Source organism: Oryctolagus cuniculus, chromosome 1, assembly GCF_051225735.1.
Source record: "Oryctolagus cuniculus isolate XC-2025 breed Fujian yellow rabbit chromosome 1, ASM5122573v1, whole genome shotgun sequence".
In the NCBI taxonomy this organism is placed as follows: domain Eukaryota; kingdom Metazoa; phylum Chordata; class Mammalia; order Lagomorpha; family Leporidae; genus Oryctolagus; species Oryctolagus cuniculus.
Window position 1 is genome coordinate 148,098,345 of NC_142867.1, and position 288,358 is coordinate 148,386,702.

The 288,358-nt window shown below is 40.4% G+C and overlaps 1 protein-coding gene and 2 long non-coding RNA genes across 6 annotated transcripts; 1 reads left to right on the top strand and 2 right to left on the bottom strand.

Moving 5' to 3' along the window:
• Nucleotides 1-71,030: 71,030 nt before the first annotated feature.
• Nucleotides 71,031-153,248, bottom strand: LOC127491315 (uncharacterized). Its single transcript, XR_007919939.3, has 3 exons — nt 153,095-153,248; nt 101,065-101,167; nt 71,031-71,399 (listed from the first exon to the last, which is right to left on the bottom strand). It is a non-coding gene; the product is annotated as an uncharacterized LOC127491315 (long non-coding RNA).
• A 28,476-nt stretch (nt 153,249-181,724) lies between these two features.
• Nucleotides 181,725-220,392, top strand: LOC127491322 (uncharacterized). 4 transcript variants are annotated; one of them, XR_016223170.1, is made up of 3 exons: nt 181,725-182,753; nt 185,450-185,971; nt 194,222-194,983. It is a non-coding gene; the product is annotated as an uncharacterized LOC127491322 (long non-coding RNA). The 4 variants fall into 4 exon arrangements; XR_007919956.3 differs by lacking the exon at nt 194,222-194,983 and adding an exon at nt 220,303-220,392 and having other exon boundaries at nt 181,735-182,644; XR_016223157.1 differs by having other exon boundaries at nt 181,736-182,644; nt 194,222-194,922.
• LOC138843012 (spermatogenesis-associated protein 31D4-like) lies at nt 208,792-214,725 on the bottom strand. Its single transcript, XM_051846822.3, has 4 exons — nt 214,540-214,725; nt 213,783-213,828; nt 213,200-213,260; nt 208,792-212,919 (listed from the first exon to the last, which is right to left on the bottom strand). Exons 1-4 carry the CDS (start codon nt 214,723-214,725, stop codon nt 208,842-208,844), a joined length of 4,371 nt encoding a protein of 1,456 aa, XP_051702782.2. The 3' UTR covers nt 208,792-208,841.
• Nucleotides 220,393-288,358: the final 67,966 nt, after the last annotated feature.

A 288,358-nucleotide genomic window follows, 5' to 3' on the forward strand; every position in this document is an offset into this window, starting at 1 on the left:
TAATAGAAGAACTAAACAATGGTAGCCCTTTGGACTGGAATACTGACATTAGCATAGTATGATAGAATTACAAACATAATCTTATGAGTCCCAAGCTCCCAGTTCATTGAGAACAATTTCTCAAGTCACATGAAATACATTCAGGTCTATTATATTAAGAATCTTATAATATAAATAGTCCCTTTTAGATTGAAAGTGAATTATATTTAAAATTATATGAATAATTACTAATTTGTGACCAAGGAATAATCAAGGCTGAGAGAGAAGCTTCATCATTGATAATAGGCATCTTCCCTTTTCCAACTGAAAATCTCAAAGGCCTATGCTAATATGCTATTCCACAGAGTCTGAGCATCACAAAATTTCAAAGGATATTGCTTCAAAGTCAGAGTCCAGCCTGGACATCTCCAGGCCACCTCTGACTCCTCCATCCCCTCAAGCCCTCACATTCCTTCATTCATTAAGTTTTCTGGATTTTCCCTCACACTCTCACCATCCAGGCCAAGTCCTCACCTCTGGCCCAAATTCCACTGTCTCCTCCAGATTTTCCTCCCTTCACTTTACCCTATAAATCCTACCAAGTCATCTCCTAAAATACTACTTACTTCTTGCCACATCTTTGCCCAGGACTCTCTCATTCTATCAATCCTTGACTCCACAGAAGGAACTGATACCAGGTTCTATCTGAGAGGTTCTAATTTAATTCATCTCTAATGGGGGCTCAGTCATTAATTTTGCTTTAAAATTGCTTCAGATGCGTTTAATGCACAGTCATATCTGGAAACTACTGTGATAAATCTTTATAGCATGTCAAGTTAGGACAGAGTTCTAGAGCACACACTACCAATGCTTTGCCCAGATTTCTTCCAATGCCTGTGATTTTTCTTTGTGCCCATCCACTGGCTTGGATGATATTTGCATACAGTGACCCATAGCATCTGCTATTCCTTCGCTTCTGGTGACCATTGCTTGAGCTTCTAGAGCTACTTTGTCCCCACTTCTGCAGAGAAAACAGGAAGGACCTCAGAGTTTCCAACCTTGAGGTAGCCAGCAGTTAATGTCCTACTAACATGGGAGCATGAACACCTGACTCTTTTACCTGGGTCAAATCATGATGAGCAGTCAGTTACACTTGAGAACTCCCTGGCAAGGTCAGACTGAAACCAAGACTTTGCACACCCAGATACACACACACTTGCTTGGATTATCTGCCTTCCCTTCACTCCCTTACTCATTGCTTCTAGAGACTTCCTTAAGAACTCATTGGTCATCAAGTCTCCCCACAGGAACTGCTGCTAGAAAAATCCAATCTAACATCTTATCAAAGCAGTTCATCACTTGGTCTACCATGTCCTCTACAATTATTCATCACCTACCAAGGAATCTACTTTTCTCACCCACCATGCTTATACTACACCATTCTTTAAAGCCTACTCTCCCCTCCCACTCAGACCCCAAAATGCCTCTAACCTCCTTCTGCAATCGTCTGTACTTCATACCTTTCAAAAACATGCCCTAGGTACCCGCCTTCCACCATGCATAGCCACTCCCATGACAGGTGCTCAATAAAGGTGGGTTGGATTGGTGACTTACCTCTATGAAACTTGCTCTGACAACTCAAGCACATAAAGGACTCTCTTGTGTGTGTGTGTGTGTGTGTGTCTTTGACAATAAAATGAACATAAGCAAACTTTTTAAATATCCATATCTTTAGAAACTAAAATAACAGGTTTTTAAAGTGGGATATGCAAGTAGTATAATAGTTAAGTCACTGCTTGGAGTTCCCTCTTCACTTCATACTGGTCCAGTCCCAGCTTCTGTGGACATTGAAGGAGTTAACCAACAGATGGAAGATATCTCTCTTCCTTCCTTTCTTTCTAAATTCTAAAATTTACAAGTAAAATATATGAATAAATTTTCTTTATGGAATAAGAGCCCATTTGGGGTGGCTGGGAGTGGGGTAAAAATTATTATCTTGGTTTTATTTGGTTACTGAAAAAACAATGGACAAAATAGTATTCACATGTTCAAATGTGCTTATGTTAGCCTAGTGCTGACAACCTTCACCACCTTGTTTCTGAGTCCTGTTTCTTCAGAGAGTTCCCACTTTCATTCTGAGAACTCCATGTAGATTTTCCAGCTCCCAAACCCTAATAATAATAATAATAATAATCCTAAAATGATTTGATAAGATAAAAGCAGAAAACATATATATATATACATATATAAACACAAAAAGTAAAAGCTGATTATTTAATCAAATATACTGATAAATGTAGAGAAAACACATGGTGGAAGGCGGGTACCTAGGGCATGTTTTTGAAAGGTATGAAGTACAGACGATTGCAGAAGGAGGTTAGAGGCATTTTGGGGTCTGAGTGGGAGGGGAGAGCAGGCTTTAAAGAATGGTGTAGTATAAGCATGGTGGGTGAGAAAAGTAGATCCCTTGGTAGGTGATGAATAATTGTAGAGGACATGGTAGACCAAGTCGTGAACTGCTTTGATAAAATCGAACAAAATTTCACCTTAAGTACCACTGGAAAATATCTGTGGCTGCACATTCAGAAAAAGATTACTATACCTGTATAGATTAAGACATAAATGTGCATTTATATACACTAGAAATAAATAATGCTTCCTATATACTTAAAAACATATTTATGTTACACATATATAGGTTTACATACAAACTATAATTTTTATTCATGTTAATAAATATGTAACATTAATTAATAAAATAAAGTATATCAGATTCCAATGTATATAACAATATCAACATCTGGCAACTGGAATCTCAGGTCTTGAAATAAACTAAGATAAATTAATGTTATAAAATGTACAAAACATGGAAACCACAGAAAAATAGTAAAACAATTCAACAATTAAACTGGATAATCAAAAAACAAAAATAGTCTCATGTTTATTGTACATACTCATCAAAGATCTATAAAGAGAAAAGGATGTATAATTCTATTTTATTATTTTATTATTTTATTATACTCAAGCCTTCTAAGTCTGAAAGATAGGTCATTACTGGAATATACTGAACAAATGCCACTCTTGAATGGTTTAGATAACAAACATAAGATTCTGTGTCCCTATATCCCTGCTTAGGACTTCCATCAAGGTTTGCAGAGAAAGATAGACGAAAACAGAGCAAATAATATTGGCAATTAATAATAACCCAAGTAGATTATAATCCAAAATTCATTCTGAAAGCAAAATTTGATCTATAGTTCCTTCCTGATTGCTTTCCTTTCTTCTTAGCATATGTGCTTCAATGAATGCTAAAATCAGAAAGCATTAAATACAAAACTACTTTCCCACATAGAGAATAATAACAGGAAGCAAGTGAATATACATCACTATTACTGTTACCTGTTTCTTCTACCTCTAGGGAATTTTTTGCCTAAATCAGTTGTTCCTAATATTTTTGAACTCCCAGGAACATCATAATACCATATGTCTATTATGATGAATCTACCTTCTCTTCTGCTGTTTTGATGCAAGTAAATGAAAAATGCAGGCTGGCACTTGGCCTAGAGGTCAAGACACCTCTTGGGATGCTGACATCCCATATCAGAGTACCTGGGTTCAAGCACAGCTCCACTTCTGATTCTAGCTTGCAGTTATTATACACCCTGGGAGACAGCAAGTAATGGCTCAACTTGAGAGCCCTTTCACCAAAGTAGGAGACCAGGATTCCATTAACAGCTCCTGCATTTGGCCTGGCCTAACCCAAATGTGGTAAGCATTTGGGGAGTGATCCAGCAGATGGGAGTGTGCTAACTTGCATTCTCTCTCTCTCTCTCTCTCTCCCTCTTTCAAATAAAATAAAATAATAGAAAAAAAATCATAATCATGTTACTAAGATGACTTTGATTTATCTCCTACATTTTAAATAACTGATTCTTAAACATCAATATTTCAGTTATTAATGGTAAATCATCTGCAACATGTTACATGAGTGAGCAAGACTGGCTAATAACTTGATACCCAAAGTCAATAGGGACTAGCCTCAAACAATACTAACTTGCCTATTCAAAACCAAAGCATTGTAAAGCATCTTACATGACATCATGGAAGTGAAAGAAGAAACACTTACTAGTCATTTAGTCCTATATTTTATAATTTGGAATTCTCACATGCATTGCAATTTTATCACAGTTTTTCTTTCCTTTCCTAATGACATTTTTTTTTAACTTTTATTTAATGAATATAAATTTCCAAAGTACAGAATATGGATTACAATGGCTTCCCCCCCATAACGTCCCTCCATCCCGCAACCCTCCCCTTATCCACTCCCTCTCCCCTTCCATTCACATCAAGATTCATTTTCGATTCTCTTTATATACAGAAGATCAGTTTAGCATACATTAAGTAAAGATTTCAACAGTTTGCTCCCACACAGAAACATAAAGTGAAAAATACTGTTTGAGTACTCGTTATAGCATTAAATCTCAATGTACAGCACATTAAGGACAGAGATTCTACATGAGGAGTAAGTGCACAGTGACTCCTGTTGTTGACTTAACAAATTGACACTCTTGTTTATGGCATCAGTAATCACCCTAGGCTCTTGTCATGAGCTGCCAAGGCTATGGAAGCCCCCTGAGTTCACTGACTCTGATCATATTTAGACAAGGCCATGGTCAAATGACACTTTTATCCAAGGCGAGCAGAATGATGATGATAAGCATATAAAGGTTATATATGATGAATATGATGGAGGAAGTTTTATAGGCATACAGTAACACTTTGAAAGAAATTATTTCTAGAGACCAACAAAATGGCTGCTTAACTATGTCCCAAGAAAATTCACTGGGCTGTCAGTGACCAGGAACGACTCACTAAAGCCAGTGGAAGAGTTAGAACTTTGACATAGAGTTAAGCCCTCTCTCTCTCTCCCTGTGTGTTTGTGTGTGTGTGTGTGTAACTCTGCCTTTCAAATGAAATAAAATCAATCTTGAAAAAAGAGATGGAAGGGAAATGGGAAGGGAAAAAGAAAAATGTAGACTTTAAGCCAGGCAGATGTCAGTCAGGATGAATAGGAATCCAGCGTGAGGCAGTAGGTGCTGAGGCAGGCAAAAAGCTTGTTACACTGAACACATAACAAGAAAGCCAGTAGTGTGGCTAAAGTAGAATAAGCAAAGTAAAAAATGTTGGTGATCATACAGTAGAATCAGAAGAAAGTTAGATCATATGAAAGATGCTCTGAAGCCACTGAACTCTTATCTTAGTTAGAAAGAGAAAGTCTGGAACTGATGAGTTAGAGAAGTGACAAAGTATTTTTTACAAAGATCACCTTTGGCTTCAAGGTAGAAAATAGACTTTTAGGAACACATAGAATTAAGAAGACAAATGGGAGGCCACTATAAGAATTAAGGTGAGAGATCAGCTTGAACCACTATGATCAAAGAGGAAGATATAGAATTGGGCAGATGCTGTGTATGCTGTAAAGGATTTGATGATAGACCAATCATGAAGTATAAAAATAAAAAAAGAAGTCAAAGTTGGCTCCAAACCTTTGGGTCTGAGAAAGTGAAGAAGGATTCTGCTACTTACTGATGGAGAAGAATATGAGAAGGTTTGATTTTAAAAGAATCAATAATAAGGATGTTGTTTTATACATAGTTTTGTAAAGCTTCCCATTTAATATCTAAAATGAATATAAAAATATACTGTTTGACACACAATGTTTGAGTTCAGAGACTTCCAGCCTGGTCAACATACACAATGGATCTTAAACATTCATAAGATATGTGTTTTACCAAAAAAAGTTTTGTATTTCAAAAATTTTGGGATCAAAATAAACATCTCTTAATTCCATTTTCCCATGAAATTTTTGAATATACTATGTGGTACACACACACATAGTATATACTATATACTTGTATGCATCCTCATAAATGTGAAAAATAAATAACATTTCTCATTCTAATGTTAACCATAAATCTTGAAATTGGTAGATAATGGCTTAAATAATTATCAAAAAGACCTTCTTATCACTTCATTCCAGTTACAATGGCCACTATCACAAAGACAAAAAATAAAAACTGTTGGTGAGAATGTGTGCACTGTTGGTAGGAATGCAAATTAGAAAAACTACTATAGAAAACATTGTAAAGATTCAACAAAATTTAAAATTAGAATTACCACATGATCCAGCAATCCCTCTACTAGGTATATATACAAACGTAATGTAATCAGGGTATAAAAGAGAAAGACACTTGCAGTCCCATGTTTATGTAGCACTCTTCACAACAGCCAAGAAAAGGAAAAAACCTTAGTGTTAATCAACTGATGAAGAGGAAAAGAAAATGTGGCATATATACACAATGTAATACTATTCAGCTGTACCAAAAAAAAAAATAAAGAAGAAGAAGAAGAAGAAATCCTGTCATTTGTGACAATAAACTAAGCACTGAAAGAAAAATACAACATAATCTGACTCCTAAGTGGATATCTAATAAAATTGTTCTCAGACAAATTGAGAGTAGATTAGCATGTGAGGCTGGGGAAAGTAGAAAGAAAAGACAGATGAGGAAAAGTTGCTCGGCAGGTAATAAGTTACAGTTATAGAAGCAAAATAAGTTGCACTGTTCTATTGCACAGTAGGGTGACTATAGGTAATGATGATGAATTATATTTCAAGAAAAGTTAGAAGAAAGATATTTGCATATTTTCACAAAGAAATGATAAATAGTTGAGGAGATAAATGTATTTACAACATTTTATAATATATACACATATCAAAACATCACATGAGGGGCTGGTGCTGTGCTGTAGTAGGTTAAGCTTCCACATGTGGCACCAGCATCCCATAGAGGTAACAGCTCAAGGCCCAGCTGTTCTGCTGCCAATCCAGCTTCCTGCTTGTGGCCTGGGAAAACAGTAGAAGATGGCCCAGGCGCTTGGGCCCCTGCACCCTCACAGGAGATCTTGAAGAAACTCCTGGATCCTGGCTTCAGATCTGCCCAGCTCCGGCCATTACAGCCATTTGGGTAATGAACTAGCGGATGGAAGACATCTCTCTCTTTAACTCTGCCTCTCAAATAAACAAATATTTTTTTAAAAAAATCACATAGTACCTCATAAATATGTATACTTTTTGAGTGTCAAATAAATTTTCCAATATAAAAGAAAAAATTTTAGATAAACACTTAAATTCACAGAGTTGCTCATAAATGAAACTTGGAATCAATTGTTATTATTGCCATTAAAAATGTACAGCAAGTTTTTTTTTATAATGACAATTTCATATGCACCTATTTCCTGTATTTGAAGCATAATTATATGATTATCTCCTGAAATATAAAGTTAAGATTTTTGTCTCTCTTGTCAGTTATAATATAGTATAAACATTAACAAATTTTGATACTAGAGATTTCTTTTGATACATTCAAAAGTATATGTGCAAATTGAACTATAAAATAAAGATCAATCATGCTTTCATGTTGCATGATTACTGGTCCTGGTATACCACAAGTGAAAGAACGATTCATTCGAAGTTATCAAATAGCACATGATTTCTCTATTTTAAAAATAATAGGATGCAGGTTTCTCAATGTTGAAGAAGGAATTTATTGATACAAAAAGGAAGAAAATTAAAATGAACCCTGCAATGTTGGGTGTTTAATGGGTACTGGAGGTATTGATGTGAACTCATGAATACATATATGTCCATATGGAAAGTATGGGAACACTGAGACCTCAGTATCAGTGAACATACTTATCACACATATATTTGTCTCTAGATACTATTCTCCAGTAAATAGAACCAGTAATCCTGGAAAAATGGCTAATTCTCAGATTGGTATAGGAAAAAAACAGGATGCACTGCCACATGCTGTTGGATGAAAAATTAACCTAAATGCCCATCAAGAGTAGACTGGATAAAGAAATTATGGGATATATACTCTATAGAATACTATACAGCAGTAAAAAACAATGAAATCTGGCCATTTGCAAGAAAATGGAGGAATCTGGAAAACATCATGCTGAGTGAAACAAGCCAGTCCCAAAGGGACAAATATATGTTCTTCCTGATCGGTGACAACTAACTGAACACCAAAAAGGAAACCTGTTGAAGTGAAATGGACACTATGAGAAACAGTGACTTGATCAGCCCTTGTGCTGATTGTTGATGTACAATTTATTACTACATCCCCTTTAGTATTTTTTTTGTTCTAGTTAATACTATTGGTTGAACTCTGTAATTAACACACAATTATTCTTAGGTGTTTAAATTTAACAGAAAAGTGATCCCTGTTAAATATAAGAGTGGGAATAAGAGAGGGAGGAGATATACAGTTTGGGACATGCTCAATCAGACTTGTCCCAAACGGTAGAGTTAGAAAACGTGCCAGGGGATTCCAATTCAATCCCATCAAGGTGGCATACACCAATGCCATCTCACTAGTCCAAGTGATCAATTTCAGTTCACAATTGATCATAATGATAAGATTAAGAGTCAAAGGGATCACATAAAGAAGATTAGTGTCTGCTAATACTAACTGATAGAATAAAAAAGGGAGAGAACAATCCAACATGGGAAGTGGGATACAAAGCAGACTCATAGAATGGCAGATGTCTTAAACAGCACTCTGGTCTCAGAATCAGCCCTTAAGGCCTTTGGATCTGGCTAAAAAGCCCATGAGAGTATTTTAGGCATGGAAAGCCAAGATACTCTGGCAAAAAAAAAAAAAAAAAACCTAAATGAAAGATTTCTGTGAGTGAGATCCCAGTGGAAAGAACGGGCCATCAAAGAAGGAGGTACCCTTCTCTGAAGGGAGGAGAGAACTTCCACTTTGACTATGACAGTCTAAATAAGATCGGAGTTGGCAGACTTGAAGCCTTGGCAACTCATGACTAGAGCCTCGGGTGATTACTGATGCCATAAACAAGAGTGTAAATTGTTAAGTCAACAGGAGTCACTGTGTACTTACTCCCCATGTAGGATCTCTGTCTTTAATGTGTTGAACAATGTGAATTAATGCTATAGCTAGTACTCAAACAGTACTTTATACTTTCTTTACACTTTGTGTTTCTGTGTGGGTGCAAACTGTTGAAATCTTTACTTAATACATATTAAATTGATCTTCTGTATATAAAGATAATTAAAAATGAATCCTAATGTGAATGGAATGGGAGAGGGAGCAGGAGATGGGAGGGTTGTGGGTGAGAGGGAAGTTATGGAGGGGAAAAGTCACTGTAATCTAAAAGCTGTACTTTGGAAATTTATATTTATTAAATAAAAGTTAAAAAAAGAAACTGTACAAAAAATGATTGGGGTCCTGTCAAAAGGACTCAGAAGTCAGTTTGAAGGAGCTCCTATTGACAAACCTGTGACTGTAAAAACATCAAACTAAATATTGATAACAGATTATCCTTAACTAAATAATATAGAAGAGCATAAGTCTATATGAATATAAATGAAAGAATCAATTAAGTTTCATGAATATTAAGATATTTACATAGTCTCAAAATATATAACATAGTAATTACAAGAAAAAAGACAAAACTTGACAGTGTAAATCTGAAAAAACATCTTAATCAAGTGATCAAATTGACAAAATCAGAAACAGTATTAATATAAATCTTCCAACACTTGATAAAATGAAATGCGATGTCAGCCTCATTTATGTGTTATTCCTACAAAACACATATAACCTGAAACTAAATACAAGGCAATATCAGATATACCCAGATGTAAAGAAATACCAACTCAGATACTCAAAATAATAGGCTTATAAAATTAAACAAAGAAAGTCAAGCATTAATTGAGTCTATTACAAACTGAAGATTACTTTTCATTACACAAATGATCAATTATTTCTTTTACAATGTGCATTTATTTCCTTTTCAAACAATTTACATATTAAAATGTCTAAATAAATATATGAATAAAAACAAGTGTGTTCTTAAACAAGTTCCTGGAAAATTAATAATATGAAATATGAAATGGCAAGTTATCCAGGAATGTGAATTTTTTGCACCAAAAGAAACATCTTTCCTTCCACGTTTCCATGAACTTCTTAGATTACATTTGTACATTTTTTGAAGTGTGAAGAATCTGACAGAAAGTCCATTTCTAGGCATAAACTCCCGAGCAGCATTGAAAACACGCACAAAGAGGTTCAGGAAACCATTGTGTATAATAATTAAGAAAATGAAATGATAAAAAGTTTTAAAAACTGTAGATTATCCACTTAAAGGCACAGCATACAGCAATTAAAAGAATGAGATACATCTGTATGAACTATTATTGGTAGTCTGACAAGATATCTGTTGAATAAAAGAACAATGCTATAGAATAATATTCATAACACTATAATTTTTGTGTAAAATAAATAATTACTTATTTAGGTAAAGGCATATCACAGAATGTACTCCATAATGATAATGGTGTTTATGTCCTGGAAAGGAATGATCAATATGGTCTTTAGTCTTACAAAATCTGTTTTGTTTTGTTTTTTACCCTCACTCAGGTAATTTATTCTCTTTTTAACTTACTTTTTATTTTTTCTTTATTTTTAATTATCTTTAATTATCTAGCTGATTTTATCTTTTACTTATTTTTACTTGTTTAATTTATACTTATATTTATTACTTATATGAGAAAACTGGCTTTTAAAAAATGCTGTCCTAAGTAAACTAAACTCAATTTAAGGACAATGACAGACAAACAAAACTCTAATGTTTCTCTGTTTTTTTCTATCCAATTAGCCTGATCTTTCTATAACTATATCCCCACTTCATGTTATCTTGAAGAGCACTCAACCCAGTGCCATTTGTATCACAGAGGTGAGTTCATAACCCTATCTGGTACATTAACATCTCTATCCCTATGTCAACATTTTTTTGTTTCAGGCATTAGCAAATACTCAGTATATGGCCAATCACTACATTGATTTAAATTAAGCTTTATTGGTTAGATTTCTAAAAACCTGTATCCAAAATAGTTCTATTATGTTCTGTAGTGCTCTATTATAAATTAAAGAGTTGTACTATAAGTACTGGTAAAGGATATTGATAATGAGGAAGACTAGGAAGACTAGGAAGACTAGGAAGGAACTAGGAAGACTAGTGGCAAGGGATATAGGGAAATATATACCTTCCAATAAATTTTGCTTGTGAACCTAAAACTCCACTAAAGAAAGGGTCTATTTTAAAAAATGTAACACAAAAAAGGGTAGAAAAGGACAAGAAATATAAATAATACATATGATGAAGAGGAATTAAATGGCAATAAAATTTAAACTATATTAATATTCATACTATAAATAAATGGTCTGTATTGCTTCCATAACACATTACTTAATTTTATTATGCCACAGTTCTTTATGTCTAAAGTCTGGTACAGGCCTTATCATGTTAAAACCACAGTCAGGCTTGCATTCCTTTCTGGAAACTCTACAAGAGGTCTCTTTCCTTGTTCATTTCTAGTTGGCAGAATTCTAGCCCCTGAAGTAGTAGAACTGGGATAATTTATTAATGTCTATCAGTGGAGAGCTGTTCAAGCTCTACAGACTGACTGCAGACCACAGCTCAAAGTACCATTCTTTCATCTTGAAGCCCAGTAACAGAAGGTCAGTAACTCTTACATTTTCAATGTCTCCTGCCTCTTCCAGTGTCTTCAACTCTGACTTCTGCTGGAGAAAATTCTCAGATTTTAGGACTCATATTAATAAATTAGACCCACACAGATGATTCAGAATCTCTCTTATTTTAAAATAAGTTGAGGCCAGCACCACGGCTCACTAGGCTAATCCTCCACCTGTGGCGCTGGCACCCTGGGTTCTAGTCCAAGTTGGGGTGCCGGTCCTGCCCCAGTTGCTCCTCTCCCAGCCCAGCTCTCTGCTGTGGCCCGGGAGGGCAGTGGAGGATGGCACAAGTGCTTGGGCCCTGCACCCGCATGGGAGACCAGGGGGAAGCACCTGGCTCCTGGCTTCAGATCGGTGCAGCACACCAGCCGCAGTGTGCCGGCTGTAGCAGCCATTTGAGGGGTGAACCAATGGAAGGAAGACCTTTCTCTCTGTCTCTCTCTCACTGTCTAACTCTGCCTGTCAAAAAAAATCAGTTGATAAAACACCTCAATCCCACTTGAAATATAATTTTCTTATGTAATGTAAAATAACAATCACCGGTTCTTACAGTTAGGACATGGAATCCTAGCAAAGGATTACAGCCACCCAGCAAATGCATAACCAAGAGAAAAACCACTGAAGCACTATGCAGAGCATTTTGACATTTTCACTTACCCTCGCCCCATTCCACACCCTGGCGTGATGGTAGCCTTGAAGTTCTCAGAACACGTACACATTATGGGTGCCTGGTTCAGAGGTTGCAGAGCAGACCTTGTCCCCAAGAGTTCTGTGTCTATGTGGATTTGCCTGAGATTTTCCTGAAAAAACTGATGCTAAGGACTATCCTTTATTTCTCCTAGCTCAGAATTCTCTCAGGGTATAGAAGTAGCTATAATACATAATTTTCCTCAAAAACACAGAAAGGCAAATAAACAAGCCACTGCCATCTGGGACAATAATTATCAGTTGTAGAAAGCAACAGACACATCAAACCCTTTGATGCTACCCTATGTATCAGAGAATGCATAATGTTACTCACACACATACACACATCAGGATGCCTGCTCAGAAAACACCTGTAAAGACAATAAGATTTCATCTAGGAAAGATCTTTAAGTTCACCACAAACAGGAAATGCAGAGTTTGAAACAGCACGTTAAGCATTGAAGTACTCCAAAACAGAACTCCAACAACCTAGAAAGTCTTGTCTGCCTGGTTTATTTTTTTCTTCCTATCTCCCCCCCTTTTTTTTTTTTTTAGTTTCAAGCATAAAAGAACATATCTGAAAAATCACTAGTTGAGCAGTAAACTAGGGAACAGAAACTTCACAGACCATCCATATCAAAAAGACACAATCTCTATAAAAGCATTTATACCAAAATTAATTGTGATGATGGTTACAGATCACATCTGTAAATGTATTAAAAACCCATCAACTATAAACTTTAAGTGGGTGTAAGTATATGGGCAAATTATATCTCAATAAAGTTATTTTTAAAAAGTTTCAAAAGTTCACTAAACCAAAAACTGCAATTCACAATCATAACAACAAATGATGGAGAAAGTGAGGATTTCAATTTCCAATGTTACTAGAAAATGCTTAATACACAAACTACCCAGTTTTCAAAACAAAAGAATCACAGGTATGCCTCAAAACAAGTACAATTAATTAATAAGAAAAAAAGAAATTAACAGAAATTTTCTCTAGGAGATACAGATACTTGACTTCCTAGAAGAGTATGTCAACTGTTTTAAATATATTCAAATATATATAGAAAACGAACTAAATGAAATCAGAAAATGTATATCAAAAAACAAAAGAATATCAAGAAAAAGAAATTATGAAAAAGAAACACATAAAACACATAGAAATTTTGAAGCTGGAACACACAATTACTGAAATAAAAACTCGCTAGAGAGGTTTAATTAAAGTTTTGGGCAAGTAAAAGAAACGAACAGTGAGCATGAATCATCGTTAAAAAAAAATTCAATCTCAAGAGCAGACAGAAAACAGAAAGCTGGATTACCTTTATTAAATATACATTAATTGGGCCGGCATCGCGGCTCAATAGGCTAATCCTCTGCCTGCAGCGCCGGCACACGGGGTTCTAGTCCCAGTCGGGGCGCCGGATTCTGTCCTGGTTGCCCCTCTTCCAGTCTAGCTCTCTGCTATGGCCTGGGAGTGCAGTGGAGGATGGCCCAAGTCCTTGGGCCCTGCACCCCATGGAGACCAGAAGAAGCACCTGGCTCCTGCCTTCGGATCAGCGCAGTGCGCCAGCCGCAGTGCTAGTGGAGGGTGAACCAACGGCAAAGGAAGACCTTTCTCTCTGTCTCTTTCTCTCTCTCACTGTCCACTCTGCCTGTCAAAAAAAAAAAAAGTACTTTGAGGGGAATGAAAATGTAACACAAACCACTAAAATTTGTAAGATGCAGTTAAAGTGTTGTTTGAAGATAAATTTCTAGCACTAAAAGCCTTTATCAGAATAGAAAGTTTTCAAATCAGTAACATTAGCATTCTACCTCAAGCAATTTTCACAAAGAAGAATATTGGCAAGGGCCACAAACAATAATCAAAACCCCTTGCCTATTTTTCTGCTCAAACAGGAACTTTTTACTTTTTATTTGTTGATTTCTATATTTAGTTGAGTATTAGGCCCTCATTGTAATGTTAATTAAAAATGTTATCTTAAAAACTAAAAAGAAAGAACAAGGGGGGTAGGAAGGGAATGTCATTATATTCATAGAATTATATTGATGAACCAGATTGAATCTGTTCTCCTTGGACTAATAATACATTAGCATGTAAAAATAATTATCAGAAAAAATAAAATATAAATTAGTTTTAATAAAAAGAAGAGTATCAAAGTAGAATGAAGGAAATAAAAACAAAGGAAATCAATGAAACTGAAAACAAAAATAGAGAAAAATCAATGAAACCAAAGAAGTCTTCTGAAAATATCAATTAAACTGGTAAACATCCTGACAGACTGACCAGTAAAAAACTAACGATACACAAATTGCAAGTGCAGGAATGAAAAAGGGGCCAAAATCAAATCCTAAAGATGTTTAAAGAATAATTAGAAAATTTCCTAAACAACCTTTAACCAATAAAATTAAAAACTTACATAAAACAAATTTCTTGGATAACAATCACAAATCACACAATATTGAAGAGAACTTAACTCCATAACTGCTAAGGAAATAAATTCCTTATCCAAAAAGAAGTCTCCAGGCCCAAACAGCTGTGCTTGAGAATTCAATCAAATTTAAAAAGGAAGAATTAACACTAATTCTACATATCCTTGTTCCTGAAATAGAGGAGACAATATTTCCCAACTACTTTTATGAAACAAGAATGACCCTGACACCAAAATGAAACAAGATCAGCACAAAACCTTTAAAACCTGCAGACCACCACATATAAAAATGAGGACATGAATATACATGCAAATCTTCTTAACAAAATATTAGCAAACAAAACTGAGCAATATATGAGAATCTCATACAATAACTAAATATCATTAATTCTAATAATGATCCAATACTAGAAATTCAATCAAAGTAAACTGCCTTAATAACAGAGTTACAAAGAAAAATGATAGGATCACTTCAATCAATGCAGAAAAACCATTTGAAAAAATCCAATACTCAGTCATGATGAAAAAATTGCAAAAGACAGTAATTTCTTCAACTTGGTAAAGGGCATCTACAAAAAACAACCTCCAGCTAACATGAAGGACTAAATATGAAAGAGCAAATGCATTCACACTAAGATCACAAACCAGGCAGGAATATTTGTTTCTACCACGTTATCTTATACAGTGCTGGAAATTCTAGCCAGTGTAATTCAAAATAAGAAATGAAAATGTCCACAAATAAATGGAAAAAAATTCACATCATCACTAGCCATCAGAGAAATGCAAATTAAAAACACAATGAGATATCACCTCACTCCTGTAAGAAAGGCTAAAATTCAAAACAGAGCAACAAATTCTGTGCCAGTTCAAATACTCATACAAATATTGTACCTGTATTGCTGCAAATACAGTTTTGTAAAACTGTTTTACACTTTTGGCAAACCAATGGCTAAGAATATTACATTCTATATTTTTAATGATCTGTGATTACTTTAAAAGTCATGATATATGCGTGAAATAGTCATTTTTCTATTCAATTATTTATAGTCATTGTCAATGTTCCCACTAAATATGGGTCTTTTTGATTTTACTTGTTAAACTTCTATTTGGTAAAGTATTAAGCCTTTTTATTGTAATACAAATTTAAACTATGTAATCTCAAAAACTAAAAAAAAAAAAAGGAAAGAATAAGGAAGAGGGATGGGAGGGAAAATGTGAGAAAGGAGACAGAGAGGAAGGAGGAAGGAAAAAAATAGCATTATGTTCAGAGAATCTACAAATCACATTCAATCTGTTAAAAACTAATTGAAATTTGAACAAAAAATTTAAATAAACAATATTTATATCAATGGCTTTTATTGAATCAAGAGGAAACCAGAGACTGCATAGAATTAGCAAGTAAATAAAATTTCATATGTAATAAGTAATCTTGTTTTTCAACAAGATATTTAGCTTTAGTGGGAATGTTTAAATTTTGATAAGTGAACATGCATTACTAATATAATAAAATATTAATTTCAAAACTACAACTCTTGACCTGAAGGATCTTAAAGTCTCAGTGAGCATCCTAAGATTTTTCTGCCCAGCATTTTTTTTCCATCTCATCCATTTAGCATCAGACAAAATGATGGCAAAATGAAAAGAGGGGTGTAAGGTCATCTTCCATTTGCAAATTTACTGCAGTAATATTATTTGAAAAAATGTATAAAAGAGGAAGAGTAGATTGGTGACAGAATAATAGGTTAAATTTGTAAGATTTTACAATGAGGATGTTTAGCAAGGAATGATTTCATAGGCATAAAATTCTCTGAATTCATGCTAATTAAAAGTGTATAGCCTATCTAAGAAAGCTGAAGAGAAAATAAAGTAGCAAGTCATACTTGGGTTAGGAAATAATCAAACCTTTAGGAAAACTTCAGGCTGTTTGGAAAGGGCAGGTGTAAGCAAGTAAAATCATGAAGCAAATAGGGTAGGAACGAGAAGGGGAGGGAGGAAAAAATGAAGAGAATAACATTATCTTATTAGAATTGTGTCCACAAATCACATTGAATCTGTTAAAAATGAATTAAAATTAAATTATAAAATATAAAAATTAGAAATAACCAAATGTTGACAAAATAAAAAATATTCTACCCCCTAAAACATTATAAAATGTTATTCATGAAAGTTTAAAATATGTAAATATTATGTACTTTTTAAATACATGTTTTTAAACCAATGTAAAAATTTACATAACAAAATCCAGAAAGAAAAATCAAAATGTTAAGAACAGTTGTTCTCAGTAATTCTATTTTCCAACCCTGTGAATTTGATATTACTTTCGTAAAAAATAAAAATAAAAAACAGAAAGGATTCCCTTCCACTTCTTTAGAAGCCACAGGTAACAACTCCTACCTAACAAGGAGCACCAGCCCTCACTAAATGTGTGACTATCTCAGTACCCACATAACTGGAAGTAGTTGTCTGAGATTCTGTGCCCTGTGAAATGCCTGTCTGTGGAACAGGCCAACCTCGGTCTTGCCGTCCTGGCTCCTGAACGTCACGACCAAAGGTTCTGCTTCCACCCTCAGGAGTGGGCCTTGTCTCTGCCCACTGACCCTAGGCCTCGGAGTTCCCAGGTAAACCATTCCTTACAAACAGACTTCCGCAAGCCGTGACACCCCGCCACAGGCGCCAGCACAGGAGTGAGAGGGGAAGCTGCAGACCGGAGCAGCACCCTACCAGACTCTGCCGGGTCCCCCCGCAGTGGACGAAAGCACCTGCTGGCTCCTCTGAACACAAGCAGCGGCGGGCGAGCCCCGCAGTCCTGCTCCTGGGAGGACGACTCCCAGCCTCCTCCCAGCCTTCGGACTGGCGCTCGGACGACGGACACGTCCTGCGGGCCCGCAGGCGCTCAGGGCACTGGGCCCTCTGGGGCCTGGCAGAGCCCATGTGGTGACAGCCCATTCCTGGAGCTGAGCGGCAGAGCGGACAGGACTCCTGCTGTGTCGTCCATCCCAGTTCTTGGGGCCCATCCTGTCCGCAGCGCCTGGGGTCTCCCCCACAGCTGACATCCCAGGCTTTGGTTAGGTAGGTCTAAGGCCGTACCGCCAAGGTCAAGTGACGCCTTAAAGGGCTGACCGGACTGCTACTGCCTGCTTTCTAGCTCTCGAACTCCAAAGGTGCCTCCAGCGCCCAGGACTGCGCGGCCTCTGAGGCGGCTGCATCGCGGGAGTTGGCACATCGCAAGATTTCAGGAGCCGCCAGCCCGCGTCCTGGCAGCTGGGGATGACGGTTATTCAGGAGAGCCCAGCCCTGCGGGCGCTGCATTCTGGGATTGAAATGGAAGACAGAGCAGGGACGAGTCCTCCCCGCAAGGATGAGGTGAGTGCCCGTGCCCCGGGCGTCCGGAAGTCTTTTCCAGACCTCCATGTTTTGGGCAAATCTCAACTCTGGTCTTCCGGACACGACAGAGAGCATGCAGAAGCCTGAGGTGAGACTGGGGCCGTCACTGCAATAGGGAGTGAAGCAAACAGCGCCACCTTTCTAGCCTCACCCCTGCATGCGGCCCAGCCTCTCTACTCGTGGGCCCACCCATAGGTGTCCCGTCCTCACGGACCCCACCCCAGTCCTGGCCCCAGAGGAAGCCGCGCCAGGGGACCCTCGGAATCCTTCCCTTGCGCATTCATTTCACTAGATGTTCCTGTGCCCCGCTACATGCTAATCACCAAATGCTGGTAGCAGGGCAATGCTAAGGAAAGACGATCTCAGTCTGCAAAGGAATTAAGCTAAATATTCTAATTTTTATTTCTTACCCTGTGACTGGAAATACTGTAGGGCATTTAACAAATACAGGAAATGGGGCCGGCGCTGTGGCACAGCGGTTTTAACAGCCTGGCCTGAAATGCCAGCATTCCATATGGGCGCCGGTTCAAGACCTGGCTGCCTCACTTCCAATCCAGCCCTCTGCTATGGCCTGGGAAAGCAATAGAAGATGGTCCAAGTCCTTGGGCTCCTACACCTGCGTGGGACACCCGGAAGAAGCTGCTGCTTCCTGGCTTCGGATCAGTGCAGCTCTGGCTGTTGTGGCCATCTAGAGAGTGAACCAGTGCATGGAAGACCACTCTCTCGTGCGCTCTTTCTCTCTCTGCCTCTCCTCTCTCTGTGGAACTCTTTCAAATAAATAAATTTATTTAAAAAAACAGGAAACAGAGAATAGATTTTAATAAACTTCTGTTGATAGTATTTTGAACTGGAATGAAAGGACAGATCCCAGCTTGGACTGATCAAAGCAAGTGTCCCAGAGAAACCTCTTTCAGTATAGTAGGAAGGCAGGCCTACAGGAGGGAGTGGAGTCAAGTGCTCTCTAGTATTTTTAAATTATTATTTGAAATGTTACCATCTGTTGGCTGCTTTTTCCTCTGTGCTGGTCTATCACATTTGTTCAATGGATGAGGAGGATGAAGAAGTTTAGGAAAAGTGAAACTGCTTTGAGTACAAAAGCAAAGGATTTAGGGAAAAAAAATAGGTGCTGGCATTGTTTCAAAGCCAGTTAAGACTCCACTCACGAAGCCAGCATCTCATATCATCCAGCTCCTTGCTAATTTGCCTGGGAAGGCAGCAGAGGCTGCCCCAAGTTCTTGGGCCCCTATACCCACATTGGAGATCTGGAGGAAGCTTGAGTATTTTTAAATTTTTCTTTTGAAGTTTCCATCTATTGACTGCTTTTTCCTCTGTGCTAGTCTGGCACATTTCTTCAAAGGATGTGGATAATAAAGTTTAGGAACTGAAACAGTATTGAGTAGAAAAGGAATTAAGAAAAAATAATATAAGCTTCATCAAAACAGAGTTTATCTCCTCTCTCGTTTCCCAAATTCTTAGAACACAGTCTAACACAAAGTGATCACTAGAGGAATGAATGGATGACCTCCCAGCAGTGCTAGAACTGAACATTACTTGTAGATGGTGAATTAATGCTGGCACCAATATATTTAATTGTGTGAATTCATCCAAGATGAATCAGCCCCCTCTTAGAAAGCAAATGTAGACAGGGCATTTAGTTGAATTTTACCAGGCAAGAAAGATGAAATATATTTAAATGAGCTGTTTGGAGTGTATCTGTACAGGTTTGTGATTAAGAATAGATCATAAAATTATCCTTTAGGGGCCAGCGCTGTGGCTTAGTGTTGAAGTCCCTGCCTGCAGTGCCAGTATCCCATATAGGTGCCCATGTGAATCCCAGCTGCTGCACTTCCAATCCAGGTCTCTGCTATGGCCTGGGAAAGCAGTAGAAGATGGCCCAAGTCCTTGGGCCCCTGCACCCATGTGGGAGGCCAGGAAAAAGCTCCTGGCACCTGGCTTCAGATCGGTGCAGCTCTGGCCATTGTAGTCACGTGGGGAGTGAACCAGCGAATGGAACACCTCTCTCTCTCTCTGCCTCTCCTTCTCTGTGTAACTCTGACTTTCAAATTAATAAAATTATTGTGATTTAATGCTATAACCAGTACTCAAACAGTATTTTTCAGTTTGTGTTTCTATGTGGGTGCAAACTGTTGAAATCTTTACTTAATAGATGCTAAACTGATCTTCTGTATATAAAGAGAATTGAAAATGAATCTTGATGTGAATGGAAGGGGGGAGGGAGAGGGAAAGGGGAGGGTTGCGGGTGGGAGGGAAGTTATGGGGGGAAAGCCATTGTAATCCATAAGCTGTACTTTGGAAATTTATATTCATTAAATAAAAGTTAAAAAAATAAAATTATCTTTGAAGGGGAGGAAATTAAGATAAAAGGTTGTTGGATTGCCAGGGAGAAAATTTTAAGTGGCTTATAGTTCCTGATTAGACTTATCACTGGCACAGGAGAGCATAGACTAGAAGGTATGGGTAGAGTGTCAAACTGAATTTCTTTAGAAGGCAGACATACCTGTTGATAATTTCTAGATCATTAGGGTAACTAAACTGGAATGGAGGCTAAATGCTCTAAAGTGAGGAGTAGACAAAGAGAGGCCAGGTTATTAGATGGTCTGTCTACCTGGTTGAGGGGGCCTCCAATTGATTCTCTCCACTTCAAATCCGTAAGTCCCTCTCAATATATTTTCTCTCCCAAAAGTTTCACATGATCAGGATTCTTCCTGCAACTATAGGCTTCAATGTCATTATACTGGACAAGAACATAGAAGTGGAACAGTGAGAGAGCACCCAGAAAATATCTGTTTTGTTTACATTTGGTTGCCCAGCCCTCACTGACCTTTTGTAAATATTCCCTGTATTGCCCTTCAGGTAATTAACTCCATTCTCAGTTTCAGATCATGTACAAGTAGAGTTGTCTTTTCCTAATACTCTTATTTAAGAATGCTATGAAACTGAAATTTGTCTAAAAAGATTATCCATGGTTAGAAATGTGTATGTGAGCCTACATAGGTCTATTTAAAGGAACTAAAGAAAGAGGCAACACATTTTTACCTGGGTTGAAGCTTGAAGGAAATAACTATGAATCTGCTAGTCACAAAGGCTTACAGTGAAGCTAGTCTAAAGATAGAGCCAATGAATGCTAAAAAATGAATCCTGATGGCATCATCAGGCCAGAATAACTCCTGCTGCCCAAGGTCATTATTACTCCTAGGCTTTTTCAGATACCCAAGTCAACAGCTCTTTATCACTGAGTTATACATGCTGGTACTTACATCTAAAATATTCCTCACAAAATGAAGGAGCTCTTCATTCCTGGCTGCCTCTTCCATTCTAGCACCCCCAGATACTCATGCATATTACCTTCTTTCTTCATTAGATTGCCTTTCTATAAAGGGGGGAAAAGATAATGACTTCAAACTGTTCTAAGGATTAAATAGAATCATATACAAAAATCGCAAATCTGATCCACACTGCTAAACTATGGCAAGCAGTACTTAATTTTTCTAAATGTAATCTCACTCAAACCCTCCATTTTAACAGGTAGGAAAATATCCAAAATGAATCACTCCTGGGAATCTTTTGCTTGTTTAGATTAGGATCCAGTGTCACACAGAGATACGAAGGCTGGGCAATGCAATGCTTTGCTGTATCTCCCAAGTCAATGGGGCTTGATGAGTAGTCATCTCAGCAAACATCATTCATAATTTCATCCCTTAGATACTGCTGTCGTCTTCTAGAGGACTTCCACATAGAACTCATCCACGTACAGATCCGTCTTTACACTGCTGCTGTTACATAGCTCTCCATCTTTCAATCTGTTACCTGCTAAAATCCCATCTACTCTTTCCTAGAACATGCACGTAGGTAAGCTCCACTTCTACATGAGAATTTGGATAGCACTATACAAACGGTGTCTTGAAGCTACTGTTTTGGGTCAGGAAACATGAAAGCTATTAGTAACCTCTGAAACCAAAAGCCCAGAACTTCCTGAAAGACAAAAGTGAAAAGTTAACTTCTTTCCTTATGGAGTTCCTTCATGCAGGAAAGTGTAATCAATATCTTGGTAAACTATCCTGCCACAATTAAAAAGTACCTAAACCTGGGTAAGTAGGCTGAGCAAGATTAATTCCAGAGGAAACTACCCTCTCTTGTGATTGTCAGCAAAACCTCACACTATTGAAGCACTGGTACACTTGGATCACAATCAAGAGAGGCCACTTACTAGATGCTATGTCAGTTACATACTCACTCCTACTGACTAGAAAGATATGGCACCAAGGTAAAACTTACTATGTGGGCCCGAGTTAGTAACTCAACCTCTTTAAGCCACCACATCTCCCTTGGTTGGAAGTCCCCACTCAGGTAATAAGTACATGGAAACACACCCAGAATGAGAGTTACATGCTGTGTGTTCCCTTGTATTGGCTTTTTTACTAATTGGGTGACCCATGGTCTTTGATGTGGAATTTGTGAGAATCATATTTGAAATGATGGGTGTGCATATATTAAACATATAAGATTTGAAATTAAAGGAATAAAGTAAAATAAAATTGTTATATTTATTGTTATTAAATGACATGTTAACATATTAGTTTATTACAGTAAAAGCATAACTTCAATGAATGATAGCAATATGATCAGGGAAAGAGGGGAGAAATAAAGAAGGCTTTATCATAAAATACCTGAACTACTTGTGAAGAGAATGCTGTTATTCGAAAATGGACTTTTATAAGTTGTTAAGGTGCATTACAGACACTAGGGCAGCCACTGAATTTAATTGAAAAGAAATGTAATTGATAAACAGAGGAGAGAAAATTAAATCAGATAAAATTTTATTTAATAATGATCAAATCATAAAAGAAGACAAGAAGAACAAAGTAACAAAAGAAAACAATGAATAAATGACAATTGTAAGCCCTTTCACATCAATAATTATTTTAAATGTAAGTAGATTAATTTCTTCCATAAGAATAGAATGGCTGAATGGATTTAAAAAACAATATCCAACTTTCTGCCTCTAAGAGACTTATTGTAGCTTTAAGGGCAAACTTAGCCTGAAAGTGAAGAGTTGTAAAAAATACTCCATGAAAAGAGTAACCAAAAGAGAGCAAGTGTAGCTATACTTATTTCAGTGAAAATAGACTTTAATGAGAGGACATGAAATAAGCATCTTATAAAGCTATCTGCACTTCCAAGTTTATTGTAGCATTGTTCAAAATATCCAGGATTTGGAAACACCCTAAATGTCCATTAAAAGATGAATGGACAAAGAAATTGTGAGTGGAGATAAGCACAAACGAGGTTTTTTCAAAAAAATTCACAAATGGAATTAAATGATAACTACTTTATGAATCAAACAAATGTGAAATCTGTGAATATTGTTCATAGTGTGCATTTCCCACCATTTTTGAAGTACCTTCACATTAAAGTAGAGATGATAGAGATAGAGATAGAGATAGAGATAGAGATAGAAATACATGATAGATATAAAGATTCCTTAAAATAGAAAATTTTTCCATTTGCAACAATAGGGATAAAACTTCAGACATTATGCGAATGGAAATAAGCAAGACACAGAAAGATAACTATTACATCATTTCATTTATACATAAATTCTACAAAGAAAATTAAAAATTTGAATACATAGAAACAGAGAATAGAATGGTAGTTATCAGTGGTGAGTGTCAGAGGGGAAGGAGAGATGATGTAGGTCAAAGTTTATAAAACTGTAGTTACATAGCATGAATAAGTCTAGACAACTAATGTACAGCATGAGAACTATGGTCACTAATGTGTTGTATTGTGTAAATGTGCTAAGAGTAGATTTTTAATTTTCTTACCACAAAACAAATTAAAAGGGGTAACTATGTGCCATCATGGCTATGTTAGTTGCCTTTACTGTAGTAATCATTTCATTATATATGACAAGCCTTTAATAAGTTAGTGGAAATGCAATCTATGAAAAAAGCTATTGTGGTGGAATGAGAAGGCCATGTCAAGGTGGCCACTGGCAAGTGAGCATCAGTTACTCAGGAATGGCTTTGAAACCCACCTGGCAACAGAGCCTGCCTGGCAACAGGCTGTGATTGGATGGATTTGAAACTGCCTAGCAACAGGCTGTGATTGGTTGGGGCATAGACCGCCCCTTGACCAGATTGGCTGGTCTTGGCTATATAAGATGTACCAACTGCAATAAACGAGTCTGCCGGCGGCTCACCTCAGGCCTGCTTTCACCCAACTCCCGAAGTCTGTGCGGTGACTCCGCGCCTCTTTGCCCCCACCACGCTCCTCCTCTCAGAAATGAATCCACTGCAACACTGTTGAGAAATCAACTGCAACAAGCTATGACAAGATTTCCAAACTTTTACATCACAACAAACATATCTTTGAATTTCATTTTTCACAAACTTTTTGATGTATCCTTCTTTATCAAAACATCATAGTAGGCCGGAACCGCGGCTCACTAGGCTAATCCTCCGCCTTGTGGCGCCGGCACACCGGGTTCTAGTCCCAGTTGGGGAGCCGGATTCTGTCCCGGTTGCCCCTCTTCCAGGCCAGCTCTCTGCTGTGGCCAGGGAGTGCAGTGGAGGATGGCCCAAGTGTTTGGGCCCTGCACCCCATGGGAGACCAGGATAAGTACCTGGCTCCTGCCATCAGATCAGCGTGGTGCGCCGGCCACAGCGCGCCGGCCGCGGCAGCCACTGGAGGGTGAACCAACGGCAAAGGAAGACCTTTCTCTCTGTCTCTCTCTCTCACTGTCCACTCTACCTGTCAAAAAAATAAAAAATTTAAAAAATAAAAAAAAAGCATAGTAGCCGGCACCACAGCTCAATAGGATCCTCCACCTGCAGCGCAGGCACATCGGGTTCTAGTCCTGATCAGGGTGCCAGATTCTGTCCCGGTTGCCCTTCTTCCAGGCCAGCTCTCTGCTGTGGCCAGGGAGTACAGTGGAGGATGGTCCAAGTACTTGAGCCCTGCACCCCATGGGAGAACAGGAGAAGCACCTGGCTCCGGCTTCGGATCAGCATGGTGTGCTGGCCGCAGCCTGCTGGCCGCAATGGCCATTGGGGGGTGAACCAATGGTAAAGGAAGACCTTTCTCTCTGTCTCTCTCTCTCACTGTCCACTCTGCCTGTCAAAAAAAATCATAGTGTATACCTTAAATGTATATACTTAGTGACAAAATATCATCTAAATAAATAATAGATTACATATAATACTAATGGAAAAGCACAGAAGACAAATAAAAGTTACAATGAGTAGTCAACATTTGTAGACATGGTAGATAATAATCCAGCTCTGAGAAAATCACTTTGTTTTGCTTTTCGGCGGGGGGGGGGATTTAACATTTTTTTTTAACTTTTATTTAATGAATATAAATTTCCAAAGTACAGCTTATGGATTACAACGGCTTTCCCACCCCATAACTTCCCCCCCACCCACAACCCTCCCCTTTCCCGCTCCCTCTCCCCTTCCATTCACATCAAGATTCATTTTCAATTCTCTTTATATACAGAAGATCAGTTTAGTATATATTAAGTAAAGATTTCAACAGTTTGCACCCACATAGAAACACAAACTGAAAAATACTGTTTGAGTACTAGTTATAGCATTAAATCTCAATGCACAGCACATTAAGGACAGAGATCCTACATGAGGAGTAAGTGCACAGTGACTCCTGTTGTTGACTTTACAAATTGACACTCTTGTTTATGGCATCAGTAATCACCCTAGGCTCTTGTCATGAGTTGCCATAGCTATGGAAGCCTTTTGAGTTCACGGACTCTGATCATATTTAGACAAGGTCATAGTCAAAGTGGAGGTTCTCTCCTCCCTTCAGAGAAAGGTACCTCCTTCTTTGATGACCTGTCCTTTCCACTGGGATCTCACTCACAGAGATCTTTCATTTAAGTCCATTTTTTTTTTTGCCAGAGTGTCTTGGCTTTCCATGCCTGAAATACTCTCATGGGCTTTTCAGCTGGATCCGCATGCCTTTAGGGCTGATTCTGAGGCCAGAGTGCTGTTTAGGACATCTGCCATTCTATGAGTCTGCTGTGTATCCCACTTCCAATGTTGGATAGGAGAAAATCACTCTGAACATGATTAATTTTACCTATTGAAGGCCAGACAATATGTTTACCTACAACATACTCATTTTAAATACCCAGACAAATTAAAAGAAAAATGGTGGAGAAAAATATACTATGCTCACTCTATTCAAAGAAAACAAGGGTAACTATATTAATTTCTGACAAAGCAGACTTCAAAATGAAAAAAATTATCAGGAATAAATGTCAGGAAAATGTACAAATGGTCAGTTATTAAGAAGTGATAATGCTTGCTGTGTATACAATTAACAACAGAATGTCAAAATGAAAGTATATGAGGTGGGACAGAGCCGTGATGCACTAGGTTAATTCCCCACCTGCGGTGCCAGCATCCCATGTGGGCACCGGGTTCTAGTCCCAGTTGCTCCTCTTCCAGTCCAGCACTCTGCTGTGGCCTGGGAGGGCAGTGGAGGAGGGCCAAAGTGCTTGGGCCCCTGAAGCCCCATGGGAGACCAGGAGGAGGCACCTGGCTCCTGGCTTTGGAACGGCATGGCTCCAGCCATTGTGGCCATTTGGGGAGTAAACAATCTGATGGAGGACCTTTCTCTCTGTCTCTTCCTCTCACTGTCTGTAACTCTACCTGACAAGTAAATAATTAATTAAAAAAGCTTTAAAAAAGAAGGTATATGAGGCAACAATTAATAGAAATGCAAGGAGAAACAGATTGATCCACTTATTAACAATGAAGAGTTCAACAACTTTCTGTTAGTAACAGACTCAGCAGGCAGAAAATAGGAAAGACAAAAGTGACCTCACTATTAATGAACTTGATGTAATTGACATTTATCAAACAACAGCACACTCTCCTCAAACTCATATGGAACAATTACCATAAAATACACCATAACAAATACAAAACCAGGGGCTGGTGCTCTGGTGCAGTGGATTAACTCCCTGGCCTGAAGCACTGGCATCCCATATGAGCACCGGTTCAAGACCCGGCTGCTCCACTTCCAATCCAGCTCTCTGCTATGACCTGGGAAAGCAGTAGAAGATGGCTCAAGTTCTTGGGCACCTGCACCCATGTGGGAGACCTGGAAGAAGCTCCTGGCTCCTGGCTTCGGATCAGTGCAGCTCCGGCCACTGCAGCCAACTGGGGAGTGAACCATTGGATGGAAGACCTCTCTCTCTCTCTCTCTCTCTCTCTCTCTCTCTGCCTCGCCTCTCTCTGTGTAACTCTGACTTTTGAATAAATAAATAAATCTTTTTAAAGAAATACAAAAGCATACAAATCATGCAATTTCTACTTAGATCACAGTAGAGTAAAACTAAAATTCATCAACAGATAGCTGGAAAATTTCAAATACATGGACATTAAATAGCACATTATTAATGTATAGGTCAAAAAAGTGTCAAGAGGGATAATGTATTAAGTTGTTCATTAACAGTCAGGGCTATGCTGATCAAGTCACCGTTTCTCATAGTGTTGATTTCACTTCAACAGGTTTCCTTTTTGGTGTTCAGTCAGTTGTCACCAATCAGGGCGAACATATGGTATTTGTCCCTTTGGGACTGGCTTACTTCACTCAGCATGATGTGTTCCAGATTCCTCCATTTTGTTGCAAATGACTGGATTTCATTGTTTCTTACTGCGGTATAGTATTCTAAAGAGTACAATTTGGGACATGCTCAAGCTGAATTGCCCCAAATGGTAGAGTTAGAAACATACCAGGGGACTCCAATTTAACCCCATCAAGGTGGCATGTACCAATGCCATCTCACTAGTCCAAGTGATCAATTTCAGTTCACAATTGATCATAATGAAAGGACTAAGAGTCAAAGGGATCACATAAACAAGTCTAGTACCTGCTAATACTAACTGATAGAATAAATAAAGGGGAGAGTGATCCAACATGGGAAGCGAGATACTCAGCAGACTCATAGAATGGCAGATGTCCTAAACAGCACTCTGGCCTCAGAATCAGCCCTAAAGGCATGTGGATCCGGGTGAAAAGCCCATGAGAGTATTTCAGGCATGGAAAGCCAAGGCACTCTGGCAAAAAAAAAAAAAAAAAAAAAAAAAAAAAAAAACACACACCACAAACCTAAATGAAAGATCTCTGTGAGTGAGATCCCAGTGGAAAGAACAGGTCTTCAAAGAAGGAGGTACCTTTCTCTGAAGGAAGGAGAGAACCTCCACTTTGACTATGACCTTGTCTAAACAAGGTAAGAGTCAGAGAACTCAAGGGGCTTCCATAGCCTTTGAAACTCATGACTGGAGCATGGGGAGATTACTGATGCCATAAACAAGAGTGTCAATTTGTAAAGTCAACAACAGGAGTCACTGTGCACTTACTCCTCATGTAGGATCTCTGTCCTTAATGTGCTCTACATTGAGGCTTAATGCTATAACGAGTACTCAAACAGTATTTTTCAGTTTGTGTTTCTATGTGGGTGCAAACTGTTGAAATCTTTACTTAATGTATACTAAACTGATCTTCTGTTAAAAAAAAAAAAAAAGAAGAAATTATCAATTCCCAACTTGACTCTGGCTGGGATTAAACATGACAATAGGTCTGATCTGATTTCATCATTATTTTTAAAAAATCATCTATTATTTTTCACTTTATGTTTCTGTGTGGGAGCAAACTGTTGAAATCTTTACTTAATGTATGCTAAACTGATCTTCTGTATTAAGAGAATTGAAAATGAATCCTCATGTGAATGGAAGGGGAGAGGGAATGGGAAAGGGGAGGGTTGCGGGTGGGAGGGATGTTATGGGGGGAAGCCATTGTAATCCATAAGCCATACTATGGAAATTTATATTCATTAAATAAAAGTTAAAAAAATAAAATAAAATAAAAAGTGTCAAGAGGAATTTTTAAAAATTTTAGATCCAAGGTGGCTGAAGAGGGAACAAACATACTGATTTTGACCATGGAAAGATACTAGAGAACAGGGGAGGGAATGCATTCCCAGGGGACAGTTGGAGAAAAGTTTGCACTGGAAAATCTACAGAAAGAAAAGAGACACCACGGAACAGTGGAGATGGTACAATCATGCAGCAAGTAGGACACTGCCAGCAACTTCCACAGCCAGGGGCTGGAAGGGATGCCGTCTTCTCAAAGCAAGTTGAGAGGAACCTGCACCAGCTGTGCCAATGGTGATATTGCCTGAGGGATAACCTTGCAGCCCCCACTGACTTTTCAGTTCAACCTAAAGCACTAGCAAGTGGCAGGATGTCCACTTATCCCACTGAAGGGAGAGCACATTGCTTTCCTCCCCTCCCCCAACTAAGGTACCTGGCAACAAGAACAAAGGAAGTGCCATCTTAACAAGGTGAGTAGATGCTGCTGACGCCCATGCACAACAGGGGCATTTTATCAGAGGATAAATCCACAGTCCCCACTGTCTTTGGCCTTCAGCATTGGTGGAGGGCAGACCATGCATATAGGTCCATGAAGTGACAGCACATTGCTACTCCTCCCCTTGGTCAAGGCACCAGACTCAATTTGCCAAGGCAGAGCACTGACCAACCTCGGTTAGGCAGGCAGCTTGTTTCAGGAATTCTGTGGCTCTCTCTGTGGATAGAGATGTTCAAGGGGCTGAGTATGAGTGGATCCCCTGCACCCTGTGACTGTGGGAACCCTGTGAATGTATAAATGAGGTGAAATAAAAATCTTCTAAAACAAACTAATTGAAAGCACTTATCACCATTTGTTAAGTTTTACAAATGATGCTTAAGGATGTACTACCCAGAGGAACAGTAGGAAAATAGCATCATGAAAGAATGTGAAGGCAGAAAAATCTCAGAGTAAAAGTACAAAAGAAACCCAAAACGAACACTAAAAATATTAATAAAAAATGACAGGAACAAGTTATTACTTGTCAATAATAACTTTCAATGTAAATGGCCTAAATTATTCAATTAAAAGATAAAGACTGGCTGGAATAAAAAAACAAGACCCATCTATTTGTTGCCTATAAGAAACACACTTCACCAACAAATGTACATACAGACTGAAAGTGAAAGGATATAAAAAGATATTCCATGCTAATAGAAAATAAAAACTACAGGAGTGGCTATCCTAATGTCAGACTTTAATGGCAAAACTGTTAAAAGATACAAAGTAAGGCCAGTGCTGTGGCTCATGTGGCTAATCCTCCAATTGCAGAACTGGAACCCCGGATTCTAATCCCAGTTGGAGCGCCGGATTCTGTCCCCATTGCTCCTCTTCCAGTCCAGCTCTCTGCTGTGGCCCAGGAAGGCAGTGGAGGATGATTCAGGTGCTTGGGCCCTGTACCCACATGAGAGACCAGGAGGAAACACCTGGCTCCTGGCTTCGGATCAGCACAGTGCCAGCCCTGGTGGCCATTTTGGGGGTGAACCAATGGAAAGAAGACCTTTCTCTCTGTCTCTCTCTCACTGTCTAACTCTGCCTGTCCAAAAAAAAAAAAAAAATACAAAGAAGACCATTATATAATGATTAAGGGTTATTTCAACAGGAAGATGTCACTATAATAAACATATGTGCACCCAAAGCTAAGGCATCTGGCTATTTAAAACAAATGTTAATGGATCTAAAGGGAGACATAGGTTCCAACACAGTAATAATGGGGGATTTCAACATTTCACTTTCTTCAGTGGTGGATCAACTAGAAAAAAAAATCAACACAGGGGGAAAAAAAGAGCAAATCTACACTATTGAACAAGCGGATATAATTGATATTTATGTAACATTTAATCCCACACCAGAAGAGTACACATTTTTGTCATCAATGCATGAAACTTTCTCTAGGATGGACCATATGCTAAGTCAAAAAACAAATCTAACAAAATTTTTCAAGTTGAAATCACACTATGTATATTTTCTGACCACAACAGAAAAAAGCTATAAATTAATGATTTAAGAAACTATAGAAGGGGCAGTGCCATGGCACATTAGGTTAATCCTCCTCCTGCAGCACCGGCATCCCATATGGGCGCTGGTTCTAGTCCCAGTTGCTCCTCTTCCAGTCCAGCTCTCTGCTGTGGCCTGGGAAAGCAGTGGAAGATGGTCCAAGTGCTTGGGCCCCTGCACTCACATGGGAGACCAGGAAGAAGCACCTACCTCCTGGCTTCAGATCAGCATAGCTCCGGCTTATTGCAGCCATTTGGGGAGTGAAACAATGGAAGGAAGACCTTTCTCTCTCTCTCTCTCTTTCTCTCTCTCACTGTCTGTAACTGTACCTGTCAAATAAATAAATAAAATCTTTTTAAAAAAAGAAACTATAGAAAATATGCAAACACATGAAGACTGAATAACATGCTCCTAATCAACAGTGAGTTATAGAAGAAACCAAAAGGAAAATCAAAAAAGTCCTAGAAATGAAAGATGACAACATAACATAGCAAAACTTATGGGATACAAAGAATCAGTGTTAAGAGGAAAGTATATAGCAATTAGTGCCTACATAAAGAAATTGGAAAGGCATAAAATAAATGATCTAAGAATACTTCTCCAGGATCTAGGAAAAAAAGAACAAACTCTGCCCAACATTAAAGGAAGGAAATAATTAAAATTAGTGAAGAAATGAACAAAATCAAAACAAAAAATGATACAAAATATTAGCAAAATGAAGAGCTAGGTTTTTTGAAGAAATAAACAAAATTGATATACCATTTCCCAATCACCCCCCTCCCAAAATGAAGAAGTCCAAAGTAATAAAATCAGACATGACAGTGGGGATTTTACAACAGATACCACAGAAACAAAAAGAATCATCAGGAATTATTACAAACATTTGTATGACAACAAATTGGAAAATCTAGAAAAAGGTTAGATTCCTGGATATTTACAATATACCAAAATTGAGTCATGAAGACATAGAAAGCCACAATAGACCAATAACCAAAATGGATATTGATCACTAATAAAGGACCTCCCAACATAGAAAAATCCCAGGACCAGATGGCTTCACTGCTGAATTCTACAAAGCTTTAACAGAAGAACTAATTCCAACTCTTCTCAAACTATTCAAGACAATTGAAAGGGAGAGAATCCTCTCAAAGTCCTTCTATGAGGCCAATATCAATTTAATTCTAAAATCAGAATAAAGATACAACAAAGAAAGAGAACAATAGACAATATCTCTGATGAACATACATGAAAAATCCCTTACAAAATATTGTTTAATCAAATCCAACAACTCATCACAGAGATCATTCAGGGGCCAGCACTGTGGCATACTGGGTTGTCACTGCCTGCAGTGCTAGTATCCTTATTGGGTACCAATTCTGTTCCCAGCTGTTCTACTTTTGAGTCAGCTTCCTGCTAGTGCACCCGGGAAAGCAGCAGAAAATGGCTCAAAATTCTTGTGCTCTTGCACCCATCTGAGAGACCCAAAAGAAGTTCCTGGCTCCTGGCTTTGGTCTGGTTGTTGTGGCCATTTGGGGAGTGAATCAGCTGATGGAAGATTTCTCTCTCTCCCTATCTCTGTAACTCTGCCTTCAAATAAAATAAATTTTTTAAAAAAAATCACTCACCCAGACCACATGGAATTCATCCCTGGAATCCAGGGATGGTTCAACATTTACAAATCAGTAAGTGTGATAAATCACATTAACAAGCTTTAGAATAAAAGCCATATGTTTATCTCAATACATATAGAGAAAGCATTTGATAAAATACAACATCCTTTCATGGTAAAGCCTTAAGCAAATTAAGTATAAAAGGAACATACCTCAACACAATGAAGGCAGTATATGACAAACCCATAACCAGCATCATGTTGAATGGAGAAAAGCTGGAAGAATTTCCACTAAGATCTGGAAACAGACAAGGATGCATAATTTCACCATTATTCAGTATAGTCCTAGAAATATTAGCCAGTGCCATGAGACAAGAAAAAGAAATTAAAGGGATACAAATAAGATAGAAAAGGAGTCAAATTATCCCTGTTTGTGATAACACGATTCTATACAAAAGAGAACCAAAAGACTCCATTAAGAGACTATTGGAACTCTTATGAGGGTTTGGAAAAATTGTAGGATATAAAATCAACAATCAAAAAATCAGTGTCCTTTGTATACACAAAAAAATGCCATGCCTGAGAAAGAACTTACAATATCAGTCACACTCACAATACCTACTAAAAATTTAGATAACCTAGAATAAATATAACCAAGAATGTAAAATGTCTCCACAATAAAATTTATAAAACATTAAGGAAAAAAAACAGAAGACACAAAAAATTGAAGAAAATCTTCCACATTCATGGATTGAAAGAATTAATACCAGAATGTCCATACTACCCAAACAAATTTACATATTTGCTGTGATCCCAGTCAAAATACCAAAGAGATCAAAGATCTGAAAATGATGACACCCAAAATTCATATGAAATCACAGGAAACCAGGAAAAGCTAAAGCAATCTTAAACAATAAAAAATAAAGCTGGAGTCATCACAACACCAGATGTCAAGACATATTACAGGGTAGTTATAATCAAAACAGCCTGGTATGGCACAACAATAGACAATGGAGCATAATCCAGTAGAACAGACTAGAGATGCCAGAAATTAATCCACACATTTTCAACAAACTAACCTTTGACACAGGAGTGAAAATCACTCCCTGGAGAAAGATTAGTCTCATCAACAAATTGTGCCCCAAAAATTGGGTCTCTGCATGCAGAAGTATGAAACAAGGCTCCTATCTTACATCCTATACAAAAATCAACTCACAGTGTATTACAAATCTAAATGTAAGACCTGAAACCCATCAAACTACATGAGGAAAACAGAAAGGAAACATTGAAAGACATCAGCATAGGCAAATACTTCTTGGATAAGACCCCAGAACACAGACAAAAAGTCAAAAATAGACAAATGAGATTATATCAACCTATGAAGTTTCTGTACAGCAAAGGCAACACTCAACAAAGTAACAAGTAAACTGACAGAAAAGGAGAAATATTTGCAAACTATACATCTAATAAATGATTAATATCCAAAATGTATAAAGAAGGACTTAGGAAACTCAACAACAACAACAACAACAAAAACAATCCAGGTAAGAAATGAACAAAGGGCATAATGGCCATTTTTCAAAAGAGGAAATTCAAATAGCTAACAGACACATGCAAATGTGTTCAGGATTACTAGACATCAGGGAAATGTGAATAAAATTACAACGATGCTTCACTTTACCCCAGTTAGAATGGCTATCATCTAAAAATCAAAACAAATGTTGTTGAAGAAGTGGGGGAAAGCTCCCCTAATACACTGTTGGTGAGAATGTAAACTTGTACAACTATTATGGAAGACAGTATGTAGATTCATCAGAAATCTGAAAATAGATCTACCATGTGAGTCAATCATTCCACTCCTGGGAAATTACCCACAGAAAATGAAATCAACATAAGAAAGAGTTATCTGTACCACTACATTTATAGCAACTCAACTCATACAACAGGTAAGATATAGAATCTCACACATATACACACACTAACTGATTTGTTCATCCTCCTAGGGTCATTTAGATCACTCCATCCTATGCTGTAAATCTACCTTTCATTATACCACATTTACCTGTTACTGAGACATAACCTGAGACCCCACATAATCTTTGAAAGTCTATTATATCCAGGGATTTATACCCTCAACATCTACTCTGTCCTCAAATAGAGCTTTCTCACATACAAAATGTTTTCTTTATTCTACAAAATCAGAAATAGACTCAGCAACAGTGCACTCCCCCTTATTTCCTCATAAAGATCCAAGTACTAAAGACCATTACTAAAGAACAGAGTAACCTGTACCAAAGAAACAAAGCCCAACAAAGAGGGAGATGAGGGCACGACAAACACAATCATGCAACCATTAAAACATATTTATACTTCTTTCTCTAAAATCCCTTTGAGGCCATTCTGCTAAACAGTCTTAATTCTTGTTCACTCACAATTTCATCAATGTACAGATCAACTAGACAGAAAATCAACAAAGAAACAACACAGACACTCAACACAGTGCATCACATGGACCTAACTAATGTATAAAGAATTTTTCTTCCTACACTTGCAGAACACACATTCTTCTCATCAGCGCATGTAACTTTCTTTAGGATAGATCACATGCTAGGCCATAAAGCTAGTTTCAGCAAATTAAAAAAAAAAAAACATTGAAATCATTCTATGCATTTTCTCTGACCACAATGGATTGACACTAGAAATCAACAACTCAAGAATCTATAACATATGTAAACACATAGAGACTGAACAACATGCTGCTGAATGAACAGTGGGTAATAGAGGAAATCAGAATTCAAAAAGTTTTTGGAAACAAATGACAATGGCAATACATCATATTAGAAACTTATGAGATACAGCAAAAGCAGTGTAAAAAGGGTAGTTTATAGAAATTGGTGCCTATATCAAGAATTGGAAAGGTAACAAATGAGCTATCAATGTATCTCAAGGACCTAGAAAACCAGCATCAAATGAAACCCAAAACTAATAGGAACAAAGAAATAATTAAAATTAGAGAATAAACAAAATTTAAACAAAAATACAAAACATTAGTGAAATAGTTGTTTTTTTGAAAAATCTAAACAAAATTGATACACCATTTGCCCAACTAACCAAAAAAAGAGATAAAGACCAAAATCAATAAAATCAGAGATAAAAAAAAAAACATAACAACATATACCATATAAATTACACAAATAATGGAATTACTACAAAGACCTGGATGTCAATAAATTGGGAAACCTAAAAGAAACAGATAAATCCCTAGACACATAAATCTACCAAAATTGAGTAATGAAGGCATAGAAAAACTAAATAGACCAAAAACCAAGACAGAAATTGAGTCAGTAATAAAGACTCTTCCTACAAAGAAAAGCCCAGGACTGGACAGCCTCACTGCTGAATTCTACCAGACATCATGACTTGCAGACACCAGCATTGGGCTGTGTCTAATATATGGTCTAAACTGTTTCTTACTTTCTTTGTGATGCACAGAAAAGTCTGTCTGCCATCCTTGATCTGAACATTTACAAGTGTCTATTTTTCTCAGGGGATTCTGGTCTCAGTCCCCTTGTCCTTCCTTCCCCACAAGTGAGGCAGCAGGAGATGATCCACATTGCAGAATGAATTTATTGTTCTCAGTTTGTCTTCACACAAAGGTTTAGAAGCTTTGCCAAGTGACTTGGATACCATAACTTTGATAACCCCAGAAATAAGGTTATCTGGGGAGGAAAAGTTGGAATGCCATAAGGACGGAAATGGGTCCTCTCTCTTGCTGAAGATCTGTATGGATTCAAGGACCCTGAGGGGAAGGTCCCACTTCCTCCTTGTGCAAAAGCAGTTGGCATGATTTTCCAGCATCTTTTGTTTGCCAGAACCAAGGAAATAGATCTCCTGAGAAGTATTCAGGTTACAGTTTCCATTCACAAATGGTGCCACATCTACCTGTTTCATTTGACTGTGAGATTACATTTAACTATGAGATTTCTTTTGACTGTAAGCCACAGCAAGAGTCAGTGTCTGATTGATGGCATACCATGAATGATGTACAGTTTCAGAGATTCAACCCTTGTTGATTTCCTCAACTTTCTTATTCAAATGATCTTTCAGTGCATTTTCTAGTTGTTTCTAATTTACACTTATCCCTGAGGCGCTTGAATCATTCCTTGACAAACTCATTATATAACTTTCAAGATTTTTATCAGAATTAGATCCTGAATTATTTTTTTAAGATTTATTTATTTTATTTGAAAGACAGTGTTACAGAGAGAGGTAGAGACAGAGAGAGGTCTTCCATCCACTGGTTCACTCCCCAGATGGATGCTACAGCCGGAGCTGCACCAGTCCGAAGCCAGGAGCCAGGAGCTTCCTCCAGGTCTCCCATGAGGGTACAGGGGCCCAAGGACTTGGGCCATCTTATACTGCTATTGCAGGCCACAGCAGAGAGCTGGGTCGGAAGTGGAGTAGCCAGGACCAGAACCAGTGCCCATATGGGATGCTGGCACTTCAGGCCAAGGCTTTAACCTGCTACTCCACAGCACTGGCCCCAAGAGCCTAAACTCTTATCTGAGGATCCCTCTGGGTCATTCAATATATGATTCCTTGGGCCAATCCTTGGGTTGTGTCCTTGATTCTTTTTCTCATTTCTACATGACTGAAACTTTTCTGTGTTCTGCTCATAGAAGATTACAGGTTGGCTCAATTCAAAATTTCTTAAGTCTTTGTTGCTCTGACCATTAGACAAAGATATCCATGACAGTCCATGACTGCATGACTGCTCTTTGGCTCAGATATCACAAGAAATTCTTTGAGGATGAATCTGTGTCAGGTATTCATGGACCCTACAGTGCAGGCCCAATTGGTGCTGGATGAGCCTCTTTTGAAGGTGATGTTCAAATTTCTTATGAAGCTCACTCCTCATAGGGTAGGTTCCAGGAAGGATGGAGACTTAAGCATGTACCTTGGAAGACTGGGTCATCCATAAATGGTTGAGGGCTGCAGAACAAAAGTATTCCTGAGATCTTTAGAGCATAGAGGGTAAAGTTCAGATGGCATGAGACTGTGTGTCATTCTGGGGTCTAAAGAAGCACACTCCACAGATCCTAATCTGGGATAGGCGAGATGTTGGTAGCATTGGGATTGGGGGTTGAAGGTGGGACTGATACTGGGCCTGAGTAGCATTTTGTCACTGACATTGGGAGAGGGTTTTTGATTATGGTTGAGATTGGACCTCAGGTAATATCAGAGGCTGGGAATTGGAAAGTACTAGAGATCCTTGAGATGTGGAGGCTTTGGAGAATACACTGAAGAAAACCAAGGTTGAGGGACAGTCATTTGAATGTTGGATAATAGAGTGCAAGGACTCACTGTGCAGAGACGTAAGATCCGAAAAGTGTGGAATATATTTTTCTGGTAATTGGTTCTCAGAGGTCATAGGAGATGGAGACTGCTGAAGCATGTGATGCTCTTCTGGTTTCCCTTTGCTGTTCCCAGAATAAAGGGAAACTGCTGAGTCATGCTTATCAGCATCTGCTTCTAACATTGGCTCCGAAGTATATAGTTGGTGGTATGGACTGACTGCTGACTCATGCTTATCAGCATCTGGCCCTATCATTTTCTCTGAAGTATACATTTGATAGTCTGACCTAAGCTGTTTTGGATAAGGTTCCATTTTATTTTCCCTTTCCTTCTGTGTCAAGAAATCACACCTCCTTTTAACATGTCTCTCCAAGAGCACCAGATCATCACCACTCAGGAACGAGAGGTTAGTTGGCTCTACAAGGCTGGATGCATCTTCTTTGTAAAAAGAGGTGTCAGAAAATTGGCCAGCAAGAATCAGTTGCTTGATACTATCTTGTTCTAAGTTGGAAGGTATCAAATCGGTGGTGTCCTTGACATTAGCCAGCTGCCAGAAGGATTCTGGCACTGAATGGTCAATACCACTGACTGTTGGAATATCAACTAACAGACAACCCATCAGCGATTTTCACTAAAGACAGAGAGAGGTCTCTGGGTGGAGATCATGATCTGATCTCTGATTTGATCTTGTGTAGGAGGGCAAATAGCAACAGGTTTGGGTGAGAAATGGTCCACTAGGAATTTTGAAGCCAAGGGATGAATAGGCTCTGGTAATACTGATTCATTCAGTGCTGCAGGTAACAGTAGGTCAGATAAGGAAGCAACATAGTTAAGTGAGACAGTAGAAGTCAGAGGTGGAGAGGGAGTAGCCAAAGAGGCTGATATTTGGCATCTTAGATGGGTTTTTGAGCAAACAGAGCTCATATGAATGAGCTGTTAATCATAAAAGCTGAGGAAGCCATATAATACACAGAGGAAGTATCATCTAGCAGGTAGCCCAGCGACAGCTCCGTTACATATTGTACAGTGAGTGTCTGGACATAATACATGATGAATGCTGGTGAAATCTTGAAGTTGGCTCAGAGGGCCACAGGAAACAGAAGCTAAAAACTGCAGTCAGGACTATAATGTGGAAATGAGTGTCCATAGGCCTAGTGAGGGTTGGGTTAGATGAGGCCTATTATTCCCTTCCCATTGCCTCACATCTATGATGTCACATAGATACACTCTGTATTCCCATCTTGCAGTTTTTATCACATACCCATTCCAGTGGCAACTGCTACCGATCACAATAGCAGGCTACACTGATTCCCTGGAATGTATGGGACATGCTAAAAAAAAAAAGTGGAGGGAGGAGGACAGACAAAAGAGGAAAGATTAATCACCTTTTTAGAATAGAAAGAAGCTTCCTTCCCTCTTCTGCTTCTTTCTGGTTAGTCCTTGAAGCTTGGAAATCAGGAGCATAGAACATAGGAAATGAATGTAAAAGCACAGGAATCATATAGAAGTCCCTATATGAGGGCCTCTTGGAATATTAAACTATGAGAGCTTTAAGAATCAGTAGACTTATAGAATAAATTAAAATATAGTTATTTATTCCTTATGTTACTAATGTTTACAGGTGATCCAATATTTTTAATTGTTCATTCTTTGAAAAGGAGGATTTTTTTTCTATGGGATGCATAGTTCTCAGTGAGATGTCCTCTTCTCAAAAGGACATTGAATCTGAGTCCAACTGTTCCATCTGTGCTTCCTCAGATAAACCTGTACTTTGGGGACAGAATTCAGGCTCCAGCCTCTGATCAGACACTTAGCATTGCTCTCCTGCTCAGCCTAACAGGAATGCTTGGTGAATGGAAAATTGACATGAGAATGGGAATCATGGTCAAGGGCCAGGAGGAATGACCTCCATCAGAGAAGCCAACACTTTTTTGACACCAACAATAAACACCAGTGATATTAAGTGGCAGAGCTTCATGGCACTCACTCTTTCTATACTAATGTCAATTGTATATAATTAATTTGTCCAATTTATAAGGAATTTTACTTCCAGTGATCTTAGTGAATTTTAACAACCACCTTGTGTGGTAAGCAGGACAGATACTATTGTGTCCATTTTATTAATGAGTAAAACTGAAGCAGAGAGATGGTGTTTGATATAGACCACATACTTAGTAAGTACTAGAGCCTTGACTATAGATCACCTAAATACTCAATATTTCTATTTCTAAATAAGTGATTTTTTCAAAGTAAAAAGTATGCCCTAATCCTAAAGTTAACTGATTATCTGGCTAAGAATATTCACTTTATCAACTAAATGTTTGTACATAAAGAAAAACTATTTTTAGAAGTGTTAACACCTCTAATGCAACTTTACCTTTCCACTCTTAGCACCGGTATCTTTACACTGTTTCTCTCTTCCCTCATAACACCTACTTTTATGGACTATATGACCCTTAATAAGGTATACTGTCACACACACACACACACACACACACACAAACACCATGACACATTTCACACATCACATTTTTTTATACCTCTAAACCCAGATAAGCTATAACCAGAGAATTTCCATCAAGCAGTGGGAGGGGGCAGAGGTAGCTTCTAGTCAAGTGGCATTCCCCTCAGCATCCCATATCTTCTCAGTGGACCTATAATATACCACCACACACAACATTGTCCCAGGTTTCTCATGTACTTCTCTAAGTCTCCAAGAAGCAATATTTTCCAAAACTTCTATTAGAGTAAAATGCTATCATTTGAAGTTACTTAATAAAAGTAAGTTCTTACTTTAGAATTCTCAGATGTTCTGAATTTCCCGGGAATATTCTTCAATGCTGTCTCACTCTTGTGTTGACCACTGTTCTTGGGATGAACCACTTGGAGGAAGCTATTTTCACAGTCCTCTAAAGCCTGAAGAAGAACAGATTCTGAAGCAAGATCCTTTAAAACTACCTTTGAAAATGGCTGAAGGATGTCCTTCATACGTTTACACAGCAAATAATTATCCACTCAACCATATGGTATTTCCAGTACTGTAGAAATATCAACAAAGTAAAACACTACCTCTGCCCTTGAGCAATTCATAGTCAGGAAGTGAGACCTGAAAATAACTTTAATAAAATGTGATATAAACTATAAAATACATAGGATATATACCCAATAGGAACACATAGAAAGAAGCAATTGATTAGTCTGCTAAGGGGGAGGGGTGAAAGTGGTCAGGTGCATTGGCATCAACTCTCTGAAATTACGCCTTGAGAAATATTAACATATTACTACTACTACTACTCTCCCTCACACTCCTTCTCCTTTCCTTTCTCCTCCTCCTCCTCCTCCTCCTCTTTAAAAGACTGTACTTTTTAGAGCAGGTTTAGGGGTCACAAAAAATGTCCTTAGTGTGCTGTACCTTGAGATTTAATGCTATAACTACTACTCAAACAGTATTTTTCACTTTATGTTTCTGTGTGGGAGCAAACTGTTGAAATCTTTACTTAATGTATGCTAAACTGATCTTCTGTATATAAAGAGAATTGAAAATGAATCTTGATGTGAATGGAAGGGGAGAGGGAGTGGGAAAGGGGAGGGTTGCGGGTGGGAGGGACGTTATGGGGGGGAAGCCATTGTAATCCATAAGCTGTACTTTGGAAATTTATATTCATTAAATAAAAATTTTTAAAAAATCAAATGTAAAATACAGAGATTTGCCATGTACCACTATCAGCATGCAGACACAGCCTCCCCAACTATCAACATCCCAAACCAGAATCATGCATTTGTCACAATTAATGAACCTACACTGACACATCATTACCACTAAAAGTCCACAGTTTACATTAGGGTTCACTTTTGGTGATGTGTCTTATGGGGAGCTTGATAAATGTTTAATGGCAGAAGTATAATGACATAGAATAGTTGGGGCAGAGCCAAGATGGCGGAATAGTGAAGGCGTGCACCGATAGTCCGGGAAAATTTAGTTTAATAAAAGGGGAGTTACGGTAGCCTCAGAAAAAAGAACCAGGAAAATATTGCAGAGGAAACTCTTCTGGATCGAGGGGCTGTGAATCGGAGGACCTACTGGGAGAACAAGGTCACCCACAGTGCGGAAGCCGAGCCGCGGGAGCCGTGGGTGCCGCGGAAGCTGCAGGGTCTGCGCGCCAGTGCAGGAAGGGGAGTGCATGTCACACAGACAACAGCAGGGAGAGTTGGGACGTCCCGGGCTCCGAGTCCACACATCGGCGCTGGAAGGGGAGGTGAGCTCAATAACCCGAGACATTGGCGGGGAAACGGGGGTCAGAATCTAGAGGGGGGCCAGAAAGTGCAGCAAACTCACTACAAGAAGGAAAAAAAAAAAGCTTGGGGGTTTCTCTTTCCCCTAACCTTGCAAAGTTTGCAAGGCTGCAAGGCTTGAAGAATTCGCAAGAGACAAAGAGCAGGCCCCCTCTCTGGATTTACATATCAACAGGGGAGAGCTAAGGAACTGAGTCACTACAATTCAGTAGCCTAGGCAAACCAGTGGGAGTCCAGGGGAGCCTATACAGACTCTTTGGGTAGAAGCCAGAGACTGGAAGCTAAATACCATCAATTCTGCACAGCCGTGCCGTACGGTATTACTTACCCCCTGAATAAAATAAATAAATAAATAAATAAATAAATAAAAAGAGATTTACCACTCATAACCTGAGGGTATCACCTTTGCACACCCTTAACCAGGAAGAACCAAGCAGAGCTCTCAGGCCGCACCCATCTCAAGCCTCCAAGGCTCCTCCAACAGCAGGCAGTCCACTTAACATGGACATAGTATAAAATAAAAAAAAAATAAAAAAAAACCTCACAGTGAGGGAAACAGAATTAACCATGCCAAGCAATAAACACAGAAATCGAGGGAACAAGATCAACGATGACATTATGATGCCTCCAAATAAACAAAACACCCCAAGCCAAGATTATGAAGATGATGAGATAGAAGAAATGCAAGATACGGATTTCAAAAAATTTATGATAAGAACATTTAGAAGTTTTCAAAAGCAAATCCTTGAACTACAGAAATCCTTATTGGACAGGATTGAAAATCTCTCTCGTGAAAATGAAATTTTAAGGAAGAATCAAAATGAAACGCAGAAACTAGTAGAGCAGGAAAGTGTGATAGTGAAGAGAAATCAAAATGAAATGAAGAGCTCAATAGGTCAAATGACAAACACATTAGAGAGCCTTAAAAACAGAGTCAGTGAAGCAGAAGAGAGAATATCAGACTTAGAAGACAGAGAACAGGAAAACATACAGTCAAACCAAAGAAAAGAAGAGGAAATTAGAAAGCTAAAAAATATTGTGGGGAATCTACAGGATACTATTAAAAAAACCAACATTCGAGTTCTAGGAGTTCCTGAAGGCATGGAGAGAGAGAAAGGATTAGAAGGCCTTTTTAATGAGATACTAGCAGAGAACTTTCCAGGTCTGGAGAAGGACAGAGACATCCTAGTACAGGAAGCTCATAGAACCCCCAGTAAACATGACCAAAAGAGATCCTCACCATGACACGTTGTAATTAAACTCACCACAGTGAAACATAAAGAAAAGATCCTAAAATGTGCAAGAGAGAAACGTCAGATTACTCTCAGAGGATCTCCAATCAGACTCACAGCTGACTTCTCATCAGAAACACTACAGGCTAGGAGGGAATGGCGAGACATAGCAGAGGTGCTAAGAGAGAAAAATTGCCAGCCCAGAATATTATATCCTGCCAAGCTCTCATTTGTGAATGAAGGTGAAATAAAGACCTTTCATAGCAAACAGAAATTGAAAGACTTTGTGGCCACTCGTCCGGCCCTGCAAAAGATACTTAAAGATGTGCTACACTCAGAAACACAGAAACACGGCCATCAGTATGAAAGAAGGGAAAGGAAGAACACCTACCAGTAAAAGAGCATGGGAAGCTCAAAGCATATACTAGAAAATATCTCCGGGAAAATAGCAGGGCAAAGTCACTATGTATCAATAGTCACATTAAACATTAATGGTCTGAATTCTTCAGTTAAAAGACACCGTTTGGCTGATTGGCTCAAAGAACACAACCCAACTATTTGTTGCCTACAAGAAACACATCTCTCTAACAAAGATGCATGCAGTCTGAAAGTGAAAGGTTGGAAAAAGATATTCCATGCCAACAGAAACCAAAAAAAAGCAGGTGTAGCCATATTAATATCAGACAAAATAAACTTTAATACAAAAACTGTTAAGAGAGACAAAGAGGGACACTATATAATGATTAGGGGTTCAATTCAACAGGAAGATGTAACTATTATAAATGTATATGCACCTAATTACAGGGCACCGGTCTATTTAAAAGATATGTTAAACCTAGTGGCGCCGGCACACTGGGTTCTAGTCCCGGTAGGGCTCCGGATTCTGTCCCGGTTGCCCCTATTCCAGGCCAGCTCTCTGCTGTGGCCAGGGAGTGCAGTGGAGGATGGCCCAGGTGCTTGGGCCCTGCACCCCATGGGAGACCAGGAAAAGCACCTGGCTCCTGGCTCCTGGCTCCTGCCATCGGATCAGCGCGGTGTGCCGGCCGCGGCGGCCATTGGAGGGTGAACCAACGGAAAAGGAAGACCTTTCTCTCTGTCTCTCTTTCTCTCTCACTGTCCACTCTGCCTGTCAAAAATAAATAAATAAATAAATAAATAAAAAAGATATGTTAAGGGACTTAAAGGGAGATTTAGATTCCAATACAATAGTACTGGGGGACTTCAATACTCCACTCTCAGAAATAGATCATCCGGACAGAAGATCAACAAGGAAACAGCAGATTTCATTGACACTATTGCCCAAATGGATCTAACAGATATCTACAGAACTTTCAACCCTACATCTACTGACTTCACATTCTTCTCAGCAGTGCATGGAACCTTCTCTAGGATTGATCACATACTAGGCCATAAAGCAAGTCTCAGCAAATTTAAAAGAATTAGAATCATACCATGCAGCTTCTCAGACTACAGCGGAATGAAGCTGGAAATTAGCAACTCAGGAAACCCTAGAAAGTATGCAAACACATGGAGACTGAACAACATGCTCCTGAATGAACACTGGGTCATTCAAGAAATCAAAAGAGAAATGAAAAACTTTCTGGAAGTAAATGAAGACAACAACACAACATATCAAAACTTAGGGGATACATGTTAAACATAAGAGTGGGAATAAGAGAGGGAAGAGATGTATAATTTGGGACATGCTCGGGCTGACTTGCCCCAATTGGTAGAGTTGGAAACATACCAGGGGATTCCAATTCAATCCCATCAAGGTGGCATGTGCCAATGCCATCTCACTACTCCAAGTGATCAATTTCAGTTCACAATTGATCATAATGAAAGGACTAAGAGTCAAAGGGAGCACATAAACAAGTCTAGTATCTGCTAACACCAACCGATAGAATAAATAAAGGGGAGAGTGATCCAACATGGGAAGTGAGATACTCAGCAGACTCATAGAATGGCGGATGTCCTAAATAGCACTCTGGCCTCAGAATCAGCCCTAAAGGCATTCGGATCTGGCTGAAAAGCCCATGAGAGTATTTCAGGCATGGAAAGCCAAGACACTCTGGCAAAAAGATCTCTGTGAGTGAGATCCCAGTGGAAAGAACAGGTCTTCAAAGAGGGAGGTGCCTTTCTCTGAAGGGAGGAGAGAACCTCCACTTTGACTATGACCGTGTCTAAACAAGATAAGAGTCGGAGAACTCAAGGGGCTTCCATAGCCTTGGAAACTCATAACTGGTGCATAGGGAGATTACTGATGCCATAAACAGGAGTGTCAATTGGTAAAGTCAACAACAGGAGTCACTGTGCACTTACTCCTCATGTAGGATCTCGGTCCTTAACGTGCTGTACACTTTGTGTTTCTATGGGGGTGCAAACGACTGAAATCTTTACTTAATGTACACTAAACTGATCTTCTGTAAAAAAAAAAAAAAAAAGAAAGAAATTTTCAATTCCCAACTTGACTCTCACTGGGATTAAACATGACAATAGGTCTGATCTGATTTCATCATCATTTTAAAAAAATCATCTATTATTTTTCACTTTATGTTTCTGTGTGGGAGCAAACTGTTGAAATACTTCCTTAAGGTATACTAAGCTGATCTTCTGTATATTAAGATAATCGAAAATGAATCTTGATGTGAATGGAAGGGGAGAGGGAGTGGGAAAGGGGAGGGTTGTTGGTGGGAGGGACGGTATGGGGGGGGAAGCCATTGTAACCCATGAGTCGTACTTTGGAAATTTATATTCATTAAATAAAAGATTAAAAAAAAAAACAAAAAAAACTTAGGGGATACAGCAAAAGCAGTATTGAGAGGCAAATTTATAGCAATAGGTGCCTATATCAAGAAATTGGAAACGTACCAAATAAATGAGCTTTCAGCGCATCTCAAGGACCTAGAAAAACTGCAGCAAACCAAACCCAAATCTAGTAGGAGAAGAGAAATAATTAAAATCAGAGAAGAAATTAACAGGATTGAATCCAAAAAAAAAAAAAAAAAAAAAAAAAAAAAAAAAAAAAAAACACTACAAAAAATCAGCCAAGCGAGAAGCTGGTTTTTTGAAAAAATAAACAAAATTGACCCCCCATTGCCCCAACTAACTAAAAAAAGAAGAGAAAAGACCCAAATCAATAAAATCAGAGATGAAAAAGGAAACGTAACAACAGACACCACAGAAATAAAAAGAATCATCAGAAATTACTACAAGAACCTGTATGCCAGCAAACAGGAAAATCTATCAGAAATGGATAGATTCCTGGACACATGCAATCTAACAAAATTGAACCATGAAGACATAGAAAACAAAAATAGACCCATAACTGAAACAGAAATTGAAACAGTAATAAAGGCCCTCCCAACAAAGAAAAGCCCAGGACCAGATGGATTCACTGCTGAATTCTACCAGACATTTAAAGAAGAACTAATCCCATTTCTTCTCAAACTATTCAGAACAATCGAAAAAGAGGGAATCCTCCCAAATTCTTTCTATGAAGCCAGCATCACCTTAATCCCTAAGCCAGAGAAAGATGCAGCACTGAAAGAAAATTACAGACCAATATCCCTGATAAACATAGACGCAAAAATCCTCAATAAAATTCTGGCCAATAGAGTACAACAACACATCAGGAAAATCATCCACCCAGACCAAGTGGGATTCATCCCTGGGATGCAGGGATGGTTCAACATTCGCAAATCAATCAATGTGATTCAACACATTAACAGACTGCAAAAGAAAAACCATATGATTATCTCAGTTGATGCAGAGAAAGCATTCGATAAAATTCAACACCCTTTCATGATGAAAACTCTAAGCAAATTGGGTATAGAAGGAACATTCCTCAATATAATCAAAGCAATTTTAAAAACCCACAGCCAGCATCCTATTGAATGGGGAAAAGTTGGAAGCATTTCCACTGAAATCTGGCACCAGGCAGGGATCCCACTCTCACCACTGCTATTTAACATAGTTCTGGAAGTTTTAGCCAGAGCCATCAGACAAGAAAAAGAAATCAAAGGAATACAAATTGAGAAGGAAGAAGTCAAACTATCCCTCTTTGCACACGATATGATTCTTTACTTAGGGGATCCTAAGAACTCTACTAAGAGACTATTGGAACTCATAGAGGAGTTTGGCAAAGTGGCAGGATATAAAATCAATGCACAAAAATCAACAGCCTTTGTATACACAAGCAATGCCATGACTGAGAAAGAACTGCTAAGATCAATCTCATTCACAATAGCTACAAAAACAATTAAATACCTTGGAATAAACTTAACCAAAGACGTTAAAGATCTCTACGATGAGAATTACAAAATCTTAAAGAAAGAAATAGAAGAGGATACCAAAAAATGGAAAAATATTCCATGCTCATGGATTGGAAGAATCAACATCATCAAAATGTCCATTCTCCCAAAAGCAATTTATAGATTCAATGCAATACCAATCAAGATACCAAAGACATTCTTCGCAGATCTAGAAAAAATGATGCTGAAATTCATATGGAGGCACAAGAGACCTCGAATAGCTAAAGCAATTTTGTACAACAAAAACAAAGCTGGAGGCATCACAATACCAGACTTCAGGACATACTACAGGGCAGTTGTAATCAAAACAGCATGGTACTGGTACAGAAACAGATGGATAGACCAATGGAACAGAATTGAAACACCAGAAATCAATCCAAACATCTACAGCCAACTTATATTTGATCAAGGATCTAAAACTAATTCCTGGAGCAAGGACAGTCTATTCAATAAATGGTGCTGGGAAAACTGGATTTCCACGTGCAGAAGCATGAAGCAAGACCCCTATCTTACACCTTACACAAAAATCCACTCAACGTGGATTAAAGACCTAAATCTACGACCTGACACCATTAAGTTACTAGAGAACATTGGAGAAACCCTTCAAGATATTGGCACAGGCAAAGAATTTCTGGAAAAGACCCGGGAGGCACAGACAGTCAAAGCCAAAATCAACTATTGGGATTGCATCAAATTGAGAAGTTTCTGTACTGCAAAAGAAACAGTCAGGAGAGTGAAGAGACAACCGACAGAATGGGAAAAAATATTTGCAAACTATGCAACAGATAAAGGGTTAATAACCAGAATCTACAAAGAGATCAAGAAACTCCACAAAAACAAAACCAACAACCCAATTAAGAGATGGGCCAAGGACTTCAATAGACATTTTTCAAAAGAGGAAATCCAAATGGCCAACAGGCACATGAAAAAATGTTCAAGGTCACTAGCAATCAGGGAAATGCAAATCAAAAGCACAATGAGGTTTCACCTCACCCCGGTGAGAATGGCTCACATACAGAAATCTACCAACAACAGATGCTGGCGAGGATGTGGGGAAAAAGGGACACTAACCCACTGTTGGTGGGAATGCAAACTGGTCAAGCCACTATGGAAGTCAGTCTGGAGATTCCTCAGAAACCTGAAGATAACCCTACCGTTCGACCCAGCCATCCCACTCCTTGGAATTTACCCAAAGGAGTTTAAATTGGCAAACAAAAAAGCGGTCTGCAGCCTAATGTTTATTGCAGCACAATTCACAATAGCCAAGACCTGGAACCAACCTAAATGCCCATCAACGGTAGACTGGATAAAGAAATTATGGGATATGTATTCTTTAGAATACTATGCCGCAGTAAGAAACAACGAAATCCAGTCATTTGCAACAAAATGGAGGAATCTGGAACACATCATGCTGAGTGAAGTAAGCCAGTCCCAAAGGGACAAATACCATATGTTCTCCCTGATCGGTGACAACTGACTGAACACCAAAAAAGGAAACCTCCTGAAGTGAAATGGACACTATGAGAAACGGTGACTTGATCAGCATAGCTCTGACTGTTAATGAACAACTTAATACATTATCCCTCTTAGTAGTTTTTTTTTTTGTCTGTTCTACTTAATATGACTGGTTTAATTCTGTAATTATCACACAGTTATTCTTAAGTGTTGAAAATTAACTGAAATGTGATCCCTGTTAAACATAAGAGTGGGAATAAGAGAGGGAAGAGATGTATAATTTGGGACATGCTCAAGCTGACTTGCCCCAAATGGTAGAGTTAGAAACATACCAGGGGATTCCAATTCAATCCCATCAAGGTGGCATGTACCAATGCCACTCACTATTCCAAGTGATCAATTTCAGTTCACAATTGATCATAATGAAAGGACTAAGAGTCAAAGGGATCACATAAACAAGTCTAGTACCTGCTAATACTAACTGATAGAATAAATAAAGGGGAGAGTGATCCAACATGGGAAGCGAGATACTCAGCAGACTCATAGAATGGCAGATGTCCTAAACAGCACTCTGGCCTCAGAATCAGCCCTAAAGGCATGCGGATCCAGCTGAAAAGCCCATGAGAGTATTTCAGGCATGGAAAGCCAAGACACTCTGGCAAAAAGATCTCTGTGAGTGAGATCCCAGTGGAAAGAACAGGTCTTCAAAGAAGGAGGTACCTTTCTCTGAAGGGAGGAGAGAACTTCCACTTTGACTATGACCTTGTCTAAACAAGATAAGAGTCAGAGAACTCAGAGGGCTTCCATAGCCTTGGAAACTCATGACTGGAGCATAGGGAGATTACTGATGCCATAGACAGGAGTGTCAATTTGTAAAGTCAATAACCGGAGTCACTGTGCACTTACTCCTCATGTAGGATCCCTGTCCTTAATGTGCTGTACATTGAGATTTAATGCTATAACGAGTACTCAAACAATATATTTCACTTTGTGTTTCTATGGGGGTGCAAACTGTTGAAATCTTTACTTAATGCATAGTAAACTGATCTTCTGTAAAAAAAAAAATTATCAATTCCCAACTTGACTCTCACTGGGATTAAACATGACAATAGGTCTGATCTGATTTCATCAGCATTTAAAAAATCATCTATTATTTTTCACTTTATGTTTCTGTGTGGGAGCAAACTGTTGAAATCCTTACTTAATGTATACTAAGCTGATCTTCTGTATATTAAGATAATCGAAAATGAATCTTGATGTGAATGGAAGGGGAGAGGGAGTGGGAAAGGGGAGGGTTGTGGGTGGGAGGGACGGTATGGGGGGAAGCCATTGTAATCCATAAGTCGTACTTTGGAAATTTATATTCATTAAATAAAAGTTAAAAAAAAAAACAGAAAAAAAGAGAGAATTAACCCATCATGAAAAAAAAAAGAAGTATAATGACATAGAATAGTTTCACTAACTTAAAAACTATGTGTTCCGCCTATTCATCCCTCCCTCCTCACCAATTTCTTATACCATCTGATCTTTTTTATGGTCTCCACACTCTTACCTTTTCTACAGTGTCACATAATTTGAAACATACAGTATATAGCCTTTTAAAATTGATATCTGTCACTTAATAATTGGCATTTAACTTTCCTCCATATTTGCCATGATTTGACAACTCATTTTTAGTGGAAAATAGTATTTCATTTTCTGAATATACTTCTTTGTTAATTCATTTATCTACTGAAGGACATTTTGGTTGCTTCTCATTTTGGCAGTTATGAATGAAGCTATTACGAACTAAACTACTGAGACATGATTCACTTACTGTAAAATTCACCCTAGAAGTGTACAATTCTGTATCTTTTTGCATACCCATTGTCATCTGTCCATCACCATAGTGAATATTGGAACATTTTCATCATTCTGAAAGGAAAACCTGTTCTTTTTAACCTCCACTCCTCAATATTTACATTCTCCCCAAACCTAGGTTGCCACTCATATACCTTCTGTCTCTATAGATTCATCAATTCTAGACATTTCATAAGGAATAATATTTCATATGGAATCATATTTCAGAAGGAATCATGCAATATGTGTCCTTTTGTGTCTGGCTTCTTTCACTTAGTACAGTGTTTTCAAGGTTCACACATGTGGCATGTCTCAATACTTCATCTCTTTTCACAGTCAAATAATACGCCATTGTATGGATAGATCACATTTGTTTCTCCACTGATTAGCTGAAGAACATGTAGACTGTTTCCATCTTTGGCTATTATGAAAAACGTTGTCATGAACATTCCTGCACATGCTTTTGTGTGCACATGTTTTTATTTCTTGTTTCTTCATTTTTAATTAAAGTCATACATTGTCCAAGCCTGTTGATCTCTGAAATTTTTGTAGTATGAGAGTTTTAAAATTTCCATGAAATGAGAATTTTTGTGTCTAAAAAAAAAACTTTCTATCAAATATTTGGATGCACCAATTTTCCCTGCTCCCAACACTGATATTTAGCCCTTTAATCAGCAGGAGTGATTTTTGTGTGTAACATTTCAAAAAAGTGAACACTTTATATTCTCAAGGTTTTATTCTTAGTAAGTCTGAAAAGAATGTGTAAGGCAGAAGTGTAATCCAGGCAGAGAGAGCATGAGCACATCTATGACATCTTTCAAAGCTAATACCTGGTCATAATAAAGCTTTGGATATGTGCCTGAGAATTAAATGAGCAAAAAATAAGGCTAAAAAATAGAAAGGTCCAATTATGAAAGATTTTGGATGATGGTTCAAGAAGCTGGGACTTTGTCTAAAGGGGAATTGGAAGTGAAGCTTTTCATAATAAGAGAGTAGCAGACCCAGATCTGTTTTAGAAACATGGCTGGCAAAAAGAAGCTGGTTAGAGTTCCTAGGAAACTGCCCAAATTAATCACTGTATCTAATAGGACTCATTCTCCTACTGGTAATAGAAAACCAGATGAATTATGTCTTAAGCATAATTTTCGGTTTACGGCTTATGTTTCTCCATAAAGTAGGAGTAGATCCAGCTTCTCACTCATCATCCCTCGGTTCTGCTTTCTCAGTGTTAAGGCCATGTCTCTTACGGTCCAAGATAGCATGCATCCAGAAAAAAGAATCACTGTGTCAGAATTCCCAGGTGAAGCCCCACACCAGATGCATGGGACAATTCTTGAAATAAGAACATTTCTTAAATAGTATGGTACCTGGAGATACTATTAGCCTATCTAAGTCAGGCTACTTCTTGAGTGTTATCCATGGGCTATTGCCTGCCTACACATCTTTGTTACTATGTGTAATAAGTACAGAAATTGAGAATAGTGAGAAAACTCAGTGGCAATTTGATGGAGTAACTGAATCTAATGATAAAAAATTGAGGTTTGTTTGTTGTATGTCTTTGATTTATGTGTCATTTAGCCAGTGATTCATTTTTACTGTATTTTATACAAGCATCATTCCACAGTGGATGGGACAGTGTGGGAAGCAAACTGGTCCTGCACCAGAGGTAGTATGAGAAGCTATGGCCTAATATACATGCTCCATTGTGAAGCCTTGGTGTGACGGTTAATTTTGCGCGTAAACTTTTCTGGACAATGAGGTGCTCTGATATTGGGCTAAATATTATTTCCAGGTGTGTCTATAAAGGTGTTTCCAAATGATATTAGCATTTGGATCAGCTGACTCAGTAAGACAGATGGCAATTTTACTAGACATTAGCCAATCCTTTGAGGTCATGAGTAGAGCAAACAGTGGAGGTAAGAAGAATTTGCCCATTTTTTGCCTACTTCCTTGAATTGAGACATCAGTTTTGTCTTGCCCTCAGGCTGAAACACCATGAGCTGCCTTGGTTCTCAAACCTCGAGAATTTTATAGAATGACAGCACCAACTATCCGGGGGCTCTAGTTTGTAGATAAAAGATCACAGGACTTACCATCCTCCAAAATTAAGAGTTGACTTTTTGTGATAAATATCTTCACGTGTGTGTGTGGTTCTTTTATTCTGAAGAACCTTGACTAATGCAATCAAGAAGCGTGGAGGGGAGAACTTTCCCTCCTGGAAAAAGTAAACACAAAAATAAATGTCACTAATAGCTCTGCTATTTTCACATGCTTTTGTCCACACTGACCCACCTTACCTGGAGAGTCCTTGGTAGGACTTTACTCTGCAAAAGCTGTGGATATGAGCATTTTAATAGGCTAACCATTACTTGGGGATTCACCTAACCTCATAATTAGAATTCATAGGACTAGAATTGATATGTGATAGGCAGGCAGCTAGAGGTCTGCAGAGCTCAAAGTCACAAGTTATTGACCCCACCCCATGTACCCTCCTATTTGTCAATTAAAATGAACACTTCCCCATGATGCATCTGTTGCATGTGGGACCAGGGCGTTTATAAGATAAAAAGAGGTGGAAGGCAAGAGAGAGTAGTTTCTTTCTACCTTGGACTTCCTTAGATGTACTACCCTCATATTTTAAGCACTCGGAGTATTTACATTCCCCCACCCTCCTATTCTTGGACAGACATTCCGAATTACAGACACCATTTTCAGTTTCTCCCTTCTCTCTCCCTAGCTGACCCATTCATTTTGTTTCTCTGTATAGGGTAGTACACAATTCACTCACTGCCAAATAAACTCTGTTCCTATTTGTACACAATACTAATCCCTGCTTAGTATTTCCATCTCGAAGGGAGAAAAGAACCAATATTAAAAATTAATACATTCTTTGCCCAGCCAGGAATATATAACTCCAAAATGGCAGTAATTGAATAAACCTCACTTGGAGTCTTTTCATATCTTTTGGAAAAGGTTGTTGGTAGAAACTTCTTGGTCAATTTACGCAGTTTTCTTTTTCTCACTGTTCTTGGAGTCTCTGGAGAGGTTTTGAAACAGGAGTGTTTATGCTTTTGTTCTTTCTCTTGCACAAATGAATTCATGAGAATTCTTAGAAACCAACCATGGGCTAGAAACATTGTGTTTGAATAAGCACCTTTTGGAGGCAATGTATTTTTAGAACTAGTGTTTGGTATGGGACAGGAGGGTTCTTAGCATGAAGCCATAACTACTGGATAACATGTTGCAAACCTGATTTTGTCCTGCATATTGTCTTCTACTTACCGCATGGCTCCTTTCCCCTCCCCTGTGCTTACCAGCAGGGTGAAAGGTGAAGAGAGATTCCCTATAATGTAGTGGTCACATCTGGCAACCGAGGGGACAGGACTAACTTATCTATCAAAAGTAGAGCTCTCTCCTTTGGCCCTCATTGCCAGGAAGAATGGTTCAGTGCCATCCATGCTTTGACAACAGCCAGCCTACCCACACTTTAGAGAGGGTTTTCATAGCCTTTGTAACCCCTCTGCTCTGGGACTACTGACAATAATGAGGAAGGCAGATTTAAAATGCCATCTTGGTTCCTGGTATATGAATGTGGCTTCTTCAGCCACATGGGACCTAATATTCCAAACAGAGTCAATCCTCCCTCACTGCAGCAGTGAGCTTTGAGAAATATGAAGCTAGAATTTCTCAGCTCCAACATCTGAAGATGTTTGGACACTGACACCAGCCTAGAGCAGACTCCAAGTGTGACATTAAACAGTCCCCTAGGGGTTGCATACCCAAGAAGCAGCAGTGTAAGCTTCCAGAAATATTTGGGGTTCTGAAATTTCACAGTTTAAGTGAAAGTGTTACAGCTGGTCTTAACTTTACTCTGTTTTCTATCACCGAGAAACTTGGCCTCCAGACATGAAGTACAAAGACCACTCAGAGGGCAAAATCTATAGCAGTGGTGGTGACAGCTATCAAGCTCATTAGGGGAAAAAACCCAATCATACACATAATTGCCTCCAGGTAGACTGGAACATCAGCTGCAGTAGTGCCTGACCACCCTCCCCACCCAGTGGCCAGTATACTAGGTGCAGTGGTAGGGAAAATGTAAAGGGTATCAGGTAATGATAATACCCCAGATCTAAATCAACCTGTAGGGGAGCCCCCAAATAGGTGGAATAGGGAGGCTCACCTTGGGGTGCAAACAGGAGACTCTGAGATGCCAGGTTTCTAATACAAGGAATTCAAGTCACATGCTTAAACATAACTGTGCTTGCAGAGACATGTCTACTTTTGTATTTTCAGATTCTACAGAGACTTTTTAGCTGTGTATATAGTTCTGCCTCCATTCCTACGGACTCACTCCTAAGGGTACTTTCAAAAACTAGCCATAGGAACTAAAACCCCATGAAACAATTGGTAAAAATAGTATTTTGAGTGTTTAACATAGATATGGGTCTGGAGAGGAAAGGATACTCCAATATGGGAAGCAGTGCAAACATCAGGCTCATAGGATGCCAATGGCTGTAACAACCTGTGGCAACTTCAGGGTCAGCCAGTTGGGCATCCTCCCATAGCAGGGAGATGCTTTAGATGTAGAAAACCAGGCAATTGGCACAAAACTGTTCTGGTGTAAGGGACCTTTGTGGTCAAATGCCCCAGTGCAAGAAAAGTGGTCATTGGAAACAGAACTATCCCCTTCTTTTCTCTACAGGGAGTAAGGTGCCGCCCCCACTCCACTCAAGTTTTATCTGAGGACTGATGGGGTTTCGGGACTCAAGTTGGCTCTCATGCCAAGAGCCCCAGAAGACTATTAAAATTGCAGAGAAACATTTTGATTTCTTAATTGACAGGAGAGCTGCTTACTCTGTACTAACTTCTCATACTGGACTTTTATCCTAAAAGAGTTGTATTATTATGGGAGTTGATGGTAAACCTCACTATCAAGAATTTACTTTACCCTTATTGTATCAAATAGAGAATATTCCTATCTCTCACCAGTTGTTGATGATGTCTGAAGCCCAAATTCTTTGCTTAGAAGGGATTTTCTATCATCCCTGAGTGGTTCCCTCAAGCTAATTACTCCTGAGTGTAAGTCATTTGTTATGATGCTAGCCATCACTGAGGCAGACCTCAATTTGGATATTCCTCCTATTGAAACAAAAGAGTAGATCCTCATGTCTGAGATAAGGGAATGTCTTGACAGGCTACACATGCTATGCCCATCAGAGTGTTCTTAAAAAATAAAACTGTCATCACTGTCAGTATCCCATAAAACCAGAAGCAAGATGGGGATTGTCGCTCCCCCTCTTCACGGAGGAACGACACAGGACCCTGCGCTGTTCTTTTGTCTGCTCGGCCCTTCCCGGGCTTGCTGCTGGTCCTTCCCGGGTTGGCTGCCGATCCCTCCACCTCCGTAGAAGGGCGGCTCCCCCCGCCACCCTCCCCACCTCTGCGGGGGAGCGGCACACCGCTGGCCGGCTCTCTCAGGGGCTGATCAGATGCCATCCGGATGTTCCCCTCAGATGTTCCAGGTGCACGTTGTCTCTCTCCTCCTTTCTAGTCCTCTTCCACCAATCCCAACTCTGCTGCCCACACGCCGAGCACGCTGCTCTCCTCCAATCAGGAGCAGGTCCTGCTGCTCATTGGTTGAACTGGAGGCAGCTGTGTAGAAGCTGTTTCCTCCTCTCCTAGCGCCATATTGTGGGAGAGCAGATGCATAGAATAAGTCTTAATTCCAGTAACAGTCTAGTCCGAGTTGCTCCCCACAGGGGACTTCAACCTTTTGGTAAGTTTCTCAAGCATGGACTCCTAGGTCCACATCAGTTTCCTAGTAATACTCCTGTTCTGCCTGTTATGAAACTAAATGAGGAATACAGACTGGTAACTCTTAAGGTATGCAAAGTCCTCAATCTGCCTACTCTTATTACCATCTTAAAATATTAAAGAACTCACTGGGCGGAAGCCGAGCCGCGGGACTGAGCTGCGCAAGCTACAGGGTCTGCGCGCAAGTGCTCGAAGGGGAGTGCAACAGCGGGGAGACTTGGGACGTCCAGGGCTCCGAGTCCACACATCGGCGCTGGAAGGGGAGCAGACCTGCGTGGAGAGCGTGGGAGCCCACAGTTCGGGACACCAGCGGCAGACTCAACACACCAGCGCTGGAACGCGAGGTGAGCCGAACCTCAATAACCCGAGACACCGGCAGGCAAGCGGAGAGAGGAGACTAGAGGGAATGACCCCCGGGGCGGGGGGAACTTCACCAAGCTAACTGGAAGAGAGAGAGAGGGAAAAAAAAAAAAAAAAAAGGTGACTGGTACGGACACGGGTTTCTCTCTCTCCGCTCACCTCTCAAGGGCGAGCAAGACAAAGAGCAGGCGCCATCTTGGACATACGTCATAAGCAGAGCGACCTCAGGTCTGCACCGGCCCTGAGCCTAGCAGTAAAACCTGACTCTGGGTGGGGCGAATTAACAGGAGATTAGGACCTAGTAAATTTATGGTGCTACTGAACTGAGACTGTGAAAAAAGAGACGGTGGGGGAGAGAACTCACGGAATTCACGTGAGCACTCTCCAGAGACGCTACAATTCCGTACCTTTGGCAACCCAGTGGGAGACTGAAGGAGAATTTGAGCCCACTCTAAGGGCCGAACAGATTCCCTGTGTGGTCCTTGGGAAAGAGCTTCTGATCTCTGGCTCCTGTGGGTATATCATTTGCCTGCTAACTACCTCCAACTTCGTTCAGCTGTGCAGAATAACTTCCCTTTTGAATCAAAAAAAAGAGAGAGAGAGAGAGAGAGAGAGAGGTTTACCACGCCTAACCTGGGAGTGTCACCTTTGGCACACCAAACAGAGCTCTCAGGCCACACCCATCTCAAGCCCTAAGGCTCCATCAAAAACAGATAGTCCACTTAATCTAGAGTCATAGTATAACAAGAAAAAGCACCACAGTGAAGAAACCAAGTATCTCCAATATGACAAATAACAAACGCAAAAACCAAGGTAATAAAAACAAGGAAGTCACCATGAAGCCCTCAAATGAAAAAGACACCCCAATTCAAGATTATGAGGATGATGACATAGAAGAAATGCAAGAAGCAGATCTCAAAAAATTGATAAGAACATTAAGAAGTTCTCAAAAACAAATTCTTGAACTACAGAAATCCTTAATGGACAAGATAGAAAATCTCTCTCGTGAAAATGAAATATTAAGGAGGAATCAAAATGAAACGAAACAACTAGTACAACAGGAAACTGGGATAGTGACTGAAGTGAAGAATTCAATAGATCAAATGAAAAACACAATAGAGAGCCTTACAAACAGAATGGGAGAAGCAGAAGAGAGAATATCGGACTTAGAAGACAGAGAACAGGAAAGGATACAGTCGGACCAAAGAAAAGACGAGGAAATTAGAAATCTAAAACATATTGTCGGGAATCTTCAGGATACTATTAAAAAACCCAACATTCGGGTTCTAGGAGTTCCTGAAGGCATGGAGAGGGAGAAAGGATTAGAAGGCCTTTTTAGTGAGATATTAGCAGAAAATTTCCCAGGTTTGGAGAAGGACAGAGAAATCCTAGTACAGGAAGCTCACAGAACCCCTAATAAACACGACCAAAAGAGATCCTCACCATGACACGTTGTAATTAAACTCTCCACAGTGAAACATAAAGAAAAGATCCTAAAATGTGCAAGAGAGAAACGTCAGATTACTCTCAGAGGATCTCCAATCAGACTCACAGCTGACTTCTCATCAGAAACTCTACAAGCTAGGAGGGAATGGCGAGATATAGCCCAGGTACTAAGAGAGAACAACTGCCAGCCCAGAATATTATATCCTGCAAAGCTATCATTTGTGAATGAAGGTGAAATAAAGACTTTTCATAACAAACAGAAATTGAAAGAATTTGTTGCCACTCGTCCAGCCCTGCAAAAGATGCTTAAAGATGTGTTACACACAGAAACAAAGAAACACGGTCATCAATATGAAAGAAGGTAAAGGAAGGAAACCAAGGAAGGAAAGCTCACAGCAAAAGATTACAGGGAATTCAAAGCATATATTAGAACTTATCTTTGGCAAATGGCAGGGCAAAGTTACCACTTATCATTAGTCACATTGAACGTGAATGGCCTGAACTGTCCAGTTAAAAGACACCGTTTGGCTGATTGGGTTAAGGAACAAAACCCATCTATTTGCTGCTTACAAGAAACACATCTTTCCAACAAAGATCCATACAGACTGAAAGTGAAAGGCTGGAAAAAGATATTCCATGCCAACAGAAATGAAAAAAGAGCAGGTGTAGCCATCTTAATATCAGACACCATAAACTTTACCACAAAAACCGTTAAGAGAGACAAAGAGGGACACTACATAATGATTAAGGGATCAATTCAACAGGAAGATATAACAATTATCAATATATATGCACCTAACTACAGGGCACCGGTTTATCTAAAAGATTTGTTAACGGACTTAAAGGGAGACTTAGACCCCAATACAATAGTACTGGGGGACTTCAATACTCCACTCTCAGAAATAGACAGATCAATAGGACAGAAGATCAACAAGGATACAGTAGATTTAAACGACACTATAGCCCAAATGGATCTAACAGATATATACAGAACTTTCAATCCTACAGCTAAAGATTATACATTCTTCTCAGCAGTACATGGAACCTTCTCTAGGATTGACCACATACTAGGCCATAAAGCAAGTCTCAGCAAATTCAAAAGAATTAGAATCATACCATGCAGCTTCTCAGACCATAAAGGAATGAAGTTGGAAATGAACAACTCAGGAATCCCTAGAGCATACGCAAACACATGGAGATTGAACAACATGCTCCTGAATGAACAATGGGTCATAGAAGAAATCAAAAGAGAAATCAAAAACTTTCTGGAAGTAAATGAGGATAACAGCACAACATACCAAAACTTATGGGATCAGCAAAAGCAGTGTTAAGAGGAAAGTTTATATCAATAGGTGCCTACATCAAGAAATTGGAAAGGCACCAAATAGATGAGCTTTCTATTCACCTCAAGAATCTAGAAAACCTACAGCAAACCAGACCCAAATCTAGTAGGAGAAGAGAAATAATTAAAATCAGAGAAGAAATCAACAGGATTGAATCAAGAAAAACATTACAAAAAATCAGCCAAACGAGGAGCTGGTTTTTTGAAAAAATAAACAAAATTGACACCCCATTGGCCCAACTAACTAAAAAAAGAAGAGAAAAGACCCAAATCAATAAAATCAGAGATGAAAAAGGAAATGTAACAACAGACACCACAGAAATAAAAAGAATCATCAGAAATTACTACAAGGACTTGTATGCCAGCAAACAGGGAAACCTATCAGAAATGGATAGATTCCTGGACACATGCAACCTACCTAAATTGAACCAGGAAGACATCGAAAACCTAAACAGACCCATAACTGAGACAGAAATTGAAACAGTAATAAAGGCCCTCTCAACAAAGAAAAGCCCAGGTCCAGATGGATTCACTGCTGAATTCTACCAGACATTTAAAGAAGAACTAACTCCAATTCTTCTCAAACTATTCAGAACAATTGAAGAAGAGGGAATCCTCCCAAATTCTTTCTATGAAGCCAGCATCACCTTAATTCCTAAGCCGGGAAAAGATGCAGCACTGAAAGAGAATTACAGACCAATATCCCTGATGAACATAGATGCAAAAATCCTCAATAAAATTCTCGCCAATAGAATGCAACAACACATCAGAAAGATCATCCACCCAGACCAAGTGGGATTTATCCCTGGTATGCAGGGATGGTTTAATGTGCGCAAGACAATCAATGTGATACACCACATTAACAGACTGCAGAAGAAAAACCATATGATTATCTCAATAGATGCCGAGAAAGCATTTGATAAAATACAACACCCATTCATGATGAAAACTCTAAGCAAACTGGGTTTGGAAGGAACATTCCTCAATACAATCAAAGCAATTTATGAAAAACCCACAGCCAACATCCTATTGAATGGGGAAAAGTTGGAAGCATTTCCACTGAGATCTGGGACCAGACAGGGATGTCCACTCTCACCACTGCTATTCAATATAGTTCTGGAGGTTCTAGCCAGAGCTATTAGGCAAGAAAAAGAAATTAAAGGGATACAAATTGGGAAGGAAGAACTCAAACTATCCCTCTTTGCAGATGACATGATTCTTTATTTAGGGGACCCAAAGAACTCTACCAAGAGACTATTGGAACTCATAGAAGAGTTTGGCAAAGTAGCAGGGTATAAAATCAATGCACAAAAATCAACAGCCTTTGTATACACAGACAATGCCATGGCTGAGGAAGAACTTCTAAGATCAATCCCATTCACAATAGCTACAAAAACAATCAAATACCTTGGAATAAACTTAACCAAGGACGTTAAAGATCTCTACGATGAAAATTACAAAACCTTAAAGAAAGAAATAGAAGAGGATACCAAAAAATGGAAAAATCTTCCATGCTCATGGATTGGAAGAATCAATATCATCAAAATGTCCATTCTCCCAAAAGCAATTTATAGATTCAATGCAATACCAATCAAGATACCGAAGACCTTCTTCTCAGATCTGGAAAAATTGGTGCTGAAATTTATATGGAGGCACAAGAGACCTCGAATAGCTAAAGCAATTTTGTACAACAAAAACAAAGCCGGAGGCATCACAATACCAGATTTCAGGACATACTACAGGGCAGTTGTAATCAAAACAGCATGGTACTGGTACAGAAACAGATGGATAGACCAATGGAACAGAATTGAAATACCAGAAATCAACCCAAACATCTACAGCCAACTTATATTTGATCAAGGATCTAAAACTAATTCCTTGAGCAAGGACAGTCTATTCAATAAATGGTGCTGGGAAAATTGGATTTCCACGTGCAGAAGCATGAAGCAAGACCCCTACCTTACACCTTACACAAAAATCCACTCAACATGGATTAAAGACCTAAATCTACGACCTGACACCATTAAGTTACTAGAGAACATTGGAGAAACCCTTCAAGATATTGGCACAGGCAAAGAGTTTCTGGAAAAGACCCGGGAGGCACAGGCAGTCAAAGCCAAAATTAACTATTGGGATTGCATCAAATTGAGAAGTTTCTGTACTGCAAAAGAAACAGTTAGGAGGGTGAAGAGACAACCATCAGAATGGGAAAAAATATTTGCAAACTATGCAACAGATAAAGGGTTAATAACCAGAATCTACAAAGAGATCAAGAAACTCCACAAAAACAAAACCAACAACCCAATTAAGAGATGGGCCAAGGACCTCAATAGACATTTTTCAAAAGAGGAAATCCAAATGGCCAACAGGCACATGAAAAAATGTTCAAGGTCATTAGCAATCAGAGAAATGCAAATCAAAACCACAATGAGGTTTCACCTCACCCCGGTTAGAATGGCTCACATTCAGAAATCTACCAACAACAGATGCTGGCGAGGATGTGGGGAAAAAGGGACACTAACCCACTGTTGGTGGGAATGCAAACTGGTCAAGCCACTATGGAAGTCAGTCTGGAGATTCCTCAGAAACCTGAAGATAACCCTACCGTTCGACCCAGCCATCCCACTCCTTGGAATTTACCCAAAGGAGTTTAAATTGGCAAACAAAAAAGCGGTCTGCAGCCTAATGTTTATTGCAGCACAATTCACAATAGCCAAGACCTGGAACCAACCTAAATGCCCATCAACGGTAGACTGGATAAAGAAATTATGGGATATGTACTCTTTAGAATACTATACCGCAGTAAGAAACAACGAAATGCAATCATTTGCAACAAAATGGAGGAATCTGGAACACATCATGCTGAGTGAAATAAGCCAGTCCCAAAGGGACAAATACCATATGTTCTCCCTGATCGGTGACAACTGACTGAACACCAAAAAGGAAACCTGTTGAAGTGGAATGGACACTATGGGAAACGGTGACTTCATCAGCATAGCCCTGACTGTTAATGAACAACTTAATACATTATCCATCTTAGTAGTTTTTTTGTCTGTTCTACTTAATATGACTGGTTTAATTCTGTAATTAATACACAGTTATTCTTAAGTGTTGAAATTTAACTGAAATGTGATCCCTGTTAAACATAAGAGTAGGAATAAGAGAGGGAAGAGATATATAATTTGGGACATGCTCAAGCTGACTTGCCCCAAATGGTAGAGTTAGAAACATACCAGGGGACTCCAATTTAATCCCATCAAGGTGGCATGTACCAATGCCATCTCACTACTCCAAGTGATCAATTTCAGTTCACAATTGATCATAATGAAAGGACTAAGAGTCAAAGGGAGCACATAAGCAAGTCTAGTACCTGCTAACACTAACCGATAGAATAAATAAAGGGGAGAGTGATCCAACATGGGAAGTGAGATACTCAGCAGACTCATAGAATGGCAGATGCCCTAAATAGCACTCTGGCCTCAGAATCAGCCCTAAAGGCATTCCGATCTGGCTGAAAAGCCCATGAGAGTATTTCAGGCATGGAAAGCCAAGACACTCTGGCAAAAGATCTCTGTGAGTGAGATCCCAGTGGAAAGAACAGGTCTTCAAAGAAGGAGGTACCTTTCTCTGAAGGGAGGAGAGAATCTCCACTTTGACTATGACCTTGTCTAAACAAGATAAGAGTCAGAGAACTCAAGGGGCTTCCATAGCCTTGGAAACTCATGACTGGAGCATAGGGAGATTACTGATGCCATAGACAGGAGTGTCAATTGGTAAAGTCAACAACAGGAGTCACTGTGCACTTACTCCTCATGTAGGATCCCTGTCCTTAATGTGCTGTGCATTGAGATTTAATGCTATAACGAGTACTCAAATAATATATTTCACTTTGTGTTTCTATGGGGGTGCAAACTGTTGAAATCTTTACTTAATGCATACTAAACTGATCCTCTGTAAAAAAAAAAAAAAAGAAAAGAAAATAAAAGAAAAGAAAAGAAAAGAAAAGAAACTATCAACTCCCAACTTGACTCTCACTGGGATTAAACATGACAATAGGTCTGATCTGATTTCATCATCATTTAAAAAAAATCATCTATTATTTTTCACTTTATGTTTCTGTGTGGGAGCAAACTGTTGAAATCCTTACTTAATGTATACTAAGCTGATCTTCTGTATATTAAGATAATCGAAAATGAATCTTGATGTGAATGGAAGGGGAGAGGGGGTAGGAAAGGGGAGGGTTGTGGGTGGGAGGGACGGTATGGGGGGGAAGCCATAGTAATCCATTATTCGTACTTTGGAAACGTATATTCATTAAATAAAAGTTAAAAAAAAAAAAAAAAAAAAAAGAACTCACTGAATCTTGTGTAGAGACCACACAGCATGTCTACTCTTGTCAGCCGGACTTATAAGATGAGCATCTAAGATGTTGAGTGGTTTATTGATGACCACAGCTTTGTGAAAGAAGGAGTTACAAAGACAGGATATGCCACCATAGTAGATCTTACAAGGGTGATAGAAGTTCAGGCATTGCCATCTAATACTTTATGTCAAAAGGCCAAACTTATTGAACTTACTGCATTGAGTAGAGCCTTAAAATTAATAAAAGGCCAAAGAGTTAATATTTACATGGATTCCTTGTGTTAAATGTGCACATGCAGCAATTTGGAAAGAAAGAGGCCTACTGACTGCAAGGAATTCTCCTACTAAATATGGGAAAGAGATGCTTTATCAGGCAGTACTGGAAAATCTGGAAGTGGCTGTCATTCTACACTGCAGGGGACATGAGCAGAAAGAGTCATGTTAGTAAAGGAAATGCATAAGCAGTTAAGACAGAAAAAAAGTTGCTGCACAGGAGGCTCTAGAAATGGCTTTAATGCCACAGACTGGAAAGGTAACTGAAAACACTCTGCCAAGCCTGACAATGAATGGGCTCAACAATGAGGTTATGCTAAAGGTGACAATTGGTGGTGGACTTTAGATCATAAGGTCATGTTCCCAATGGCCTCTCAATGGGAAATTACTAAGGAAATGCATGACTAAACATCTGGAAGAGGAGCCCTGAGGCAAACAGTTTCTTCAGTATCGGGAGGGATAGGACTACATATTGTTATAAGGGAAATAACTCATTCCTGTCCACTCAGCTTACAAAATAACCCTGGTGGTCATATCCAGACACCGTCCTTACTCATTCCTGTACAAAAGAGAGAAAAGTATCCAGCGGAAAGACTGGCAGGTAGACAGACTCCACTAACATGCCTTCAGAAAATAAATACAAATATCTATTGATCTTTACTGATACTTCCACAGGATTGATAGAAGCTTTTCCAACTCAAACAGAAAAGGTATATGTCCAAAGCCCTGTTAAAGGGAATATATTACTGGTTTTGGCCTTCCAAGGTCCCCCCAGTGTGATAATGGGCCCTCATTGTGTATAAAATAACCAATTTAGCATGTAGCTAAATTTGTAGGGATCTCTTAACATCTCAATGCCTCTTGAATACCTCAGACATTAGGTAAAGCTGAAAAGACTAATCATAGTCTTAAGAAAATTATGGATAATCTTTACCAAGAGACCTCAAAAACATAACTTAAATGATTGCATATTGCCCTCCTCAGGATGAAAATGACACCAAGACTGCTTTAAAGATTAGTTCATTTGGAATGCTATACAGAAGACCCTACCTCAATTCTGACATCCTCTTTGCTCTAGAAACTAAAGATCAGATAAAGAATATTATTAATCCAGGACAAGTACAAAATACTCTGATGGAGTTTTGTAACAAAATTATTCCAGTGCCAGATTCCAAAAGTCACCTTCACCCTATCTCCCCAGGAGACCTAGTTTTACTAAAAACTTGGCGTGAAGGTTCTTCCTTTGACTAATTGCAAACTAAATGGAAGGGACATTAACAGGTACTACTTAGCATTCCTACTGAAGTTTATTACAGGAAATCCAAGCTGTCAAGAATTAAACTTTTGAGGGTGATTCTATGGTGCAGCAGGTTAAGCTGCCTCCTGCAGTGCTGGCATCCCATATGGGCACTGGTTTGAGTCTCAGCTGCTCCACTTGCAATCTCTCTCCCTTCTATTGCACCTGGGAAGGCAGCAGAGGATGGCCCAAATCCTTGGATCTCTGCACTTACATAGGAGACCTAGAAGAAGTTCCTGGCACCTGGGTTTAGCCTGGTCCAGCCCCAGCCAAAACAGCCATTTGGCGAGTGAACCAGTGGATGGAAGATCTCTCTCTCTCTTTCTCTCTCTCTTTCATTCAAATAAATAAATTTTTTAAAACTAAGTAACTTGTACTTCTTGAGTCTTCAGAAGTCTGTCTACTCTTGTGAACTAATTGAAGATCTCAAATATCTCTTCAAAAAGCAAAAGGATAAGTAAGGTCTTTCCTTTTGTCTTATCAAGGCTGTAGCACTTTATGGCAGACATGTTTTACCTACCTCTTCTCCTGATGTTCTCGGGTAGTTGCTATTGGCAGGAAAACTCTTTAGTGAGTTATTCTATCATCATACTGGATGACCCTCTTATATATCATGAAGTTATTTTTTAACAATATGTTTATTGCTTGGGCTAGCCTAGCCTACACTTCAGGCCAGCTTTTACAGCTAGCATTCAAGTCTGTGGATGCTCTATCTATAGTTATGGACAACTGACTAGCCTTGGAGTATATACTGATATATCAAAAGGAGTATGTGTAGTAATTAATAGAATCTTCCACATGTACTCTAATATGTTTGTTTTCATTGAAAAGGATATCAGAGGGCCTGGCACTGTGGCATGCACTAAATTATTCCTCCGCCTGTGGCGCCGGCATCCCATATGGGTGTCAGCACTAGTCCTGGCTGCTCCTCTTCCAGTCCAGCTCTCTGCTGTGGCCTGGGATAGCATTGGAGGATGGCCCAAGTGCTTGGGCCCCTGCACCCATGTGGGAGACCAGGAAGAAGCTCCTGGCTTCTGGCTTCAGATCAGCACAGCTCTGGCCATTGTGGCCATTTGGGGAGTGAACCAATGGAAGGAAGACCTTTCTCTCTCCTGTCTCTCTCTCTCTCTCTGTAACTCTGTCAAAGGAAGGAAGGGAGGGAGGGAGGGAGGGAGGGAGGAAGGAAAAAGAAAAGAAAAGAGAAAAGAAAAGAAAAGGGAAGAAACGGATATTAGAAATTTTGATGGCCAAGCTTGACTGTTTTATAATCCATGCAGAGATAATCTAGCACTACCTACTATTGGAAAACAATAGAATATAATTTTCCTTTCTTAAAAGGGATTACACCTGTACTTTATCTTTTTCCAATTATGCTCATCCTGATTGATAAACTTCCTGTTTCATAACTTAACAGCTTGTCAGACTAATGATGATCATGTGTGGGTGACAGCCATTGGCAGTGACTGCTGAAAACCGTCTAGCTTATGAGATGGATACATTATGTGAGATAGGTAGAGGTTTCCAAACCTGGGACAGGAAAGAACCATGACCCTGATCATCAGGAAGTAGTTACAGAAGATAGAATTTCATCTTTCAACACCCCATTGAAATTAAGAGTCAGAAATCTCTGAAAGGGAAATGATATAGGACAGGTAGGCAGCTAGTTAGGTCTGCAGAGTTTGAAGTCACAAACTCCCAGCTCCGGCTTCATGTACCTTGTCAATTAAAACACCCATGATGCATCTATATTGCATATGGGACTGGAGCACATATGACTTAAACAGGCCAAACATGAGACAGAGCTCTCTTTCACCATGGACCTCATTGGAAGTACTGCTCCCATCATTTCAGCATTCAGATGGGAGCTTTACAACTCTGCCACCCTCTCATTCTCAGAAAGACATTCCCAATTACAGGTACCCTTTTCAGTGTTTCTTTTCTTCCTATTTTATGGGCAATACGTTAGCACCCTCATGTTGTATATTCTTCTATGTATGATGGCCTATACTCATATGTGAATGTAATTATTACCCCACTGCCAAATAAACTCTGTTCCTATTTCCATACAGTACCAGTCTTCACTTAGTATTTCTATTTCTGTGGGAGACAACAACCTTGATTAAAAAGTAATAAATTTGTTGCCCACATTAGAATCAATGTAATCAAATGACTCCCTTAGGCCATTAAGAGGAAAACAACTTGGAGCTGGACTAACAGGAGGCAATTACTAAACTGAGCCGAATTCCTTAGTTCTGCTCTTGGCATTGAGGTATGGAAACTCCAGAGTCCTATAAGAGGTCTTAAGGAAAAACATGTTCAACACAAATATCAGGGATCAAGGTTTCTCGTTAAAAATACATTTTAGGAAATGTTTTCAGTTAACTTGATAGGAAACATTAATGGCAAGGAAACATGAGATATTTGGCAAATTGAGACCTTCATTTCTCTATGAAAACAAAAAACATAATTAAAAATAAAATTTAAAAAAACAGTCTGGAAGAATATTTTGATTATTTTCTAATTAAAGTTCAATAATTAAGGTTTTGCTAGTGAGCAAACAACATTTTTTTCTCTCTCTTTCCATAAAGGTCTAATATAGGCAAGAAGATTTGATAGGTCTGCTACATAAAGCTGGAAGTGACCTTGGACAATCTAATGTGACTAAGAAATTTAGCTTTTCTCCTTTTTAAAAATTGGAAACAGAAACCAAATCATATTTATTTCTATTCTCCTTAATTCTTGTGTGTGTGTGTGTGTGTGTGTGTGTGTATCTATGTGTGTTTTCTTTCAGGGACCTTGGAAACTTTATGTCTGTAGTATTAGCATAGTTGAGACAAAATTTGGGATTTTTTTTCCTTTCAAGGTACCCTAAATCACCTTCTGGTACATATGTAAGGGCTCAACAAGTTTTTGATCTTGATCCATGACTCTTTTTCTCCATCATCATACCTACAGTTATCTTTTGCTGTGAAACACACCACTCCAAAGCCAAGTGGCCAGTCTCTAAGTTCCTTTTCCTTGCTCACAATTTGAAGTCTGGGCTGTGCTTAGCTGGGATATTCTTCCATTTGTCTTTCAAATAGTCACTTGCTTAGATTTGTCCAACTGGTAAGTCAGTAGAATCCTAGTGTTGGCTGGGACACTAGGATTTTTTTTTAAGTTTTGTTAAGATTTACTTAGTTATTTGAAAGGCAGAATTACAGAGAGGCAGAGGTCGGGGAGGGGTCTTCCATCCACAGATTCACTCCCCAAATGGCTGCAACAGCCAGAGCTGGGCTGATCTGAAACCAGGAGCCTGGAGCTTCTTCTGGGTCTCTCGCACAGATGCAGGGGCCCAAAGATATCCCTATGGGATGTCAGCTTTGCAGGTGGCAGCATTACCTACTATGCCACAGCACCAGCCTCAAGGTATATGTTTTTTTTTTCTTTCACTCCATACTGTTAGGACCTTGCCTTTCTACTTTGCTTTACTTGTGGCCTTGCCAGTTGGCTTCTCCAGCAAGGTAACAAATTTCTACATGGCAACACAGAGTTCCCAATAGCACAAAAAACAGAATTGGGGATGCAGCATCACTTTTGTAATATTCTGTCGTTTAGAAAACTAGTCCCAACTCAGGTTAAAAAGAGATAACTATACAGGGACAAATACTGAGAAATACCAACCATTTCAGAATAGCAGTGCAGCATTGTCATATAAATGGGGTTACCTTAATGTTTGTCAACATTGGAACCACCAATTTCCCTTCCTTATACTTTTATCTCCAGTTCTTCTGTCCTATTGTTTCTATACTTTCTCCTACCATTTCTCAGCTTTTTGTATCGTAACTGCACTTCCTCATCCATTCCTAGAAAATAGATTCCCTAATTTCCAGGTCAGTGAGCAGAATGAGCACATATCAACTTGATTCTTCAGATGGCCAGTCTTTGTAGCTCAGATGCAGTATTGACAGAGATTCCTTCGCATTGGTTGTTGTTTGTTTTTGTTCTAAGGTTACACCTGAATTCAAAAGAGGAAGTTTTGAAGAGGACAACACTGCATACAGGAGCACCTTACATGAATATGCTTACATGCTTTGCCTTTATCAATAGAATCTAGAGTCGGATTTTCCTCCTTAGATTTATCTTCACTAAGGTAAAATGCATGAGTCAACAAATCCACATGTTACATGTTTCACTTAAAAACCCCATAGCAGTCATTCACCAGGACAGAGCGGTCTAAGAGGCCTGTAGGAATCAGATAATCCCTGGCCTTACAATCCCAGTTCATATCAGGCTGCTTCTTACACATGGCTAAGATGAGATCAAATTTCCACTGAATCATTCAACCTGTCTGATCACTGTTTTTTGCTGTCAGAAGAAATTCAAGAGTACTGAAAGACAAGGCCAGAAGTACCAAGGAAGGAAAAAAAAAAGGTGGGAAAAGAGGGTTTTTATTTTAAGTATTTTATTTATTTGAAATGCAGAATGAGAGAAACAAAATGAGAATGAGAATGAGAGAGAGACAGAGAAAGAGAGAGACAGAGAGAGAGACAGAGAGAGGAAAGGAGGGAGGGAGGGAGGGAAGGAGAGAGGGAGGATCTTCCACATGCTGGTTAACTCCCCGAAAAAGGCAGAACTGCTGAGGATGGCCTAGGGTGAAACCAGGAGCCTGAAATTCTCAGGTAAGTTCCAAGGGTCCATATTTTGAAGCTTTTGCAGGTGCATAAACAGAGAGCTGGATCAGAAGCAAAGTAGCTGGGGTCCACAGATGGTAGCTTAATCTACTGCATCACAACACTGGCCCACCCCCTCATATGGTCAAGATTTTTGCAGAAAGCGATTATGGGTTTTCATTTGTAATACTATGGGATTGAAATGAAAGTTAAAAGTTGAAATGCAAATTATCCTTCAAGATCTATTCTTTAATTACCCTTAAAATCCTTTTAATATGCTTATCTTTAAAATTTTTATTTATTTCATTTATTTGAGAGACAGAGAGACAGTGATACAGAATTCATATCTCCTGGTTTACTCCCTAAATAAATAGGGTTGGGGCTGAGCCAGGCCAAAGCTAGAAGCTGGAAACCTAATCCAGATTTCCCACATAGTATCAGGGATCCAAGTAAAATGACCCAACACCTGTTGCATCCCAGGGTTCACAGTAGCAGGAAGATGGACCTGGAAATGTGGTCAGGACTCCAACACAGTCACTTTGATATGGGATGTAGCCACTTCAACCAGCAAGTTCACCTGTCAAATGACTGTCCTGATTTTGTTCATTGTTGTTTCTTTTATTCTGTTCTGCAGGGTTAGTCATTGGATCCTTGATTGTTGGATTACATCTCCACCAGACATTCAGGTGAAAAACTGAAAAAGAATTGCATTTGACTATTTATACATCTAAATTGTTCAAGTGAAAGAAGCAACTGAGATTAAATGCCTTTATTATTACTTAGGAACAAATCAATGGTTCTACTCTTTATCTGTCATCACAAACCTCAAAAGTTGAGGGAATATGTACATATATGTAAATTCATTACAACTCTGATTGGCTTTCTGAGCCAGCTTGACTGAGTATAGGATGCCCAGATTCCTGGTTAAACATTATGTCTGAATAAGTCTGTGAGGGTGTTTCAGGGACAGCTTAGCACTTTCTTGGTGGACTGCTTAAAGCAGGAGGCCTTCTCATCTAATCAGTCAAGGTCTTAAGTAGAACAAAAAAATGGGGAAAGGTTGAATTAAGTCTCTCATTCCCAGAGCTTAGAAACTGATCTCCTGGGGCTGGTGCTGCGGCGCAGCAGGTTGACGCCCTGGCCTGAAGCACCGGCATCCCATATGGGCGCCAGTTCTAGTCCCGGCTGCTCCTCTTCCAATCCAGCTCTCTGCTATGTCCTGGGAAAGCAGAAGATGTCCCAAGCCCTTGGGTCCCTGCACCCATGTGGGAGACCCAAAAAGGGCTCCTGGCTCCTGGCTTTGGATTGGCGCAGCTCCGGCCACTGTGGTCAATTGGGGAATGAACCATCAGATGAAGGACCTCTCTCTCTCTCTCTGCCTCTCCTTTCTCTGTGTAACTCTGACTTTCAAATAAATAAATAAATCCTTAAAAAAAAAAAAGAAACTGATCTGTCCTCTGCAGTCCTGGTTCTCAGGTCAGACTCAGATTAGAATCTACATAATAAGGTACCTAGTTTAGGCCTTCAAACCACACCACTGTTGGTCCTGGTCTCCACTGTGCAAATGGTGGATTCTGGGACTTCTTGGCCTTCATAACTGAGTGAACCAATAACTTATCTATCTATAGATATTTTTAAAAATATCTATTTATTTGAAAGGCAGAAATACAGATATAGAGACAGATACCTTAGGTCTACTGGTTTACTCTTCAAGTGGCTGCAATGGACAGAACTGGTTCAGTTCGAAGTCAGGAAGCTAGAATTTCATTCTGATCTCCCTTGTGAATGGCAGTGATCCAAGCACTTGAGAAATGTTCAGCCGCTTTCCCAGGTGCATTATCAGTGAGCTGGATTGGAAATGGAGCAGCAAGGACGTGAAACTGGACTCCAATGTTGGATGCCAGTGTTGCTGGCAGTAGTAGCTTTAACCCACTGCACCACAAAGCCAGGCCCTAAATAACTATCTCAGATATATCTGGAGAACCCTAATACAACCTGAAGTGACTGATACAAAATACTATTAAAATTTTATGAAAATTTTGGAGAACCTAATTAGATTCAGTGGTTCTAAGGAAGAAACAATAGAGGAATTAAAAAAAACTAAATAGAAAATATAGGCAATGAGATAGTACCAAAGTAAAAACTTAAGAATATTATAAAGTTTTGATAATTAACATAAGCCGTTACTGGAATAAAATACAAATACAGAACATAGAGTAGATAGCACAGAAAGCAAGTTTGTTCAATATAAGAACTTGCTGGAAAATGAAAGTGACATCACCAAAAAGGAAGAATTATTCACTATTTTGTATAGGAATGACTGAGTAGGAATTTAAGGGAAATAAAATTAATTAAGCTCATTCCTCATAGTGGATAAATAATGAATCCTACATAAATCAAAAATGCATTTTGTGTGGCAGCTAAGATGCTACTTGGAAAACCTGCATCCCTGCCTGGGTTTGGATTAGGAGTCTGCTTCAAATTCCAGCCCAGTAGAGGCACCCTGAGTCAGCAGGTGATGGCACAAGTATTTGGGGCCATGCCACCCACACAGGAGCCTCAGATTGAATTCTCAGCTCCTGCTGTCAGCCTGGTGCAGCCCTGGCTGTTGCTGGCATCTGGAAAGTGAACTAGCAAATGGAAGATCTCTCTCTCTGCCTTTCAAAAAAAATTTTAAATTTCAAATGAAAATGAAAACTGATTTGACATAGATACAAAGCATCCTTTTCAAACGCCCAAACTAGATAGTAGATATGTAACTCAAAAAAAAAAAAAAAAAAAAAAAAAAAAAAAAAAAAAAAAAAAAAACAAGAATGGGGACGGGGCAGAGTATAGCCAATAAGCTACTGCTTAAGAAGCCCTCATCCCACATCAGAGAACGGTGCACATCCAGACTATGCGGTTCTTTTTATTTTTTTTTTAAAGGCAGAGTGGACAGTGAGAGAGAGAGAGACAGAGAGAAAGGTCTTCCTTTACCTTTGGTTCACCCTCCAATGGCCGCTGCAGCCGGCGCACCACGCTGATCTGAAGGCAGGAGCCAGGTGCTTATCCTGGTCTCCCATGGGGTGTAGGGCCCAAGCACTTGGGCCATCCTACACTGCACTCCCTGGCCACAGTAGAGAGCTGGCCTGGAAGGGGGGCAACCGGGACAGAATCCCGCGCCCCGACCGGGACTAGAACCCGGTGTGCCGGCACCGCTAGGCACAGGATTAGCCTATTGAGCCGCGGCACCAGCCAGACTATGCGGTTCTTAATGAAGGTTTCAACTAATGCATCCTAAAAAGCTGGCCCTATCCTAAAATGATGGTCCAAGACCTTAGGTTCCCTGCCACACATGTGGAAGGCCTATGTTGAGTTCTGGGCTCCCACCTTCCTCTTGCCCTGGCCCACTTTTTCACAGGTATCTGGGAAGTGAAACAGTTGCTGGAAAAGATCTCTCTACTTCTCTCTCTCTATATATATATATATAATATGTAATATATAACATATAATATATATGTGAATATATACATATAACATATATGTATATATACATATATATTATATATATAGTTCTGCATTTCAAGTAGATGAAAATTAAGAACTTTTTTTTAAAAACAAATAACTTCCTAAACTTAAAAACTCTACTTACTACTTATTGGAATTCTTTATTTAGTGGAGAGTTAAGCTTGTAAACATAAAAAAACTGAAGTGTGACATTGTAAAAATTAAAAGAAACATAAGAAAAGCAGAAAGAGGATAGAGTGGGAAGTATCATTACTCTTGAAACTGCATATATGAGGAGTCAGAGCTGTGGTGTAGAGGATAAACCGACTGCCTGCCAGCATCCCATATGGGTGCCAGTTTGTATCCTGGCTGCTCTACTTCCAGTCCAGCTCTCTGCTATGGCCTGGGAAAGTAGTAGAAGATGGACCAAGTCCTTGGGCCCCTGCACCTGTGTGGGAGACCCCGAAAAAGCTTCTGGCTCCTGGCTTCAGATCAGCACAGCTCCAGCCATTGTGGCCAACTGGGGAGTGAACCAGCAGATGGAAGACCTCTCTCTCTCTCTCTCTCTCTCTCTCTCTCTGTCTCTCCTTCTCTCTGTGTGTAATTCTTTCAAATAAATCAATCTTTTAAAAAAAACTGTATATATGAAATACATGAAATATGTTCCCTTTTTAGAAATATAAATAAATAAAAAGAAGATAGCCAAACCAGACTCTCCAAAGTGGATGTAGAAAAAGAGAGAGAGAGAGAGAGAGAGAGAGATAGAGAGAAAAGATGGGAGGGAGGGAGAGTGAGAGAGAAAGAAAGAAATTGCAAAAGACTCACTCAAAGATATGTAGACTGTACATGTGCGGATGAATTTCTGGGGTTTCTATTTTATTCCAATGGTCTACATGTCTATTTCTGTGCCACTTTTATGTTGTTTTGATTATAAAAGCTCTGTAGTATGCCTGGAAATCTGTTATTGTGATGCTTCCCACTTAGTTTTTGTTGTTTAGTATTGCTTTACCTATTCAGTCTCTTTTATTTCCATATGAATTTTAACATCTCAGATTTTATAAAATTTCAAGCTTTTTATTGGGAAAAACATAAGAATTAAAGAAAAAAGTAATAGCAGATTAGAAAAATCACATTAGAAAAATGTGGTAAAAGATTATATAAATGCATTAATTTATTATTTTAGCAAGATAGAATATTCTCACATTTATAATTGGTTGATTAATTATTTTCTAATCATGACATGTGTCCAAGTCATAACAACTAAACTTCCTAAACCTATTACTGTCATGAAGTTTCCTTCCTACAGGAGTAACAATTTCACCATTCTGCTACTCTAATTTCTGTCACTACCATATACATATACCATTTATACTCAACATTTATGTAATAACTTTATTCAGACCAAGTCGGTTTCACTTAAATAAAATTACCTTTGTTCTAATTAATAATTCTTATAAAATCAGAAGTTTTACATAAGAGAAATTTTAAATAGGTGGTTATTTTAAAACCCTAATCTATCTACCATTGAAAAATCACCTATACTGTCATGAATAATTTTATAGTGTCAATTTAGCTGGGCTATGATATCTAGTTGTTTTGTCAAATATCAACTATTCTGCATGTTGCTGTGAAGGTAGATTTAAGATTACAGTTTGTTTTCCTTTTTTAATGGTTTCATATTTTTGAATTTTTATTTTTATTAACATACAAAGAATAGATTTCATATATTTCATAAATAAAATTCTAAGAAGATAATCATACTTTCCACCATTCCTTCCTTCCTCAAACAATACCCCTTATTTTCTTTTTTCTCCTTAAATTTGTGCAATATCATACTTTAAATTTACTTTTTAAAATTTTTTTAATATTTTTGACAGGCAGAATTAGACAGTGAGAGAGACAGAGACAGAGAGAAATGTCTTCCTTTCCATTGGTTCATCCCCCAAATGGCTGCTACGGCCAGTGTGCTGCACCGAGCCAAAGCTAGGAGCCAGGTGCTTCCTCCTGGTCTCCCATGACGGTGCAGGGCCCAAGCACATGGGCCATCCTCTACTGCAGAGAGGAGGGGAGATGCCCAGGCCACAACAGAGAGCTGGACTGGAAGAAGAGCAACCGGGACAGAACCAGCACCCCAATTGGGACTAGAACCCAGGGTGCTGGCGCCACAGGCAGACAATTAGTCAAGTGAGCTGCAGCACCAGCCAAATTTACTTTAGAATACAGTCTTTGTACTAATTTACATTCACAGCAACAATTTATTGGGTACTTTCTTCTCCACATCTTAAATAGCATTTATTATTTTTTGCTGCAAACTTCTCCCATTCTGCTGCTTGTCTTTTTACTTTGTTGAGTGTTTCCTTCCCTGTGCAGAAGCTTCTTAATGTAATCCCACTTGCCTATTTTTGCTGGGTACAGTATTCTGGGCTGATAATTTTTTCTTTAAGGACTTGGCCTATATCTTTATTCTCTCCTATCCTGTAGGATTTCTGATGAGAAAACTGCTGTCAGTATAATTGGAGATGCTTTAAAGGTAACCAGGCATTTCTCTATTGCAATTTTAGGATCTTCAATTTATGTTTTACTTTTGAAAATTTGACTATAATGTGTCATGGTGAAGATCTTTTCTGATTATGTCTATTTGGGACTCTATGTGATTTGCGTACTTGGATGTCCATATCTTTGTCAAAATTAGGGAACTTTTTTACTAATATTTCACAGAATTGATTTTCTTTTTTTAAAAGATTTTATTTATTTATTTGACAGGTAGAGTTACAGACACTGAGAGAGAGACAAAGAGAAAGGTCTTCCTTTCATTGGTTCACTCCCCAAATGGCCACAATGGCCAGAGCTATGCTGATCCAAAGCCAGAAGAAGCCAGGTGCTTCTTCCTGGTCTCCACATGGGTGCAGGGGCCCAAGTACTTGGGCTGTCTTCCACTGCCTTCCCAGGCCACAGCAGAGAGCTGGACTGGAAGAGAAGCAACCAGGACTAGAATTGGTGCCCAAATGGAATGCCAATGCCGCAGGCAGAGGATTAATCTAGTGCGCCACAGCGCCAACCCCTGAATTGTTTTTTTAAGCCATTCTGTTTCCCCATACCTTCAGAAACTTTGAAGATTTGTATATTTTATCATTTGATCATATCCCATAGATAACACTGTTTTCAGATTTTCTAATTTTCTTTTCTTTGTCTGAATGAGATATTTCTAAAGATGTGCCTCACTGAATCTATTGTTTAGGCTTTCCACTATATTTTTATTTGACATATTGAATCCTTCATTTCTAATATTTCAGTTTGATTTTTCTTTAATATTTCTATTTGCCATAAAAATTTCTCATCTATGTCATTCACAGATTTCTTTAACTCATGTAATTTTTTCTCTCTATTTTTTTTTTTTTTTTGACAGAGTGGACAGTGAGAGAGAGACAGACAGAGAGAAAGGTCTTCCTTTACCATTGGTTCATCCCCCAGTGGCCGCTGCGGCCGGCACACCGCACTGATCTGATGGCAGGAGCCAGGTGCTTCCCCTGGTTTCCCATGCGAGTGCAGGGTCCAAGCACTTGGGCCATCCTCCACTGCACTCCCAGGCCACAGCAGAGAGCTGGACTGGAAGAGGGGCAACCGGGACAGAATCCGGCACCCTGACCGGGACTAGAACCTGGTGTGCCAGCGCCACAAGGCAGAGGATTAGCCTATTGAGCTGCGGCGCTGGCCTGGACTCAGTAATTTTGCAAAGACCCAGAAACATCTCCACACCCTTACTGGTTTCTCCGCCTATTGCACAATCACAGGATTCCCATAGTCACAAGGCACAGGGTTCCCCCAGTCATAGGATGCAGGGGATCCACTCTCTGCCCTGTGAGCCTCTGCGTGCATAGAGAGAAGTACCCTATCCCTGGAACCCACTGCCTGCCCAAGATAGCTGTATCATTGCTCCATCTTTGTAAGCTTAGTCCAGCACTTGGATGGGAGCAGGTGAGGGAAGAAACATGAGAAGTGACCACCTGCCTCCCAACATTCTAGGCCTGACTCAGTCACTGAGGACTGAAGATTTCTCTGACAAAATCTACCTGAGGTACACAGGCCACAACAGTCTCCACTAATTTTATTCTGGGAAGATGGCACATCACAGTGTAAAGTGAGCATCCTGCCCCGCACAACCTCATCCATCTGGACTCAAAGTCAGTGGAGACCATGAGGTTCTCCTTAAGACAAGATAACCAGTGGATAACAGCTTAGATAACAGGGTTCTGCAGACTCCTCTCATCTCACTCTGGGAAGATAGTTTCCCCACTAGCTGCTGTCAACCAGTGTAGAGCAAGCTTCTGTGTGTCTATTTCTCCATGGAGTCTCCCTTCTTTCTGTAGATTTTTCAATGAAAACTCTCCGGCAACCTCCCAGGAACACAAATCCTCCCCCATTTTTCTGGTATCTTCCATGATCAAAATCAGCATGTTGATTCCCTATTCATCTATCTTGGAAACCCCTCGTGATTACACTTTAAGTCAGTACACTTTGTGTAAAGCACACTATCCTTGATAAGGTGCTGGGTCATATCCGGCAAGTAGGGGAATTTAAAAGAAAGGACTGAGTTCCCCTGAAAAGGAACTATTTCTGCCTTCAAATTCAAAACTTCAATATCAAAGTCTGTTGGAATTCCCAGCCTGCTCTGCAGATTTTGGACCTGCCAGTGCCTTACACAATCACGTGAGCTAATACCGTCAATGACATGGCCTGAGTGTCAATGCCTTACTTCATCTGAGTTAATTTCCTATTCTGAGTTAATTTCCTACAACTTTCCAATGCCAACTACGTTATACTCAATCTGTTACCCTTACACTTTTCGTCTGTGCTCTGCATTCTGCTGAGAATGACTTGGATTACCAGGTCTCCCAGTTCCTGCTTTCAAGACCTGGATCTTATCAATGGAGAAGAGGAAGAAATTAAAGAGGGGGAGAGACTCTCCCATTTAGAAATATGTAAAGCCAGATTTGAAAGGTGGGATTTCATCTCATGTGCCAATTCTGACTAAATGGTGGTGGCTACATGGAATATTTTAAGAAGGATCCTGAGGCTCTGAGAGAATGCAGTGATCTATTAATAATGTCTGACAGTAGAAGGGTGGGCAAGGGTCATTGTGGCGATAAATTTCTTTCATATTTTCAGGCTCTGGTTTGGATATTAGGGAACTAGGCAAGATTATTTTTGAGACCTTTCCAATGACAATTGAAACAAGAGATTAAATATATGAATTTTAAAAAACAAATTTAGATTCTATTGATTTCCCATATTTACATATTTAAGAAACTCGACTAAGAGCACTCCAACAAGGACATAAGAGTACAGAGTACAGGTTACATCTGCTTCCCAAACGGCTCCCTTTCTATGCAGGTCTGAATTATAAAATGACATTTGCCCACTGAAAAGAGAATAGAGAACACAAATATCCAAATGGAGAAACAAATATCCAAAGCATGTTGGTTTAGCTATTCTTTGGTCATTTTCCGAGTTCCTGACATGGGGGGGTGGGGGCATTCTTATAAAATCTTTTGGGAAATCATTAGGTAAATAAATACTTTTGGGAAACCATTAAGTCTAAAAATTATCTCAGGGGGTGCAGGGTGTTTGTGGGCATTTGGCACAATGGTTAAGATGCTGCTTGGGATGCTCACATCCCATATCAGAGAGTTCAAGTCCCAAATATTCTTCCAATTCCAGCTTCTTGATAATGTGCACCCTGGAAGTAACAGATTATGACTTAAGTAGTTGGGTCCCTGACACCCATGTGGGAGACCTGGATTGAGAGCTCAGCTCCTGGTTTTAGCCTGGCCCTGTTTTGGTTGTTATGGGCATTTGGGTAGAGAGAACCAGCAGGGAGCAACACTTTCTCATCTGATCTCATCCACATTCACTCATACTCATTCATTCATTCTCTCTCTCTCTCTTCCTTTCAAAGAAAATGAAAATTAATGATATTTTATTTTTAAAAGGAAAGAAAAATTATCTTGGGGTAGCAAAAGTTGCAATCATTTCTCATGCTTAGATGGTAGGGTTGAGAACAGAAGGTAGTCTTTGCAGCACATCAAGGTCACAGTTTGCCAAACACAGAAAAATCAACCTCAAATAGTACTGATAAGAAACTATGGCATGATTTGATTCTAATAGTTCAAAATTTCTTATATCAGGTTTTTGAGTTGGGGGTGAGACTTGATTTACACAACTCATTCAAGGAGTTCAAGGCTAATTAAAGGCTAAAAAGCGTATAGAAATATATCATAGACCAGGGTGGCAAAAGTTTGTTGTAAAAGGGCAGAGAGAAGGTGGATTTGGCTCTGCAGGCCAAAACAACTACCCAATTCTACTGTGCTAACACAAAAGACAGCACAGATGTGCTTACACTAATGACACGGCTGAGTCTGATAAAAATTTACTTACAGAAAAAGTAACAAACACAGATTTGACCTGTGTTTTGCTGATTTCTAGCTTATACTCCATTAGACATTCACCAGATCTGAGATGAGCATCTCTCAGAGGAAGAAGTAAAAACTGGACAGGCAGTCTTTGGCTAGTGTGGTGGCTAAAATAATTAGATGCTTCTTCCTGGGTGATGATTTTTTAACAAATTGAATTTTGAAGTAAGATCCTGATATTTCTTATGAATATGTGAGTAAGTGAAGCAGTTACACTTATGAATAAATTGTGGTATTGATTTAAAAAATATTTTCAATACAAAGCATGCCCTAGTTACCAATTCTTTCAAACAGGCATAATGAGTGAGTTTGCAAACTATGTTGTGGAAATCTACAGGACAGAGTGGAGAAGTTACTGAGAAGAAGCAAGTAAAGTCTCCTGTATAGTGTGTAGTGCAAATATGCCCCAGTCATGCAAAGAGTTCTTAATTTTGCAAATTATCATGGAATATTCTGCAAAAACCACTCTAATCTCAAGAAGCACTCTCCTTCTCATTCATTTCCTCCTCAACCACTAGTAAATTATTGAGCAGAGAGCCAAAAATAGAACTCTAGAAAATTTTATGGATGCTCAGAAAACACTATTTTAATACTAGATACACTGAAGTTCTAATGAAATCCCGGCCTTACGGCTGGCGCCGTGGCTCACTAGGCTAATCCTCCGCCTAGCGGCGCTGGCACACCAGGTTCTAGTCCCGATCGGGGTGCCGGATTCTGTCCCGGTTGCCCCTCTTTCAGGCCATCTCTCTGCTGTGGCCCGGGAGTGCAGTGGAGGATGGCCCAAGTCCTTGGGCCCTGCACCCCATGGGAGACCAGGATAAGTACCTGGCTCCTGCCATCGGATCAGCGCTGTGCGCCGGCCACAGCGCGCTGGCCGCAGCAGCCATTGGAGGGTGAATCAACAGCAAAAGGAAGACCTTTCTCTCTGTCTCTCTCTCTCACTGTCCACTCTGCCTGTCAAAAAAAAAAAAAAAAAAAGAAAGAAAAAAAAAGAAATCCCGGCCTTACAACAGACTTTCTTTCTGAAAGTTCATGTGAGAGGGCCACTGGCTTTTAGAAGGCAGCCCAACATCTTAGTTGATACAACAGAGTGACTCACCTCTAGAAGTGCATCATACTTTGTTCATGATATAATTAAGTATTACAAAGCCACAGAAGTTAGGGAGAAATGTACTCTCTGTTGTATTGTGACTTAAAGTCCAGACAACTTCAGTGATGGACAATGGCACAGTTACTACCTACATTTATAAAATGATATTCATTTTGGGTGGAGATAGTGCAAAGATGAAACAAAACTTCCCTCTCACGTAAAAGATGTCTCTGCTTAAGTGGGATCTACACCAGTAAATTTATTCTATTACTGAATTCAAATTTATCTCTTGTCAAAAGTATATTATGTGCACTAGTGTAAATAATGGCTAACTGCTATACTGCTTTAAAAATTGCTTGAGAAAATTTATTTTGATGAATTATAAATATTTCTAATTTTATTGTAGATATTGTGGGGAGCAATTCAGACTAGACTAAGTTACTGGAATTAAGACTTATTCTATGCATCTGCTCTCCCACAATATGGCGCTGGGAGAGGAGAAAACAGCTTCTACGCAGCTGCCTCCAGTTCAGCCAATAAACTGTAGGACTTGCTCCTGATTGGAGAGCAGCATACTCGGCATGTGGGCAGCCGAGTTAGGATTGGCGGAGGAGGACTATAAAGGAGGAGAGAGACAACATGCACCAGGAACATCTAAGGGGAACATCTAAGGGGAACATCTAGCTGAAGGAACACCTGTGCAGCCCCCGAGAAGAGCCGGCTGGCGGTGTGCCGCTCCCCTGCGGAAGTGGGGAAAGCGGCCAGGGGGAACCGCCCTTCCACGGAGGTGGAAGGGACAGTAGCCAACCCGGGAAGAACCAGCAGCAAACCCGGGGAGGGCCGAGCAGACGAAAGAACAGTGCAGGGTCCTGTGTTGCTCCTCCACGAAGAGGGGGAGCAACATAATGGTGCCGTGACTCGGATATGAAGCCTAGGCAGGGCTTAGTGTCGTTCCCCCACGAAGACGGGGAGCGACATAATGGTGCCGTGACTCGGATAGGAAACCTAGCTCGGATAGGAAACCTGACTCGGATAGGAAACCTAGGACGGATAGAAAACTTAGGACGGATAGCAAACTTAGGAGGGAAGAAACGGGAAGAAGTAGGAAAATACCGGAGAGAGAGACTAGCAAAGAGCCTAGGTGCCGGAAGAAGCTATTGAAAGCCTAGGCATAAACTCGGATATGGACTGTGGGAAAAAAGTTAGGATTGAAAGCGAAAGTGAAAGCTTTCATAGACTCGGATGCGGACTATGGCGGGGAAGCTAGGAGATTGAAGGCGAAAGTGAAACCTGGAAGAGGCTTGGACTCGGATACGGACTGTGGGGAGTAGCCAGGAGAAATGAGAGGAATATTGTTGGAAGAAAACTTAAGGAAACATACCGGGTAGAGAAAAATGTTAGGGAGGATGAAGCCGCGAGTGCAGGCCAAGCCATCTTGGAATTCTTCAAGTCACCCCGGGGAGCAAGAGGCGAAGATCTGGAACCAGAGGCAGAGACGTGGGCCGCCAGAATTCGCCAGGTTAGTCCGGGGAACTTGGACTGAATGCCGGTGGTGGCGGAAACATTCGCGGAAGCCACCGCGTGCAGAGAGAGCACGGTGCGTTGGCGCGAGGCCGTGGTGCGGGCGCGAAGTGCGTGGAGACCGCGGAGCGTGCGCGCAGAGCCGGGAACCCGCCGGCGGGGCGAGGCACCGGGAAGCCGCGCAGAGCCGTGAAGCCGCTGCGGGGCAGGCGCCGGCGGGGCGAGGCGCCGGGAAGCCGCGCAGAGCCGTGAAGCCGCCGCGGGGCGGGCGCCGGCGGGGCGAGGCGCCGGGAAGCCGCGCAGAGCCGTGAAGCTGCCGCGGGGCGAGGTGCGGAGAAGCAGCCTCGGGGCGAGCGCCGCCGGAAAACCGCGGGGATAAGAGAAACAGAAGTTTAGAAGCAAAGTGAGAGAAATAGGAATGCTGGAAGATAGAAGTAAAATGGGAGAAATAGGAATGCCCGGAGATAGAGAAATAGAGAAATAGAAAGGCCTCCCCTCAACATGGCAATGAGAAAGCTTGGATTCGGTCTGCCTGATTAAGTGAGGCGATGAGCACGATGAGCACCTGCGGCGGCTAGCAGCTTATGCGCCGCAGGTCACCGAAGACAGGCACGAATTAACATCAGTAAGGCCTCCCCACAAAAAGGCAATGAGAAGGCTTGGATTCGGTTTGCCTGATAGAGCTTGTAAGCCCCTGCAGGCAGAGCAGAGCATGCGCTGCAGGGCACCGAACACAGGCACGCATCAGCGCCTAAAAACCTCCTCACAACATGGCGAAGAGAGGACCCGGATTCGGTTTGCCTGATGGATAGGACTTGTAAGAGCCTGTGGCAACTCTAGCAAGCAGAGCAGAGTGTGTGCCGCGGGACACCGAAGACAGGCGCGTATCAACGCCAAAAAATAAAAAGAAAGGGGGATCTGTGGGGAGCAATTCAGACTAGACTAAGTTACTGGAATTAAGACTTATTCTATGCATCTGCTCTCCCACAATATGGCGCTGGGAGAGGAGAAAACAGCTTCTACGCAGCTGCCTCCAGTTCAGCCAATAAACTGTAGGACTTGCTCCTGATTGGAGAGCAGCATACTCGGCGTGTGGGCAGCCGAGTTAGGATTGGCGGAGGAGGACTATAAAGGAGGAGAGAGACAACATGCACCAGGAACATCTACGAGGAACATCTAAGGGGAACATCTAGCTGAAGGAACACCTGTGCAGCCCCCGAGAAGAGCCGGCCGGAGGTGTGCTGCTCCCCTGCGGAAGTGGGGAAAGCGGCCAGGGGGAACCGCCCTTCCACGGAGGTGGAAGGGACAGTAGCCAACCCGGGAAGAACCAGCAGCAAACCCGGGGAGGGCCGAGCAGACGAAAGAACAGCGCAGGGTCCTGTGTTGCTCCTCCACGAAGAGGGGGAGCGACATAATGGTGCCGTGACTCGGATATGAAGCCTAGGCAGGGCTTAGTGTCGTTCCCCCACGAAGACGGGGAGCGACAGATATGAACTTTTGGAAGAGTTTATAGGAAATATTGCTGGGAAACAGAGGTCTCCTCTCTTACACATGGAATTTTTAAATAATTTAGAACATTTTGGTATTATTAATTGCCATACAGACTCCCTCAAATTGGGCTCCAGAAAAAGATGGAATAGTAGGTCTTTTACCTCACTGAATTCTATTTTCTTATTCAAATATCTTAAAGAGATAAGGAAATGAAAGCAAGAGAAAGATGTCTCCATTCTTCCAGGAAACAAAAAATCCATACTTTGTATAATTAAAATTAAGTTATAGTTATACCTTCAAAAAACCTAAGTGGGGACCAGTGCTGTGGCATGGTGGACTAAGCCTCCACCTATTGGGCCAGCATCCCATATGGGCACTGGTTCATGTCACGGCTGCCTCTTTCTCTTCTGATCTAGCTCTCTACTATGGCCTGAGAAGGCAGTAGAATATGGCTGAAGTGCTTGGGCCCCTACACCCACAAGGGAGAACTGGAAAAAGCCCCTGGCTCTTGGCTTCGGATCGGCCCAGCTCCGGCCATTGAAGCCATTTGAGGAGTGAACCAGAGAATGGGAGATCTTTCTCTCTGTCTCTCCCTCACTCTGTCAGTAACTCTACCTCTCAAAAAATAAATAAACAAACATATGTATGTATATTTCTTAGTATCTGGAGCTTATCAAAATATCCCAAAGATTTTTCTGAACAAATTTAATATATCTTTTTTTAAAGATTTATATATCTATTTGAAAGGCAGAGAGAGAGAGAGATCTTCCATCGACTGGTTCACTCCCCAAATGGCCACAGTGGCCAGAGCTGGGCTGATCCAAAGCCAGGAGTCAGGAGCTTCCTCTGGGTCTGCCACATGGATTCAGGGCCCCAAGTACTTGGTCCATCTTCTACTGCTTTCCCAGGTGCATCAGCAGGGAGCTGGATCAAAAGTGAAGCAGCTGGGACTTGAACCAGCACCCATATGGGATGCTGGAGCTGCAGGTGTTAGCTCTACCCACTATGCCATAGTGCCAGCCGCCAAATGTAATATATCTTTAAGCCTCCATTGGGTTTATATTTTCAAAGAGGAATTTTAAAATCTAAACAATCATTTAAGGCCTACTAATGATTGTGTAATGATATAACTTCAAACATAATGAGGGATGTGGCCCGTGCTGTGGGATAGTAGGTAAAGCCATTCCCTGTAGTGCCAGCATCCCATATGGGTGCCGGTTTGAGTTCCAGCTGCTCCACTTCCAATCCAGCTCTCTTATGTGGCCTGAGAAATCAGTGGAGGATGGCCCAAGTCCTTGGGCCCCTGCACCCACGTGGGAGACCCGGAAGAAGCTCTTGGCTCCTGGCCCCTGGCTTCAGATCGGCACAGCTCCGGCCATTGTGGCCATTTGGGAAGTGAACCAGTGGATGGAAGACTTCTTTCTTTCTGCCTCTCCTTCTCTCTCTGTGTAACTCTGACTTTCAAGTAAATAAATATTTTTAAAAAAACATAATGAAGGATAAGATAATTTTACTGAACAAGGGTAGCAGGCTCATCTGATATTAACTCTGGCGATTAGCTTCCCCACACTTTCAAAACAGCCTTTGTCCATTCAGTGGTCATTCACCAGTGGTCCATTCTCCATATATACATCTCTCACTATTATAACACAGTTTTATTGGCATCTCATTATAAGCTATCCAATGGACTTGGTTAAATTGGTTTCTTTTTTTTCTTTTCTTTTTTTTTTTTATTTTTTGACAGGCAGAGTGGACAGTGAGAGAGAGAGACAGAGAGAAAGGTCTTCCTTTGCCGTTGGTTCACCCTCCAATGGCCGCTGCGTCCGGCATGCTGCGTTCGGCGCACCGTGCTGATCCGATGGCAGGAGCCAGGTACTTATCCTGGTCTCCCATGGGGTGTAGGGCCCAAGCACTTGGGCCATCCTCCACTGCACTCCCTGGCCACAGCAGAGAGCTGGCCTGGAAGAGGGGCAACCGGGACAGAATCTGGCGCCCTGACCGGCACTAGAACCTAGTGTGCTGGCGCCGCAAGGCGGAGGATTAGCCTAGTGAGCCGCTGCGCCGGCCAAATTGGTTTCTTTATAACTGTGTTTACATAAATTCTAACTGGCAAAAATTGAAATAAAAGAAACAGCACACATAGTCCTCAATCTATTATTTAATTCCAGGCACCAGGAACTCTTAATAACACATGGTTCCTGTATGAAGAGCTTACACGGGCACAAGAAAACATAATAACAAAGCAAATTATCATTTGGCCAATACAGATCCCCACTAAAGCAAACCCTATCCATCAAAATCACCCAGTTTTTCACTGCATTTCCATTGTGTCTGTTATAATAGCAGAAACTCTTAAAGGGGAATGTGAAGGTCTATGTATTCTGAGACACAGTCTTTTTTCTCTAGCCACAAGTCCACTTGTTCTCACTGCTCCAGACATACATTCTATCTTTCAGGACCTTTGTCTCCTTCCTACCCTAGGGCCTTTGAGCAGGCTCTTCAGTCCCTTTTTTTTCCCAAGGTAATTCCTTATCAGCACTCACCTAAATCATTAGCATCTGCCTCAAGTGCCTGTCATTCTTGACACCTTTCACAGCAGGAAATTCTCTGTTCATTATATAATTATTTTATTAAAATATTTATTTTCATTTATTATAGTTAAAATAATACATATCAGGGCCTAAATATATAATTGCCTAGATAAATGGCTCAATTCTGAATAATACCTGGAGTTATATAAATAAATTAATCCATATCTTTTCATTTAATAACAATCATTGAGTAAAATTAGTAAAAGATTAAATTCTCAGCAAATATTTCCAAAATTCATATCATGTGCTCTGCCAGACACTGAAATACAGAGATCAAATGCCATCCCTATGCACACAGTCTACTGAGGGAGACAGATGGGTAAACAAGTAATTACACCATAACATACATTCTAGATAAGGAAATCTAGGAGTGCTAGGAGAGGAAGCCAAAATTAACACTCCCCAGAGGAGCTAGAGAAACTTTTATGGAAATGGTGTGTGAACTGTTCAAGGAGAAATAGAATTTTAATGGGCAAAATAGAAAAGGCATTCCATGCAGGAAGTGGAATGCCAAAAAAAAAAAAAAAAGGTTTAAGAAATTGGTATAGCATGGAATAGCAAACTACCTGACACCACTGTGATTCAGAGTATTTGGTGGAATATGAATTACTCGAAATAGAAAGGAAATTGTGGGCTAAGGTGAAATGATGAGGACATGATGAATTTGAAGGAAGAACAGGACTCCAAAGTGGTACTGACTGGCAATTAGTGAGAGATACAAAATAGAGTTGTGGAGAAATAATAAGGAGAGAAATTTCCAGGCAAAAATGGGAGACTCCTGGTTTCTTGACAACCTTTACAAAAGGGTACTTCACAGGATAGTATATTCCACACTTCCCTAATGACAACAACTACATGGCTGTTAAAAATATGCATTTCAGAAACATACATGACAGTCTCACTGAAGCCATAACCCCAAAGTAGAAGCCTGGAAACCCGTATGCTCAACCAATAAGAGTAACTCTTATTACCATAGAAGCTTGAGAAATAGTCTCCAAGGGATCTTCCACTCCACCTTCACTTAAGACTCACATCTTTTCTCAAGGATTATCTACCCACCAGTCAGGTAGAACAGTTACCCAGGAAAATGTCAGCCTCAACAAATGATGTAATGACCTTTACTTCTAATTGACAAATAAATATGACTGGGCTGCAGAAGAGAAAGTATATATATATATATATAGTCAGCAGATCACTGGGAGAATTGTGCATACTACTTGAGGAAAATCTCAAGGAATAATACATACTCCAAAGATGCAGAAACCAGACTCTCTGTGCAGAAGGAAGAAAGCCTGTGCACTTCTTCCATTATCACAGTGACTGTGGGTGGTTTCTTAGGTCTGCAAACCCATTTGCTTCTCCCCATTGACTATTAATTAATAACATCAGTTGAGGTCCCATGAGCCATGTGATAGGCTATAGAAAAATGAAATTCCTTCAACTCTTTTAATTGTTTGGCCTTTCACTGAGCAAGAAAAGAAATATGCTACACAGCCAGCCTATCTGAGGCCATCACATACCCTGCACTAGAGGGAAACAAAAAACTCTTTCTGTACTATTGAGATATTAGTGTTCAGGGTCTGACACAGCCATGCTGTAATCATTTGGATTACAACCCTTCATTTAGCCCACACACTTTTCCTATGACCAGTTAGGTCAGCCCTTGACTATCTGTGACTTCAGATATAAATGGAAACTTGGGTATCACAAGCCTGAACCATTCTAATGGAAAGCATTTGCTCTTCCTGTGAATCCAGCTGGGAAACTGCCTCCAGCCTCAGAACTCATTGTAAAGTAATCCAGTGGGATCTCGGGTTATTTATACAATTTCCTTCATAGCTGTAGCTAAATAATTTCACATCTCTGAACCTTAGTTTCCTCATCAGTGATTCGTTCCAAATACTAGTTTTTAAACCTGCTTCATAAAATACTATAGGAACTAAAGATATTTTTAAGAGCTTGTCAAAATTACCTTGCTGGCATCAAACCATATTTAAATGGAAGCCTCAAATTACAGTGGGAAAATAGTCTAAGCTGGTTTTTTTTTCCCTCATTTTCAAAATCAGAATCAATCAAGTTAAATGCACAACAGGCACCCTCTTTAAGGCTGATACAAATTGCTGGGAAAAAGCAGAACTCCTGAGAAGTGAACAATCCTATCTCTACATTTTACCTTTATTTTCTAATGACATTTAAACGACAGATAACCTACCCTTCATGAAAGATGGCTTGCTTTCCAAAATGCTCTTTCCTGATTTGGCAAAAGAGGTTTAAGGAAAGAAAAGCTATGAAAGGGAGGGAAAACAGTAATTCCTGGAGGTTGCTAAACTGTGCACAGATTTCTTAAAATACCAGAGAGTTTATCTGGTATTCCATGTAGATATATTTAAACATAGTTCTTGAAAATGTTGAGCACTGCTTTCTATATGATCATTTCTAAATTTTACTGTTATATGCATTCACAATATGAACCATGGGGTTTCCAAGAATTCTTGCCCTTTGAACCACAACATAACTTTTCAAAATGTGTTTATATTGGATAATGAAAAGAATTTTATGGACCAAAAAGAATATGAGAGTCAAGTCCAGAACTTGGACATAGTGACCCATGATAAATGACAAAAGTGAAATTACAAGTATTGAGGGAAGAAGAGTCATGACAACAAATAGTACCAGAATAACCAGATACACACAAGGGGGAAATGGTGTTGAATGAAAGATATTAGAGACAAAATAATCTCACATCTCATATTACAGAGCACAGCTTCAACAAGTATGGATCACAGAGCCCTTGCATCCAAGTCACCATAAAGAGATAGATTCCTGAGCCTACATTAGACTCACTGATTTTCTATTATTGAGAGCTAAGAATCTATGTTTTTTTATCAAACTCTCCTAGATATTTTTGGTTCACTAAAGCTTGAGATTCACTTGCATAACATTTTACACTAGGGAGAAAAATCTGAATCCCAGCTCTGATCTCCATTTCAGATTTCTTATCAGTAAAGTGTTGGTAACAATAACCCATGAATTAGTCATGATGATTAAATGAGACATTGTATACACAGAGCTTAGCATGGTCCTGGATCATAGTATATATTCAGTAAAGGTTAATATTAATCTTCATCTGCAATAAACATAGTAGAAATGAAGCAATTTAAATCACTTGCAATGTCAAATTGTACCTTAGCACTGATATTCCCGTATTCCTGCTGTATCTAAAGTACAGTACTTTGATAAGTGTATTGACAGTTAAGTGGAAAGTATCTGATTTTGAGGACAGGTACAGGTTTGGACATAATGCCTGGAGAATAGCTATTCATTCATACAGCCCACCTACAAAATCATTCTCCCATTCAGAAGATAAACCTTTAGGATATGTGCACATTATATAGCAAGGAAGATCCAACCAGTGACCATCATGAGCTAAATAACCTTGGTAATCAGTACAGTAACATATGAATCCACTTATTACTGAAAAATATGATGTTCCAGGTAGTGTATCACATACTGCATATTGAGAATAGAAAGATATGGTCCATCCTGTCATGTAGCACATAGTTTATGGAATATCGCAGTATATGACTCTAACCTTTGCATGTATTACACAGTTAAATAGCTAGAAACCTGGAAAAGCCTGGTTTTATGGACAGAATATTTATTGACAGCTATACCTTCTGAAAGACATAATAAAAGAAAAATATTAAACAATAAGTACCCCTAGATTCCTCTCCCATTTCTGTATTCAAAAGCAAATAGTTTTCTTTCCAACCCTGAAGACATTGCTCGATTTTCTTCTGGCATACAGCACTGCTGATAATAAGTGTCATACAATGAAAGAAGAAAAGAAATTAACCTAGTGGGGTCAGATCTATACATTCCTCAGCTTGCCCCTTAGTGCCAGGAGATGAACTATCTGTACTGAGAAGTGGAAAGTTAGTCTCAAAAAATAATAGGCAAGGACTTTAGGAGTCTGGGCCCAACTGTGCCCCGACAGTCAAAGAAAGGGAGCTTTTGATTCAGACAAGACATTTTGCACACAACCTATATTAGTTCCTGTGGTTGCTATAACAAAGTCCCACAAACTAGCTAGCTTACAACAGCAGATATTTATTCCCTCACAGTTTTACAGGCTAGAAATCAATATGAAGATGTCAGCAGGTCCATGCTCCCCTGGCAGGCTCTAGGGAAGAACCTGTTCCATGCCTCTTTCATAACTTCTAATAAATTGGCCCCATTAGTGAAAGTGCCTTATAGGAAGGCAATCCCATGCATCCATAACTGCTAGAGTATGCGGTGTGTGGTTATTTCTGTCTGGTGGTTATGGCCAAACCATGATATTCCTTGGTAGTAGCTGCATCACTCCAATATTGCCTCCAGAGTCACATGGCTGGGGTTCTGCTCATTGTATGTTCTTTCCTGCTCTTCTAAGGACACACATCATTGGGTTTATGGCCTCTCCTAGTTATGGATGCTCACCTAAACTTAACTAGTTACATCTGCAAAGGCCCTACTTCTAAGTAAGGTCACATGGTGCAGGCTCAGGTGACCACAAATTTTGGGCAACACAATACAATCTCAGTAGAGCCTGGTCTTGGGAGAGGGTAATAAGAGTGGGTGGAATCCAGATAGGCAAGGGATGGCAGAAAAAAACAAGAACAGAAATAGCGACATACTTCACACTGCAGCAGTTCTCACACACACACACACACACACACACACACACACACTTGTGTTTCCATAAGATCCTATCTTCACTTATGAAGCCCATTTATCCCATGAACACAGTAGGCAACGTAGAGAAGGCCCATGATGCTTTTAGGAGCCCATGAATATGTTTTAATCTCTTTTGAAATCTAAAGAATAAAATTATACATCCATATTTACATCAGTGCAGTCAAAATGTAATTTTAATTTATTTTAATGGAGAAGAGAGTCCTTAAAACCTGAATATGCTTGGGGCACTGGAAAAGTTATAGTATAACTCTGTCCACTAATGTTCATGCTTGGACTCTGCCTGAAATGTCCTTTCTCTACTCTATCACCTGTTTCACCATGTAAGACTCCATTTATGAATCACTCTCTTGCAGAAATTTTCCTGGAGAACCATCCCCACCTTGCTTTTACTCCATGCCCCCACTCCAGGTTGGTTTGTGTGCTCATCCTTGATACTCTTGTGCCTAGCTCTACCACTCCATCTCTACATTGCTCTACAATTATCTATGTATGTGCAGCTCCTTTAGATCCAAGAGTAAACCTCATATGTCACTGTGCAGCAGATGTTGCTGGTGCCCCATCCAGATCCCTGTGTCATTCTAATACACTCATCCCCCAGATGACATAGATATTGCCTGCTAATCAGACATCAAGTATTCCCAGAAAAACTGTCCTTGCCTGACAGAGAAGCCTTGTTTGGAAAAGCTTGAGTTGACATTAGTTTCCATCCATGCCACTTCTAGGGATACACCACAGCCAAGGCCATCAGCCCACCCTACTTGCTGAGGAGGGGTCATGGAACAATTCACTCTCCAAAGTACATCCATTGCCTATCTTCTTCCTCTACCTGCTCTCTTTCCCTCTTACCATTACAGCACTCCCTTACTATATCACTTGCCTAAAAATTTCCACCTCAATCTTTGCTTCTAGAGATTGCTAAGATACTTTGAACTTCCAGGACTAGTATTAGCACCTGTCAAAATTTCAACCTAGGAGCTGGTGCTGTGGCATAGTAAGTAAAGCCACTGACTATGATGCCAGCAACCCATTTGTGCACCAATTCAAGACCCAGCTGCTCCACTTCCCATCTGGTTCCCTGATAATGCACCTGGGAAATCAGCAGAAGATGGCCCAAGTGCTTGGGTCCCTGCAACCCATGTGGGAGACCCAGAAGAAGCTCTGGACTCCTGGCTTCAGCCTGGCCCAATCCCAGCCATTGCAGCCAGTTGGAGAGTGAACCAGTGGATGACAGATTCTCCAGCCGCCCCCCCCCCAACTTTGACTTTGAAATAAATAAATCTTTTAAAAGAAGCATGTGAGTTTGATCACAAAAATAGGGGAAAATCTAAGGAACAGATCAAAAGAACAGTAAACACTATTAAGAAAGCACTCTCATGAGCATCAATGCAGAAAGATAGTATTAAACCATCAAAACTAATAGAGGTTTCCTTAAATTTTCTGACATGACTAACCCAAGAGCAAGGGATGAGCCATGAATTATGAGGTTGGTTCTGATGATTTTGGTGAACAATGATGTGTTCACAAAAGGGCCACCTTTGAAGACCTGACATCTTCAGATAGTGCCCTGGTGATCTTAAGAGCATGATCCTCTGAAGCCTATACAAATGCCACAGAATTTCTGCCACAGACAGAGTTTTTTACAATTTTAGCAGCTTTTCTCAACCTTTGCGGTAGTTTTGGAGCCAAGCAGATAGCACAGGAGGACTTAGCAAAGTAGTAAAAGACAATTTCTAGAATAACAATTCAGAAACTGATTTCTCCAACACTAATCATATTGGCAGAGGGTTAGTCATTCTTTTAGGAAAACAAGAAGGAAGCAGTGCAACAGGATGAAGCATCATATTTTTGTGGAGGCAAACACTGCTGAAACGAATTCCTCCCTTGTGTTTGCTATTCCTAAGACAATTTATGTCATTTGTAAATTACATACACATCAAAAAAGTGAGAGACAAATGTTATAGCACAGCAGGTTAAACCATTGCTTATGACATAGGCATCCAATATGGGAGACCCAATTGGAGTCCTGGATGCTCCTCTTCTAATACAGCTTCCTGCTGAAATCCTGGAAGAGCACTAGAGTATGACCTAAGCACTGGGCCCCTATCACACATGTTAGAGACATGGATGGAGTTCTGGGCTCCTAGTTTCAACCTGGCCCAGACTTGGCTATTGTGGAAGGAAATATATTTTCCATTGTCTCTCCCTGTCATTCTGCCTTTCAAATAAATAATAAATCTTTTTTTTAAAAAAATGAAAGCATGAGGCTTGCAATGAAAGGGACTGCAAGCACACAGAGCAACTGTTAATGATGTACTGAAAACATAGCAAGAAAGCATTAGCAAAGGTGCTGCCATCCTGGCTGGCATTAGGATCCCTCTAGTTTCTAGCTATGTTCAAGTATCAAGTATCACAAAGAAACAACAAAAGTATAGAAAGAGCATAGAGGTGAGCATTTGTCAAAGCTGTTAAGATGCCACTTGAAAGACCCATGTCTGGGTATGAATCCTGGCTCTGCTTCCAATTCCAGCTTCCTGTTGATGCATGCCTTGTTAAGCAGCAGATGATGGTTCAAGTACTTAGGTCCCTGCAACCCACATGGGAGATGAACTCGACTGAGTTTCTGGCTCATGGCTTTGGTCTGGTGCAACCTCTGTTTTTGCAGGCATTTGGGGAGTGAACCAGTGGATGGAAGATGTCTCCCTTGTCTGTTTATCTTTCTCTTACTTTCAAATAAAATGAAAATAAATTAAAAATGTGCTTCTAAAAGAAAGATCATAATATGGACTCAAATTCACTTTCTGATACTAAGTAACCATATGATTTTGAACAAATCGTTTTTCCTTTCTGATCCTGTTTGCACAAATGTGAAGCTTAGAGGATAGAGATGGAGGAGATGATAGCAACTTGAAATATCATTGTAAGAATTCAGTGTGATAATGTACACGAAAGTAACTGGCAACCAGTAGCTATTAAACTAGCATAACCTTTTCTTTATTTCCATTCTGCCCATCTCAGCAAAAGTATGTCAGAATAGCTGTTCCTATTTCAAACTGTTTCAACTTTGGCTCATCTACATTTTGCCCTTTACCTTTGACTGAATAATAAAGGTCTGTTTTCCTTAAAATCTCATATCCTTTATTCTATGTGAATTATGCATTGAGGTTTCACTTTGGAGATCTTAGTTTTGATCATTTTCAGTATGCATAGAACAGAAACTATAAATATTCAGGCACTCCTTCACTTATAATCATGTTTTGTCTCAATAAACTCATGGTAAATTGAAAATATTGATAAGTGGAAAATGCATTTAGGGGCCAACATTGTGGTATACTGGGTTAAACTGCTACCTGCACCACCAGCATCCCATACTGAATGGCTGGAACTAGTTACTTGTTGCTCTGCTTCAGATCCAGCTTCTTGCCAATAGATCTGGGAAGCAGCCTGTGATGGCCCAAATACTTGGGCCTCTGTCACCAACAAGGAAGACTCAAATAGTGTTCTGATCTAGCTTCAGCTTGGACCAGCCCTTGCCATCTCAGCATTTTGGGAGAGAACCAGTAGATAGAAGACCTTTATCTCTGTCTCTCTCTTGTTCTCTCTCTCTACCTTTTTTATTTTATTTTATTTTTGACAGGCAGAGTGGACAGTGAGAGAGAGAGAGACAGAGAGAAAGGTCTTCCTTTTTCCGTTGGTTCACCCTCCAATGGCCGCTGTGGCTGACATGCTGCGGCCTGCGCACCGTGCTGATCTGAAGCCAGGAGCCAGGTGCTTCCCTGGGTCTCCCATGCAGGTGCAGGGCCCAAGGACTTGGGCCATCCTCCACTGCACTCCCGGGCCACTGCAGAGAGCTGGACAGGAAGAGGGGCAACCGGGACAGAATCCGGTGTACCGGTGCCGCAGGCGGAGGATTAGCCTAGTGAGCCGCGGTGCTGGCCAGCCACTCTCTCTTTTTAAAGGAAGGAAAGAAGGAGGGAGGGAATGAAGGAATAAAGGGAAGGAGGGGAGAGAGAAAGGGACAGAATATTTTTTAAAGGAAAATGCATTTGATAAACTAACCTACCAAAATAGAATAGCTTAGCCAACCTTACCTTAAACATGCTTAGAACACTTACACAAACTTGTAGTTGGGCAAAATCACCTAATATTTTTAAGGCCTGTTTAGAATAAAGAGTTTAATATCTTGTTTATTTTATTGAAAGTAAAAAAAAGTCATGGTTGTATGGGTAAGCTTTCACACTGCAATAAAGGAAAAGAAATCTTAAATCATGCCATCCTAAGTCAGGAATCCTTGTATATTATATTCTGAAATTATAAAAGAATCACCTTTTAATGAGCCCAGTTTCTTTTCATTAAGCTCCTCAAGTAGAGCAAAGCTGCTATTGGTTGAGGTTGTTTATGTGGCAAATAACAAAATCCTACTACTAGCTCCTGTAGATGAACACTACTAATCCAGGGTGGTTTAGTCCAGACTTGGGCTCATTTTTCTGCAGTTCAGAATTCTGCCTGCCTCTGTATGCTGGCTTTATTCCTGGTCTGGAATTCCTGCTCACAAAATGACTGCCAGCAGCATTCATAGAGCTTCTTCATTAACACCCAAGGACAGAACGAAGGCCAAGGTCAGCTTCTAGAACCATCATTTACAAGTCCCAAGCTTCAGTCTCATTGGACTAACCCTGATACAATTTTGGTAGCTCAGGGAATATAATCCTTTGATTGACTTAAACCTGTATCTGGATGACAAAGAAATTCAATTACTCTAAGCAGTTAGAGCAATCAGGGCCCTCCTCTACATCTATAGATGAGGGCTGCTGTTCCTAGACATCATGGTTGTCACTTAAGAGAGCTGAAATGGATGTAAGAGAAATAATTTCAAGGTGTGAAATAAATAAAAGATCATTTGAGCAATTTAGTACACTGTTCCTAAATTTTTATTTTATTTTATTTTATTTTATTTTATTTTGCATTTTGAACTGATCGCTTACTCTACTACATTAAACTCATTTCAAGTAAAATACACTGTAGCATCCAAGCACAGTCATGGACTGAGAGTCAGCTAATGCATAGCAAGAGATTAACAGGACTGCCAGGATCTCTTGGTTGCCGGTCCTGTTTCTTTCTCTTTCCACTTCTCCTGATATTCCTCTCCATCAATTTTCCCAATAATCTTTTCTTTTTGAATTTTCTTTCAATTTATGATCTTATTTTTATTCTCTCAATATGTATTTTAATATTTGCAGAAATAACAGGATATAAAGCAAAACATTTTCTGACATCTCACAATGTTATCTCAAACCTCAAAGGTGTTGGAACAGGTGATAGAATCATCTGAGGGTGGCACTAGACATGTCCCCTCAAGATTAGTAAGAGAGTCAAAACCATCCTTTACTTATCTCCTCAGCAGCCTATAAAAGAGAAAACTGGAGATTCATTAAAGACAAAGTTATTCAAAGGTGAATTTTTATGTCGAGATGAGAGGCATGCTGTCACCTACCTGAGCCAACTGAAACAGACTTTGAATGAATGACTCAGAGACCTGCCTATCAGAGGGGGAAGATGGTATCTTATTCCCACGCTGGTCATTTACCAAGATCCGCAATCTTGAAATTTAGTGGGGATGGGGCAGAGAATAAAAGAGTAAAAGAGCAGCCATTGCCCATTTTCCCTTCTGCTGAACCTAAGCTTTGGGACAGAATTGAGTTAGGGGGCAGTGACCCTACCTAAGATGTTTTCAGGAAGTGAGGAAGAAAGGTCCTAAAGAATATTAAGTTAATTATATAAGCAGTGTTTAATGTTTTACATTACTTTTTAAAATTCCATTTACATGTTTAAGAGAAAGTGAATGCCAGACCAACAGAGTGCCCTTCCTTTGGGTCATAGTACAAATGCTCACAAAGGCCTTGGGGTGGGCCTGGGGTGAAAACAGAGAGCTGGGAACTCAATCTGGTCCATCGTATTTTTAATGTGAAGAAAAAAGCGGGTTTATAATTGTACCTGACTTCATTCTATTTAATAAATTAACTATACTAATATAAAACACCATGCATATGCCTTCAATACCCTATCAGTGCACACCTAGATAATACACCATTTGGGTCTGTAAGAAACACACTGCTCAAAGGCAGCAGTGTGAAATAAGTGAAATAAGAGGCTGTGTGCAATGATGTAGGCAAGGCTAAGGGAATGAAACCAATCAAAGGTGGCAGAGCAAGCAATATCAGGAAATTCAGCACCCCTTGGAGAAGAGTGGCTGCCCAAGCACAGAGAGTGAAGAAGCTGAGATATTCTTGCTTATACTTTGGATTCCAGTGGCCAAGAAGGACCAAGCAGAGTGTTGGGTGCAAAGCAGGATGGAAAAAGACAAAGAGTTCACTGGGATTTGCAAATGATGAATAGTCAGCATATAATATATATAAATATTTTTATATTGGAAAATGTAACATATTATCCACTAGAATTTTATAGAATGATGTGCCATTTTTTCATTGACTTCTTTTGGCAAAAATGGAGTTACATTCCTCAAAACGGAAAAAATATTAACCTCAGGTGAACAAAATCAGACATAAGAGCACAGAAAATATGCTGAAACACAAATGTTACTCACATATAATGAATATGGACATTTACTAGAAATTAATCGCCAAAATAGATCTCAAATTTTTTATAAGATTTATTTACTTATTTTGAAAGACAGACTTTATAGAGTTGGAAGGGAGAGACAGAGATCTTCCATCCACTGGTCCACTCTCAAATGGCCACAATGGCCTGAGCTAGGCAGTGCTAAAGTCAGGAGCCAAGAGCTTCCTCCTGGTCTCCCACATGGAGGACCATGCTTGGTCTCCCACAGGGGACCAAGCACTTTGACTATTCTCTGGATGCTTTCCCAAGCACATTAGCAGGGAGCAGGATTGGAAGTAGAGCAGCTGGGACTCGAACCAGTGCCCATATGGCATACTGGCATCACAGTCAGAAGCTTTATCTGCTGTGCCATGATGCTGGCCCAGATCTCAAAATTAAATGGCTGCAAGAAACAGAGATCTATGGAAGACCACAAATGGGCCAAAAGCCTCAAGACTGCTTCAGCCCATGACAACAAAGTAGTGTCTACTCCTAAAGTATTTACCACCTCTTCTACATATTTGCTAAGACAGACCTTCAATGGTACATTTTCCAACATCTGTAGTTGAAAAGCATTTATATGCCCTTAGGAAAACAGGAATCTTTGTCCTTCCCATCATATCAAAAGACCATTTTCCCTCTTTGTGTCATTTTTCCATTATTCTCTGTATTCTTATCTACGTGAACGTAAAACGGGTCACCTACACTTTCAACATTTCAATTCAACTAAGCTCAGAGTTGTGTTCCTCTATAGCTCTGGGAAGCTTTATTCCCTACCCCACTCATAAACATACACCCTCCCACACTCTTCCTGCCGAAAGAAATCCTTATGAAGATTCAGTTGTGTGGGGAGCAACTCGGACTAGACTAAGTTACTGGAATTAAGACTTATTCTATGCATCTGCTCTCCCACAATATGGCGCTGGGAGAGGAGGAAACAGCTTCTACACAGCTGCCTCCAGTTCAACCAATAAACAGCAGGACCTGCTCCTGATTGGAGGAGAGCAGCGTATTCGGCGTGTGGGCAGCCGAGTTGGGATTGGTGGAAGAGGACTATAAAGGAGGAGAGAGACAACATGCACCAGGAACATCTATCTGAAGGAACACCTGAGGAACATCTGAGCAGCCCCTGAGAGAGCCGGCCGGCGGTGTGCCGCTCCCCCGCGGAAGTGGGGAAAGTGGCAGGGGGAACCGCCCTTCCACGGAGGTGGAAGGTACGGTAGCCAACCCGGAAAGAACCAGCAGCAAACCCGGGAAGGGCCGAGCAGACAAAAGAACAGCACAGGGTCCTGTGTCGTTTCTCCACGAAGATGGGGAGCAACACAGTTGAAATGTCATCTCTCAAACCATAGTGTACCTTCCACCCTGACTCTGGCCAACATAATTAAACCTCCCCTCAGAAGTCAGATAATGAACATCAAACTACAGATAGGTAGAAATTCCAGTGTTCTATACCATAGTAGGGTGACTACAGTTTACAACAATTTACTATATATTTCACAAGAATCTACTAGAGGGTCCAGTGTAGTGGTGCAGCAGATTAAGACACCACCTGGGATTCTGGCATTTCATACTGGAGCTCCTGTTCAAATCCTAGTTGCTTTGCTTCCAATACAGCTCCCTGCTAATGCACCTGGGAAGATCGCAGAAGATGGCCCCAGTATTTGCAGCACTGCCACCCATATGGGAGACCTGGAGGGAGTTTCAGGCTCCTGGCTTCAGCCTGGCCCAGTCCCGGCCTTTGCACCACTTGGACAGTGAACCACTGGTTGGAAGATCTCTTTCTCTCTGTCTCCCCCTCTCTGTCATTCTATTTCAAATAAATTAAATAATCCTTCAACACAACAAAACAAATCAAAACAAAGAACTCACAGAGTTTTAAGGCTGACAGCACAGTGATTATAAATGTTAGAAATCCTAATTACCATTGTGGCATAGCATGTTAGGCTGCCATTTGCAAAGCCAGAATTCCATTTGGGAGCTATTTCAAATTCCAGTGGTTCTACACCTGATCGAATTCCTTTCTAATATGCCTAGGACAACAGTGAAAGAGGACCCAAGCAGATGGGTCACGTGGGAGACCTGGATGAAGCTCCTGGTTCCTAGCTTCAACTTGGACCAGCCTTGACCATTGCAGCCACTTGGGGAATGGACTAGCAAATGGGAGATCTCTCTCTCTCTCTCTCTCTCTCTGTAACTTTTCCTTTCAAATAAATAAATCTTTTTTTAAAAAATACTAATTACCCTGATTTGACCATTACACATTATAGACATACATCAAAGTAGAACACTGTTATGCCATAAAAATATACAAAAATTACATGTCAATTAAAAATAAAATGAAGAATATCCTCATACCTCTATTCATCTGGTTTCAGTCCACTAACTTTAGGATAGTCCTTATCAACTCTTCATCAGGTAACGCTTTATATGACTTCATTCTCCTTTAGACTGTTAGCTCCTGGAGGCAGAAAACATGCCATTCATCTTTAAATCCCCAGTGGCAAGGAAAGATACATAATTCATAATGAAAGATAGACAAGAACATCTGAAAGTTTTCAAGAAGTTTCTTAAGGTTTTGTAACCATAAAAAGTAGCCCTTCTCCCCTCCCCCTGTGTTCACTGCAACATCACAGCCAGGGCTACACAGTACTGGCAGAAGTCTGGGCTTCCCTGTTTGTGCCAAAGACCCAGAAAGTGTGTGAAGGCCACCTCAAAATCCCTTCAAAACAAATACAAGGAATAACATGTAATAAATTAAGACCTTTTTGGCCACTTAATTCTTAGTCAAATTTTGTATGTCAAGTTGCCTTCACAGGAGAGGTGACTGTTTATTAAAACCTTCCTGTTTATGAATGAGCAATGAGTTGGCTGTGTTTATGAACTTGGTTGTTGCTACAACACATTTACACAGTTACAAATAAAGCAAACTATTGAGATTAGCAGTGGATGATGTGAAGTTTGACTTCTCAAGAAGATTCTCCCAGTCTAGTAAAATCCCTAAAATCTATTTAGCCTAGACTAAATGGCTTCTCCCACCCCAAAAATGCCCCCAGCAAGCGCAATGGCATTGCTTACAGACTACTGAGACCACTGATGTCACTTTGCTTTATTTTTTTAAAGATTTATCTATTTATTTGAAAGTCAGAGTTACACAGAGAGGAGAGGCAGAGAGAGCAAGAGCCAGAGTGAGAGCGAGAGAGAGAGAGGTCTTCCATCCCCTGGTTCACTCCCCAGTTGGCCACAACGGCCACAGCTGTGCCGATCCAAATCCAGTAGTTTCTTCTGGGACTCCCACATCAGTGCAGGGACCCAAGGACCTGATACATCTTCCACTGTTTTCCCAGGCCATAGCAGAGAGCTGGATCAGAAGAGGAACAGCTGGTTCTTGAACTGGCGCCCATACGGAATGCCAGAGGTTCAGGCCAGGGCATTAACAAACTGTGCCACTGCACCAGCCCTGTGTCACTTTCCTTTTAAAAGACCAAGCCCTAAAGTCTTAGAGTTTCTTTTGCATTCAGTAAAGATGGAGCCAAGCGCAGAAGAGAAGTCTCTATGAACTTCAAGGGTTCCCTTCTAGCTCCACTTCTCCTCGAGTCATGTTTACCGTTCACGTTGAATAAGTTACTCAGCACATGGAAATTTCCTCTTATTTGTAACCAATTGTTCAATGAAGCAGCTTTGTAAACTATAAAGGGCTTCAACACTTCACTTGTTTTCTTGCCTGGGGTGGGGACACTTCTTCAACAGTTCTCAACCCAGACTCACAGAGCTATCTACCACTGAGGAAGGACTTCCCCAATATCTGAAGCAGCATGTTAACATGAAAAGCATGTAATTTAGATAAAGGGTTAGGTCTAAATTCTGACTATGATACCACATCTGGGATGGAAGAGCACAGGATACAAACTTTAAGGCTATACATTCTCAAGTGTCTCCCTAGACCTGCGTGATCCATCACAACCTGTGTGACTTACTGAAGGGAAATACACATAACATAAATTAACCACTTTTTTTTTTGACAGGCAGAGTGGACAGTGAGAGAGAGAGACAGAGAGAAAGGTCTTCCTTTTGCTGTTGGTTCACCCTCCAATGGCTGCCGCGGCCAGTGTACTGCGGCCGGTGCGCTGCAGCTGGCGCACCGCGCTGATCTGAAGGCAAGAGCCAGGTGCTCCTCCTGGTCTCCCATGGGGTGCAGGGCCCAAGCACTTGGGCCATCCTCCACTGCACTCCCTGGCCACAGCAGAGAGCTGGCCTGGAAGAGGGGCAACCGGGACAGAATCCAGTGCCCGGACCAGGACTAGAACCCGGTGTGCTGGCACCACTAGGCGGAGGACTAGCCTATTGAGCCGTGGCGCCGGCCAACCACTTTCAACCATACAATTCAATGGCATTTAATACAGCCACAGTATTGAACACTATCACTTCGATCTAGCTCCAAAACATTTCATCACCCCAACCGCAGGAAGAGAAGCTGCTGTCTAGGAACTTGCAAGAGTTTTCAAAAGAAAAGTCCACACCTATCCAGCAGTTACTGCCCATTCTGCATCCTACCCTCCCAGTCCTCAGAAACCACCGGCATCCTTTATATTTTAATGGATTCACCAATTCTAGTATAACATAGATTCTGAGTAATAGTACTAATAGCTAACTGCCCATGCTAACATACAATTTGAAGAGTATTATGTGCATTAATTCAATGAATCCTACAAAAACCCAGTGAGGTGTGTACTAATATCCTCAAATAAATGACTTATTTAATTATTTGATCATTTTTCTTCATCTGTCAGAGAAAATAGCAACACATCAACAACTTATTAAGCATAGTTATATAAGAACAATTCTTGAATGGTAAAAGGGATCTTTCTCTCACTAAGTGGGAGTGACTTCCTGTAGAAGAGAAGCTATGTTCTTGAGATGGCTTACTTGGACATGGTGATCATTGAATAATGATGTCTGCATAGACAGAGGACAGGATGTAGAGTGGCCAATACAGATTTAGATAGATAGATAGATAGATAGATAGATAATATATAGGGGTCTATATAATATATATTTGCTGTCCCTCAGAGTCAACTGAAGAGAAAGAAACAAACCAGTGAAATATAGATGCTACCACAGTCCAGAACAAAAAGGAAACATTTCCCAGATAAGTACAGGGATGTGGAAGAGGCAGGTATTACAGGGTTAAGAGTAGACACATTATATTTAGCAAAAAAAATGTCATATTCAAATCTTAACTCTGCAACTCATAAATAAATCTTGACAACATTATTTGACCTTTACCATTTTTATTTTCTCTTTTGTTAAATAGATAATAAATCTACTCCACGTAGTTCTGGTGGGAATGGCCTGAGATAATGTAAATAAACTAGTACACAAAGTATCTGATTCACAAATGGTTAGGAAATAACATTCTTCATATGTATATAACGTTCTTAATATCTATAACACATATTACATATTGTATTTTATTTATTTTTGAAAGGCAAAGAGACAACAGAGAGAGATTTCCACCCATTGGCTCATTTCCCAAATGCCTGCAACAATTAGGACTGACCAGGCCAAAGCCCGGAGACTTAGGCTCCCTCTGGATCTCCTACTTGGGTGACAGGGGCCCAACTACTTAAACCATCACATGCTGCCTATCTAGGGTGTGTATTATCAGGAAGCTATAATTAAAAGCAGAGCCAGGACCTGAACCCAGTTATTCCTGTATGAGATGCAAACATCCCAAACCGTGTCCTAGTTGCTGCACCAAACACCTGCCCCTACATTATATATTGTATACAAATATATTACATATCTAAGTGTACTTCCAAAAGTTCACGGAAAATAGAGCTAAAAGGTAAGTTTATTTTGGTGCAAAAAGTTTTGAAATTCATGTATTTTTTCATAATGAACGTTTTCCATGACACCCTGAATTTTAAAATATTTACACCAAAATAAACTTTAATGCTATTTTCTCATGACATTTTTAAAGTACCATAATGTATAGCATATATAATATATATGGCATATATTATTTTGTGTACTACTTATATTACAAGAGCTTTCACAGAAGCAGAGCCGCTCAAGGACATTCTCAAAAGAACATGTAATATACCAGCCTTAGTCTACTGTTGTGAAGGATTTGGTGACATAATTTATTTAAAGCATTTAGCACAACCTGCAGTACACAAGTGTTAGGTAACTATTTCATCATTATTCTGAATCTTTCAGAGTTCTTGATGGCAAACAACAGAAGCTATATCCACCTAAGGTTTGCAGAGCAGAGATTCCTTGGAAGGGTCTCAGAGAGCACACTGAACTAGCATAAGGCAAGAACCAAGAGATTATGATTAGACAGCAAAAGCTATTTCAAGCAGAACAAGACTATATGGATTCTAATCTGTCTCTATCATTTTGAGGTATGTAACCTTCAACAAATTACTTAATTTCTAAATGTTTCAGTTTCCATTTCATAAATATAAGTAAAATATACTATCAACCCCCTCATAATGTTATTTGAGGATTAATGTATGTAAAAAGAAACATAAAAAATTGGGATTCTTGCTTATATAGCAATTAGAATGATACATGGCACATTATAAGCACTAAATAAATATTAGCTTTATCTAAACTTAAAAATTATTTAGCAATTGTTAATTTTCAATAACTAGAATTACCCACAAAGTATGAGCTTAGATTACTTAACTATAGCCATATAATGCAATAAATATGTTTACTGCCTTCTGAAAGTGCAGTCCCCGGAAGCTGGGCATAACGATAGGGAGTTAAGGCCTGTGCCACAGCTCTCTTGGCTAATCCTTCGCCTGCGCCACTGGCACCCCAAGTTCTAGTCCCGGTTGGGGTGCCAGATTCTGTCCCAGTTGCTCCTCTTCCAGTCCAACTCTCTGCTGGGGCTGGGAGGGCAGTGGATTATGGCCCAAATGCTTGGGCCCTGCACTCGCACGGGAGACCAGGAGGAAGCTCCTCGCTCCTGGCTTCAGATCAGCGCAGCACGACAGCCACGGCACGCTGGCCATAGCGGCCATTTGGGGGGTGAACCAATGGAAAGGAAGACCTTTCTCTCTGTCTCTCTCTCTCACTGTCTAACTCTGCCTGTCAAAAAAAAAAAAAAAAGAGAGAGAGAGAGAGAGAGAGAAAGAGTACGGAGTTAATACACTCATCATAATCACACATTTTCACAAAGGTAACAAAAGGAGAAACTTGATAGTGACATAACAACAACAACAAAAAAACAGGAAGATGGGAAGGGTGGAGGAAGAGAGCTAGAGCCTCATATATCTTCTATTATCTGCTACAGCAAAGAAGAATATAGATAAAATTTAAAGACAAAATTCAAAATGCGTGGTCCATACATATTTACTTACAATTATAAAACAAAAAACATAGCCTACCTCTGCAGAGGTACTAGGATGGAGAAGGATAGAACAATGAAAGTTCTTTCATCCTATATAAACTCCCCTTTGACAATTTTTACTTTCTTTTAAAAAGAAACGTACAAAAATATTCCCTAAACCATCTGTACCTTCTAACTTTAGGTTTAAAAAGTATAACATTTTATAAAAACTAAGTCTGTTACATTTTCATAAAATGTATATTTATAACCTAAAAAATTAGTATCAGTAAACTCTTGTACTCATGTTCACATTGCCTAGTAATCATTTTCAAGAAATTGTGGGATCTCTCTCCTATCGGTCTCCCCTACATCCCACAAATGGCCAAAATAACTACATTTAAAATAATTTACTAATGAACATACAATTTTAAAAGATGTAAATTATGACATCAGTAATACAAAATGTGTTGGGAGGAAAGGTTAAACATATAGAAATTTTGCTGACATCAAACTGTCATCAGAACGAACCAAACCATTATAACTATAAGCTATTTAATGTAAGGCTTGTGATAATGACAAAGAAAAAACCTATCCAAACTATACAAATAAGCAGAAAATAAAGAGAAAGGAAATCAAAGCATACCAGGACCAAAAATCATTCAACACAAAGGAAGACAGCAAGAAAGGAACAAATAATATAATAATAGAGACATTATATTATTACTAAAATTATAGTTTAAAATGGAAACAGCTAATCTTCACCTACCAAAAATTGCTTTAAATGCAGGCAAAGCAATGTCGTTACTTATCAATAGTCATTTTGAATGCAAATAGCCTCAACTCTCCAGTAAAAAGAGACAGATGGCTGAATGAATTAAAAAACAAAACCTGTCTGCCTACAAGAAACACATCTCACCAACAAAGATGCTTGCAGACTGAAAGTGAAAGGATGGAAAAAGATATTCCATGCTAACAGAAAACAAAAATAAGCTGGTGTAGCCATCTTGATATCAGACAAAATAGACTTTAACACAAAACTATTAAAAGAAAGAAAAAGGCCAGCTCCGCGGCTCACTAGGCTAATTCTCTGCCTTGCGGCGCCAGCATACCGGGTTCTAGTCCTGGTTGGGGAGCCGGATTCTGTCCCGGTTGCCCCTCTTCCAGGCCAGCTCTCTGCTGTGGCCAGGGAGTGCAGTGGAAGATGGCCCAAGTGCTTGGGCCCTGCACCCCATGGGAGACGAGAAGAAGTACCTGGCTCCTGCCATCAAATCAGCGAGGTGCGCCGGCCTTAGCATGCCGGCCGTGGCAGCCATTGGATGGTGAACCAACGGCAAAGGAAGACCTTTCTCTCTGTCTCTCTCTCTCACTGTCCACTCTGCCTGTCAAAAAAAAAAAAAAAAAAAAAGAAAAAGAAACAAAGAAAGGAACCATGTAATGAGTAAGTGATCAATTCAAAAGAAAGATGTAACCATTATAAATGTATATGTACCTAATTACATGGCAACTGACTATTTAAAAGAAATATTAAATTATTTAAAGGGAGAAATAGAATCAAATACAACAGTAATGGGGGTCTTCAATATCCCACACTCAGCAATGGACAGATCAACCAGACAGAAAATCATCAAGGAAACAATAGAATTAACTGACACTACATATGAAATGGAACTAACAGATATCTACAGAACTTTTTATCCTACAGTTACAGAATGCACATTCTTCTCACAAGTGCATGGAACTTTCTCCAGGAATGACCACATGCTAGGCCATAAAGCAAGTCTCAGAAAATTCAAAAAAGTCAAAATCATATCACACATCTCCTCAGACCACAATGCAATGAAGCTAGAAATCAGCAACTCAGGAATCTCTAGAAGATACGCAAACACATGCTCCTGAAGAACAGTGGGTCACAAAAGAAATCAAAAAATTTCTAGAAACAAATGAAGTTGACAATACAACACATCAAAACTTATAGGATACAGCAAAAGCAATGTTAAGAGAAAAGTTTATAGCAACTGGTGCCTACATCAAGAAATTGGAAAGGAACCAAATAAATAAGCTATCACTGCATCTCAAGGATCTATAAAACAACAGCAATCCAAACCCAAAACTAGTAAGAGAAAGAAAGAATTAAAATTAGAGAAGACAAAGAAAATTGAAACAAAAAAAAAATAATACAAAAGATCACGAAAACAAAGAACTGTTTTTTTGAAAAAATAAAGAAAATTGACACATCATTGGCCCAACTAATCAAAAAGAGGAGAGAGAAGACCCAAATTAATAAAATTAAAGAAAAAAGGAAATGTACAATAGACACTACAGACAAAAAAGGAATCATCAGAAATTATTTCAAAGCACTATATGCCAACAAACCGGGACATCTAGAAGAGATGGATAGATTTCTGGACACATACAAACTACCTAAATTAAGCCATGAAGACATAAAAAAACCTAAATAGACCCATAACCAACTAGAAATTGAATCAATAATAAAGACCCTCACGACAAAGATAACCACAGGACCAAGTGGCCTCAATGATGAATTCTACCAGACATTAAAAGAAGAACTAACTCCAATTCTTCTCAAGCTATTCCTAACAATAGAAAGGGAGGGAATCCTCCCAAATTCTTTCTATGAAGCCAGTATCACATTAATTCCTTACCCTAAAAAAGATGCAACAGAGAAAGAGAACTACGGACCAATTTCCCTGCTGAACACAGATGCAAAAATCTTCAAAAAATTCTAGCAATTTGTCGCTCCCCTTCTTCATGGAGGAACGACACAGGACCCTGCGCTGTTCTTTCGTCTGCTCGGCCCTCCCCGGGTTTGCTGCTGGTTCTTCCCGGGTTGGCTACTGTCCCTTCCACCTCCGTGGAAGGGCGGTTCCCCCTGGCCACATTCCTCACTTCCGCAGGGGAGCGGCACACCGCCGGCCAGCTCTTCTCGGGGGCTGCACAGGTGTTCCTTCAGCTAGATGTTCCCCTTAGATGTTCCTCGTGAATGCCGTCTCTCTCCTCCTTTATAGTCCTCCTCCGCCAATCCTAACTCGGCTGCCCACACGCCGAGTACGCTGCTCTCCTCCAATCAGGAGCAAGTCCTACAGTTTATTGGTTGAACTGGAGGCAGCTGTGCAGAAGCTGTTTTCTCCTCTCCCAGCGCCATATTGTGGGAGAGCAGATGCATAGAATAAGTCTTAATTCCAGTAACTCAGTCTAGTCCGGATTGCTCCCCACAGATCCCCTTTCTTTTTATTTTTGGCGTTGATACGCGCCTGTCTTCGGTGCCCCGTGGCACACACTCTGCTCTGCTTGCTAGAGTTGCCACAGGTTCTTACAAGTCCTATCAATCAGGCAAACCGAATCCGGGTCCTCTCTTCACCATGTTGTGAGGAGGTTTTTAGGCGCTGATGCGTGCCTGTGTTCGGTGCCCTGCAGCGCATGCTCTGCTCTGCCCGCAGGGGCTTACAAGCCCTAACAATCAGGCAAACCGAATCCAAGCCTTCTCATTGCCGTATTGTGGGGGAGACTTATTAGTGTTGGTTCGTGCCTATCTTCGGTGAGCTGCAGCTCATACTCTGGTCGAGCTGCTTGCTGGTGCTTACCGCCTTAATCAGGCAGACCGAATCCAAGCCTCCTAATTGCTGTGTTGTGGGGAGGCCTTACTGATGTTAATTCGTGCCTGTCTTCGGTGACCTGCGGCGCATAAGCTGCTAGCCGCCCGCAGGTGCTCATCGCCTCACTTAATCAGGCAGACCGAATCCAAGCTTTCTCATTGCCATGTTGAGGGGAGGCCTTTCTATTTCTCTCTTTCTCTATCTCCGGGCATTCCTATTTCTCCCATTTTACTTCTGTCTGCCAACATTCCTATTTCTCTCATTTTACTTCTAAACTTCTGTTTCTCTTATCCCCGCGGCCTCCCGGCGGCGCCCGCCCCGAGGCTGCTTCTCGGCACCTCGCCCCGCGGCAGCTTCACGGCTCCGCGCGGCTACCCGGCGCCTCGCCCCGCTGGCGGGCTCCCGGCTCTGTGCGGCTCGGCTTCGAGCGCACACTCCGCGGTCTCCACGCCCCTTCGCGTCTGAACCACGGCCTCGCGCCAGCCCCGCGTTCCCTATCTATTCACGCCCCGTGCTCTCTCTGCACGCGGCGGCTTCCGCGAATGTTTCCGCCACCACCGGCATTCAGTCCAAGTTCCCCGGACTAACCTGGCGAATTCTGGCGGCCCACGTCTCTGCCTCTGGTTCCAGATCTTCGCCTCTTGCTCCCCGGGGTGACTTGAAGAATTCCAAGGTGGCTTATATCTCCGCCTCGGCCTGCACTCGCGGCTTCATCCTCCCTAACATTTTTCTCTACCCGGTATGTTTCCTTAAGTTTTCTTCCAACAATATTCCTCTCATTTCTCCTGGCTACTCCCCACAGTCCGTATCCGAGTCCAAGCCTCCTCCAGGTTTCACTTTCGCTTTCAATCTCCTAGCTTCCCCGCCATAGTCCGCATCCGAGTCTATGAAAGCTTTCACTTTCGCTTTCAATCCTAATTTCTTTCCCACAGTCCATATCCGAGTCTATGCCTAGGCTTTCAATAGCTTCTTCCGGCACCTAGGCTCTTTGCTAGTCTCTCTCTCCGGTATTTTCCCACTTCTTCCCGTTTCTTCCCTCCTAAGTTTCCTATCCGTCCTAAGTTTCCTATCCGAGTCACGGCACCATTATGTCGCTCCCCCTCTTCGTGGAGGAACGACACTAAGCCCTGCCTAGGCTTCATATCCGAGTCACGGCACCATTATGTCGCTCCCCTTCTTCATGGAGGAACGACACAGGACCCTGCGCTGTTCTTTCGTCTGCTCGGCCCTCCCCGGGTTTGCTGCTGGTTCTTCCCGGGTTGGCTACTATCCCTTCCACCTCCATGGAAGGGCAGTTCCCCCTGGCCACATTCCCTACTTCCGCAGGGGAGCGGCACACCGCCGGCCGGCTCTTCTCGGGGGCTGCACAGGTGTTCCTTCAGCTAGATGTTCCCCTTAGATGTTCCTCGTGAATGCCGTCTCTCTCCTCCTTTATAGTCCTCCTCCGCCAATCCTAACTCGGCTGCCCACACGCCGAGTACGCTGCTCTCCTCCAATCAGGAGCAAGTCCTACAGTTTATTGGTTGAACTGGAGGCAGCTGTGCAGAAGCTGTTTACTTCTCTCCCAGCGCCATATTGTGGGAGAGCAGATGCATAGAATAAGTCTTAATTCCAGTAACTCAGTCTAGTCCGGATTGCTCCCCACAGCAATTGAATCTAACAACACATCAGAAATATCATGTACCCAGACCAAGTAGGATATATCCCTAGTATATAGGGATGGTTCAACATTCACAAATCAATAAATCTAATACATCACATTAACAAATGTAGAAAAAAATGATTCTCTCAGTAGATACAGAGAAGCATTTGATAAAGTACAACACCCTTTCATGAAGAAAACTCTAAGCAAATTGGGTGTAGAAGGAACATTCCTCAACTCAATAAAGGCAATTTATTACAAACCCATGGACAGTGTCCTATTGAATGGGGGAAAAGTTGGAAGCATTAGCACTCAGATCCAGAAACAGACAAGGATACCCACTCTCAACACTGCTATTCAATATAGTCCTGGAAGTTTTAGCCAGAGCCATTAGGCAAGAAAAAGAAACCAAAGGGATACAAATTGGAAGGAGGAAGTCAAACTATCCCAGTTTGCAGATTACATGATTCTATATAAAGGAGATCCAAAAGATTCCACTAAACTCATAATAGTTTGGTAAAGTATCAGGATATAAAATCAACACACAAAAATCAACAGCCTTCATATACATGCCATGGCTCAGAAAGAACTTCTAAGATCAATCCCATTAACATTAGCTACAAAAAATCAAATAACTTCAAATAAATTTTACCAAGGATGTCAAGATCTCTATGATGAAAATTATAAAACATTAAAGAAAAAATAGACAAGGCTACAAAAAAATAGAAAAATCTTCCATGTTCATACTTCCAATATACTCTTCTCTGAAGTGGGGGAGAGAACATCCACTTTGCTTATGACCGAATCCAAAAACCAATGGAATCTATGGTCACAAAAGGCTTCCATAGCCTTGGCAGCCTATGGCAAGAGCCTCAGGTGATCACTGACATCATAAATAAGAGTGTTAATTGTTAAAGGAACAACAGAAGTACTGTGCACTTACTCCCCAAGTAGGACCTCCATGCCTAATGAGTTGTATTATGAGAATCGACTGCAAATTTTGCACCCAAACTGTACTCTATATGCTGTGTGTGTGCATGGGTGTAAACTATTGAAATCTATGTTGGTCCTCTGTATATAAAATCAAACTAAAAATGAACCATAATGAATGAAGGAGATGGGGGAGGGAGAGGGAGGTGGGATGGGAGTTGGGGGAGGAGGGTGGGTAATGGGGTTGGGAGTTCCACTATATTCCTAAAGTTGTATTTATGAAAAATGAATTCACTAAATACAAACTTAAAAAATATTCATACTTCCAAAAGGAATTTACAGATTCTATGCAATACCAATCAAAATACCAGGGACATTCTTCTGAGATATGGAAAAAATGATGCTGAAATTCATATGGAAACCCAGAAGAGCCCTAATAGCTAAAGCAATCTTATACAACAAAACAAAATCTTATACAACAAAAACAAAGCCAGAGGCATCATAATATTAGATCTCAAGACATACTACAAGGTATTTACAATAAAAACAGCCTGGTGCTGGTACAAAAACAGATGGCTGGACCAATGGAAAAGAATAGAAATGTCAGGAATCAATCCAAGCATCCAAAACCAACTTATCTTTGATCAAAGAGCTAAAACCAACCCCTGGAGCAAGGACAATCTCTTTAAAAAATGGTGCTGGAAAACTGGATTTCCACATGCAAAAGTATGAAGCAAGAACCCTACCTTATGCCTTACACAAAAATCCACTCAAAATGGATTAAAGGTCTAAATCTATGACCCAATACCATCAAGTTATTAGAGAACATTGGGTAAACCATGCAAGCCATGGGCACAGACAAATAGTTCTTGGAAAAGACGACAGAGACATAAGCAATAACAGCAAAAATTAACAAATGGGATTACATCAAGTTGATAAATCATTATACTACAAAAGAAACAGGATAGTGAGGAGGCAACTGAAAGAATGGGAGAAATTATTTGCAAACTATGCAACTGATAAAGGATCAATAAGCAGAATATGTAAAGAGATCAAGAAACTCAACAGCAAAACAAACAGTGAGAGGAAGAAATGGGCAAGTGAGAGTTAAGAAATGGGCAAGGGGCTGGCACTGTGGCGTAGTGGGTAAGGCCCCCACCTGCAGTGCAGGCAATCTATTTGGGTGCTGCTTCGAGTCCAGGCCACTCCATTACCAATCCAGCTCTCTGTTATGGCCTTGGAAATCAGTAGAAGATGGTCCAAGTCCTTAGGCCACTGACCCGCATGGGAGACTTGGAGAGAGCTCTTGGCTCCTGACTTCACATCGGCTCAGCTCCAGCCATTGCAGCATTTTGGGGAGTGAATATACAGATGTAAGATCTCTCTCTCTCTCCCTCTCCCTCCCTCCCTCCCTCCCTCCCTCTCTCTCTCTGTCTCTCTTTCTCTCTGTTTGCCTCTCCTTCTCTCTCTGTGAAACTCTGACTTTCAAATAAATAAATAAATCTTTTTTTATTTAGTAAATATAAATTTCCAAAGTACAGTTTATGGATTACAATGGCTTACCCCACCCCATAATTTACCTCCCACTCACACCCCTCCCATCTCCCGCTCCCTCTCCCATTCCATTCACATCAAGATTCATTTTCAATTATCTTTATATACAGAAGATCAATTCAGTATATATTAAGTAAAGATTTCATCAGTTTGCACCCACACAGAAACACAAAGTGTAAAATACTGTTTCAGTACTAGTTATAGCATTACTACACATTGGACAACACATTAAGGACAGATCCCACGTGAGAAGTAAGTACACAGTGACTCCTGTTGTTGACTTAACAATTAGACACTCTTGTTTATGGCGTCAGTAATCTCCCTAGGCTCTAGTCATGAGTTGCCAAGGCTATGGAAGCCTTTTGGGTTCGCCGACTTTGATCTTATTCAGATAGGGTCATAGTCAAAGTGGAAGTTCTCTCCTCCCTTCAAAGAAAGGTACCTCCTTCTTTGATGGCCCTGTTCTTTCCACTGGGATCTCACTCACAGAGATCTTTCATTTAGGTGTGTTTCTTGTTTCTTGTTGTTGTTGTTGTTGTTTTTGTTGTTTTTGTTGTTTTTTTTTGCCAGAGTGTCTTGGCTTTCCATGCCTAAAATACTCTCATGGGCTCTTCAGCCAGATCTGAATGCCTTAAGGGCTGATTCTGAGGCCAGAGTGCTATTTAGGACATCTGCCATTCTATGAGTCTGCTGTGTATCCCACTTCCCATGATGGATCATTCTCTCCCTTTTTGATTCTATCAGTTAGTATTAGCAGACACTAGTCTTGTTTGTGTGATCCCTTTGACTCTTAGACCTATCAGTGTGATCCATTGTGAACTGAAATTGATCACAATAGATGCTGGAGAGGATGTGGGGAAAAAGGGACACTAACCCACTGTTGGTGGGAATGCAAACTGGTTAAGCCACTATGGAAGTCAGTCTGGAGATTCCTCAGAAACTTGAATATAACCCTACCATACATCCCAGCCATACCACTCCTTGGAATTTACCCAAAGGAAATGAAATTGGCAAACAAAAAAGCTGTCTGCACCTTAATGTTTATTGCAGCTCAATTCACAATAGCTAAGACCTGGAACGAACCCAAATGCCCATCAATAGTAGACTGGATAAAGAAATTATGGGACATGTACTCTGTAGAATACTATACAGCAGTCAAAAACAGTGAAATCCGGTCATTTTCAACAAGATGGAGGAATCTGGAAAACATTATGCTGAGTGAAATAAGCCAGTCCCAGAGGGACAAATATCATATGTTCTCCCTGATCAGTGACAACTAACTGAGCACCAAAGGGGGAAACCTGTTGAAGTGAAATGGACACTATGAGAAACAGTGACTTTATCAGCCCTTGCCCTGACTGTTGATGTACAATGTAATACTTTATCCATTTTAGTATTTTTTTTGTTCTAGTACTATTGGTTGAACTCTGTGATTAACACACAATTATTGTTAGGTGTTTAAATTTTAACTGAAAAGTGATCCCTGTTAAATATAAGAGTGGGAATAAGAGAGGGAGGAGATATACAATGGGACATGCTCAATTGGACTTGCCCCAAATGGTGGAGTTAGAAACGTGCCAGGGGATTCCAATGCAATCCCATCAAGGTGGCATGTACCAATGCCATCTCACTAGTCAAAGTGATAAATACATAAATCTTTAAAAAAAGAAGTTGGCAAAGGACTTAAACAGACATTTTTGAAAAGAGGAAATCCAAATGGCCAACAGATGCATGAAAAAATTCTCAGGATCACTAGCCATCAAGGAAATACAAATCAAAACCACGCTGAGATTTCACCTCACCCCAATAAGAATGGCTTTCACACAGAAATTAACAAAAAACAAATGCTGGTAAGCATTTGAGGAAAAACTAACCCTAATCCACTATTGGTTAGAATCTAAATTGGTTTTCACTATGGAAGACAGTATGGAGATAAATTAGAAATCTGAATATAGACCTACCATATGACCTAGACATCCCACTCCTGGGAATTTACCCAAGGAAAATGAAATCAGCATACGAAAGTTTCATATGCACCCCCACATTTATTGCAGCTCAATTCACAATAGCTAAGATATGGATTCAACCCAAATGCCATCAGTTGAAAACTGGGTAAACTGTAGGATATGTATACCATGGAATACTACACAGTGGTAAAAAAAAAAATGAAATCTGGTCATTTGCAACAAAATGGATGAATCTGGAAAACATCATATTTAGTGAAATAAGCCAGCCCCAGTCTCTCTGACCTATGATAACTAATAAAGCACCTAAAAAGCAATCTGTAGAAGTGAAATTGACACTTTGAGAAGCAATGATTTGAAAAGCCCTTGTCCTGACTGTTGAGGAACAGGGGTTTTTTTGTGTGTTTTTCTTTTCATACTATTTGTTGAACTCTTTACTTAATATAGAGTTAATAATATGTATATAAGGTCAATTGAAAATAGATCTCAGGGGGCTGGCACCATGGCACAGTAGGTTAATCCTCTACCTGCAGTGCCAGCATCCCATATAGTTGCCGGTTCTAGTCCCGGCTGCTCCTCTTCCAATCCAGCTCTCTGCTATGGCCTGGGATGGCAGTATAAGATGGCCCAAGTCCTTGGGCCCCTGCACCTACATGGGAGACCAGGAGGAAGCACCAGGCTTCTGGCTTTGGATCGGCGCAGCTCTGGCTGTTGCGGCCATTTGGGGAGTGAACCAATGGATGGAAGACCTTTCTCTCTGTCTCTTCCTCTCACTGTCTGTAACTCTATCTCAAATAAATAAATAAAATCTTTAAAAGAAAAAAAGAAAACAGATCTCAGTAAAAAAAAAATAAGAGTGGGAACATGAGAGGGAGGAGGCAGAGGAGTGGGAGTATGGGTGGAAGGGTGAGCACAGTGGAAAGAATCACTATATTCCGAAAGTTATAATTATGAAGTGTATGAAGTTTGTAACTATAAAGCTGTATAGTTCTACATACATTCCTACAGACTTACTTCTAAGGGTATAGTATAAAAACTTGCTATGGGACCAAATCTCCTTAAGCTTTGTGGCAAAATACCATCTTAAGAGTTAAAGTGATTATATGGATGGAATTAAGCCTCTGGTAATAATAATAGGTAGAATTAAAAAGGAGTGAATGCTCTAACATAGGAAGAAGCAGTCTACACAGCAGCTCATAGAAGGACAATCACTTTAAATAGCACTTTGACCTTAGAATCAGTCTTTAAGGCATGCTGGTCTAGATGAAAAGCCCACGAGAGCATTTCAGACATGGAATGCGAAGACACAGAGGCAAAATATGTCCTACATGAAGGACCTTGGTGGGTGAGACCCAGTGGAAAGAAGTGGTCATCAAAGAAAGATGTACTTTTCTCTGAAGGGAGGAGAGAACTTCCACTCTGCTTATGGTCTTGTCTAAATACTGATGGAGTTTGTGGATTTAGAAGGCTTCCATAGCCTAAGCAGCCCATGTCAAGAGCCTCGGGTGATCACTGACATCATACATAAGAGTGTTAATAGTTTAATTAACAACAGGAGTCACTGTGTACTAACTTCCCATGAAGGACCTCTATCCTCAAGGAGTCTATTATAATAACTAAGTGCTCACAAAAGATATATCATTATGGGGGCTTATTTAAAGTTAAATGTTTAAAAAAAAGGAAGTGAAATTAACTTCAAGATGCAATGACTTTGAACAGCCCTTGTCTTGACTATTGAGGAACAGTTTTGTTTTGTTTTCATGCAAATTGTTGAACTCTTTACTTAGTATAGAGTTGGTCTTCTGTGTATAAAGTCAGTTGAAAACGGATCTGAGTGGAGAATGGGCCTGGGAATGAGAGAGGGATGAGGAGGGGTGGGAGTGTGTGTGGCAGGGCGAATATAGAGGGCAGAATCACTATCTTCCTAAAATTGTACTTATGAAATGCATGAAGATTGTATGCCTTAAATAAAAGGTTACTTTGGGAAGAAAAAAAAAGAAATAATATTCAACCTTTAAATAGAAGAAAATCCTGCTATTTTCAATAACATGGGTATATCTGGAGTATATTATATTAAGTGAAATAAGCAAGACACAAAAAGAAAAATGTTCTCACTTATATGTGGAGTCTAACAAGGTCAAATTCGTAGAAACAAATTGTTTTTGTCAGTGCTGAAGCTTCTGGAAACTAAAATTGGTCAAAGGGTATAAAGTTGCCCAGGATGAATAAGTTCTACAAATCTAATGTACAGAATAGCAATTCTAGGTAACAACACTGAATTAAATACTGAAAATTTGCTAAAAGAGTACAAGGAAATGGTAACTATGTGAGACAATGGATATGGTAATTAACTTGGTCATGGTAACTCTTTAACAGAGTATACATGATCAAAACACCATATTGGGGGCCTACGTTGTGGTACAGGGCATTAAGCTAATGCTTACAATGCCAGAATCCTATATCAGAACAATGGTACATGTTGCAGCTACTTTGCTTCAGATTCAGCTCCCTGCTAATGTGTTGGGGGAAAGCGTAAGGTGATGACTCAAGTTCCTGGAACCTTAACACGCACACAGGATTCCCAGGTGGAATTCCTGGCTCCTAGTTTCAGCCTGGTCCAGATCTAGCTGCTGTAGCCATTTGGGGAGTGAGCTACTAGATGGAATATCTCTTTTTCTCTCTCCCTCTCCCTTTCTCCCTCTCTCTCTCTCTCCCCTCCTCCTCCTCCCTGTCAGTCTGAATTTCAAATAAATCTTTTAAAAAAAAAAACACATTGTACACCTTAAATATCATGTATTTTCAAAAAATTCACACAAAATAAAAGTAAAAGATAATGCATATTTTCCACGGCCTTTTATAAGTGCCCTCATATATATAATTTTTCCTTTTCCTCAGTATAGCCTGAAAATTTTTTAATTAACTAATTTTTTTAAATTATACATCCTTGAGCTTCAAAAACGTGGGAAAAAACAGGAAGATAAATTCTTGAAAACTCAAAAAAATAATGATAAGTAAAATATAAAATACCACTTTGTCAGAATTACTTGAATATTTGAATTTAATGTAAATGTACAAAGCAAGAGTTATCCCATGGTGAAAATCTTAGGAAAAGAGGCACAGAATAGAGAGGAGGCATTGTACAAATTTATAGCCAGACCAAATTTATTCAGAGAAAATAAATTAATAGAGATGGGTGACCAACTGCCGGTGTGCACATAGATTATATTTTAGGAGGGCTAGGGATGGGGATGGTGATAGGGGGTAGCAGCCAGAATGGGGCAGGGCCTTGGGAACCTGGGTATGAAGGCAATAGAGTATATACTAAATCTTGGTTAGAACAGCAAGACTGTTTGAAGGTTTGAGCCAAACTCACTCACTTTTGTACTGTCTCCCCCAGCTCCCAGTCTGGGACTACAGTTGTATTACAAACTGTTTATGTTTTCCATGGCCTCTACCACATGTTGCAGAAATTATTCTCTGGGCACTACAGCCAATAGGACCAGGTTCTTCTTGGCCAACCAGCCTCTACTCTTAAGGTGGAAGTTCCATGCCAGGACCAAAAAGTCTAAAACACTGGGATCCCAATTACCACCACCGCCCCCCCCCAGGTCATTCTACAACAGAGAGTCCATGCAAAAATAACAAAGGTTGTCACCCCTTTTTACTCATAGAGGCAGTGGAGGAAAGTGTCACTCTGGAACAGCAGGTCCTGCCCTTTGCTCTAGTGCAGTAGCTAAGGGGTCTGACCAAGTTTAAATGTGGGCTAAATGGGCAAAAGACTCTACAGCTCTGCCTGAGGCAACTGACTTTATTTAGAACAAAAAATGGACCCTGTGCCTAGGAGTATATGTTTCCGTAAAAATTTATTTATAAAACCAACTGGTATTAGAATTGAAACCAGGTGTTTAAACAAAGTCTTATATATGAATGCTCACGGCAGCACTATTCAAGTAGCTTAAAGGCGAAAAAAAAACTAAATGCCCATAAACTATAACAAAATATAAACAAAATGTGAAACAGTAGTGCCCCTTTATCTATAGGGGATACACCCCAAGAACTACAGCAGATGCCTGAAAGCATGGATAGTGTTGAAGCCTGCATGGATGACCCTCTGGATCCATGGGTTCCACATCCACAGATTCAACCAGCAGTGGAATGAAAACATTTGTTAAATGGCAACTACACTGAACATCTACAGGCCTTTTCCTCTTGTAATTATTCCTTAAATGATCTGAGAGCTCTTCAAAAAAATATGTTGTATGAAAAAAATACAAAGATTTCAAAAATATTTGCACAGAATAAACTGTAAGTTTATTCTCCTCTCCATACTTTCTGAATTACACTTTTACAGTACAACAACTAGTTACAACTAGCTATTATTTATATTGGTAGGTATCATCAGTAATTCAGAGATTATTTAAAATATATAAGATGAGGTTCACAGTGTATATGTAAATTTTACACAATTTTATGTATGAGAATTTGGCATGAGAGGATTTTGCTGTCTGCTGAGGATCTTAGAACCTATTCCCTACAGATACTGAAGCATGACTGTATACATTAAGTTTTTCCTGTACTTATATATCTATGATAATGTTTAATTTATAGACACAAGAGATTAACAATAATCTAATTAACAATAAAATAGAACAATTACTTGTGTAACAAGTACAATTACAACACTGTAATAAAAAAAGTTAAATGAATGTATGCTCTATCTCAAAATACCTTATTGTTCAGTGCTCATCCTTCTTGTGAAAGTGTGACATAATACAATGCCTAGTGATGAGATAAAGCAGATGAATATAATAGGAATTATGAGCCCTGTGTGTGATTTTTTTCCCTTTACTTATCAGAACTTCCACCCTTTCCCTTATAGAAAGTACTTTATGGCACTGTTCTGCCATATCCTAATTATCACATCACTACTCTGCCTTTTGAGACATCATTAAATAAAATAAGGGTTACTTGAACACAAGTATTACAATACTTCAATAATCAATGTGATAACTAACAAGTGAATAGCTTACAGAAAATGGACATGGTAGGCAAATGAATGATTAATGGCTCAAGCAGGGTGGATGAGATGGGACAGAAGGAAACACTACAAGATTTCACCACTACTCAGGACAGTGCTCAATTTATGAATTATGTCTAGAATTTTCTATTTAATATTTTCAAACCTTGATTGATCATAGGCAACTGAAACCATTGAAAGTGAAAGCATGGATAAGAGGGGACTACTGTAAGAATTTTGGGGTGAAATGTAGCAAAGAAACGTTCAGTAGTAAGAATAAGGTTGTGTTCACCATTGGCAGAGGGTGAATGCCCCTGAACATTGCAGGCAAGGAGGCACCTGAAAATACATCCCAGCCAGGTCCACATTCCTGCCAGGAAGCCAGACTCCTTGAGGCAGGACCCTGAGGTAGACTTAATAGAACCTAGAGCCAGCCCAGAATCCTTGAACCCTGTTAAGCCAGGGGTACCCCATGAGCACCTACACTGTGGGTACACATTGGCTGCCCAGCAGCCATGAGCTAGAAGTTATCTGTTCCAACCAGGTCACTGTAATGCTTTAACAAAGCCCCAAATCCTGGCTACATGTTAGCAATGGGACCCAGGCCTTCAGGTGCATCTAGATCTTCTAGAAACCAAGGTCCAATTCCTTCTGTGTCCTGGGCTGGAAGTGTAGCCTGACAGGCAGGTTGACATCAACTTTGCCATTGTCTGGGGTAAGAAGAAGAATCAGGTTACCCCTAACTTCCAACAGTGGTGCAGTGCCTACTAGTGATAGGGCAGGGCCTCAACCGCAGCATCAAGGAAGACACTCGTAGTTTGCCACCAGCATGGCAGGGCCCTAAATCCCGTCGAAGGAGGTGGCCCTTCTTGTCCCTCAGTGCTTTCTGCCTGGTCCAATGACTCAGGTCGCAACCCAGAGGAGATTGAGTGGCAGAAGACATCAGTCAGGCCAGAGAAGCACATAAAAGACTGGGTCTCCTCCTGCAGGAGGCCCACCTGCTCCCCCAGCCAGTGGTCCACCCCCACTTCTGAGACCACCCCTTACTCCAGATTCCTTCATCTTCGCCAGAGCTATCCCTTTCAAGGGCCTCTGCTGTAGTACATGGAGCAATGGGAGCCTTCTGTACCCCACAGCACAGGGCCCCATTGTTTCTGGGGCCTGAACCCAGGGCCTGGCTACAGCCATTACTGGGACTAAACAGTAAAGTTAGCAAGCAGGAGGAAGCCTCAAGGTGTTCCTTGGATCCCAACGCTGACAGCAGCCGATACACAGGTGGTAGAGGTCTCATTGAAGAGATGAATGCCATGATGGCCCAGGGAAGAAAAACCACCCAAGTTAGCAAGAAACTACCCACCAAAGAAGAATCTGCCAATCAAAAGGAGCCACAGGCCACAGTCAATCTGTGTAGAAACCCTAGAAGAACAATATCACATTTCCAGAGATGAAGTCATCTTCTCCAGTGACCTATTCTGGGGCCTACCCTCTTCCTCCAGCTGCCATGATGAATCAGACCTAGAGAGGATGAAACAAGAGCTCCTTGAAGAGATGAGGAAGGAAATGAAGAAAGTAAAAGTGAAAACAATTGAAGCCTCTGTCCAGGAGCTGAGGAAGGGGCATTCTTCCTCATCAGAGACCAACAAGACTCATTACTTTAGGCACACTCCACCAGTTTCCCTGCCTCTAACTGACATGGAATTGGGTGAAGACTACACAGGAATTGGCCGCACCACACCCCCTGTCCCTGATTTGAAAACTGCAAGGAGGTTTGGCTTCCTTGCTCCACAGTTATGCCCATACTAGCTGCTGATTGACTGGGGAGGTCCCTCACCTTTTACTCCCTTTGGTTTATCCCTTCTGCCATACCCTTGATGCTGGTTCCTTGGCTGGGAATGTATCAATTAATCCCACAATAAGGGGGCCAACACTGTGGCACAGTGGTCGAAGCCTCCACTGACAGTGCTGACATCCCATATGGGCACCAGTTGATGACCCTGCTGCTCCTCTTCCAATCTAGCTCTCTGCTATGGCCTGGAAAAGCTTTAGAAGATGGCCCAAGTGCTTTAGCCCCTGCATCCACGTAGAAGACCCGGAAGGAGCTCCAGGCTCTTGGCTTCAGATTGGCAGCTCCAGGCATTGTGGCCATTTGGGGAGAGAACCAGTGGATGGAGGACCTTTCATTCTGTCTCTCCCTCTATCTGTCTGTAACTCGACCTCTCAAAAAATAAATAAATTCTTAAAAAAAAAGAATAGGCCAAACTGTTTTTTTAAAATCCCACAATAAGACAGAAGGAAAGAAGGAATTTCACACTGTCTTTTTTAGATTTATTTAACCCTGGCCGGCACCGCGGCTCACTAGGCTAATCCTCCGCCTTGCGGCGCCAGCACACCGGGTTCTAGTCCTGGTCGGGGCACTGGATTCTGTCCTGGTTGCCCCTCTTCCAGGCCAGCTCTCTGCTGTGGCCAGGGAGTGCAGTGGAGGATGGCCCAAGTGCTTGGGCCCTGCACCCCATGGGAGACCAGGATAAGTACCTGGCTCCTGCCATCAGATCAGCGCGGTGCGCTGGCCACAGCGCACCGGCCGCAGTACACCGGCCGCGGCAGCCATTGGAGGGTGAACCAACGGCAAAGGAAGACCTTTCTCTCTGTCTCTCTCTCTCACTGTCCACTCTGCCTGTCAAAAAAAAAAAAAAAAGATTTATTTAACCCCTAATGCCTTCAATTTTTTAAAAGAAATAGATATATTCATATGAGGGAAGATTATTTGGCAACAAAAAGATGAAGTACTGATATATTCTACAACAAAAATGGACCTTAAAAACATGCTATTAAAGAAGCCAGGTTAAGGGGCCAGCCCTGTGGCATACTGGATAAAGCTGCTACCTGCAGTGCCGGCATCCCATATGGGCACAAGTTCAAGACCCAGCTGCTCCACTTCCTATCCAGCTCTCTGCTATTGCCTGGGAAATAAGTAGAAGGTGGCCCAAGTCCACACATGGGAAGACCTGGAGCAGGCTCCTGGCTCCTGGATTCAGATCAGCGCAGCTCCGGCCATTGCAGCCAACTGGGGAGTGAACAAGCAGATGGAAGACCTCTCTATCTCTTTCTCTGTCTCTCCTTCTCTCTTTGTGTGTGTAACTCTGACTTTCAAATAAATAAATAAAAATCTTTAAAAAATAGAAGCCAGGTTACATAAAAGTCTACAAAATATATTATTTCCTTTATAAGAAATGTCCACAACAAAAAAAAATTTATGTAGATAGAAAATTAATGATTGCTTAAGGATAGAAAAGAGGTAGTGGCTCAGTACAGATTGCTCATGAGTATCAGATTCCCTTAAAATAAGATGAAAGTATTCTAAAACACATTGCACAGCCCTGTAAATATATAATGAAGTGAAGCTGGAAATGAACAACTCATGGAACTCTAGGAAACATGAAAACACATAGAGACTAAAAAACAGACTTCAGAATGAAGTCAGGATCACAGAAGAAGTAAAATTGATCACACTGATAGGTCTAAGAGTCAAAGGGATCACACAAACAAGACTAGTGTCTGCTAATACTAACTGATAGAATCAAAAAGGGAGAGAACGATCCAACATGGGAAGTGGGATACACAGCAGATGTCCTAAATAGCACTCTGGCCTCAGAATCAGCCCTTAAGGCATTCAGATCTGGCTGAAGAGCCCATGAGAGTATTTTAGGCATGGAAAGTCAACACACTCTGGCAAAAAAAAAAAAAAAAAAAAAAAAAAAAAAACCACTAAATGAAAGATCTCTGCGAGTGAGTGAGATCCCAGTGGAAAGAACAGGCCATCAAAGGAGGAGGTACCTTTCTTTGAAGGGAGGACTTCCACTTTGACTATGACCCTATCTGAATAAGATCAAAGTCGGTGAACCCAAAAGGCTTCCATAGCCTTGGCAACTCATGACTAGAGCCTAGGGAGATTACTGATGCCATAAACAAGAGTGGCAAATTGTTAAGTCAACAACAGGAGTCACTGTGTACTTACTTCTCATGTGGGATCTGTCCTTAATGTGTTGTCCAATGTGAAGTAATGCTATAACTAGTACTGAAACAGTATTTTACACTTTGTGTTTCTGTGTGGGTGCAAACTGGTGAAATCTTTACTTAATATATACTGAATCAATCTTCTGTATATAAAGATAATTGAAAATGAATCTTGATGTGAATGGAATGGGAGAGGGAGCGGGAGATGGGAGGGGTGTGAGTGGGAGGTAAATTATGGGGTGGGGTAAGCCATTGTAATCCATAAACTGTACTTTGGAAATTTATATTTACTAAATATAAAATAAATTTAAAAAAAATAAAAAAATAAATGAATCTGCTTATACCTTCTAAAACTTTCAGTGGTTGTGAGCAATTTTAAGTTGCCATCTTAAAGTTTTACTAGTCATGATAAAAAAACGAACCTGGAAAAATAGAATGTTCTTTCTATTTAAAACATATGAGTAAGATTCATTAAATTAAGAATATTTTGTACAAGTATATTCACTAAGAAATATTTCAATGTTTCAGTCCTGTATTGAAATCTGATTTTCTAAGATTATATTTTTAATCATTTAAACTTATATCACCAAAAATGCAGTTTGGCAACAGCCTACTGTAACCAAGTTGATTTTCAAACAGTTGGAATCACTTTATAAACAGGAAGCCACATTTTATCATGAGCAAAAAGTCTGAATATAGGAAGACGGGTTCTGGTTTCTTAGGTCAAGCACTCTTTGAATGACTTCCAAAGTTCACTAAATGTACTTTTATTCACTCCTCTTATTTATTTTTTTTTGCATCTCTTAAAGGATGCATATGATCTTAGGTTTGAAGAGACAGGAGAAGGCCTAGAAATAACCTTTAATGAAAACTTTTAAAGTAGGCATGCCAAAGGAGGGGAAAACTGAAGTTCTGTCTAGACCCACTCAGTTTTGCTTGACCTAGTTATAGTTAAATGAAATATCAATAGGAAATTCAAGGTAAGCAGAGGAGCCAAAGTTCTGCAGGAGGTAGCTCTGATGACTTGAGAAGAATGACATCTGATCCTTCTAAAGAAAACACATTTCTCATGGCTGTCAGCAGATTACCAAGGAAGAGAGGAGAATAAGCTAAAGCATAAATATTACTATTCCTAGAGGATATCCTTCAAGAAAGGAAGGTTTTGTCTTAACCATGTTAATAAATCTTTGGAATATTTGACTAAATTTTTTTTCCACATAAATGTAAGCCACAGCTAATGAAGTAGAAACTACTTCAGTGTTTCCAAACACAAACTCAGGGCAATCACAGGAAAAATATCATATTCTCTTGGAGCATTCATAGTAAATAATAAAGATGACATTGCTAAGATTGTACAACATCAGGTATGCTTCTAATCTAACTTAGGTAATAGGCTGACCAAATTGGAACCTAAGAATGTGTTGGAAAGACATGCGATGAGATGGGTCAGTGCAGGTTTCTTTATGAAAACAAATCAAGGACTTCTAGTGAGTGGAATTAAATATTCTAAATTGGATAAAATGAATGAAGCCATGGAATGTACTTATGCCATGAGGTTTTTATTTATGGCTCCCCTTTCACAAAAGAAAAAAAAATTTTGGTAGATGTTAGACAATGGCCTTAACTCAGCTCAGTGGGAAAATAAAAAAAAGTAACCTCCCCTTCTCCCAAACCACAGTCATGTGAAGATCTTAGATACGTGGCTTGTCTCAACAAACATTCCAGGAATTAGAGTATATTTCTTGAAGAACATTCAATTTTTCTCCCTTATGAAAAATCAAAAGTTGACTATAACACAATTCTACTAAACTGCAGTATTTCCAAACACCTGTGATTATGTAGAACATGATCTCTAAGAAATAGTAAATAGCACATCAAAATAGTCTGTATGTAACCATACTATAAGGACATGTGTGTGCATACTCATTCACATATGTCTATGCATTTGAACTCTATATATGCCTCTGGTATGTCACAAAATATATCTGAGAAAGAAGTGGCAATAGTAATTCTATGTTTATTTAAAGTCTTCCGCTTCAACATATTTGCATCAATTTTCACAGTATTTCTTTAAATGGATCATGAAGTCAAAATTTTTGCAAGATAAAACTGTCTGGCTGGGCCTCATCAAGTATAACTGCAGCCACATGAAAAGTAATAACCCTTACTTTACTGACTTGATGCAGATTGTTCATGCAGGATCTCAGGTCTTATTCAGTGATTCCTAGCAGTACCTCAAGTGTGTCTTACAGGAGTTCCTGAACAGTCCTCCCTATTAACAAGTGGATTCTACCACGTTCTTCCCTCCCTAAGCTCTTTTATTGGTGGCTGCTGCTGAAGGTATCTGACTAAATTCAGTATAGCACAAGTTCATCATGAAGCTGGTGATACATGTGGAAAGGATGCTGTCTCTTTATGCAAAGCTGCCTATAAAATCTGGGGGAAAAAAATGATGCTTACCCCAGAAACCTCAATTCTCTGAAGCAACCACATGCTATATGCAGAAGTAGAAAGGCTGTGCTTCTTCCCCACAGAGGGTTAAAGTAGGCAAGTGTATTCTGACTTGTCTCACACAGCAGCTCAAGAAGAGGGCTCCCTCATCTTTCACCTGTATTCCTTTCCTCTCTCTCTAAAATGCTTAAATATCTGTAGTGCCCAGCCCACAGAATAATATGAAAAAAACATATCTGTATTGTAATCCCCCTCGCATCTCAATATATACTTCCCTGATCTCCTGTAGAGGGAAAGAAGGAAAGAAGGCAGGGAGGAAGGGAGGAAGGGACGGAGGGACAGAGGGACAGAGGGACGGAGGGAGGGAGGATGGAAAGAAAGAAAAGGGAAATCTCATGTTAATTGGTCCATCCAAATAGTCTTTTCTGGCAGAATGTCTCACCAGTACAGACATTACCTGGATATACCTGAATCCCTACTTAGATTAATGTAAGCACGGTAGCTACAGAAAGAAACTTTAAATCAAGCCACTCTCATGAGACCCTTTGATTTCAGATATAAAGAAGTCCAAACCTGAAACAGCTATAGGTCAACAGAAGGATATAATTCTTTGAAGAACTATGCATATTAGATGGATTCCTGTGTTGGGGATATAGATGGTCACTCCTGATCAAAAGACAAAGGGAGGGGGCCAGAGCTGTAGAATAGCAGGTAAAGCTGCTACCTGCAGTGCCAGCATCCCATATGAGTGCCAGTTCGAGTCCTGGCTGCTCTACTTCCCATCCAGCACTCTGCTATGGCCTGGGAAAGCAGGAGAAGATGGCCCAATCCTTGGGCCCCCGCACCCACATGGGAGACCCATAAGAAGCTCTTGGCTCCTGGCTTCAGATCAGTGAAGTTCCAGCCATTGCAGCCATCTAGGGAGTTAACTAGCAGATGGAAGATCTCACTCTCTTTTCTGCCTCTGCCTCTGCCTCTGCCTCTGCCTCTGCCTCTGCCTCTGCCTCTGCCTCTGCCTCTGCCTCTGCGTAACTCTGTCTTTCAAACAAATAAATAAATCTTTAAAAGAAAAGACAAGGGGAGGGTTTTTGTTAGGGAGATTTGAACACTAGTTCCCATAGGAAGGAAGAAACACTTTTCTTTTGAGCCAAAGGGAAAAAAGCATGTGGCATGTTTCCCATCTGTCAGTTTGTCCTAATACACCATAATACTGGAATAGAACCTGAAAATACTATAGGCAGAGAGAAAGGATAATGGTATATTTTTTAAAGATTTATTATATTTATTTGAAAGACAGAGTTACAGAGAGATATAGAGCCAGAAAGAGAGAGAGAAAGAGAGAGAGAGAGAGAGAGAGAGAGAAAGAGAGAGAGAGAGAGAGAGAGAGAGAGAGGTCTTCCATCTGCTAGTTTACTCCCCAGATGGCCACAATAGCTGGAACTGTGCTGATCCAAAGCCAGGAGCCAGGAGATTTTCTGGGTCTCCCACGCAGGTACAGGGTCCCAAGGACTTGGACCATCTTCTACTGATTTCCCAGGCCATAGCAGAAGCTGGATTGGAAATAGAGCAGACAAGATTTGAACCAGTGCCCATATGGGATACCAGTACTGCAGGCTAGGGTTTTAACCTGTTATGCCACAGCACCAGTCCCAATAGTCAGTATAAATGGATATAAGCAACCAAAATTATTATTTTCATCAAATGATATATATCAAGAGCTTTTAGAATTGATCTGGAAACAAATGAGCAGGAATCACAATTCAGATTGGTATAAAATCAAGTGTAATATTAGGCTTGTAGAAATGCAAATCTTTTAAATTTTTTTAAAACATTTTTAAAAGTGGGAGAGAGTATCACATTTTGGTCCCTTATCGACCACGCCTAATAAGCTTAACTGATTTAAGTCCAATAAAACCTTTGGTATAACATAGAAAGATGGCTTGTTCTTCCCAAAGGAAGCAAGGAAAATCCTCCTTCTGAGCTCTGTTATTTCTGCCTGAAAGTTTCCATATAAAGGGCTTAGACACCCTGGGTGTTCTGGGATAAAAGCTCTAGAGAACTCACCATAAGATCTGACAAAGTCCCAAAGGAAACATTTAAAGAGAAATAAATCAGAGTCTCCTCTGTAACAAAGGGAGGCCAATGTGTCAGTTCTCCAAAGCCCTGTTCTTGGTTGGAGCACCATGAGGTCAAGGACACAGGTAAATCAATCAGTTGTTTTTCTGTTTAAATCAATTCATATTTCATTTCTGTCTCTTGCAACCAAAAATTCTGACAAATACACTGCACAACAAAATAAAGGTTAATAATGAAAAATGGAAAGGGTGCCCAGAATGTAAGCCAACAAGTTAACCAGCTGAGATTAATTTTATGACATGATTACAAACTCATTTCAGAAAATTAGTAAACAAGAATACAGAGACAATAAACCAATAATGCTGGGGCACATAAGGTTTTATGCTATGGCATCTGAGATGAAATAACAACCCAGAAATCCTCAAGCCAACCATTTTACCTAGCCATTACATATTATCAATGAGTCCCAATTCAAGAAGAAAAAAGGGGGCAGCTGATTATGAACAGTTACTCCCTTGACATGACATATTTGAAACAGTCCACTGGCTCCTATTTTTAGATTAAAAACCAATCACTGGAAAAGACCCATAACCAGCACAGTAATGAGTCTATGGCTGTGTATTTATAGTTCATTTTAACTGATTCATGAGCTGCAACTCAACGTCTGGTAAGCGCTAGGTGACTCCTGGATTTTATCAACTTATTTATGTGTGGCCAAGTCTTCTCCCTTAGAACATGTATATATGCAAACACTGTCTTGTGTGTGGGTGTAAAGGAAGGAGAAAGAAATATATATTCAGTAGTGTATAGTCTGACTACATTTTATGAATCTGTCCAATCACATTTGGCTTTTCCATAACTTACTTAGAACATCCACATTGAATTTACTGCAGGCTGCATGCAAAACTAGCAGAGCAGGCAAGATGGTAATGAGAGTCTAAGAGAGACACATGCAGTTTCATATATATTAATAGTTTATATGGAGAAAAAAAACCCTGAAGGATAAAAGAGGCATCAAATGTTGCCAGAATGACAGATGAAATGCTGAAGTGATGAAATACTGAAATTATAGTCCTTTGAAGTAGGCTCTAGTTAAGCTAACTACACAGCACATGGCAAGAAATGTGTGGCAACAGTTGTGATGGAATTTGTCTTGATTAATGCTCCCACGTGAAAAGATAAATCCTGCTAAGGAGGTTCTGGAAATTCAATTAAAAGGAGCCAAATATTCACATGTTGCCATTTCCTTTTAAAAGAAAACTTAAGCATAATAATAACAGTGCATTTGCACACTGGACAAGCCTTTATTGAAATGCCTTAAGAAAGCAGGCATGGGTTATCCACCTTCTTTGCATATTTCCTATGAATGGCTATATATTGCTTATTCTGTTCTTGAAGTGAAACCTGACAAATATATATGTTTAATAACATGTTTGATGTCTATTAACTCTTTTTAAATTTTATTTGAGGTATACAAATTTTATGTATTTCATATATATAGATTCAGGGACATAGTGACACATCCCACCCTACCCTCCACCCTGCCCATGCTCCCACACTCCCTCCTCCTCCCTGTCCTATTCCCACTCTTAATTTTTACAAAGAGCTATTTTCAGTTTACTTGATAATGATAAGTAAAGATTTCATTAAATGGTATGAAGAAAAAAATACTGGTCCACTACAGTCAAGAAAAGGGCTGTAAACAATCACTGATCTCAAAGTGTCAATTTCACTTTTATACATTACCTTTTAGGTACTCTAATATTTACCACATACCAGGGAAAACATATGGTATTTGACTTTTAGGGACCAGTTTATTTCACTAAGTATAATGGCTTCCAGTTTTTTCTATATTTTTGCAAAGACAGAATTCCAACTTTTTACCACTTAGTAGTATTCCGTACTGTACCTATATCATAACTTCTTATTCAGTCATCAGTTGATGGACATCTGGGTTGATTCCTTGTCTTAGCTATTGTGAATGAAGCTGCATTGAGGATGGGGTTACAGATAATTCTTTCATATTCTGGTTTCAATTCCTTTGGAATTTGAGTAAATTCCCAGGAATGGGATGACTGGGTCATAAGGTATATCTATTTCCAGATTTCTGAGAAATCTCCCTACTGTCATTCACAATACCTGTACTAGTTTACATTCCCACCAATGGTGGATTAGGGTACCTATTTCCTCACATCCTAACCAGCATTTATTGTTTACTGATTTCTATATGAGAGCTATTACAACTTGATAAATAGTAAAAACTTCTTTGTGGTTTTTATTTGCATTTTCCTGATGGCTAGTGATCCTGAACATCTTTCAAGTGTCTGGTGACCATTTGAAATTCCTCTTTTGAAGGGGGAAATGTTAGGAAAATGGCATAGTCTTAATCTATGGTGCAATCTACACCCAGACACCATCCTAGGCTCTAGCCCCCACAGCCATTGCTGGAAGCCAGGTGGCCACATGGCCCAAGCACCGGTGTCAAGCTCCACCCCGATCCTAATGGGATTTGCTGCTCCTACTTCCCTGCCTGCCTCCTGGCAAAATTTTAAAAGGACCTGTTCCTGAACACATGGCTCTTGCTTTCTCGCTCGCTCTCCCTGCTCTCCTCTCTCCTCTCTCTTGCTCCTCTCTCCTCTCCCTCTCCTCCCCCCTTCCTCTCCATCTCCTGATCTCTCTCTATCTGTCTCTGTCTCTCTCTCTCTTATGCTCTCCTTCTCTCTCTTTTACTTCTCTGCCCCTTCCCTCTGGTCTGTCGGGTTTCCCCCAATAAACGCTTTCCCTTTAAATAAAAAAAAAAGAAATTCTTTTGAAAAATGCCTATTCAAGTCCTTTGGCCATTATTTAACTTGATTGATGGTCTGGTTGTTCTTGAGTTTCTTGAGCTCTTTATACATTCTGGATATTAACTTTTATCAGTAGCATAGGTTGCAAATATTTTCTACAATTCTGTCAGTTGCCTTTTCATTTTTTTGAGTGTTTCCTTTGCAAGGCAGAAGCTTCTCAACTTGATGTAATCCCATTGTGTATTTGGTTTTGATTGCCTGTACTTCTGGGGTCTGTATCAAGAACTCTTTGCCTAAGCCAATGTTTTTACAGCATTTCCCCAATGTCCTCTAGTAAGTTGATGGTATCAGATTGTAGGTTTAGGTCGTCCATCCATTTTGAATGTATTTTTGTATAAAGTGTAAGGTAGAGATCTAGCTTCATACTTCCGCATGTGGAGATCCAGATTTGCCAGCACCACTTGTTGAAGAGACCGTCCTTACTCCAGGGGTTGATTTTAGCTTCTTTGTCAAAGATAAGTCAGTTGTAGATGCTAGATTAATTTCTGGAGTTCCTCTTCTGTTCCATTGGTCTACATGCCTTTTTTTTTTTTTTTTTTTTTTTTTGCTGATACCTGGTTGTTTTGATTATAACTTTCCTATAGTATGCCTTGAAATCTGGTATTGTGATGCCTCCAGGTTTGTTTTTGTTGTATACAATTACCTTAGCTGTTCATGATCTCTTGTGTTTCCATATGAATTTTAACATCATCTGAGAAGAATGTCCTTGGTGTTTTGATTGGGAATGTAGTGAATCTGAAAATTGCTTTTATAATATGGACATTTTGATGATATTAATTCTTCCAATCCAAGAACATGGAAAATTTTTCCACTTTTTGTATCTTCTATTTCTTTAATGATTTGTAATTTTTATCATAAAGATCTTTGACCTCCTTGGTTAAATTTATTCCAAGGTATTTGTTTTGTAGCTATTGTGAATGTGATAGATCTTATAAGTTCTTTCCCAGCCACGGCATTTTCTGTGTATACAAAGAAAATTGATTTTTGTGTGTTAATTTTAAATTCTGCCATACTACCAAACTTTTTATGAGTTCCAATAGTCTATTAGTGGAGTCTTTTGGATCCTATATATAAAATCATGTCATTTGCAAATAGGGGTAGTTTTAATTCCTCCTTCCCAATTTGTATCCCTTTGATTTCTTCTCCCTGCCTAATGGCTCTAGTTAAAACATCCAGGACTATAATGATTAGCTATGGTGAGAGTGATCATCCTTGTCTTGCTCCAGATCTTAGCGGGAATGCTTCCAACTTTTCCCCATTCAATAAGATGCTGCTATGGGTTTGTCACAAATCACCATGATTGTATTGAGGAATGTTTATTCTATACACAATTTGCTTAAGGTTTTTATCATGAAAGTTGTTGTATTTTATCAAATGTTTCCTCTGCACCTATTGAAATAACCATATGGTTTTTGTTCTTCATTTTGTTAATGTGATGTATCACAATAATTGATTTGCAAATGTTGAACCATCCCTGCATACCAGAGATAAATCCCACTCAGTCTGGGTGAATGATCATTCTGAAGTGTTTTGGATTGATTAGCTTGTATTTTGTTAAGGATTTTTGCATCTATGTTCATCAAGGATATTGGTCTATAGTTTTTTTTATTTCTTTTTCTGGTTTAAGAATTATGGTTATGCAGTCTTCATAAAAGGACTTTGAAGACTTCCTCCCTTTAATTGTTTTGATCAGATTCAGAAGGATTGAAATTAGTTCTACTTTAAATGCCTGATTGAATTAATCAGTGAAGCCATTTGATCAGCAGCTTTACTTTCTTGGGAGGGTATTTATTTCTCATTCAATCTCCATCTTGGTTATTGATCTGTTTCTATGTATTCATGATTCAATTTTGGTGGATGGTAAGTGTCCAGGAATCCATCCATTTCTTCTAGATTTTCTAATTATTTTTCATACAGCTCTTTTTAGTAATTCTGAATGATTCAATTTCTGTGGTGTCTACTGATCTATTGGCACATTTCCTTTTTCATGTCTGATTTTATTGATTTGGGTCTTTTCCCAGTTCTGTTTTTTTTGTTTTGTTTTGTTTCTTGGGCCAATAATATATTGCTTTTGTTTAGGTTTTCAAAAAATGAGCTCTTAGTTTTACTGATCTTTTGCAGGTTTTGTTTCAATGTTGTTTATTTCTTTTCTTACTTCAGTTATTTATTTCTTTCTACTAATTTGAGTTTGATTTGTTGTTTTTCTAGTTCCTTGAGATGCTATATTGATAGCTCATTCATCTGGTGCCTTTCCAAATGCTTTATGTAGGCACCAATTGCTATAAACTTCCCTCTTAACATTACTTTTGCTCTATCCCATAAGATTTGATGTTTTATTGTCATCTTCATTTGTTTCCAGAAATTTTTTGACATCTCTTGATTTCTCCTATAACCCACTATTCATTCATGAGCATGTTGTTCAGTCTCAATGTGTTTATAATGTTCTAGAAATTCTTGAGTTGATCATTTCCAGCATCAATTCATTGTGTTCAAAGAAGATACATGATATGATTTTTAATTTTTTGAACTTTCTGAGACTTGCTTTATGGCCTAGCATATGGTCTATCCTAGAGAGTTTTCCATGCACTGAAGAAAAGAATGTGTATTCTGCAATTGTGGGATGAAAGGTTCTGTAGGTATCAGTTAAGTTCATTTGGTCCTTAGCATAGATTACATCTGTTGTTTCTTTGCTGTTTTTCTTTTTCTTTTTCTTTTTTTTTCTTTTTTTTTTTTTTTTTTTTTGACAGATAGAGATAGACAGTGAGAGAGAGAGACAGAGAGAAAGGTCTTCTTTCCATTGGTTCACCCCCCAAATGGCCACTACAGCCGGCGCTGCGCCAATCCAAAGCCAGGAGCCAGGTGCTTCTTCCAGGTCTCCCATGTGGGTGCAGGCACTCAAGAACTCCACTGCCTTCCTGTCACTCCCCCTCTTCATGGAGGAACGACACTAAACCCTGCCTAGGCTTCATATCCGAGTCACGGCACCATTATGTCGCTCCCCCTCTTCGTGGAGGAACGACACAGGACCCTGTGCTGTTCTTTCGTCTGCTCGGCCCTCCCCGGGTTTGTTGCTGGTCCTTCCCGGGTTGGCTACTGTCCCTTCCACCTCCGTGGAAGGGCGGTTCCCCCTGCCACATTCCCCACTTCCGCAGGGGAGTGGCACACCACCGGCCGGCTCTCTCGGGGGCTGCACAGGTGTTCCCCTTAGATGTTCCCCTTAGATGTTCCTGGTGCATATTGTCTCTCTCCTCCTTTATAGTCCTCCTCTGCCAATCCCAACTCGGCTGCCCACACGCCGAGTACGCTGCTCTCCTCCAATCAGGAGCAGGTCCTGCTGTTTATTGGTTGAACTGGAGGCAGCTGGGTAGAAGCTGTTTTCTCCTCTCCCAGTGCCATATTGTGGGAGAGCAGATGCATAGAATAAGTCTTAATTCGAGTAACTTAGTCTAGTCCGGGTTGCTCCCCACACCTTCCCGGGCCACAGCAGAGATGGACTGGAAGAGGAGCAACCATGAATAGAACCCAGCACCCACATGGATGCTGGCACCGCAGGCAGAGGATTAACCAAGTGAGCCATGGCACTGGCCCTCTTTGCTGTTTTTCTGTCTAGTTGATCTGTCTGTTGATGAAAGTGGGGTGTTGAAGTCCCCCATTACCATTGTATGGAAGTCTATGTCTCCCTTTAGATCCATTAACATTTCTTTTAAACAGCCAGGTGCCATGGCATTAGGTGTACACACATTTAGTATAGTCTCATCTTCCTTTTGAATTGTTCCCTTACTCAATACATAGTGCCCTTCTTTGTCTCTTTTTACAGTTTTTATGTTAGAGTCTATTTTGTCTGTTATTAGGATAGCTACACCTGCCCCTTCTTGTCTTCCATTAGCATTGAATATTTTTTCCATCTTTTCACTTTCAGCTGTGTGTATCTTTGATGGTGAGGTAAGTTTCTTGTAGGCAGCAAATAGATGGGTCTTGTTTTTTAATGCATTCAGCCAATTGGTATCTTTTAATTGGGTAATTTAAGCCATTTACACTGAAGGTTAGTAGTCATTAGTAACAACTTTGTCCTGCCATTTCCCCATAGATATTCATATTATTTACTTTGGATTTCCTTTGTACTTTTACTAGATTTTCTGCCTTCATATTTGTTCATAATGACTGTCTGTGCTTGTGTGTATAGCACATTCTTAAGTACCTTTTGTAAGGCTGGACAAATGGTGAAAATTCTTTCAATTTCTATTTGTTATGGAATGTCTTTATTTCACCTTTATTCATAAATGAGAGAATTGTAGGGTACATTATTCTGAGTTGATAATTTTTTTCTCTTAAGACTTGGACAATGTCTCTCTTTTCTCTCCTAGCCTGTAGAGTTTCTGATGAGAAAACAGCTGTCTAATTGGAGATCCTCTGAAAGTAATCTGGCATTTCTCTCATGCACATTTTAGAAACTTTTCTTTGTGTGTTTTACCATTGAAAGTTTGGCTACAATGTGTTCTGGTGAAAATCTTCTCTGGTCATGTATATAAGGAGTTCTGTGTGACTCATATACTTGGGAATTAAGGAAGTTTTTTGTAATTACTTCACTGAATAGGCCTTCTAATCCTTTCTCTCTTGCCACATCTTCAGTAACTCTTAAGACCCATATGTTTGGTTGTTTGATAGTATTCCATAAATCTCCAACACTTTTTAATTTTTCTAATTTCTTTTCTTTGGTCTGATTGAAAAATTTCCAAAGATTTATCTTCTAGCTCAAATATTCTTTTTTCTGCCTCATTGAATATCTTGTTAAGGTTTTCCACTATATTTTTTATTTGGCATATTGAATTCTTCATTTTTAATATTTCATTTTTATTTATCTTCATAATCTCAACATCATGGGAAAATTTTTCATTCATGTCATGTATCGATTTCTTTAATTCATGAATTTGTTTCTGAGTAATCCTATTAATCTTTTGAACTCCTTTTCAGGTATTTCATCAATTTCTTCATCTTCACATTCTAATATTGAACTGTTGTTGTTGTGTTCCTTTGGGAGTGTCATGTTATCTTCCTTATTCTTGTTCCTTGAATTTCTGCATTTATTTTTAGGCATTTGTGGAGATACTTGTTGGTTTTTTTCCTCTGATGGCTTTTACATTTGAACTATGCCTCTGAGGCTTAGTGAAGTATCTACTCCTTCATTGACTACACAGAGTCATGTGCTGGGTGTGGCCAGGGACCTCTGGTCTGTGCTTTAGGGTGGGGCGAGTGTCCAGGGTGACACAAAAGTTGGGCATTGTAGATCTCCTCTTTTTAACAGAAAGCAGTGAATGATCACCTCTGTTGGCATAATCACACCCCCACCACCCCTCTTCCAAGCCTCTCAAAGTCCAGGTGTTAGCCCAAACTAGATGCATTATTCATCCACACTGCCACATGAACCACACAAAGGATCTTAGTCCTTAGTATGAGCCCAGATCCTGCTGCAAAGACCCACCCCAGGCAATAAGGGAGCTCTGAGCATGTGGAGCCACATACAGTGATTACCCAGAGACTCAGCTACACCCTGCAATATCTCATGCAGTCACAGAGTTCCCACAGTCTCAGTACACAGGATCCCATAGTCACAGGGTACAAAGGATTCACTCCTCCCTGCTAGCCTATCTGGTCCGTGGAGAGACTGGAACATTCCCAGAGCCAGCTGCCTGCGAGTGCTCCACCTAGGCAGCTTGAGTCCTGCAGCTTGTGATATGTTCAGAGGCTGGGGGCACTTCGCAGTACTACATGGATGCCCAGCATCTTGTCAATCCTCCCAGCCAGATTCAAAGTCAGTAGGAACATGGATTTTTCTCTCTCCTAAAATCTCGGATCACACACAATTGTACAAGGCCACTGTCCCTAAGCACCTCAACTGCCTTCTCCCTGCCAGTTGCAGAGCACACATAAGAGCCTCTGAAGCCCATACTGATGTCAGAATGGCTCCTTCTCCCCACCCATTGCAAAGTGCCTGCACCTAACCCACCACTGCTGCTACTACTGCTGTCAAGATGGTGTCTTGTCCTCATCAGTTGCTGCATATGCATACAAGAGCTGCCACAATTGCTACTTATGTCCAATATGATACCCGCCCTCTCTCAGCCAGTTGCTGGGTGCCATTCTGGGGGGGGATGTGGAGAGATAAACATGCCCCTTTTTTTCTCTGGCTTAGCAGACACCCTGTCCTCCTCAGGGCTCCAGGCCAGACTGTAAAGCAGTATAGTCCACCAGGCTCTCCCTTGGGCTATATCAGCAGTGGCACGGGCCACTGCAGTCTGATCTCACCTTGCTCTCCAAAGCTGGCACTTTCTCTGGCTCTCAGCTGCTGAAGTCATATGTTGTGTCTGTGCTTGTTGCTGCATGTCAGTACCGCCTACATAGATCCCTCTTCTTTCTGCAGAATCTCCACTGCAGTTTTCTCTTTAACTCTCCACTGAGAATGTACTTTCTCCACTTTTTTTTTTTTTACTATTTTTTCCTAGCCTAAAGCAGTATGCCTTTTTCCTATTCCACCATCTTGGAATCTCTATTAACTTTTATAATGTGTTTATTACCATGATCAACTACAAAAATCATTAAGTATATATGATGAAAGGAAGAGAAAAAGTGGTCCTGGAATGATGTCAACAGATTGACAGATTGACAGTAAATTCAGAGGGCAAAATTGGCTTATATTTGCTGCAAAAAAAAGAATATTAAATGTAAGGTTTCTATTAAAGAATGTGTATGATAGCAACTAGGAACCATCACAGACTGCTTTGGCCAAGAGATAAAAGATAATACTTTACTCCGAGGCCACATCTCCTAAATTAAGTGAAGTTGGAAAACTTTTAAGTCAATGGAAAAGTTTCTTCTATTGAAACAGGAAGAAAATTAAAAACACAATTTCCTTTCTTAGTGCCCTATGGTGGCCAATAAAATAGGGATGGCAGCAGTATCTTTCATTTATAAGCACTAATAGTTTACAAAATCCATTCTCATAACAATGTTTGATCCTACCTCATGATCTCATTCTGTAGAAAATTGATTTGGTAAAGTTGAGTCACTTGTCCAGGATTATATACCTTAATAAATGTGGAAGCAAAGGTTACAAACTGGTCTTTCCCATAGAATGTTACTTAAATGTATAGTAGAAATAATGTAAAATGCCTATTATATATTATACATCATTCTGGTGGTTTACCATATCTTGATCATTTGGTTATCTTGGTAACACTACAAGTAAGAATTATTTATTTCTACTCAGAGATGATAAACCTAAGTCTCTAAATATACAAAATGTGGGGCCAGTGCTGTGGCAGAGCAGGTAAAGCTGCTGCCCACAGTGCTGGCATCCCAAATGAGCACCAGTTTGAGACCCAGCTGCTCCACTTTTGATCCATCTCTCTGCTATGGCCTGGGAAAACAGTGGAATATGGCCCAAGTCCTCAGGGCCCTGTGCCCACGTGGGAGACCCAGAAGAAGCTCCTGGCTCCTGGCTTCGGATCAGCACAACTCTGGCCATTGTGGCCAGTTGGGGAGATAATCAGCAGACTGAAGAGTCCTCTGTCTCTCTCTCTCTCACTGCCTTCCCTCTCTCTGTGTAACTGTAACTTTCAAGTAAATATACAAAATGTACCCAAAGCCCACAGGTAGGTAAGCACTGGACAGGGATGAAAATCTAGTCTCATATGATACCCCAAACAAGGTTCTGTCTACAAAAAGAATATGCCATACTTCTATGGCATGTACAACTTTTATTATACAGTGACAGGCAAGAACAAAATTATGAATAATTCACTATTTTTTTCAGAAAACTACTCCATCAGCAAGTACTTATTAAGAGCCAACTAGCCGGCACCGCAGCTCACTGGGCTAATCCTCTGCCTTGCAGCGCCAGCACACCGGGTTCTAGTCCCTGTCGGGGCGCCGGATTCTGTCCCAGTTGCCCCTCTTCCAGGCCAGCTCTCTGCTGTGGCCAGGGAGTGCAGTGGAGGATGGCCCAAGTGCTTGGGCCCTGCACCCCATGGGAGACCAGGATAAGTACCTGGCTCCTGCCATCGGATCAGCGCAGTGCGCCGGCCTTAGCGCACCGGCCGCGACAGCCATTGGAGGGTGAACCAACGGCAAAAAAGGAAGACCTTACCTCTGTCTCTCTCTCTCTCACTGTCCACTCTGCCTGTCAAAAAAATAAATAAATAAATAAAATAAAATAAAAAGAGCCAACTAAGTACTTATATTATACTCAGAATTACATGAGAAGGCCAGCGCCGCAGCTCACTAGGCTAATCCTCCGCCTTGTGGCGCCGGTACACTCGGTTCTAGTCCCGGTCGGGGCACCGGATTCTGTCCCGGTTGCCCTTCTTCGAGGCCACCTCTCTGCTGTGGCCAGGGAGTGCAGTGGAGGATGGCCCAAGTGCTTGGGCCCTGCACCCCATGGGAGACCAGGATAAGCACCTGGTTCCTGCCATCGGATCAGCGCGGTGCACCGGCCACAGCGCACCGGACACAGTGGCCATTGGAGGGTGAACCAACAGCAAAAGGAAGACCTTTCTCTCTGTCTCTCTTTCACTGTCCACTCTGCCTGTCAAAAAAAAAAAAAAAAAAAAAAAGAATTACATGAGAAATGGAAGAAGGGCTCCTCATCAACAAGATTTCCATACAATCAGACCAACATTAAAATGCCAAAAATATTATTGTACAATAATATTAAGGAATATTTAATGCAAAGAAACTATGTGGGGTTGGCATTGTGGTACAGCAGATGAAGTTACCACCTGTAATGCTAGCATCCCATGGGACACTGGTTCAAGTCCCAGCTGCCCACTTCTAATCCAGCTCCCTGATAATGTGCCTGGGAAAGCAGCAGAGAATGGCTCAAGTACTTGGGCTCCTACACTCAAGTGGGAGACCCAGAAGAACCTCGTGGCTCCTGGCTTTGGCCTGGTCTAGCTCCAGAGATTATGGCCATTTGGGGAGTGAACCAGCAGATGGAAAAATCCTCCTCCCGGTGCCTGTTATTAACTGTGCCTTTCAAATAAAAATAAATCTTTAAAAAACGAATCTAAAAGGTACTACAAAAAAAGACCAAAATAATATAGGTTGGTAGATATTCTAACCCAGTGATATTTAATGTAGGATGGATGATATTGACTCATGGCATGGTTTCATATGAACTAATTCTTTTTTTTTTTTTTTTGACAGGCAGAGTGGACAGTGAGAGAGAGAGAGACAGAGAGAAAGGTCTTCCTTTGCCATTGGTTCACCCTCCAATGGCCGCCGCGGCCAGCACGCTGCGGCCAGCTCACCACGCTGATCCGATGGCAGGAGCCAGGTACTTATCCTGGTCTCCCATGGGGTGCAGGGCCCAAGCACTTGGGCCATCCTCCACTGCACTCCCTGGCCACAGCAGAGAGCTGGCCTGGAAGAGGGGCAACTGGGACAGAATCCGGTGCCCTGACAGGGACTAGAACCCAGTGTGCCGGCACCACAAGGCAGAGGATTAGCCTAGTGAGCCGCGGCGCCGGCCTGAACTAATTCTTAATCCAAAATTTGAGACAGGTCCTAATTGAACTCTCGATTTCTCACACTCTTCTTTGTCTTTTCCTTTTCATTAGAACTGAACAGGAGAGGGTCAGGCAGTCAAAACTGGTAGTGGATTAAAAAAGGCATTATCTTTAGGACTGAAGTTTACTGGATCAAGTGTCTAACTCACATCATTACTAAAACATCTGCTATATTTCTTATTTGTTTATGCTTCCCTTAAACACATGTATGCAGAGTCCACTATGTGCCAGGCATCTGACTAGGCACTATAGACACAATAGGGACCAAGAGAATCATGGTCCTAGTCAAGATCTCCAGGGCAGTGCATGGACTTTACTGGGACAAAGCTGTCTACTCCAGAAGAAAAAACCTTGAGTTTAGGTCCAGAAGGTCTGAGGTTTGTACCTGATGATTTGGGGCAATCATATGTTACTGAGGTTCAATGTCTTCATCTGTGAACTATGAATAAAATAATACTAATTCACATGTTTTACATGAATAAAAATAAGAGAAAGCATATGAATGCAGTTATAAAACTAAAAGTTTACAACAGTGTGATAAGCTACTGTTTTGATATTATATGTGCAGTCGCATAATTCTAGCTCATTCCTCACATGGGAAATCCTATGCATGAACCACTTCTACTCAGAAATCCATGTCCCTGCCTAAGTGACAATTCAATTTATTTTGAGTGTGAATAGGAGCTGCTTTTTGGTTGCTCAGTGCTCTTGCATAACCCCTATCTACTCTATCTCTATGTCATGACAGTCGAGCAGCCATTATTCCTTACTTCTCTATATATACAAACTTATTTATTTCTTCAATTTTCTTTTATATTTCCAAAAATTCCTATGTTATCCCAGTATCCCAACTCAGGTGACTTCATATATCAGTAGTCATGGAAATCTCACTACAAAATATTCCAGGATTCTTATTTGAGCTGTGCTCAGTTCTCACAATACCCTAGTCCTATTTTAGCTCTTTGTATGAATATTCCCCACCACAACCCTATTCTAGAACCAATAATAAACCTGGTGACAAGTAAACCAGCAGGATGGCCCACAAGCACCAGGAACAGAATCAGTTCCCTATCTCCAGCTGGCAGAGGAATCACCAGTCACTCCCAATATACCACCCAGTGGAAGCTAACCCTAAGCATTATTCTCTAAGAGGGGCTCTATCTTGTTTCCCAGTTTTCTGTCTGGAGCCAATTTGCTACTCCTGCTATTGCTATTGGCTGACTTTATCAGCAGTTAAAAGATAATTCCATATCTTAGCATTCTCAAAAATCATACCTTTATGGGGCCAGCTTTGTGGCATAGCAGGTTAAGCTGCCACTTGGGACACTCTCATCCCATCTCAGAGTGCCAGTTCAAGTTCTGACTGTTCTGCTTCTGCTTCAGCTCCCTTCTAATACTCTTGGGAAAGCAGTAGATGATGGCTCAAGCACTGGAGTAAATGAGCAGAGATCTCTCCCATCTCTGTCATTCTGCCTTTCAAATAATTAATGAATAAATCTTTCTTTAAAAAACTGTACCTTTGGGGCAGGCACAGTGGCCTAGCAGGAAAAGCCGCCGCCTGCAGTGCCAGCATCCCATGTGGGTACTGGTTTGAGTCCCGGCTGCTCCACTTCCAATCCAGCTCTCTGCTATGGCCTGGGAAAGCAACAGACGATGGCCCAAGTCCTTGGGACCCTGCACCCATGTGGGAGGCCCAGAAGAAGCTCCTGGCTCTGGATCAGCAAGGCTCTGGCTGTTCTGGCCAGTTGGGGAGTGAACCAGCAGATTGAAGACCTCTCTCTCTCTTTCTTTCCTTCTCTCTCTGTGTAACTCCGACTTGCAAACAAATAAATAAATCTTTAAAAAAAACTGTACCTTTATTTCCACTTTGTAGGAATTAAAACTATTGAATCTTACAAAACACTATGAATTAGCCTCATTTTTCCTTACATTCTATGTCTTATTTTCATACCCCTTCTCCAGAGGCTCCCCTTTTACTCTCATTTTTTTCCCATATTCTTCCTAACTTTCCTATAGTACTGCTTTCTCTTGGCTCATGGCCTCTTCTCTCCCAGCAAGTTAAGTCACACAACTGCAATATTTCCATCATTTTGCCCGACGCACACAATGACAATGCAAAGCAAGGGGTGTGACTCACTCTTGAAGATTGTTGCCACAAATGTCAAAATCCTAACACATTTGTATGCAACATTTTCATGCAAAAGATAAGAATGAGATCTAGGCCTTAGCCAACTCAAATTATTTTTTCCTGAAAAATGATGCCAACTAACATCTGTCTCATTTGATTACACTGATTTGCTTAAGGAATTCTCTAAGGTTAAGATCTTTCTATAAAGTGACATAATTTCAAGTTGGTATCTGAAACCTTATATATAAAATACAGAATCACAGTCTCAAGTGATCCTCACACAGTGTCATAGCATAGTGAAGTGATTGAAACTCAGGCACTCTTAGAACACAAATTAAACTTCCAGATCAGTTCTATGACTTCTATGGGACTTTGGGTACTTCTCCCCTTAATTTGTCTTGTCTCATCAGGAAAGAAAGGAGGAATTTTATCAGTAAAATACTAAGACCTTCCCAACTCTACTATTCTTTTCTTACATTTTCATTGAAGATAGCTATGGGGTTTAAAATATGAGTAGGGCAAGAGGCTTCCATAGCCTTGGCAGCTCATGACAAGAGCCTCGGGTGATTACTGACATCATAAATAAGAGTGTCAACTGTTAAATCAACAACAGGAGTCACTGTGCACTTATTCCCCATGTAGGATCTCTGTCCTTAATGTGTTGTACTATGTGAATTAATGGTAAAACTAGTATTCAAACAGTAAAAAAAAATAAAAAATAAAAAGTTACTTATGACCAATCAATTTCACTCCTTTGTATTTAAGCAAGAGATGTCTATAAACGCAAAAATTTATACATGGATGTGTATAGCAGCATTATTAACAGTCAAAACATGGCAACGCCTAAAATGTCGACCACCTGATGAATCGATAAACCAAATGTGGTATATATCCATACAAGAGAATATTACTAGACCATAAAAAGGTATAGTATCCATGAGGGATTGTTCCAGGAGGCCCCAGTGGACACCCAAATCCACATTTGCTGATGTCCCTTACAAAAAATGTAGTAGTAGTTGCATATAATCTAAGCATGTCCTCCTGTATATTTAAAATCATCTATAGATTATCTGTTAATACCTAATATAATACATGCATATAACTTTATTTACATGAAATAAAATGAAATATGAGCAGGGATAAAACTAATTTCATTTTAGGGCAAAATTTTCCTTCAGGAATGAGATCCAGCTAAACCAGCTGACACCATACCTGCCACTAAAAGCATAGTTTTTCCAGTAACAAACATTTATCTAGCATAGTTTATGTAAGTAGTATGGATTGATGAAAATAGCATGGGTTTTAAAACTGGGTAAATTAAGACAGATAGATACATAAATAGACACACAGATAGATAAACAGAAAGATAGATGGAGATAGAGGCCAGAAACTCTTCTATGTGCTTTATGCACATTAACACACATAATCCTCTCAATAAGTCTGTGAAATTAGGATATTGATACAAAAAAGTTATACACCTTGCTCTACAATACAATAAGAAAACTGAGATTCAGAGAAGTCAAAAGAACTTGCCCAAAATCTAGAGTGATTCAAAGGTAATGTTAGAACTAGGATTTGGGCTGGCGCCACGGCTCACTAGGCTAATCCTCCGCCTGTGGCGCTGGCACCCCGGGTTCTAGTCCTGGTTGGGGCGCCAGATTCTGTCCCGGTTGTTCCTCTTCCATTCCAGCTCTCTGCTGTGGCCCAGGAGTACAGTGGAGGATGGCCCAAGTCCTTGGGCCCTGCACCCGCATGGGAGACCAGGAGGAAGCACCTGGCTCCTGGCTTCAGATCAGCGCAACGTGCCAGCCGTAGCGGCCACTTGGGGGGTGAACCAACGGAAAAAGGAAGACCTTTCTCTCTATCTCTTTCTCTCTCTAACTCTGCCTGTCAAAAAAAAAAAAAAAAAAAGAACTAGGATTTGAACTCATACCAATTTAAAAATCCACGCTCTTAACCACAGATCCTGGCCACTGTAAGGAATTACATACCCAAATTGGATAAAGGAAGCTATGATCATCTCCTAATTCCTTTGCCATTGTTTGCTTGTTAATATATTTACTTATATTTAGGAATGTTTCATGAAAGGACTATAGAATGCTTTATAGAGTGATATTTGAACTTTTTTCACTACTTTCTTGGGTATAATTGACAAATTTAAAAACTGCATATACTTAATGTATACAATATAATATTTGAATGTATGTTTACATGCAATGATTACCACAATTGAGCTAATTAATGTATCTATAAATATAGTCACCGTGTTGTATATTTGATTCCCAGGATTTATTCATCCTATATAACTAAAACTTTTCCCCCATTTCTCTTATCTTCTAGCTCCTGTTACCATTATTTTACTCACTGTTTCCTGGAGTTCAACATCTTTAGATTCTAGATATAAGTGAAATTATGCAGTATTTGTCTTTAAATACCTGGCTTTTATCACTTAATTCATGTTATTATAAGTGAAAGTATTTCACTTTTATTTAAGGTTTGATGATATTCCATTGTGTGTATATGTGTGAGTGTGTATTATATTTTCTTTATCCACTTGCTATGGTTTAGATAGGGTTTATTTTCCCTCCCCTCCCCCAAGGTCATTAGAGGCTTGGTCTCCAGGGTGGGGCTATTGGGAGGTGGTAGAGATGGGGCCTAGTAGGAGGTTCTCAGGTAATGGGTGCATGCCTTTGGAAGGTGATTTTCAAGCAACCCCCTGAATTCTTGTCAGAGGATAGTTATAAAAAGGAACAAGTCTATTGAAAATCCAGGGGGGTTCGCCCCAAGAGAGGGGCCCGTGCCTTGGAAAGCGTCGCACTTCCGGCGGTGTCCGGTGAGCTCTCGCTGGCCCTTGAAAAAGGAAAAAGCCTAGCCCACCGAGCCTTCTCTGCCTCCTGTTCTAGATACAATCCCTTCCTTGCTCTTGCACATGTTCCTCATATTGTTATCTGAGCCATGAGGTGATGCAGCCAAGAGGTAACCCTCACCAAGTCTGCACTACGCCATTTGGACTTTCAGCCTACAAACTATAAGCTAAAGAAATTTACTTTTTTCTTAAGTAGCCTTTGTCAGCTATAGTAATACAAAAGCTGACCAGTATACTACTCATCCATCATTGAACACTTAGGTTGCTTCAACTGCTTGGCATTGCAAATAATATTGTAATAAAGATGAAAGTGTAGATATCTCTTGGAAATGCTGATTTCATTCCCTTAGGATATATACCTAGAAATAAGACTGTTGGATTACATGGTATTTATTTTTTAATTTTTTGAAGAACCTTCACAGTTTTCCACAGTGGTTGCACCAATTTATATAACCATCAATAGTGTGTAAGAATTCAACACAGGGGTCCAACATTGTGGCATACTGGGTAAAAATGTCGCTTGTGATGCCAGAATCCCATATGAGTACCAGTTCATGTCCTAGCTGCTCCACTTCTGATCCAGCTTCTTCCTAATGACCTGGGAAAAGCAGTGGGATATGGACTCTGCTACTCACATGGGAGACCTGGAAGAAGCTCATGGCTCCTGGCTTCAGCATGGCTCAGCATGACCATTGTGGTCATTTGGGGAGTGAACCAACAGATGGAAGATCTCTCTCTCTCTCTCTCTCTTTCTCTCTCTCTGTGTGTGTGTGTGTGTGTGTGTGTATGTGTGTCTCCCTCTTTCTGAGACTCTCATTTTCAAATACATAAATAATAAATCTTTTTAAAAAAAAATTCAACACTGAGAGTTAGATTAGGGAGAGTATCTGGGCATAGGATACAGTACTTATGAGGATTCAGGGTAATGAAACAACAAAATATTTTTAAGAGACAATGAATAATTAAGAAGGGGTAGGCTGCAATAAATAATCAGAAAATAATTTAAGTTTGATTTACAATAGCATCAAAAGAGTACTTATAAATATACTTAAGTATATGTTTTATATTTATATATAAAACATTTACCCTGTAAAGTATATTCATGAAAGAAATTAAAATCTAAATAAATGGAAAATCATTTATATTCAAGAATGGAAAAACTACCCACTGTTAGAATTGTAAGACCCACCAAAAATAACCTACAGATTTAATGCAACCCTTTCTGAATCTCAGTCAATTCCTTTATAGAAATTGCCAAGTTGACTTTAAAATTCGTATGAAATTGCAAGGGTACAGAATTGCTCTAAAACAACCTTTAAAAAGAACAAAGTTAGGAGAATACTCCCCTCCTGGTTTAATGTAATACAATGCAATAGCAATCAAGACAGTCTGACACAGGTATAAGAATAGACAAATAGATCAATGAGATAGTATTGACAGTCCATAAATAAACCCGAACATTTACAGTCAACTGATTTTCAACAACAGTCTCAAGACCATTCAATGAGGAAAATCTTAAAGGTTTGTCTTTTCAACAAATGGTGCTGGGGTCGGCGCCATGGCACACTAGGTTAATCCTCTGCTGGCATCCCATATGGGTGCTGGTTCTAGTCCCAGTTGTTCCTCTTCCAATCCAGCTCTCTGCTATGGCCTGGGAAAGCAGCAGAAGATGGCCCAAGTGCTTGGGCCCCTGCACCCACGTGGGAGACCAAGAAGAAGCACTGGGCTCCTGGCTTCAGTTCGGTGCAGCTCTGGCCATTGAGGCCATTTGGGAAGTGAACCAAAGGAAGGAAGACCTTTCTCTCTGTCTCTCTCTCACACTGTCTGTAATTCTGTCAAATAAATAAATTTTTTAAAAATCATTTTAAAAAATGGTGCTAGGACAACCAGATAGTAACATGAAAAAGAATTGTTGAGCCCTTACTTCATACCATACAAAAATTAATTCAAAATATATATTAAAAACATAAAATTCTTGAAATCTGGGCAGTTTTTTTATAACATGCATTTTTATAAACTTTTTGAAGACCACTTATATACATGACTTAAGAAATTCTTGTAATTTGAGTGATGGTTTAAATCCCAGCTACTCTGCTTCCCATCCAGTTTCCTATTAACATTCTTGGGAAGGTAAGAAAAGATGGCAAAGTGCTTGGGTCCTGCCATGCACGTCAAAGAACCAGATGGCGTTCCAGGCTCTTGGCTTTGGCCTGAATCAGCTCCAGTTGCTGTGGGAATTTGGGAAGTAAACCAGCAGATGAAATCTCTCTCTCTCTCTCTTTCTCTCTCTGTCACTTTACCTTTCAAATAATTTTTTTAAATTATTTTGCACCAAAATAAACACTTTTAATTTATTTTCCATTAATTTGTTTAAATATCCTCATACTTTAAATGAGTAAATTCTATGAATTATATCTTAATACAACTGTTTTAAAAAGAAAAGGCAGTGTAGACATTTGGCACAGCAATCAAAATACTGCTCGGTACATGTGCATTTCATATCAGAGTCACCTTTGGTTCCTGTTATGGCTCTGCTTCTGATCTAGTTTCCTGCTAATTAACACCCTGGGAGACAGAGATGATGGTGCAAGTATCTGAGTCCTGCCACCCACATGGGAAACTCAGAATGAGTTCCAGGCTCCTGGCTTTGGTAGGATGTTTATGAGCAGAAGATACATGTACACAGTCATGCCAGAGAAAACAAAGGCTAAGTTTTTGGCCTTTACCCTTTGGACACTTCTAATTTTTGCAAGTTTATCTAGGCATTCTCTTTATGCAAAATAACATTATTATATATATAATTTATATATAATATAATATAATATAATACATATATGTATTTGGCCTGGCAGTTAAGATGCCCACTATATTTATAGTGTTTTATAGTTAAAGACACCTTTCAGTGTATTTTCTCATTTAATCCTCAGAGGAATTCGAAAGTATTTTTATTAACTCTGTTTTATAAACAAAACAAATTAAGAGAGCTAAGGAGCCTGATGAATGTCAACCAACAGTAACCAGTTGATCCAGTTTGCAAATCCCACTCACTGTCTCTTGCAGATGGTATCATCAATAAAAACAGAGAATGCTCTATTGGATTCCTTACTAAAAATAATAAGCAAATCCATGTGTTCACTATTTCCTCTTCACTGTACTCTGGAATCAGACAATAATCTAATAGTTAACATCTTGAATTTCCTTATCTCCAAACAGCCCACCAAGTGATACCCTGCACTCTTGTTAATTTACACCAGCTCATCTTTCCTCTACTGGACATTTAAGATCTACATAATTCTAGAGGCTTACCTGATCTGTTGACGCTGGATTCCATCTCAGTGATGCAGGATGTTGAGAATTCACAAGGAAGAGGTAGGAGGAAAACTTCCAGAAATAACATCTCTACTTCAGGGGCAAAGATTATAGTGCCAGGCTGACACTTCCTTGATAATATTCAATCTTACAATGATTGGCAGAGACAAAGTAGGAAGACATTACAAAACACTATAAGGACAGGGGCCGGCGCCATGGCTCACTGGCTAATCCTCAGCCTGCAGCGCTGGAATCCCATATGGGCACGGGTTCTAGTCCCGGTTGCTCCTCTTCCAGTACAGCTCTTTGATGTGGCCTGGGAAGGCAGTGGAGGATGGCCCAAGTGCTTGGGCCCTGCACCCGCATGGGAGACTAGGAGGAGGCGCCTGGCTCCTGGCTTCGGATCGGTGCAGTGCGCCGGCCACCGCAGCCATTTTGGGGGTGAACCAACAGAAGGAAGACCTTTCTCTCTGTCTCTCCCTCTCACTGTCTGTAACTCTACCTGTCAAATAAATAAATAAATAAAAATCTTGGGGGAAAAAAAAAAAAACACTATAAGGACAGAACAGATTTTTCCTCTACCTATTCAAGATATATAGGAGTGTTGTTCGGTCTAGCAGTTAAGATGTCCATGTCCCAGATCAGACAGCCTGGGTTCAAGTTCTAGCTCTAGCTCCTGACCCCAGTTTCCTGCAAATGTGGACTCTGAGAGACAATTGGGATATCTCAAGTAAATAACTGGGTTCTTCCCTCCCATGTAGTAGATTGGGTTATATTCTTGGCTTCCAGCTTCAGTCCTGGTCCAACATTTTTGCTGGAGCTTTCTCACTTTCTCTCTGTCTCTCTGTCTGTCTGTCTCTCTCTCTCTCTTCCCCCCCACTTTCAAATTTAAAATGTGTAATACTGAGTTGAGTTGAGATCACATAAGGCCTCATTTCCATTAGTCTCACCAAGAATAATGAAATCAACAAACTCCAAGATTCTTAACCTAGACAGGTCTTTATCTTTTATAAATTGGTCTAGGATGCAAAAGGAATTCCTATAGATGGGACCCTACAAAGAATAATGCCTCCCATTTAAGAAATGCTCTTCTCTTCAATTACAGTTTAAGTCTCCTATGGTCAGGAAACACAGTATACAAATTTTCTGTATCTTCCATTAGCATTTCACAACCTTGTATAGAAACTACCTAGTGAATATTCCTTGCCTTAGATTAAATTGTTCCAAAGAGGTAAGCTGCTAGAGAAGACAATTAATTCCACATTCAGTATAGAAATGATAAGGTATTTATCAAAAAGTCTGGTCCAAATAACATTCAATCACTCAGTGTTAGACAAGGAAGACTTGGTTTCTTAGTTTGGGTTCCTTCAACTATTCCTATCTTAAATGGGAGGGAACAGATCAATAGTGCATCCATTTGTACATACGAGAAAATAGAAGTACATGATTTAATTCCCCCCCCAAAAAAAACACAATACAGAATAAAAGATAAGATTAGTGATCTTATACACAGTGCATTTAGACTACCCATTTAACTTGTGACAAAATGTTTTTAAGTAGGAATTACTTGCACATATTGAAAGAAAGAAATATTTTTCCTTCTGGGAATGTTTTTAATTATTTAATTTACTAAACAATGAAATACCCTAATATTTTTAGTCAAACACTCTTCTTTGACTCCCAAATGTTTCAGAAATAATTTCTTCCTTGTTAATTTCCAAATCTTGGCAGCATTTCCTGATAATTTCAAACATATGTCACATACGAAATATGTTATTTTTCCATGCCTAATTTTGGCAAGAGGGGATTTTGGAATACATAGAGGGATTTGGGGACAAACAAACAGGACAGCTTGAAACTGCCACAACTCCATAATTATGTTATCTTTTTCATCTGCCTCAAGGTCCATAAAAGCAGGGCAATAACAAGAGGTGAGTAGGCACTGATAAAAATTTCATTGTGAGGAAAACACACCTGAAGTTTTAGAATTTATCATGTAATTTACTTTACAAAAAAGAATCTCTCATAAATACTAATAATTTTTTTAGGATACAGAGTGTGAAGTGAACTTATGACCCTGATAACTAGAGTAATATAACCCTGATAAAATGTCATTCTAACTCTCTGGGACTTAAGAGTCAAAGTAAATAAGGCAGTAAAGAAATGTAAAATGCCCTTCTTAACCTTCAAAAGATTCTCTATTCTGATAGAATTTTGAATTTCCAAACTGAATAGAATCTATTTTCTTCAGATACTCTAAAACTTATTACATGAAGAACCACTAAGCATTCAATAACTAAAAAGGATGTGAGTTTATGGCCACTATCTGAATTACTACTTTTTTTTAAGCTTCACTTATTTATTTGAAAGGCACATGACAGAGAGAAAAAAAGAGTTCTCACTCATTGGTTCACTTCTCAAAGAGCCATAACAGCTGGGACTGGTCCAGGGCCAAGTCAGGTGCCCAAAATGCCATCCTGGTCTCCCACATGGGTGGCAGGGGCCCAAGCACCTGGACCATCTTCCACTGTCCTCCCAGGTGCATCAGCAGGAACTCAAACTCATAGTCCAATATGGGATGCTTATGTCCCAAGCTGAGGATTAACTCACTACACAACAACACTGGCCCCTAGATTAATACTTGAGGACACCAGGACATAACCTAAGGCACATTTTTATTTTTATTTCTTTCCTTTATAAACACTAGATTCATGGTATGGGTAAGTAGGAAGAATAGCTAGTGTCATAAAAAGAAGCCTGGTCTAGAAGCAGAAGACAGGGTCCTAGTTCCAGTTCCAATTCTTCCTAAAATAGTAGATTAATTGCAAAAGAGGCCATAACTATTCACCTCTCCCTACATATACAACCTTTCTAATATTACTTTTCATTTCATCTCATTAAGAGTTAAATCTACATCATCAACTCTGGTGACCCCCTTAGCCAATAAAATTTAAAGGATATGACATTTTGACAATTCCAAGCCTAGGCCTCACAAGAGTGGGTGCATTTTCTGTACTCACTTGCTAACTTGCTTTTTTCTCCCCCGACCCCTCCACTCCAACTTCTTACCTTCACCACAAAAACATGCCTGGGCTGTCTTGCTGAAGCAAGTCAATTCAGTGTCACAGGCAAAGCTCCAGACCTGAGAATCATAGCCAAGATCAGCAAAGTCACCTAGTCAATTCACAGCTGACCACAGACACACGATTTAACCTTGCCAAGCCCAATCAAAGTCAGCCGGAACCACCCGACTAAGCCATAAAATCAACTGCTCTAAGTCTCCAGTTTCTGTTCTAGGTTATAAATTGACTTGTTTTAATACAACAGTAGTTAACTGATACTGCTAGGATAGATTGTGTGTAAATAAGTATTTTTAAGAATTCTAGCCATGTAGGTTACTACTAAGTAAATCTAAGTTTTAGGAATATATTAAAATAAACATCTACAAATGCTTCATTGCTTATAAAAATACATATCTTTCATCTATCAGAATTACATATTGAATTTAGGCACAAATGGAAAATCTGGCTCAGTTACAGATCAGCAGATGGCAGATATTCAAGCACCAAGAGGAGCTTGATTCACAGATTTGAAAAGGTTTAAAATTTCAAACAATAACATTATGCTTGTATGCCATAGGTTTTAAAATGAATAGATTATTTTAGCAACTTGGGCCCTGCACCCCATGGGAGACCAGGATAAGTACCTGGCTCCTGCCATCGGATCAGTGCGGTGCGCTGGCTGCAGCGTGCCGGCCACGGCAGCCATTGGAGGGTGAACCAATGGCAAAAGGAAGAGCTTTCTCTCTGTTTCTCACTGTCCACTCTGCCTGTCAAAAAATTAAAAAAAATAAAAATAAAAAAATATTTTCTTTCACTTGGATTTACTTTTAAATTTCCCTAAAAACTAGCTCAGTCTGGGAGAATCTAGTTTTAAGTGGCATCTGCCTGACTGCTGCTCCCTTCTCCTAAAATACCTATAAGGATTCAGAAAAAGAGATTAGAAGCAGCAGTGAAAAACTGAGTAACTATTGACTAAATCTGGAGGAAATTTCCTTTAACTATTCAATCAATGGAGCTGAAACAGAATGGCTGACCCCTGCTTCATTCTGAAAATGAGAAGGGCCTGCCTGAAAACTAAAGAATCTTCTTCATCCACTCTACTCATTTGGATTGGAGAAACATGCATACACCCAAGCACAAAAAATATTAATTTTTCCTCAACTGAGTATAATGTGATACACTACTTCTCCCTCATCATCTTTTAGTTTCTAATGTTTATTTACTTATTTTTATTTATTGGAAAAGCAAAGACAAAAAGAGCTCTTCCATCTGCTGATTCACTTCCCAAATGCCTGAAAAAGCTGAGGCTGGATAAGGCCAATGCCAGAAACCAAAAACTTCACCTGGGTCTCCCACATGGTTGACAGAGACTCAAGTACTTGAGTCAGTACCTGTCGCTTCCCAGGTGCATTAGCAAGAAGCTAGATCTGAAAAAGGCAGGACTTAATCCCAATCACTGTGAAATGGCATGCAGGAATCCCAAGCAGTGGCTCAACCCACTGTGCCACAACATCTGCCCCTCCCGAATATTTTTAAACATGCTGCAATTCTCAAAAATTAATAAGACAGGGAAGGCAGAGAATATAAAGATCAGAAGTTCCATATTACATCCTGAGTGGTATTATCCTATAGTTTTACATGATCAGCAGAAGTGACCACCACAGCCTATTAAAACCTTATTATGGAGAAAGCATTCTCCACTCATTCAGACTGCAAAAGACATAAATTTGGGAATCAAGGTGATACTACTGTGATACAGATAAAAGAAAAAAACTGGCAAATACTTAATACTGATGGAACTACAGGATGTAGATATCAGATACTAGAATTTATGCTGAGAACTAAGTATACCTTTCAGCCAAAAAGAAGTTAAATCTGCTCTAATATAGATTTTAAAATAACTTAGTTTGCCATATATCATCTGGTAAATACCAGGTCAAGAAAAGTTATTATCTTCAAAGAACGCATAAAAAATGATCAAAATAGAGTCTATAGACCTCCAGTTGTGAGAATGAAGTTGCGGTCAATTGGGGAGTGAACCAGCAAATGGGAGATCTCTCTCTCTCTCTCTCTCTCTCTCTCTCTCTCTCTGCCTCGCTTTTTCTCTCTGTGTAACTCTGACTTTAAAGTAAATAAATAAATCTTTAAAAAAAAAGAACAGAAAAAAAGTGACAATATATTTGAAGTGTTGAAATAAAATAGTTCTGAAACCAGACACCTATATTTAGTGAAAATATCACTCAGGAATGAAGCAAAAATCAATACATTTCACAAGAATGAAAATTGGAAGAATCTGTTGCCAGCAGATCTATCCTTTAAAAAAGGAAAAAGCTAAAGAAAACTCTGTAAACAGAAATCAAATGTTAAATATAGGAAATATAATATTGGAAGGAAGAAAAGAAATAGTAAGCAAAAATTGACTTTCCCTCTTCTTTTGTGTCTTCTAAACTGTTTGACTGTTGAAACAAAATTCGTAACATTATCTGATTAACAAAAACCTAAAATATTGTCTAATACAGTTATTAGATGCCAGGAATTAGCTGCCTTCCACACATTAACCCATTTATTCCATAAAACAACTCTATGATGAAGAGGCTATTATTATCTTCATTTTACGGGTAAGACCAAAAAATGAAGTAATTTTTTAAAATGCAAGAGTCTGGAAATGCATTCAAGCAAAAAACAAACAAAATATTTCCAGAGACCAGTACTTTAACATATACAATTTCATAATTAGAACATGAAATAACTAACTACACCACAGAAACATAATTAGAATTACAATGAATGCTTAATTTAAAAAATCTAGGTACAGGATTATAGGAAAGGGTAAACAACTGGTTTCTTTTGTTTTTTTTTTTTAATTTTAATTTTTATTTATTTATTTGAAAGTCAGAGTTACACAGAGAGAAGAGAGGCAGAGAGACAGAGAGAGAGGTCTTCCATCTGCTGGTTCACTCTCCAGTTGACAGCAACGACCAGAGCTGCGCCGATCCAAAGCCAGGAGCCAGGTGCTTCTTCCTGGTCTCCCACGCAGGTGCAGGAATCTAAGGACTTGGGCCATCTTCTACTGCTTTACCAGGCCATGGCAGAGAGCTGGATTGGAAGTGGAGCAGCTGGGTCTCGAACCAGCACCCATATGGGATGCCGGCACTTCAGGCTAGGGTGTTAACCCGCTACGCCACCGTGCCGGCCCCATACAACCGGTTTCTTTCCTCTAGCTCCCCACATACCCACAACTAACTTGAGGTACTGTTAATAGTATGTGGTATATACACATGACAAAATATTACTCAGCTATAAGAAAGAACAAAGTCCTATATTTTGCAATAAAATGGATGCAACTGCATACCACTGTACTTAGTGAAATAAAATATATGTTTTCTCTGATTTGTGATACTAATATACAGAGTACAAAAAAACTGAATGAATAAGACTGAAATTGACATATTATGATTTGAGTATCATTCATTGCCCTTGCTATATTCCTGTAGAACCTTGGTCTTTCTACATTTGTTGAACATTATGTTTAGTAGAGTATTAAGCCTGTGATTTTAAAGTAAGTTGAAAGATATGTTATCACAAAAATTGAAAGAAAAAGAAGGAAGAAGAAGGCAGGGAGGGAGGGAGGGAGGCAGAGAAGGAAGTCTTATGTTCTTAGAATTCTATCTTTCAAACACATGAAATCTGTTCTCTTTGTATTAATTTTTATTTTTAAATGAGTAAAATTAGAAGCCCATAAGAAAAAACTAGTGTATCCACTATGATTCCAAGATAAATAAGGATCTCCAGCCAAAAATCGGTATATCATTACTGAAATTATTTATCAAGAAATGAGGAATTTATACCAACAAGATGCAGCCACACCACAGAATAGGAGCTTCTCTATAATCCTGAAGAGGCTATTTGATAAACTATATAAAAGTTGAAAGAACCCAGGGGCTAATGGCTCCCCTAAATTGAGGTGCTCTATTCAACAAGCTTCATCTCTCAACACATGCACATATCAAGTGCAAAGCAACTGGGAAATTCAAATCTGTACCTGAAAATTCCATAACCTTTATGTTGTTCGTGTTTGTTTCTTCTCCATCTGTAACCTTTCTTAATGCTATATTAACTCACAGTTGAATGAAACCTATTGTGTCTGAGTTTCATTGTTGCTTCAAACCTAAGAACAATACTAGAAAATGAGCACTGCACAGAAAGTATCAATTGATTTCCTATATGCCTGAAATAACCAATTAGAGGGAATATTACAGAAAGTATCCTCTAAACAAATATAGAACAATACTGGCACAAAATATGGATCAATATTTGGTGATGGCAAAGGTGAACTGAGATAAACATTTCTAACTTTGCTTTCATAGTAACCTTATATAACTCACTCCTGGAGAAAAAAATTTGATACCTATTTAAAAGAAATTCTAGCATGTTCTATATTTTAAACTATTCATTTTATTTCTTAGAATGAATCTTAATGAAATAGCAAGTTGACAGACAGTTACAGACAAAACAACTCGTTACATTAAAAATTAACATAAATAAGTATTACTACTTATGGCTATTAAAAATAAGGTTTTTGAAGAGTCAAGACAAAAATATAAAGGAAAAAATAAGAATCTAAAACTATATGCTGGGCATGATTGCAACTATATTACACCTACACACAAAGACACACCAATGTGTTTTCTCTCTCTCTCTCTCACACACACACACACACACACACTCACACACACACACACAAACACCATCCTCAAATACATCCATTGAAAAGAAATGCATTAGGGGGCCCACACTGTGGCATAGTAGGTTAAAGCTCTACTTGCAGTGCTGGCTTCCCATTTGGGGACCGGTTCATGTCCAGCTGCTCCTCTTCCAGTCCAGCTTTCTGCTAATGGCCTGTGAAAGCAGTGGAGGATGGCCCAAGTCCTTTGGCCCCTTTACCCTCATGGGAGACCTGGAAGAAGCCTGGCTCCTGGCTTTGGATCAGCCCAGCTCCAGCTGTTGCAACCATTTAGGGAGTGACTTGGTGGATGGAAAGCCTCTGTGTCTCTCCCTCTCTTTCTCTCTAACTCTGCCTCTCAAATAAATAAATCTTTAAAAAAAAAAAAAGAAAAGAATTGAATTGAATTGAAATAGTAATTGTGTTCTTTCTCAAAAATGGGATTATAATTGTTTTTTTTTTACAGGGAAATTTAATTTCTCTGAAAACAAAAATATCTTTTTCACTGCTACATTTTGAGCTTGCTTCGCAAACAATATGTGTTAAATAACTAAGAATTAATAGATATTTTTGTTTATTTTTTAAAATGTGTACTCTTTTCTTTTTTAAAAAAAAGATTTTATTTATTTGAGAGTGAGAGTTACAGACAGTGAGAGGGAGAGACAGAGAGAGAGGTCTTCCATCCACTGGTTCATTCCCCAGATGGCCACAATGGCCGGAGCTGCGCCAATCCAAAGCCAGGAGCCAGGGGCTTCTTCCAGATCTCCCATGTGGCTGCAAGGTCCCAATCACTTGGGCCATTTTTCTACTGCTTTCCTCAGGCCATAGCAGAAAGCTGGATCAGAAGAGGAGCAGCCAGGACTAGAACCAGCACCCATATAGGATGCCGGCACTGCAGGCGGAGGATTAACCTACTGTGCCACAGCACTGGCACCGCATTCTTTTCTAAAAGGACAAATTCAAGCATTCAAAAGTGTGGGGACGTGTGTGTGTACATATATATATATATATATATGCATAATTGTTCTTCAGTGCATTCAAGTATTTGTAAAGGAGCTAATTTCTGTTTATAGGAGTTTTTGTATCATATAATTCTATTCCAAATTATTTTGCTCCCAAACTCAAGCCTGTAAATTCAGAACCTCAGATTTTTATTAGTTATTTTCTTTATACAACAAAGAATATTTAAGAAATCTTTCTCCAAAATCTCTCTTATTTCACATTCTCCCCATTCTTTTCTATTTTCAGACAAAAGTATGCTTGGAAAGGTAGATAATATAAATCATGGCAATAAACTCTAGTATTCCTTAATGGAATATTTTATTAGAGAGAAGATTTTGTTGGTTTACAAATAAACAATTAAGGTACATTTGCAATGAAGTTCTATGTAATTACCGGGATTACAGGAAATATGGAGATTCTCTATCAAGATTTTATTCAATGATGTTTACTGCTAATTACGATCCTCCAGGTCGTAAAGGGCAAGAAAAACCAGATGATGACAAAACTTTCTGATTGTAATGGTAGAAGCCAAACCACTTTGAGCAAAATGGGAAAGTATTCCCTCAGTGAATCAGGAAGTCACAGACACATACATCTCTTAGCACAGTGAGAGCAACAAGTTCAAACAAAACAAGGGTACTTCAAAAAATGTATGGAAAAGTAGAATTTAAATATTAGTTTATTTTTGCCCTAAAAATTGATACTCATGCAGGTTTTGCATAATATCCTTTTCCATGAACTTTTTGAAGACCCCTCACATTTTGTCTCCAAAACATCTCTGTTTCTCCATTTAATGGTTCCATAACTCTATGAAGCTACATTCAGCTTATCACCTCATGGTAGGTAAGATAGCCACCAGCAAGCCAATCACATCTTCCTGGCTTAACATTTCCAAAAACAGAATTCCCTCTCTATAATCATATAGAATACTCTACTAAATTTTACCAAATAGTGCCTTGGGCCTCCCCTAAAATTGATCAAACTCAAGTTAAAAGTATAGCCCTCTGTATTACCAAGTCTACTCAAGATTTCTAATTGCAACTGCAATGAGTTAGCCAAAGTATAAAATGTCAAGGAATAGTCCCCCACAAGACTTCCTAACTTCAGATACCAGCCACAAGTAAGGACTTCAGAAGAGCTGCCTAAAAATTTAGGGGGTTACAATGATCATCCTCAGATTTGATAATCTGCTAGAATGACTTACTGGACTCAGAAAGTAATTATACCTATTTAAAAAAAAAAAAAAGAAGACATATTTATTCAAAAGGCAGAGTTAGAGATGGAAAGAGAGCAAGATATCTTCCATCTTCTGGTTCACTCCCCAAATGACCACAGCAGCCAGGCCCAGGCCAAGTCAAAGCCAGGAGCTTCATTAGAGTCTCCTACTGGGGCATGAGACCCCCTAACACTTGGGCAATTTTCCTCTGCTTTCCCAAGCACATTAGCAGGTGGCACGAATGGTAGCAGAGCAGCCTGAATGTTGCGGGTGGCAGCTTGACCAGCTGCATCACAGCTTACTACTACATTATTGCAGTCGTTTTAGACCAAAAGGATACAAGATAGAACTAGACAAAGGTAAAGATGCATCGGGAAGTCTGGGAGAGTTCCAAATACAAAACCTCCATCGTTCCATGGAGCAGACCAGAGCAAAAGAGTGCAGTCATCACACTAAAGTTCCAGGACACCAAGATAAAACAAAGCCATTATCTGAAGTTCTAAGCAATCAGAGCACCATTCAGCCAAATTTCCCAAAGAGATCAGCTTCAATCATCATGATAATGAGGTTCCTTCTGCCTTAATGCTTACACAAAAGAAGTAACCTGAAACAATTTTGGGTTAAAAACAGTTATTTGTCTTTCATTCTAGCCCCGATTGCACCTAACAAGTTACTTTGAAATAACCAGTCTTCTTTTTGTTATTTGTTTCTCCTTTTTTCAGCTCATCTCTGTCTAAAAAAACCAACAGATTATGTTCAGCTCACAAGAATATTTATCCTACCTTATGGAATGAAGTGTCAGCCTGATACTACGAATGAAAATAAAATCAATTAATTCCTTTAAAATAAAGTATTGCAATTTTGTCCTTTGACATTACCTTACTGGATTTTTCACATGATTTTTTAGAAAGCATTATGTAAAATGAGCCATTGTTTGATCATCTTTTGCTTTTTCCCTGAAAAGAAATTCAATTTAATATGTAAACTTCAACTGACTGCAATCATTGTGTCAAGTCCTCTACAAGTTTCATCATTATTAATCTGGTAATGTCTTAATGTTTACATATCAAAAATAATTCTTGGCCCCCAAAAAGAAAAATGTATTAGTTTTATTACTTCACCCCCATGAGAAATATCAGACAACATTAAAAATGCATAAGATGCTAAAGGTATATCTAGTAATATATGTTGGGTCAAGGGTTACAATTGGTGACTGATAAACATGAAAAGATAAATTGCTGTATACTGTACATTTAGCAGTATTGATGGAACTAAACAATGCCAACTCTTTCTACAATATTGACACTAGCACAGTATGACAGAATTATAAACATCATCTTCGAATATCAAGCTTCCAGTTCCCTGAAAACAAATTTCTCAGGCCACATAAAATATATGCTGGTCTATTTATATTAAGAATCATATATTTAAACAATCACTTTAAGCTTGAAAGTGTTCATATAATTACTAATTTGTGGCCAAGAAATAATCAAGGACCCTGGAGAAGTTTCCTCATTAATAATAGGCATCTTCCCTTTCCAACTGAAAATCTCAAGGGGCTATGCTGATATAATTTTCCACAGAATCTGAACATTATAATACTTCAAAGGATGTTATTTCAAAGACAGACTCCTAGCCTAGACATCTTCAATTCACCTTTGACTCCATCCCCTCAAGCCTTTACCATTTCATCAGTCATTAAGTCTTCTGTATTTTTCCTTACAATCTCACATTTGTTTATTTAATTCATCTGTAATGTGGCTCACTCATTAATTTCACTTTAAAAGTACCTGAGATGTTTCTAATGTGCAGCCAAGTTTGGGAACTCCTTTGATAAATGTATAATGCATGTCAAGTTAGGCTCGAGTTCATATAGCACACACCCTATCAGTGCTTTGCCCAGCCTTCTTCTAATCCCTATGACCTTTCTTTGTGCCTGTCCCCTGGCTTCAGTTGCATTTGCATCTAGTGGTCCATAGCATATTCTATAGCTACTTTTCTGTCTCTTAAGCTTCTACAGCTACTCTGTCCCTACTTTCACAGAGAAAACAGGAAGGGCCTGAAAGTTGCTACCCCTGAGGTACTAATATGGAAACATGAACCTGACTCCCTTGTCTGGGTCCAGACATCCACTGAGCAGTCATTTATACTTGAGAACTCCCTGATGAGGTCAGACTGAAATCCAGACTTTGACTAAAGACACATACACACCACCTTGCTTGGATTTTCCACCTCCCCTTCACTCCCTTAACTCATTGCTTCTGGGAGTATTTCCTTAAGAATTCACTGCTCATTAAGTCTCCACATAGGATCTGCTTATAGAAAATCCAACCCAACACCTTTATCAAAGCAGTTCATGGCTTGGTCTACCATATTTTCTACAATTATCCAGCATCTACCAAGGGACCTAATTTTCTCATCCACCCTGCTTATTCTATACCATTCATTAAACCCTCCCGCCCCCCAGATGCCTTTTCCTTCCTGTGACCATCTATATGCCCTACCTTTCAAAAACAGGATCTAGATACTCTCTTCCCACCATGCATAGCCTTACTCATCATGTCAGGTACTTGATAAAGGTGCGTTGGATTGGTGACTCACCCTCTGTGAAACTTACTCTGACAACTCTAGCATAAAAAGGGGCTGTCTTTCTCTCTCTCTCTCTCTCTCTCTCTCTCTGTGTGTGTGTGTGTGTGTGTGTATGCACACCTTTCAAATAAAATGAAAACAATTTTTTTAAATACCTTTTTAAAAAATTTTTTAAAGTTTAAAAATAGGAGAGGCAGATGATGTAGCAGTTAGGTCAATGCTTGGGATGCCTACATCCCATACTGGAGTGCCTGGTTCAAGGTTCAAGTCCTTGCTATTCTACTTCAGATCCATCTTGGTGCTAATGTGTAATCTGGGAGTCCTTGCTACCTAGCAGGAGTCCAGGAATGACTTCCTGACTCCTGGCTTCAGTGTGGCCCAGTCCTGGCTCCTGTGGGCATTTGGAAAATGAACTAGAATACAGGGAAGATCTCTCTTTCATGCTGTCTCTCTCATTCTCCCTTTTGCTCTGCCATTAAAATAAAATTAATTAAATTTTAAAAAGTAAAATAAATTAATAAATAATTTTTATAAGTAAGAGCCCAATTGGGATAGCTGTGGGTAGAGTGAAAATTATTATCTTGATTTTGTTTGAGTACCAGGAAACTAAGAGACAAAGCAGGATTACATGTTCAAATGTATTTATATGTTATATTAGTGCCAAAGAACTGTCTATACATTGGTTTTGAGTCTTGTTTCTTCAGGGGTTAACACTTGCATTCTGAGAACTCCTAGTCCTCAAATACTAATGACCCTAAAAACACTTGATCAGGCAAAAGCAGAAAACATATATTTCAAAAACAAAAAGATGGGGGCTGGTGCTGTGGCATAGCAGCTAAAGCCACAGCTTGCAACAGTGGTATACCATATGGCCATTGGTTTGAATCCCAGATGCTCTACTTCCAATTCAGCTTCTTCCCAAAGGCCTGGAAAAAGCAGTAGAAGATGACCCAAATCATTGGGCTCCTCATACCTGAAAGACACTCCTAGCTCCTGGATTCAGCCTGGCCCAGCCCTGGCAGTTGCAGCCTTCTGGGGAATGAACCAGCCAATGGAAAATCTCTCTCCTCTCCTCCCCTCCCCTCCCCTCTCTCCTCTCCTCTTCTCTCTTCTTTGTCTATCCCTCCCTCTTTTTCAAATAATAAATAAATCTTTGAAAAAAAAAGATGAAAACTGATTAATTAACCAAGTATACTGATAAATTTAAGAGAAAAACAAAATGGAGGGGCCAGTGCTGTTGCGTAGCGGGTAAAGCTGCCACCTACAGTGCTGGCATCCTATATGGGCACCATTTCAAGTCCTGGCTACTCCACTTCTGATCCAGCTCTCTGCTATGGCCTGGGAAATCAGTAGAAGATGGCCCAACTTTATAGGTCCCTGCACCCATGTGGGAGACCCAGAAGAGGCTCCTGGCATCTGGCTTCAGATCAGTGCAGCTCCAACCATTGAGGCCAGATGGGGAGTGAAACGGCAGATAGAAGACCTCTCTCTCTCTCTCTGCCTCTCCTTCTCTCTCTAACTCTGACTTTCAAATAAACAGATTAAATAATAAATCTTTAAAACAAAATGGAACATCTAAATTTCATCTCAAATGCCAGTGGAACAATGAGCATTCCATTTAGAAATGCTCTCATACAGAAATCAACAAATGCTGGCAAGGATGTGCGGGGAAAGGTACCCTAATCCACTGTTGGTGGGAATGTAAACTGGCACAGCCACTGTGGAAGACAAAATGGTATACTTAGAAATCTGAGGCTGGAGCCGCGGCTCACTAGGCTAATCCTCCGCCTTGCAGCACCAGCACACCAGGTTCTAGTCCCGGTTGGGGCGCCGGATTCTGTCCCGGTTGTCCCTCTTCCAGGCCAGCTCTCTGCTGTGGCCCGGGAGTGCAGTGGAGGATGGCCCAGGTCCTTGGGCCCTGCACCCCATGAGAGACCAGGATAAGTACCTGGCTCCTGCCTTCGGATCAGCGCAGTGCGCCGGCCACAGCGCGCTGGCCGCGGCGGCCATTGGAGGGTGAACCAATGGCAAAAGGAAGAGCTTTCTCTCTGTTTCTCTCTCTCTCACTGTCCACTCTGCCTGTAAAAAAAGAAAAAAAGAAAAAAAAAGAAAGAAATCTGAATATAGACCTATCTCATATGATCCAGCCACCCCACTCCTGGGAATTTACCCAAGCAAAATAAATCAGCATCTGAAAGAGTTATCTGTACCCTCATGTCCATTGCAGCTCAATTCACAATAGCTAAGATAAGGAATCAACCCAGATATCCATCACCTGTTGACTGGATTAAGAAAATATGGTATATACACTAGGGAGTACTACTCTGTTGTAAAAAATAAAAAAGAAATCCTATGTTTTATAACAAGATGGACACAACTGGAAACTATTATGCTTAGTGAAATAAGCCAGCCCCCAAAAGACAGACATGTTTTCCCTGCTCTGAGGTAACTAATAGAGTACTTAAAATGTAATGTATTGCAGTGAAAAGGACATATTGAGATTCAATGATTGTTTACAGCCCTTGTCTCTCTCATTGAGGAACAGTGTTTTTTTCTTGATACTATTTGTTGAACTCTTTTATTAGTGTAGAGTTAACTTTATGATCATTAAGTAAACTGAAAATAGATCTTGGTAAAAATTAAGAGTGGGAATGGGAGAAGAAAAAGCAAGAAGGGAACATGAGAAGGAAGAAGGATAGGGTGGAAAGTATCACTGTGTTTCTGAATCTATACATATGAAATATATGAAACTTGTAAAACTTACATAAGATTTTAAAAATTTTCAAAAAATGCAAGTTGAAAGTATTATGGCTGCACACACTTTGAAAAAAACTATTATATCTCCAGAGATTAAGAAATAAATATGTATTTATATATACTAGAAATAAATATGCTTTCAATATGTATATTTATGAAGATATTGTTACCTATAGATAAGTGTACATAAAAGCTACAATTTTAATTCATGTTAATAAATATGTAACACCAATTAATAAATAATAATGCCAGACTTTAATGTATTCCTAAAGCAGTGTTAAAAATACAATAATTTCAAAAATGTGTACCTGAATCTCAGGTCTTTAAATAAGATAAAATGACATAATGTTATAAAATGTACAAAACATGGAAACCACCAAAAATATTAAAATATAATTTAAATTGGATAAACAAAAGATGATCCAATTTAGAAGCAGCTTCAAATCTACTATACATATAAATCAAAGATCTGAAAAGAGAAAAGGATGTACACTTCTATTTTCTCATTTTATGCTTTTCTTAAACCTCCCTCAAGGCTTCCGAGTTTAAAAGGCAGGTTGTTACTGGAATATACTGAACAAATACCATTCTTGAATGGTCCAGAGATCAAACACAAGATTTTGTGCCCTGTACCTCTGCTTAGCACTTCCATCACAGGTTTGTTGAGAAAGGGAGAAGTTAGAGCAAATAACATGGGCAATGACAACTCAAGTAGATTGTAATCCAGAGTGCATCCTCAAAGTAAAATTTGATTTATAGTTCCTTCCTGATTGTTTTCCTTTCTTCTTAATAGGTGATTCAATGTGTGTTATCTACTTATGTATCAGAAAGCATCAAATACAAAATTACTTTCCCAGATAGAGAATGATGACAGGAAACAAGGAGTACAGGTCACTGATACTGCCATCTGCTCCTTCTCTTTTAAGGCACCTTTCCACCTTAATCAGTGGTTTTTGCCCTCTGAGGAATGTCATATTCCCAGACATGTGGGATTCTCCATGATGATTCTACTCTCTCTTCTGTTGCTTCCATTCAAGTAAAAACAATGGGGGCTGACATTTAGCCTAGTGGTTAAGATGCCTCTTGGGATTTCCACAACCCATATTAGAGTGTCTGGTTTCAAGTACAGCTCCACTCATGATTCTACATTCCTGTCAGTGTGCATCCTGGAAGGGGGCAAGTAATGGCTCAATTTTGGGTTCCCTGCCACCCAAGCAGGAGATCTAGATTGAGTTCCCAGCTCCCAGGATTGGCTTGGTCCAGCCACAGTTGCTGCAAAGCATCTGGGGAGTAATCCAGCAGATGGGAGCACTCTGTCTTACAAAAAAATAATATAAAATAAAATGGAAAAAGGAAAATGATGTTACTGTAAAGATGGCTTTGATTTAGCGCCCACATTTTAAATAATTGATTTTCAAACATCAGTATTTCAATTATTAATGGCAAATCAACATGTAACTCATGTTACGTGAGTGAAAGATTGGCTTACAAGTTGATACCCCAAAGTCAATAGTGACTGGCCTCAAACAATAGTAACTTGCCCACTCTAAAAACAAAGCTTTTTTTAAAATTTTATTAATATAAAGAACATATTTCATGTTTTTCACAGGTACAGTACTAAGAAGATAATCATATTTATCTCCCTCCTTTCTATCCTCCCAATCCCCCCTTCCTTATTTTTAAAATTTTTACAAAAACATAATTTAAATCTACTCTATAATCACAGGCTTAATGTACCACTAACAATTATATTCAACAAGTAAAACAGAAGAAATACCACAGTTCTACATTAGTTAAAACAAGAGCTAAAAATAACAATCAAATCACAAGATGTCCATTTCATTCTTACATGTTCTTGTATTCTATATTAACTACCACATACCAGAGAAAATATATGGTATTTGTCTTTTTGGAACTGGCTTATTTCATTAAGCATAATGGATTCTAGTTGCATCCATTTTGTTGCTTTTTTATGGCTGAGTAGTAGTTTTTCTTTATGCAATAATCAGTTAATGGACATCTGGGTTGATTCTACAGCTTAGGTATTGTGAGTTTTGCGAAGCATCATGGAACTGAAAGAAGAAATACTTAGTAGTCTTTTAGTCCTGTATTTTACAACTTGGAACTCTCACATATATTGAAAGATAATCATACTTTTTCTTTCCTTTCCACTGATGCTTTTAGCCAGGGTAACTGGAATGATGATAAGTACATAAAGGAGATAGACTTATTAATATGATGGAGGAAGTTTTTTAAGTGTACTGTATATAAAATATCATTGTAGAAGCATAATTTGGAAAAAATTACTTCTAGAGACCAATAAAATGTCAGTTTCACTGTGCCCCAAGAAGGTTCACTGGGGTGTCAGTGACCAGGAAAAAAAAAAAAACAATAAAACCAGTAGGAGAAACCCTAAATGTTTACTTCATTGTCACACAGTGCAGGATTAACGTTCATGTGCTTTCCCTATGCAAAATAAACAACCCAAAAAATTTTCAATAACAACTGTTATTTTATTTGACATATTAAATCCTTGTTCCCTACCTCTACCCACAGCCAAGCCACTTCTCCAGCGACTACGCTAAAGCCCTTTGTAGAATTAGAAACTTGGAGAGCTTTTCAAAGGAAAGAAGGATTGAACGCCAGGTAGGATTTAGCCAAAGCTGTCACAGCTCTGGTTGTTACCCCTCATAATCCATCTTGCTGAATCAAAAAGCAAACTGTGAACAAACAGCTTAGGCAGTTTGTTTGAAGACACATTCCTGTCTTTCTAGGAAGGATTAAATCATGGCTACAGTTTGTTGGAAAATGATAATTCACATAAAAATCATTAAATTCATGTGGCATCTCTTTGAATCAAAATGTTTTATAACTTTTCATCTTTTAGTCACAGGAACAGAAATGCTATAGTTTTTATACTGATATCGCAGACCCTCTACACAGTGTTTCAGAACATCGTCAAATTTTGTTGCATTTGCCAAAATACAGAAGATGTTTACTTTCAAACTTTTAAATAATAATGATTCTGACTCTGCCATTAAAGAAGAATCACAGCAATGTGAGATGTGGGGAAAAAGGATTATTCTTAACATCAGTTTCAAACACTGGGTTCCATAAAAGCCACTTTCATGCCCTGCTGCAACAGGCGAGACAGATCAGGAGTCTGAGAGCTTAAGCAATAAGGGAAGAGTAAAGCTACCTGTGAGATACATTTCAGGATAAAATGTTTCCCCATAGAATGGAACATGCTCAGTTTTCATTGCGGTAAATAGATCTAAATCTTGGAATACAATATCTCTTTAAATATATAAGCAATTCACCTCCTTTGTATCACCAAGTATTGCAATTTCTGATACTCAAGGTACTTTTGATACTCAAGTAACCCTTGAATTAATATGAAGGGAGAAAAGTTACTCAACAAACACTACAGGGTTGTCACATGTCAGGTACCATGGAGGGTGTTAGATAAAATGCTGCTCCTGTCTTCTTGAGCTGACAGTTAAGTAAGGAACACAAAAAGTAAACACTTATTTATTTATTTGAATTTCAGGGTTTCTTCTAGGTCTCCCATGAGGGTGCAGGGGCCCAAGGACTTGGGCTATTTTCTACTGCTTTCCCAGGCCATAGCAGAGAGCTGGATCAGAAGTGGAGCAGCTGGGTCTTGAACCGGTGCCCACATGGGATGCCGGAGCTTCAGGCCACAACTTCTATGGGCCCCAAACAATAGACTATTAAGCTTGGTGATAAAGACCACAGTGGAAGGGTAATCAAGGGCTGAATAAGTAGAACTGAATAGGATGTAGAGAAAAGCCAACAACGAACTTCCTATACAATCTTTCATCAATCTTCAAATTTAATTGTCTCCTGCTCTTGAAGGAAGTAGTGGGAGAGGCAAAGTCCCATGATTTTCTCAAACATTTGTTATCTCTTATGTCATTTAGTGCTGAGAATGATCTAGTTAAGTAATTAAAATGTCTATTCTCACTTATCAAAGAGCAACTTCCTTTAAAGTTAAAACTTCAGGGGTCAGCACTGTGGCGTAGTAGGTAAAGCTGCCACCTGCAGTGCCTGCATCCCATATGGGCACCAGTTTGAGTCCTGGCTGCTCCACTTCTGATCCAACTCTCTGCTATGGCCTGAGAAAGCGGTATAAAATGACCCAAGTGCTTGGGCCCCTGCATCCACGTGGGAAACATGGAACAAGCTCCTGGCTCCTGGTTTCAGATCGGCCCAGCTCCAGCCATTGCGGCTAATTGGGGAGTGAAGCAGCAGATGGAAGACCTCTTTCTCTATCTCTGCCTCTCCTTCTCTCTCTGTGTAACTCTTGACTTCCAAATAATAAATCTTTTAAAAAATTCTTTTTGTCAAATTACTAGTGCTTTGAGGCTGAGAGATCTAGAATGGAGAAGGATATTTTCATCTTTTTCATTATTTGCTCACCTTGTACTTTCCTACCCACTCAACTCCTATCGCCACAAGTAAAGTTGCCTCTGTTTTGTTCAGGGAAGGAGATAGGCAAATAAAGCAGAAGGAAGCCTCAGGAAATGTCATAAGTCAACTGGTTTAATTGGAAGGAGTTTTAATGTATTATAATTAGTGGAACACCAATTACTTTCTAGAGACCTCAATATCAGTGAACATATTTACCACCCATCTATTGGTCTCTATTTACCATTCTCCAGCAAATGGAACCAGTGAGTCCTGAAGAAATGGCTAATTCCAGGACTGGAGTAGGAAAAACACAAGATGGCCCTGATACATATTGTTGGATGAGAAAGCAAGAAACTGTACAAACAGGGCTGGCATGTGACATAGCAGTGAAAGTTGCTGCCAGCATCCCGTAGGGCACTGGTTCATGTCCTGCCTACTTCACTTCCAATCCAGCTCCCTTCTAACGGCCTGGAAAAAGCAACAGAGGATGACCCAAGTGCTTGACACCCTGCCACCCATATGGGAGGTCTGAATGAAGCTCCTGGCTCCTCCTTGCTCCAGCCTGACTAAGCCCTGGCCATTGTGACCACTCAGGTAGTGAACCAGCAGATGGCAGATCTCTCCCTTGCTCTATTTTTCCCTTCTGTAACTCTTTGAAATAAATATTTAAAGATCACAGACATCATATGCATATGTTGGGATTTTCAGAGACAATCTCTGCTTCAAATTAAAAAAAAAAAAAAAAAAAAAGGTGGGGCCAGCGCACTGTGGTGTAATGGTTAAAGCCACTACCTGCAATGCCAGCATCCCATATGGGCACTGGTTTGAGTCCCAGCTGCTCCAGTTCTGATCCAGAGCTCTGCTATAGCCTGGGGAAGCAGTAGAAGGTGGCCGAAGTCCTTGGGCCCCTGCACCTGCACTTCATGGGAGACTCAGAATAAGTTCCTGGCTCCTGGCTTCGGATCGGCCCAGCTCTGGCCATTGTAGCCATTTGGGGAATGAACCAGTGGATGGAAGACCTTTCTCTCTCTGCCTCTGCCTCTCTGTAACTCTTTCAAATAACTAAATAAATCTTTGGGAAAAAAAGGAAGGAAAAAAGTGTACAATCATTAGAGACATATCAGAAAAACCAGAAGTCAGTTTGAAGGAACATCCACTGTCCAAATCTGTGACTGTATGAACATCAAAATAAATACTGATCATAGATTTTCCTTAACTAAGTAAAATAGAAAACCATGAGTCCATATGAATAGAAATGAAAGAATAAAGTTTGATGAATAAGAAGATATTTACAAAGCCACAATGTATATAAAATAGTAAATATAAAAATTACAAAGAAAAAGAGAAAACTTGTGCAAGTCTGACAAAACATTTTTTTTTAAAGATTTATTTTATTTATTTGAAAGACATAGTTACAGAGAGAGGCAGACACAGAAAGGTCTTCCATCCACTGGTTCACTCCCAAATGGCCTCAATGGCCAGAGCTGGGCCGATCTGTAGCCATGAGCCAGGAGCTTCTTCCAGGTCTTCCACGTGGGTGCAGGGGCCCAAGGACTTGGGCCATCTTCCACTGCTTTCCAAGTCCATAGCAGGGAGCTGAATCAGAAGTGGAACAGCTGGGACTGGAACCGATGCCAATACGGGATGCCAGCATTGCAAGCCAGGGCTTTAACCCGTTGCACCACAGTGCCATCCCCAAAGCAACATCTTACTCAAGTGATTAAGTTGAACAAAATCAGAAATAGCATTCATATATATCATGCAAAACCTGATGAGATGAAATGAGAAGTCAGCCTCAATTTTGTGTCATTCCTACCTACGACATATAACCCTTAATTAAATACAAAACAATATTGGATAAACCCACATAGAAAGATATATCCACTCACATACTCATACATAAAATAACAGGCTTATAAAATTAAACACTTAATGAAAGTCAAGCATCAGTCAAGTCTACTATAATCTGAGAAAGATGATTTATCATTACATAACTGGTCAATTATTTATTTTATAATGTGCATTTTTTCCTTTTCAAAAAATCTAAACATAAATGTTTAATTAAATAAAGAGCAACAGGCAGTTCCTTCAAAATGTTTGTGGAAAATACCTAAATTGAAAAAATGATCCAGAGGCTGGCACTGTGGCAGAGTAGGTTAATCCTCCACCTGTGGCGCAGTAGGTTAATCCTCCACCTGTGGCGCCAGCATTCCATATGGGTGCCGGTTCTAGTCCCGTCTGCTCCTCTTCCAATCCAGCTCTCTGCTATGGACTCAGAAAGCAGTAGAAGATAGCCCAAGTGTTTGGGCCACTAAACTCACGTGGGAGACCAGGAAAAAGCACTTGGCTCCTGGCTTCGGATTGGTGCAGCTCCAGCCGTTGTGGCCATTTTAGGAGCGAACCATCAGAAGGAAGACCTTGCTCTCTGTCTCTTCTTCTCACTGTCTGTAACACTACCTGTCAAATAAATAAATAAAAATCTTTAAAAAAATTTGTATTACAGCAAATTTCAGGACCTACTACAGGGCAGTTGTTATCAAAACAGCATGGTACTGGTACAGAAACAGATGGATAGACCAATGGAACAGAATAGAAACACCAGAAATCAATCCAAACATCTACAGCCAACTTATATTTGATCAAGGATCCAAAACCAATCCCTGGAGTAAGGACAATCTATTCAATAAATGGTGCTTGGAAAATTGGATTTCCACGTGCAGAATCATGAAGCAAGACCCCTACCTTTCACCTTACACAAAAATTCACTCAACATGGATTAAAGACTTAAATTTATGACCCGACACCATCAAATTATTAGAGAGCATTGGAGAAACCCTGCAAGATATAGGTACTGGCAAAGACTTCTTGGAAAAGACCCCAGAAGCACAGGCAGTGAAAGCCAAAATTAACATTTGGCATGGCATCAAATTGAGAAGTTTCTGCACTTCAAAAGAAACAGTCAGGAGAGTGAAGAGGCAACTGACAGAATGGGAAAAAATATTTGCAAACTATGCAACAGATAAAGGGTTAATAACCAGAATCTACAAAGAGATCAAGAAACTCCACAAAAACAAAACCAACAACCCACTTAAGAGATGGGCCAAGGACCTCAATAGACATTTTTCAAAAGAGGAAATCCAAATGGCCAACAGACACATGAAAAACTGTTCAAGATCACTAGCAATCAGGGAAATGCAAATCAGAACCACAATGAGGTTTCACCTCACCCTGGTCAGAATGGCTCACATTCAGAAATCTACCAACAATAGATGCTGGAGAGGATGTGGGGGAAAAGGGACACTAACCCACTGTTGGTGGGAATGCAAATTGGTTAAGCCACTATGGATGTCAGTCTGGAGATTCCTCAGAAACCTGAATATAACCCTACCATACAACCCAGCCATCCCACTCCTTGGAATTGACCCAAAGGAAATGAAATTGGCAAACAAAAAAGCTGTCTGCACATTAATGTTTATTGCAGCTCAATTCACAATAGCTAAGACCTGGAACAAACCCAAATGCCCATCAACAGTAGACTGGATAAGAAATTATGGGACATGTACTCCACAGAATACTATACAGCAGTCAAAAACAATGAAACCCGGTCATTTGCAACAAGATGGAGGAGTCTGGAAAACATCATGCCGAGTGAACTAAGCCAGTCCCAAAGGGACAAATATCATATGTTCTCCCTGATCGGCGACAACTTACTGAGCACCAAAGGGGAAACCTGTTGAAGTGAAATGGACACTATGAGAAACAGTGACTTGATCAGCTCTTGTCCTGACTGTTGATGTACAATGTAATACTTTATCCAATTTAGTATTTTTTTGTTCTAGTACTATTGGTTGAACTCCGTAATTAACAAACAATTATTCTTAGGTGTTTAAATTTTAACTGACAAGTGATCCCTGTTAGGAATGTTGAAAACATTATGCTGAGTGAAATAAGCCAGTCCCAAAGGGACAAATACCATATGTTCTCCATGATCGGTGACAACTAACCAAGCACCAAAAAGGAAACCTGTTAAAGTGAAATGAACACTATGAGAAACGGTGACTTGATCAGCCCTTGCCCTGACTGTTGATGAGCAATTTAATATGTTATCCCTCTTAGTATTTTTTTTGTTTGTTCTACTTAATACTTTTGGTTGAATACTGTAATCAATACACAATTCTTCTTAAGTGCTGAAACTTAACTGAAAAGTGATTGCTGTTAAATATAAGAGTGGGAATAAGAGAGGCAAGAGATGTGCAATTTGGGACATGCTCAAGCTGACTTGCCCCAAATGGTAAAGTTAGAAACATACCAGGGGATTCCAATTCAATCCCATCGAGGTGGCATGTATCAATGCCATCTCACTAGTCCAAGTGATCAATTTCTGTTCACAATTGATCATAATGATAGGACTAAGAGTCAAAGGGATCACATAAACAAGAATAGTGTCTGCTAATACTAACTGATAGAATCAAAAAGGGAGAGAACAATCCAACATGGGAAGCGAAGATACACAGCAGACTCATAGAATGGCAGATGTCCTAAACAGCACTCTGGCCTCAGAATCAGCCCTTAAGGATGTGGATCTGGCTGAAAAGCCCATGACAGAATTGAAGGCATGTAAAGCCAAGGCACTCTGGCAAAAAAAAAAAAAAAAATGACCTAAATGAAAGATCTCTGTGAGTGAGATCCCAGTGGAAAGAACGGGCCATCTGAGAAGGAGGTACCTTTCTCTGAAGGGAGGAGAGAACTTCCATTCTGACTTGCCTAAATATGATCAGAGTCGGTGAACTCAAAAGGCTTCCATAGCCTTGGCAGCTCATGACAAGAGCCTAGGGTGATTACTGATGCCATAAACAAGAGTGTCAATTTGTTAAGTCAACAACAGAGTCACTGTGCACTTACTCCTCATGTAGGATCTCTGTCCTTAATGTGCTGTACATTGTGATTTAATGCTATAACTAGTACTCAAACAATATTGTTCACTTTGTGTTTCTATGTGGGTGCAAACTGTTGAAATCTTTACTTAATATATGCTAAACTGTTCTTCTGTATATAAAGAGAATAGAAAATGAATCTTGATGTGAATGGAAGGGGAGAGAGAGCAGGAATGGGGAGGGATGCGGGTGGGAGGGACGTTATGGGGGGAAAGCCATTGTAATCCATAAACTGTACTTTGGAAATTTATAGTCATTAAATAAAAGTTTAAAAAATTGTATTACAATAAATTCATATTTTAATTCCACATTTCATGAACTTTTTGAATTATACTTGTACATATTTTTTACGGTGTTAACAATCCAGCACAGAAAGTCTATTTCTAGGCATAAACTATAAAACAGGAACTAAAAACAGGCACAATGAGGCATACAGAAGGCTATACAAGGATGTAATATCTACAATAAAAAATATGAAATAAAATTATTAACATGTGTGGGTAGAAAAGGAATGAGATACATCTTTATGAACTAGTATAGGCAGACTGGTAAGGTAAATGTTGAATAAAAAAAATCACACCAGAGAGGCAGGTGCTGTGGTGTAGCGGGTTAAAGCCCCAGCCTGCAGCGCCATCATCCCATTTCAGTGCTGGTACGAGTCCTGGCTGCTCCTCTTCCAATCCAGCTCTCTGCTATGGCCTGGGAAAGCAGCAGAAAATGGCCCAACACCATTGGCCCCTGCATCTGCATGGGAGACCCAGAGGAAGCTCCTGGCTCCTGGTTTTAGATCAGCTCAGCTCTGGCCTTTGCAGTCATTTAGGGAGTGAGCTAGCAGAATGGAAGATCTCTATCTCTCTCTCTCTCTCTCTCTCTCTCTCTCTCTCTGGCTCTACCTTTCTCTGTTACCCTGTGTTTCAAATAAATAAAATAATTCTTTAAAAAAAAAAATCATGCTAGAGAGCCAACACGGTGGCACACTAGGTTAATCCTCCACCTGCGGTGCCGGCATCCCATATGGGTGCCGGGTTCCAGTCCTGGTTGTTCCTCTTCCAGTCCAACTCTCTGCTGTGGCCCGGGAAGGCAGTGAAGGATGGCCCAAGTGCTTGGGCCCTGCACCCGCATGGGAGACCAGGAAGAAGCACCTGGCTCCTGGCATCGGATTGGCGCAGTGCGCCGGCCGTAGCGGCCATTTAGGGGGTGAGCCAATGGAAGGAAACCCTTTCTCTCTGTCTCTCCCTCTCTCACTGTCTATAACTCTACCTGTCAAATAATTAAATAAAAATCTTTTAAAACATCATGCTAGAGAGTAACATGCATAATATGATACCCTTTTATGTAAAATAATTACTTATACATCAAGGCATATCACAGGATATACACCAAACTATAATAGTGTTTATGTCCTGGGAATGAATGACCAGTAAGGGTCTCTTAGACTTCTGGAAACTGTTTTTAATTTTTTAACTCAGGTAGTTTAATTTTTTTTTTACTTTTTACTGTTTTCCTTATTTTTAATTATTTTACTGATTTTATCTTTTACTTATTTTTGAGTGTTTTACTTAATGTCTACTTACATGTATTACTTATATGAGGAAAACTAATTTTTTTGACAGGCAGAGTTAGACAGTGAGAGAGAGAGAGAGAGACAGAGAGAAAGGTCTTCCTTCTGTTGGTTCACCCCCGAAACGGCCGCTCCGCCCGGCATGCTGCGCTGATCTGAAGCTAGGAGCCAGGTGCTTCCTCCCGGTCTCCTATGCGGGTGCAGGGCCCAAGGACTTGGGCCATCCTCCACTGTCTTTCAGGGCCACAGCAGAGAGTTGGACTGGTAGAGGAGCAACCAGAACAGAACCGGTGTACCAACTGGGACTAGAACCCGGAGTACCGGCACCGCAGGAGGATTAGTGTAGTGAGCCGGGGTAAAAAAAACTGTCCTAGGGGCCAGTGCTGCGGCATAGTGGGTAAAGCCGCCGCCTGCAGTGCTGACATCCTTTATGGGTGCTGGTTCGAGTCCCAGCTGCTCCACTTCCCATCCGGCTCTCTGCTCTGGCCTGGGAGAGCAGCGGAAGATGGCTCATGTCCTTGGGCCCCTGCACCCTTGTGGGAGACCTGGAGGAAGCTCCTGGCTTTGGATCAGCATAGCTCTGGACATTGCAGCCAAGTGGAGATTGAACCAGCTAATGGAAGATCCCTCCCACCTGCTTCTGCCTCTCCTCTCTCTGTGTAACTTCGACTTTCAAATAAATAAATAAATCTTTAAAAAAAAAAAACTGTCCTAAAGAAACTGATACTTTATCTCAGGATAATGTTAGACAAACAGAACTCTATGTTTCTCTGTTAAGCATACTTTTCCATGCAAGTAATCTGAACTTTGAACCCCCAACTTCATGTTTTCTCGAGGAACACCCAATCCAGGACCCTTTTTATCACAGAAACAAGTTATAACCTAATCTGGAAAAATCAAACATTTCTATCCCCATGTCAACATTTTTTTTGTTTCAGGAATTAGCAACTATTTAATACAAGGCCAATCATTACATTGTTTTCATTAAGAGTTACCGAGGGGGGGCGGAGGGGAGAGAGAGAGAGAGAAAGAGAGAGAGAGAGAGAGAGAATCTTCCACTGACAGGTTCACTCTCCAGATGGCTGCAACAGCCAGTGTGGAGTCAGGCCCAAGCCAGGAGCCAGGAGTTTCTTTCTGGTTTCCAATAGGAGTGGCAAGGGCCCAAACACTTGGACCATCTTGTCCTGATTTTCCCAGGTTACTAGCAGAGAGCTGCATCAGAGACTTGCATGAGGCCCATGTGGAACGTCAGCATTGCAAGCTGCTACAGCTTTGCCGGCTATACCACAATGCCACAAAATCTCCCACATTTTAAGGTTACCTGATAAACCACCTGAATCCCACCTGAAAATTTAAGTTACTTACGCAGTGTAAAGCAACATAATCACAGGTTCCAGAAATGAGGCTTGGACATCTTTAGGAAGCCCTTAATGTGCCTATCACATGGACTGAACACCTTGAAACTGTCAGATTCAGTTAAAAGGAAATTATATACTGCCTACAAGAAACCCACTTTATTTTTTTTTAAGATTTATTTATTTATTTGAAAGGTCAAGTGACAGAAAAGGAGCAATCTTCAATCCACTGGTTCACTCCCCAAATGGCCACAATGGCCAGGGCTAGTCCTGGCCAAAGCCAGGTGCTCAAAACTCCATCGAGTTTCCCACTTGGGAAGCAGGAGGAAAAGCACTTGGGCCATACTCTTCTGCCATCCCAGGCACATTAACAGGGAGCTGCGTAAGAAGCAGAACCGCAAGGTCTCAAATCATTGCTCCAATATAGGATGCCAAATGGCATTTGACAGCCAGTTCACTGTGCCACAATTCTTACTCCTAAAAACCTATTTTAAATATAAGGCAGGGGCCAGAGCCATGGCGCAGTAGGTTAATTCTCGGCCTCAGCACTGGCAACCCATATGGGTACCAGTTCTAGTCCCAGCTGCTCCTCTTCCAATCCAGCTCTCTGCTATGGCCTGGGAAAGCAGTGGAGGATGGCCCAAGTGCTTGGGCCCCTGCACCCGTGTGGGAGGCCAGGAAGAAGCACCTGGCTCCTGGCTTCAGATCGGCACAGCTCCGACCCTTGCAGCCATTTGGGGAATGAACCAATGGAGGCAAGACCTTTCTCTCTGTCTCTCCCTATAACTCTACTTCTCAAATAAATAGATAAAATCTTTTTAAAAAATATGTAAGGCAACACATTTAAAATAATAGAAAAACATAAATCATTGTAATAAAAAAAAAAGTTGGCACAGGGAAGAGATGGCAGCAAAATGGCTAATGAGAATTCTGGGGAGCTATCCCTCCCCAGAAATATGGAAAATCCATCGGATTAAAACACATTGGCCCTCTGGAAGCTAGCAAAGATATACAGCCACCAAGCAAACACATAACCAGGAGCAAAAGCACTGAAGCACTGCACAGAGTATGAAGACCTTCTAGCTCACCCTTGCCCTGTTCCACACCCCAGCACAATGCTAGTTTTGAAGGTCTCAGAACAGCTATTTTAAAATAGTTTGAAAAATTCACTAAAGAAACCACACCTACAACTCACAGTTATAACAACAACTAATCCTAGAGAAACTTGAAGAATCTGATTTCCAAAGTTACCTCAAAATATCCACTATTCAAATGAAAGAAATACAAGATATGCCAAGAGACAAGAAAGTGTGATTAATTCATAGCAAATAAGAAATTAACAGATTCTGCCTAGGAGGTTCAGATACTGGAATTACTAGAAGACAATAAGTCAATTGTTAGAAATATGTTCACACAGATGGAAAAACAAAGAACTAAAGGAAATCAGGAAATTGATATCAACAAATAAAGAGTATCAATCAAAAGAAGTTATGAAAAGGAACCATATAGAAATGTTGAAGCTGGAATGAACAACAACTGAAATAAAAACTCACTAGAGAGGTTTAATTGCACATTTGTGCAAGTAAAAGAAAAAACATTAGTGAACTTGAAGGATTGCTAATTAAAATTATCCAGTCTTAGGAGCAGAAATAAAAAAGAAAGCTAGATTATCTCTGTTAACCATTTATATTAATTATACAAAAAGTAAACTTTGGAAAAAAATAATGTTACATACAAAAATGAGAATCATTTCATAGTTTTTCATTTCAAGAAGGGTCAGTAAGGACACAGAAGGCTTGAATACACTAGCAAACTATTTGGCATAATTAACATCCATAGTATACTTCACAAATCAATAGAAGAAGGTAAAATTGGATGGCCAAAATTAAGAAAAAAATCACAAAAAAGTTAAAACTTTGAATTACATGAGTATACCCTCCTACAATAAAGGAAGTATTATAATCAATACCAAAAAATGTGAAAATACCTAAATATTTAGAAATTAAATATAACCTTAGAATTAATGAGGAAATCAAAAGGAAAATTGGGTGGAATTTTGAGTGGAATGAAAAGCAAAGACAAAACATTGAAATTTATGAGATACAGCTATAGCAGTAGAGATAAATTTCTAGCTCTAGGTGTCTATATCAAAACAGAAAGTTCTCAAACCAGAAACCTTGGCATTCTACCCTAAGCAATTTTTAAAAAAGAGTATCAAAGAAAAAGGAAGTAAATAAGTAAAAATGAAAGAAATCACTGAAACAAAAAAGTCAAGAAAAAAAATCAGTGAAACATCTTTTTTTGGTCATATAATGACATATGATAGCAATATATCAAATACAGAAGTCAGATTGAAGTAAGTAGCTAAATCTGTGACATCAAAATAAATATTGACAGCAATAGGTTATATTGAATCAAAAGGAAACCAAGAGACTATATAGATAAAAATAGCAAATAAGTAAATATAAAATTTGATGTGTAATGGGATATTTTTGTTTTGAAATGAGGTATTTAACTTTATTGGGAATATTTAAATTTTGACTCAGAATGTGAACACACACTACTAACACAATAAAACATTCATTTCAAAATTAAGAGTTTTTTTTAAAGCTTTTATTTATTTGAAAGGCAGAGTTACAGAGAGGCAGAGACAGAGAGGAAGAGAAAAGTCATCCATCTGCTGGTTCACTCCCCAAAGAGCCACACCAGCTAGAGCTGAGCTGATCCGAAGCCAGGAGCCTGGAGCTTCTTCTGGGTCTGCCACATAGGCACAGGGACACAGGACTTGGACCATCTTCTATTGCTTTCCCAGGCCAGAACGAAGAGCTAGGTTGGAAGTAAAGCAGCCAGGACTTGAACCCGCGCCACATGGGATGCCAGCACTGCAGGCGGCAGCTTTACCTGTTATGCCATGGCACCAGCCCCCACAAAATTAAGTTCTTGACCTGAAAGATCTTAAAGTCCCTGTGGAGGTTGTGTGGTGCAGCGTGAGCATTCTAGATTTCTCTGCCCAGCATATTTTTCTGTCGTATCCATATAGTAGCTGACTAGCTTTGGGGAAAATAGAAGTTGTGTACAATGAAATTTCATTTGTTGCTTACATGCCCCAGTATTATGACTTGATTATGGGAATATAAAAGAGTAGATAGGAGAAAGAGGAACTGCTTAAAATTGGAAGAGTTTACAGTGAGGATGAGCAAGCCGTTAGTTTCAGTGGCTTAAAATTAAGAGAATTCACTACCGAAATAGCTAACTACATGTGTCTATAGCTTATCTAAGAAAGCTGAAGAAAAAGTAGTAGGCAACAGGCAGAACCTTAGAAACATTTAGGAAATCTTTATCCTGTATGGAATGGGATAAGGTTATAAGCAAGGAAAATTATTAACAAATATGGTAAGCAAAATATTATTTTTAAAAATTAGAAACTAATCAAATACCAACAAAAGGAAGAATATTCTATCACTTAATACAGGCTATTATAAAAATATTATTCATGAAAGTACTTTTTAAGAGCATTGTAAACAAGCATAAAAAAAATTAGCAAGGAGCTGATGTGGTGGCATAGTAGGTTAAGCATCCACCTGTACTGCCGGCATGCCAAATGGGTGCCAGTTCAAGTCCCAGCTGCTCCACTTCCGATCGAGCTCCCTGCTGATGGCCTGGGAAAGCAGTGGAAGATGGCCTAAGTGTGTGGGTCCCTACCCACGTGTGGGAGACCTGGAAGAAGCTCCTGGCTTTGGATCAGCTCAGCTCTGGCCCTGCCATTTGGAGAGTGAACTAGAGGACTGAAGAACTCTCTCTCTCTCTCTCTCTCTCTCTCTCTCTAACTTGTCCTCTCAAATAAATTCATAAATCTTCAAAAAAATTTAAAAAAGCAAATTCTGGGAGGAGCCATCAAAATGTTAAGAACAGTTATTCTCAGTAATTCTATTTTCCAGACCCTGTGAATTTGATCAATAATATTTTCATAAAAATTAAAATAAATAACAGAAAGGATTCCCTTCCACTTCTTTAGAAGTCACAGTTAACAACTCCTATCTAACAAGGAGCACCAGCCCTCACTACATGTGTGACTATCTCAGTACCCACATAACTGGAAGTAGTTGTCTGAGATTCTGTGCCCTGTGAAATGCCTGTCTGTGGAACAGGCCAACCTCGGTCTTGCCGTCCTGGCTCCTGAACGTCACGACCAAAGGTTCTGCTTCCACCCTGAGGAGCGGGCCTTGTCTCTGCCCACTGACCCTAGGCCTCGGAGTTCCCAGGTAAACCATTCCTTACAAACAGACTTCCGCAAGCCGTGACACCCCGCCACAGACGCAGTACAGGAGTGAGAGCGGAAGCTGCAGACCGGAGCAGCACCCTACCAGACTCTGCCGGGTCCCCCCGCAGTGGACGAAAGCACCTGCTGGCTCCTCTGAACACAAGCAGCGGCGGGCGAGCCCCGCAGTCCTGCTCCTGGGAGGACGACTCCCAGCCTCCTCCCAGCCTTCGGACTGGCGCTCGGACGACGGACACGTCCTGCGGGCCCGCAGGCGCTCAGGGCACTGGGCCCTCTGGGGCCTGGCAGAGCCCATGTGGTGACAGCCCATTCCTGGAGCTGAGCGGCAGAGCGGACAGGACTCCTGCTGTGTCGTCCATCCCAGTTCTTGGGGCCCATCCTGTCCGCAGCGCCTGGGGTCTCCCCCACAGACTGACATCCCAGGCTTTGGTTAAGGCAGGTCAAAGGCCGGACCGCCAAGGCCAAGTGACGCCTTAAAGAGCTGGCAGGACTGCTACCGCCTGCTTTCTAGCTCTCGAACTCCAAAGGTGCCTCCAGCGCCCAGGACTGCGCGGCCTCTGAGGCGGCTGCATCGCGGGAGTTGGCACATCGCGAGATTTCAGGAGCCGCCAGCCCGCGTCCTGGCAGCTGGGGATGACGGTTATTCAGGAGAGCCCAGCCCTGCGGGCGCTGCATTCTGGGATTGAAATGGAAGACAGAGCAAGGATGAGGTGAGTGCCCGTGCCCCGGGCGTCCGGAAGTCTTTTCCAGACCTCCATGTTTTAGGCAAATGTCAACTCTGGTCTTCCGGACACGACAGAGAGCATGCAGAAGCCTGAGGTGAGACTGGGGCCGTCACTGCAATAGGGAGTGAAGCAAACAGCGCCTCCTTCCAAGCCTCACCCCTGCATGCGGCCCAGCCTCTCTACTCGTGGGCCCACCCATAGGTGTCCAGTCCTGGCCCCAGAGGAAGCCGCGCCAGGGGACCCTCGGAATCCTTCCCTTGCGCCTTCATTTCACTAGATGTTCCTGTGCCCCGCTACATGCTAATCACCAAATGCTGGTAGCAGGGCAATGCTAAGGAAAGACGATCTCAGTCTGCAAAGGAATTAAGCTAAATATTCTAATTTTTTATTTCTTACCCTGTGACTGGAAATACTGTAGGGCATTTAACAAATACAAGAAACAACAGAGAATGGATTTTAATAAACTTCTTCTGTTGGTAGTATTTTTAACTGGAATGGAAGGACAGATCCCACCTTGGATGACCAAAGCAGGTGTCCCTGGGAAACCTCTTTCAGTATAGTAAGAAGGCAGGCCTACAGGAGGGAGTGGAGTCAAGTGCTCTGTAGTATTTTTAAATTATTATTTGAAAAGTTAGCATCTGTTGGTTGCTTTTCCCTCTGTGCTGGTCTAGCACATTTGTTCAATGGATGAGGAGGATGAAGAAGTTTAGGAAAGTGCAATGCAGCTCTCTGCTGTGGCCTGGGAAAGCAATTGTAGATGGCCCAAGTGCTGGACCCCTGCACCCACATGCGAGACCTGGAAGAAGCTCCTGGCTCCTGAGTTCCAGTAGGCTCAGCTCTGGCCTTGTGGCCACCTGGGAAGTGAACCAGCAGATGGAAGACCTACCTCTCTCTCTCTCTCTCTCTCTCTCTGCCTTTGCCTCTGTCTCTCTGTAACTCTGCCTTTCAAATAAACAAACAAATAAATATTTTTTAAAAAAGTAGTTTAGGAAAGTGAAACTGTTTTGAGTACAAAAGCAAAGGAATTAAGAAAAACAAACAGGAACCAGCATTGTGTCAAAGCCAGTTAAGCCGCCACCTGTGAATCTAGCATCCCATACGCTCCAGCTCCCTGCTAATGTGCCTGGGAAGGCAGCAGAGGATGCTCCAAGTGCTTGGGCCCCTGCACCCATGTGGGAGAACTGCAGGAAGCTCCTGACTCCAGGCTTCGGCCTGGCCCAGCCCCGGCTGTTGCAGCCATTTGAAAAGTGAACCAGTGAATGGAAGGTTGGTCTCTGTCTCTCTCCCTCTGTCTCAGTCTCTGTCTCTTCCTCTTTCTGAGTAACTCTGACTCTCAAATAAATAAATCTTAAAAAAATATAAGCTTCAAATTGAGTCTGTTTTCTTCTTGGTGTTCCAAATGCTTGGAAGACTTCCTAACACAAGGTAATCACTGGAGGAATGAACAGATGCCCTAACAGCAGTAATGGAACCGACCGTTAGTTGTACAAAATTAATTTTTTAAAAAATATTTATTTGAAAGTCAGAGTTCCTCAGAGACGGAGAGGCAGAGAGAGAGAGGTCTTCCATCCAATGGTTCACTCTCCAGATGTCCACAATGGCTAGAGCTGCAGCAATCCAAAGTCAGGAGCCAGGAGCTTCCTCCAGGTCTCCCACGCCAGTGCAGGGGCCCAAAGACTTGGACCATCTTCTACTGCTTTTCCAGGCCATAGCAGAGAGCTGAATTGGAAGAGGTGCAGTCGGGACTAGAACCAGGGACCACATGGGATGCCGGTGCTTCAGGCCAGGGCGTTAACCCACTGCGCCACAGAGCTACCCTTGTAGATAGTGAATTAATGTTGCCACCACCATACTTAATTCTGTGATTTCATAAAGAGGAATCACCTCCTTTTAGAAAGAAAGTATAGAGAAGGCAGAGGGTTTGGGGCCGGCGCCATGGCTCACTTGGTTAATCCTCCGCCTGCGGTGCCTGCATCCCATGTGTATGCTGGGTTCTAGTCCAGGTTGCTTCTCTTCCAGTCCAGCTCTCTGCTGTGGCCCTCTCTCTCTCACTGTCTATCTATTACATAAGGAGAGAGAGGGAGAGAGAGAAAGAAAGAAAAGGCAGATCCAAAGCCAGGAGCTTCCTCCGGGTCTCCCGTGTGGGTGCAGGGCCCAAGCACTTGGGCCATCCTCCACTGCCCTCCTGGGCCACAGCAGAGAGCTGGACTGGAAAAGGAGCAACCAGGACAGAACCGGCGCCCCAACAGGAACTAGAACCCGTAGTACTGGCACCACAGGCAGGGGATTAGCCTAGTTAGCTGCGGCGCCAGCCTTAAAGTTAATGATTTCATACTGTTCTCCCTCCTCCTCCTCCTTTCATACTGTTCTAAGTATTAAATGGAACAATATACAGAAATCACAAATTTGTTCCACAACACTAAACTATGGCACACAGTACTTAATTTCTCTATATGAAATCTGACTCAAAGCCTGAATTTTTAACAGGTGAGAAAATAACCAATATGAGTGACTCCTGGGACCTTTTGTATACTTAGCTTAGTCCAGTGTCAAACAAAGATACTAGGTTGGCCAATGCAGTGTTTTGCTGCAGCTCCCGAGACAATGGAGCTTGAACATTCGTCATCTCAGCAAATATCATTTCATTCCTTAGGAACCGCTACCGCATCCTAGGCAACTTCCACACGGGAGTCATCCACTTAGAACCCGTCTTTACAATGCTACTGTTAGGCAGCTCTCCAACTTTCAATCCCTTCCCTCATTGTCTTCAACCTCATCTTCTCTTCATAGGAGCACCTAGATGAATGCCACTCCTACATGAGAATTTGGATAGTCCTGTACAAAAGATGTGTCGAAGCTGGTTTTGGAAAGGAAATGTGGAAACTGTTAATAGCTCCTGAGACCAAGAACCCAGTGTCGAAGCTGGTTTTGGAAAGGAAACATGGAAACTGTTAATAGCTCCTGAGACCAAGAACCCAGAGCTCCTCAGAAGACAAGAGTGAAAAGTTACATTCTTTCCTTTTGGAGTTCCTTCAGGGTAGAAAGTGTAATCAATAGCTCAGTAAATTATCCTGTGACAATTGAAGAGTACCTAAAGCTGAGTAAGTAGAATAAGCAAGATTAATTTCCCTCTCATTGCTGTCAGCAAACCTCCCACCCACTATGAAGCACTGATAAGCTTCCATCGCAATCAAGAAGGGTTACTTGCTGCCACCTCCTTTTGGACACTACACTTAATAGATGGTCCATGAGTTACAAACTTTTTTACTACTTCATCTGGTATTTCTCTGCATGGAAGAATATGAGATCAAGGTAAGAAGACTTGTTGTGTAGACCCCATTCAGTAACTCAACCTCTTTAAGCCACCATATCTCCCTTTGATGGAAGTCCTCAATAAGGTCATGGGTACACAGAAAACACCACAAAATGAAAGTTACATGCTCTGAGTTCCCTTCTATTGGCTTTTCTACTAATTGGATGACTCATTCTCTAATGTGGAAGCATGAGAACCAAATGTCAGAGGGGTGTGCTGTATCACATATATTTGTTTCTTTGTTTGTGACAGGAAGAGTTAGACAGTGAGAGAGACAGAGAGAAAGGTCTTCCTTCCGTTGCTTCACCCCCCCAAATGGCTGCTGTGGCCGGCACACAGTGCTGATCTGAAGCCAGGAGCCGGGTGCTTCCTCCTGGTCTCCCATGCGGGTGCAGGGCCCAAGCACTTGGGCCATCCTCAACTGCCTTCCCATCCACAGCAGAGAGCTGGACTGGAAGAAGAGCAACCGGGACAGAACCAGTGCCCCAACAGGAACTAGAACCCAGGGTGCCAGCACCGAAGGTAGAGGATTAGCCTAGTGAGCCATGGCGCCGACCCAGTATATCACATATATTTGTATGATCAGAAATTAAATTTAATTAATTAGAAATTAAATGTAAAGATTAGAAATTAAAGGAATAAATGACAGTCAAATAAAAGTTTTACTTTTAAATTCTTCATTGAATTAAGAATAGGAAAATGATGACTAATTGGATAATTACAGTATATGCATAAGTGAAATGAATGAAAGCAATGTGATAAAGAGTAGGAGGGAGAAATTGGGAATATTTTATCATAAGATATGTAAACTACCTGTAAAATTTTAGTTATTCGAAAATGGACTTAGATGAATTGTGAGTGTATGTTACAATCTCGAATGCAGCCACTGAATTATTTTGGAAGAAATATTATTGGTAAGCTAGGAAAGCAGAAAATATTGAATCAGATGAAATTTTTATTTAAAATATTATCAAATCATAAAAGCAGAGGAACAGAGTAACAAAAAACAGAAAACAACGAACAAATAGCAATAGTAAATTCTTGTATATCGATAATTATTTTAAATGTAAATGGATTAAGTTTTTCCATAAGAATTGAGCGGGCCTGCACCTTGGCTCACTAGGCTATTCATCCACCTTGTGGTGCCAGCACACCGGGTTCTAGCCCAGGTCGGGGCGCCGGATTCTGTCCCGGTTGCCCCTCTTCCAGGCCAGCTCTCTGCTGTGGCCCGGGAAGGCAGTGGAGGATGGCCCAAGTGCTTGGGCCCTGCACCCCATGGGAGACCAGGAAAAGTACCTGGCTCCTGCCATCGGATCAGCGCAGTGCGCTGGCCTCAGCCCGCCGGCCATGGCAGCCATTGGAGGGTGAACCAACGGCAAAGAAAGACGTTTCTCTCTGTCTCTCTCTCTCACTGTCCACTCTGCCTGTCAAAAAAAAAAAAAAAAAAAAAAAAGAATAGAGTGGCTCAATGAATAAAATAGCAATATGCAACTTTATGCATGTAAGAGACTCAGTTTAGCCTTAAGAGCACACGTAGGCTGAAAGTGAAAATTTGTTTTTTTTTTTTTTATTTAACTTTTATTTAATGAATATAAATTTCCAAAGTACAGTTTATGGATTACAATGGCTTCCCCCCCCATAACTTCCCTCCCACCTGCAACCCTCCCCTTTCCCGCTCCCTCTTCCCTTTCATTCACATCAAGATTCATTTTCAATTCTCTTTATATACAGAAGATCAGTTTCGCATATATTAAGTAAAGATTTCAACAGTTTGCACCCACATAGAAACACAAAGTGAAATATACTGTTTGAGTACTAGTTATAGCATTAAATCACAATGTATAGCACATTAAGGACAGAGATCCTACATGAGGAGTAAGTGCACAGTGATTCCTGCTGTTGACTTAACAAATTGACACTCCTGTTTATGGCATCAGTAATCACCCTAGGCTCTTGTCATGAGTTGCCAAGGCTATGGAAGCCTTTTGAGTTCACCGACTCTGATCATATTTAGGCAAGGTCGTAGTCAGAATGGAAGTTCTCTCCTCCCTCCAAAGAAAGGTACCTCCTTCTTTGATGACCTGTTCTTTCTACTAGGATCTCACTCGCAGAGATCTTTCATTTAGGTCATTCTTTTTTTTTTTTTTTTTGCCAGAGTGTCTTGACTTTCCATGCCTGAAATACTCCCAAGGGCTTTTCAGCCAGATCCACATAACTTAAGGGCTGATTCTGAGGCCAGAATGCTGTTTAGGACATCTGCCATTCTATGAGTCTGCTGTGTATCTCACTTCCCATGTTGGATCATTCTCTCCTTTTTTATTCTATCAGTTAATATTTGCAGACACTAGTCTTGTTTATGTGATCCCTTTGGCTCTTAGTCCTATCATTATGATCAATTGTGAACTGAAATTGATCACTTGAACTAGTGAGATGGCATTGATACATGCCACCTTGATGGGATTGAATTGGAATCCCCTGGCATGTTTCTAACTCTAACATTTGGGGCAAGTCAGCTTGAGCATGTCCCAAATTGCACATCACTTCCCTCCTTATTCCCACTCTTAGGTACCAGCAATCACTTTTCAGTTAAGTTTCTTTTTTTTTTTTTTTAAACAGGCAGCGTGGACAGTGAGAGAGAGAGACAGAGAAAAAGGTCTTCCTTTGCTGTTGGTTCACCCTCCAATGGCTGCCGCAAGCAGCGCGCTGCAGCCATGCGACCAGCGCGCTGCAGCCGGCACACCACCCGGATCCGATGGCAGGAGCCAGGTGCTTCTCCTGGTCTCCCTTGGGGTGCAGGGCCAAGGACTTGGGCCATCCTGCACTGCACTCCCTGGCCATAGCAGAGAGCTGGCATGGAAGAGGGGCAACCGGGACAGAATCCAGCACCCCGACCAGGACTAGAACCCAGTGTGCTGGCGCCGCAAGGCGGAGGATTAGCCTAGTGAGCCGCGGCACCAGCCTCAGTTAAGTTTGAACACTTAAGAATAACTGTGTATTGATTACAGTCTTCAACCAAAAGTATTAAGTAGAAGAAACATAAAATATACTAAGAGGGATAACGTATTAATTTGTTCATCAACAGTCAGGGCAAGGGCTGATCAAGTCACCGTTTCTCATAGTGTTCATTTCACTTTAACAGGTTTCCTTTTTGGTGCTTGGTTAGTTGTCACTGATCAGGGAGAACATATGATATTTGTCCCTTTGGGATTGGCTTATTTCACTCAGCATAATGTTTTCAACATTCCTAACAGGGATCACTTGTCAGTTAAAATTTAAACACCTAACAATAATTGTTTGTTAATTACAGAGTTCAACCAATAGTACTAGAACAAAAAAATACTAAATTGGATAAAGTATTACATTGTACATCAACAGTCAGGACAAGAGCTGATCAAGTCACTGTTTCTCATAGTGTCCATTTCACTTCAACAGGTTTCCCCTTTGGTGCTCAGTAAGTTGTCGCCGATCAGGGAGAACATATGATATTGGTCCCTTTGGGACTGGCTTACTTCACTCAGCATGATGTTTTCCAGATTCCTCCATCTTGTTGCAAATGACCGGGTTTCATTGTTTTTGACTGCTGTATAGTATTCTGTGGAGTACATGTCCCATAATTTCTTATCCAGTCTACTGTTGATGGACATTTGGGTTTGTTCCAGGTCTTAGCTATTGTGAATTGAGCTGCAATAAACATTAATGTGCAGACAGCTTTTTTGTTTGCCAATTTCATTTCCTTTGGGTCAATTCCAAGGAGTGGGATGGCTGGGTTAAATGGTAGGGTTATATTCAGGTTTCTGAGGAATCTCCAGACTGACTTCCATAGTGGCTTACCAGTTTGCATTCCCACCAACAGTGGGTTAGTGTCCCTTTTCCCCCACATCCTCTCCAGCATCTATTGTTGGTAGATTTCTGAATGTGAGCCATTCTGACCAGGGTGAGGTGAAACCTCATTGTGGTTTTGATTTGCATTTCCCTGATTGCTAGTGATCTTGAACAGTTTTTCATGTGTCTGTTGGCCATTTGGATTTCCTCTTTTGAAAAATGTCTATTGAGGTCCTTGGCCCATCTCTTAAGTGGGTTGTTTGTTTTGTTGTTGTGGAATTTCTTGATCTCATTGTAGATTCTGGTTATTAACCCTTTATCTGTTGCATAGTTTGCAAATATTTTTTCCCATTCTGTCAGTTGCCTCTTCACTCTCCTGACTGTTTCTTTTGAAGTGCAGAAACGTCTCAATTTGATGCCATGCCAAATGTTAATTTTGGCTTTCACTGCCTGTGCTTCTGGGGTCTTTTCCATGAAGTCTTTGCCAGTACCTATATCTTGCAGGGTTTATCCAATGCTCTCTAATAATTTGATGGCGTCGGGTCATAGATTTAAGTCTTTAATCCATGTTGAGTGAATTTTTGTGTAAGGTGAAAGGTAGGGGTCTTGCTTCATGATTCTGCACGTGGAAATCCAATTTTCCCAGCACCATTTATTGAATAGACTGTCCTTACTCCAGGGATTGGTTTTGGATCCTTGATCAAATATGAGTTGACTGTAGATGTTTGGATTGATTTCTGGTGTTTCTATTCTGTTCCATTGGTCTATCCATCTGTTTCTGTACCAGTACAATGCTGTTTTGATAAAAACTGCCCTGTAGTATGTCCTGAAATCTGGTATTGTGATGCCTCCGGCTTTGTTTTTGTTGTACAAGATTGCTTTAGCTATTCGAGTTCTCCTGTGTCTCCATATGAATTTCAGCATCATTTTTTTCCAGATCTGAGAAGAAGGTCTTCAGTATCTTGATTGGTATTGCATTGAATGTATAAATTGCTTTTAGGAGAATGGACATTTTGATGATATCAATTCTTCCGATCCATGAGCATGGAAGATTTTTCCATTTGTTGGTATCCTCTTCTATTTCTTTCTTTAAGGTTTTGTAATTTTCATCGTAGAGATCTTTAACGTCCTTGGTTAAGTTTATTCCAAGGTATTTGATTGTTTTTGTAGCTATTGTGAATGGGATTGATCTTAGAAGTTCTTCCTCAGCCATGGCATTGCCTGTGTATACAAAGGCTGTTGATTTTTGTGCATTTATTTTATATCCTGCTACTTTGCCAAACTCTTCTATGAGTTCCAATAGTCTCTTAGTAGAGTTCTTTGGGTTCCCTAAATAAAGAATCATGTCATCTGCAAAGAGGGATAGTTTGAGTTCTTCCTTCCCAATTTGTATCCCTTTAATTTCTTTTTCTTGCCTAATAGCTCTGGCTAGAACCTCCAGAATTATATTGAATAGCAGTGGTGAGAGTGGACATCCCTGTCTGGTACCAGATCTCAGTGGAAATGCTTCCAACTTTTCCCCATTCAATAGGATGTTGGCTGTGGGTTTTTCATAGATTGCTTTGATTGTATTGAGGAATGTTCCTTCCAAACCCAGTTTGCTTAGAGTTTTCATCATGAACGGGTGTTGTATTTTATCAAATGCTTTCTCGGCATCTATTGAGATAATCATATGGTTTTTCTTCTGCAGTCTGTTAATGTGGTGTATCACATTGATTGTCTTGCCCACATTAAACCATCCCTGCATACCAGGGATAAATCCCACTTGGTCTGGGTGGATGATCTTTCTGATGTGTTGTTGCATTCTATTGGCGAGAATTTTATTGAGGATTTTTGCATCTATGTTCATCAGGGATATTGGTCTGTAATTCTCTTTCAATGTTGCATCTTTTTCCAGCTTAGGAATTAAGGTGATGCTGGCTTCATAAAATTACTTGGGAGGATTCCCTCTTTTTCGATTGTTCTGAATAGTTTGAGAAGAATTGGAGTCAGTTCTTCTTTAAATGTCTGGTAGAATTCAGCAGTGAATCCATCTGGACCTGGGCTTTTCTTTGTTGAGAGGGCCTTTATTACTGTTTCAATTTCTGTCTCAGTTATGGGTCTGTTTAGGTTTTCGATGTCTTCCTGGTTCAATTTAGGTAGGTTGCATGTGTCCAGGAATCTATCCATTTCTGCTAGGTTTCCCTGTTTGCTGGCATACAAGTCCTTGTAGTAATTTCTGATGATTCTTTTTATTTCTGTGGTGTCTGTTGTTACATTTCTTTTTTCATCTCTGATTTTATTGATTTGGGTCTTTTCTCTTCTTTTTTTAGTTGGGCCAATGGGGTGTCAATTTTGTTTATTGTTTCAAAAAAACAGCTCCTCGTTTGGCTGATTTTTTGTAATTTTTTTTTTATTCAATCCTGTTGATTTCTTCTCTGATTTTAATTATTTCTCTTCTCCTACTAGATTTGGGTCTGGTTTGCTGCAGGTTTTCTAGATCCTTGAGATGCATTGAAAGCTCATCTATTTGGTGCCTTTCCAATTTCTTGATGTAGGCACCTATTGATATAAACTTTCCTCTTAACACTGCTTTTGCTGTATCCCATAAGTTTTGGTATGTTGTACTGTTATCCTCATTTACTTCAAGAAAATTTTTGATTTCTCTTTTAATTTCTTCTATGACCCATTGTGCATTGAAATTGAAAATTTGTAAAAAAAATATTCCATGCAACCAGTAACCAAAAGAGAACAGATGTAGTTATCTCAGACAAAATAGACTTTACTCAAAGGAATGAATTAAGCACCTCATAAAGATACCTGCACCTCCATGTTTATTGCAACATTATTCACAATAGCCAAGATATGGAGACAACCTAAGAATCCAGTAACTAAAAAATGGATAAAGAAATTGTGAGAATGGAGATAAACACACATGACATATTTTGAAAAATTACACAAAATGGAATTAAAGATAAGTATTTGGCACAAAATGAAATCCAGGCAGTTTCTGCATAATTTTCATTTTCCAAATTTTTTAAGCGCCTTCATAATTAGAATTACAGAGACCTTGAAAAAGAAGAGCCTTCCTTTTGCAACAACAGCGATTAAACTGCAGGACATTATGCTAATAGAAATAAGTATGACACAGAAAGAAAACTACTATGTTATCTCACATAGAAAGTCTAAAAAGAAAATTTAAAAGTTGAATACATAGAACAGAAAATAGAATGGTAGTTACCAGTGGTGGGTGTGGTAGGAGGAGAGGATAGAGGTCAACAAATACAAAGTTGTAGTTATGAAAGATGAAGAAGTCTAGAGAACTAATGTACATCATGAGACTTATGATTAGTAATATTGTATTGTGTTCTGGAAACTTGCAAAGAGAGCAGATATTTGAATGATCATAAAACAAAGCAAATTACAAAGGAGTAAGTGAGATTATGGCTATGTTAGTTGCCTAACATGAATATTTGAAATAATCATCTCATTATGTATGACAGTCTTCAAAAAGTTGATGGAAATGCATATTATGAAAAAAAACTATGAATTTCAAACTTCTGAACCAAAATATATTTTAAAAAAAGATTTATTGGGGCTGGTACTGTGGCGTAGCAGGTAAAGCCACCGCCTGCAGTGCCAGCATCCCATATGGGCTCCAGTTCAAGTCCTGGCTGCTCTACTAATCCAGCTCTCTGCTGTGGCCTGGGAAAGCAGTAGAAAATGGCCCAAGTCCTTGGGCCCCTGCACCCACTGGGAGCCCTGGAAAAACCTCCTGGCTCCTGGCTTCAGATCAGCGCAGCTCTGCCTGTTGTGGCCAACTGGGAGTGAGCCAGTGGATGGAAAACCTTTCACTCTGCCTCTTCTTCTCTAGCTGTGTAACTCTTTCAAGTAAATAAATAAATAAATAAATCTTTTTAAAAATCTTAAAAAAAGGACTTGGGCTATCTTCTGTTTTCCCAGGCCATAGCAGACAGCTGGATAGGAAGTGGAGCAGCCAATACTCAAACAGGCACCCATTAGGGAGGACTCGAACCTGCACCCATATGGGATGCCGGCACTGGATGCAGCAGCTGTATCCACTATGCCATGTGCCGGCCCCTCCAAATCCATCCTGATTTAGGGAGCAGTCTTCTCTGTAGTGTCATACAACCTCTAATGGACACAACTGAACTTAATTTAGCAATGTCTTTTGTTTGGAATCATATCTATGATCACTTCATTCTTGTAAGGTATTGTGAGCTCTTTCCCATCTACTTATTTTCACCAAAATTTTCATTGAGTCCTCTGTGCTCTCTAAAACAGTGATGTCATTTTGTTAATAGTGTACACATATATTTCCCCATTTTAGCCAATCATTACAGTAATAACTTTTAAATTCTCATTTAGGTTATAATCTGCTGAAATTAAATTTCATCTTATTTTCTTCTTTATTTATTTTTTGACAGGCAGAGTGGACAGTGAGAGAGAGACAGAGAGAAAGGTCTTCCTTTGCAGTTGGTTCACCCTCCAATGGCCACCGCAGCCGGCCCGCTGAGGCCAGCGCACCTCGCTGATCCAATGGCAGGAGCCAGGTACTTATCCTGGTCTCCCATGGGGTTCAGGACCTAAGCACTTGAGCCATCCTCCACTGCACTTCCCTGGACACAGCAGAGAGCTGGCGTGGAAGAGGGGCAACTGGGACAGAATCCAGCGCCACGACTGGGACTAGAACCCGGTGTTCTGGCGCTGCAAGGCGGAGGATTAGCCTAGTGAGCTGCAGCGCCGGCCCTTATTTTCTTCTATTGTTTGCCTCTTGCCTCACTGAGTATAATAAATCTGCCTTGGACCCAGGCACCTGCTCATTTCCTTTACATTTGTTATCAGTTTACAAGTAATGGCAGGTTCTTCCTTTGCCTGTCTTCTACATCTGCAGTTTCTTCATTGTCCCTGCAAAAGGAGGTATACTTCAAGCCTTCCTCCTCTCATGTACTCTCCCATTAATAACAGAGTTCTCTCCCTCTATACAGTTTTGCATCTCTGGCATTGTTTTTGGTTGTTTGCTAATTTCTTTATGATAAATCTGGTCCTGATACCTCTAAAGTCCACCAGAATTCACAAATCTAAAAATAGCTTTTAAAGTCTGAGCAACAAAAGCAGCACCAAAAAATTTCCCTGTGAGAAAGTATTGTAAAAACTGTCCCATTGAATACATTCTAAAAAAATGGTAATGTCATCAAAAAGAAACCCTGAGAACCTGTTCCAGAATAAAAGAGACCAAATATAACTAAACGCAATACATGATCCTAGACAAAATCCTGTAATGGAGTTTAGTTTTTCTTAAGCCACGAAGGACATTAGTGGGTAAATTGACCAAAATAGAATACAGATGAGAGATTAACTGAAAGTTACCTGTCAGCTTTAAATTTACTGAAGGAAATATTTGAATGTGTAAGAGAATTCTGTTTAAGAAGTACACAATGAAATACTCAAGGAAAAGTGCATCATGTATGAAATGTATTCTCAAATGTATGTGTGTTTTTTTTTGTACATGCACAAAGGGTGAGGAAAGATAGAAAGGAAGGAAAGAGACAGAGAAAAGAAATGGAAAATCGATCAAAATGTTAATAATAGGTATATCTGAATAAAGGGCTTACCATCCATGCAACTTTTTTGCAAATATAATTAGCTTGACACAAACACATTTTCTTACATGGACCCTTGACTATGTTTTCCTGAGTTTTACCTAACTTTTGCAATTTTTAACTTTCATTCCCACAGCTGCTACAGCTATACACAGCCAGTTGTCTCAGGTTCTGTCCCAGGCAAAATCCTGGGGTCTGCTGTCTGCATTTGAAGCAGTTAATGTTTCAGCATGATTTTGAGCACCCAAGGAAGGGTTTTTCCTAATGATGCATAATGTAAAACCAAAGAGAATCAACGTTTTATGAAACCATGTTTATAGCATGTAACCACAAATCTCTTTCTTACATGGTACCACGTCATGTGTCCTTGGGCTTTTAGGATGTGAATTGATTTCCAGATTTTCTTCTGTGCCATTTCTATTGCCTTCTCTACCGGATTTCCTTCTTCCACATCTGTGTTTTCCTTTTTTTGTGGGACCCTCTCCCCTTCTTGGCATTCTCAAAATTATTTTTAAAAAAATTTTGGTAACAGTTGTATTGAAATTAATTCAATATAAAAATATATAATTTAGAGGTTTTTTCTCAGTTGAACATTCATTACCTGAACCAATTTTAAAACAATTTCATGACTTCAAAACATTTCACACCCTTTAGTTATTAACCCCTCACCTTTCATCTCCCAGCCCTCATAAACAACTAACATACTTTGTCTCCATAGATTATCCTATTCTAGATGTTCCATAGGATGGAATGTGGTCATTTGCAACTGACTTCTTTCACTTAGGGTGATGTTTTTCAAGGTTCATTCATACTGTAGCATTCATTAATGTTTCCTTTTTATGGCTAAATTATATTTCATTATATATATATATATGTGCCACACTTAGTTTATCCATTCATCAGTTGAGGGACATTTGTGTGGTTTCCACATTTTGGCTTCTGTGAATGCTGTAACTGTGAATATTTATGTGTAATTTCTGTGTGCATAATTTTTTTTTATTTTTTTATCTTTTATTTAATGAATATAAATTTCCAAAGTACGTCTCATGGGTTACAATGGCTTTCCCCCCCATACCGTCCCTCCCACCCACCACCCTCCCCTTTCCCACTCCCTCTCCCCTTCCATTCACATCAAGATTCATTTTCGATTATCTTAGTATACAGAAGATCAGCTTAGTATACCTTAAGTAAGGATTTCAACAGTTTGTTCCCACACAGAAACATAAAGTGAAAAATAATAGATGATTTTTTTTTAAATGATGATGAAATCAGATCAGACCTATTGTCATGTTTAATCCCAGTGAGAGTCAAGTTGGGAATTGATAGTTTCTTTTTTTTTTTTTTTTTTTTAACAGAAGATCAGTTTAGTGTACATTAAGTAAAGATTTCAATCGTTTGCACCCCCATAGAAACACAAAGTGAAATATACTGTTTGAGTACTCGTTATAGCATTAAGCCTCAGTGTACAGCACATTAAGGACAGAGATCCTACATGAGGAGTAAGTGCACAGTGACTCCTGTTGTTGACTTTACAAATTGACACTCCTGTTTATGGCATCAGTAATCTCCCTATGCACCAGTCATGAGTTTCCAAGGCTATGGAAGCCCCTTGAGTTCTCCGACTCTTATCTTGTTTAGACAAGGTCATATTCAAAGTGGAGGTTCTCTCCTCCCTTCAGAGAAAGGCACCTCCCTCTTTGAAGACCTGTTCTTTCCACTGGGATCTCACTCACAGAGATCTTTTTGCCAGAGTGTCTTGGCTTTCCATGCCTGAAATACTCTCATGGGCTTTTCAGCCAGATCCGAGTGACTTTAGGGCTGATTCTGAGGCCAGAGTGCTATTTAGGACATCCGCCATTCTATGAGTCTGCTGAGTATCTCACTTCCCATGTTGGATCACTCTCCCCTTTATTTATTCTATCGGTTAGTGTTAGCAGATACTAGACTTGTTTATGTGCTCCCTTTGACTCTTAGTCCTTTCATTATGATCAATTGTGAACTGAAATTGATCACTTGGAATAGTGAGATGGCATTGGCACATGCCACCTTGATGGGATTGAATTGGAATCCCCTAGTATGTTTCCAACTCTACCAATTGGGGCAAGTCAGCCCGAGCATGCCCCAAATTATACATCTCTTCCCTCTCTTATTCCCACTTTTATGTTTAACAGGGATCACATTTCAGTTAATTTTCAACACTTAAGAATAACTGTGTGATAATTACAGAATTAAACCAGTCATATTAAGTAGAACAGACAAAAAAAAAAATACTATGAGGGATAATGTATTAAGTTGTCCATTAGCAGTCAGGGCTATGCTGATCAAGTCACCATTTCTCATAGTGTCCATTTCACTTCAGGAGGTTTCCTTTTTGATGTTCAGTCAGTTGTCACCGATCAGGGAGAACATATGGTATTTGTCCCTTTGGGACTGGCTTACTTCACTCAGCATGATGTGTTCCAGATTCCTCCATTTTGTTGCAAATGACTGGATTTCGTTGTTTCTTACTGCAGTATAGTATTCTAAAGAATACATATCCCATAATTTCTTTATCCAGTCTACCATTGATGGGCATTTAGGTTGGTTCCAGGTCTTGGCTATTGTGAATTGTGCTGCAATAAACATTAGGGTGCAGACCGCTTTTTTCTTTATCAATTTAAACTCCTTTGGGTAAATTCCAAGGAGTGGGATGGCTGGGTCGAACGGTAGGGTTATATTCAGGTTTCTGAGGAATCTCCAGACTGATTTCCATAGTGGCTTGACCAGTTTGCATTCCCACCAACAGTGGGTTAGTGTCCCTTTTTCCCCACATCCTCGCCAGCATCTGTTGTTGGTAGATTTCTGTATGTGAGCCATTCTAACCGGGGTGAGGTGAAACCTCATTGTGCTTTTGATTTGCATTTCCCTGATTGCTAGTGACCTTGAACATTTTTTCATGTGCCTGTTGGCCATTTGGATTTCCTCATTTGAAAAATGTCTATTGAAGTCCTTGGCCCATCTCTTAATTGGGTTGTTGGTTTTGTTTTTGTGGAGTTTCTTGATCTCTTTGTAGATTCTGGTTATTAACCCTTTATCTGTTGCATAGTTTGCAAATATTTTTTCCCATTCTGTCAGTTGCCTCTTCACTCTCCTGACTGTTTCTTTTGCAGTACAGAAACTTCTCAATTTGATGCAATCCCAATAGTTGATTTTGGCTTTGACTGCCTGTGCCTCCCGGGTCTTTTCCAGAAATTCTTTGCCTGTGCCAATATCTTGAAGGGTTTCTCCAATGTTCTCTAATAACTTAATGGTGTCAGGACGTAGATTTAGGTCTTTAATCCACGTTGAGTGGATTTTTGTGTAAGGTGTAAGGTAGGGGTCTTGCTTCATGCTTCTGCACGTGGAAATCCAGTTTTCCCAGCACCATTTATTGAATAGACTGTCCTTGCTCCAGGAATTAGTTTTAGATCCTTGATCAAATATAAGTTGGCTGTAGATGTTTGGATTGATTTCTGGTGTTTCAATTCTGTTCCATTGGTCTATCCATCTGTTTCTGTACCAGTACCATGCTGTTTTGATTACAACTGCCCTGTAGTATGTCCTGAAATCTGGTATTGTGATGCCTCCGGCTTTGTTTTTGTTGTACAAGATTGCTTTAGCTATTCGAGGTCTCTTGTGCCTCCATATGAATTTCAGCATCATTTTTTCTAGATCTGCGAAGAATGTCTTTGGTATCTTGATTGGGATTGCATTGAATCTATAAATTGCTTTTGGGAGAATGGACATTTTGATGATGTTGATTCTTCCAATCCATGAGCATGGAAGATTTTTCCATTTGTTGGTATCCTCTTCTATTTCTTTCTTTAAGGTTTTGTAATTTTCATCGTAGAGATCTTTAACGTCCTTGGTTAAGTTTATTCCAAGGTATTTGATTGTTTTTGTAGCTATTGTGAATGGGATTGATCTTAGCAGTTCTTTCTCAGTCATGGCATTACTTGTGTATACAAAGGCTGTTGATTTTTGTGCATTGATTTTATATCCTGCCACTTTGCCAAACTCCTCTATGAGTTCCAATAGTCTCTTAGTAGAGTTCTTTGGATCCTCTAAGTACAGAATCATATCGTCTGCAAAGAGGGATAGTTTGACTTCTTCCTTCTTGATTTGTATTCCTTTGATTTCTTTTTCTTGTCTGAAGGCTCTGGCTAAAACTTCCAGAACTATGTTAAATAGCAGTTGTGAGAGTGGGCATCCCTGTCTGGTACCAGATCTCAGTGGAAATGCTTCCAACTTTTCCCCATTCAATAGGATGCTGGCTGTGGTTTTTTATAAATTGCTTTGATTATATTGAGGAATGTTCCTTCTATACCCAATTTGCTTAGAGTTTTCATCATGAAAGGGTGTTGAATTTTATCAAATGCTTTCTCTGCATCAATTGAGATAATCATATGGTTTTTCTTCTGCAGTCTGTTAATGTGGTGAATCACATTGATTGATTTGCGAATGTTGAACCATCCCTGCATACCAGGGATGAATCCCACTTGGTCTGGGTGGATGATTTTCCTGATGTGTTGTTGTACTCTATTGGCCAGAATTTTATTGAGGATTTTTGCGTCTATGTTTATCAGGGATATTGGTCTGTAATTTTCTTTCAGTGCTGCATCTTTCTCTGGCTTAGGGATTAAGGTGATGCTGGCTTCATAGAAAGAATTTGGGAGGATTCCCTCTTCTTCGATTGTTCTGAATAGTTTGAGAAGAAATGGGATTAGTTCTTCTTTAAATGTCTGGTAGAATTCAGCAGTGAATCCATCTGGTCCTGGGCTTTTCTTTGTTGGGAGGGCCTTTATTACTGTTTCAATTTCTGTTTCAGTTATGGGTCTATTTAGGTTTTCGATGTCTTCATGGTTCAATTTTGGTAGATTGCATGTGTCCAGGAATCTATCCATTTCTGATAGGTTTTCCTGTTTGCTGGCATACAGGTCATTGTAGTAATTTCTGATGATTCTTTTTATTTCTGTGGTGTCTGTTGTTACATTTCCTTTTTCATCTCTGATTTTATTGATTTGGGTCTTTTCTCTTCTTTTTTTAGTTAGTTGGGCCAATGGGGTGTCAATTTTGTTTATTTTTTCAAAAAACCAGCTTCTTGCTTGGCTTATTTTTTGTAATGTTTTTCTTGATTCAATCCTGTTAATTTCTTCTCTGGTTTTAATTATTTCTCTTCTCCTACTAGATTTGGGTTTGGTTTGCTGCAGTTTTTCTAGGTCCTTGAGGTGCGCTGAAAGCTCATTTATTTGGTACCTTTCCAATTTCTTGATATAGGCACCTATTGCTATAAATTTGCCTCTCAATACTGCTTTTGCTGTATCCCCTAAGTTTTGATATGTTGTGTTGTTGTCTTCATTTACTTCCAGAAAGTTTTTGATTTCTCTTTTGATTTCTTGAATGACCCAGTGTTCATTCAGGAGCATGTTGTTCAGTCTCCATGTGTTTGCATACTTTCTGGGGTTTCCTGAGTTGCTAATTTCCAGCTTCATCCCGCTGTGGTCTGAGAAGCTGCATGGTATGATTCTAATTCTTTTAAATTTGCTGAGACTTGCTTTATGGCCTAGTATGTGATCAATCCTAGAGAAGGTTCCATGCGCTGCTGAGAAGAATGTGAAGTCTGTAGATGTAGGGTTGAAAGTTCTGTAGATATCTGTTAGATCCATTTGGGCAATAGTGTCAATTAAATCTGCTGTTTCCTTGTTGATCTTCTGTCCGGATGATCTGTCTATTTCTGAGAGTGGAGTATTGAAGTCCCCCAGTACTATTGTATTGGAATCTAAATCTCCCTTTAAGTCCCTTAACATATCTTTTAAATAGACCGGTGCCCTGTAATTAGGTGCATATACATTTATAATAGTTACATCTTCCTGTTGAATTGAACCCTTAATCATTATATAGTGTCCCTCTTTGTCTCTCTTAACAGTTTTTGTATTAAAGTTTATTTTGTCTGATATTAATATGGCTACACCTGCTTTTTTTTGGTTTCTGTTGGCATGGAATATCTTTTTCCAACCTTTCACTTTCAGTCTGCATGCCTCTTTGTTAGAGAGATGTGTTTCTTGTAGGCAACAAATAGTTGGGTTGTGTTCTGTGAGCCAGTCAGCTAAACGGTGTCTTTTAACTGAAGAATTCAGACCATTAATGTTCAATGTGACAATTGATACGTAGTGACTTTGCCCTGCCATTTTCCCGGAAATATTTTCTAGTATATGCTTTGAGCTTCCCATGCTCTTTTACTGGTAGGTGTTCTTCCTTTCCCTTCTTTCATATTGATGGCCGTGTTTCTGTGTTTCTGAGTGTAGCACATCTTTAAGTATCTTTTGCAGGGCCGGACCAGTGGCCACAAAGTCTTTCAATTTCTGTTTGCTATGAAAGGTCTTTATTTCACCTTCATTCACAAATGAGAGCTTGGCAGGATATAATATTCTGGGCTGGCAATTTTTCTCTCTTAGCACCTGTGCTATGTCTCGCCATTCCCTCCTAGCTTGTAGGGTTTCTGATGAGAAGTCAGCTGTGAGTCTGATTGGAGATCCTCTGAGAGTAATCTGACGTTTCTCTCTTGCACATTTTAGGGTCTTTTCTTTATGTTTCACTGTGGTAAGTTTAATTACCACGTGTCGTGGTGAGGATCTCTTTTGGTCATGTTTACTGGGGGTTCTATGAGCTTCCTGTACTAGGATATCTCTGTCCTTCTCCAAACCTGGAAAGTTCTCTGCTAGTATCTCACTAAAAAGGCCTTCCAATCCTTTCTCTCTCTCCATGCCTTCAGGAACTCCTAGAACTCGAATGTTGGTTTTTTTAATAGTATCCTGTAGATTCCCAACAATATTTTTCAGGTTTCTAATTTCCTCTTCTTTTCTTTGGTTTGACTGTATGTTTTCCTGTGCTCTATCTTCTAAGTCCGATATTCTCTCTTCTGCTTCACCCATTCTGTTTTTAAGGCTTTCTAATGTGTTTGTCATTTGATCTATTGAGCTCTTCATTTCGATTTCTCTTCACTATAACACTTTCCTGTTCTACTAGTTTCTGACTTTCATTTTGACTCTTCCTTAAAATTTCGTTTTCACGAGAGAGATTTTCAATCTTGTCCATTAAGGATTTCTGTAGTTCAAGGATTTGCTTTTGAAAACTTCTAAATGTTCTTATCATAAATTTTTTGAAATCCGTATCTTGCATTTCTTCTATCTCATCATCTTCATACTCTTGGCTTGGGGTGTTTTGCTTATTTGGAGGCATCATAGTGTCATCGTTGATCTTGCTCCCTCTATTTCTGTGTTTGTTACTCGGCATAGTTAATTCTTCTTGCGTCACTGTGCGCTTTTTTTTTTTTTCTTTTTTTTTTTTTTTTTATACTGTGTCCGTGTTAAGTGGACTGCCTGCTGTTGGAGGAGCCTTAGAGGCTTGAGATGGGTGCGGCCTGAGAGCTCTGCCTGGTTCTTCCTGGTTAAGGGTGTGCAAAGGTGACACCCTCAGGTTATGCGTGGTAAATCTCTCTCTTTTTATTTATTTATTTATTTTATTTATTCAGGGGGTAAGTAACCCTGCAGGGCAGGGCTGTGCAGAATTGATGGTATTTAGCTTCCAGTCTTTGGCTCCTCTGGACTCCCACTGGGTTGCCTAGGCTACTGAATTGTAGTGACTCAGTTCCTTAACTCTCCCCCACTGATATGTAAATCCAAAGAGGAGGCCTGCTCTTTGTCTCTTGGGAATTCTTCAAGTCTTGCAGCCTTGTAACCTTTGCAAGGTTAGGGGGAAGAGAAACCCGAAGCTTTTTTTTTTTCCTTCTTTCCGGTAGTGAGTTTGCTGCACTTTCCGGCCCCCCTCTAGATTCTGACCCCCGTTTCCCCACCAATGTCTCGGGTTATTGAGCTCACCTCCCCTTCCAGCGCCGATGTGTGGACTCGGAGCCCTGAGCGTCTCAAGTCTCCCTGCTGTTTTCTGTGTGGCGTGCACTCTCCTTGGAGCACTGTCGCGCAGACCCTGGGGCTTCTGCGGCTGGGTCCCGCGACTTGGCTTCCGCGCGGTGGGCGACCTTGTTCTCCCAGTAGGTCCTCCGATTCACGCCTGCTCCATTCAGAAGGGTTTCCCCTGCAATTTTTGTTTGGTTCTATTTTCTGCGGCTACCGTAACTCCCCTTTTATTAAACTAAATTTTCCCGGACTATCGGTGCGCGCCCTCACTATTCCGCCATCTTGGCTCCCTGTGTGCATAATTTTTAATTTCTCTTGTGTATGATGCCTAGGAGAAAAATTGCTGGCTTAAATGGCAACTCTGTGTTTACTATTTTAAAAAACTGTCAAACTGTTTTCCAAAACACACTGTTTTCATTCTCTTGAACAGTATGTAAGACTATGTGTCTCTCTACATTTTCTCAAACCTTATTATCTGTTTTTTTCCAGTTTTTGTTTTCATTTTATTTGAAAGACAGGGAGACAGACCAACAGAAACAGAGAAACATATAGGGAGAGATCTTCCATCTGCAGGTTCACTGCCCAAATGCCCATAACAATGGGCCAAGCCAAATCTAAGAGATTGGAATTCCATCCAGATCTCTGAAGTGAGTGGTAGGGACCCAAATACTTGAGTCACTACCTGCTGCCACCCAGAGTTCACATTAGCAGGAAGTTAGATAAGAGGTGGAAGAGGGGCTGGAGCTGTGGCACAGCGAGTTAAAGCCCTGGCCTGGGGTGCCAGTATCCCGTAAGGGTACTGGTTCTTGTCCCTACTGCTCCTCTTCCTATCCAGCTCTATAATGTGGCCTGGGAAGGCAGTAGAAGATGGCCCAAGTCCTTGGGCCCCTGCACCTACGTGGAAGACCCAGAAGAGGCTCCTGGCTCTTGGCTTCAGATCAGCACAGCTCCAGGTGTTGCAGCCATCTGAGGAGTGAACCAGCGGATGAAGGACCTCTCGATAATTGCCTCTCTGTAACTCTTTGAAATAAATAAAATAAATCTTAAAAAAAAAAAAGCCACAAGAAACACATATTAAAAAAAAAAAAAAAAAAGAGGTGGAAGAGCCAGATTCAAACCAAGCACTCAGGTGTGGGATGGTAGCATCCCAAGAAGTGCCTCAACTCATTGTGCCAAATGCCTACCCCTGTTATATGATTATTCAATTGTGGTCATTCTAGTAGGTGTGAAGTGGCATTTCATAGTGGTTTTCTACTTCCTTTATGAGTAATGAAGTCAAGGAACTTCTGTTATAATCCTTTACTTTTAGCGGCATTTTAGGAAGGACATGAACTATTAGTATAGTTGATCTACCAAGTATAACTGGAAGCAAAATAACTTTTTTTAAATATGTAAAAGGAAAAAAATTCTTCTAAATATTTGAAAACATTTTCATAGCAATCTCAGGGTTTTGTCCACCTGTACTGTTTCCTACTTCAGTTCCTTTTAATGTTATGTTGTCTGTGTGGTTAAGGAACTGTAATACTATGCACTGAATTAGTTCTGTAAGATTACTTTCTGTATGGAGTAGGGGTAGGAATACCTTCTAATGACTTCTCAGGATTAACTAGAAGACAGAGCAGAACTGATTGCCAAAAGCTACAAAACTCAATGAGGTTTTTGTTGTTGTTGTTTTGACAGGCAGAGTTAGACAGTGAGAGAGACAGAGAAAAAGGTCTTCCTTCCATTGTTCACCCCCCAAATGGCCGCTATGGCCAGCGCGCTGCACTGATCTGAAGCCAGGAGCCAGATGCTTCCTCCTGGTCTCCCATGCGTGTGCAGGGCCCAAGCACTTGGGCCATCCTCCACTGCATTCCCGGCCACAGCAGAGAGCTGGACTGGAAGAAGAGCAACTGCGACAGAATCCGGTGCCACAGAACTGGTGCCCCAACTGGGACTAGAACCCGGGGTGCCAGCGCCGCAGGCGGAGGATTAGCTTAGTGAGCCAAGGCACTGGCCAGCTCAATGTGTTTTAATCACCAATCGTGTTTACATTTGTTGTGGTTAACTATGTTCCTCATGTGACAAATATCAAACAAATGTTGAGAGCATTTACATAAGGCAAATAACATACCTTCTAAGAGATGAATGAACAATGTTTAAATTGACTTTACACATTAATCATAGTGTAATGATGGGGTACATCACACCTGCCAAATGGTGACTGAAAGTTGTAGAGTAGGTACATGGAGAATCACATTATTCTACTTGATTCTGTGTATGTTTAAACATCTTTGTGATGAAAAGCTTTAAGAAAAAGATATTGAGTGCCTCATGAAGAGAGGAAGGAGGCAGTAAGGATTTCTGGCATGTGTAAATCAATCCATCAAGACCAGAGTTTAGTTATCTCTCAATAAAGACATTTCTAGAAGTCTAATTCCTTTGTAGTTGAGTACTGTGGAAGGAAAGTGATTTTTTCTGTGAGAAGGAAGGAAGGAAGGAAGGAAGGAAGGAAGGAAGGAAGGAAAGAAGGAAGGAAGGAAGGAAGGAAGGAAGGAAGGAAGGAAGGAAGGAAGGAAGGAAGGAAGGAAGGAGTTTTTTGATGAAGACTTCTATGAGGTAGCTTCTAGTTACTCTGTAAATGGTGAGTCCAACACATGTGCTGACCAAGGAGAGAGAGCTTAAAGTTTCAGCAAAGTGTAGGAGATCTCAAATGGTTTTGAGTAGAATGGAAGAGAGCATGAAGGGAATTGGTGATTTAAGTTCTGTTTTATTTGTTCACTGTTACATAGAGTAGGATAATGATTTGTGAAATGAATGAATAAATTATTTCCAGGCAGTGCTATAGCTGCCCATAGAAGCAGAAGAGTTGATCATAAAATTAATACAATAGTTATCAGTCACTTATAGGAATGCTTTTCTGGAAAAGCCAGAGAAATGGGATATTACCAGACAGGAAATATAAAAGTAGGTTGAATGAGAGTCATTTGGAGTGGGGCCTTTTAAATAAGACAATAAATAAGACAATAAAATTTGCTTAAAGAGGGAGGAACTGCGGGCATGAGGCTGGTGGGTAGATGAATAAGTGGAAAAATTATGACCCAGAGTTCAAAAGTTGACAAATATACAATGTATGCTGCAAAGTTAGAGGGATGAGGTCAAAGGGTCACACTATAATACTTCATATGGCAAAGACATTCCCAGTGCTAATCTCTGGGGTGTGGCAGTAACTTAACTGGAGTAAGACTCTAGATGGGAGAGTAGAGGTCTCCAAGTTACTGGTTTGTCAATCCACATGGATATTAGTTCCTCCACTGATCTCCACCTCTTCCAGTTCCTTGCCATGGGCCTCATCCCACATTTTTACCATCCCAGGACCTCCACAGAATCCTCATTGATTCTGCAATGTTAAGCTCCAGACAATGCAGGTTGAATGGCATAACTCCGGATAAGAAGATAGAAGTATGGTTGAGTGAGGGGCTGCAGTGAACATGTTTTATTTTTTGTTTTATTTTGACACCAAGAATTTCCAACATTTTACTATAAAAACTATCTTAAGTGCCTTCCAGGAAATTATCCAATGTTTTAACATTTATTTGAAAGGCAGAGTGTGGGGCTGGTGTTGTAGTGTTAGAAGGTAAACTGTGGGTATCACATATGGGTGCCAATTCATGTCCTGGCTACTCTACTTCCAATACAACTCCCTGATAATAGCCTGGAAAAGCAGTGGAGAATGCTGTTTGGACCCTGCCACCCATGCAGGAGACATGGTTGAAGCTCCTGGCTCTTCACTACAGCTTGGTCTCACACTGGCTCTTGGAGCCATCTGGGGAGTGAACCAGCACATGGAAGATTATCTCCCACCCTCCCTCCCTCCCTCTCTGTAGCTCTTAATTTAAAAAAAATGAACAAATATTTTAAAAATAAAGACAGAGTTATAGAATGAAACAGAGACAGAGATACATATCATCCATCTGCTGGCTCAATCTCCAAATAGCTGTCATGGCTGGGGCTAGGCAAGACAAAAGCTACGAGCCCAAATCTCCATCTGGGTCTCCCACATGGGTGGCAGGGGCCCAAGCACTTTAATCATCATCTGCCACCCTCTTAGTCATATTATCAAGGAGCTGCATGGAAAGTAGACTAGCCAGGACTAGAACTGGCACTCTGATATGGGCTGTTATCACAACAGGTAGCTTAATACACTGTTCCACAATGCTGGCCCCATTCATCCAATTTTGATTCCCAGTTTGTGTAAGTGGAGGGTCCATCCTTCTAGATCCCTATTTTAAGGGTACAGATATGCTCAGTCTTGGTCAAAAAGATCATTATTTGGCAGTGCAAGGAGGCCCCTCAAATATGTTACCCTGATTCATCGACCAGTATTCACCTCTTGATCATGGCCTAGAGGTATTCTGGGGGAATCCATCATAACTCCATTACCTCACCAAGATCAAAGGTGGCATCTCCAACTAGATAGGTGATGGATACACTAAGGGCAGATCTGGCAGTAGTTGTCATGTGTGAATAGAAAGTCAGCACCAAAACCAGCTTTCCTAAAGGGATGCCATGATGACAACAGCCCTGTGAATACAATTCTAGCACTCAAAGAAGAGCACCATGTACCTTCTGATGTAGCATGAGTAATCTCTGCAGCCCCTTATCAGCCCTATGGAAGTGGTGCCTGGGTCAGATTGGGATAGTAGAAAAGGATCATGAGGTGGGGATAAGGGGACATAAATTTCCTTCTATTGGAAAGGTCATCTCTTCTCTCCTACTCATTTTTTTCCCATAATTTCCCACTTACTCTAAGGAATTTTGTCCTTACATTCAACCTTACTTTGCCCTAGCAGTTAAGTAACTGTTCCACATTCCCACCACCAATATCTAGGGGATTATTTTACCCTGCAAAAATGTAATCAATTCAGCCAACCTGAAGAAATACCCAGGGCAGGGAGCTACCTTCATAAGCTTATTTTCCAGTAGGAAAACATCAATGCCCCAAAGTATGGTTTCCCAATGCATTACTATACCACTCATGACAGATTCTCAACCAACAATAATAATGTTCCTAGACCTTAACCCAATCAGTCCCATGTCTACTATGGCAATAATCTTCAACCACGCCTGAGGTGAAGTTCACTCACCTGTGTCATGCTCTAGTCATTGACAATATTGTCTTTTAAAAAAATAAGATTAAGCACAATTTTCTAGAAAAGATATGTGACTTTGACCCTCTTCAGATATGATGACTTACCTCCCTTATTCCTCCAGAGGCCAAGAAATAGTCAGTGAGGGGGTGGGTATATGGGCTGCCAAACTATCGTACAGACTAGGAAACAGCACATGTACTCAGACTTCTCCGGGGACGGAAGGGCCTTAAGGGGCACTTGATAACCATCCCCCTAGAGCTCCAGTGGACTGGTATAAACCCTATGTTACTTAAATCCCATGTCTCCAAAATAGTACACATAAAAGACAACAATCTTTAGAATATTTATTGTGGAAAATCAGTGTGTTCAACAAGGGATAAACTATTTTGGAGGAAGAAATCTTCCACCCTGGAAATGCTGCAGGAGCATTTTATGTTTGAAGAGTAGAGACAGATCTCCCAATACAGTGCCTTCAGAAAATGTAGGTGTGGTTTGAGACACCTGGCTGGCTAGATGCCTGCAGGTATGGTTTGGATGGGGCAGGAACTCTTTGTTGGGCATGGATGCCAGATGCCTCTGTGATAGTGGCTGATCCTTGAATGCCACAACTTTCTGGGACCGTCTCACCCTGTCTGTGGTCAGTACATTCTTCAATGGGTAATTTTGGTCAGCCAAGGGTGCTTTTTGGCTACATGTCTTGGTACTTTTCACATTACAGGAAGAAGCTTTATAGTTAAAAGGATGTCCCTGGACAGTATCTGCCTGGGCCTGCAATTGTGCCTTAAGAGTTTTCACAGGCTTTGTCGGAGAGAAACGTGATTCTTGGGGGCAGGTGATTCTGACACCATGGCTACTCCCTGGTTTCACATCTAACACCTTGCCAATGTGTGTCTTCACTTGCAGAGTTTTGGTGTTGCCAGTAGAGGCAGCTCTACTATTAACTTTGCTTTGGCTCTGCACAGATGATGGTGGGGAAGTCCCCTTTCCAAGGAAACTTTCTTGCCCTTTGTTTGTGCTGCTAGGACAAATCCATTGCAAACATTTTTTTATCTGTTTTTGGAACAGATTTTCAGGAGGAGGCTGATCCTTCAGTGACGAGGTTGGGGAAGATATGCTTCCAAGCATCTTCTTTAATGCCCTGTCTTGACCAGGGCAGCTCTTCCTACTGGGTTGTGGTGTCCCCAACCCTGCATCCCCTTCACCAAGCTCTCCTGTTTTTGGTCGCAAATGATGCAGTCTCTTTGAATTTGGAGGGACATTCTTATCCCAGCAGTTCTGCAAGATATGCTTAGGGACCCAGGGCTCCTGATGCTGTTCCATGCTGACTGGTGTGTTGTCCAAATGTACATGCATAACCTGAGAACCTGCCATGTTCCCATTGGAGACACCCTGGGCACTAGTCAGCAAGGTTTTGGAAATCAAGTTATCTGAGGCATCAGCCGTATCTGTGGACTGGCCTTGAACAGGGCTATGATCCCTGTTCTCCAATTTCGACTTTAATTCACTCAGCAAGTGCTTTCTAAAGTCTGATAGTTTAGGATCCTGGGAAACTGATGTTGGTGAGGGAATTTCAGTAGCCAGGGTAGTTTTTTCTTTCTTTGTTTTCTCATCTACTGCTGCAGAGTCCCCTGACTTGCTGGTTGTCAAGGCACTGGCAGATTTTGATCGAGGAGCAAGGAGCTCCTTTGCCTTAAATATCTCTCTAGACTTGTTAAACCTTGGGAAGTACTCTGAAGTCTTTACTTTGGGAGCCTGAAGCCTTTCTTTGTTGCTGGAACTCACTCTCTTATCCTTTGGCTCAGGTCCAGTCCCATCATGACTTGTGGACACCAGCACTGGGCTGTGTCTATTGTCTGGTCCAGTCTCTTTCTTAATTTTTTTGTCTGTGATGCACGGACAACTCTGTCTGCCATAAAGCTCCTGTTTTCCCTTCGGGGACAGTGGTCTCAGGTCCCCCTGTCCTCCCTTCCTAACAGGTGATTCAGCAGGAAGCAGATGATCCAGATTGGGTGCTGACTTTCTCATCTTCAATTTGTCTCTACACAAAGCTGTAGAGCTCCTACCGAGTGACCTGGATACCATAACTTTGGAATGCATCCCAGAACTAAGGCAATCTTGGGAGGAACAACAGGAATGGCCTAAGGAAGAAGATGAGTCCTCTCTGTTACTGAAGATGTGTATGGATTCAAGGACCCTGGTGGGAAGGCCATACTTCATCCTTATGTAGAAACTGCTTATATGGTCTTCCAGCATCTTTAGTTTGCCAGAAGCCAAGAAATAAATCTCCTGGGAAGTGTTCAAGTTAAAGTTTCTCACAGATGATGCCCCATCTATCTGTTTTTCACTGTGAGATTTCTCAGCAAAAGATATTGTCTGCTTAAGGGCATGCCATGAACTATGAACAGTCTCAGGAAGTCTACCCTCTTTTATTTCTTCACTTTTCTTATTTAAATGTTCTTTGAGTGCATTTTCTAGTTGTTTCTGATTTATACTTATCCCTGAGGCCCTTGAATCATTCCCATACAGACTCACTGTATGACTTCCTTGATCTTTCTCAGAGTCAGACCCTAAACTCTTATCTGAGTATCCTTCTGGGTCACTCAATAGATGATCACTAGGGCCATTCTTTCGGCTGTGTCTCTGATGGTCCTTCTCTTCGTTATCTGACTGAAACTCTTCTGAGCTTGTCTCATCGGAGATTGAAAGTTGGCTCGATTCAGAATTCCTTAAATTGTTGCTACTCTGTTCCTTCAACAAAGATATCCATTTGAGTCTGTGAAGACTCTTTGATGCATGTATTTCAGGAACATCTCTCTCAGGATTAATCAGTGTCAGAGACTCATTGACCCTGCGGGGTAAGCCCCATCGGTGTTGAATGAGTCTCTTTCTAAGGTGGTACTCAAATTTCTTACGAAGCTCACTGCTCAGAGGGTAATCTCCAGGAATGATGGAGATTGGAACATGGATTTTGGAGGACTGGCTCACCAATGAAACATTGGGAGGGGGAGGACAAAGGTATTCCCGAGATGTTTTGACCACAGAGGGTAAACCCCACAAACGTTCCTGTTCTTTCTGTAGCACATTGTATTCTAGCTGATGAAGTTCAGATTGCATGAGACACTGTGCCTCATTATGAGGTCTATGGAAGCACACTCCACAGATCCTAAGCTGGAAATCGGGAGATGTTGGTAACATTGAGATTGGAGATTGAAGGTTGGACTGAGACTGTGCCGGAGTAGCATGTTGTGACTGTGATTGGGAGACAGTTTTAGTTGAGGATTGAGTTTGGATCTCAGGCAAGATCAGAGGTTGGAAATTGGAAAGTCCTAAAGATCCTTGAGATGTGGAAGCTTTGGAGATTCCATTAAAGATGACCAAAGTAGAGGGACAGTCATCTGAATGACGGATAATTGAGCACAAGGACTCACTGTGCAAAGATGGAAGACCCCAAAAGTATTGCTGGTTCATCTGCAGCTCCTCTGGTTTGCCTTTGCTGTTTCCAAAATAAAGGGAGACTGCTGAGTCATGCTTATCAGCATCTGACTCTACCATTGGCTCTGATATATACAGTTGGTGGTCTGGACTGACTGCTGACTCATGTCTATCAGCACTTGACTCTGAAGTATTCAGTTGGTGGTCTGAACTAAGTTGTTTTAGAAATGGTTGCATTTTATTTTCCCTTTCCTTCTGGATCAGGAAGTCACCCCTCTTTCTTACTTGTTTCTCCAAGAGTGCCAGATTGTCATGGCTGAGTAACAAGCAGTTAGTGGGTTCTACAAAGTTGGATGCACATTCTGTGCAAGAGGTCTCAGAAGATTGGCCATCAACAAGCTCATGCTTGATACTATCTTGTTCTACGTTGGAAGAGGACAAGTCTTTGGCATCCTTGACCTCGTCCTGCTGCCAGGATGATTCTGGCATTGAATGGTCAATTTCACTGACTGTTGGAATATCAGTTGACAACCCATCAGGGCTATTCATTACAGACAGAGCAATCTCTGGATGCAGATCATGATCTGATCTCTGAGAGTGATGTGGTGTGGGAGGGCAAAGAGCAACAGGTTGGGGTGGGAAAGGGTCCACTGGGAGTTTTGAAGCCAAGGGAGGAATAGGCTCTGATGGTACTGAGTCAGCTGGTGGGTCGGGGGACAGTAAATCAGGTAAAGAAGCAACATGGTTAAGTGAGACAGTAGAAGGGGGAGGTGGAGATGGCACATGCAAAGAGGCTGACTTTTGGCCTCTTGGATGAGTTTTTGAGTGGTCAGATGTCACAGTCAATGAGGTCTTAATCACAGAAGCTGAGGAAGCCATATAATGCACAGAGGAAGTATCATCTATCAGTTTCCCCAGCGACAGCAGTCGACTGACTTTGGCAGCCACTCTGTTACACACCGTACAGTGAGGGTCTGGACACAGCAGGTGACGGAAACTGGTGATATCTTGATGTTGGCTCTGGGGTCTACAGGAAACAGGAAGAAAAGGCTGTGGTCAAGACCAGAACATGGAAAGGAGGTTCTGCCGGCCTAGTGGGGATAGGGATAGCCCAAGCCTACTGTTCCCATCACCTCACATTTGTGATGTCACACTAACTCTGTAGCCCCTCCCTGAGGCTTTTATCACATTCCGTTCCTATGGCTACCTGCCTCACATCATAATGGCAGGCTTCACTGATCCCTGGAATATATGGAACATGTTTAAAAAAAAAGGGGGACCAGGAAAAAAGAGGAAAGATTAATCACCTTTTCAAAACAGAAAGAAGCTTCCATCCCTCCTCTGCTTCTTTCTTGTTAATCCTTGAACCTGGGACATCAGGAAAGTAGAACATATGTAATGAAAGTAGAAGCAATAAGAATCATATAGGAATCCCTCTATGAGAGCCCCTGGGGATACTAAATTCTGAATGCTCCAAGAATCAGTAGTTATGGAAAGATTGTCAATGATAATATTAATAACACATGTGTATGTGGCAATATTTATAAAGCACTCAGTGAAGAATGTGCATACCCGAGAAGTTAAAGGGCATCTATAAAGGCAGGGGACTGAAGTTCTGACTACAAGACACTAGTAGTCCATACTTATTTCTCACCTCATCACATTTTGGGCAGTAACTGTTGTCCATGCATCTCAGATTCCTGCCCACAGATGGGCTAAGGAAGAACTCTGAGAAATGTCTCAGGTATGACTGTCTTTTCCAGGAGTTTCTCCTCTGAGTATTCTGTTTTCGCAGACAGACTGTATATAGCAACTGACATTCTCAGAGGCCCTGGATCTAAAACAGGAAGGATCACCCTTGCAAAGATCAATGTGAACAGAGAATCTTACCTCTAAATGTTCCACCTTTCCGCCGCCTCTTGGCTGTACCCCGACACTGAGAACAAAAAGTAAAGAATGAGAGACTAGTTTCACTTCTCTTCCTCTTTTTACCACCCCAAATGTCTCTTCATTTTAAATTATAAACATGTATTACTTACATTACTAATGTTTACAGGTGATCCAATATTTTTATTTTTTCCTTCTTTAAAAAGAAAATTTTGTCTATGGGATGCAGAGTTTCAGTGAAATGTCCATGCTCAAAAAGGCACAGAATCTGAGTCCAACTGTTCCATCTGTAATCCCTCAGATAAACATGTCCTTTGGGGACAGAACTCGGGCTCCAGCCTCTTTCAGACACTTAGCATTGCTCTCCTGCTCAGCTCAACAGAAAGGAAGGCTTGATGGAGGGACACCTGACATGGGAATGAGACTCATGGTCAAGTGTGAGGAGGAATGACCTCCGTCAGAGAAGCCAAATTCTCTAGTGAAGCCATAACAGGACTGCAGCAGAGTGTTGGATTTTATCCTAGAAACCTCCACCATACCAGACAGGTGGTCTGTGAGCTTCACTTGTAAGCCTTTGTTCCCCCCAAACCCATCCCTGCCTAGCCTCTGCCCCAAAGGAAGGTGGTGCTGTGTCCTTCCTCAGACTTCCCATCTCTGGCTTCTCTCTGAGGAAACCAAACTCGTTTAGATATGAGAGAACAGAAATGGGAAACAACAGCAACATCAACATCCTTCTTGGAGTTCACCCGTGGTTCCTTACCTTTTCGGTGGTCTTCTTTTTCCAGATGGTTGTGAAAAATAGCTTTAATACCAGGTAGCTCAGGTACAAAAAGATCAACTGCAACCCACTAATAAGAGTGTAGTTGAGGCTGCTATCAATAAAAATAGAGCTGAAGCTCAGCCACAGCTCAGAATGGCTCTTCAAAAATGAGAGGACGTACTCCATCCATTATCTGAATCGCAATGCTGCTGAGAGACAACTGAGGGTTGAGGGTTCAAGCCCTTGACTATATAGTTCCAGCTCTGCATCACAGATTATGAGTCACAAAGGGAATCTGAGGCTAGAGAGGATGACATCATGATGTGCCCACAGCCCCGCCCCTTCCTAGAGCCCAGTAGATCTGCTTGCCCAGCCCTTTCACTCTATCTTCAAACTCCATGCTTTCCCCTATCCTATGTCAAATTTCTATCTATAATTCACATGTGACCTGAGTCCATTTTACTATTAGGTGCCCTTGACTTAAAGCTCACCAATTCCACAGCCTTGAAAGTCTGAATTTTTGCTTGTACCCAGACATGTATACTCTTAAGATCACATATATCACCGAATCCACCTGCTATACTGCTTTTGCCTTACACCAACCCAGATTCAAAATTTAGGTTCATTTTACTTGTTTAGTCTTATGAATGCTAAGTACTATTTTGTTTGTTTCAGCCTTTACTGTCTTCAGAGGGGCTCATAATTCAACAGGCACAAAACACATAAGTGTAAAATAAATATATATAATGACTTCAAGCAATGTTGGACTATATTTAGCACTTATTTTTCTGGTTAGTATAGCTTAAACTGTATGAAGACATTTATTTATATATTTACTTCACAGGCAGAGTTACAGAGAGAAAGGAAGAGACAGAGAGGGGTCTTGTACCCACTGGTTAACTCACCACATGGACACAACAGCCAGAGCTGGGTCTATTGAAATCCAGGAGCATGGGGCTTCTTCTAGGTCTCCTATGTGGGTGCAGGGGACCAAGCACTTGGGCCATCTTTCACTGATTTCCCAGGCCATTAGCAGAGAGCTGGATGGGAGGAGGAACAGCTGAGACACAAACCAGTGCCCATGTGGGATGCTGGCACCACAGGCGAAGGCTTAACCTACTACACCACAGCACCAGTCCTGAATGAAGACTTTTGAGACATGCTCTATATACAAATAATCCTTTGACTAATCAACCCAGTATTTTAAAAACTAAAATCTTTTCAAACTTTATTTCAAGCTTCAATTTGTTGTTTTAAGGCCACTTCTAACTCTAAAGTACTGGGCCTCAAGATCAATAGATGTGTGACTCCTTCAAACCAAGGAAGGGTAACAGTGCGCTAAACAATTGATCCCCTCAGTCCTTGGTGGCAGACTGGGACTTAGGAGAGTCAGGTTATTGGAACAGAATCTAATCTTTGCAGACTATCCTGATTACTTTTTTTTCATTTTTTAAGATTTATTTATTTATTTGAAAGGCAAAGTTACAGAGAGGCAGAGGCAGAGAGAGAAGTCTTCCATCAGCCAGTTCACTCCCCAAATGGCTGCCACAGCTGGAGCTGGGGCAATCCGAAGCCAGGAGCCAGAAGGCCCCTCAAGGCCTCCCATGCAGGTGCAGGTTCAGGGGCCCAAGGACTTGGGCCATCCTCCACTCCTTTCCCAGGCCATAGCAGAGAGTTGGATCAGAAGAAGAGCAATTGGGATTCAAACTGATGCTCATATGGGATGCTGGCACTGCATGTTTTGGCTTTACCTGCTATGCCACATTGCCAGTCCCCATCCTGATCACTTTTGTGGACCAAGTAAAAGTGATCTTACAGTGCCTTGCCAATGTGGGAGTGGGCAGGGGATGGTTTAGAAGGTGTGCTCTATATAAGCACCCTACAAATGTCTAAAATACACTTCTTGTAACAATTTATTCAGGCTTCTGTTGTCAGGTTTAAATCACTCCAAATCCACGCACCTACCCCCACCCATTTTCCTATGCATTTACTCAGATCTTGTCATGACAGCTGTGCTCTGAAGTGCCTCCTAATTACTCCTGTCTTTCTTAAACTGTGAAGCCTTTGAATGGATGCCTATGGCCCAACTCTGTTACTTGATGTCTTTGGAAGAGGGAAGGTTGAACAGCCATTTCTGCTATCTAGTTGATACATCTGGACACCAAGAGGCCAAAACTTCCTTCCCTATTAGAAGTAAGGCCCTCCCTTGCATCCCTACATTTCCAGGGAGAGTGGGCCAATGTTAGCCATGTTTAGGGGGCAGCCAAATCACTCACTGTGTATTTAGGACTTGAGAGACATTGCAAGCTCTCTATTCCGGGACAACTAGTAGCCATGAGGAATGCAAGATTAAAATGCAACTGGTTTTGTTTCCTGGTAAATGAACATGACTTCTGTTAGCCAGATGGGACCTGTTATTAGATACATTGTGAAGTCCACCCTCACTGCAGGGGTCAGCTTTGAGAAATACAAATGCTGAGATTTCTCAGCACTAGCATCTGCAGATACTTGGATGCTGGCACTGTCCTGAGGCATAGACTCCAGATATGGGGTTAAACTCCCCCTCTGGTTTGCATACCCTTGGTGTGGCAGTGTAAGCCCCTAAAGATGTTCAGGGCACTGGAGCATCAGGAAGGTTTAAGCAAAACCCTGATGGCTGGTGTTAGCTTTATACTGGTTTCTATCACCCTGGAACTTAGCCTCCAGGAATGAGGTACAATGCCCCTAGAGGTCCAAATCTCTGTGGTGGTGGTGGTTGCTGGGAAAATGTCCCAAACATATACATAATTGCCACTAGGTGGACTAGCACCTAAGTGGTGTCAGTGCCCTCTAGTTTGCCAGTTATACTAAGTATTGTGGTTAGGAAAAATTAAGGAGCATTGGGTGATGATAAAATACTCAGGATTTAAATCAACCTGCAGGAGAGCCACCAACTGGCCTGGAACAGAGAAAGCAATCTTGGGATATAAAAAGGAGACTCGGGGATGCCAGTTCTCTAACACAAGGCATTTAAGTTGGATGCTTAAGCATAACTGGGCTCACAGAGAGCCATGTCTACTTTTGTCTTTTCAGGTTCTACAGAGACTTTTGAGCTGTGTATAGTACAGTGCCCATTCCTATGAACTTATTCCTTAAGGTACATTTTCAAAAACTGGCTATGGGAGCTCAAACTCCATGAGGAAATTGATAAAAATAGCATTTTGAGTGTTTGACAATAGAGATAGGATTGAAGCAAAAAGGATACTACGACATGGAAAACAGTGCAAATAGCACATTCATAGGACGGCAATAGCTACAAACTAACATGTAGCAAGCTCAGACTCAGTCCAGGGGACATCCTGCCAGGGCAAAAGAGACTTACATGTGGGAAGCCAGGAATGCTCCCAAAGGCTTCCCAATGGGAAATAATTAAGGAAGTGTATGACTTTGCCCATTTGGAGAGAGGAAACCTGATGTAAATAGTTTCTTGGATATCTGGAGGGAAAGGACTGCATGCTGTTATAATGAAGTAATGTGTTCCTATACCATCTGTTTCCCAAATAACTCTGGTGGTCATATCAAGCTACCCTCCTTACTAACCCTATTCCAAGGAGAAAGTATCCAGGTGAAGACTGGCAGATAGACTCCACTAACATGCCTTCAGCAAATAATTACAAATATCTACTGATCTTTATAGATACTTCCACAAGATGGATAGAAGTTTTTCCTATTCAAATAGAATAGGCACAAGAAGTGTCCAAAGCCATGTTAAAGGAAATAGTTACTTGCTTTGGCCTTCCAGGGCCACTCCAGTATGACAGTCGCCCCTTATTTGTGGCTAAAGTTATTCAGCAGGTAGCTACAGATTTAGGGGTCTCATTATCTCCATGCCTCTTGGATACCTCACTCATCAGGTAAAATCAAAAAGGATCATCATAATCTTAAGAAAAGAAGGAGGTACCTTTCTCTGAAGGGAGGAGAGAACTTCCACTTTGACTACGACCTTGTTTACATATGATCAGAGTTGGTGAACTCAAAAGGCTTCCATAGCCTTGGCAGCTCATGACAAGAGCCTAGGGTGATTACTGATGCCATAAACTGTGGGGAGCAACTGAGACTAGACTAAGTTACTGGAATTAAGACTTATTCTATGCATCTGCTCTCCCACAATATGGCGCTGAGAGAGAGAGACCAAACAACTTCTACGCAGCTGCCTCATCAGTTTGACGAGCTGCAGGAGCTGATCCTGCTCCTGATTGGAGGAGAGCAGCATACTCGGCATGTGGGTAGCAGAGTTGGGATTGGTGGAAGAGAACTATAAAGGAGGAGAGAGACAACATGCACCAGGAACATCTGAAGGAACACCTGAGGAACATCTGAGCAGCCCCTGAGAGAGCCGGCCGGCGGTGTGCCGATCCTCCGTGGAAGCGGGGAAAGCGGCGGGGGGTGCCGCCCCTCCACGGAGGTGGAGGGGCCGGCAGCTAACCCTGGACGGCGTTGTTCCTCTGCAAGTGAGGGACCGGCAGCTAACCCGGGAAGGGCCGAGCAGACAAAAGAACAGCTCAGGGTTTCGTGTCGTTCCTCCGCGAATGGGGGAGCGACAATAAACAAGAGTGTCAATTTGTTAAGTCAACAACAGGAGTCACTGTGCACTTACTCCTCATGTAGGATCTCTGTCCTTAATGTGCTGTACATTGTGATTTAATGCTATAACTAGTACTCAAGCAGTATTGTTCACTTTGTGTTTCTATGTGGGTGCAAACTGTTGAAATCTTTACTTAATATATGCTAAACTGATCTTCTGTATATAAAGAGAATTGAAAATGATTCTTGATATGAATGGAAGGGAAGAGGGAGAGGGAAAGGGGAGGGTTGTGGGTGGGAGGGAAGTTATGGGGGGGGGAGCCATTGTAATCCATAAGCTGTACTTTGGAAATTTATATTCATTAAATAAAAGTCAAAAAAAAAAGAATATTCTGGCTAAGTTTTGCCAAGAAACCTTAGGAACATGGCTTAAATGATTGCCTATTGCCCTCCTCAGGATAACAATGGCAGCTAAGGCTGTTTTAAAGCTTAACCATTTGAAATGCTATATGGAAGACATTTCCTCACTTCTCAGATCCTCTTTGATTCAGAAACTCAAGATAAGATATATTATTGGCTGGCGCCATGGCTCACTAGGCTAAACCTCCACCTGCAGTACCAGCACACTGGGTTCTAGTCCCGGTCAGGGTGCCGGATTCTGTCCCAGTTGCCCCTCTTCCAGTCCAGCTCTCTGCTGTGGCCCGGGAAGGCAGTGGAGGATGGCCCAATTGCTTGGGCCCTGCACCCCATGGGAGACCAGGAGAAGCACCTGGCTCCTGGCTTCGGATCAGCGCAGTGCGAAGGCTGCAGCATGCCGGCTGCAGTGGCCATTGGAGGGTGAACCAACAGAAAAGGAAGACCGTTCTCTCTGTCTCTCTCTTTCTCACTGTCCACTCTGTCAAAAAAAATTTAAAAAAAGATATATTATTAATTTAGCTAAGTTACAAAAGGCTCTTATGGAGTATGACAACAAAATTTTTCCAGTGCCAAATCCCAAAATTATCCACAGCCTGTTTCCCCAGGAGACTTAGTCTTATTAAAAACTTGGAGAGAAGGCTCTTCCTCTGACCCTTTATAGCATAAATAGGAGGGACTTACTAGGTGCTACTGAGCCCTCCTACTACCGTTAAGTGACAGGGAATTCTAAGCTGGGTACATTTGTTAAGAATTACTAAATCTTTACCTCTTGAATCTACCCAGATATACAGAAGTTTGCCTACTCTTGAAAACTAATTGAATACCCCAAATACCTTTTCAAAAAGCAAAAAGGTAAGTAAAGTCTGCTTTTGTCATGTCAAAACTGTTGTTCTTTATGGTAGACATATTTAACCTACCTCTTTTTCTGATACTCGCAGGAAACTGCTACTGGCAGAAAAATTCCTCAATGAGGTTTTTCTATCATCATAGTAGACAATCCTGTTATATACCTCATGAAGCCATTTTTAAAAATCTGTCTATTGCTTGGGGCAACCTAGCCTTTATTTCAGACCTACTTTTACTCAAGTACTCAAGTACAGCAGGTACCAAGTCTGGATGCTCTAAGGTAGTTATGGACAACCTGCTAGCCTTAGAATATATACGGAGGAGCAATGAGGAGCATATGTAGGGATGAATAGGCTGTCACATCTACTCTAACAGCACTACCATTTCACTATAAAAAATTACAAATCTTTATGCCCAGGCTTCATGAGATAATCTATCAGTACCATCTATTTGGAAAACAATAGAATATACTTTTCCTTTGTTAAATGGGATTCCACCTTCAATTTATCTTTTCAATTATGCTCATCCTGATTGAGAAACTTGTCTGTTTCATAATTCAACAGCTTCTCAGAGTAATGATGACCATGCAGAGGCCATAGTCATTGGTACTGAATAATGAAACCCTCTGGCTTGTGAAACAGATGTGTTAGATGAGATAGGTAGAGGTTTCTGAAGCCAGGGTAGGCAAGGAGAACAACTCTGATCAGCAGGAAGTACATACAGAAGACTGAATTTCATCCGTCAGTATACGCTTAAGATTAAGGGTCAGAAATCTCTGTGAGGCAAATGATATGGGACAGGCATGCAGCTAGTTAGGTCTGCAGAGTAGAAGTCAGAAGCCATGGCCTATTGCACCATGTACCCTCCTACTTGCCAGTCAAAATGCCCACCTTCCCATGTTGCATCTGCTGCCTTTGGGACCAGAGTGCATACAACATAAAAAGTGGTGGGAAGCAGGAGAGATCACTCTTTTTCCACCTGTACCTCACCTAGAGGTACTGCTCCCATATTTTTGGATTTCAGATGGAGATTTTCTACTCTTTGCTCTCCTATTCTCAGACAGATATTCCCAATTACAGATACTGCTTTCAGTTTTTCATTTCCCCCTACTTTATAAGAAACTTTTTAGGCCACAAAGTTGTGTGTTTTTCTCTGCAGGGCAGTCCACACTGAAGCATGAGTGTATGTTTATTCCCTCACTGACAAAAAATCTTCCTTGTAGCATACAATACCAAAAAGACTGGGCTTAGTATTTCTATCTCTGCAGAAAGCAAGGACATGGATTAAAAATTAATAAATTCATTGCTCACATCAGAATCAAAGTATTCAAGTGACTCTCCTAAGCCATTAAGAGCACAACAACTTTGAGCTGGACTAACAGGAGGCATCTGTTAAGCTGGGCCTAATTCCCTAGCTGTGTTCTTGGCACTGAGCTATGGAAACTCCAGAGTCCTGTAAGAGGTCTGAAGGAAAAGCATGTTCAAGAAAAATTTCAGGGACTACAGTTTCTTATAAAAAGTACACTTTAGGAAGTTGTTTGTGGTTAACTTGCTAGGGTAGTTTTATGAAAAGGAAACCTGAGCCGTTTAGCAAACTGAGGCTTTCATTTCTCTTTGAAAACAAAAACACAATTAAAAATAAAATGTAAAAACATAATCTGGGGGATTGGCGCTGTTGTATATATAGTAGGTTAATCCTCCACCTGCGATGGTTGGCATCACATATGGGTGCTGGTTCGAGTCCCAGCTGCACCACTTCTGATCCAGCTCCCTGATAATGCACCTGGGAAAGCAGTGGAAGATGGCCCACACGCTTGGGCTACTGCACCCATGTGGGAGACCCGCAAGAAGCTCCTGGCTCCTGGCTTTGGATCAGCACAGCTCCGGCTGTTGCAGCCATTTGGGGAATTAACTAGCAGGTGGAAGACCTCTTTCCGTGTCTCTCCCTCTCTCTATAACTCTGCCTCTCAAATAAATAAATCTTTAAAAAAAATCTGGAAAATTACTTTGATTTTCTTCTAAATTATTTTCTGCAATTAAAGTTTTGCTGGAGAGCAGACAAAATTTTTGTTCTTGCTATCCACAAAGGACTAATACAAGCATGAGGAGGTAAGAGGTATGCCACACTCAGGACTGGAAGTGACTGGACAATCTTCTAATGTGACTGAGAAATCTAGTCTTGCTTTCTCATCTTCACAAATTTGAAACTGAAACCATTTCCCAATTATTTCCTTCCTTAATAGGCATGTGTATGTGTGTTTTCTCTCAGGGAGCTTACAAACTCATTGTCAGCTTTTTTAGCATAATTGAGACATAATATAGGACTTCTTCCCTTCAGGGCCATAAATCACCTTGTACCAAGGCAAGGTTACTCAGCATGTCTCAAATTTTATCTAATGCAGTTTTGCAACATGCAGTTTTTGCCTGAATAAACTTCACAATTGAAATAGTGAAAATTTTATGTAAATTCTGGAGAATCTAATAATATTTTGCAGTTTTAAGGAAGAAAAAAATAGAAGAATTTATGAAAAAATTCTAAATGGAAAATACAAGTAATAAGCTTAGACCAAAGAATATATTTAAGTATATTATTATAAAGGTTTGGTAATTAAAATAAGGCACCACTGGGGAAAAAATACAGATATAAAACATAGAATAGGCAGCCTAGAAACTGATTTTGGTTCACATAAGAATTTCTGGAAAATGAAAGTTACATCACCAAAAATCAAGAATTAATTATTAAATTGTATAGGAATGACTGGGTAGGAATGTAAGGGAAATAAAATTAATTAGCCCCATCCATAATGAATAACAAAATAAATCCAAAATCCACCAAAATGTAAATATTTTAAAACCATCCTTTCCAGGGTAGGCATTTGGTGCAGCAGTTCAGACACTGCTTGAGAAAGCTGCATCTCATATAAGTTTTGGATTTGGGAGACTTGGACTGAATTCTCAGCTGCTCTCTATCCTGGCCCAGCACTGTCTATTGCAGGCATCTAAAGGTGAACCAGCAAATGGAAATTTCTCTCTCTCTCTCTCTCTCTCTTTCTCTCTCAATCTCTGCCTTTCAAATACAAATATTTGAAATTTCAAGTGTAAAATTATTTGAAATAAATAAAAATATCCTTTTCAAATGCCCACCCAAACACAAGATTTGATCTGTGACTTAAAAACCAAGAATGGGGGTATGGCAGTTGAGAAGTCTTCATCTCATATCAGAGTACTGGTTCACATCCTGACTATTCTGCTTTTGATGTAACTTCCTACTAATGCATCCTGGGAGGCAACAGATTATGGCTCAAGTACTGGGGTCCCTGCCACACATTTGGAAGGCCTGTATTGAATTCCAGTCTCCCAGGTTCATCCTGGCCTGGCCCTGGCTGTTTGAAGAGTGAAACAGCAGATGAAGGATATCTGTCTCTCTGTGTCATTCTGCATTTCAAGTAGATGAAAATAAATATTTTTAAAATCAGAATGACTTCCCAAACATAAAATTCTTTAAAGAAATTATATAGCAAAAGACTCTCTGCTTCAATTATATAAAATTTAAAACTTTTATTTGAAAAAATTGCCATAAGCAATTAAAGATAAAAAGAAATAACAGCTTGGACAAATTGCATTCAGAAATTATGTTTAAAAGTGTCTAAGAATGGATTATTTTATTAGTATAGCAAGCAGAACATTTTCACATTTATTATCAGTTGATGAATTATTTTCTACTCATGACTTATGTTCAAGTCATCACAAGTAATCTTCCTAAACCTGTTTGTATCATAAAATTTCAGGATTGTTACAGGAGTCAACTATGTCACTTAACATTCTGCTTCTTTACTCTCAGTCATTTCAGTTCTTTTCAAAACCATATCCACATGCCATTTATATCCAATATTTACTTAATAATTTTATTTAAATTAACTTAGCTTTACTAAATAAAATTACATTTCTTCTAATTAACAATTCCTATAAAATCATAGCTTTAAGTGAAAATTTAAATATATAATATTTAAAAACACTAACCTCTCTGCCATCGTAAAATCACCTACACTGTCATGATCAATTTTATGCTGTGGGAGGCTAAGCCTCCACCTGTGGTGCCAGCATCCCATATGGGCACCACTTCACATCCTAGCTGCTCTTCTTCCAATCCAGTTTCCTGCTAATGGCCTGGGAAAGCAGTGGAGGGTGGCCCAAGTACTTGGGCCCCTACACTCAGGTGGGAGGCCTGGAAGAAGCCCCTTGCTCCTGGCTTTGGATCAGCTCAGCTCTTGCCATTGAGGCCATCTGGAGAGTGAATCAGAGGATGGAAGACATTTCTCTCTGTTCCCCTCTCTGTCTATAACTCTACCTCTCAAATTTTATGCTGTCAATTTAGCTAGGCTGTGAGATCCAGGCATTTGGTTGGCCATCAACCAGTCTAGGTGTTGCTGTGAAGGTACTTTTTAACTGTGTTTACAGTGTGAGTCAAGAATTTTTTTATAAAGCACATTATCCTCCATAATGTGGTAGGCCACATCCAACCAGTAGGGGATTTAAAAGAAAAGACTGAGCTCCCTTGAAGAGGAAGGACTTTTACCTTTAGATTCCAAACTGCATCATCAAAGCCTGTTGGGATTGCCAGCCTGCACTGCAGATTTTGGACCTGCCAGTGCCTTCCATAATTACATGAGCCAGTTCCTCCAATGTCATCTTGACCTGGGTGCTGGTGCTGGGCGTTACCTGGCTCCCCGCTCCTTTTTCAGGTTTCTTCCCTGTGACTTCCCAGTGCGCACCCTGCTGTACTCAATCTGGTCTCCTTACACTTGTATCTGTGCTCTAGATTGTGCTGAGAATGCTTTGGCCTTCCAGGTCTCCCAGTTCCGCCTTCAAGACCTGGGTCTTATCAATGCAGAAGAGGAAGAAATTAAAGTGTGTTGGGGTGGGGGGAGACTGTCCCATTTAGAAATATGGAAAGCCAGATTTGGAGGCAGGATTCCATCTCATGTTCCAATTCTGACTAATTGGTGGCTACATGGAATATGTTTAGAAGGATCCTGAGGCTTTGTCTGAGAGAATACAGTGATCTATTAGTGAGTTCTGACAGGAGACAGGTGGGCAGGGATCAGAGTGGTGAGAAACTTTGTTCCATATTTGCAGACTCTGGTTTGTATATTAGGAAACTAGCCAAGATTATTTCTTCTGAACGCTTTCCAAGGATCAAACAAGGAATTTGATATATGAATTTTTAAAAACAAAGTTAGATTCCAGGGATTCCCTATATTTACATATGTAGGGAAAGTCAACCAAGAGCACTCCAACAAAGACACAAAGAATACAAAGTACAGGTTACATTTGCTTCCCAAATGCCTCCTTTTTCATGTAGTACCAAATTGTAAAATAGAATGTGCCTGCTGAAATGAGTGGAGATTACAACTTTCTCAAGCATGCTGGCTTAGCTATTCCTTGGTCTTTGTTTCAAGATCCTGACACAGGGTATCCTTGTAAATACTTTTGGGAAATCATTAGTCTAAAAATTATCTCAGGGGGTAGGGGTTGTTTGTGGGCATTTGGCACATAATTACATGAGCCAGTTCCTCCAATGTCATCTTGATCTGGGTGCTGATGATGGGCTTTACCTAGCTCCCCGCTCCTTTTTCAGGTTTCTTCCCTGTGACTTTCCAGTGCGCACCCTGCTGTACTCAATCTGGTTAACATACTGCTTGGGATGTTCACATCCTATATGAAGAGTTCAAGTCTCAAATTTGCTTCCAATTCCAGCTTCCTGAAAATGTGTGCCTTGGGAGATAGCAGATGACCACTCAAGTACTTGAGACTCTGCCACCATGTGGGAGATACGGATTGAGTTCCATGCTCCTGGCTTCAGCCTGGCCCAGCCCTGGCTACTATGGGGATTTGGGGAGTGAGCAAGCAGATACAACATTATCACTCATTCGCTCTCTCACTCTCTCATCTCTGCCTTACAAATATAATGAAAATAAATATATTTTATTTTAAAAAAAAATTTATTGTGGAAGCAAAACCTGAAATGATCTCTTCTCATGCTTATACTGTGGGACTGAGAACTGAAGCTACTCTTCAGCACATCAAGGTTAGAGTTCGCCTTGTTGATAAAGATATTGTCAAAAATCAATCCAAATTTGTCCCTATAAGATATATTATGCCATGCCTGGTTCCTAATGGTTGAAAATTTCCTTTAATCTCTAAGGTTAGGGGGTGGGGCAAAGTTGATAGATATAATTCATGCAAGGATTACAAGGTTCATCAATGGTCAAGATCATATAGAAATGTATCATAGGCCAGGAGTAACAAAATTTTGCTGTAGAGGGACAGAGAGAAGGTGGTTTTTGCTCTGTAGGCCATACGGTCTTAGCTGCAACTACCTAACTCTACTGTGGTAAAACAAAAGCAGCATGGACAGCACTTACACCAATGACACCTCTAAATCTGATAAAAATCTATTTACAGAAAAAGGCTGCTGGCCAGATTTGACCTGTGATTTGCTGACTACTGGCTTATACTCCATTAGACATTCACCAGATCTGAGATGAGCAACTCTCAGAGGAAGAAGTAAAAACTGGACAGATCAGTCTTTGGCTAGTGTGGTGGCTGAAATAATTAGATGCTTATTCCTGGATGGTGATTCTTTAACCTATTGAATTTCCAAATAAGATCTATAACATCTCTTATGAATATGTGAGGAAATAAAGTACTTATACTTACTAATGAAACTGATTTACTGATTCTAAAAATATTTTAATACAGGGCCGGTGGCATGGCTCACTTGGTTAATCCTCCGCCTGCGGCACTGGCATCCCATATGGGCGCCGGGTTCTAGTCCCAGTTGCTCCTCTTCCAGTCCAGCTCTCTGCTGTGGCCCAGGAGGGCAATGGAAGATGGCCCAAGTACTTGGGACCCTGCACCCACATGGGAGACCAGGAAGAAGCACCTGGCTCCTGGCTTCAGATCGGCACAGTGCCAACTATAGCAGCCATTTGGGGAGTGAACCAACGGAAGGAACACCTTTCTGTCTCTCTCTCCCTCACTTATAACTCTACCTGTCAAATAAATAAATAAATATTTTTAAAAATATTTTAATACAAAGCATGCCATAGTTACCAATTATTTCAAACAGGTACAATGAGTGCGTTTGCAAACTATGTTGTGGAAGTCTACAGGACAGAGTGGAGAAGTTACTGAGAGGAAATAAGAAAAGTCTCCTATTTGGTGCGGAGTGCAAATATGCCCTTGTCATGCATAGAGATCTTAATTTTGCAAATTATCATGGAATATTCTGCAAAAACCACTCTAACCCCAAAACCTCAACAAGCACTCTCCTTCTCATTCATTTCCTCTTCAACCACTAGCAAATTATTGAGCAGAGGGACAAAAATAGAACTCTAAAAATTTTTAGGGATGCTCAGAAGACACTATTTTAATACTGGCTGCACTGAAGTTCTAAGGAAATCGCAGCCTTACAATAAGACCTTGCTTCTGAAAGTTGATGTGAGAAGGCTACTGGAACACAAAGGCTTCCAGAAGACAGCTCCACCAGCTCAGCTGATAGAACAGAGTGACTCATCTCCCGACGTCATCACACTTTCCTCCTGATAACATTAAATTTCACAAAGCCAAAGAGATGAAGGAGAAAAGAACTCTCTTTTTTATTGTGAAACAAAATCCAGACAGTTTCAGTGATGGGTAGTGGCACCGTTACCACCAACATTCATAAAATAATATCCATTTCTGGTGGAGATAGTGCAGAGGCAAAACTGAGGGACTGGCCACCTGCAAAGCTTCACTTCCACATCAAAGATGCCTATGCTCAAACTCAAGTATGTGTATTTCCTTAATATCTGGAGCCCATCAAAATGTTCCAGAGATGTCCCTTGACAAATGTATCTTTAAGATTCCATTGAGTTTAAATTTGCAAAAAGGACTTTTAAAGACCAAACAACTTTTTAAGGCCTACTAATGATTCTGTAACATAAAACTTCAAATATCATGAGTGATAAAACTTTATTGAACAAGGGATGCAGGCTTATCTAAAATTAATCCTGGCAATTAGCTTCCCAACACTTATGAAACAACCTTCATCCATTCAGATTCTAGTGGTTCACCAGCGGTCCATTTACCTTATACATTTCTCACTAGTTTAACAAACTTGATATCTCATTTTAAGCCACCCAATAGATTTGGTTAACTCAGTTTCTGTCTAAGTGCATTTACATAAATTCTCATTCTCAGGAACCTGTAATGAATGAAGTAGTACACATCTCATAGCTACCTACTCTATTTATTACTTAATACCAGGTACCAGGAACTCTAGGAAACGTAAGACATAGTTCCTATATGAAGCTTACATAGGCAAAACAAAACACAGTAAGGGAGCAAATTATCATTTGGCCAGTACAGGTCCCCACAAAATACACCATATCCTCTACAATCACTCAGTTTTCACTATGTTTCCACTGTATCTGGGATAAAAGTTTCTTAAAAGGACAGCCTTTTTCTTCCAATCACACATCTACTTGCTCTCTCTGCTCCAGACACACATCCTATCTTTCAGGACCTTGTCTGACTATCTCCCTCCCACCCCAGGGCCTTTGAGAAGCCTCTTCATTCCCTTTTTTCCCAAGATAATTCCTTATCAGCAGCAGCACTCAGCCCCATCATCACCACCTGCCTCAAATGCCTGTCATTCTCGACATCTTTCAAATCTTCTTTTCATTATATAATTGTTTTACTAAAATATTAATTTCCATGTGTCATGATTAGTACATAATAGTGGCTAGATATGTATTTACCTAAAGAAATAGATCAATGAGTGAATGAATATCTGGAGTTATATAAACTAATCTGTTTTTTATTTAATGCCAACCATTTAATAAAGTTACCAAAGCCTAAAGTTCACTCAGCGAACTTTTCTAAAATTTTATTATTATGTACTGTGCTAGACACTGAAATATAGAGATCAAAATGTCATCCCTATGCACACAGTCTACGAGAAAGATGGATGGGTAAATAAGTAATTACAACATAACACATATTCTAGATAAGGAAATTTAAAGTGCTAGAAAAGGAAGGAAAAGTAACACTTCCTTGAGGAGCTGGAGAAAACTTCTATGGAAATGATGTGTGAACTCTTCAAGGAGAATTGGAACTTCATTGGGCGAAATAGTGAGAGACAGCATTCCATGTAGGAAGTAGAATGTTAAAAAGTAAAAAGGGTTGAAGAGATTGCTGTAGCATGGAATAAATAGCAAGCCACCTGACACCACTGTGACTCAGGGTGTGTGAAATGGAAATTACTCGAAATGGAATGGAAATTGTGGTCTGAGGTGAAATGATGAGGACATAATGAATTTGAAGTAAGAACAGGACTCCCAAGTGGGACTGAATGACAATTAGTGGGAGGTACAAAATAGAGGTGTGGGGAAGTGATAAGAAGAAGAGAAATATTTCCAGGCAACAATGGAGGATATACGGGACTCAGGGACTCCTGGTCTCTACCACCTTTTCAAAGGCATACTTCATCCTTTCTCCAGGACTGTCCACCCAACAAGCAGGGAGAATGCCCAGAAAAACATCAACCTCAATCAACAATTAACATAATGACCTTTACTTTGAATGTAACAGTTAAATATGACTGGACTACAACAGAGAAAGCACAAATAAAGTCAGCAGATCACATTGCTGGAGGAAAATCTCAGTGAATTATACTCCAAAGATGGAGAAACTAGACTGCAGAGGAAGAAAGCCTGTGCATTTCTCCCATTATCACAGTGACTGTGGGTTGTTTCTTAGGTCTGCAAACCCATTTGCTTCCCTCTGTGACAATTAATACTATCAACTGAGGTACCAAGAGCCATGTGACAGGCTATAGAACAACTGAAATTGTTTCAACTCTTAGTATGTTGGACATTTCACTGAGGGAGAAAGAAAATATGCTACACAGCACAGCCCATCTGGGGCCACTGCACACCTTATATGGGGAGAAACAAACAAAAACTCACTCTTCCTGGGCTGTTGACATACTATTGTTCAGAGTTTGACACAGCCATGCTGTAATCATTTGGACAGCAACCCTTCATTTAGCCCACACACTTTTCCTATGACCAGTTAGGTCAGCCCTTGACTATCTGTGACTTCAGATACAAATGGAAACTTGGGTATCACAAGCCTGAACCATTCTAATGGAAAGCGTTTGCTTTTCCTGTGAATCCAGCTGGGAAACTGCCTCCAGCCTCAGAACTCATTGCAAAGTAATCCAGCGGGACCTTGGGTTGTTTATACAATTTCCTTCACAGTTTTAACTAAATAATTTCACATCTCTGGGCTTTAGTTTCCTCATCAGTGATTCATCACAAATACTCTTTTAAGCCTGTTTCATAAAATATTATAAAACAGTTGTTCAAGAGCTTGTCAAAATTACCTTGTTGGCATCAAGCATATTTAAACGGAAGCCTCAGGTCACAGTGCATAAATATATATAATTTGTTTTTTTCTCATTTTTAAGATTAGACTCTATCAAATTAAATGTACAACAGGCCCCTATTTAAGACCATAGCATATTGCTGGGAAAAAGCAGAACTCCTGAAAGGTAAATACTACTATGTCTATTTTTTTTTTTTTTTTTTTTTTTTTTTTTTGACAGGCAGAGTGGACAGTGAGAGAGAGAGACAGAGAGAAAGGTCTTCCTTTTGCCGTTGGTTCACCCTCCAATGGCCGCCGCGGCCGGCGTGCTGCAGCCGGCGTACCGCGCTGATCTGATGGCACGAGCCAGGTACTTATCCTGGTCTCCCATGGGGTGCAGGGCCCAAGGACTTGGGCCACCCTCCACTGCACTCCCAGGCCACAGCAGAGAGCTGGCCTGGAAGAGAGGCAACCGGGACAGAATCCGGTGCCCCGACCAGGACTAGAACCCGGTGTGCCGGCGCCGCAAGGAGGAGGATTAGCCTAGTGAGCCGCGGCGCCGGCCGTTCTTTTATCTTTTCTAATGGCATTTGTATAAGATGTTCTTCATAAAATATGACTTGTTTTCCAAAATGCTTACTGCTTATTTGCAAAAGAAGTTTAAGGAAAGGAAAGTGATAAAAAAGGAAGAAGAGTGATTTCTGGGTGTTACTGAACTGTACACATATTTCTAAAAATATTGTAGCGCATATATGTTTAAACATGGGATCCTGAAGATTTTGAGCATTGCTTTCTAAATGTTCATCTCTAAATGTTATGTCTATGTCCACTCATAATATGAATCATGGTGTTTTCTAATGTTTCTTACCCTTCGAGCCACAGCATAAGTTCTCAAAATGTGTTTAATGATAAGAATTATCCAGAGAAAACAAAATAAAGGAGTCATGTCCAGAACTTGGACATAATAACAAAAGTGAATCTGCAAGTGGTAAGGAAAAGAGTCAAAACAATAAATAGTTTTGAAACAGCCAGATACTCACAAAGGGACAATGCTGTTGAATGACAGATATTATATACAAAATAACTTTCACTGTGAATTTCACATCTAGTATTATAGAGCAGAGCTTCAACAAGTGTGGACCATGGACCATTCTCATCCAAGTCACCTGATAGATTCCTGAATCCACCTTACACTAATTGATTCTCTAGAAGTGAAAACTAAGCATCTATGTTTTTATCAAACTCCCCTAGATGATTTTGCATTCACTAAAACTTGAAATTCATTGACAAAATGTTTTTACACTTGGAGTAAAATATCTGAATCCCAGCTCTGATATTTATGGGCAAATTGAGTGATCTATCTGTATTTCATTTTCTAGTCATAATGATTAAATGATATATTGTATAGACAGTACTTAGCATAGTTCTAGTTTATAGTAGATACCATACTATAGTGTTAAGATTAATCTCCATCTGCAATAAATGGAGTGTTTTATAAATGTTTTGCAATGTCAAATTTTACCTTTGCACTGATATTTATGTATCCTTACTGTATCTAAAGGACAGTGACCTTGTCAAGTGTATTGGCAGGTAAATGGAGAGTATATGATCTTGAGGACATGTTTGGACATACTATTTAGAGAGTAACTATTCATTCACACATCCCACCTACAAAATCACTCACCCGTTCATAAGGTACAACTTCGGATATGGGCACGTGATGCAGCAAGGGAAATCTGGCCAGTGACTGACCTGAGCTAAATTACCTTGCTAGTCAGTGCATAGCATATGAATTCATTTACTAATGAAAGATTATGATATTCCAGGTGCACACTGAGAATGGAAACAAATGGTCCTTCCCCTTATGTAGCACATATTTTATAGGATATTGCAGCATATCCCCCTCACATTTCCACGCATTTCACAGTATGGCAATTTTTTTTGTTAATAAATAACTAGAGGCCAGCATTATAGCATAACATGTTAAGCCACTGACTGCAATACAGGCATCTCAGATGGTTCCGGTTCGAGTCCTGGCTGCTCTACTTCCAATCTAGCTCCCTGCCGATGTGCTTGAGAAAGCAGAGGAAGTTGGTCCAAGTCTTTGGCCGTTGCACCCTTGTGTGAGATCCAAATGAAGCTTCTTGCCCCTGGATTTGGCCTGGCCATTGTGGCCATTTAGGGACTGAACCAGTGGTTGGAAGATTTCTCTCTCTCTCTCTCTCTCTTTCCTTCCTTCTCTCTCCCTCGCTCTCGCTCTCGCTCTTGCTCTCGCTCTTTAGCTCTGTCCTTCAAATAAAAAATAAACAGCTAGAAAACAGAAAAGACCTGGTTTTATTGGTGGCTATTCTTTCTGAACAGAAGATACAAGAAAAATACCAAAAAATAAGTACACCCAGCTTCTTCTCTCCTTTCTGTTCTCGAAAGCAAATATTTTTCCATACAATCTTGAAAATGCTGCTTCATTTCCTTCTAGCATACAGCACTGTTGATAATAAGCATCATGCAATGGAGGAAGGAAACTACTCTGGTGGGGTCAAAGCCACCTTAGCAACATCTGAGGTCTGTACATTCCTCTGCTTGCTCTTTGGTACTAAGAGATGAAATGTCAGTGCTGAAAAGTGGGGGACAAGCCACAGAAAATAATGGGTAAGTACTTTAGGAGTCTCAACCCAACTGTGTACAGATAGCCAAAGCCAAGGGCACCTTTGATTCAGACAAGACATTTTGCAGACAGCCTATATTAATTCCTATGTTTGCTGTGACAAAGTTCTACAAACCAGCTGGATTACAACCACAGATACTTATTTTCTCACAATCCTAGAGGATTGAAATCCAATGTCAAAATGTCAGCAGATCCATGCTCTCCAAGAAGACCCTGTTCAATGTCTCCTAAATTCCAAATAATAAATTGGCCCCATTAGTGAAAGTAGGAACTTGTAAGGAGATGACTTTGCGTATTCAGAACTCTGGAGTGTGAAGTGTTTGGTTTCCATCTGATGATTACCAGTAAACTTTGCCATGCCATGGCTAATGGTTACATCACTCCACTACTGCTCCTGTCTCTGTTCCTTTTGTGTTCTCTCCTCTTTTTCTAAGGACACAAATCTTAGGGTTTTTGGCCTAACATAGTCCAGGATGCCCACCTAAACTTAACTAGTTACATCTGCTAAGGCCCTATTTCTAAGTAAGGTCACATTCTGAGGATTCAGGTGGACACAAATTTTGGACAATATAATACAGGCTCATAGAGCATGGTCTTGGGAGAAGATAATGAGAGTAGTTGGAATCCAGGCAGGCAAAAGATGGCAGCAGCAAAGACAAGGACAGAAATGGCCACATACTTCAACCTCCATTAATAAGATCAATTTATTCAGTGGGCACAGCAGTCTCAGTAGAGGGGGCCTATGGTGCTTTTAGAAGCCAATTTAGAAAAGATTTAGAAAATGTTTTAATATGTTTCAAAACCTAAAGAATAAAATAGAAAATTCATATTCATATTGAAGCAGTCATAAAACAATTTTCAACATATTTTTATGGAGGAGGGAGCCCTGGAAAATGAACATTCTCAGAGTAACGGGAAAAGTCATCATACAGCCCTGTCCACTAATATTCGTACTTCCTGTCCACTGACGTTTGTACTTGGACTCTGCCTGAAACTTCCTTCCTTTCCTCCACAATGTGTTTCACCTTTAGGACTCAATTTATGAGATATTCCCTTGTAGACATTTTCCTGGAGAAACACCCCCACCTCATTTTTACTTCATGCCTCCACTCTAGGCTGCTTTGCATGCTCATCTTTAGTACCCTTGTGACCAGCTCTACCTCTCCACCTCTACATTGCTCCACGATTATCTATATCTACACGGCTCCTTTAGATCTGAGGGTAAACCCCAGGTGTCATGGTGCAGATGTTGCTGGAGTCCCATCCAGAGCCCCTATGTCATTCTAATGCACTCATCCCCTAGATGGCGTGGGTGTTGCCTGCTATTGGTTCATACATCAAGCATTCCCAGAAAAACTGCCCTTACCTGATAGGAGACACTTTGTCTGTAGAAGCTTGAGTTGACATTAGTTTCCATCCATCCCCTGCCAAGGGTGGACCACAACAAATCACTGGCATCAGCCAAGCCCTCTTGCATGGTGAGGGCAGGGGGACATGCTACAATCCACTCTCCAAAGTTTTTCTATGAAATCACCATTGCCTATCTTCTTCTTCTACTTGTTCTCTTTCCCTCCTACCTTTACAGCACTCTCATGCTACATTGCTTGCCTAAGAATTTCCACTTCAATTTCTGCTTCTGGAGATTGCTAAGAACTTTTAACTTTCAGGACTAGCATTAGCAACTATCAAAATTCAACTTATTGAAGGAATGAAGGAAGAGAGAAAGGGAGGGAGGGAAGTCCAAAGGAAGGAAAGAAGGAGTTAATATTTGACATGGAATGAAGTCTCAGAGACCTATGAAAGTCTTTGCAAGGGCTGAAATGATAATAAAATAAACTTGAGTCCTAAATACACTAAAGATTTGAGCCCAAGAAGAAGCAATAAGGGCATAAAAGCAGGGGCATAAGACTGTGAGCTCGATCACAGAAATGGGAACAGTCTAAGAATTAAACCTAAGGAAAAATACCCAGTATGCCCCCAGCATTGTGTAAGTCACTTTTATGAGCACCACTGGAGAAAGACAATAGTAAATCTCCAAATCTGCCATAAGTTTCTTTAAATTCTCTCTTACATGATTGACCCAAGAGGAGGGGATCAGCTTGGTTTGCAAGCATGAATTTTGAGGTTGGTTCAGATGATTTTGGTGAAAAATGGTTTGTTCACAAAAGGGCTGCCATTGAAGACCTCACACCTTGCTGATCTTAAGAGCATGATCTTGTGATGCCTATACAAATGACAGATTTCATGCCATAGAATTTCCATAGTAGGCTCCATTCTTCGTAATTTTAGTAGCTCCTCTCAACCTTTTCTGCAGTTTTGGAACTGAGCAGATGGCAGGGGAGGGCTTAACGAAGTGGTGAAGTTTCAGCTGCAAAAGGCAATTCCTAGAATAACAATTCTGAAACTGATTTCCCCAACACACATCATATTGGCAGAAGGTTAGTGAATCTTTTTAGGAAAACAAAAAGGAAACAGTGCAACAGAATGAGGCATGAGGCATCCTATGTTTGATTAGGTTATGTGAAAGCAAACACTACTGAGACCAATTCTTCCCTTGTGTTTGCTATTCCCAAGACAATTTAATTAAATAAATATCAATAAAGTGAGGGGCTGCTGTCGTGCCACAGCCCATTAAGCTGCTACCTTTGATGCCAGCATCTGATATTGGAGCATGGGTTAGAGCTCTGACTGCTCCACTTCCAATCCAGCTCCCTGCTGATGTGCCTGGGAGAGCAGTGGAGCCCATAACCCATGTTGGAGACCCAGATGCAGTACCAGGCTCTTGGCTTCAGCCTGGCTCAGCCCTGGGCATTATGGTCATTTGAGGAATGAACCTGTGACTATAAGATCTTCTTCTCTCCCTCTCTCTCTGCTTTTCAAATAAATAAATATTTTTTTAAAAAGTGAACACTCAGGCCTACAGTACAGAGAACTGCCACCACATGTAGCAACTACTAATTGTGTTCTCAAACTAGTATATGACCACACGCAATAAGATGCTGCAATCCTGCTGGCATTGAGGACCCCTCTAGTTTCCAGCTATCTCCAAGTGAAATAAAGAAACAAATAGAAAGAGAACAGGGATGAGCATTTGTCAAATTGTTAAGATGCTTCCTTTCCTCCATAGACTTTCCTTTCCTCTTAGACTGTTCCGATTTCTAATTCTTAAACTGTTCCCATTTCCACATCAATATTGAAGAGCTTAAGTAAAAATCTTGGCTCTGCTTACAATTTCAGCTTCCTGCCAATGCATGCCTTGAGAGGCAGCAAGTGATGGCTCAAGTACTTAGGTCCCTGCCACCTGTATGCAGAGACCTTAATTGGGTTTCAGGCTTCTGGTGTTGGCCTGAACCCTCCCATGCTGTTGCAAGAAATTGGGGTATGAAATAGTGGATTGGAGTTATCTCCCTGTCTTTCTTTTAATTTTTAATTTTAATTAGTCTTAACTTAGTCAATGTACTTTGAAGATACAATTGCAAGAACACAGTGATATTCCCTTTCTCCTGCCTCCCTCTCCTTCCTACCCTCCTTCTTTCTCCCTTTCTTTTGTTTTTTTTTTTTTTTTAGTTTTTCGGATAACATATTTTAAATTTACATTTTAAAGTTACATTACAGTAAAAAGTCTTAATACTTCACAAAACAAGAAGTTTAACAAGTAAAAAGCAAAATACCCTAGTTTAGTGGCAATATAGAAAACTGTAAATAATAATTGAATGGAAAAATGAATGATCACACAGATCATTAAATTATAGTAGTATAGCATTCTTAACCATTGGTTTGAAGGTATAAAACAAAGTTTTACAAAACTGCATGTGTAGCAATACTGATATACACAGATATTTCTTTTTTGTTTATTTTTTAATTTAAGCTTCCACATACAAGGGAGAACATGAGGTGTTTGTCTTTCTGGGTCCAGCTTATTTCAATCAACATGATGTCCTCTAGTTGCATCCATTTTGCTGCAAGTGGTAAAATTTCAGCATTTTTATAGTTGAATAATATTCCATTGTCTATATATACCACATTTTGTATCTCTACCATATTGTGTATATATATATATATACCACATTGTCTTTACTCATCTGATGATGCACACCTTGGTTGATTCCAAATTTTAGCTATTGTGAACAGTTCTGCTATTAACAAGGGATGCAGGTATCTCTTTGACACAATTTGTTCAAGTCTTTTAGGTATATATCCAGTAGTGGGATTTCTGGATCATACAGCAGATCTATTTATAGTTTTTTAAGAAATTCCCACACTGTTTTCCACAGTAGCTGCAGTAATTTACATTCCTACCAAGAGTGTGTAAGTGTTCCTCTTTCTCCACACTCTCTACACCATTTGTAACTCTCTGCATTTTGTATTTTAGTCATTCTGACAGGGTGAGGTGATATCTCATTGTGCTTTTGATTTGCATTTTCCTGATGCCTAGTGATAATGTGCATTTGTTCATATATTTATTGGATATTTATATTTCTTCTTTTGAGAACTATTGAAATATTTTGCCATTTCTCAATTAGATTAGTTGTTTTTTGTTGTTGAGTTTTTTAAATTGCTGAAATAACAAGATATTAATCCTTTGTAGGTAGGTGGTTTGCAAATTTTTTTTTCATTCTGTTGGATGTCTCTTCACTATATTGATTGTTCCTTTTGCTGTGCCAAAGCTTCTGAGTTTGATATTGTCCCATTTGTTTAGTTTTGCTTTTGTTGCTTGTGCTTTGGGGTTCTTGTCCAAGAAGTTGTCCCCTACACAAATGTTTTGGAGTGTTTCCCCTACATTTTCTTCCAGTTACCTCATAGTCTCAGGTTTTTTTTTTTTTTTTACTTTTACTCAGTAAATATAAATTTCCAAAGTACAGTTTATGGATTACAATGGCTTTTCCCCACATAACTTCCCTCCCTCCTGCACTCCTCCCATCTCCCGCTCCCTCTCCCATTCCATTCACATCAAGATTCATTTTCAATTATCTTTATATACAGAAGATCGATTTAGTATATATTAAGTAAAGATTTCATCACTTTGCACCCACACAGAACATAAAGTGTAAAATATTGTTTCAGTACTAGTTATAGCATTACTTCACATTGGACAACACATTAAGGACAGAGATCCTACATGAGGAGTAAGTACACAGTGACTCCTGTTGTTGACTTAACAATTTGACACTCTTGTTTAAGGCATCAGTAATCTCCCTAGGCTCTAGCCATGAGTTGCCAAGGCTATGGAAGCCTTTTGAGTTCACCGACTCTGATCATATTTAGACAAGGTCATAGTCAAAGTGGAAGTTCTCTCCTCCCTTCAGAGAAAGGTACCTCCTTCTTTGAAGACCTGTTCTTTCCACTGGGATCTCACTCACAGAAATCTTTCATTTAGTTTTTTTTTTTTCCCCTCCAGAGTGTCTTGGCTTTCCATGCCTAAAATACTCTCATGGGCTCTTCAGCCAGATCTGAATGCCTTAAGGGCTGATTCTGACGCCAGAGTGCTATTTAGGACATCTGCCATTCTATGAGACTACTGTGTATCCCACTTCCCATGTTGGATCATTCTCTCCCTTTTTGATTCTATCAGTTAGTATGAGCAGACACTAGTCTTGTTTGTGTAATCCCTTTGACTCTTAGACCTATCAGTGTGATCAGTTGTGAAGTGAAATTGATCACTTGGACTAGTGAGATGGCATTGGTACATGCCACCTTGATGGGATTGTATTGGAATCCTCTGGCACATTTCTAACTCCACCATTTGGGGCAAGTCCGATTGAGCATGTCCCAAATTGTACATCTCCTCCTTCTCTTATTCTCACTCTTATATTTAACAGGGATCACTTTTCAGTTAAACTTAAACACCTAAGAATAATTGTGTGTTAATTACAGAGTTCAACCAATAAGGTCTTTGATCCATCTAGAGTTGATTTTTATATATGGTGAGAGATATGGATCTAATTTCATTGTTCTTTTGCCAGCATTGTTTGTTGAAGAGATTATGCTTACTCCACTGTATGGTCTGAGCACTTTGGTCAGTAATTAGTGGGTAGTATGTATGTGGATTGATTTCTGGGCTCTCTATTCTGCTCCACTGAGCTGTGTGTCATTTTTCATGTGAGTACCATGCTGTTTTAATAACTATAGCTTTGCATTATGCTTTGAAGTCAGGTATTATGATGCCTCCAGCTTGATTTTCTTGTTCATGATGGCTTTAGCTATTCTGGGTCTTTGGTGATTCCATATGAATATTAGGATTGCTTTTTCTAACTGTAAAGAATGTCATTGGTATTTTGATAAGTACTGCATTAAATCTGTAGATTGTGTTTGGTGGTATTTACATTTCAATGATATTGATTCTTCTAATCCAAGAGCAAAGAATATCTTTGCAGTTATTTTTGCCCTTGATGACTTTTTTTCTTTTTTTTAATTTTTATTTAATGAATATAAATTTCCAAAATACAGCTTATGGATTACAATGGCTTCCCTCCCCCATAACTTCCCTCCCACCCAACACCCTCCCCTTCCCTCTCCCTCTTCCCTTCCATTCACATCAAGATTCATTTTCAATTCTCTTTATATACAGAAGATCAGTTTAGCATATATTAAGTAAAGATTTCAACAGTTTGCACCCACATAGAAACACAAAGTGAACAATACTGTTTGAGTACTAGTTATAGCATTAAATCACAATGTACAGCACATTAAGGACAGAGATCCTACATGAGGAGTAAATGCACAGTGACTCCTGTTGTTGACTTAACAAACTGACACTCTTGTTTATGGCATCAGTAATCACCCTAGGCTCTAGTCATGAGTTGCCTTAGCTATGGAAGCCTTTTGAGTTCACTGACTCTGATCATATTTAGGCAAGGTCGTAGTCAAAGTGGAAATTCTCTCCTCCCTTCAGAGAAAGGTACCACCTTCTCTGATGACCTGTTCTTTCCACTGGGATCTCACTCACAGAGATCTTTCATTTAGGTTTGTTTTGGTTTTTTTTTTGTTTTTTTGCCAGAGTGTCTTGGCTTTCCATGCCTAAAATACTCTCATGGGCTTTTCAGCTGGATCCGCATGCCTTAAGGGCTGATTCTGAGACCAGAGTGCTGTTTAGGACATCTGCCATTCTATGAGTCTGCTGTGTATCTCGCTTCCCATGTTGTATCGTTCTCTCCCTTTTTTATTCTATCAGTTAGTATTTGCAGACACTAGTCTTGTTTATGTGATCCCTTTGGCTCTTAGTCCTACCTTGATGACTTGTTTCATCAATGTTTGATAATCTTCATTATAGAGATCTTTCACTTCTTTGATTAAATTCATTTCTAAATATTTGATTTTTTTGTAGCTTAGTGAATTCAATTTCTTTCTTGATACCAGTTTCTGTGTGTTCCTCATTAGCATACAAAAAAGCTATTGGTTTTTGTATGTTTATTTTGTAACCTGCAACTTTACTGAATTGGTTTTTCAATTCTGACAGCTTTTTTGATGGAGTGTATGTATAACATCATGTCATCTGCAAACATAGATAATTTGACTTCCTCTTTTCCAATGTTGATGCTTTTTTTTTTTTTTTTTTGACAGGCAGAGTAGACAGTGAGAGAGAGAGAGACAGAAAGAAAGGTCTTCCTTTTGGCATTGGTTCACCCTCCAATGGCCGCCATGGCCAGCGCACTGCGTCTATCCAAAGGCAGGAGCCAGGTGCTTCTCCTAGTCTCCCATGGGGTGCAGGGCCCAAGCACTTGGGCCATCCTCCACTGCACTCCCGGGCCACAGCAGAGAGCTGGCCTGGAAGAGGGGCAACCGGGACAGAATCCAGCGCCCCGACCGGGACTAGAACCCAGTGTGCCGGCGCTGCAAGGCGGAGGATTAGCCTAGTGAGCCGTGGCGCCGGCCTGTTGATGCTCTTTATTTCTTTCTAATCCCTAATTTTTCTCACTAAAACTTTCAGTACTATATTGGATAAGAGTGACAAAAGAAGACATCCTTGTCATGTTCCAGATCTGAGGGGAAATGCTTTAAGTTTTTCCCATTCAATATGATATTTGCTGTTGGTTTGAGATACATAGCCTTTATAATTTTGAGTAAAATCCTTATATACCTAATCTGTGGAGGAATTTTAACATGAAGGTGTGTGGAATATTATCAAATGCTTTCTCTGCATCCATTGAGATGAACATATGGTATTTGTTCTTTATTCTGTTGATGTGATTTATCATGTGTATTGATTTGTGAATGTTGAACCACTTTTGCAGTTCTGGGATAAATCCCACTTGATCTTTTTGATGTGGTTTTGGATTCAATTTGCTAGTATTTTGTTAAGAATCTTTGCATCTATGTTCATTAAGGATATAGGTCTATAGTCTTCTTTTCATGTCATATTTTTCATTTTGGTATAAAAGTAATGCTGCCCTCATAAAAAAAGTTTGGCAGACTTCATCCTGTTGCATATTTTGGAATAGTTTGAAGAATACTATAGCTACTTCCTCTTTGAATCTTTTGTAGAATTCAGTAGTAAGGCCATCAGGTCCCAGACTTTTCCTTGATGAAAGACTTTTGAGCACAGTTTCAATACATTGCTGGTTATGGACCTGTTTAGGTTGTCTATATATCCTTAATTTAATCATGGTAGGTAATATGAGTCCAGGAATTTATCAATTTCTTCGAGATTTTCCAGTTTATTAGCATATACTTTTTCATAGTAGTTTTATTTATTTATTTATTTATTTATTTATTTATTTGACAGATAGAGTTAGATATTGAGAGAGACAGAGAGAAAGGTCTTCCTTCCATTGGTTCACTCCCCAAATGGCCACTATGGCCGGTGCTGCGCCAATCCAAAGCCAGGTGCTTCTTCCTGGTCTCCCACGCGGGTACAGGCACCCAAGCACTTGGGCCATCCTCTACTGCCTTCCCGGGCCACAGCAGAGAGCTGGACTGGAAGAGGAGTAACTGGGACTAGAACCTGGCACCCATATGGAATGCCGGCGCCTCAGGCGGAGGATTAACCAACTGAGCCATGGCACTGGCCCCCATAGTAGTTTCTTATTGTTTGTATTTCAGTGGTGTCAATTTTTCATCTCTATATTTTATTTATTTTAATTTTTTCTCTTTTTTCTTTGTTAGTCTAGCTAGAAGTTTTATTTTCTTTTGTCAAAAAGTTTTTGCTTTGTTGATCTTTCATTTTTTTGTTTTAATTTAATGTATTTCAGCTCTAATCCTTATTATTTCTTGCCTCCTGCTGATTTGTGGTTGGGTTTGTTCTTGTTTTTCTAAGTCTTCAAGATTCATTATTAGATCTTTGAGACATTTCTCTTTTTTAAAAAATGTGAGCAGCTAATGCTATAAACTTCTCTCTCAATACTGATTTTGCTGTATCCCAAATGTTTTCATATGTTGTTTTTCATTTTCATTTCTTTCAAGAAAGTTTTTTATTTCTTTCAATGACCCTTTGATCATTTGGTAGCATATTGTATAATTTCCAAGTATTATTAGTGTTCTGTTGTTCTTGTTGTTGATCTCTAGTTTTATTCTATTATAGACTGAGAAGATACATGGTGTAATTTAAATCTTTTTAAATTTACTGAATCTTGATTTGTGGCCTATTATGTGGTCTATCCTAGAAAGTGTTCTATTTGCTGATGAAAAGAATGTGTATCCTGTAGCCACTGGGGGAAATGTCCTGTAAATGTCTGTTAGGTTCATTTGTTTGATACTATGTTTCAACTTTGATGTATCTTTATTTTTTGTCTAGATGATCTGTCCATTAATGAGAGTGAAGTTGAAATAATCCACTATTATTGTATTGGAGTCTCTCTCTCTCTATAAATCTAGTATTATTTTCTGTAAATATCTGGTCAGTCTTGAGTTGAGTACATATATATTTATGGTTGTTATGTCTTCTTGCAGAATTGAACCTTTTTTAAAATTTATTTGACAGATAGAGTTAGACAGTGAGAGAGACAGAGAAAGGTCTTCTTTCCGTTGGTTCACCCCCCAAATGGCCGCTACAGCCGGAGCTACACTCATCCGAAGCCAGGAGCCAAGTGCTTCCTCCCGGTCTCCCATGTGGATGCAGGGGCCCAAGCACTTGGGCCATCCTCCACTGCCTTCCCAGGCCACAGCAGAGAGCTGGACTGGAAGAGGAGCAACTGGGACTCGAACCCCGCGCCCATATGGGATGCCGGCACCGCAGGTGGAGGATTAACCAAGTGAGCCACGGCGCCAGCCCCATGAAGAATTAAAACTTTTATCAAAATATAATATCCTTCTTTATCTCTTTTTACAGTTTTTAAGTTAAAGTCTGTTTTATCTGATATCAGGATAATGATGCCAGCTCATTTTTTTTGTTTCCATTTGCCTGGTATATCTTTTTACAACACTTTCTTTTCAGTCTGTGTGTGCCTTTGCCTTCTGAAGTGAGTTTCTTGAGGCAGCCTACAATGGGGTCATGGCTTTTTATCTATCTAGCCAACCTAAGTCTCTTCATTGGTGAATTCCGTCCATTTACATTCAAGGTTAGTATCGCTAAAGAACTAAAACCTGTTATAGAAAATGATTTTACCTGCTGTTAGTGAATTTGATGTTGTCATGTGTTTTCATGATGCTTATTTCTAATGCAGGACACCCTTCAGAATTTCTTGTAAAGCTGGTCTGCTGGCAGTGCATTCTCTCAGTTTTTGCTTATCTGGAAAATACTTCATTTTTTCTTCACTCTTGAAGGACAGCTTCACTGGACATAATATCCATGGTTGGAAGTTTTCTTCTGTTAAGACCTTGAATCTATCATCCTATTCTCTTCTGGCTATAGACTCTCCATTGAGAATTCTGATGCTAATAATTGGTTTTACTTTATATGTAACTTGACAATTTTATCTTACTGTCTTTAGGATTCTCTCCTCGTTTTTAACTTTTGATAATTTGAAAACAATGTGCCTTGGAGAAGATCTTTATTGTTTGTATCTGCTTGGGATTCTTTGAGCTTCTTTGTATCTGGATGTCCATATCTCTTTAATGACCTGGGAAATATTCAACTATCATTTCATTTAGCAGGTTCTTTATGACTTTTTCCTTTTCTTCTCCTTCAGTAATACCTATAATATGGGTATTTGGTCATTTAATTGTATCCCACATTTCATGGAGACATTCTCCATTCTTTTTAATTCTTTTCATTTTTATCTGATTGAGTTATTTCAATGTTCTTGTCCTCGAGGTCAAAAATTCACTTGGTCTATTCTGCTGTTAAAGCTCTCAATCATACTTTCTAAATTCTCTCATTGAAGATAACATCTACAAAATTTCTTTTTGGTTCTTCTTAATGAGTTCTGTCTCCTTAGTAATATCTTCATTCATGTCACTCATTGATTTCCTCATTTCTTTATCTGTATTCTCTTGCATTTCATTAAATTTTATTACAATAATTACTTTTAATTCTATATCTGTCATGTCTAGATTTCCTTCAGTTGAAGATCTATTTCTGGAGTAGTTATAGTATTCTTTTGGAGTCATCATTTTACCTTGCTTCTTCATGCCCCCTCCCTACATTGATGTCTGCCCATCTGATGTATTTGGCCCTTCTTCCTTATGGATTCAGTTTTATTATAAAAGAGTTTGTAGCTTAGCTGGAATGCAGGATATCAGTTGGCCTGTTACTTTGACTTTGGTTCTAGGTGAGCCTAGAACCTAGAAGTGTAGTCTCTGAGTGATTTCTGTTGTTTCAAAAAATGTCAGCTGTATCTATAAGTAACACAGTGGATTAATCTGCTACAGTTTGTAGGGATAGAAGCGTGACTTTGAAATGAATAATGGTTTCCTTGGGTGTGTATCTTTGGTCTACAGATAGTTCAGTGTCAGTTCCTCTAGCTAATGTGATAGCCAGGGCCTTGTTCTTGGTGCTGAGGGAGACAAGTATAGTTGCCTCATTCTCCTACTGGCAAAACCGAGTGATGCCATGGTTTGTGGCACCAATTGCTGCAGCTCTAGTGCTGTATGATACAGAAGGACCCTTCCTCAGTTCCTGCTGTGAGGGTCCAAATGATGCTGTGGCTTATAATACCACATACCTTAGTCCTAGGGCTAAGTAAATAAACAAATCTTTTAAAAAAAATCAGTGTGATGATGTACATGAAAGTAATTGGCAAATAGTAGCTCTGAAACTGGCATCACTTTCTCTTTATTTCTATTCTGCCTAACTTGGCTGAGGTTTGTCAAAATAGCTGTCACTACTTCAGTTTCAACTTTGGCTCATCCACAATTTGTCCTTTACCTTTGAATGACGAATAAAGACTTATCTACCTTAAAATTCCTTGCCCCTTATTCTATGTGAATGAGGCAATGAAGTTTGACTTTGGGAATGTTAGTTTTGAGTCACTTCAATAGGAATATAAAAGAAACTATAAATCTTCAGAAACTCCTTGACTTACAACAGGATTATATTTCAATATATTGATGGAAAATTGAAAATATCGTAAGTTGAAAATGCATTTAATACACCTAACAGAGCAAACATGAAAGCTTAGCTGAACCTCCCTTAAATAAACTCAGAACACCAACATTAGCCTATAGTTGGAGAAAATCTCTAACATAAAGACTGTTTATAATAAAGAGTTGAATATCTAATGTAATTTTTGAATATTATATTGAAAGTAAAAAATACTAGGTTGTATAGGTAAGCTTTCACACCATAGTAAAGTTTTAAAAAAATTATAAATTATGCCATTGTAAGTTGGGGATCCTTTGTATTTAATAATCTGCAACTATAAATGTATCACCATTTAATGAGCCCTGTTCTTTTTTTTTTTTTTTTTAATTAAATGTAAGTTCCTCAAGCACAGCAGAGATATTATGGGTTGAGGTTATTTATGTGGCAAATAACAGAAAAGCTGCTGCTAGTTCTTATAACTACAAAGTCCTTGGGACTTTTAATGGCTTGATACAGGTGTGATTTGGTACAGGCTACAGCTGAACTTTTTTTCAGCAGTTCAGAATTCTGCCTACTTTTATATATTGGTTTTATTATTGTGCTGGCCTCATAAAATGATTGCTGGCAGTATTCATAGAGTACTTCATTTATACCCAAAGGAAGAGTGAAGGCCACGGCCAGCTTCTAGAATGACCACTCAGAGTCTCGAGCTTCACTCTCATTAGACTAACCCTAACTAAGGCAGCTCAGGAAGTGCCATTCTCTGAATGACTTCAACCTGTATCTGGATGACAAAGAAATTCAATTACTCTAAGTGACTTAGAGCAGTCAGGGCCCTCCTCTGCATCTGCACATCAGGTCCATCACTCCTAGACATCATGGTTGTCACTTAAGAGAGCTGAAATGGGTGTTAGAGAAACAACTTCAAGATGTGCAATAAACAAAAAATCATTTGACCAATTTAGTACATTGTTCCTAAATACTTTTTTTTTTCATTTTGAACTAAAATCAATCCCTGAAGCAAGGACAGTCTCTTCAACACATGATGCTGGGAGAACTGGATCACCGCATGCAGAAGTATCAACAAGACCCCTACCTTACACCTGACATAAAAATCCACTCCAAATGGATTAAATACCTAAATCCAATATCATCAAATTATTAGAGAACATTGGGGAAACCCTGCAAGACATTGGCATAGGAAAAGAGTTTTTGAAAAAGATACCAGAGGCACAAGCAACCAAAGCCAAAATTCACAAATGGGATTACATCAAATTGAGAAGCTTCTGTACTGCAAAAGAAACATTCAAGAAAGTGAAGAAGTAACTGACAGAATGAAAGAAATTATTTGAAAACTATTCAACTGATAAAGAATTAATAACCAGAATATATAAAGAGATCAAGAAACTCAACAACAAAACAAATAATCCAGTTAAGAAATGGGCAAAATACTTAAACAGGCATTTCTCAAGAGGAAATCTAAATGGCCAACAGACACATGACAAAATGCTCAGGAACACTAGACATCAGGGAAATGCAAATTAAAACCACAATGAGGTTTCATCTCAACTCAGTTAAAATGGCTTTCAATCAGAAATCAATAAACAACAAATGCTGGCAAGGATGTCAGGGGAAAAGGTACTCTAATCTCCTGCTGGTGGGAATGTAAACTGGAAAAGCCACTATGGAAGACAGTATGGAGATATCTCAGAAATCTAAATATAGACCTACCATATGACTCATCCATTCCACTCCTGGGAATTTATCCAAGGGAAATGAAATCAGCATATGAAAGTTATCTGTACCCCATGTTTATTGTAGCTCAATTCACAATAGCTAAGATATGGAATCAACCCAAATGCCCATCAACTGAAGATTGGATAAAGAAATTATGGGATATGTACACTGTGGAATACTAAAAAGCAGTAAAAAAAATGAAATCCTGTCATTTATAACAAAATGGATGAAACTGGAAAACATCATACTGAGTGAAAAAAGCCAGTCCCAAAAGGACAAATACTACATGTTCTCCCTAACCTGTGATAACTAATAGAGCTTCTAAAAGACAATCTATAGAAGTGAAATTGACACGTTGAGAAGCAATGACTTTGAACAGCCCTTGTCTTGACTGTTGAGGAACATTTTTTTCATACTATTTGTTGAATTCTTTACTTAACAGGGTTAATCATATGCATATAAAGTTATTCGAAAATAGATCTTAGTACAAAATACGAATGGGAATAGGAGAGCGAGGAAAAAGGGATCGGAGAGTGGATGGGAGGGCAGATATGCTATGAAGAATCACCATATTCCTAAAGTTGTAATTATGAAATGTATTTAGTTTGTACTCCTTAAATAAAAGTTTTCAAAAAATGTGAAGTTAAAAATGACTTTGTAATTGTACATACCTGAGTTTTATTTAATAAACTCAGTATATGATTGTAAAACATCATGTATATACCTCCAACATCTTTCTGTACACACAGCTAGATAATGTGTGACTTTGGGTCTGCAAGAAATTCAGTACTTAGGGGGCTGGCTCTGTGGCATAACAGGTAAATCAGCCACCTGCAGTGCTGGCATCCCATATGGGCATCAGTTCAAGTCCCAGCTGCACCCACATGGGAAGACCCGAGGGAGGCTCCTGCTCCTGGCTTTGTATTGGCATGGCTCCGGCCGTTGCAGCCAACTGGGGAGTGAACCAGCGGATCGAAGACTTTCTCTCTCTCTCTGCCTCTCCTTCTCTCTGTGTAACTCTCACTTTCAAATAAATAAATCTTAAAAAAGAAAAAATTCACTACTTCAAGAGATCAGTTGAGAAAAGCTGAAATGAAGAGACTGTTGATGCAGGCAGGGCTAAGGGAATCAAAGCAACCATAGATGGCAGAGTAAGCAACATCAGGAGACCCTTAGCACCCCTAGGAGTGGAGGGGCTGCCCAAGCACAGAAATGGAAGGGGCTGAGCACTCGTGATTGTACCTTGGATACCGACAGGCAAGGGATACCTGCAGATGAGTGCAGAGCAGGATATAGACAAAGAGTTCACCGGGATTGACAAACAATGAATATTTAGTATGTGCAATATATATCAATTTCTAAATCCTAGAAAAGGTAATTTATGTATTAACCACTGGTTCAAGTCCTTGCTGCTCTGTTTCCAATCCAGCTCCCTGCTAATGTGCCTGGGAAGGCAGCAGAAGACCGTCCAGGTCTTTCTGGGTCCCTAACACCCACATGGGAGACCAGATGGAGTTCCAGACTCCAGGCTCCTAGATTTGGCCTGGGCCTGTTCCAGCTGTTGCAGCTATTTGAGAGTGCACCAGCAGAGGGAGATCTCTTTCTCTGTCTCTCCCTCTCTCTCATTTTGCCTTTCCAATAAATAAAAGAAATTAAACGAAAAAATGAACTAGGGGCCAGCATTGTGGTGTAGCAGGTAAAGCCGCTACCTGTGATGCTGGCATCACATATGGGAGCCTATTCAAGTCCCTGCTGCACCTCTTGTGATCAAACTTCCTGATAATGGCCTGGGAAAAGCAGAAGACAGCCCAAGTCCTTGGGCCCCTGCACCCATGTGGGAGACCTGGAAGAAGCTCCTGGCTCCTGGCTTCAGCCTGACCCAGCCCTGGCTGTTGCAGCTATCCTGGGGAGTGAACCAGAGGATGGAAGATATTCTCTCTCTCTCTCTCCTCTCTCCCTCTAAGTATGTCAAATAAATAAATAAATCTTTAAGAAAAAAAAAAAAGAACTATCAACGAGAGTTTGAAGGATTCCAGCACAAAAATGATGTTAGAAATGTGAATTACCCTGATTTGACCATTACATATTATAGACATGTATCAAATTATCACATTGTACCCCATAAAATGTACACTTACTACATGTCGACTAAAAATAAAGTGAAGACCATGCTTCCTGCTCTGTTCATCTGGTTTTAGTTCACAAAATTTAGGATGGTCTTATCATCTGTTCTACAGGTAGCTGCTTATGTGACTGTCTTCCAAATTAGACTGTAAGTTCCTGGAGGGAGAAAATGTGCTATTTGTCTTAATATCCCCAGTGGCAGAGAAAGAAGGTTCATAATTCACGTTGAAAAACAGACAAGAACATCTGGAAGCTTTAAAGATGTCTTTAAAGTTTTGCAAGCACAAGAAGTAACCCTTGTGCCCACCCCTCTGTGCTCACTGCTGCATCAGAGCTAGGGCTACACAGCACTGGCAGATAGCTGGGCTTCCATCTTTGATACTGGCAAAGCCCCAGAAAGTGAGTGAAGGCTACCTCAAAATCCTTTCAAAACAAATACAAGGAATAACATGTAATAAATGAAACATGGGGGTTTTTGTGGCCACATAATTCTTAGCCATATTATGTATGTCAAGTTGCCTTCACATGAAAAGTAGCTGTTTATTAATACCTTCCTGTTTTGAAAGAGCGACCAATGAAGTGGCTGTGTTTATGAACTTGGTTGTTGCTACAACACATTTACACAGTTACAAATAAAGCAAACTGCTGAGATTAGCTGTGGATGATCTGAAGTTTGACATCTTCCCAAGGAGACTCTCCCAGTCTTGTAAACTAAAATCTATTGAGCCTAGACTAAATAGTTTCTCCAGCCCAAAAATGACCCCAGCAAGCTCAGTGGCACTGCTTACAGAGAAAGGAGACCACTGATGTCACTTTGCTTTTAACAGACCCAGCCCTGAAGTCTTAGAGTCTCTTTTGCAATCAGTAAAGATGGAGCCAAGAGCAGAAGAGAAGTTTCTATGAACCTCAAGGGTTCCCTTCTGGCTCCACCTCTCCTCTTGAGTCATGTTTACCGTTCACGTTGGATAGGTTACTCAGCACGTGGAAATTTCCTCTTATTTGTAACCAATTGTTCTCTTAAACAGCTTTGTAAACTATAAAGGGCTTCAACAATTCACTTGTTTTCCTGCCTGAGGTGGGGACACTTCAACTGTTCTTTTCAACCCAGACTCACAAAGCTATCAACCACTGAGGAAGGACATTCTCTGATGTTTGAAACAGCATGTTAGCATTTTAAAAAAGCACGTTATTTAGAAAGCAAAAGATTATTTAGGTACAAATTCTTACTATATTACTAAATCCGGGACTGGGGTAAGGGGAAGGAAGATCCCAGGATACAAATTTCAAGGCTGTACCCTCTCCCAAGTGTCTCCTGGACCTGTGTGATCCACCACAAGCTGGGTGACTTACTGAAGTGAAATTCACATAACATGAATTAAACATTTTGAAGCATACAAATCATTGGCATTTAGTACTGTTACAATGTTATACACTATCATTTCCATCTAGCTCCAAAACATTTCATCACTCCATGTGCAGGAAGACAATTTGCTGTCTAGGAACTTTCAAAAATTTCCAAAAGAAAAATCCACACCTACCCTCCCCATTCTGCATCCCACTCTCCCAGCCCTTGGCAACACCAACATCCTTTTTGTCTCAGTGGATTTACTGATTCTTATGTACCCATGTGTTTGGAGGAGTAATAGTAATAGCTAACTTACCCATGCCAAGAAACAATCTGAAGAGTTATATGTGAATTAATTCAATAAATCCTACAAAAATCTAGTGTTTGCTAATATCCATAAGTAAATGGCTTCTTATTTAATTCTTTAATCATTATTTCCTCATCTGTAAAATAGAGAAAATAGAAATATATCAACAACTTACTAAGCATAGTTTTGTAAGAGTAATTCTTGGATGACAAATGGGATTTGTCTCTTACTAAATGGGATTGACTTCCTGTAGAAGAGAAGCTGTGTTCTTGAGTTGGCTCAGTGGGATATGGTAATCACTGACTGGTGATGCCTGCCATGGACAGAAGAAGGGAAGTAGTGGCCTATATAATGCAGATTTGCCTTTCCTCAGAGGCAATTTTGGGGAAAGAAACAAAACAAGTCAAATACAGACTCTACCAGATTCCAGAACAAAAACAAAACATTTCCCAAACCAGTACAGTGACGTGGAAGAGGCAAGTAGTAGAGGGTTAAGAGTAGTCACATTGGTTTAGCAACAAAACAATACAAGGCATAGTCAAATTTTAAATCTGCAACTCCTAGATAAGTCTTGACAACATTATTTGACCTTTTTCATTCTCTCTGTTATTAAGATAATAAATCTACTTCCCAGAGTTCAGATGGGAATGACATGAAATAACATGTGTGAACTGCTACACATAGTATCTGACTCATAGTAAGAATATAGTAATGGGGCCGTCACTGTGGCTCACTTGATTAATCCTCTGCCTGCAGCGCCAGCATCCCATATGGATGCCGGGTTCTAGTCCTGGTTGCTCCTCTTCTAGTCCAGCTCTTTGCTGTGACCCAGAGGGCCTAAGTGCTTGGGCCCCTGCACCCGCATGGGAGACCAGGAAGAAGCACCTGGCTCCTAGCTTTGGATCGGCGCAGCACCGGCCGTAGCGGCCATTTGGGGAGTGAATCAATGGAAGGAAGACCTTTCTCTCTGTCTCTTTCTCTCACTGTCTATAACTCTACCTGTCAAATAAATAAATAAAAAAGAATATAGTAAGAGTAAGGACATAAAAATTATATATAATGTTCTTAATATGTATAGCACATTATATTATATATTGTTTTTAAGAGGCAGAGACAGAGAGACTTCCATCCCAAATACCCACAGCACTGGCTCACTTTCCAAGTGCCTGCAATATCCAGTGCTGAGCCAGGCTAAAGCCAGGAACCTGAAACTCCATCCAGATCTCCCATGTGGGTCACAGGGGCCCACGGACTTGAACCATCATCTGCTAATGCCCAGAGTATGCATTATCAGGAAGCTGGAATTGGAAGCAAAGCCAGGACTGGAATCAAGGCACTCCCATATGGGATGCAAGGATACCAAGCAGTGTTCTAATTGTTGCAACAAACACATTTCCTCATATTATATATTATATAAATATATTACATATCTGAGGGTACTTCCAAAAAGTTCATGGAAAATAAGACTAAAAGACAAGTTTATTTTGATAAAAAAGTTTTGGAATTCATACACATAGTTTTTCATAATGCACATTTTTCATTAAAATTTTTAAAGAACCTCCTACAAATGGATTTCAAAATTTTTTGCACCAAAAAACTGTTGAAATCTTTACTTAATGTATGCTAAACTGATCTTCTGTATATAAAGAGAATCGAAAATGAATCTTGATGTGAATGGAAGGGGAGAGGGAGTGGGAAAGAGGAGGGTTGTGGGTGGGAAGGACGTTATGGGGGGAAGCCATTGTAATCCATAAGCTGTACTTTGGAAATTTATATTCATTAAATAAAAGTTAAAAATAAAAAAAAAATTTTTGCACCAAAATAAACTTATCTTTCTATCTTTCTATTCTATTTTGTCATGACCTTTTTGAAGTGCTATTGCATAAATATATATTATATATAACAAATATATATATATATGTTATATAACATTTGTTATATATAATATATATGGCATATATTATTTTGTGCACTATTTATATAAGAGCCTTCGAAGAAGAGACCTTCAAGGAGATTCTTGAAAGAATATATATTATATATATATATATATTTTATATATAACAAATATATATATATGTTATATAACATTTGTTATATATAATATATATGGCATATATTATTTTGTGCACTATTTATATAAGAGCCTTCGAAGAAGAGACCTTCAAGGAGATTCTTGAAAGAATATACTATACAATCCTCACTCTGCTGTTGTGAGGATTTGGTAACATCATTTATTTGTGTGAAGCATTTATTTAAAGCATTTAGCAGAAATTGGCATAGTGGCTTTTGCCTGCAATGCCAGAATCCTATATGGTCAGCAGTTCAAGTCCTATCTGCTCAACTTCTGATCCTGATCTCCACTAATGCACCTGGGAAGGCAGCAGAAGATGATCCAAGTCCTTGGGCCACTGCCCCAACATGGAAAACCCAGATGGAGTTCCTGCCTCCTGGCTTCAATCTGACCAAGTCCCAGCCGTTGCAGTGGGTGTTATTTGGGGAGTGAATTAGTGGGTGTAAGATCTGTATCTCTGTCTCTCCCTTTCTCTGTGACTTTTTCTTTCAAATAAATAAATATTTAAAAAAAAAATAAAGCATTTAGGAGTCAGTGCTGTGGCGTAGCGGGTAAAGCCACCACCTGCAGTGCCAACATCACATATGGGCACCCAGTTCGAGTCCCAGCTGCTCCACTTCCGATCGAGCTCTCTGCTATGGCCTGGGAAAGCAGTAGAAGCTGGCCCAAATGCTCAGGCCCCTGCCCCCATGTGGAATATCCAGAAGAAGCTCTGGCTCCTGGCTTTGGATCTGTACAGCTCTAGCCATTGAGGCCAATTGGGGAGTGAACCAGTGGATGAATACCTCTCTCTCTCTCTCTCTCTCTCTCTCTCTGCCTCTCCTTCTCTCTCTATGTAACTCTGACTTTCAAATAAATAAATAAATCTTTTAAGCCAGTGCCATGCCTCAATAGGCTAATCCTCTGCCTTGTGGCGCTGGCACACCGGGTTCTAGTCCCAGTCGGGGTGCCGGATTCTGTCCCAGTTGCCCCTCTTCCAGGCCAGCTCTCTGCCGTGGCCAGGGAGTGCAGTGGAGGATGGCCCAAGTGCTTGGGCCCTGCACCCCATGGGAGACCAAGAGAGGCACCTGGCTCCTGGCTTCGGATCAGCACGGTGCACCGGCCGCAGTGCGCCAGCCACAGCGGCCATTGGAGGGTGAACCAACGGCAAAAGGAAGACATTTCTCCCTGTCTCTCTCTCTCACTGTCCACTCTGCCTGTCAAAAATAAAAAATAAATAAATAAAAATAAATAAATCTTTTAAAAAAATTAAGCATTTAGCACAATACATGCAGTCCATATGTGTTAGATAAATAAAAATGTTTTAATTGTTGCTTAACTATTCCATGGTGATCCTGAATCTGTCAGGATTCTTGAAGGCAAACCAGGTAAGGTTTGCAAGCAGAGATTTCTTAGAAGGGTCTCAGAGAACTCAGTGAACTAGAAGAAGGCAGGAACCAAGAGAGGCCCCCAGCAACAGTCAGGTTGGCTGGATGCTGTGGATTGTTCCTGGGATTGTACCCCCTGCCTCACGATCTTGCACCCTTGGGGAGAGAACCCAGGTCAACTTTCCTTCAATTTCTACATTGCCTTTTTCCTACAAAGAATCACACAGCAGAGCCTGTTTTATAAACAGAGAGCAAATTTGAGCACAGGATTAAAAAAAAGTTTCAGAAGTAACGACAGTTTTGACACATGGAATATAGTATCTAAAATGATAAAAATACCGTAAACTATAGAAATTTACCTTTGAAACATAAAATACTTAACAAATCAAAACTTTCAGGTCACTTTTATGTGTTTCATGCCAAGCACCTGCTACAAAGTAGGTAATCAACAAACAATATTGAGAAAAAAAATTTAAAGTCAGTTAATAGGGGCCAGTATTGTTGCATAATGGGTTAAGCTGGCACCTAAAAAGCCAATCCCATGTGGGTTTGAGTCCTGGCTGCTCCATTTGCAACCCAGCTCCCTGCTAATGCATCTATGAAAGCAGCAGAGGATGGCCCAAGTGCTTGGGTCCCTGTCACCCACATGGGATACGTGGATGAAGCTCCTGGCTCCTGGCTTTGATCTGGCCAAGCCCTAGCTATTGTGGCCATTTGGGGAGTGAACCAGCAGGTGGAAGACCTCTCTATATCTCTCCTCTCTTTATTTTTTTTTTTTTTTTTTTTTTTTTTTTTTTTTTTGACAGGCAGAGTGGACAGTGAGAGAGAGACAGAGAGAGAAAGGTCTTCCTTTGCCGCTGGTTCACCCTCCAATGGCCGCCGCTGCAGCCGGCGCACCGCGCTGATCCTGGCAGGAGCCAGGAGCCAGGTGCTTTTCCTGGTCTCCCATGGGGTGCAGGGCCCAAGCACCTGGGCCATCCTCCACTGCACTCCCTGGCCATAGCAGAGAGCTGGCCTGGAAGAGGGGCAACCGGGACAGAATCCGGCGCCCCAACCGGGACTAGAACCCGGTGTGCCGGCGCCGCAAGGTGGAGGATTAGCCTATTGAGCCACGGCGCCGGCTCTCCTCTCTTTATTTTTAACTCTGCCTTTCAAATAAATCTTTAAAAAAAAAAGTCAGTTACTAGATGTGTGAGTAATAATTTACTAATCAGCCTTTTGTTACTTTAACTAAAATAGCTGAGAGGAGCTTCTTGATAAAGAAGTCGTTTGTTTCAACTTATAGTTTGGAGGTTACCATTCAGGATGGGTCAGTCCCATAGTCTGGTGTCTGAGGGATTCTGGCCATGGTGGGTATGGAGGAATGATCACATGACAAGCCAGGAAACAGCAGCTATACAGAACTTGAACTCAAACAATCAACTCTCTTATGAGAACCACTCTCTGAAAGCACATCCCCAAAGATATAATATCCTCCCATCAGACACACATCAGAGATGCCATAATTTGATCAAGAATTCATCCTTAATCAATCAACCATTAACATTAAGACACCAAAGAGAAGTCCTACTCAACCCATAGTATCTGTCCTCTAACAGGTACTAATAGTAAGCAATGAAATGATCAGATCTTCAACAAAAACTGGTCTAAACATGTGTATTTTCCAGTTGGCTATTTTGAAATGCAATAAAATCTCTTTGGCTCTCTTTACCCCACCAGCAAATTTCAGAGATTTTCTTCCCTTAATGCAGATGTGAGTGACGGGAAAGCAGCCCAAGGGGAATGTGGGCTTATGGGATGGTAACAAAAGCTGTTTATTGGTAATGGATCAGAAAGAGATCATGCTGATGTTCCTAAAGACCTACTCAGGATTTCCAGGAACTATATAGACCTCTAGACAGAAGGCAGGAGACAGAAAAGAGAAAAATTACTTCAGTAGAAAAACTGGCCCTTTATTATCAGCACTTAAACATGCCCAACTCTCTCCTATATCAAATAAAACCACCCCTCTACATCTCCTACAGGAATTACCCTACTCCTCCCCTCCCTTTCACTGACCCAAAGTTCCTGTTAGTTGTTTTTATTCACTTTTCTACTCATCTCCCACTCATTTCTCAGCTTACTACATTTCGCCTCTAGCCTCACCATTCCGTTGATACGTCACTTGCCAAGATCACCAACAACTTTGTTAAAGCCAACTCTAATGGACACATTTCCATTTTTATCTTGCTTGGCTTCAGAGAGGCTATGGATGATAACAACTTCCTTTAGAAGTACTTTTACTAGGCTGTCATGACCCAGTCATCTCATGGTTTTCCTTTTGTGTATATTCAACAGCAACACATGGTCCTGGATTTACAAAGGCACCCAACATATAACAATTCCAGACTAAGCTTACCATCTTTCTCCACAGATGTACTTTTCATGTCTTCCTACAAAATGAGTGCCACCCAAGTGCACAGATGCCAAAGCTAGTGACCAAAGAAACATCTCTGAATCTTCCCTTTCCCTCAATATCCAGTTCCTCAGCCTATGTACCAAGTCTGCAGCTATTGACTCTTCTAGTTACAAAATATTTCACAAATGCTCCTCCTCTTCTGCAGCCCTTGTAGACCCAAGTAAATGACTAAATAATTGGGTGATCTTAATGATCTCCTTGCTCTGATCCCCTGTTTTCTGATATATAAAACGAGAAAAACAGAATGGACACCAAATATCTCCCTTCTCTATATTCTGTGATCACAAGAATTTACAGCAAAGGGGAGCTGAGGACAAAATCAATTTCAGTGCTTTAGGAGACGTTCTCCATTTAAATTAGATTTGGCTGAACAAAATGTGTCTCAGTCCTCACTTTAACACTGTTCTTAAGAGCACTCTAAGAGGCTCCCTGACAACAACCTATAAGTCCTCCCCCTTTAAATAGGGATCTGCCTTACACCATGTTTTGAGCTATAGAAAATATTTTAGAATGACATTTTAATATTTTAACAATTTATTTGGGGCTGGTGCTGTGGTGTAGCAGGTAAAGCTGCCACCTGCAGTGCTGGTATCCCATATGGGCTAGTCCTGGCTACTCCTCTTCCGATCCAGCTCTCTGCTATGGCCTGGCAAAGCAGTGGAAGATGGCCCAAGCCCTTGGGCCCTGCAGCCCCGTGGGAGACCTGGGAAGAAGTTCCTGGCTCCTGGCTTCAGATATGCACAGCTCCGGCCATTGCAGCCAATTAGGGAGTGAACCAGTGGATGGAAGACCTCGGTCTCTGCCTCTCCTTCTCTCTCTATGTAACTCTGACTTTCAAGTAAAATAAATAAATCTTTTAAAAATATTTTAACAAACGCATATATTTTGTTTTCTTAATTTGTCTGCAAACTCCTTAAGAAAAAGGGTTCTAGCTATCCTTGACAATGTTGTGATGGGGGAATTTTGGCACAGCAGGTTAAGTAGCCACATGGGATGTCCACATCCTGCACAAGAGTGCCTGATCCGAATCTGAGCTACTCCACTTCCAATCCAGCTTCCTGCTAATGAACCTAGGAAGACAGCAGGTCATAGCCCAAGCACTCGGGTCCCTGCCATCCACATGGGAGACTCAGATACAAATTCTGGGCTCCTAGTTTCAGTCTGGCACAGGCCCTGGCTATTACAATCATTTAGAAAGCAAACTAGCAAGATCTCTCTCCCTGTGTCTCTTCTCTCCCCATTCCACCCCTTGTTAGTCTGTCTTTCAAATGAACAAACAAATATTAAAAAAAAAAAAGAGGGGGAGAGAAAATGTCATATTGTGAGCCGGTGCCGTGGCTCAATAGGCTAATCCTCCACCTTGCGGCGCCGGCACACCGGGTTCTAGTCCCGGTTGGGGCGCCGGATTCTGTCCCGGTTGCCCCTCTTCCAGGCCAGCTCTCTGCTATGGCCAGGGAGTGCAGTGGAGGATGGCCCAGGTGCTTGGGCCCTGCACCCCATGGGAGACCAGGAAAAGCACCTGGCTCCTGGCTCCTGCCAGGATCAGCGCGGTGCGCCGGCTGCAGCGGCGGCCATTGGAGGGTGAACCAGCGGCAAAGGAAGACCTTTCTCTCTCTGTCTCTCTCTCTCACTGTCCACTCTGCCTGTCAAAAAAAAAAAAAAAAAAAAAAAAAAAAAAAAAAAAAGAAAATGTCATATTGTGAAAAAAGGAAATGTTACATGAAAATTCAATCTTTGCCAACTATCATCTTGAGTGCATATTTTAAAACTTGCATAACAGAACCATTGGTGGAGAGTGGGGAAGGGAGCAATGATGAGTTTGGTTGATTTTCATCAGTAAAAAGGTCAAAACACAAAAGTTATAAAAGAATTCATCATCTTGGAAAGCTGTGCCATTCTCTCTAAAGCTTACAGTAGACTGAAAGTGTGACACTGCATTACTCTAATTTAGGATTAACTTTCTAATGCCAGGGATGAAAACTTCCTCTAAATGAGTAGGCCTTTACCAAACCCATCTGGTTTGGTAAATAACCTTTAATGCTGCTTCCCATTTTCTCTAGACACTATGGGTATGAAAGGAGAAGTTCTCCAGCAAAGAAGGAGAGTTAAAGATTAGAAGTTGCCAGCCCAGCGGCAGGTGTTTTGGCTAGAGGTTAAGATGCCCACATCCTATAGCAGAGTACCTGGGTTCCATTCTTGCTTTGGCTCCTGACTCCAGGTTCCTGCTGATGCAAACCCTGGGAGGCAGAGGTGATGGCTCAAGTGGTTGGATTCCTGCCACCCATATGGAAGACCTGTATTGAGTTCTTGGCTCCTGGCTCCTGACTTTGGCCCAACCCTCTCCCAACCCTCTCCCAACCATCATGTGCATTTGGGAAGTGAAACAGCAGATGGGATATTCTCTCTCTCTCTCTCTCTCTCTCTCTAATAAGCTAAAAAATTTTTTTAATTTGTCAGTCTACCAAACAAAACTCATTAATAGAGAGGCAAACAGAGACCTTGAGAAAACTGGATATTTCTGATCTAGTTGGGTAAGAAAGAACAGTACTGCCAAACATAGCCCCAGCAGCCAAGAGCAATTTCACAAACTAAATCTGCTGCCTCCCAGAGAGATAACATTTGGACTCCTACTGTTTATGGGGGTAACTGGTACTTGCCCTTTGGAAAATGTCCAAGCCAGGGTAAGCTTCTCAGACAGAAGCAACTCACTGATCCCTTTAAAATAGGCAACTAATAACTATCTATGCTGTTACATTTCAGCTATACTGGCACTTCAAACTGCTATTGTCAACTATTGTCAAATTGCATCAGACAGTTTGAATCCAAGGCAGTGGCTTCCAAACGACTTTGGACAGAAACATAAAAATTATATAAAATCATTTGTATCACTATACATACACCCAAGCCTACTATAAAAACTGCATGAATCTTTACTCACCTTTATTGCATATAACATACTCTAACATTATCAATTCCAGTTTGTTTCACAGTTTCTTAGGTGCTTGTCACAACCACAAAATTATTTCTTAATGCAGGACCTGAAGTTTGAAAAGCCCAAATTATTTTTAATTTTTAGTTTTTAACAGAATCAATTTAGTTTTTAACAGAATGTGATTTCAGATACAATTCTAAAAACACAATGACATTCTCTTCCCTCCATCCCTTCCCTTTCCCCTCCCACCCACTTTCCATTTCCTTTTATTTTTTTTTATGTTTTTGAGATGACATATTTTAAATTTACATTACAGCAAAAAGGAAAAGCCCAAACTTTTAAGACTCATCAAAATCATCATTAAAAAATAGTATTTGCTCTAGAAGCCTCAGTCTCCAACAGAAGCAGTGGCTTGGGATTTCTACCATGACTTACCAAGTGTATAACCAGTCTTCCCTTAGCAGATCTGAGATGTGAGCTAAACATCCAGTGAAAATAGCATAGATCAGGATAGAGTTGAACAAGGAAGACATTCCATCTCCAAATGCAAAATATGGTCCTTCTGGAAAACTTAATGCACCCTAGAGTGAGATGAGGGGAACAAAGCAGAACAAAAAGTAGGAAATTCATAGAAAAAGGATCAAGCTGTGAATTCTCTCTTTAAGCATCACAGTTGTACTTTAATATTTTTTACTCCTATGAGAATGGAGAAATATGCAGGATGACTCCACTAATCATGTGGCATTGAGTATCTCAGCAGACATCATTTAAGTCATTTAAAAGGATAACTGCAAATTAAATTAGTTCATACTAATTATGCAAAAATGATAAATTCAAATAAGCGAGGTAATTCGCTTCTAAATTAAAAATTTTTTTCAATCACTTGGCATCTCAAATCAAAGCAAATGGGTAATGTTACCAATTATATCAATTTGACTCTTAAATTTAAATACATAAACATATGATGAACTGAATTAAAATTCTTATTTGATATGCACTTAACTTATTAACATTTGCACTAGGGCAGGGAGCTGCATTCAAGATATGAACAGGGTCATGTCCTTGAAAACCAAAGCTTGCTACAAAAGTGCTTTTATGAGACTCTATCAACAGAATGAGTCTCCAAAACCTATTAAACAAGTCATCCTCCCAGGAAACAGAAGGTAGATCACACTGTGAAGAGAAGCACTATGACAGCTCATGGAATATACAACAAGGAATGTATCTGACAAAGAAAATGCTCAGTTTTAGGACGCCAAATGATAACATGTTACTCTTCAACAAGGTTGCACTTACGATTACAGGATTTCATAAGAAGAGAGGAAAATAACACTTACTAAATGTTTTATCAGCCATTACTAAACACGTTCAAATAAATGATAATATTGGTAACTAGGCATGCTAAAGAAGTCATCCAATGATGAATGACTGAACTAGGATTTAAACAATCATGCCTCACTAGGCTAATCCTCCGCCTTGCGGCGCCGGCACACCAGGTTCTAGTCCCAGTCAGGGCGCTGGATTCTGTCCCGGTTGCCCCTCTTCCAGGCCAGCTCTCTGCCGTGGCCAGGGAGTGCAGTGGAGGATGGCCCAAGTGCTTGGTCCCTGCACCCCATGGGAGACCAGGAGAAGTACCTGGCTCCTGCCATCGGATCAGCACCGTGCACCGGCCACAGTGCGCCAGCCGCGGCGGCCGTTGGAGGGTGAACCAATGGCAAAGGAAGACCTTTCTCTCTTTCTCTCTCTCTCACTGTCCACTCTGCCTGTCAATAAATAAATAAATAAATAAATACAATCATTATTTTTGTCACGTCTACATCACATTTTCTTGATCAGTACTCAAAATATTACAGTCAAAATATTTAAGTATCTTGGAAGATTTCTGATCAATAAGTGGATTCAGTTTCTAGATTCAAGACTAGTAAGTAATAAAGTGTTTTTTTAACATTTATTTTTATTTATTTGAAAGGCAGAGTTACAGAGAAAGGTAGAGACAGACAGAGAGAGAGGGAGAGAGAGAGAGAGAGGTCTTCCATCCACTGGTTCACTCCCTAAATGGCTGCAATGACTAGGGCTGGTTCAGGCTGAGGCCAAGAGCCAGGTGCTTCTTCCAAGTATTCCACAAGGGTGCAGGGGCCCAAGCACTTGGGCCATCCTCCCCTGCTTTCCCAGGCACATAAGCAGGGAGCTAGATTGGAAGTGGAGCAGCTGGGACTCTAACCAGTGCACATATGGGATGCCAGAGCTGCAGGTGGGGCTTTAACCTGCTGTGTCATAGCGCTGGCCCCATAAAGTGATCTTTAAAAGGAAAAAAAACACACACACACACACAGAAAAATAAGTATGCATTCTAAGTGGCATTATGAATTTTCCTGGTATTTGATAAAATATATGTATTCTTCATGTCTTACATAAGAGAAGACAAAACATTCTAGTGATCTGTTACTGTGTAACAAGCAACACTGAAGCACAGTAGCTTAAAACATTCACTTATTCTTGTCTTGCGTTTTCCTGTGTGTTGACTAGGATTGACTGGGCAGTTATTGCTTGGAGTCTCCCGGGAAGTATAGTCAGATTTTGGCGAGGCTACAATCATCTGAAGGCTAAACTGGGATGTGCATCAGAAAGAACCACTCACATGGCTGGCAGAGGACGCTGGCTATTTTTTTTTTAAGTTTTATTTAATGAATGCATTTTTTCACAGATACAAATTTAGGAATATAATGGTTCTTTTCTTTCCCCCATACCCATCCTCCCACCCTGACTCCCACCCCACCTCCCTTTCCCTCTCCCATCCCCTTCTTCATTATGGTTCATTTTTAGTTTGATTTTATATACAGAGGACCAACTCCATGTTAAGCATTGATTTCAACAGTTTGCACCCCCACACACACCACATATAGAGTTTGAGAACAAGATTTGCAATCGATTCTCATAGTACAACTCACTAAGAATGGTAGTCCTACATGAGGAGTAAGGGCACAGTGACTTCTGTTGTTCCTTTCACAATTAACACTCTTATTTACAACATCAAGGACCACCCAAGGCTCTTGTCTTTGGCTGCCAAGGCTATGGAAGCCTTTTGTAACCACAGACTCCATTAGTATTTGGACACAGCCGTAAGCAAAGTGGATGTTCTCTCCTCCCTTTAGAGAAACGTATATCCTTCTTTGATGGCCCTTTCTTTCCACTGAGGTCCCAGAGATCCTCTGTATAGCATATTTTTTGCCACAGAGTCTTGGCTTTCCATGCCTGAAATGGATGCTGGCTATTAACTGAAGAACTTCATCTGGGCTCCCACCTGGAGAATCTCCATGTGGCTGTTCCATGTGACTTGAGCTTCTCATGGTGCAGTTCCTGGGTTCCAAAAGGGAGCATCCCATGAGTAGATGTCCCAAAAGACCCAGGGTTTTTTTTTGTTTGTTTGTTTGTTTGTTTGTTTTACTTATTCGACAGGTAGAATTAGACAGTGAGAGAGAGAGACAGAGAGAAAAGTCTTCCTTCCAATGGTTCAACCCCCAAATGGCTGCTACGGCCGGCACTGCGCTGATCTGAAACCAGGAGCCAGGTGCTCCCTCCTGGTCTCCCATGCGGGTGCAGGCACCCAATCACCTGGGCTATCCTCCACTGCCTTCCCGGGCCACAGCAGAGAGCTGGACTGGAAGAGGAGCAACCGGGACTAGAACCCGGCGCTCATACGGGATGCCAGTGCCGCAGGCGTAGGATTAGCCAAGTGAGCCATGGTGCCTCCCCTGGTTGATTTTTTTTTTTTTTTTTTTTTTTTTTTAACAACCAACTCTCACAAGGCCCAGAAAGTCACTTCCATAGCACTCTGTTGGTTGAGCCAGTTACCAAGGCCAGCCGAAGTTTTAGGGGAGTAGGAGTTAGAATTCCTCTTTTTTTTTTTTTTAAGATTTATTTATTTATTTGAAAGTCAGAGTTACACAGAGAAAGAAGAGGCAGAGAGAGAGAAAGAGAGAGAGAGAGAGGTCTTCCATCCACTGGTTCACTCCCCAGTTGGCTGCAATGGATGGAGCTGCGCCGATCTGAAGCCAGGAACCAGGAGCTTCTTCCAGGTCTCCCACGTGGAGTAGGAGAAGGACTTGGGCCATCTTCTCTGCTTTTCCCAGGCCATATCAGAGAGCTGGATCAGAAGTGGAGCAGCTGGGACTCGAACCGGCACCCATATGGAATACCAACAATGTAGGCAGCAGCTTAGCCTCCTAAGCCACAGCACCAGCCCCCGCGGACTTCCTCTTTTGATATGAAAAAATACCTGCAGAGAGGGAAGAAAGAAGACTCTCATCACGCATTAGTCTTGTGTCTCCAAACCTGACATCTCCTCTACCCAACTGTTTCAGAAGGGTAACTAAGTCATAAAACATAATAAAATAATGTACATTATTTTATATTTATTATATTTATATATTTATAAATGAATATGTTATATAAATTTATATATATTTATTACATTTTCTTTGTATTTTTGCTTGTTTTTCTCTGGAAACACAGTATTTCTTGCATGAATGAAGGAATTATTGAGTGTAACTGTCTTTTCTGTCTACTCTTCTTTTTCTTCATTAACTTTCATCTCTCTCTTTCTCTCTCTCTCTCTCTCACACACACACACACACAAACTGTTTTTTAATTAAGCAGCAACAGCAGGTATTGAAATAGGACACTGTAGCCCCATATCCCACAAATATATACAATTATTCTCTGTCAATTTTAAAACAGTAGCAACATATTATAATTAGTTAATAAGTCTTGGATTAACAAGTTTCCAATCACATTTCCCATCTGATACCTATCTTACTGATTAAGTCCCCATCTAATGTATTGAGGTAATAAGAGAATTTCCTTGAATGCAAGAAAAGAAACAAGAGAGAGAAAATGGGAAAGAAAAAGATGAACATTGAAGGGAGAAGGAAAACATAAATGGAAATAAGAAAGTTGAACATCATCAAGTCCGAGTGGCTGAAATGACAAAATGAAACCAAACCCCCCCCCCCCCTTACAATGTGAGCTGCATCCATCCCTTTCTTTACAATTCACTGCCACCGCTACCAGCCTAGTCCAGCCGGGTTTTCCAAGGCTGTAAAACCTTACCAATTCTCTCTTCTAGAGTCTTTATCCCCTTAGGAATCATTAAAAAGTGGTTCTCTTTGTGGTTTCCACCCAGCCCCTGTAAACAAACAAATAACAAACGACTCAATGATTCCTGAAGGATAAAGTCCATATACGTGATTGAAGGATTTTCAGAGTCTGACTAACATTCCTCACCAATCTTGTTCCTCAAGACCTACATAAAACTATCGGTTCTCTAGCAATTGTCTCCAAGTGCACAGAAATGGGAACAGATCTACTTAATTCATTATGAAATTTGAATCAAGCAAAAAAAAATAAGCAACAAAATACTGTGTTCAGAGTGGCAATGTAAGCTTTAGAATGCTAGCATTCCTTCCTGATAATGTCTTTTCACAAACACCAACTTCTCACTTTTGTCTTCTGTTTTCTGCTCCATGGAGCCTGTCACCAGACACTGTGCCTGCTCCTCTCAGACTGCATTCCACCAACTTCTCCTCCAAAGTACCCACAAAACCTCTTCCTCATGGAAACTCAGATTAGCTGAGAATCTGGAAGGCGATGTGATGTACCCAAAGTACCCTTTTAACACTGCCCAAATCTGATTTAATCTCTGTAGAAGTCACCCCCTGGGGTTGTACTTAGTAGATTCACTAAGTCCACTGCAGCCTAAAGGATGATTTCACCCCGGCTTGGTAGATAATTTAACTAGTCTCCCATCATTTGTCACAACTGCTATTTGAAATAATCACAAACAATAATTCCAGCCAGGGTCAAGAATTCCATTGCAAATTCTGTAACTCTTCAAGGCTTGATATATACACTTTTTATAAAGCAGAATAGCTGATGATGTCTGATTATATAATCTGGATATGGTACATGACCAGATTCTGTGGTAAGAGGAGGTTACTGCCAGGTGTAATTAAAGCTATAGATGTCGTTTTGAAAGTACAGAATTTAGAGGAAGAGACTTTTTGAAGTAAAGCACAAATTAGAAATAATTACAGTGGTGATCATGCAATATCAACATCCATTTCAGGGTGATGAGCTCAATATCATTCAAAGTTACACTGGATCTTGGAAAGCATTAATGTTAAGTAAGACCACAGGCAGCTTTGGGAAGGATGCCTTTGAAGTAGTAAGGAGGAGGGTGACCGGCACGGAGCAAACATAAAAGTAGGCTAAAGAGTGGTGTCTCCAGTAGAGATTGGCACACTTCAAACTACCTCATTTTAAGAAAAACCAACTGACTTTCTTTCTCAAATCAAATAAGCATGCAGTTGTTTAGAATTGTTAAAATCTATTTAGAGTTCAAAATTGGGTGAAACCAAAGTTTATTTCAGGGGTGTTTGTAAAGATGGCAAAATGATAAAGAAAGCTAAGTAGATTATTTAACAGGAGAGCGGAGGGCTTCCAAAGTGATGTCAAGGTTATGTCCCTGGGGCTGGGTGTTGTGGCACAATGGGTAAAGCTGCCACCTGCAACTTTGGCATACCATATGGGCGCTAATTCAAGTTCTGGCTTCTCCACTTTTGATCCAGCTCCCTGCTTATGCACCTGGGAAAGAAGCAGAAGATGGCCCAAGTCCTTGGGCCCCTGCACCTATGTAGGAGACCTGAAAGAAGCTCCTGGCCCTTTGCTTCAGCCTGGCCTAGCCCTGGCCACTGCAGCCATTTGAGGAGTGAACGAGCAGATGGAAAAACTCTCTCTCTCTCTCTCTCTCTCTAACTCTTTCAAATAAATAAAATGAATCATCAAAAAAAGAAAAAAGTTTGTGTCCTTGAAGTGTGTAGAGAGTACTTGCTTCATATTATTCATCTAGTTTCGTGCATTTGGCTATTTATGGACATGTAGAAAGTCCACTGATAAGAGTAGTGTTTGGCCTCCAGAGTGCCTTAGCTCATTGGCATCTGTTGCTGCCTTAACTGATGCTTTGCTAACATTCCATTTTAAGAAATAACTTCTTCTTTAGCACAATAAACAGTGAACCTGTTCTGGCCCTCTGTTCTATTTCAAAGCAGTCTTTTGATGAAGGATATGAAAAGATGCAGTTCTTAAGCCAAGGACCAGCCTTTGTATTTTTGTATTATTTAAATGCTACAGGGGCCGGAGCTGTGGCACAGCAGGTTAATGCTCTGGCCTGTAGCGCCGGCATCCCATATGGGCACTGGTTTGAGACCCAGCTGTTCCATTTCTGATCCAGCTCTCTGCTATGGCCTGGGAAAGCAGTAGAAGATTGCCTAGGTCCTTGGGCCCCTGAAACCACGTGGGAGACCCGGAAGGAGCTCCTGGATCCTGGCTTCGGATCGGTGCAGCTCCAGCCATTGCGGCCAATTAGAGAGTGAACCAACAGATGGAAGACCTCTCTCTCTCTCTCTCTTTCTCTGCTTCTCCTCTCTCTGTGTAACTCTGCCTTTCAAATAAATAAATAGATCTTTAAAAAAATAAATGCTACAAATGCTGGTGTACATTTAGGTGTGGATACGGATTCATTCATTCATTCATTCATTTGACAAATATTTAATTGACTTTTTTACCAACCAGCTCCCTAGCAAGTCAGAAATATTTTGCCAACTAACACAGATGGCGCTTAATAAAGGCTACAAAGACACTCTTATAGATTCAGCAGTTTCTCCCAACTATCAAACTTATTTTAGCTAATGGATATCACTGATTGATTGACTCCCACTTAAAACTTAAAAGAGAAGCTGCAAGAGGACAGACGAGATACAAGGTTGAGACTTAATAAAAAATGAACAAGTCAAAGATAGCAAGGAACAACTATCAGCAAAGCATAGGACTAAGAGGACAGAGACTGCAACTTCAGTTCCCTGCACAGCGTGAGAGGAGCCAGCAGAGGCTGAGGAAAGAAGGTAAGTCAGACAAGTGAAGTGCCAGTGGTGGGCACGTGGCATGGCACTGCATCCCAGGTTCAAGGCCTGGCTATTCTACTTCCAATCCAGTTTCATGCTAATGCACACCCAGAGAGGCAACAAGTAATGGCTCACTACTTGGGCCCCTGCCACACACGTGAGAGACCTGAATGGAGTTCCAGGCTCTGGCCTCAGCTTGGCTACTGCAGCCATTTGGGAAGTGAAACAGTAGATGGGAAATCTCTCTCTCTCTCTCTCTCTCTCTGTAACTCCGCCTTCAGATAGATAAATAAATCTTTAAAAAACAAAAATCTGGAAACCATTTAGGCCTGCCTACTAATGAATCAACCTAGCCCAGATTGATTTGGCCATGAAGAGAACCATATCTCCTGAAGACAGTTTTTCCCAGGCCTCCCACACCCAACCTGAACGCATAGGTGCACTTGAACAAATGAGTCAAGTACAAGCCGCCTGAGCCACTAGGAGGTGGAAATTAACACCAGACCTTAGCTGGCAGCAGAAAATTTATTGAGCATGTACAATGTCCCATGCCATATGTTATTCCAAAGTACTTCAAATGTAGTATCACAATGTGCTTAACATTTTAAATTTATTTTATTTGGTTACAGTCAACTAGGTTTTGTCCAAGGATCTGATCTTCTCCCTCTCTCATTTAAACCTGAATTTCCTGACAAGACTATCTTTCCATATCCTCTGCTGCTTTCCTGGGCACATTACAGAAAGCCAGACTGGAAGTGGAGCAACCAGGACACTAACCAGCACCATAACCAGCACCCATAACCAGCACCATAACCAGCACCCATATGGGTTGCCAGTGCTGCAGGGGGAAGCCTAACTTGCTATGCCACAATGCCCCCCCCCCCCACACCAATTTTAAGTGAAGTATGACCTGGAGGCTTTTTAATCTTCATACAACATCTTTTTTTTTTTTTTTTGACAGGCAGAGTTAGACAGTGAGAGAGAGAGAGAGAGAGGTCTTCTTTCCATTGGTTTACCCCCCAAATGGCTACCACAGCTGGCGCACTGTGCCGATCCGAAGCCAGGAGCCAGGTGCTTCTTTCTGGTCTCCCATACGGGTGCAGGGCCCAAGGACTTGGGCCATCCTCCACTGCCTTCCCGGGCCACAGCAGAGAGCTGGCCTGGAAGAGGAGCAACCGGGAAAGAACCAGCGCCCCAACTGGGACTAGAACTTGGAGTGCCGGCGCCGCAGGCAGAGGATTAGCCTAGTGATCCACGGCACCGGCCTTCATACAGCGTCTTAATTCTGCATGGAAAGTGACTTCTGCAGTCAATATGGAGCTAAGCCCTGGGTGTCAGATCCCAGCCTTAAAATCAGCATTTTCTTCTATTGTCTTCTCTTCCTTTTTGCTTTCCAGAGAAGATGCAACAACTTAAAATTTTCTGCTATATGGTCCATACTTCACAGGCACTCCATAAAAGCTCAGTCATGGGTGTGTGTGTGTGTGTCTGCACAGGCACACAAGGTGATTGCCAGTGTACCATGGGAGAGAAGCAGAAGCACCCTGGGGCATGAATATTTGTATCAAAGAGGTGGTAGGAACCCAAGAAAAGATTTCCTAGAGTGGTGGTCTTCACTAATACTTTGGGGAGAGGTGTTGAGGAAGGAAAAAGAGGAGCCAGAGGAATTCTTATGTCCGATTGTGTAGGAAAGTTCAGGAATAAAGTCTCTCTAGGCAACAGAATATTTCACTGTAGAAAGGGAAAAAATGGGGCCAGAAATTTGGCATAGCAGGTGAAGACGCAGACGTTGCCTGCAGTGTTGGCATCCCATATGGGCGACAGTTCAAGTCCCAGCTGCTGCTCTTCCGATACCACTCTCTGCCATGACCTGGGGAGGCAGTGGAGGATGGCTTAAATCCTTGGGCCCCTGCACCCATGTGGGAGACCCAGAGGAAGCTCCTGGCTTCTGGCTTTGGATCAGCGTGGCTCTGGCCATTGCAGCCATCTGTGGAGTGAACCAGCAGATGGAAGACCTCTCTTTCTCTCTCTCTGACTCTGCCTCTCTGTAACTCTGCCTTTTAAATAAATAAATAATTTTTTAAAAAAAAAAGGAAAAAATGTTATGTTCATTCACCTCCTCCCTCCATCTCTTCGCATTTCCTTGGTACCTTTCCAAGGAAAGGCCCTTGGCCCTAGCATCTCAGTCCTCCCCTCAAGGGTGGCTTTCATAGACCAAAAGGGCCAGATGTGGCTGCTGGCAAACATGTTGCAGATCCAGGCCTTTCTCACCCCCTTGCCTGTCTGTCAGTGCTTTGGGTGGTGACAACGCCTAGTCCTGGTGAGGGTAGGGGTCCCACCCTGTAGCAGGGATCCGTGCACCTGCCAGCCTCCAGCTGCACTGCCCACTTGGTCTCTCCCAACTCTGCACAGCAGCATGCCTTTACCTTGCTACTCCCTTTGACACTCACATGCTGACTTTCTCCAAAGACAGTTATTTGCTCGCTAACCACTTTGAATATCATGATCATCGGCTCATTTATTTTTTCTATTTTAAAGGATGGTGCTGGTGTGCATGGGGAGCAGCCGTATCGATTTCCACATTTGCCAAGGCATCCAAGTGTGAGCTGCCTATCATGGGGCCGACTTGAATAAAAGGTTATTACTGTAATCATTATTTAGCATTTATATAGCTCCTCGCACTTGTTTACCTATTATTTCTCAGAACACCCCTGTCAAGGTGAACATTATTAGCAAACTCCAATGCAGAAGCTAAGAATCAGGGGTCCTGGAGAGGTTTTAAGAATATTGACAAAAAAGACACAAACTGAGTAACCACAGACCTGGGACTGGATTTGACCTCGTCTCCTCAGCAGACTTGGCATATCACATCCTTGCAGAGGCCTTCTCCAGTTTAACAGCTTCCCCTTGGGGCAGGTGTTGTGGCATAGTGACTTGAGCCACAGTTTGGGATGCCACCAGCATCCCATATCAGAGAGCCAGTTCGAGCCTCAGCTGCTTCACTTCTGATCCTGCTCCCTGCTAATGCACCTGGAAAAGCAGCAGAAGATGGCCCAGGTATCTGGACCCCTGCTATACACTCGGGAGACCCTGATGGAGTTCCTGTCTCCCAACCTCAGGCTGGAGCCCCAACTGTTGCAGCTATTTAGAGAGTGAATTAGTGGATTGAAGATTCTCTCTCTCTCTCTCTCTGTAAATAAATAAACCTTTAAAATAAATAGATTAAATAAAATACCTTCCTCTCCCCAAGGTGCTCACAGGCACATCCCTGTGTACTTCCTAGTGCTTAGTGCTACCTGGAATTACCTTGTTCGTGTATTTCTGTTCTTGTTTATTGTCTGTTTTCACCACTTGGTGATGGCAGCAGCACTGCCTGAGTTGTTTACCGCTACATTGGTTGATTTTGTTGCGAGCAATGCCTGGCACACAGTAGGTGCTTGCTGATGCTTGCTGAATCAATGAGGAGAACAAGGATTTTATAAAAACTCTCACTTACACATATGTCCTCTGCCTTGTCTCTTTCTGGCTCTTCTTGATACAGTCAGTCATACAGCTCCTTCTCTCAATTTACCCTGGAGCTAATGATCTAGTTTGTAGATGGCAGAGGCCCTTGGCTTCCTCTTACTACAAAGCTTTCAGTCATTTCTTGCCTTTCATTGAGAAAGGTGAAAATGAAAGTAACGCAATGAAAATCCTATTAGGCAATTTTATTAGCTCTAATAGCTTTGGAGAGGTACAAAGTTGAATTATTGATTTCAAAATTTTTTACCTTATTTGTAGATTTTTAAAAATCCATCTGTTTTATATATGCAATGCAGTAAAAAGTGCTTTGAAGAAGTTAAAAGCACTATATAATGTAAGATATAATTATGCATGCGTGTAGTCCCATTAACCTTGGTAATTGAGAGTGGGTTATACATTTAAGGTTTAATTAGTTTCGAAAGAACAGTAGCTCACACTTTTCTAATGGAAAGGACTGGACAAGGGCTTAGAAAATCTGCCTTTGGTAAATTGTTTCTTAGCCATCAAATCAAGACAAAGTTTGAAATTCCTTCAAAGCCTGGAATGCTGGAAATAATACTGATTTCTCATCAACAAATAAGAATAGAGAAATAATACTAAAGCTTTGAATTTTCTTTCTTCAAGTGTCAAACAACAGGAATACAATTTTCCTCCATAAAAATCCTTAGGCTGATCTTAAAAGAAATCTTCCTGCCCCAGATAATCTAAAAATGAAGTTTTCTATCTAAAAATTATTTTTTATTTTCTTTATAGTCCATGTAAAAGCATAAAGTGGGTGGCCTTGTTGTTTTAAATATAAGAAATCAACATAATACTCTCCTCATCCTTGCATTTGATTCTCACCACAACCTGGTGCATGGATATTATTTACTGATGAAAAAATGGAAGCAAAGTCATTAGGAATCTTACTCAAGTCCTGGAAAGTGTCTCTAAGATGATGGGTCCAGCTCCTGCCAGGTGTACTCTTTTTCACAATGGTACAAAATCACCTTAGAAAGGGAAAACTCTTCTTTAGTAATGATGTAACAGCACTAAACTTCTAGGTAGGGCAAATGTTTTATCTTATTGTTAAATTCACCATACTGACTCAGTGTGCACTATGCCTTAGGTTCTGGGCTTGGCCCTGAAGGGTGCAGAGAAAGAAGAACGCAGGCTCGACTTCCTGGCTGTTTCCACCCACTTAGGATGGGAGATGCACATATATAAGCTTGGCTATAATACAAAGTAGAAGGTAGCATGCATTCAAAATGAAATGCAAAGCACTGTGGCAGCAAGGAAGAGAGTGATATCTGAAAAGGATGAACTTGGCACAAGACCAAGAGTTAACTGAGGATATAATGATGGGGTAAAGAAGGGAGATGAGAGTCTACCAAATTTTACCTACCTAAAATTTTATGTATTCTAATTTTATCTATGATGGCAAAAGTAAGTAAACATAAAAGTTAGTAGATAAATGTTTACATTATTTTAGAAATATTTATATATTAGTTATATAAAAAAGGTAATTGTAAGAAGAACTAAAGTAGAAATAAAGTGTTCCCCCACCCTGGGGATGGAGTGAATGGAACTGAGGGTATAGAAAGGACTTGGGCTAAGGAGATGGGGTATGGCTTGCTATGTTTCTTTGTAAATTCTTTCACGCTAGTTGGCTTTAAATTCACGTGTGTGAGGGGCTGGCGCTGTGGCACACTAGGTTAATCCTCTGCCTGTGGCACCAGCATCCCATATGGGCGCCGGGTTCTAGTCCCAGTTGCTCCTCTTCCAGTCTAGCTCTCTGCTGTGGCCCAGGAGGGCAGTGGAGGATGGCCCAAGTGCTTGGGCCCCTGCACCCACATGGGACCAGGAAGAAGCACCTGGCTCCTGGCTTTGGATCGGCGCAGCACTGGCTATAGTGGCCATTTGGGGACTGAACCAATGGAAAGAAGACCTTTCTCTCTGTCTCTCTCACTGTCTGTAACTCTACCTGTCAATAAATAAAAATTTTTTAAAAACTTTATAAAAAAAATCACAAGTGTGAATTACTTAGATAAATACTTATTTTTTAAGATTTATTTATTTATTTTAAAGTCAGAGTCACAGAGGGAAAAGGAAAAACAGAGAAAGAATGAGGTCTTCCATTTGCTGGTTCATTCCCCAGTTGGCTGCAACAGCCAGGGCTGGACCAGGCCAAAACCAGGAGCCAAGAGTGTCATCCTGGTTTCTCACATGGGTGGAAGGGGCCCAAACATTTGGGCCATCTTCCACTGCTTTTCCCAGGCCATTAGCAGGGAACTGGATTAGAAGTGGAGCAGCCGGGACATGAACCTGTACCCACACAGAATGCCAACATCACTTCACCTGCTACACTACAATGCTGGCCCACTTTTTTTTTTTCCAGTAAAGAGGAAAAGAAGACAAGAGAGGAAACAGCAAGTAATACATTTGAATTAAAGCATGAACAACTGTTACAGAAGGCATTGGTATAGAAGGACATAGCAATACATATTTAGATAGCTCTTGGTTAAGAAGGCAATAAATAGTATTGAGCAAGAGGTCGTATTCTTAGAACTGAGCTTTACATACAAAAGTGGCTCTCAAATGTGTTTTTAAGATTTATTTATTTACTTGAAAGGCAGTTACAGTGGGGGAAGGGAAACACTTGGGCCATCTTCTGCCATATTACCAGGCACACTATCAGGGAGCTGGATTGAAGTGGAACAGCCAGGACTCAAACTAGTGGTCAAATGAGATGCACCTTCCTGGGTATTTGAGCAGTGTGAGTCCTGGTTGCTCGGCTTTCTGCTATTCCTCACTTTTGGCTTCTGTCTGGCCCAGCCCTGGCCATTGTGGTCATCTGAGTAGTGAACCAGTGGATAGGAGATCTCTGTGTGTGTGTGCATGTGTGTGCGTTTGTGTATCCTTCTGTGTGTGTATCACTCTGCCTTTCAAATAAATAAAAAAGACCTTTGCATTTCTGGTAAGTTTCTAGGTGATGCTAATGCTGCTGGTCTGGGGGCCACAGTTCATGAGCGACTAGCATAGAGCAATCCAGGAACAAGGAGAAGTCAAGGGGAGTAGAGAAAGAATGACAATAAAGAAACCATTCCAACAGGATAGACCAGAAGGAATGGGGCCCTGACTAGGGAACTGATGGTAGGAAAACAGAGACCAGAAAGCAAGAGAAGAGATCAACCGGACCATGGTCTGTGTAATTACTAATCACAGATCACTGGTAAATCCCCAAGTGCCTGCAACAGACATACCAGAAGCAGTTAACATTCATTTTTAAAATAGCAATCCTGTCTAGAAATTGAGCTGTAGTTTATCTTACTTTCCCTTCCTCCCACATCAATAACCTCCTTCTGGTACAGTTCAGATTGCAAAAGCGTCTTTCAGAGAGGACATCGCTATCTGTGTCCACTCAGCAAATGGATCTATGTGTATATGTCAAATAATACTAAAAATGAGTTCCTTATTAGTTCATTTGATAACAACATTGTGGTTAAATAATGTTCAAAATAAATAAGGAACACAGGAAGTGACCATCTCTGCCAAATGGGACACACACACACACACACACGGAAGCTTAATCCAGTATGCCATCTAAATACCTCATGGCAACCCAGATGACTCCTTTATCCAACCATCATTTATTGAGTACCTACTACATGACAAGCACAGTACATGTGCTTAAGATACAAACATGAATAAAACATGGACTTGGCCCACAGCACTTTTTCAAAATCCAGCAGTCTGTTTTCTACACTGTTAATCCTGCCTGAGGATTGCATTTTGGTTGTAATGAAAATCCTAACGCAGGTACAGAAGAAATAGTTAGCTTTTCCAAACTTAATACTTCTGTTGTCTAATTATTCAACTGTAGACAACACTTTGGCCCTGGGTTATTTCACCAGGCTCAGCTCTATTTTGCTGACACACAGAGAAAGCCTAGGAAGCAAACAGACCTTGTCTGTTCCCCAGGTCCTTTCGCTCAGTGAGCATTTTATAACTGACATCTTTCAATGCCCTAGGAGAGTGCCACTCAGAGGTTTTAAAATATCATTTCCTTTACTATCTCTCAAAATAACAAGGTCACTTCAGGCCTAGTGAGCAGTTGGTGCTATGACATGATTCCCAGGAGTACTAATAGTTCTGGAGAGTAGCAAGTATTTTCACAGCTGTAGGTCTTGGTGTTGAACTTTCTACTGTCAGTGAGAATCACGTCCAAGTGAAAACACAGAAGTGGAACCACCCTTCAAAGGGATAAGGTGACAGGGACTACTGTTTACTTGAGTCACAGAGGCCAAAAATGATTTCTGTATTTGGAACAAGACAAAGACATTGGTTGAAGGTCAACTTCCTACTTCTATTTTGGCTAATCAGTACACCTAAGCTGTATTGATCAAATGTTTTGGGCAATAATAACCATTTCAACTCTGGAAAAAATCCTACATGTCAACTCACAGATGTACACACGCCGGGCATTAAAGGAGACCATCCATGACTCTCCGTTCTCCCTGCCCCAACCCTAACCTCCTCCACCTCACTGTGGTCTGAATTTTCTTTGCAAAATGCCACTCACACCCACGTACAACACTCCACCTCTCCCACCTCCAGCATGGCCCACACTGTCATCATCTGTCCCAGAGATCAAAGCAGGAGCCTTCGCACCAGCCTCTCCACACCCTGTTCGGTCCCCTCCAAATCATTCTTCTCCTCTCAGCCACAATAATCATTTAGAAACTAAAATACTATCACTAAAGTCTGGATACTTGCCTCCCATATGCACACACATACTCATAAATCTTAACTTCAAATTGTTCAACTTCCCATTGCTCCAAGGACTTGAACTGGAATAGAGAACTCTTGTCCCTCTTCTCCTCCCTCTCATCTCTCCCCACCCAGATTCCCCTTACCGCCTTGCCAAGCCCTTTCCCTCATCCCTCAGCCATTAACCCATATCAATTCTTCAGGGATGCTTCCAGAAGGCCTTCTGCTCCCTGCTCAGGTCTTAAATTCCCTTGACACCATCAAGCAGCTCATGAACCCTTCATGGAATAGGAAAGAAGCAGGGAGGGAGGGAAGGAACTTGGGAGGAATTAGGGAAGATGCATAATGAGTGGCCAATTGACACTGCTAAAATAAGAATAGAAAGACCTAGCTTTCAGCACTGGCATTGCAGTACAGCAATTAAGCCAATGTTTGCAATACAGGCATCCCATATCAGGGCACCAATTTGAGTCCCAGCTGCTCAGCTTCCTGTCCAGCATTCCTACTAATGTGCCTGGGAGAACAGGGGAAGATGGCCCAAGTGCTTAGGGGCTTGCTATCCATGTAGAAGACCAGGATGAAGTTCCTGGCTCCTAGCTTTTACCTGCCCCAGCCCTGGCTGATGCAGACATGTGGGGAAAAGCACAGAATTCAATCCAAGTCTTCCACGTGGGTGGCAGGGACTCAACTACTTGAGTTATCTCCTGCTGCCTTCCAGGATGCACATATGCAGAAAGTTGGATTAAGGTACAGAGCTGGGTTTTGAACCCAGGAACTCCAATATGGGACATGGGCATCCCAAGTAGTGTCTGAAACCATGGGCCAAACATGATTCCCCAAAAGACCTAAACAAATAATAAGAATAGATAAGACGTATTAAAATTCCAGTGCTAAATATTGTTCTACAATATATGTACTAATTTATTCCTTATGACAACCATAGATAGATAGTTATTTGTATTATTCCCATTTCACAGGTGAGGAACTGACCCACACAGAGGTTATACCAAATTACACAACTAAGAAATGTAAAACACCTGCAGCCAGAAAGATGTACATAAAGCCAGAAGTCAACCTGCTTTGGAAAACTGTGTGCCCAGCCACATTTAAGGATTTTAGTAACTACTGCTTTTAAAGGTCAGGAATTTGTCTTACTTGGAATTGGACTCTGAAAGGGAGAACTTGGGGCCAGTCTTGTGGTGCAGTGGGTTAATAAATTTATTTTATTTATTTGAAAGGCAGAGTTATGGAGAAAGAGAAAGAGAGAGAGACATAAGAGATAGAGATCTTCCATCCACTGGTTTACTTCCCAGATGGCCATGATGGCTGGGGCTGGGCCAGGCTGAAGGCAGGAGCCTGGAACTGCATCTGGGTTTCCTATATAGGTGGCAGAGGCTCAAGCACTTGGGTCATCTTCTACTGCTTTCCCAGGCACGTTAGCAGACAGCTGGGTTGGAAATGGAGCAGCTGGGACTTGAATGTGTGCCCATATGGGATGCTGGCACTGCAGGCAGCAGCTTGATCCACTGTGCCACAATGTTGGCCTTTCACATAAATAAATCTAAAAAAAAGAGAGAGAAAGAAGAGAAAGAAAAGAAAGAGAGAGAGTGAGAGAGACATAAAGAAAGAAAAAAGAAAGGAAAGGAAAGGAAAGGAAAAAGAAAACGAAAACAGAGAACCCTGTGGCATCTTAACAAATGGGCCAGTCACCTCCATCCATGAAAATCAGACAAACCCTTCCTGGATTCCAGCTGCCTCTGTGTAGCATTCCAGGATGAAATTTTCTACAAAAATGTGAAGACTGACTGACCCACACAAGCACAACAGAAGCATGGCCCATCCTCACTGTATTTTGGCCTCTCTTGTTTGAAAGTGAGCAGGACAAACATGGAAGAGGCTGAGTGATTGGAAACAACAGAGAGAAAAGGAGAGAGCACAGAGCACAGCAAGAAGAGTGTTTTCCTACGAAGAAAGGTTGAACTACAGACATATTTGTTTAGAAAAGAGAAGACGAAAGGGACAGCTGCCCTCCAGATATCTACAGGAAGCCACTTACTGAGTATGCCGCCATGGATCCCATTATTTTTGGCCTAACCTGAATAGAAAGCCTGATGTTTAGACAAGGCAATCTCCTTAGGAAGAGCAGGAGGGAGGAAGGGCACTAAATGGAAGTAACAAATTACTTATTTGCCAAATGGAACTCTAGATGGAGCAGTTCCCTCTATTTGAATTTCCTGTGGTGATTGACGCTGATTTTACTGGATTAGCAACTATTGGGAAAATGACTGGTAGGGATACATTAGTTCTGTGATAGGAAATAGAATTCGATGATGTACCACTTACAAAAATAGAACCTGACACTTTGGGCTGGACTCTTAGAACGACAGGAAGGCAGAGAGGTGAAGGGAAAGGAGGAGAGAAATGAGGAGGAAGTCGATGCATTCAAACGTGGAGTGTACTCTAAAAGATGAGAGGGAACATAAACTCTGGGGGCCAACCGCTGGGGTTTGAATCCGGGCTCAAACATCTACTAGGTAGTTTTAAAGCCCCTGAATCTTGGGTTTCCTATCATTAAAATTGAGATTATAACTGTACCTGGTTCGCATGATCTGTTTAAGGAGTAAAGAAACAAAGCCCTATCAACTTCACAGCACACAGTAAACGCTCAGTCAATATTAGCTGCTGGTGAAGATGACCTACCATCTGATAACATAAACCTAAAGTACAAGAGGTTTAAATATTGTTGGAATTGACCGGAAGTAACCTGGAATAATGGTGATCACCTCACAGTGAGCTTCACATCTTTGATACAGAAACCTAAGGTAAGAAATTGTTCATTCAAGGCTTGTTTTATGATTCAGTTTCTTTTTTTCCCTTAAATTATTTATTTATGTGAGAGGCAGAGAGAGACACAGACCTCCTGTTTCTGGTTTACTCTGAAAATGGCTGGGTCAGGGTGGAGGCCAGGAGCCAGAAATCTAACTCAGGTCTCCCATGTGAGTATCAGGTACCCAATTACATGAGACATTATCACTGCTTCCCAGGGTCTGCACGGGCAAGAAATTAGAGTCAAAATGCAGAGTCAGGACTTGAACCTAAGTACTTTGATATGGGACATGGGCATCTAAACTGCTAGGCCAAACACCTGTTCCTGAAATCATGCTCTTCTTTCCTTCTTTGAGCTTGCATTTTCTTTCCTTTTCCCTTTGCTTACTTTTCAGCTTTGTGTGGTTTTTCAGCCCTTTGAAACCTTTGCTCTTCTCCCCACGTAAGGATCCTGTCCAGACAGACTAAGCAGATCTGTTTCCTCTATGCTTTAAACTCCAGGGGCCAAAACAGGGAAATGTTTCCTTTGGGTAGGGGCCAAGTAATTTCAGGGAGTGGGGGTAGGATTTGTTTAATGACACAGAAAGAAAGAAAATATTTATGTTTCATTTTAATTGAACTTTTTTAAAGCTCATTACTTTTTAGTAGATGAAAAAATCAACATATGAGAACACTGGGAATAAAAACACATAACTCTGGCTTCATGCACACAAGTAGAAAAAGAAAGCAAAGAAAGTGAAGTCTAGTGGAAGCATCCTATGGGAAGAGTAGCCCTACTGAAAAATATGCCTTTATCACTTCACTCCTCTGATAAGGGTAGAGTCTATAGACTGGCCTGTAAAATTGGCAAGATAATGAACAAGGTCATTACTTTAAAAATGTTCTATTTGTTGGATCTACTGCAGTGCCTTAGGGAGCAAGTTTACAGAATGTCACACCCCAATTAAACCTGGCAAAGCTAGCAGTGTGAAGGACATAGTTTACCTTGTTAAGCGACTCCAGAAACAGCTACTTTAGACGCTGTTTATTAAGCATCTGCTGTGTGTTAGGTACTGCACTCCCTGCTTTAGAGATGGGATCCCATTTAAGCCTCTCAACAGATCTGTAAAGCAGGTAATTTTTTTCCAGAAACTTTTTTATTTAAGGTATACAAACTTCATGCATTTCATAAATACAACTTTAGGATTTTTCCCACCCTACATGCCCTCCCACCCTTCTCCCTCCTCCCTCTCCTATTCCCATTCTTATTTTTTACTAAGTTTTATTTTCAATTAACTTTATACACATAAGATTAACTCTATACTAAGTAAAGAGTTCAACAAGTAGTATAAAAAATACCTTGTTCCTCAACAGTTAAGACAAGGGATATTCAAAGTCATCGCATCTCAAAGTGTCAATTTCACTTCTATAGATTAACTTTTAGGTGCTCTGCAGGTATTGTTAAGCTTTTTGACTTATGAGCAACATCAGGCAATTTTCTTGTGTCACACAGCTGATGAATGGTGGAGATTTTAGTTCAGTTCAGTACTACACAACCCCTAGTATTGCAATATCAGATGTAGCCTGGTTTGTCCAGGTTATTTACCTTTAACAATATTCCAAAAAACTCATTATCTTAAGATTTATGAATATAGCAGAGTAGCCAAGAATGAGGACTACTTGCATGTGTGCAATATACATAATTGATATATGTCATTGTTCTTTCTTAAAAAATGATTGCGTTATTTATTTGGAAGGCAAAGTGACAGAGACAGACAGACAAAGAGATCTTCCATCCACCAGTTCACTCCTCAAATGCCCGAATAGCAGGGGCTATGTCAGGCTGAAACCAGGAGCCAGGAACTCTGTCTGGGTTTCCCACATGGGTGGCAGAAACCAACGATTTGAATTATCATCTTCTGTCTTTCCAGACTCATTAGCAGGAAACTGGATTGGGGCAGGGAGGGACTGGAAATCAAACCGGCACTGCAATGGTGTCATTGCTCTGTTAAATGAATCACAGTGGGAATAAGACAGAACTACCCAGAACATCCAGGTCCTCTCACCATTCCCAATTGAAAAAGTCCTTGTGTTCTTTGATAGGTTCCTTTCTCCCTGTGTTACCCAGCCTTTTCTTTAAAGTTTTATTTCTTGTATTCATTTTTGCTTGAAAAGCAGAGAGGCAGAGACAGACAGACTTATATCTCCTATATGCTCTTAGTTCACTCCCCAGAAGCCTGCAACCCCCAGGACTGGGCCAGGCCAAAGCCAGCAGACAGGAACTCCATCCAGGTCTCCCCCGTGGTAGCAGGGACCAAAGCACTTGAGCCATTGCTTGCCGTCTCCTAGGGTACACATAAGCAGGAAGCTGGATGGGAAGCAGAGGAGCTGGAACTCAAACCAAGCACTCTGATATGGGATGGTGGACTTCCCAATCAGTGTGTCAGCTGCTGTGCCCAACACCCACGCTGCCCATCTTTTCCTAATCCACACCCACGCTGCCCATCTTTTCCTAATCCATTTGTGTGGTCTGCCAAGTTTCCAGGCCAGCTGTTCCTTTTTATTATTATCTGTGGAAGATGTACTGAACTCAGAGCATTTTCAAGATTAAAACAACTAATTCATTTAAACCTGGAGAGTCAGAGGGAGACTCCATTTTTACAAATGTGAAACTTTTATTTTCTCACCTAATTTTAATGCCACTCTTGTCCAAGAGATACTCTGTTTTTATAGGTCAAAAGTATTAGATTCTTAATTTTATGTTCCAACTTGATACCTAAAACTTAAATACAGTCTCTGTTTCTAGGTTTATGTAGTCATTGATACTTTGTTTCTTGCTTTTTTGTTTTCTTGGCATATGGTGCACTTCAAAGTAAATATTATAAATCCCAAAGATTTATTATGCAAACGCATTGAAACACACATAGACATGAACTAATGACCGTTGATATACTCTCACAGCATTATGTACAGCACCTATTTTGGGGTCTGCAATATTTCCCTGCTTTGTCTGATGTATACACTTTAAGATATCAGGGAGAGAAATCAATTTAATGAAGTCCCAACCTGTTGTTCAAATAAGCAGAGAACAGCAAATTAAATTTGTAGCCACATGAGGCTGAGCAGTGTGCCTGGGAATGACGCTGACAGCGACCCCTCCACAGGACGTTCCTCTAGCCAGAGGGAGAGGTGAGAGGTCCCGGTGGACCTCTCTGATCCCACTCCACCAATCTAGGCCAGCTGTTCCTTGGTATGGACACAATCAGCCAAGGGTCCAGAGCATATGATGTCAGAGTTTTCAGTGATAGCTCAGCTTCAGGTTCAAGAGTGGTCAGGAGATGGGACTGCTGATCTACCTTTGTTCTCTAAGGAGTCTTCAGTGTGCCTAAACCACTTACAAATCACTCAACTGGGCAGAAAATGATTAGCAAGTCACATGCGTCCATAAGGTAGCCTATAGGGAGGACTCCTACTGAGTGCTAAAAAATTTATGAGCAAAGTGATTGAAGGCTCTTTCAAATCAAGCTTTAAAAATATGAACAACACAGCAACCTAGCAGTAGTTTCCCTGGTCCCTGTAGACAATTATTTCAACCAAGTAGGGCTTCAAGTCAGCCTGAGGGACAGGGGACAATCACGTGGCTAAGTGGTGGGTTCAGGCCCAACTCAGTAAGTCTGACTGTGCCATTCCCTGCCGGGATCACCTTGGGCAACTGGACTGAGACTCAGTTTCTTTGCTTTTAAATCAATCAATCAATTAATTTGAAAGAGAGACAGAGTTCTCATCTACTGGTTCATTCCTCAAATGCCTGCAACAGCCAAGGCTGAGCCAGGCTGAAGCCAGGAGACAAAGGCTCAATCTGAGTATCCCAAGCTGCTAGCAGGAACCCAACTACTTGAGCCATCCCTCACCTGCTGCACCCAGTAGTCACATTAGCAGGGAGCTGGAATCAGGAACATAGCCAGTACTTGAATCCAGGCACTAGGAAATGGGATACCAGCATCCTAAGGGATATCTTGACTGCTGGACTGAATATCCACTCAGAGATTCCGATTTCTTATCTGCATAATGGGAGATACCTGAGGCACGTGTTATGCGAAAGTGATTCCTGGTCACCATCATTCTGAAAAGCTTATAGGAAAGTCCCTAGCCCCAAGTCAATAAAGAAGAAGAATGATTAACACTTATTTAGTGTTTGCTTTGGGTCAGGCATTATTCTAAGAGCTTTAAGTGTATTGTTTACGTCATCCTCTCAACAACACTAAGACAAGCACCAATATTATCTACAGTTCATTGGTAACTGAAGAAAATGAAGCATAGAAGTAGCTTCCCCTCTCCAGTAAGGAAAGGAGTCAGGACTCAAATCCCGGGCTGTCATCTGCCCCCTAAGTCACTAGGAAGTGATGATTACTGTTTGTCCTGAGGGTGACCCATGGCAGACCACATGGCATCAACTGAATGTGTCCTCCTCTCTGCTTGTCTAGCTCCCTCTGTCCTAGGGCACTTGCTATCATGTTCTCTGAGGACCCACACCTTGTATGAGCTCCCAAAACCTTTGGGGGCTGATGAGGCCAAGCTAAATTGTTCTGGGCTGAGGGTAGACCATTCCAGAGTCTTTTCCAGCTCTGCTCACTCTGGGCACTGAACCTAACCCTTCTTTTGTAACTGATTGACTCACCTGAAAGTCAGCCTCAGTTACCATCTGTGAGAACCAGGTAGACCCAGGAAATAGCCAGCTGGAAACTAGAAAATTAAATAAGAAAACATAACACTCAAATGCCAAACCATGTCAAACAATGAGTCACTCTTTCAAAACAGAAAAAGTTCTCATCCACTGTTTCAGTTCTTTAGCATAGCTTAGTGTAATGATTAAAAACACAGTCCAAAAGCCTGAGTTCCAGACTTAGCTCTAGCAGTATGACCTTGAACAAGTTTCTTTCTTTTTTTTTTTTAAGAGGCAGAGGCAGAGAGAGAGCGAGGTCTTCTATCCTCTGATTCACTCTCCAGACAGCCACAACGGCTGGAGCTGCGCCAATCCGAAGCCAGGAGCCAGGAGTCTCCTCAGGGTCTCCCACACAGGCGCAGGGGCTCAAGAACCTGGGCCATCTTCCACTGCCCTCCCACGCCATAGCAGAGAGCTGGACCAGAAGTGGAGCAGTTGGGACTCAAACCGGTGCCCACATAGGATGCCGGCACTGCAGGCGGCGACTCTACCCGCTGCACCACAGCACCGCCCCCACTGAACAAGTGTCTTAGCTGTGGAGGTCACCTGGGTCTTCTCTGTGTTCTGCTGGTGAATTCCTTCACCAACCCTGACATCGGCCTCAATCGGTGGCTTCCCGTGACATTAGCCTCTCTCCAGGCTACAGTCTCTTCATTTAATGTGGGAACAATACGCCCTATCTCAAAAGTTATTGTGAGGATAACGAATTTTTCTGTGTAAATACTTAGGACTACTCCTGACATATAATAGGAGTGATATAAATGTGGCCCTGTTTTTTTAAATTTATTTTTGAAAGGCAGACAGACAGACAGAGAGAGAAATCTCTCCTACTGGTCACTCCCCAAATGCCTAGCTTGGGCTGCACCAGGCCAAAGTGGGGGCCCAGAACTCAATCTGGGCCTTACATACGGATGGCATGGACCCCTATGCATTAGCAGAAAGCTAGAATTGAGGGCAGAACTGGGATTCAAACCCAGGCACTTTAATGCAGTATGCAGGCATCTAGAGTGGCATCTTAACTGCTGGGTCAAATGCCCACCTTAGTTTTCATTATTACTAAATTATTCTACTATGCTTTAGTCCAGGTGTTCAGTTTTTAGAGAAATGTCTTTGAAAAATAACTCTGCTGATTTTTTTTCCTTTTAAAAATAATTTTCTTATCTGCCATCTCTGTACCAGCCTCCCATCCCCTCTAGAAATTCCCTCTCTACCATCTCATTTTTTCCTTAAAAGCAAAGGAAATTACATTTAAAAGGCTCATGGAATTATGACACTCAACATGCTCATAAAAGTCAGGAAATGCAAAAATTAGAATTCTCTGAAGACGTTAACTCAGTGTTGTGGCTCAGTGTAGCCTCCTGGCGTTTCTAGTGGTGAGTTTTAAGAGCTTCACTAAAGGGCCCCTCCTCAACTGCTTTTGCCTTGCACTCCTAGACTGCCCCCTATGGATCCCAGCCGGTCTCTGGATTTGCCATTTCTTTTTTTTTATATATACTTTTTAAAAATTTCCAATTGAATTTATACACACATGATTAACTCTATGTTAAGTAAAGAGTTCAACAAAGAGTATGGAGAAAGAAAAAAAAAAATGTTCCTTGACAGTCAAGACAAGGGATGTTGTCATTACTTCTCAAAGTGTCAATTTTGCCTCTACAGATTTTCTTCTAGGTGCTCTATTAGTTATCACAGATAAGGAACACTACTCCTGCTCCAGACTCAGGGCCCTCTCAGAGAGCGATGCTTCTCAAACTTGTATGGGCATCAGAACCTTCTGGTGGAATAAGCAAAACCAGACTGCTGAGCCCCACTCCTAGAGCTCCTGACTCAATAGTCCTGGGGTGGGGCCTGAGAGTCTGCTTTTCTACTAAGTCCTCCAGTGATACTGATGCTGCTGGGGTGGCCACATTTAACAACCACTGTGTATGCACTTCTCCTGCTTCCAATCAACTTCCCTGTCCTCAAACCTCCACAGACTCCCCAGCTGCCCCAAAAAGAGAATACAGAATTCTATGCCTGTGGGGCTGACACTGTGGCCTCCCCAGCTGCCCCAAAAAGAGAATGCAGAATTCTATGCCTGTGGGGCTGACACTGCGGCCGTAGCAGGTAAAGCTGGTGTCTGCAATGCCAGCATCCCATATGAGCGCTGGTTCGAGTCCCAGCTGCTCTACTTCCAATTCAGCTCTCCACTATGGCCTGGGAAAGCTGCCTTTCAAATAAAATAAGTAAAGAAATAAATAGATAAATCTAAAAAATTCCATGCATGTATGTACATGATTTCTCAATTTTTTAAGAAACAGAAAACAAATTCTGTTCAAACTCCAGCACAGCCTTGACAAAACAAGACTCATGCATTTGGGTTGCTGCATTCATTGCACCTGCCCACTTTTTGTCCTCCCAGTCAGCATCTGCCTATATCTCCACAAATGCTCAGGAGTTTGTGAGTGGGCATTTCTACATCTCCAGCCCCTGCTTGTTTACATGCATACATATTTGTTTTTCCTTCTCCCCCATTAAACTATAAAGTCCTTGAGTGTCTTTCTCACTAAGGTTCCACAACATTTGATGCCGAACACACAGTAGGTGTTTGATAAATGCAGCTGAAGTTGGCTGTTTTCTTGGACCTGGTAAGCAAAGTGAACAGATATTTCCACAAGAACTTCAAACTTTGCTTCAGAGACCACAGTGTGTTTATTTTTTCAGCATCAATATCGCCAAAAGATGACTTTCCACTCACATATAAATATGCAATATGTTGCCAATCAGCATTTTAAATGCTTTGATGCCATTCTCAGAAATACCATCTGTGCCTCTCCTTCTCACATAGTTATCAAAATGAGTAATTTAACAAAGGGGAGTTTGTTGCATCCATATAGGGAACTGCAAGAGAGACAAAAGTTCTAGAAATATTAGTGTAATTGCAGTCAACTTTGATTTTATGAGACATTCATGAATGTGCACCAACATATCGACCTTTTCAGAATTAAATAAAGGAATGATATTAGCCCTGAAGGCTATTGGTGAGAATATTTTATGAGAGTTAATAATTAACTGAGAAGTTGCTATTATTATGTACAGATTTACAAACCACATGAACTTAAATGATCAAAGGATGAGATCATTATTGTTTTATTTATTGAACAGCTAAGCATTGAACTGTACCGAGTAAAGGACAGAGTATATTACCAGTCTATCACCAAGCAAGCAAAGACCAAGAGCCAATCAGAAAGCAAGTATCCTGTCTCTGTGTCCTCTGAGGTCTAGAATATACATTAACCATAATGACATTGGAGAGCAAATATTTACTCAGTTCTGTTGAAAGAAGTCAGTGTTATACCTGATCCCACTCAGTGCGACAATATGTGCCCTTTTGGTAGTTCTCCTTTTTTTTTTTTCCTGTAAAATTTGAGGTTACAGCCAACCTTCTTCTGATCCTTTTCTTTCCCAATCATTAAATTGAAAATTTTTCTGCTGCATTCTGAACACTTAGTTTCTTTCACCTTAAATCTTCCTGAAGTTCAACCAGGGATCAATATTAAATAGCAAGTTCTAACTGAGAATAAGTGTAGGTTGTTCAAGAATTTTTTAAAAAAGTGATTTCATGCTATTGTTACTTCCATAATAAAACTTAGTGACATCTGGGTTAGTTTCCTTTCCTGGTCTGATTCCCAGTGATGCTTTTATACTTCTACGTCAGGCCTTGTTTTATAGAGAAGCTGGATTCTTGCACTTGAGTTGGCCTTTTCTCAGACATACCACATAATTACAGGCAGCACCATTTTCTTCCTTGCAATTAATTAATCTCCCCCCACCACCAAAGAAATTAGGGCAGCAAAAGATAAATGGTACTTTTTTGTCTTTAAAGGTTACAATCAAATTTTTGCCATATTATGTACAGATTTTTAGCTAGTTCACCTCTCTTGCCTTGCTGGAGTGAATTTAAAAGCAAAAAGGCAGGTGTTACACATTACAATATGCCACAATCAAGACAATCTGCAAAATAATACTGATCCTTTTGTGCTATTCTAGAAGCAGTTAGAACTGACTTCAAAGGAAACTGATCAATATTTTGGGTCAACTCCCAGAAGATGGGAATTTGGTTCTGTTCAAGGAGTTGGAAACTGTACATAATATGAAAGTATTAGTCAACACAAACCCAGTCTTCAAGAAAGTTAGGGGGCATGGTCAGAGGCTAGAAGCTTTTTTGGCAAAGAATTTGAACCTTTAAAGATTCTGGTGTAGTTTATTTTCTGAATTGCATTGTGTTTGTAGTTCATAGACTCCTCCTAGACTTTGGAATCAGTAAAAGATAGTAATCAGTAGCGTAATGAAGCAGAGTGCTTTCGTTAATAAGCGTAAATTTTTAAAAGCCTTTTAATATGCCTTTGGTGAAGAAACTCTTAGAAAAAAATGCATGTTTTAAA

Coding starts and splice junctions, on each gene's coding strand:
- LOC138843012 (XM_051846822.3), bottom strand. CDS start 214,725: ATGGAGTACGTCCTCTCATTTTTGAAGAGCCATTCTGAGCTGTGGCTG. Junction 213,829..214,539: donor AAAAGAAGACCACCGAAAAG/GTAAGGAACCAC, acceptor TTTTGTTCTCAG/TGTCGGGGTACAGCCAAGAG. Junction 213,261..213,782: donor GAAAGGTGGAACATTTAGAG/GTAAGATTCTCT, acceptor CTGATGTCCCAG/GTTCAAGGATTAACAAGAAA.